At 43.4% G+C, this 288,358-nt stretch overlaps 3 protein-coding genes across 5 annotated transcripts; 2 read left to right on the top strand and 1 right to left on the bottom strand.

Annotated features, from left to right (window-relative positions):
- Positions 1-4,294: 4,294 nt before the first annotated feature.
- On the bottom strand, positions 4,295-43,256 carry ADGRA3 (adhesion G protein-coupled receptor A3). Its single transcript, XM_033159522.1, has 19 exons — positions 42,999-43,256; positions 34,160-34,231; positions 30,742-30,813; positions 29,972-30,043; positions 29,105-29,176; positions 28,384-28,544; positions 26,862-27,075; positions 26,435-26,599; positions 19,815-20,016; positions 17,774-17,923; positions 14,623-14,784; positions 13,873-14,076; positions 12,798-13,011; positions 12,459-12,667; positions 9,896-10,011; positions 8,729-8,852; positions 7,540-7,685; positions 5,762-5,857; positions 4,295-5,645 (listed from the first exon to the last, which is right to left on the bottom strand). The coding sequence occupies exons 6-19, from the start codon at positions 28,496-28,498 to the stop codon at positions 4,397-4,399; spliced, it is 3,366 nt and encodes a 1,121-aa protein (XP_033015413.1). The 5' UTR covers positions 28,499-28,544; positions 29,105-29,176; positions 29,972-30,043; positions 30,742-30,813; positions 34,160-34,231; positions 42,999-43,256; the 3' UTR covers positions 4,295-4,396.
- Positions 43,257-55,814: 12,558 nt separating this feature from the next.
- LCTL (lactase like) lies at positions 55,815-150,089 on the top strand. 3 transcript variants are annotated; one of them, XM_033160203.1, is made up of 6 exons: positions 55,815-55,884; positions 93,038-93,367; positions 111,153-111,380; positions 119,173-119,978; positions 123,848-123,971; positions 149,796-150,089. In XM_033160203.1, exons 2-6 carry the CDS (start codon positions 93,238-93,240, stop codon positions 149,999-150,001), a joined length of 1,494 nt encoding a protein of 497 aa, XP_033016094.1. In that variant the 5' UTR covers positions 55,815-55,884; positions 93,038-93,237; the 3' UTR covers positions 150,002-150,089. The 3 variants fall into 3 exon arrangements, with proteins under 3 accessions (XP_033016094.1, XP_033016096.1, XP_033016095.1); XM_033160205.1 differs by lacking the exon at positions 149,796-150,089 and adding an exon at positions 140,357-140,400; XM_033160204.1 differs by having other exon boundaries at positions 55,828-55,884; positions 93,041-93,367.
- Positions 102,840-106,507, top strand: LOC117053131 (peptidyl-prolyl cis-trans isomerase FKBP3-like). Its single transcript, XM_033160665.1, has 3 exons — positions 102,840-102,928; positions 105,315-105,797; positions 106,255-106,507. Exons 1-3 carry the CDS (start codon positions 102,840-102,842, stop codon positions 106,505-106,507), a joined length of 825 nt encoding a protein of 274 aa, XP_033016556.1.
- Positions 150,090-288,358: the final 138,269 nt, after the last annotated feature.

Below are 288,358 nucleotides of genomic sequence, written 5' to 3' on the forward strand. Positions count from 1 at the left end.
CCCTGGTGGAAATTGCCACTGGATTTCTCAATCTTTCCTGCCAGACAGAACCTACCGTATTTTGGGTTTGTAGATTCAGGACTGATGCACTTGCCTCGCTCAAGCAAAATGGAACAAGAGAGCAGGGCTTTTTGTCCAGATTTGTTATGATGAACCTACCTCAAAGCGGGTCAAAGACCTCAAAACTCTAGACTCCAAACCGGTGTGTCTGCATTAGGTTTTGGTCGTCCCATTTTGTTCTAGTTACGAACTGTGGTTACTACACATTTTAAGCATGCTTTGAAAGAGTATGTAGCACAACCCATGTGCCATGGTGTTTCATGAAGTACAGACAAGAGATCTCTGGGCTGAGAGGCTTACTATCTACAGGTGAAACTCGAAAAATTAGAATACCGTGGAAAGGTTCATTTCTTTCAGTAATTCAGCTTAAAAGGTGGAACTAATATATGAGATAGACTCATGACATGCAAAGCGAGATATGTCAAGCCTTTGCTTGTTATAATTGTGATGATTATGGCGTACAGCTGATGAGAACCCCAAATTAACAATTTCAACTTTGGGGTTTTCATCAGCTGTACGCCATAATCATCACAATTATAACAAGCAAAGGCTTGACATATCTCGCTTTGCATGTCACGAGTCTATCTCATATATTAAACTCCAGTAGCTAATGAAAACAATTGCTTACATAAATGGACTTTTCCACAATATTCTAATTTTTTGAGTTACAGGTAGGTAGCCGTGTTGGTCTGCCATAGTCAAAACAAAATAAAAAAGAATAATTCCTTCCAGTAGCACCTTAGAGACCAACTAAGTTTGTTCTTGGTATGAACTTTCGTGTGCATGCACACTTGGTATCTGAAAAAGTGTGCATGCAAATGAAAGCTCATACCAAGAACAAACTTAGTTGGTCTCTAAGGTGCTACTGGAAGGATTTTGTTTTTTGTTTTGACTAATTTTTCAAGTTTCACCTGTATGTAGCAGTACCCATGTGCCATGTGTTTCATGAAGTACAGACAAGAGAATAGATCTCTGGGCCGAGACGCTTACTATCTATATTTCACCATAGGAGAATCAAGGGAAGAACAGAACAGAGGCAGGGATAAGTGGAGCAAGAAAGAATTCTTTTAGTTACATGTGTTTAGGATGAGCCTCCCCCATACCCGGTTATTGCCATCACTCCTTTTCTGCTGTAGCACCCCTTATGTGAGAAGGATCAGGGAAGGATGCAGACAGCTGCAGAGGGAAGCCACATGTCAGGATCAAAACCACCGTTTCTTCAATTTAAAAAAAATATGTTTACTATTTTATACTTTCATTCGTGGCAGTTTGCTTATTTAAGAGAACTTACAATGTTTGTCAAGCTATATTAGTATGCCAACTGTTGTTGTTGTTCAGTCGTTCAGTCGTGTCCGACTCTTCGTGACCCCATGGACCAGAGTACGCCATGGGGTACTCTGACCCCATGGACCAGAGTAACTTCTAGTATGCCAACTAGAAGTTAATTATACACAAATTGTGCCTGGGCTACCACCAACTGTTCTCTGAATAGCCAGTTAATAACGTAATTAGCATGGTCAGTACTTGATGCATTTCATCGTTTACCTTGTAAATTCACACCTGCTGTACCTCTGACATCATAGATGATGCCCGCTAATTTGTGGTCCTTCAAACTTTTGGCCGGTGGCCCTGCCCACTTGTCAAAATTGGCCTGCAAGGGTGGGGGAAGGATAAGGATCTGTTCAGATCTGTTCAGATCTGTTTTTTCACTCCTGATTTACACTCTCACCCCACCTCCATGTGTAACTCAGGAAAATGCTTCTGATGAAGTGGGACTGTAATCTGTGAACCCTTAGGCCATAAAATATTGGTAGTCATAGGTACCTACTATAATTAGAGGCAAAGGAGCACATTTCAACAAGAAATGCAGGTGAGCTAAAACGAAAGCATGCTGTATGACTTCCTAACTCACCAAGACTCCCAATGTGATAGGACCATGAAAGCAAGAGGCTCCCCTGAACAAACACAAAAAGGCACTCTGAATTCAGCTGAGATCACATAAAAGGACCCAGGGAAGGGATATGAATTGAGGGAATTCATTACTAACTTGTCCTTGCAAAGGTGGGAGGCAGGTCACTTACAAAATTGATTTAACTGACTAAAAAAGAAAGACCCAGTTAACAGAATTTTTACTGCAGAAAGGAGCTATATGAAAAGTGTTCCATTTTCAAACCAAAAGACATAGACACTTTAGCCAGGTAAAACAGTGTCATTAAAAATGAGGTTTTGATGGATGGTTGGGTGGTAGACAAAGAGATAATGCATTATCTTCAATTAAGTGAAGAAGTGGCTCCAATAGAAATGGATTACATCCATTAGGAGAGCATCAGTGTGGCCCAGAATGTTAGCTTTTATATCTATCTAGGTTCATCAAAGAAAGCCTCAGCCACTGAGCATTCTTGTGTTTAACCTCAGTTTTCGCTCTGTAAAATGGAAATATCACCAATGTGAATTACAAAATTACTGACAAAATGAAGACGTTGTACGGCAAAGCCTCCTGCTTACTAAAATTGTTTTACTGCTTTCAAAAGTGTTGACATCCCTCTGGAACTGAACTTTTACAGAAAATGAAGCAAAACTGGAATCTTAACTGGCTTTGGAGCTGAAGAATGAGGAAACATGATATATTGTCATTATTGTGTTGTATTTCATTTTGTGATTCTACCTTTGTTTTTAATGCTAGAGTAAAAATGGAACGCCCTCCCACCAGATGTCAAAGAGAACAACTACTACTAGACTTCTAAAAGACATCTGAAGGCAGCCCCGTTTAGGGAAGCTTTTAATGTTTGATGGATTACTGTATTTTAATATTTTGTTGGAAGCCGCCCAGAGTGGCTGGGGAAACCCAGCCAGATGGGCGGGGTATAAATAATTGTTGTTGTTGTTGTTTAGCTACTCTCATGACAGGAAGGGGTGCATTTAAGAATTAAAATAATAAGGTCCAACATTTGGGGCTTCTGTTTCTTGCACAGCGGTCCCCTTGCACTTTAGTAAATAACCTTTTTCATTGAGAAGAAGAGTTTGGATTTGATATCCCGCTTTTCACTACCCTAAGGAGTCTCAAAGCGGCTAACATTGTCCTTTCCCTTCCTCCCCCACAACAAACACTCTGTGAGGTGAGTGGGGCTGAGAGACTTCAAAGAAGTATGACTAGCCCACGGTCACCCAGCAGCTGCATGTGGAGGAGTGGAGACGCGAACCCGGTTCACCAGATTACGAGTATACCACTCTTAACCACTACACCACACTGGCTCTCTAGGGGTGGTTTTCGAACTGTCATGGAAAGGAAAAATGTCAAAACCCCCTCTAGGCATGTCCAAGTCTTTTGGTATGCATAAAACAGCTCTCTGGATCCCAACTTTAGGTAGATCATGCTAACATCTCAAGTTCCAGACTTCAAGTTTCAAAACATCACTCACCAACAACTCCAGGATTAACTCTGAAGTTATTGCTAAGGGGAAATCTGAATGTTAAACATTTGCCAGCCAGTTTTTATTGATGTGTTACTGATGTTTTTACTGACATGTCACTCATGTGTTGTTGTTTTTTTTACTGTTGTTGCACTATTTTTATGTTGTGTAAGGTTGTACACAGCCTTGCTGTATTTCCTATGGAAGTGTGGTGTGAAAATATTTAAATAATACCCTGCACACCCCTGTAACACAAGAAGCCTGAATAAAATCTCACTTTGCCAAGTAGAAGTGCTGAATGACATGAGTTCTGGCTGTCTTCTGCAAATGAGGGAGAGGCAGTACAAACTTAACAGAACACACACAACTTTCTATAAAGGACCCTAGTAGATCAGGATGTGTTACATGTAAGGCCCTCCAACTTTTGAATTGGAAACATTTTAATGTGTGTGTGTGTGTGTGCGCGCGCGCGCAAGGAGGTCCTGGATAGAAGCACAAGCCTAGAACTTACCATTTTGGCAGTGTCTTTTCTCGGCAACTGCAATGTCAGGTTTCAGGCATAATACCCCACCACCCAACCGTCTGAACCAATATGGTGCATATAGATTTTAGAGAAAGTTATTTATTTTACACATTTAAATATAAAAGTGAAATGTGATGGACATACCTAAGAGAGAGAATGTTAACATGTAAAAAAAATACTGTCCAATTCTACATCTCAAAACAGAATCTTACAATGAGATTCAAAGAGGAGTACCAGAACTTCTGCAAAAATGTCGCAGATATACTTTTAAAAAGTATAAAATATTTTAAAATGGCAGCTCTCTCCCTGCTCAACGTACCCATGTCTGTAAACTGTGGAAAATTATTCATAGCACGGAAGAAAAGTTCCATTTAAATCCTTTCAAGGATAATGTCCAGTGGCACTACACAGTAGTTTCATGTTTCCATAACCCAGTCCTGATATTGCCAGTGCTGTCAGCAGTCAGCAATGTCGCATCCTGGGCACTGCTTTTTAGTGGCCCATTCTGGACAGCCAAATTTAAGCCATAGGACTTCTGCTGCCCTTCCAGCTCGGCCACTATGGGCTTCCTGGTTACATCCTTTTTGAAGTTTGTTGGCACTGTCTTTTCGGTATTCCTATGTCCTTTTTGAAGAGTGCTGCCAGCATCGCCACTGCTGTCTTGCTGAGACTGGTTATACTGCCGCTCCCTGTAGGCCAAATAAGCTCTTCGGCTCCTTGAATGTCCTTCGCTGATACTTTGACGAGGTTTGGGCATGCCATTTTGGATGCTTCCTTCCACACTGGTGGGGACATCGTAAGCATACTCCCGCAAGACTGTTAGCCTGCTGGCGCGATGCCCTTTACTCCTGTTTTTGTGATGGCGACCTGGGTGCCCATTTGTCCGCAAAGGTACCTCTAAAGGGGCCACGTGCATTTTGATCTCATTGTCTACTGAGTGCTCAGTAAGGCTGTTATCGAGTGGAGGGCCTGTGTTCAGTGCCAAGGGGCCTGCAGGACACTGAGCTGCTGCAGCCTGTATATTGGTCAGCTTACAGCCCGGAGAAGAATTTTTTAAGCTTGGCACACTTTTATTAGTGCATGACGACTCTGCACTGCTATTGGTGCACTTGGCAGGTTCCCCGTTTGCCCCGCTCGCGCTGGAAGAGGGCTGAATGTTAACTTGTACCGAGTATGTGCTCCTTCCAAGGCAGCAGGTTGTGATCCAAGCATGTCGGACATCTTCCCGATTGATGCAATGATGTGTTATTAGGAAACCACTAAGACTTAAACACACAACTCCAAAAAAGCAGCTAAATACCAAATCCAAGGGGTAATATAAAGAAACAGCAAAAGCCCCGACAATCCACAGGGCCACGTACAGAAATAGAGTGAGGCTCACGCCCAGAAGCTGAGCATGGAAACTGTGCTCATTCTCCAAAGCCGAAGTGGAAACTAGCGACACAGACATTGAATCCTGGTGGTTGAGGTCGCTATGTTCATTGGTAGCTAAACGCTGCTGCTCCTCAGCTGGCTCTTTAAGTTCAAATTTACGCTCAGGGTGCCTCTTCAGTTGTATGAATATGCTGAGAAAATACATGCAGTTGACGAAAATAATGAAACTGGAAGGTCCATAAAATGCTCCCAAGCTTGGTTCCCATGCCATCCAACAACTGCAATAAGACAAAAAAAGCAAAATGTGAAAAAGGCATCTGTTTTCATGTTACTCTTAATAATAATTTCACTTCAATATATCCACCCAAATACTTATCAAGGAGGCAAGACTCACTATGCTGCATGAGGCCGGCTTCCATAATTCCTTATATTTGCAGCAGCTGTTATCCCACAGACTATCACAGGGATGCCACCACCAATTAGGTAGAACCTAAAAAACAAAGCAGATGGCAGTTAGCAGTTACAACAATTAAAGGCACACTCCAATTCTGTAGTACGATTGGAAAGCTAGCCCCAGTTCTTAGGCTGGGATAGCACATGGAAGGCAGTACCCCCCCCCAAAAAAAAGAAGTTTAAATGCTGGTGGTTGTTCAGTAGAAAGCTGAAAGGCAGGGACTTCAAGGTAGCCGTTTCTGAAATGCTACCAGAGCCACGTGCAGGACCAGCTAGACAGATGCATCGGTGTAGTCTCAAGGCATGGCCGGGAGAGGATGGGGTTGGGAGAAGGGGTTTGGCTTTCTTAGACCAGGGCTAGGGAACCTCAGACTTGCTGGTTAATAGCAGGCCTCCTTTTCTCCACCCTCACTGCTCTCTGACTATGCTTTGCACCTTCCTTAGGGGTTTTTTCTGGCTGGCTGGCATGTATCAAACTCTGATAATGCATCTCGCTTGCCTAGATTCAGGATAGAGGGATGTGCAAGTGTATGTAAAGGTAACCTTTTCATTTTACTGCTCTGGCCCCGCACACCAGAGGCTTGAAGCCCCCCGAGGGTTTCCTATTGGGGAATTTTGCCTTCTGATGCGAGAACGTTCTCCACCCAATGTCAGGTACTGGCCCACTCTGACTAGCAGTGGTTCTCCAGGATGTCAGGTGACAGTCTTCCCCATCACCTGCTTCCTGACCTGCCCAGAAAGCATGTGGTCTGCTACTGAGCTAAGGTGTCTGCCCCAGCTCCTTCAAAAGCAGGGCTATACAAGGAATATTCCAAATGAATTTCACTTCTTGTGCTCTCTTAGGCATGCAAGAGAAAAAAAAAATTGTATGACAAATTAACATGAGGCTGTAAAGTTCCACTCAGTTTGGGGGGGAAACTGATCAGTTTCTGCCACCTTGTGGACACAAAGCCAGATTATACTAGTTTAATGGACAATGGTTGAAACATCTGTATGAAATATTAAACACACATTTTGAACCCTTGGCAGAAGGGATTTTGAATGAGAAAAGAAAGTAAGGCCCTTTGTAGCACCCTTCAAAGCCCCTTCAGCTGCAAACAGACTCCAAAGTCTTCTACTGAAGCCATTGGTTTTGAAGCCAATTGGGTGATCTCCCCAATTAAAGCTGGAAGAAAGTGAATACGCTCCCCCCCCCAAAAAAACCTAATTTCTGGTGAAGTGCACACCAAGAGTTTATCCAGTTTGCAACCTGTTTTATCATATGATGGAAGTTGGCTTGAATATAGTTTTATCCGTTCTGCTTAATTTCATGGCTTTATTTTAACTGCTCCTTTTACTTTCCTATTTCTGTAGTGTTTCACTTATTGATTGTTATTTATTTATTTACTGTACGCTATCCTGGAACTGAAATCTTCTGAAATAAATAAAAATAATCTTCATTAGCTTGTAAATCATAAACACTGAAAGGAGTAAGTCAACCTAAAATATTTACATATGCTTTCTGATCTCATCTTAACCACCACTAGAACAACAAGCTACTCTCCCCTGTTATACCCCAAACTTGGCACCCATGGAGATGCTCTAAGCATGCTGGTCATTTTTATGTTCCTCAGTCTTTCACTAATATTCACCTAGAACTTGCTGAGTTCCATTCAAAGTAGAGAAATCCCAAGAACGACACACTAATTTAAGCAGAAGCTGAACAATAATATTTCTTACCTAAGCATTGGCCTAGGAGGTGGGGGCGGTTCATCAGGATCTTGACACCTCTTTGCCTTCCTAGTGACTTGCTTATAGATGTTTCTAGAAGTGACTCCTGTCCACAGTAACGTGGCAAGTGTAGAATAGTGCAGAATTATCCCAACCTGAAAAATATACAATAAGACAATTAACGCATTCGCTTAAGAGAGATACAGCCTATTTGTATGTTTAAAACACACAGGCACTCAAGCACTTCTTCCACAACCTACTTACCAACTTAAGCCAATACCTACTTGCTTAATTATGGCAAGTTAATTTTTAACTCTTGGTTGGACAACTTGTTTTGTAATGATTGTTTATTGCCCTTATAACTGCTAGTAAGAAAGAGAACCACAACTACACACCCCATTCATTAAGAAAACAGGCTGTTCAAAACATAACATATAATTCCCAGGAAACATACAAATTGGCTGAAAGGCTGCAGTTTCTGAGAGGCCACCTACTCATTTAACTTTAATGAACCATTAGATGGGTTTGCTTCAAACTATGTCTTGCCTTGCCGAAGTTGGTACTTGCATTAATTTATATTGGTATGCATGGGAAAGTGCATTTGCAATGTTGTGTTTGTATATCAGCACTAAAGTACAAATTGCTTCATGTGGAGTTTCTGAAGCCACTTACCTGGAATGCTAATGGGCATGGTTCCTGACTGGATTAAATTCTAGATCAGTGCTTTGCAATCACGTGCTTTTTGTAGTGATTATAACTTTATTATCACTGGGATGGTGTCTTGAGGGGCCCTCAATAATCTCAGAAACGGCAAATGAAAAACACTGAAAGCAGCTTTCCCTGCAATGTATATATTCTTGTGTTTTCTTGACTGGGTGTGCATTCTTGAACACATTCCCAAATCCTCTGTAGGGATCAGCAATTATTTGGGGATAAATTTATATGGGAAAAGTTCTCCGAGGGGAGAAAAATGTAAAAACAACTGGTCTAGATATCAGCATTCCTCAATAAATTATACTTTGAAACAAAATCCAGAATAGTACATTTGTGATTTTGTTTCTGCAATAGGCAACTGTCAAATTTTAATTTTTCTCCATGGAAAAGAGCCCAGCAACTCTTGACAAAATCATTGCCCCCACCCCTGAGCTCTTTATTACTATTTCTTTTCTTAGTTTTCTCAACACACAGTTTAACTTACTGCTTGGCAGATGCTAGCATTCTTGCTCTGGGTAATGCCTCCAACAAACATCACACATGTCAGGAAAATATGAAAGCTGAGGTTAACTAACATGTGCCAACTTTTAAGGCTGATCCTGATGACACTGTTAAACAACAGAAGCAAAGCAATTCTTCATACAAATGCTCAAACGTTCAATTATACAAGCATATTATTTTTAACCAGAATCATGCAAGTTGCATCAACCTGAATCTATGTGGGCCTTTATTATGAAAACTGAATTCAGCAATGCCAAATCACAGAATGCCCTCCCTAGGAAATGCATCTGGAAGAAGGAAACCTATCTGGATATAGCGTTAACAGCTAAATCAGTATTTAAATACTTTGCACAGCCACCATGTCTATTCAGCCTTATCAACCAATGTGAACAGTGCTCCCTAAATGCAGCTAACAGCTGCACTTTCATGAAGCTTGCTTGTCGTTACTACTCTCTTACTGAGATCTGTCTAAATTTTCCAAGAAACCCCAAGGCTTATTTAAGTACACTGGGCTAATTTATTAGAATTGTAGTATAGATCAGAAAATTTACCATTCCGGTGTTAATCTATGTTCTATAATTTGCCTGCTATTTGGTAAGCTATTTGGTTTTAGTTCTGTTGAGCCATGTGAAAAAGCTGTCCCACTAATTTTTACATCATCTAGCGGCGGCCCAGAATGCAGTAGGATTTCCTGTGAGGAAATTGTTTCAAGTAACAGATTACTCATTTTGTTTTGGTTGGGGGGGGGATTTGAACCCCTTAAAGAAAACAACGCCTTTAAGTGTAGATTGTAACAGGCAATACATGTAAATGCAAAAAGGGTGGTGCCCCATAGATTACCAAAGCTATGTTTGAAATGTTACTTTGTTACAGCCCTGCAAGTTGAAATATATAACACAGATTGAGAATGAATCTGGACCAGATTCTACTATTATTGGTATGAACTCATGAAAAAGTGGTTGATAGGCGTGCCATTCCATTATCCAGCTACCTGATACTTTGAATCAAACTAACCGACGTGACATCACCAACTAATTTAACATAGAGTCTATATTTCTGGTGCTGGACTGCTGTGTACATATAGCAAACCGAGACTAATTACTTACGTTTTGTCTAGATAGGGACAGTATGAATTCAAAAATCTTGATACCTGTGATGGTATATGTAGCTAACTTTGATCATCAGGAGGCACATCAAGAGTATCACAGCTGAGGCATAGATAACTGGATGTAAGAGGTCAACTGCCTGGGCATACCCTGTCAAATCCTGAAAGACAAGGACAATGCAAATGATTAATACCTATGTCTATATCTTTATTTGGTGTGAGGATTGTTATAATCAGACTGCCCCTATCAGCCCCATGAAACCGTTAAAAGAACAGCAGAACATCTGGGCACAGTCAGAACCGAGCTCTTCCCACTTGAGCTCCTTTGGGAGTTCTCAGTTCTAGTCCTTGATCAGGAGTCTTTAAAGAGAAGACTGGATCATAGTGCAGATAAAAAGGGGAAATTATTAAGGCTGCATGAGTCGCTCAGCACCATATAACGGCCAAATTTATGAAGTAATGCTAACAACTGAGGGATAGCTGACACTCTCCTAAAATTAACCAGGTTAACACTCTTGTCAAATTTTATTCATATGAATGAATCTTTGTCAGAGAAGGCAACATAATATTTATTTTTGCTCCTCCAGGTGGCAGAGTTATATTTTACTTGAAACTGATTCCCTCTTTAAATATAAACTGAACATTAGGAAATGTTTCTTTCTTTCTTTTTCTTCTTCTTTTTGCAAGCAGGCTGTTCCTTTATATAGAAGGATTAGATGTAATTGCAAGAATCAAAGAGTAAGAATGTTCAGTTGTGGGATTATATTGATTTAACTTTTTTTAAAAAAAAATACCTGTCAATACCACCAGTTCAAAAATAGATTTCTTTTATCTTTTCTTAAGTGAGGGCTTCAAAGAGAAAACTATTATACACAAACTATGAGACCCACTGATAATGAGTATCCAAAGACAAAATAGAAGATATACTCCATAATCACAATCTTAATAAAGAACTTGGATACTTATACAGTAAACTTATTGTTTCCTTTTCCTTATTTGTTTTTTAAATATTTTAGTTTTTCAGTTTAAAATTTACAATCAATTATCCAACAGCCAACATAAAAAGAAGATTCCAAAGAATCTCCTGAACTTCCTTCCTCCCCTTTGTGGGTTATTTTGTTAACCATTTCCTCCTGCATCTTTTATAATAATCCAAATCTTTTACATCTTCATTATATCCAAAATTCAACATTAAACTACAAGTGTTATTCCAATCCTATTAATGATTTTAGCTGTTTACAATGTTTTTAAGAAAAATGATGTATTTCCCCCATTCCTTATTAAAATTTTGGTCTTACTGATTTCTGATTGTTCCAGTCATTCTTCGTTATCTGTTGTTAGAATAGTTGTGTCAGTGTCCAAACTGTGTCCAAATTCTATTCTTAATTATCATGAAGCTTGTTAAGGTACATTAAGACTGAGGGCAGCCTTGCAAATAGTTTGTTGTGAGCTAGTGGCCGTCAAATATTTTAGGGACTCACTTGTCCACACATTCCCACGTCAGTGAATTGTAGCACAGATTGCCCCACAGAAGAAAAAGATAACCCTTCTTCCAATTTGCAAAGGCTGGGCTGTGTTTTGTCCATGATCACCTCAATATTTCTGCCATGTTTATGAAACTAATGTTTTCTAAGTTGCCTTGGGATAGGGTTACCAGACGTCCCCGTTTCCCGGGGACAGTCCCCAGATTTAAGGATAAGTTCCTGGACAAATTCCATGCCCGAAATGTCCCCGGATTTCATCTAATGTCCCCGGGAAATGCAGCAGTGGCAGTCTCAGCAGCCCAGAGCAGTTGGCTCTGGCTGGCTTCAGGAGCTGTTTGGAAGTCCCCATATGATGGTGGTGGAGGGGCTCTAAGATGCAGCTTCCGGGCTGCCTCCACCTTCCCTGACCCCAGCAATTAAGCTGTGAGGGGAGGCTTCATGCTCCCTATCAGAGCACCCTCCCAACTCCTAATTGCGTGCAAGCAGGAGTGGGGCGGGGATCTCTCAGCTGTGAAGGGAGGCTTCACGCTGCCTATCAGAGCTTGCGTGCAAGCAGGAGGGGTCAGGGATCTCTCAGTTAGGCAATGGGAAGCCTCCCTTCCCAGCTGAGGGATCCCTGCCCCCTCCTGCTTGCACACAAGTAGGGATGGGATTGGGGCTGCTCTGATGGGAAGGGAGGCATTGCGCTGCCTGAGCCTCGCCGCCACCGCTCTCGGCCCTCCTTCTCTGCCTTCCATGCCTGACCCACCGTGCACTGCTTCTGCACCACCACTACCGAAGAACCAGCAACTCAGGGGCTGCCCAGGCTCATGGAGAACGGAGATAGAAGCCTCAGAGGAAGGGAAAACATGGCGGTTGAGGTCAAGGCGGCGGCCGCCCTTCTGCCACCGCCATCGCTGCAGCATCCATGTCCCGAACATGTAGTATTTATCATTTATCATCTATCTATCTATCTATCTATCTATCTTGTCCCCAGATTCATTGAAAAAAATCTGGTAACCTTACCTTAGAAAGGCATGGTCTCCAAAGGAGGCATAGAACTTCTTTAAATAAATGAAAACTTCACCTTTGATAGAAAAATATATTAACGACATAAATTTGGATAAAATGAACGGCTCACATACCATCAGTACTGCATAGTTACTGAGTGAGTAGCACTGTATAGTAGTGACATTTTCATCTGAAGAAAGAATGTGACATCCATCAGATTTCCATCCTCCTTGCCCATTAAGCAAATCAAAGTCCCACTGCACTGCAACAGCATCGGCTCCATGTGCAATGCGCCGCAATGTCACATTAATAGGAGTGTGTTGATGGGGCAGACTCAAGCCATCTTGTTTGGTTATAAAGAAAGAAAATGGGGTTTTATATTATTACACGCAAACGAAAGCACTGACATTTTACAAGTAAAGACAAAGACAGAGGCGAAATTTCTTGGAACAGATAATTTGCTAGAAACACACCTAATTTGGTGAGGATAACCGGTGTGACCACCGTAAGGCGTTTTCTATCCACAGCTAAAGTTGTTGAATTCCCTGTTGTTGGGAAAAGTTTCCCATTGCGAAATGCAATAAGTTGAAGCTTGTAGACAGTGTCATCTGCTGGCCTGATCTCTCTTTTGTGCTTGTGTGAAAAAAGGGCAGGTGGAAGTTGTATTGAGGCCTCCACAATTGTGTTCTGCAAAACAGACATGTGGTGTTAATACTGAAACAAAAGACAATGCTTCCTGTTTTAAGATGTTGTTCCCTCCCTCCCTCCATCAGCACTGAGTTCCTTTTCTTAACGTGTGCTCCGGGGTGTGCCTGTCAAAACATCATTCCTTTTGTGAGGAATTGCTTCCATGATGTTAGTTTGCTGTGACCTAAGTAATGTCTGAATCCTCCTGAATACATGGAAGGGTTAACCAAATTCAAATAAATTATCCACATGTTCTACTAAATTAGGGGAAGCAATTGTAGATGTGAAAAATAAATTGAGAATAGTAGTTGCCAGTTATAGCTCCCCTCACTTCCAGCTCAAAAGGAATGGTAAAGAATAAAGGAAGAGAATTCCATAGACAGTGTGGAAGAAAATCCTTGTATCTCAAAATACACTTTTTACATAATCTCAAAGCAGGGCTGGGGAAAACTCCTATCTGAAACCATGGAGCGTTACTGCTGTTCACTGAAGAGACAATACTGAGCTATATGGACACCTTCATCTATACAAAATAATGTCTTTAGGGTTAGCTTAGCAAGCATCAAATAAAAACTCTGTATACTCAACAGAATCAAGTGATCAAACTATTCCTGAGCTGTACATTTCAGTCTGCAAAAGGGATCGGGGAGCCTTCCTCAAAGAAAATTAGCCAACAGAGGGGAGTGGGTTTGGCCTAGGCCTCTCCCCCAAATAGTGTACTTTTGTGTGTGAGCATGAAGTAGAATATTTTAAACAAAGCTTTCCTGCTGAATATATAAATTGCCTCAAACACACATTCTCTCTCTCTCTCTCTCTCTCTCTCTCTCTCACACACACACACACACACACACTTAATCTAACCTTAAGTGCCAGGCTTGACAATGTATTTGAGACATTGCACTTAAAGCCCAGTTGCTTATCAAGGCTTCCATCCAGATCTCTTCGTCCGTATTCAGGAAGTCCTGTGCGGTCTGCTGCCGCCACTTTCTGGAACACGGTGCAGGTCATTCCAGTGAAGCTAGTTCCTTTTATTACATAAGCTTCCACGGCAATGTTTGGAGAATACTGTAGAAAACAAACATACAAATGCTCTACTACAGAAGCAAGAACTGGCCTCCAGATAGTTATAGACAGACAATTGATAAGGTAGGTGGACACATACACACAGAGAGACATATCTGAAACCTGTTATATATTGGTAATTTAAACCAGTTGAAGCACATAATTTCCTTTCAATATTCCAAATATTCTGACCCTACTTAGTTGAATAGCTTCCACTAAAAATGGTTTGTTTTTTTAAAAAAACCTACTACAGTCATACCTCGTGTTGCGTACCCCCCGTGTTGCATACGTTTGAGTTACGGACCTCCGCGACCTGGAAGTCCTCCACGGAGCGTGTGCGGGTGTGCAGAAGCGTTCTGCGCACTTCGCGCATGTGCAGAAGTGCAAAAACCCGTGAACTTCCCGGTTTTTATGTTTTGTTTTGTTCGTTCGCGTTACGTATGCCCGGGTTACGTAGCGCAACCCGGAACGGATCGTGTACGTAACCTGGGGTACCACTGTATTTAAATAAAGAGTGCTTATCAATGAATAAAAAGAGTCATTTCCTACCGTTGAATAAACCTGAGCTCCATTAGCTAGCCGGTATGTAGCAATCTTCTGCAAGCACTGTACAATTCGGGTACAAGCTTTAGCTTCCCTCTGTGCCATCCACAGAATGCGTTCATCAGCTAGCATTATGTTACTTGCAATATCAACCATCACATCACCAAGCTAACAGAGGAAAGAGATCAGAAAGGTTGACATATATGTTTGTGTACCATTTTTCATAGTTTTTAAAAATACAGATCTTATTCTCCCTGTCCTGCAGCACTTTATTACATTTTTATTCCACCATTTCCATGTACTGAAGGAGCTCAGTACACAGTTCTTCCCTCACCCACTTTTTATTGACCACAAACACACTAATTTAGAAACTATTCTTAAGCAACAAACATGCCTATTTAAATTTATTTTTTCAAATCGTAACTAGCAGAGGACTAAACCCTTTTGAGTTTGCAACTTAACTCTGTAATATCCATCATTCTTTTTGAGGCATATTATAGAGCAGGGGTCCCCAAACTAAGGCCTGGTGGCCGGATGTGGCCCAATCACCTTCTAAATCCGGCTCACGGACGGTCCGGGAATCGGTGTGTTTTTACACCAGTAGAATGTGTCCTTTTATTTAAAATGCATCTCTGGGTTATTTGTGGGGCATAGGAATTCGTTCATATTTTTTTTCAAAAATACAGTCCGGCCCCCCCAAAGGTCTGAGGGACAGTGGACCAGCTCCCTGCTGAAAAAGTTTGCTGACCCCTGTTATAGAGAGATGGGGACACACACACACACACACACACACACACACCTATTTCCATGCTACATCATTTCCTATTTTTCATGAATGTGTTTTAGAATTTTTTCTTCTTTGATCATGGACATTTTCATAGTACTCTTGCTTTCCCCAGTCAAACATATATATTTAAGTTCCCATGTGCAGAGTTAGTTCTTCAATTGCAGTTCACTAGCTCACATTAAAGAAGAGTCTGCTGCCCACATGTATGTCTTTCTACTAATAGTAGTTGGTCTTTATAATTTGATCTAAGAAAGCAAATTCTACAGTGCTCCTAGTACAACGATGCATAAAACGTGCCTGCCTGGCCTCATAATAAAGACACGAAAGAAATTTGTGTTTTTAGAAGTAGAACTAAGAATTTAAGACAGTCTGATGTATATGCTTATTTTGTTTTAGTTTTTCTATTAAATAAACAAAAACTGAGAAAAGAAAAGTTAAAAAGCAATTTCCTTCTTATATTGCTGTTAAAACGAACCTTAAAATGCATGGCCAGAGCCTAATGAAATTTGAAAACCTAAGCTGGGGTGAGCAGGATACTAAGGCATCAAGTGCTGGGGTTTCAATGATCCATACAGCTTCTTGATACCCTTATCATGGGCTAATGGGTAAATCATCAAAAATAAGACTCGAACATTTTGGCTCCCAAACGCAGCAAACCCGGAAGTAAGTGTTCCGGTTTGTGAACGAACCTGAACGTCCGACGCGGCGTCCAAACCTTTCGGAAGTCGAGCGGACTTCCAGAACAAATTCCGTTCGACTTCCGAGGTACCACTATATGTAAATAATGAAGGCACTGGACACTGGGAAAACTTGATTTTAGGGGCAGGAAAATATATATATCTTCCTGCCCCTAAAATCAAGTTTTCCCAGTGTCCAGTGCCTTCATTATTTACAGAAATGCTTTCTAGAGACATTAAGGGAGGAACAAGATAAACTCAAGACAGTCAGAAGGCATACAATGCAGCTAATTTGCTGAAACTAGGAAGGCTTGCTCAGGATGGAAAATTGGTATGAGAATCCTCCCATGCATTCTGAATATCAGGAATGGAAGGCTGTTCGCGGAAAGGGACTTTGTCACCTACACCCCACCCATTTCTGCAGATACCTGTACCCCCAAAGCCCCTCTAGAGGGTTGGGGGCCCCCTCCTGCATAGTATAGAATGGGGCTTGGGCAATTGCTTGGGGAGGTAGGTGTGCATTGGCCAAAATTAGCAAAGGGACCTCACCCAAGCAGATGCCTCTAGAAAGGATTTTTGGAGGGAACAGGTGATGAGAAAGGCCCCTATCTGACTTCTGCTCATGGTACTCATGATTCAAGCCTTTATGTATGTCAGCATGAACTTCCTTCGAGGCTAAAAACTGTAATGAATAAATAAAACATATGCTTCCTAAGACACTCAGGGACACACATACTGGGATGTGCTGAGGATTTAGCACCTGCCATTTACCCTTCACAATATTTGTTACAATAAACACCTGCATAGCCAAAACAGTTGTGACAAATCCCAATAAAGAAGTGGGAAGCAGCTCTGAACTATGGATAATGTTGCCATATAGCTTTTAGGTCCCAATTTTACCTAGAAGTGCTGTGTTACAACAAATGGATGCCGCAAGTGCAATTCATTAATCCTTATTTTTACTTCTATATAAACTATGTAATATACTGAACATTTATGGTTAAATAGAAAGCTAGCATAGTTGATTTTTATGGCTGAGCAAAGCAAGACTAAACTGGGTTTCACTAAGTAACGTTAAGAATGCATTGTCTATTACCACATTTACTCTACTATGACAAACACTGCTCATGAATTTCTGTCTGGCATTTTTATAGCTTTTATTGCCTTCAAGCAGTGGCAGAACAGTGTCAGATTGTGTCAATCTGGACCTCATACATCACAGAAGGAAAAACAACATCCTTATAATGAAATAAATCAACCTGTAATCCATGGCCTACACATATTTTAGGTCCCATTAAATCAGTCACTTAATGAACAACTTGGATTGCTCCACAACCACAGTCCATGACACTGTAATACTACAGCTCTTGCCAGAATAATTTTAAACATTTGTTCCCAGGTTCTTTTTGATTTGACTGCAGATATTTAGTGCACTGCAGATATTTAGTGCACTGTGGTCTCCAACATTCAAATGTGCCTAAACATAAAGATCAATAAAGTTCAACAGCGAAATGGAAAGCATCTAACCACAGGCACATATTTACCCTTAAAGGCTATTTGAGGAATACTTCTCTAATTTAGCTGGTCTCTATAAATAGTTAAGGCTTTTAAGAGGTTTCGATATTAACCGATAGCGCAGTTTAGCTTTAGCAAGGGCATTTTTAAAAAGAATTATTGAGGAAAACATAATTACCTCTTTGTACTTCTCAGCAAATCTTCCAAATTTTTCTATCATTTCAGCCACAAAAATAACATCCATTTTGTCAGAAAAGTTTGCAGCTTCAACAGTGTAAGCTAACAGTTGTCGAGCTGTTGCTACAGCATTGGTAAGGTTCAGCGGCATCTGTATGGAGCACAATAATAGTATAAATTACATAACCAAGACAAAACAATAGTGCCAATTCACATTAGCATATGTCATAAAGGTACCTGTTTATGAAGTTTAAAATGTAACCAGTTTACAAAACAGAGCAATTCTATTGCTTGTGTGCAGCCATAGTGAGGGAAAATCTGTGGCAAATCAAATTGTCACATCCAAATAATTGCCAGCTAGTTGCATCCAAGGTGGGAGCTGGCTTTACTTCCACAACTCCACCCCCTCCATTTCTGGTAAAAGGCATGCAAAAGTTCCCAGGTTCAACCCCTGACATCTCCTAGCTGGGGCTCTGGAAAGATGCAGTCAACGAAAGTAGCTGAATGTGACCGAGAGGAAACAATAACCAGACAAAGGTTAAACAGATTCCTATGTCTTTATGACTGCAATGGGAAGAAACTGACAGCACCAGTCATGGCTGGCATTGTTTCACAGTCTGTTTGGAAACACTTCGTGGAAATAAAGTAGGTCAAGATCATGCAACTTCATGGCTTTCCCAATAGGCCCCATTTAGGCCCATGGTGGATTGCTGCCAGCAGGACGTATATGCCCACAGAATTTTCCAACACCTTCCTTTGGGCCAATTTAAGGATTGCAGCCTTAGTCTACCTTAGCAAAAATATGAGTAAGCACAGCAAAGTGAAAAAAAGAAGAAAAAAAGAAGCAAATTCTAATTTCCTAAAAACTTGGGAGCAATGATCAGTAACCTTGTCACAGAGCTATCTAGCACCAATTCCCCTGAGAGAAAGATAATCAGATGTTAGCTGATAATAACCTCCAAGTATGAGGATCTTAGGGATGCGGGTGGCGCTGTGGTCTAAACCACAGAGCCTAGGGCTTGCCGATCAGAAGGTTGGCAGTTTGAATCCCTGCGACGGGGTGAGCTCCCGTTGCTCGGTCCCAGCTCCTGCCAACCTAGCAGTTCGAAAGTATGTCAAAGTGCAAGTAGATAAATAGGTACCGCTCTGGCGGGAAGGTAAATGGCGTTTTCGTGTGCTGCTCTGGTTTGCCAGAAGCGGCTTAGTCATGCTGACCACATGACCCGGAAGCTATCTGCGGACAAACGCCGGCTCCCTCGGCCTATAGAGTGAGATGAGCGCCGCAACCCCAGAGTCGTCCGCAACTGGACCTAGCGGTCAGGGGTACCTTTACCTTTATGAGGATCTTGCTGCACATATTACATATTTATATTGTGAGTCACTTTAGGACTACAGGGAAAATGTGAGACAGAAGACCTAATGAATATGAAACTGATCCTGCAGAGTAAGCTGCAACAAACAAATATGCTTACTTTTAAAAACCAACTTCTAATAGTGCACTGCACAAAGATGCAAGCTTATATGTTAAAACTCAGCTTCCCTCCAAGCAGCTACTTCATTCAGTTGTGTGCTAGTAAAATCTTTAACATTCAAAAAGAAAACATAACGAGAGCACGCGTTTTCCACCTGTTTATGATCTAATACTGGGCCTCAGGTATCCTAGGCATACCTGTGAACAAGCAAAATTGAAAAAAGCTGCATGAACACACAGACTTTTCAGGCCTTTCTTTCATACTGCAGCTACCTACTCCAGAAAAGCTGCACCTGAACATCAAACACCCTTATCGGGCAGAATTTGATAAAGGATGAGGAACTACATCTGGATGAAGAAATGAGCAACCCATCCAAGCACAGACAGAATTTACTTAGGGGCACAAAAAGGGCAATTTGGATCCTGGCATAACACATTACACTTTAAACATGTGTTCTTCACTGAAGAGGAAACCCTCTTCTTGATGGAAGAATAAAAAAGCATGGAAAAATCTTACAAGAATTTATTTGCAAAACATTTTACATTAAGATTGGGAGGAAGAATGAATAACCTGATTAAACATATACAGGATTTGAGTGGCATCATTTGTATATTGGCAGCGAGAGTAATCCTCTTCGGCCCAAAATCCTCCCCTATCACATCTGCGCCAAGCTCTCTTCTCAGTCTGAGAGTTTCCTGTATATATTCCACTGCCACCTGAGTAACGAGTGCACACCAGGTATGAAGTAATGCCTGCCAAGGTACGAGGCCACCTAAAGAGTTGAAGGCAAAAGATAAAGACAAATTTTCAGGGCCACTATGGATAAAAGTAAACAGAAGAAATAAGGACTGGATCACAAAATGAGATACACTTCAAATCTACATATATGCAAACCACATAAAATTTCAACTTGGCTAGCCCTCATCATTGCCATGCTCTTCATATGTTAACATTACAAGCCTTTTAATCTCCATATCCTACTGTTTATAGACTTTTCCACAATTTGGCAAAGGGGGGGGGTTTACACCAAAGCACCAAAGAAGTTACACACAACTTTCCACCCAAAGTCAAAATGAACTCTTCATTTTAATTTAAAAGTAATTATCAAAAGTTTATAGAATATTGGCATTGCAACTAAAACAGAAGAGCAACAGGCTACATTTATAAATAAAGTTTGTACTGCGTCCTGTAATTAAGTAAAAGTTTATGTTTAAGACAACAATTATTGGGGAGCAACAGAATTATTTTATCCTATTCTTCTCTCATTTTGGCTATAATTTAAAAGTGAAATGAGGCAGCTCTGCAATTCAACTCAGAATAATAATTGCACTTGTCAATTAAAGTATCAAACACTTTGACTTTTAACAGAACTAGAACAAGTAATATTATTCAAGGGATTATGTTAAAGAGCTTAAAAACTCTGTGGAAAATATTTTTAATCTCTCAATGCCATAATACAGAAACTTAATTAAATTACTTGGGAGATGCAATGAGTACTTCATCTTACCCCTGTTGTCTTTTTTGTTTAATAAGAGTATTGAGTAAAGTGGGCAAATAAAGGTAACCAGAGATAAAGATGAAGGATATTAAACACTACTATATTTTAAACATAAAGGCTACAATCTTTTGCACACTTTCTTGTTTGGGAGTAACAAACTGAAATCTCTCCCACTGAAATCTGTACGTTTTATTCTTGAATAAACATGCACAGGATTGTTTTAAAGGACTGATAAACCAATGAAAATGATCAACCAATTAACTACATTATTAATTAGGCCCTTGTGGAAAGTATCTAATTTACATATGTTTATATTTATACCAAATTCACATAATGTTGATGTACCAGACGGTTCACAACCCCCAAATAAGTTATGCACAGAAACCTACAAATCCCAGAATTTATCTTTTTTTTGGGAGGGGGGGGAGTAATGCTTTTATTTTCCCCTTTCGGATCTGAGAATGTTGAGAAAATTATTATTTCTATGTATTAACATACAAGTTCAGCTAAAGTATTCAATGATATTCTTCAAGATACTCTACAGAAATGTATACAGTAAGAAATTGAATCCTAGTATGTCCACAAAGTTAAAGAACTAACATAGGTCTGCCTTTCTTTCTTGAAACACTGTTCTTGCAACTACTGATACTTTGTTTATTGAGAGTTTGCCTGTGAATGAGTTAAACTGCAGGTTTAACTATTCCTTAGGTATAAATCTTAACTGTCTTTCGGGAAGATTTTAAGACCTCAAAACAGATACCATTTATCTTTGATGATGATAAACAGTAACAATGGAAAACACTCATGTGTTTATTGGATGTTTAGACAAGCACCAATACAATCCTTTACATACAATATTGATTCATTATTAGAAACCTTTACAAAACTGTAAATTGCACCAGTTTTGTCAGCTTTACAATTTTGAAAAGGGCAACGAAAATGATCAAGGGAACAGTAGAATGTTTTCTCTATTCTCTACAAGGAAAATATAAAAAGCATTTGGAGCTTTTTAGGTGTAGACAAAGGACTAAGGGAAAGACACAATAGAGGTTTCCAAAATTATGAACAGGGTGGAGATTATAATATAAATTTTCTTCCTTGCATATAATGATAGAACTTGGGGACACTCAATGAAATTGAGGGGTAGTAAGTTCAGAACAGAAAATTCACAAACTTGCGAAATTCACTGCCACAAGGACGTTATTTGAAACATATGTATCCTGAATTGAGGCACTCAATATGGCTTACACCACACAATCAATGTTTTTTTTTGAAAATATTAAACACACAGCACATAACAGTAAACAAAATTAAAGAAACAAACAGCAGCAGAGACTCAAGCTGAGCTAAAACAAGCAAAGGAACAGTTCTATGCCAAACACCTACAGGCCAGAGGTCTGCCAGGACAACAAAGTTTTCAGTTTTGTGCAGAGAAGCCTTAGAGAGACCACAAAAATCTCCCAAGAAGGCATCTCATGCAAGAAGGCATCTCATGCAGAAACCCTATCACACAGAGAAGCAGTTAAATTCATAGAGAATAGATCAGTGGCTATTTGTTGTTCAGTTGTTCAGTTGTGTCCAACTCTTCGTGACCCCATGGACCAGAGCACGCCAGGCACGCCTATCCTTCACTACCTCCCGCAGTTTGGCCAAACTCATGTTAGTAGCTTCGAGAACACTGTCCAACCATCTCATCCTCTGTCGTCCCCTTCTCCTTGTGCCCTCCATCTTTCCCAACATCAGGGTCTTTTCTAGGGAGTCTTCTCTTCTCATGAGGTGGCCAAAGTACTGGAGCCTCAACTTCAGGATCTGTCCTTCTAGTGAGCACTCAGGGCTGATTTCTTTGAGAATGGATAGGTTTGATCTTCTTGCAGTCCATGGGACTCTCAAGAGTCTCCTCCAGCACCATAATTCAAAAGCATCAATTCTTCGGCGATCAGCCTTCTTGATGGTCCAGCTCTCACTTCCGTACATTACTACTGGGAAGACCATAGCTTTAACTATACGGACCTTTGTTGGCAAGGTGATGTCTTTGCTTTTTAAGATGCTGTCTGGGTTTGTCATTGCTTTTCTCCCAAGAAGCAGGCGTCTTCTAATTTCGTGACTGCTGTCACCATCTGCAGTGATCATGGAACCCAAGAAAGTGAAATCTCTCACTGCCTCCATTTCTTCCCCTTCTATTTGCCAGGAGGTGATGGGACCAGTGGCCATGATCTTAGTTTTTTTGATGTTGAGCTTCAGACCATATCTTGCGCTTTCCTCTTTCACCCTCATTAAAAGGTTCTTTAATTCCTCCTCACTTTCTGCCATCAAGGTAGTATCATCAGCATATCTGAGGTTGTTGATATTTTTTCCGGCAATCTTAATTCCGGTTTGGGATTCATCCAGTCCAGCCTTTCGCATGATGAATTCTGCATATAAGTTAAATAAGCAGGGAGACAATATACAGCCTTGTCGTACTCCCAGTGGCTATTAGCCTTAACCAAAAATGGAACTTTTATGTTCTGAGCCTGTGAACTGCGAAACAGTCTGGGGAAAACAAACGGGAGACAGCTCTTGCCTTCATGCCCTTTCTGTAGGCATCCCAGAAATATTCAGCAGGCCATTGCTGAAAACAGAATGCTAGACTAGATGAACCTTTGGTTTGATTCACCAGAGCTGCTATGTTCTTAACTATTTTCAGAAAAATCCTGAAAGAAAGATGTGCTAAAATAAACGTGAATGGTTTTTCAAAATTGGTTTGCTATTTTACATTTTGCCATGGTGAGAACTAACTGGATTCTGTTTGTGCATGATGCGCAAAACAAATGCAGTTGTAGAAAAGCAGATTGCTGCGTAAATACTGAGCTAGTCTTTTTTCAATTTGAAAAGGACAATCAAACTGAAATGAATGAAGTATAGCTAATACATATGTACTTCTTTCTTTGCTTGAATATACTATTTTCTCCCTGGAGAAGAGATGCATTTAAGTTCTTCTACTTCAGTATGAAATAGCTTCTAAGCAGAATCAAAATAGACACTTCCAGCTATGCTGTAGCCGTCCAAACCAAGAACAATAAAGGTAAATGTTCCTAGGTGCATTTACAGCCATCTGCTCAGAATAATTTTCTTTACAAGTCAGAGCCTGCTTTCTGTATGGCCTCAAAAGGTGAAATATAGCTTTGTTATTGCTTTTTCTATACCACAGATAGAAGGTTTTTGCAGTAAACCCAACTCTAGCAACCCTCATGATAAAATGAATGTTTCCAGAAATTGTGTTTCCTTCCAATGAATTCCAGAGAGGCAAAATCCTATTAAACTGAACAATCACTGCTAAGCACAGGTTAATTTAATAGAGAACGCTCAAAAAACAAGCTTTGCCATCTGTTTTTACCTCTAATTTCAAGTCCAAAAACGAACAATTCACAATTGTATTTTAAAAGTTATTTAAAGTTCTCTGCAAGTTTTTTCATAAACACTGCCAGAAATTTTCTTATATTTTTTATCTTCTCAACTCAACACAGCATTTCCTAAAAATGAAGAAGGCTGCACCAGGGAAAGGACTAAAGTAACAGGAGAAGGGCAGACATGGCTTGGCTCCAAAGAACTACTTGAGGCATTTAAGGGCCTGGAGATGGCTAATGAAATTTTACAACTTTCCCTCTTTGAACTGTTGAAATACCATACACACAGGCCACTTCCTCCAAATGTTGTATCACAAATTGCTTTTAAAGCACATCTCAATTTCAACAGAGATCTGTGATGCGGTAACTGAAGGTTGGAGAACCAAAAGTACCAATCTCCCTTAGGTACACAGAATTAAGAGTAGTTTTGATCCATGTCTTACTGAAAAGGTGACCAATGCAAACCTAACATATAGTTTGAGCATTTAAAGGCTACCATTTCCTAAGGGCATATCTTCCTGTAAACTCAGTCACCTCTGAAAAGCAAGAGATGCCTGAAAGTAAAACAGGCAAAAGGGGGTCTTTCATTCCCTCTTTTGAACCATAAATCCAGTTTGTATGTCAAATGGACCAGGATATAAGCACCAAAGCCTTGTGAGGACTGAGCTGGGAAGGAAACAAGTCAGAGCCTGGTTTGTCATTACGTGTGAACAATTGTGGTTTGTTTCCCTCAAACAAACCATGAGTGCTAAGCCAAGAACAAATCTTGGTTTCCCTCAAGAAACAAACCACAAGCCCAGGTTCACATACAACCACCATTTCCTTCACAGTGCAGCATGAGCAGGGGAGAAGATTGAAGCAACAATATCTGAGCAGCATGCTACTCATTCAGCTTAAAGCATAGTTCACTTCACCTATGTTTTAATATGACAGGAAGCCAAGTCAATGTCTCACAAATGATTTTCATAGGGATAAGCAAGCAAACAAGCTAATAAACGATTTGCGGGCTATACATGCAAGGTATTATGCCTTAACTTGAAATCAAGGCATTTTATTCATTTACTTGACAAAAGCCTTCTAAGTGGTGCAGTCTTGTATCCTACAGTTCATAGTATATGTATATTTCCCCCACATGGAAGTGATATCCACGTAAGAAATCATCCTATGCAAAGTGATCCTGAATTGGAGGTGGGGAGAGGGAATGACAGAGACAGGCTAACAAAAATCAAATGGCCTCTACACTGACCTACTTCACTTCACAGTACGTACTAGTGCTAGAAAGTGCAACAGACATAAGTTAGAAAAGGTGTTAACTTACACAGAAAGACTCTAACTGTTATGGCTGGCACCTCCAGAGGCAATGTGCTGTTAGTGTAACCAGCAGCAAAGAGGTCAGAAAAGGTGAAGAAAGAAACAAGTGCAAAATGAAGATGAGTGTGTGCCACGTCCAATAGTAGGTAACATTGCCTAGATACAGATAGTGTACATCTATTGTACTTATTGCTTGAACACAGTTGTTTCACAGTAATATGCAAACTGGTTTTAAATGACTGAACAAATAAACCAAGAGCAGGGAACCTTCTTCAGTCAAGGGGCCACATTCTCATCTGGGCAACTTTGTAGGGACAAGGCCAGAGGCAAAGCTGGGCAAAGAGGCAAATGTACATTTTACCTTTGTACAGGACTCTTCTCTCTATCTTCCATTAAAGCAACCAGGAAGAGCGATCACATTCTAGCCAGGCAAAAACACACAAGGAGGGTATGAACTGAGGCAGATTTAGGGAAGCGCAAAGACTTGGGGGTGCTGCAGAGGATGCAGCAACTATTATTTAGAATGGAGAACAAGAGGCACCAAATTTTGGCGTCGTACAGGGCACTGCTGAAATATGAGATCCCAAGGTCCGCCACTGGTATAAAGTAAGGGATGTGCCATAGGAAGTATCTGAAGAGTCACGCAGAGGCCGTGAGGGCTGGATTTGGCCTCTTCATGTGAGGTTTCCACCCCTTAAATAATCTAAGTGGTGGTTCTAGATAAAGTTTTATATTTCAGTCCACCTCAGCAACTTTTTATTTTTTTAAAAAGTTAAATCAAGGCTACTTATTCTACATTAATACCAGCTTTGTACTTTTAACTGATTATTTTTAATCTGAAGGAGTTGTGGTAGCTTTCTCCCAACAAGGAGGCCCAATAAATAAGACACTGGCTCTTCATTTCCTTATCTAATGCAACTGAGAGTCGTAACATTTGAACTCAAAAGCAATCTGTAAGAGCAGCAGACACATTCTCCTTCAAAGCTGTCATCACCAACCTGAAGTCGCCTTTGTTGTTGACAACTCTTTCCGGCGGGCAGTACTGCGCAGAGCTGTTCAATACCACTATGTCAACAGTCCTTGAATTATTCCCACGTCTGGTGTGCACATGACACCCCCAGTTTCCAGTAGATCCAGCTTGAATGTTTGAGATGGTCAGAGCACTAAGGTAAAAGGCAAAACCAGCATTCAACAGCAAGTAATTTTTTTTTTTTTTAAGGTGAATAAATGCCTACTTTGCCAAAGGTATCTACTAGAATAGAGCTTGCAAACATAAGGCCCACCAGATGTCATTTGACTCAAACTTCGATCAGTCCCAGGAAACACAGCCAATGGTCAGGGATGATGGGAGTTGGAGCCCAATAACATCTGAAGGGCCGCAAGTTGACCACCTGTTCTAGAAGAAACTACAGCCAAAATCCTCACCTTGCAATGAGTGAGCAGTTATGGATCATGTTTTTTTCCACAAAAATGCCTTGGGATTCATCAGTTTCAACTATCTTCCCATCCTGGTACCACAGAACCTGCATGTCCTGATCAATATACGAAGCCATACATTGGAAAGGCAGGCTGTCTCCTTCAAATACAACCTGACGATGAGAGGGAGTCATGTAGAAAGATGGTAATTCCAGAGGGGGGTCTGTATTGCATTGAAACAAAACACCATGTTTTACATAAATATAATGTATTTACTGAATGTAAAATAAAAATTTCTTTTAGAGAATTGCCATGTAGCAACGAACCCCCCTTTCACACTGCCCTCCCCTGTTACTAAGTTTATTTATTTTTATTTTTATTTGCTCAGGTGTTCTGGGTCAGACTAATTAGCCACCCCACCTGTCCCTCGGAGGTCCGTCGATGAAGTTCACTCCCTTGTAGTTATAAAATAGGAATATCTTAGTAGCTGGAGTTTATTTGTCCTGCTGCCGCGGCCGTTTATAATCCTTGCTCTGGGCTTCAGGGGTTAAACACCTATTTGCCTACAGCCCCAGGGTCTCTCTCTCTAGATCCCTCACTGTATCAGTCTGCTAAACCCTTTTAGCAACTCAGTGGCATACACAATGTTTCAGCCTGCCAGCCCCTCCTGAGTGAAACCCCTAAGACACAAACTAACACCTCGCAGGACAGTTTGGACTCTTCCCTGGGTTCACCTCTTCATGAGCAGTTTATAACCCGCTGGACCCAAAAATTGACGACTGACTTATAGCAACAAAACTAGTCTTTATTTTCTTTTTAGAGCATAACTGTTTCAGAGAATCAAATGTTTAAACATAGTTTCATAACGGCATAAAAGGTTTTCTATTCAGTATAACATACTAAACCTTCAACCTAGCCTAACCTACCCACCACTATCCTGGTCTCTAACCCTCTCTCCCTCAGTCACCACTCACTCCCTCTTTCTCCCTCCTGACCAACTGCCGGTCCCTCCTTTTAAAGGGTGAAAAGTCCCGCCTCCTGCAAGCGAGCTGCCAGTCACATAGAGTGTATGTTAACTCCTAACACGCTGGGGCTCCTGACCATACCCTGCCTAAGGGCAGATCCGTTACAATATGTCATATTACCAGAAGCAACATCAGCCTAAAAGGGATGACAGTTACAAAATATCAGCACTTACTGCAAGTTAAAGATTCACAAACTACCAGCAAACCTGGTCTTATATTGGAAATATTCATTTAAATACAAGAATAACGCCTAAAGTGGTATGTCACATCACACTGGTTGTCTAAAGCTCAACTTCATGTATTATGTTTATTGTTCCTGGGGCCTTCTATCGCTGTCCACAAAGACAGAGGGGGGAAATGAGCTAAACTTATTTTTTTCCTTTTTTAAAGAAAGAACACGTAGGCCCTGGGGTTAGTGCAAAAGTACCAAAGAGTGGGAAGAAGGGAAAGGTGCACTTTGGGAATAGTTATTAAGAGTCAGTGTTGCTTTGTTATAATGTTCTTACCACAAGTTAGAAGACCTTGTTTAACACTCAAAACTGGTTGAGCCTGCAGTGACTTGGGGTAAGCACATCTGGTCTCACGAACAGTTATATTTCTTTCTTGCAACCACTGCTGCATCCACAAAATATTACAGTCACAAAGCAGATAATCAGTCTGAAATTCACTGGAACAAACAAAAGACAGATTTTTGTTTTTTTTAAGAGGCAAAATCCCGTTGAAACCTGTATAAATTTGGTATATATAGCTGAGCTATTTCCAAATATTTGTAATCCATCAACAGCCCAACTCTTCATTACTGAAAATACTCAACTAGGTATTTTGGCCATATAAATTTAGTAGCTCATTTGTCCATGCATACTTTCTTAACTCACTTGTAACATTACAGCGGCCTAAAGAACAGCCACCAACACTTCCATTTGCCAAAACTTTCACACTTGGTTATCCTTTCACACTTGGTTATCTGGAAGGAATTCTTATATGCCACAGGGCACCTGGGAGGTGCTGTTAATATTCCTGAAGTTCATACTTGCTCAGTACAACTTGTAGTTTGAAGCAGTAACAGCAACAGCAACAACATCATCATAATGCCTGAGGCAATACTGACTTTGCAGTAAAATAAAATGAAATCTAATTTGGTTATGTTCTATACTTAATTTTAACACCATTATCTTTTAGCTTTCAAAATTACACTAAAAAAAACCCCTCGCCCAGATTCACACTTACAGAGATTTCAGTGATGTAAGAGGATCAAAGGTTCCTTGTGCAAGTGACGCAAACAGGTTTCCTGAAAGATTTCTAGGAAAGTTTAAAACAGTGACATTAGATACGTACAAGTGGGACTGACAACAAACTTGTTGCAGTGTGGGGTGTTGTTATTCAGGATTTAATTCTTTCTCCCCTCCCCCTCCCCCCGTTTTCCATGCCAAACCTCCCCAACTGTGAGCATTCCATGCCCACAGAGCAAACTCAATCTTTACTAGCTGGCTTTTGGGAGTTTATCTCTCCCTCCCCCAGTATATTTTACCTAAAGGTATTTTGTATTTCTGCAAACCTTGGCACTCCCAAGCCACCTGATATCTTCCTCTTATGGTGCTTTTTTTGGATCAGCACTTGGAAGACTGAGATTGCTATTAGTACATAGCAAGTGTTTGGTCAGCTTCAGAGAAAGTCTTGTGCTATTCTGGACTATTCTGGATCAAAAAAGTAGATATTCTCATTTCCAACTGTAACTCATTACACAAATCATCATTATGGTGCGGGCTGCCCCTTAAGCAAGTACTGGTATGCATGTATCTCACCCATGTATAGTTAGTTCTCTGTCTAGCCAGGCCACCACAGAGGAAAAGTATTACAACTGCAGCAGGTGAAGGTGAACCTTTGGGTGAATAATGTGGAACATAAGCTTATAATTGGGGGGGGGGGTATGTATATTTTAAGTTAGGAATACATGGTTTGTAAAACAGAATTCCAGATAAGGATTTTGAAATTCTTATATGAACCATAGACTACCAATTTAGCTAGCAAAGGTGTTTACTAAAAGCTTAATTCAAATTAATGCTAAAAAATAATATTTAACAGAATGATACTTACAACCGAACGAGATTTGCAAGTTCTTTAAATATATCTGCATTCAGGCATCCTATTTGGTTGTTTGTTAAGTCTCTGCCAGAAAGGAAAAAAAGACTCCTGAAATGCTTCATTTCACCATGTAACATGTAACTCATAATTTAAATCAAGTAATTTTAATTCAACCAAAAAAGTAAGTAATTGAAACAAGAATTTAGACGGTGATCAAGCAAGCCCCTTGGAATTCAATATGAGTTACTTAGTTGGATTGCTCTGTGAGGCACCAAATTTGGGGGTGTCCATTTGAATCCTAGCTAAAATGACAGAGATACAAAAGTGCTGGTCATTCAATAAGTCAGATTTGCAGGGAAGAGTAATATCTATACAGACGCAAGTCCCACTGAGTTAACTCAGGCCAATTCCTAGGTAAGTGTGTATGTCTTAAAACACACAATTTTTCTGGATATAATAATGAATGGAGAGAAGAGCACAGTATAATTTTCTTTTTAAAAAAATAAAATAAAATAAAATGCCCAAGCACCTTATGATTTCTATACCTTCTCCAGATCAACTTTTTAAAAAAGATGGGGCAACAAGAACTGCATACAGTAATCTAGAACAGTCAACAGTATAGATTTAAACAACAGTAATATGACATTGCAAAGTAAAAGGCTTTGTGCCTATGGCTTAAGGACTTTTTTAAACGATCAGAGAAGCTTTAGGTTCAGACTACATTTAAATTGCTACCTTCTGACATTACATTTAATTCCAGGTTAACAAATGTAAATACTTACAGTCTTTTTAGAGATGAAAGTCCTACAAAAGCTCCTGGATCTATAGTGCTAATGAGATTGTTCTTAAGGTCCCTGTTTAAAAAAAGAAAAAGAAAATTTCCAAAGTGTACGGATTACGATAGAAAAGTAGTATTATGACTAAATTTACAAGCGAGATAACCGCTTTATAATATAATATAGGTGGGGGGGGATTAAATACCTACTTCTTGATTTAAATATTTTCTTCAGAGAAATGGGTTAGCTTTTTAAATGTGTTTGTGGAAAGGGGTTTTTTGTTTGTGTTTGTTTAATTATGTATTTTGTATTCTTATTTTATATTTTTCTGTGAACCACCCTGGGATCTTTGGATGAAGGGCAGTATTCAAATTTAATAGATGATGATGATGATGATGATCTTTTGATAGTGATCTTTAACCATTATACTGTGGTCAGTTTCACCTCCAAGACAAAATATTGAGTAAAGTTTATCAGAGAGAGCAAAATAGTAAATAGAAGCTTTGGGGAAATGATGGTAAAGCATGACAACAACAAACACTCTTCAATAAAATCTCAACTCGGACTTCAGGAAGAATTGAAGTAGACTGGGATGAATAACTGGCAAGGCTACCCAAATACAGCCTCTTTGGGGATGCTGTTTGACCCCAAACTTGCCAACTAAAGAGTCAAAAGGGCTCTGTGAAGCTGTGCCCTTAGGACACAGCTTCTTGAAAAGTGAATCTAGATGCTGACCTGGGCCACAGAGAATCAAACCTGGAACAACATACAAATTCCCAAGCACCATAGAAAATAACACATTTTAAGATTAGTACTGTATTCTGCATCAAAAACATCTGTTGACATGCTACAAAGATGCATTTTGCAGGTTTACAGTCTCTCTCAGCAACTGCTGCAGTTCCTAAAATAGATAGCAGTCACTTCCCACTTGAACAAGTTACTAAGCGAAGCAACATGTATTCAGGCAATCAATTAATGAATGCTCCTGGATATATGGTTATAAGCTCCTAAAGAGATCATTAGAACTGCCAAAGTTTGTAAAATGCCACATTTATACCCATTGGTTACAATTCAACACAACATTAGGCATGCCTAAGCCCAATGATTAGAAGGGACTTAAGTGCATAGCTCTGTGCTTGATTATGCTCATCATGTTTGAGCCACAAAACGACAGCGTATTTATTTATGTTCTACATTACTTTCTGGTTCTCAGGAAAATGTGGTATTTGGGATGAACACAAAATGAAGGAAATGTTAAATCCTTTCCTCAAAAACCTTTCAGCTCCTGTTGAACTGCATAAAGAGACTACAGGGCTATGCTGCATGCAAAAGGTATTGGATTCAACCCTTGGCAATCCCAGTTAGGGGTGGGAACGGCTTCTATCTGAAACCATGGAAAGCTGCTACCTCTCAGTGTGGACAATGCTGAACCAGAAAGACCAGTCATCTGACTTGATATAAAGCAGCTTTCTGTGTTCTAATGAATAGAAAGAAGTAGGGCTATTGTGTGTATAAGGAGCTCAAGGAACATGGAGGCAGGATCTTGAAGAGAGCACATGGAGGTGCATACAAACTCTCATTCTGTGCAATAGCTAATTAAGTACTTAAACGTCCTGTGCAATGATAGACCATTTCTCCATCTGTACACCTGACTTAACTTTGGTTTCAGGAAAGCAAGAGCAGGTTGCCTTGCCTCTCAACTGCAGCTTGGGAGTAGGCCTCAATGAATCCAGTGGGGTTTGCTTCCAAGTAAATGTGTACTGAATAAAGCTTTAAATAGGAGCATCCTGAATTGAAAATTGTTTTGGAAGTGATTAAAAAGCAATTTCAGCAATGCTGCAGAAGATTAGGAGCCATTTTAAACAACATTAAACAAGAAGACATTGCTAACCAAAGGGTATAATTCAGAATAGGACTTACTTTTGAGTAAATGTATTTATGATCTCTTTGCATTGCCAATCCCAGCTCAATAATGCCCACTTACTTTTGCTTTGCTCTGGGGATGATGGTTTACAAACTTGCAGCAAATACGACTTTTAGGTGAGTGTGAATCCAAAGTCAGAATTCCACTTGCAGCCTCATTGCACAAAAGCAGCATTTCCGTACTGCTAAAGGGCCTTAGGAGGCAGTGAACATTAAAACAATCCTATCTGTCTGCAACCTGTCTTCCCAATGCTCACTCCGTCCTCAATCACTTTAGACAAATTCTTCCTTTATGTTCCGAATACTTTCCCCCACTCCTACCCCAAAAGAAAATCAAAATAATAGAGTAGTTCTTTACCATTTAGGAATATTACTGGAATATTTAAAGTTTTTAAGTTACAACCTTAATTAAACGCAGTACAAGAGAATTCTAGATTTTTTTGCACTGCAAGAAAAACTGTTCCGATCTCTCAAAAAGTTAACACACTCAAAATGTGATTATGGAAATGCATACACACACACACACACATTACTATTGTAGTTACAGGTAGGTAGCCGTGTTGGTCTGCCATAGTCAAAACAAAATAAAAAAATAAAAAATAAAAAATCCTTCCAGTAGCACCTTAGAGACCAACTAAGTTTGTTCTTGGTATGAGGTTTCGTGTGCATCTGAAGAAGAGTGCATGCACACGAAAGCTCATACCAAGAACAAACTTAGTTTGTCTCTAAGGTGCTACAGTAAGGATTTTATTTTTTATTTTGTTATTTTGTTATTACTATTGTAGTGAAGGCATCATCATCAACAGCATAGTTTCACTGTGTGACTATTCTATGTGTCTAAGAAAAGTTTAAACATTTGTTTATAAATAAAAAAATAAAAAGGCTATCCCTCACTGCACTGCACAGCACACTACTTTTAAAACTCTAGGGAATTTTGTAAGTAGGCTGTGATTTGCCATGCAGCCCTACCATTCAGAAAACAAAAATTTAGCTGGGTGTACCTAAGCCCTTGGGTGCACCTAACGAAAGTTCTTTAAATCATTGCTATTATTTATATTGCACCTAAAACTAGCAAACATGACTGGAATTGTAGACATACTGTAAATTTATTTCCATGAGAGAAAGTAAATTTAATGTGTGAGGTTGTACTATGTTTTAACTATTTTTGTTGGGAGCAACCCAGAATGGCAGGGCAATGCAGTCAGATGGGTGGCATCATCATCATCGCAACTTATTTATAAGTAAGCATTGATAGAATAATATGCTAAACTTATATGGAAATATCTTCCTTATTTCTTATTACATTTGAAGCAATTAGTTTTGAATTTATTATATGTACAGCAGGAAAACTATTCATCCAAGTATATTAACTTCTGGAGTATCTTAATGTTGTAGTTTAAAAAAAAACTCAAATAGAGTTAGAGAGGTGAATTCTCCTTCTCCTCCATTACATCTCCTTCCACTTTATAATACTTAAAACATAAAGGGGGGGAGGACTTACAATCTTTCAAGAAGGCTTAATCCAGCAAAGGAACCATTCTTCAATTCTGATATCTTATTGTTGCTCAGAATTCTATAAAACAAAATAATGTAAAAACATTACAATATTTCACTTTTCAAACAATTCCTGTAGCATTAGAGTAAATGTTTGTGGTTTTCCATCTTATGCTGCTTAAAATAATGCTTTACAGCAGAGCTTTCCAAACTTTTCATATTGGTGACACATTTTTTAGACATGCATCATTTCGTGACATAGTAATTCAGTTTTACCAGCAAACCAGAGGTTAAAATAATGCCTTTCCAGCCCCGGGAGGAGCGCGGGGAGTGTTTGCAAGACACACCTATACACTGCAGTGACAATATCTTGTCATGACACACAGTTTGGAAAGCTCTGCTTTACAGAATTGGCCCCCTAAGTTATTGGTCCTGAAGCTAAGCGCTCCTGCATGCATTAGATATACCAATAGTTCCTTGGATCAAAATGAAAATTCCAAGTAAGCCCTTTTTCAAGAGTGCAAGAAATAAGGAGAAAACGCGGTAGACAAATTGTGAGCATTGGGTCTCAATGAGCTCGTTCACATATAGTGCCAAGGCAGACCATGGCACTGTGGTTGAAACCACCAAGCTTGCCAATTATAAAGTCGGCAGTTTGAATCTGCACAACAGAATGAGCTCCCATTGCTTTGTCCCAGCTCCTGCCAACCTAGCAGTTCAAAAGCATACCAGCTTGAGTAGATAACTAGGTACTGCTGCAGCAGAAAGATAAATGGTGTTTCCATGCACTCTGGTACTCGTCACTGTGTCCCATGCACCAGAAGCAGTTTAGTTATGCTGGCCAGATGACTCAGTAAAGCTGTCTGTGGACAAATGCTGGCTCCCTTGGCCTGAAAGTGGAAATGAGTGCCACAGCCCATAGCCAAACTCGACTGGACTTAACCATCTAGGGGCCCTTTACCTTTAGTGTGAGGGCATGAGAGTGACAGTTCTCTGGACTGATTTGGCTTAACGTGTCATCCGAACCTGGACTTGTGGTTTGTCTCCTCCTGGTGTAGATGCTGCCACACTAAACGATCAATTTTTTACAAGTGCAGAATGGGTCATATGTGGTACATGTAACAGTGCCAGTTCTGCAAATAGCAAAGCAATACCACAAGTAAACTGGTCCCAAGCTGTTAAGGGCTCTTTATATCAACACCTTGAATTTGGCCCAGTAGCAAAGAGGCAACCAGTGAGCAGAGGTGTCAAGAGGCTGACAGGGTCTCACTGTGCTACAGCATTCTGTACTAACTGCTGCTTTTTATAAACACAATAAAAAGAAAGCATTTAAACTATCTGGGAAAACATCTTGACTATTTTTGTAGGCAAGATCTATCCAGTTAACATGCAAACAGTTCAATGTTAATTGGCGTTCAAATAATATTAGCTAACACAAAACAGTATATAAAGACACTTGCAAATATGATATTGGTCACTCAGGAAGTACCCCCTTATGATACATACAAACACTGAAACATGTTTAATAGTCTGCCTATGTTCACTGTTTGTGATGCGACATAGGGATCAGGTGCTTAAAAGGGGGGAAAGAATTCTGTATGACTGATAAAGAGTCTCTTGTGTGAATCAAACAAGCTTTTTGGATGCCAGCCATTATTAATAACAGTAAATACTTCCTATCATAATATGAAAGGTTACCCTAAGAGGATATGCTACCATCTGTACAGTCATGAAAGATCTTTCCTACAGAAAACAGTGGCCATGCTGAAAGCTTTCTGAAGTGTAAGTAAATATTTTTCTGGGGAAAGTTCCAGGGAAAACTGTGAAAGAAACACTTGACAAAGAAAAACCCTCAAAGAGTTGCACAGTATTGCTTTAAGCACCATCTGCAGATGTTTTGACAGTATAAACTGTTCTAAGCTCCGTCCTCTGTCAAGATACTTCTATATATATTTTCAACAGATTGTTGCTGAACATTTCACCTTGTACAGCACTGAAGCCTCCAACCCGGGGGAGGGGGGATTATACATCACACACTGAGAAAATAAAGTACAAAGTAGAAGACTATTTCTTTTTAACGAGACCTTTGAAAACGTACAAGATTCACTTTTTATTATCTGCATTTCATGAGCCAACTAAGTAGCAACTTTATGCTGAGGCTTTGCAGCAGTATGATTAATAGCATTAATGCAAGCAAATATTGACATAGCATAATTAGATATAATTTTAAAATGTGGGGCCTATTTATTACACTTTAATATTGCCTTTCCACCAAGCAGCTTAAGATGGTGTGGACAATTCCCTTGTTCTGCACTTTTAGCCTCAAAACTACCCTGCCTAACTACAAAGCTTACTAGAGATGGGCTGAGACACAATGACTAGCCCAAGTCAGTCAGCTTTCTGTCTGGCTCTGACTCTGCACTTGCCTCTGGCCTTTTGATTCTTATCTGTCTATTGTCTCTTGCCTTTTGTTCCTAGTTCACCTGATCCAATGTGAACTTAACACTAGTTGCATCCTGTCTAGAACCTAGGCCAAGACCTGACAAATCCTGACAGCCTGCTCAATAACAAAGGCAGAAAGTTCATTTAAATTAACTGGTAGTGTGTTACCTCAAAACGATCAAACCACAAACATCAAGTCTAGACAGCAGAATCCTGCTTCCTCATACTCATCAACCTTTTCCAGTTGGCTTCTTACTTTTGGTAAGGCAAATAAACTGGCTTTATTTTTACAAGTTTGAACATTTTACAGCCACATAGCAAACTAAAAAAAAAAAGTACTCAAAAGTAATAGTGGAGAACAGAAATGCAAATATGGTTTTATTACTACAATTACTACTGATATAAAGATTCTACAATGGAAAAAATACTAACCATAATTGAATTATATGAGTGGCTAGCACACACATCATATAGCTCTGGAAAGAAAAGTCTTGCATTTCTCAGTTTTGAAAGTGGACTGCCTCTTAAGCAATAGTTAGGAAAAGACAGGATTGTTAACACCATGAGATGCTGGAAAAACAAAAGGAATTTTTCACTATATATGTAAGGATCTCTGACAGATATTTCCACCCTTAAAAGGTGGAGAGGTTGTCTTACTCTGGAAGGTAAACAGGAAGACTGGTTCAGCTCTGGCACCATAAAAGTATGGTAGGACACAAAGCTGCAAAAAGGTATACAAACAAGGCCTCTGCAGGTCACCCTGAGTATTTGGTTCCAGGCAAAACAAACTATGTTGCACTTAAAAGATACAGTAAAACTTTAAATCCTCATTCATTCACAAAGCTCAAAGCTAGGATAGATCACATAAAGCAGTGTTTTTCAACCACTGTTCCGCGGCACACTAGTGTGCCGCGAGATGTTGCCTGGTGTGCCGTGGGAAAAAATTGTTTATTTGATTCCTATTCAAGAGAATTATTTTATATATAGTCAATATAGGCACAGAGTTAAATTTTTTAACATTTTCTAATGGTGGTGTGCCTCGTGATTTTTTTCATGAAACAAGTGTGCCTTTGCCCAAAAAAAGGTTGAAAAACACTGACATAAAGGACTTGATGATTCTATGTTAACTGTATTTAGAAGTAGCTCTGAGATCCTAAAAATTAAGTTGAAACTACAGCAAGGTGCACACACATACACACACACACACAAATTCCTTCCATGATGTTTCCCCAAACTAAATTGTCCTCCATCCCGCTATCAGCCATCCTACAGGGAACATGTAGCTTTGTGGGACTGAGAGCTTGAGTGCTGGCACAAATAGGCACCTTGTCCTCTTGCTAAAGCCTTAAGTTGCATCAGGACTTGAGGAAAGCCCATTTGTGGCAAAGCTTCAGGTCACCTCCTAAGGGCCACCAGATTCATCTTGCCTTTCCAATACCAGCAATTGCATTGCTTCACTTTCCTGGAATGCTGCTTTAGCCATTGGAGCAGTTGCAGAGGGATGTAGCACCATGCTGCGAACCTACTTCTATCCCTATATTTCCCCAAAACTACAAAAAATAAAAACAATATTCAAACTGGGTGGTGTGTGCAGTCCAGCAGCGGCTACGTCGTGCGGGGCATGGCAGACGGAAGCGAGGGACGAGTCCTCAACAAGAGTGTCAGCTGACTGACTCGAGCTGCGCACGGGGCGAGGGCTACGGCTTCAATCTGAGGCAAGGGCGCGTCAGGGAGGGCTGCCCCAACTCCGCCTCTCTCGATGCTGTGGTGGCTCATAGGAGGGGGGCATGAGCTGCAGGGATTGGCCGAGAAATCTGTACAGACCATTGGCGAAGAACAAACACAAAATCCCTACACTGAGCTGCTTGTGCTGAAAGGTTATGATACAGTGCGGTTTCTAGTGCCAATAGATGATTAAAGGTTTGCATCTGCTGGTGATTGTATGTTTGTGGAATGCTCAGACTGGAATACGTATTCAAACATAGGGGGGGGAATAGAGTTGACTTTCCCCTATTCCCTTCCCTAGTTCCATTGTTTAGCATCATATTGCATGTCCATTTTAAATGATAAAATAATTAAAATTACTTATTGTCCAATCATAATATCTTTACAAGTATTTTTAAAATCCTGCTATATTAACCTGTGTACTTTGCTTCTGTATATATGCAATAAAATCCTTCCAATCTTCTTTAAATTCATTGTCATCTATCCATATATTTTGGGTTGTTTTGTGAACAGAATTGTTGTGAAGAAAATTCAAGACATGAGGAGGAATTTAACACCATGCCTTTACAAATGTACTGTCAATGCAAGTATTTCTGCTTGCCTGGGAAAACAATCTCACCTCCGCTCCCCTAGGGGCATTCTCCCACCAAACCCCAGACTCAATTTGGGGAGAACAGGGGTGCCACCCCACTGTGCTAGCAGAACTGTTTGGCACCTCTGAAATTTGATCTTTTGGAGTGACTGGAGATGGTTCTTTCACAATAGCCGCTTTGTTAGATCAATCCCAAGAGTCCTTCAATTTCCTGCAGCAGCTAACCAAATACTTTTCAGAAGCTTACACAGTACGATGGTGGGAAGTATCTAGTTGTTTGTCTCCACCATACAGTACAGTACTCCGGGAATACAGATTGTAATCTAGCCACTGACAGGTCTATTCTCTGAATTTGTCAAATCCCCCTTTTTAGAGCCATTTAAGCTTGCGGCTTTCACTATATCCTGTGGCAATGAACTCCCCTAGTTAATTATATGTTATATGAAGTACTTCCCTCTGTCTTTCCTGTACCTACTGTCAAACAGTTCCATTTGATGTCTCACATTCTATTATTCAGAGAGAAACTCATTCACACTCTACACCATTCCTTCTTTCCCAGTACAGTATATTACAAGCCTTAGCAGTCATTTGATCACCTAAAAGTTGTGTCTTGTAAAGCATTACCAAAGTAGCAGGAACACTTGCCAGAACTGACAATGAAATCCATCCTCTAGACAATCCTATAAACAAGTGGCAGTCTTTCCCAATTCTGAACAAGTTACACACACCATATATATTCCAAATGTACCTCTCTCTCAGGAGCTGATTTTATTAGTAGTGTGTACAAATATAGGCATTATCTTAAAACTTAAAGGCCTAGTAGTTCATAGCATTCACTCCAAAACCATTTTTATTACAGTGCCATTCTCCTCCTGCCATAAAGAGTTGCACTTAACACAATCAACCACAGAGTTGTTCACAACTGGACCTAATGATCAGGGGTCCCTCTACCTTTACCCAGATATTTAGAAAAACTGTACAAGTTTTAATTTGTTTTAGTCCATTTCTATTGCATTTTTAACTATTTGCATGTTTGAAATTACGGTTGAAAAATGTTTTTGGTTGATTTTTTAATTGTTTTCCTTTTTGTAAACAGCTTTGAGAGGCTCCCACCACCACCACCACAATCAAGCGCTATATAAATTATACAAACTAACTAAAATAAATAAATAAATAATTTTTTTTAAATGAACAAAAGGTTTCTGGATGGTACTGTTGGTCCGTTTCAGCATAGGCGAAGGCTTTCTTAGAATGCTCATGCAGCCCATGTACCTGCAGGAAAGCCATTATTTCCCAAAAAGCACTGTAGGTGGGGTGTGAATTGGGAGGAAGGAAGGAAAGAAGATGTTGTTATGTACTTTATTTTCAAATTGCATGTGCGAAAGAGTGTTACTGCACCACTTACTACAGGGAGACCAGGCATCTTCCATACATCCCTTTTCCTGTATGCTGCTGCCTTTCCATAGTGAGAAACCATGCTCAAATGTGAAGTGGGAAGGAAAAAGTTGTTATTTACTTTATTTACAAAGTGCTTGCATGAAAGAGCATTATTACACTGTGCGACAAAAAAACAATTATGAGGGGGAGACCAGGAATCTTCCATGCCATGCACACATCGCTTTACCTGTATGCCACCTTTCCATAGCTAAAATGCCATGATATGGTGTGAGGCGGAAGGAGGGACGGAAAGATGGTGTTATGGGGTTGTGAGGAGCGCTATTACACAGTGACAAAAACCAATTACAAGAGGGAGACAGGACATCTTCCACACATCCTAGGGTTGCCATATTTCGAAGAGAGAAAAAAGACACATTTGCCGACTTCTACTTTTAACTATGGCTCGCAATGACGGCTCTCATTTTACATATCCATGAAAAAGAGAATGCGCCCTGTAAAAAAATGTACATAGGACAACCCCTAACATCCATATACTTCACATTATCCGCATGCCGCCTTTCCATAGTAAGAAAGCAGGCTCCAGAGTGAAACAGGAGGAGAGGATGAAAGGTGCTGTTATAGTCAGGAAGACCAAATTTTTAATAAGGAATGGGGAAATCTTAAAGGCCTCTGTAAACAATTAAAATCATTAATAGGATTGGGATAGCACTTGTAGTTTAAAGTTGAATTCTAGACATAATGGAAGTAAAGAGTTTGGATTATCAAAAAAGATGCAGGAAGAACTGGTTAATAATAGGACCCACATAGGGGGAGGATAGGGACCCAGGTGGCGCTGTGGGTTAAACCACAGAGTCTAGGGCTTGCTGATCAGAAGGTCGGCGGTTCGAATCCCTGCCACGGGGTGAGCTCCCGTTGCTCGGTCCCAGCTCCTGCCCACCTAGCAGTTCGAAAGCACATCAAAGTGCAAGTAGATAAATAGGGACCGCTCCAGCGGGAAGGTAAACGGCGTTTCCGTGCGCTGCTCTGGTTCGCCAGAAGCGGCTTTGTCATGCTGGCCACATGACCCGGAAGCTGTCTGCGGACAAACACCGGCTCCCTTGGCCTATAAAGCGAGATGAGCACCGCAACCCCAGAGTCGGACACGACTGGACCTGATGGTCAGGGGTCCCTTTACCCTTTACCTTTAGGGGGAGGATGGAAGTCCAGGAGGTTACTTGGAATCTTGTTTTTATGATTGTTGTTTGATGTATCTCTGTAAAATTTTAAGTTCAAAAAGCAAATAAATCAGTGTGTGTGTGTGTGTGTGTGTGTGTGTGTAAAAGGTAATGGACCCCTGAACGGTTAAATCCAGTCAAAGGCAACTATGGGGTTGCAGCGCTCATTTTGCTTTCAAGCCGAGGGAGCTGCCGTTTGTCCGCAGACAGCTTTTTGGGTCATGTGGCCAGCAGGACTAAACCGCTTCTGGTGCAACGGGACACTGTAACGGAAGCCAGAGCACACGGAAACGCTGTTTACCTTTCCACTGCAGTGCTACCTATTTATCTACTTGCACTGGGGTGCTCTCGAACTGCTAGGTTGGTAGGAGCTGGGACGGAGCTCCCCTCCGTTGGGAGGATTCATATGGATGCGGTCTAAACCACTGAGCCTCTTGGGCTTGCAGATCAGAAGGTCAGCGGTTCGAATCCTCGCAACGGAGGGGAGCTCCGTCCCAGCTACTATGGTGTTGTTATAGGGCAGGCATGTCCAACTCCCAAGAGACTGCGATTTACTCCCAGTATAAAAAAAAACTGGCAGTGATCTACCCATTGTCATTGGGAGGAGGGGCGTGCATGGGGTGGGTGGATTGCCCAGAGTTGTTAAGCTTTTGGGGGGTAGGATTGCCCAAAATTCTTCAGCTTTTATTTGTTAACTTTTGGTAAACTTTGTTTAATCTCATGATCGATAAGGGTCCTCGCCATCTACCGGGATCGGCTGGGGATCTACCGGTAGATCGCGATCTACTGGTTGGACATGCCTGTTATAGCGCATGGGTAGGCAAACTAAGGCCCAGGTGCCGGATCTGGCACAATCGCCTTCCGGATCCGGCACAATCGCCTTCTAAATCTGGCCCGTGGACGGTTCGGGAACCAGCATGTTTTTACGTGAATAGAATGTGTGCTTTTATTTAAAATGCATCTCTGGGTTATTTGTGGGGCACAGGAATTCGTTCACTTATTTTTTCCCCAAAATATAGTCCGGCCCCCCACAAGGTCTGCAGGGCGGTGGACCGGCCCCCTGCTGAAAAAAATTATGCTGACCCCTGTTATAGGGTTTGTGCGTTATTAGCCGAGTGAGGGGAGAGAGAAAGAAAGAAAGAAAAAAACAATCACAAGAGGGACACGGGGCATCTTCCACACACACACACCCCACCACCTTTTTATCTGCACGCCGCCTTTAGCACAGGCCGAAACCACGCTGGAAAGGCGGCATGAAGGAATCATAAAACAATGAGCCAAACACACGGGGGGAAAGAGCACGGCCGAATCAATCACTACTACCGAGAGGAGGAGGAGGAGGGAGAGAAAATCACAACGAATAATAATAATAATGAAATTTTTTAATAAAGAAGTCTCCATCGCAGGGACCAAATCCCACTCTAAGCGCCACCCGCCAAATCCCCAAACCCCTTTCCTCGGCGTCGCTTACTCACAGGGTGACCGTCCTGTTGGGGAGCCCGCCGGGGTCCGGGACGCGGGCCAGAGCCAGGCTGCTGCAGACCACCTTCCCTCCGACTCCAACTGCCGCTTCGGCCGGCGGAGAAGCCTTGCTGCTGCTGCTCCTGAGGCGGCCGCCGCCGCCTCCTCCTCCTCCTCCGCCGTCCTGTTTGCAGCCTTCGGGCAGCCCTGAGGAGCCTCCGCCTCGCACCAGAGCCAGCGCCGCCGCCGCCGCCAGCAGCACCAGCGGAGCTCCCCGGCTCGCCCCCATGGCGAGGGGGGTGGGCCGCGGCCGCCGCTCCCCCGCCGCGCCGGCGAGGGAGCGAGCGAGGCCTAGCGGCGAGGCAACCCTGACGAGGCCGCCATGAAGGGATTTAACCAAGGAGTCGGCGCCAACAGCCGCTCCGACGACGCGCCGCGGCACAACCAAAATCCACACACGCACCCCCACCCCCACCTCACGCACGACGCCTCGCCCCGCGCGCGGGGGGCAGCAGGGCGCATGCGCGGCCGGCGAGGACGCCGAGCACGCGCGGTGAGGCGCCTTGAAGCCGCCGCGGCTGCCCTGGATCTGAGGAAGGAAGGGCAGTAGAAACAGGGAGTTTTGCTGGTTTGGGATGATGGGGTGGTTTTTGTGTGTGTGTTTTTTTCGTTCAAGTTTTGCAATTTCTGGGCTGCTCTTAGCGAAGGGTGCGGGTTTGTTTTCGCTGGGTTTTTTTTTTTAAGGGTTTTCAAAACTGTGCTTGCCTTTTTATTTTATGTATTAACTTTGTAGGCTATTGTTGCAATTTGGAGTTTCTAATAATAATAATAATAATAATAATAATAATAATAATAATAATAATTTATTATTTGTACCCCGCCCATCTGGCTGGGTCTCCCCAGCCACTCTGGGCGGCTTCCACCAAACATTAAAATACATTTAAAATATCACAGTTTAAAAACTTCCCTAAACAGGGCTGTCTTCAGGAATTTTCTGAATGTCAGGTAGTTGTTTCTATGCTGTTCTTAGCGGAGGTTGTGCGGGTTGGTTTTCGGCCGTGGAATTTTTTTTTTTTAATGGTTTTCGAAACTGCCTGTTTGTTTGTTTGTTTAATTTTATACCTCACCTCCCTTCACCTGAAGATCTCAGAGCAGTGCACAGCATAAAAATACAGAATAAAAACACAAAACACATAATGAGAACAAGAAAAAGAACAAACCCATAACCCTCATTTTCCGCAAATAGATTTTGCAGCTTGTCCATAGGTGGTGTTATATGGCCTTTTAAAATCCCGTTTTGTTTGTGTGTTTATGCACAAAAGACATTCTTTTTGTTCCTTACTATAGTGGCGCAGCAACAAAACTGCTAGCATATTTGCAAAGGTAGGCAGGGTCAGGTATGTGTTGAGATTCCTGCATTGTAAGGCTTGGACTAGATGACCTGATTCTGTACATTTTTATGTTTTTATATTGTAAACCGCACCATGAACCTCAGATGAATGGCAGGTGTAGAAATTTAATAAATAAAATTATAGTGTTTTGTTATGTTGTCCCTCTTCCCTCTTGATGTGTCATTTCCTCTCTTTCCCTCCCCCTTTTTTATTTCCCTTCTTTCTTTTCCATGAGAATCATAGAATTGTTGAGTTGGAAGGGACTCCAAGAGACATCTACTGCAACCCCCCAAAATCTCAACTGGATCATACATGGCATCTGCTTGAAAACCTCCAAGGAAGCACAGACCACCAGCTTCCGAGGGAGTCTGCTCCACTGCCAGACAACTCTCACTGTCAGAAAGTTCTTCCTGATGTTTAGCTGGAATCTCTTGTGTGAATCCATTGTTTCCCGTCATACCCTCTAGAGCAGGAGAAAACAAGCTTGCTCCATCCTCCATGGCTATCATATTGCCTCTCAATCTTCTCCTGTCCAGGCTAAACATTTGTTGTTGTTCAGTCGTTCAGTCGTGTCCGACTCTTCAGGACCCCATGGACCAGAGCACGCCAGGCACGCCTATCCTTCACTGCCTCTCGCAGTTTGGCCAAACTCATGTTAGTAGCTTCGAGAACACTGTCCAACCATCTCATCCTCTGTCGTCCCCTTCTCCTTGTGCCCTCCATCTTTCCCAACATCAGGGTCTTTTCTAGGGAGTCTTCTCTTCTCATGAGGTGGCCAAAGTACTGGAGCCTCAACTTCAGGATCTGTCCTTCTAGTGAGTACTCAGGGTTGATTTCTTTGAGAATGGATAGGTTTGATCTTCTTGCAGTCCATGGGACTCTCAAGAGTCTCCTCCAGCACCATAATTCAAAAGCATCAATTCTACGGCGATCAGCCTTCTTTATGGTCCAGCTCTCACTTCCGTACATTACTAAACATACCGGTACCCAATTCCCTCAACTGTTCCTCATAAGGCTTGGTTTCAAGACCCTTTATCATCTGGGTCACCCTCTTATGCAAACATTGCAGCTGCTTAAGGATGCTTGATGTATTATGGTTTTTGCTACACATTGTTACAACATAATAGTAATTACATAATAATAATAATAATAATACAGTGGTACCTCGGAAGTCAGATAGAATCCGTCCTGGAGGTGCGTTCAACTTCCAAAACATTCAGAAACCAATGCACGGCTTCCAATTGGTTGCAGGAAGCTCCTGTAGCCAATCGGAAGCAGCAGAAGTCATTTTGGATGTTCGGATTCCAAAGAACATTCGCAAACTGAAACATTCACATCCGGGTTTGCGGCGTTCAGGAGCCAAATCGTTTGACTTGCAAGGCGTGCAGGATCCAAGGTACGACTGTAATACTACATACATACATACATACATACATACATACATACTGTTGAATTATATATCCTCGATTAAAGTTGGTGTTGATTTTGTTGCTGTGTCATTGCATTGTTTTTATGTACAACCTGCAAGATATAAAAATCTAATAAAGACAATTAAAATGAAAGATAAGACGCTATGTATGTAGCAAATGAATACAAAAAATATTTTACTATATTATGATTATTATTTTTCACAATACAGGCATTATGGAGTACTTGGGTAGAGAATCCTATTAATTATCCTTGAGCTCAGGAGGCATGAATGGTTGCTTTATGTATGATAACTCTGTAAAGAATGTCTATAAGCTCTCAATAAAATTGTAAATAGTTGTGGTGCCTGCCCTGGCTTTGATGTTCCAGTTCCTCCCAACAGAGGCATGTTGTAGCAGGCACTGATATATGTATATATATATATATATATATATATATATATATATATATATATATATGGTGGCATCCCTGATTTACTTGATTAGTCTTAAGCAGGCATGTTCAAAATCTGTATTGTGGGCCTAATCCGGTCCGCTGGTTAACAACTTTGGTTGGCCCTCATGGCCCTGCGCTTCCTCGAATCTGGCCCTCTTTGAAAAAAGTTTGGACACCAGTGGTTAAGAGATGGATTGTAGGTGTTGAAAAACACATTTATTAAGAAACCAGAGGCCTTTTTACTGGGCATTGTAAATCATGAAATCCCCAATGAAGACAGGACAATATTTATGTATGCCACAACAGCTGCAAGGATTCTACTGGCTAAGAACTGGAAGACTGAAGTTATACCTACGGTAGAAGAATGGCAAATGAAAATGATGGACTATATGGAACTCGCAGAACTGACCGGGAAACTCCGAGACCAGAGGGAAGAGATGGTACAGAAAGATTGGAAGAAATTTTAAAAATATTTGAAAATTCATGCTAAGATTAGTATTTAAGAATTGAACTGGAAGATTAGCTAGGCTACAGATATGGAAAGTATATAAGACAAAGAAAGATAGAAGTATGATAATGAAAATATAGATTAAGAATAAGATTAGATATAAATGATGATTTTATAATGTTAATAAATTACTAATGATGATATACAGTGAACGCAGAAGGAGAGGATGTGAGGAAGTCAATTAACAATGTTAAGAAATAAGATGTATACTGTAATTTTTATATCTTTTTTGTATCGTGTTTTTCGTATTTTTTGTTAGTATGTGTAGTGTTTATTTGTAATGTTTGTGGGTTTTTTATTGTTTGAAAATTTAATAAATTCTATTTTTTAAAAAAGACAGAGAGAAAAATAAGAGATGGGTTGTAATCTGATCAGGTTCAATTGTACCCAGTGCAAAAGTTCACAGGTTACACCAAAGTACACAAGGACTGCATACCTCAGCCATTTAACTAGTGAGTCCCGTTGAACACCCCTTCTGAATAAGGATGTTTACGGCTACAGCTCTGGGGCGGTCCAAGCTGTGCAAATTTACTTAGAAGTAAATCCCACTTTATTTAGCAGAGTTTGTTCAGAAGTTCAGTGGGTAAAGAATAGGTCGGAATCCTGCTCAGTGGGACTTAATCCCGTGTAAAAAAAAAATATTTAAGGGTTATACTAAAAAGGTAAAGGAACCCTGGCAGTAAAGTACAGTCATGGATGACTCTGGGGTTGTGGCGCTCATCTCGCTTTACTGGCTGAGGGAGCTGACATTTATCTGCAGACAGTTTTTCCGGGTCATGCACCAAGCATGACTAAGCTGCTTCTGGCGAACCAGAGCAGCGCACAGAAACGCCGTTTACCTTCCTGCCGGAGCGCTACCTATTTATCTACTTGCACTTTGACGTGCTTTCGAACTGCTAGGTTGGCAGGAGCTGGGACCGAACAATGGGAGCTCGCCTCATTGTGGGGATTCGAACCGCCAACCTTCCGATGGGCAAGCTCTAGGCTCAGTGGTTTAGACCACAGCGCCATCTGTATCCCTGGGGTTATACTACATGAATGAAATCTTATGCACGCTTACCTGGGCTTTTGGGTAAACATGCATGAGATTGGCCTGTGCTGGCCTTTTCACACATTTCATTGTTCCTGTTCACATTACACTTGGGGTTTTGTCAAGCTTTGTAATGTGTAATGTTTTATTATGCTTTTATATATGTTGGAAGCTGTCCAGAGTGTCTGGGGCAACCCAGTCAGGTGGGTGAGTTACAGATAATAAAATCATTATTATAAAACTATAAGCCATTGGTATGAGAAGGAGCGTCTGGGAAAAATGGATGTCATGCAAGTACACTCATCAGAGAACTATTAAATTGCATGAGGCTTCCTGCTGAATGTATGCAAATCCCCATTAGTCGCTGGGCAGTGTTTGGAAGAGCCCCAACACTTCATGAGAGATCAGATGAGAAGTACTGCGTAGAGGAAAGTGCATTTGCCGTTCCTAGCAGATTTCTGTCCGCTATTCATACTTGTTCATTAACTGTGGATTCTACTTAACATATATGAGATTTAACATGCAATAACTGACCCTTGTGTAATAGGACCAGTGCATCTGCATGAGATCATTTGCCAGGTTTTTATAGCCGTGTGGGGACCACCAAAAATTTAATATAATTAGTGTGCATAAGAGACCGGCCACCCCATGCCTTGTTAGAAATTGAATAGATTCTGCAGTCATCTGTAACGTCTGGTTATGCATTGAATGAAGTCTTTATAAATGGGAGACAAATCCCAAAGTAATATTTTTGTTTAATTCTGTTTCAAAGTTTTAACAAGCACATCAAAAGTAGGCCCCTGTTTGGTCTATTGGAGCAAAATTAAATTACAATAAAACAATCTAAAAGTTAATTGTTGTGGAAAGTTTTTTATGTTTGATCTTTTATTGTGTTTTTAATGTTCTGTTGGGAGCTGCCCAATGTGGCTGGGGAAACCCGGCCAGATGGGCGGGGTATAAATAATAACAACTTCTTCTTCTTCTTCTTCTTCTTCTTCTTCTTCTTCTTCTTCTTCTTCTTCTTCTTCTTCTTCATAAAGTTCATCAAAACCAATCAGTGTCCACAATGCAGTCTGTGGGCTTTCAAGGTTCAGTGAAGTTTTCCTCAGGCTTAAGGTTTCTAATTTTTTTATTTCCTCTGCTCCTGTCCCATTTTTTTAAAAAAAGTAGACATATTTTACTAATGTCTTATAAAAGCTAAAAAGTTAAAAATGAACAACAAACGGAGTGTCCTTCTGACAGTAACCTTTCTGGCATACAGAAATTCACCAGATAAAACTTCCTTTTTGTATGGAAGCGTGATGGGGAAAGCTATACCTGTTGGATTTTTGCGCTAGCATTTTTCTTTTAAGGTGCATTGTCTTTCCTGCCCCCGGATAGGTTATATTTTTCTGGCAGACAATCCAACTGCTTGCTGAAATTGAGCATTTGTAGGAGAAAATTATATCAGGCTTCAACCCTAGACACATTTACTAGGGAGTAAGATCTGCTTCTGATTAAATTTACTGCCCATGCGTAATATGGTGATTTACTTTGACTGCAGTCTGATACTCACTTTTCTGCAAGCAAGTCCCATTGACATGCAGAATTGCACTGTAAATTGGCCTAATCAGTAACTGGTCTTCCAGTTCCAGATACAGGGGGTTGGACTAGATGACCCTTGGGGTAACTTCCAACTCTACAATTCTACGAAAAATGTGTGTGTGTGTTTGTTTGCAGGAAGAGGTGGGGTTTTGTTTTTCTTCTTCCACCCTACCCTCCATCAACCATCAGTTTAAAGACAAAAAAGATAGATGGTTTTCAGTTGTCTGTTTATATTTGAGCAGGGGGAAAAATCCTGGCAGCACTTCAAACACTCAGACATCTTTAGGGCAGGGAGAGATAAACAGAAGCTCATTTATCTTCTCAGGAAATTTCAACCTGTTTCCCCCTTATTTTAGCTCTTCTAACTTTCTTTCATCAAGTCTGGTTTCCTTGCCTGTGTACATGATATCCAGGCATCACCAATAGCTCACTTCAAAGACCCTTTTTTGTTTTGTTTTCCCCCTTGAAGGGAATTTGAAGTTGTTGTTCCAGCAAGGAAACAATAAAAGTCCTGTGCTTATGAAGGACCGATCTTCAGTTGTTACCATTAAACAGGATATGGAGCCAGTGTGGTGCGGTGTTTGCAGTGTTGGACTTGAAACCGTATGCGTCGGATGCACGCCGTATGCATCGGAGGCCCCCTTCGCCTCCCCTCCCAACGCCACTGGAGGAGTGGAGATGCGAACCCGGTTCACCAGATTACGAGTCTACAGCTCTTAACCACTACACCACTCTGGCTGTCAGAGGAGGGATGTCTTCTGGGAAGAGCACTAAGAGAATAAACACCATGGTGCATCTGCGTCAGCACAACATGACACCACTGGCAGACTTGGGGCTCCCAAATTTCAGCTAAAATTCGGTGTCCCCCGCCTCTCTCATTCTGTTCTACAGCATCATTTTAGTTCTACAGCATTGTTTTGGCACCCCCTGCAGGGTGGCCCCCCAGTGTTACTACACTGGTTCAGCTACCCTAAAACTGCCTCTGTGGACACCTTCACCTGTCCCATCTGCAATAAAGCATTCTCTCCTGTATTGGTCTCTACAGCCACAGCAGGACGGTTTTACTTTACCCACAAAGGAGCACTCTTCCATTGTCTCCTGAGAGAGATGGATGCCAACTCAAATGAAAAACCTCTATCTAGAATTCCCCATTCTAGGCAAGTCCACTCCAAAGTAAGGGTTTGAGAGGGCTATTCGCAAATAAGTAGACAGGAGATTTTAGTTAGTTGCTTAGCGCAAACGACAAACACTGCTATTATTCTGAAAAGCAAGTGAAAGTCATTCCTTTCTGACTTTAGTGATCCAGAGAGGCAAGAAAGCGGAAAGAACAAACAAGAAGGAAGGAATTCTGGTAGGATGGGGAAATGGGACAGCTTCTGAAGGCTGCAGGGACTGTGTCAAATGAAGTCAGAGATGCATGTTGCCAGGCCACCCTGAGAGTTAGAGAATTGGTTCTAGTCCCACTTTCTCCCGAATGATTACATTTTCCTGGTCTTTCAGCACTTGCCCATTTATTGCTTTCTGCAAGTCAAGACCCATGGAAGCCAATCCGGCACATTAAATCTGGGAGCCGTGGGATTCAATCCCTGCTCAGGTATGGAACTCACTGGATGACCTTAACAACCTGCCTGATTTATCAGGAAAGTTACTGAACAAACTTTGAAGCATCCTCCCAAAGGAATGCAGATTTGTTGTCTCTCTAATGTTCTTTTGCCACACTGGGAAGCCCTCACTTAATTGTTTTAAATACCTTTGAAGCTGTTTCTAAGTCTTTAATTTGGCTGTTTTAATTTCTGCTGTTTTTAGGTTTTTCATCATTTTAATGGTAGTTCATTTTAGCTGATCGATGTTCTGAAGAAAGGCATTTTTTTATAAAAAAAAGTGATTTAATTAAATAAATCACAGAGCTGTTGTGAGATAAAATAGGATACCCTGTATGTGTTGAACTCCATAGACAAATGTCAAAAGTATACTATTAAGGCTGTGTAAACCTATAGGCAGCTGGAGTAAGTTCCACTGAACTTAATTAGACTACTTCTGAGTAGACTCTCATAGGAATGTGCTGCAAAATCTCAAGGGCCATCTCAGTAAAATTTATCCATTCTAAACCTATGGAAGAACAGTGTTTGTTAGCTTTCTAAATAGGTGGCCACTTCGTATGACTATTACCGTGAGCAAAAATAATCACAGCAGACCCATTGAAGTCGAACAGTTGCATCTAACAGTTATTCTGTGTGTGCAAGGATTTCCATATGCATAACCTAATTTCCCCTCCTTCTCCTCCATTCATGCACCCTCAAATCTGTCTTTGGTGGGGACCCCCCTCCACTGTCTGGAGTAGACCTTAGAGCGGTGTGAAGGAAGACAAGAGGCTGGGGAAGTTTCATTGCACAAGCAGAACAGGGCTGACTTTGTTGCATAGAAGTCAATGGATTTAAGACCATTAATTTAAATGGGTGTGCTCCGCAGATGGCAATGAGTTAGAGTCCACCTTTAGGCAATTGCGAACCACCCTTCATAAAAATAAATAAACTGAATAACAAAAAAATCCCAGGGCAGTTTATAATCTAAAACAACACAACTCTTTAAATTATTAAAGCTGGGTTTCTGAAACCACCCTACCTACAATTTTGCTCGTGGGTTTCCCAGAGGCATCAGGTTGGTTACTGTTTGGAACAGGATGTTCTTATGACTTTTTAGAAAAGGACCTTCTGAAGAACCCGGTATGGAGGTACATTTTTTGTTAAGGGACAACTAGTGGGAAGGTGATTGATTACATGAGCCTCTGAGTATTGTCCTAATAAGAGACAATTCCATTTATTTATTTTTGCTGTTACTAGGTGAGAGTAACTTCGTTGCACTGGTCATGTTGTGCAGATGCCTGATTACCATCTTCCAAAGCAACTACTCTATTCCAAACTTAAAAATGAAAAGCATAATGTTGGTGGTCAACAAAAGAGGTTTAAAGACTGTCTCAAGGGAAATCTAAAAAAATGTAGTATAAACACCGACAACTGGGAAACACTGGCCTGGGAGCACTCCAGTTGGAGAACAGCCTTTACCAAAGGTGTCATGGGCTTTGAAGACACTCGAACTCAGGATGGAGAAACGTGCTAAGAGGAAGGCACACTTGGCAAACCCTCACCGTGATCAACTCCCGCCCAGGAACCAAGGTCCCCACTGTGGAAGGACGTGTGGGTCCAGAATTGGCCTCCACAGTCACTAACGGACCCATTGTTAAAACCATGTTTGTGGAAGATGATCTTACTCGGCTACGAGTGATCACCAAAGGAGAAGATTCAATCTATATGGCCAAATAGGGAAGGACATGTTAGGATAATGTACAGTGTCTACAGCCTTAATAACTGAAATATTTCCAGTGCATTTCTTTGGTCACCAAACTGTATCGATTTGGTATTGTATGGGTTAAAGGTAAAGGGACCTCGGACCATTAGGTCCAGTCGTGTCTGACTCTGGGGTTGCGGCGCTCATCTCGCTCTATAGGCCGAGGGAGCTGGCGTTTGTCCACAGACAGCTTCCGGGTCATGTGGCCAGCATGACAAAGCTGCTTCTGGCGAACCAGAGCAGCGCATGGAAACGCCGTTTACCTTCCTGCTGGGGCGGTACCTATTTATCTACTTGCACTTTGACGTGTTTTTGAACTGCTAGTTTGGCAGGAGCAGGGATGGAGCAATGGTAGCTCACCCCGTTGCGGGGATTCGAACCGCCGACCTTCTGATCAGCAAGCCCTAGGCTCTGTGGTTTAATTTGCTTAATTAAGAGAGAGAGAGAGAGACAGTCAAGCTACCATCCTGCTGTCATGCTCCCCCAAAGAACTAAGCACCAACTTTTCCAGTGCATTGCTCTTCTAAAACTGACTTGTCTGAACAAGGATGTTGAGGCAGTGATCCCCTCAAATCTAATGTTATAGATAGGTTATAGGTTGCATACGACTCCCTTGTTGGAACAGCTCCACTGGCCATAGTTTAAATCCACAGTTTCTGGCCATAATTCCAAGTGCTGGTGACAACCTATAAAGCCCTATAGCATAGGGCTTGGCATAGGGCCAAGTTATCTGAACCTGCTGGGTTCTGAGATCTTGGGGGGAGGCCCTTCTCTTGGTACTGCCACCCTCACAGGCACGGAAAAATTTGGAACTTCCTTCCTGTCTCCCTCGTTCTTGTCCTTCTACCGGCAGGTGAACACTTTCTTGTTCCTGCAGACACTCAAGTGGTGTAAAATGGGTCAGTGAGTCCGGTTGTTAACCAGAAGGCCGATGGTTCAAGCTCACCCAAGAAAGCTGTGGCCAGGATTCCTGCATTGCAGGGGGCTGGACTAGATGTCTCTCGGGTCCCTTCCAGCTTACAATTATGTGATTCTGTGACTTTTAGGCACTGGCTGCTTTTAACGAGGGTGCTGTTTTTATTGCGATTGTATGTTTTTAATAGAGTGTGTGCGTGTGTGTGTTTCTACTGAAGTTTTATTGTTTTTAAAATATTGTTGTCCCCCCTATGCTTTTAGCTGTTCTTGTTGTTTATGTAAGTAGCCTTCAGTTCCTGCGAGGGGAAATGGTGGGGTATATAAATAAATGTATAATAAGTAATATAACAACAATGTGAATAAGCAACAGCACGCTTTTAACTCACTTACTGAATGACAATGGAAGGAGCATCTGAAAAAACAAAAATGTTTGAAATAACCTTTTCTAAAAATCTAGGTGCCAAAATCCCAAGGGAGCAGAAAAGACTATGTATGCGACCACGGCTGTGCGGATGTTATTGGCCCAGAGATGGAAAGGAGATAAAGTCCCTACCAGAGAAGAATGGCGGATCAAGATGATGGATTATGCCAAAATGGCTAAAATGACCAGAAGAATCAGAAATCAGGAAGACCAAAAATTTAATAAGGGATGGGGGATATTTATAACTTATCTTAAAGACCATTGTAAGCAGTTAAAATCGTTAGTAGGATTGGAATTAGAAGACGCCTGCTTCTTGGGAGAAAAGCAATGACAAACCTAGACAGCATCTTAAAAAGCAAAGACATCACCTTGCCGACAAAGGTCCGTATAGTTAAAGCTATGGTTTTCCCAGTAGTAATGTACGGAAGTGAGAGCTGGACCATCAAGAAGGCTGATCGCCGAAGAATTGATGCTTTTGAATTATGGTGCTGGAGGAGATTCTTGAGAGTCCCATGGACTGCAAGAAGATCAAACCTATCCATTCTTAAAGAAATCGGCCCTGAGTGCTCACTAGAAGGACAGATCCTGAAGTTGAGGCTCCAGTACTTTGGCCACCTCATGAGAAGAGAAGACTCCCTGGAAAAGACCCTGATGTTGGGAAAGATGGAGGGCACAAGGAGAAGGGGACGACAGAGGATGAGATGGTTGGACAGTGTTCTCGAAGCTACTAACATGAGTTTGGCCAAACTGTGGGAGGCAGTGAAGGATAGGCATGCCTGGCATGCTCTGGTCCATGGGGTCACGAAGAGTCGGACACGACTGAACGACTGAACAACAACAAAAAGGATTGGAATATCACTTGAAGTGTAATGGTGAATTTTGGACACAATGGAGAGGTAAAAGATGTGGATTATTATAAAAGATGTAGCAGGAAGTGATTAACAATAGGACCCACAATAAACACGATGGAAAGTTATACACCAGTGATTGTGATGATAAGTTAAGGGTTAAGATCGGAATTATGAAATTGGGGAAAAAACAAGAGAGAAGACTGCAGGAACAAGTGAAAGGAATGTTCTCATGACAGCCAGAACATGGGAAGTCCCATTAAAAATTTTAATTTGGAATGTATAATTGGCTTTATTGTTTGTATTATGATTTGGTTTGGTTTGATTTCTTACCAATTGGAGTGTTATTAATGGAAAATTAATAAAATTATTTTTTAAAAAACCACAAAAAACATTAGGACCCACAAAGGGGAGGAGAGAAGTCCAAGAGATTCCTTGGAATCTTGTTTTTATGTTGTATGTTGGATATGTGACTGCAAAATCTTAATCTGTAAAACCGAATTATTATTTTTTAAAGGAAGGGAGCATCCACCTGTCTCCCCTCGCCTTCCCGCCCCATCCAATGTTGCACCTTCCTTTTGGATCCCTGCAAAGCTGCCCTGCTCGACTACAAGCAGAATCGAGGTCTTGCACCTGTGGTTTGCGATGGATTTAGAAACGGCGAATTCTGCACAGGGCTTGGCTGGGAGTTAACCAAACAAATCCAACATAGGAGAGAATCTGAAGCGTCAAAGTGAATTTAAAAGAAAAAGAAAAGAAGCCGGGGCATTCTGGGAGCTGTAGTTTTACCTACTGCCCCTTCCGATCTCATCTATGGATCAGCGGGGAGCGAAAGAACTACCGTTTGCGCCCTGTTTGCTTTGCATTTTGTAGCGAGCGCACAGGTCTGTTTCCGTGCATTGATCGGTTCTCTTCCATAGTGGAAAGTGCGGGGAAGAGAGAGAGAGAGAGGCGGGACTTGGAAGGAGCTCGTGTCGGGTTTACAGGCTTGCAGGGTAAGCAGAGACGGTCTGTGCTGGGAGTCTTGTGTGGTGAGCAGGCTTAAAAAGCAGCACTGGCCGGAAGCCCGTTGCAGCCCTTGAATTGCGACGCACACACTTTGCAGCCCTCTCAGACTGCATGCCATGCAGATTATCTCTTCCTTATTTGCTCCCCCCGCCCAGCCTTGCAGCAGCAATGAGTATCCAGAGCCTCTGCGGAGCTTTTGTTGTTTATCCTTCCCCCACTAGAACCCATTCCCTTCCCTTAAAACTCTCTCTTACCCAAGGATCCTACTTGACGCAGCTCAAAGCTGTATTTGGGAGTGGGGTGGGAAGTGGGAAAGCCTTGCAAAAACGTTTTTTCCACTTACAGGAAATGGTCTGGAAGCCAAGCCTGATGAGGAACGGTTGAGGGAGTTGGGTATGTTTTGCCTGGAAAAGAGACTTGAGAGGAGATTGGGGAGCTGCCTTCAAATGTTCGGAGGGCTGTCACATGGAACGTGGAGCAAGCCTGTTTTCTCATGATCTGGAGGCAACGGTGTAGCTAGACTTGGCTCCTGGGGTGGCATGTGTGCCCTGCACCCGGTGGGGAGAACAGCCTATGGGGGCCGGCAATCTGTCCGTTGGGTGGGATAAGCTGGGGCAGGGCCTGTTGCACAGAGCCTTGCTGCCACCTGCCAGGCGCCTGCAGGCACCTGAGCCACCACGTCACTCCCTGTGCCGCCCCTGCGGTGTGGCGCCCAGGCCCCAAACCCCCTAGCTATGCCTCTGTCTGGAGTGTACCTGTAGGACTCAAACCAGTGGCTTCAAATGTCAAAATAAGAGATTCCGACTAAACAGGAAGAACTTTTGGACAGTAAGTGCTGTTCCAAAATGGAAAGGTCTTCCTAGGGAGGTGGTGGACTTTCTTTCCTTGGAGGATTTTAAGCAGAGCTAGGGTGATCTAGTTGAGATTCCTGCATTTCAAGGGGTTGGACCAGATGACCCCCCGGGGTCTCTTCCAACTCTGCAATTCTATGATTCCATAACGCTAGCTGCATAGAAACCTAGGAAGCTGAGTCTCAGTGTATCGCCTACACACCACTGGTTTTCCACTGGTGGGTTGGGACTCGGTGCTACAGGGTCACAGCCTGAACCAAGGTGGGGGTCACAGCAGAACAGCCAAATTGCAAACATATAGTGAAAATATTAAAAGGGCTAAAGGTGAGCCATTGGTTTTAAAATACCAATGCCAGAGATTCAACTTTCTTGAGACCTTTCACATGCAAAACATGGGCTCTGTGACTGAGCTGCAATCCATTCCAAAGTGTTCATTCTCCTTGTTGCAGTCTCTTGCCCCCCCTCCAAAAATGCAGAAGTTGCTTTTTATTTCGTGTAGAATTCCATGACACCTAATCATAACCCTAGACAAGGCAAAACATTTTTTCCTTTATGGGGATGTACAAAAATTACAGACAGGTCCTATTTATTGGCAAATGAACCATGGGATAATAATAATAATAATAATAATAATAATAATAATAATAATAAAAATTTGTATCCCTCCTATCTGACTGGGTTGTCCCAGCCTCTCTGGGTGGCTTCCAGCAAACATAAAAGCATAATAAAACATCAAACATAAAAAACTTTCCATACAGGGCTGCCTTCATCTGTCTTCTAAAAGTTGTATAGTTACTCATCTCCTTGACATCTGATGAGAAGGCATTCCACAGGGCAGGCGCCACTACCGAGAAGGCCCTCTACCTGGTTCCCTGTAGCTTCACTTCTCTCAGTGAGGGAACCGCCAGAAGGCCCTTCGGTGCTGGATCTCAATGAATCAAATCTTTATTACAGTCATAGACCAGCATAAGTAGGGTGGGGTACTATAATTTAAAATCTGTAAAAACGCTTTGGAAAACTTCAGAGCTGATCATTTGGATAATAAGCAATAGATCATGCCTTCGAGTAGATACTTGCATACATCTTTTATGTGATTTCAGTCTCTTTGTTGATATAAATAATTTCTAGTTTAAATGTTTTCATAATATTCTCGTAGTTCATATTGTAGTGTCTTTCACGGTTTTGTGTATTTTATAGTGTACCAGATGAAGCTGGGAGACAGCTGTCCTGGACACAGAATTGACCTGTGCCTCCGTGGACAGCTGTGAGTCCAAAATGACCCCCAGGCTGCATACCCGGTCCTTCAGGGGCACAGTTACCCCATTCAAGACCAGGGAGTCTCCCACACTTGCGTGCCCTCTGTCCCCCAGAAACAGTATTCAATGTCAATCTGTTAGCCGCCATCCATCCTCCAACCATGGGGCTATGTGGATGTAATTGGGCATCTTTCACTTTCTAACTACACCTGGCAAGATCCAGATGCGAATCTGGCTCTGCTTTTTCGCGTGGTGATGGGCGCGCCGTTACAACATGCTGTTTTGTTGTGTTCCTTTTCGACTGAACCTTTTAGAGTTTCAGCTGTGGTGTTATGTAGAGGGGTGGGGGGAAGAGGGGTTCCTAGTGCAGAGAATGCAGTTGCCCCTCCCATTTCCATCTTAACTGCGGCACTAAAGGAGAGGAGGAGTGGACTCATTCTCCATTGTGGATTTTGAGAAATGGGTAGCTTGATCATTCTGAGGCACACTAACCTCTGATTTTTTTTTCTCAAGCCACAGGTGGATGGCATGAGTCACATTGCTTTGCTTGGCCACACTTGGATGTGTGTTTGTGCATGCGTGCGCACACTCCGGCAAAGCACAAAAGCACTGGGTGGGTGGCCTCATGGCATGGTTCAGCTGTGGGCCCTGGGATCAGGACTCTGGCCCATCGTAGCGGCATTTTCCCTCAATGTGAGTCGTTTGACCGACCAGGACTGTCTAAACAGTATTAGGCAGTTGGCCCCCTACCTCTCTCGCCCTGATCTGGCCACAGTGATCCATGTGACGGTCACCTCCAGACTTGATTATTGTAACTCGCTCTACGCGGGGCTGCCCCTGAAGCTGCCCCAGAAACTCCAGCGGGTGCAGAATGCCGCGGCGAGGCTCCTCACGGGGTCTTTGCCGCGGGACCACATTCATCCAGTGCTCTACCAGCTGCACTGGCTCCCGGTGGAGTATAGGGTCGGGTTTAAGGTGCTGGTTTTGACCTTTAAAGCCCTATGCGGCTCAGGACCCTCATACCTAAGGGACCGCCTCTCCTGGTATGTCCCGGGTAGGACCTTAAGGTCCTCAAATAATAACTTTTTGGAGGTCCCGAACCACAAGGATACTAGGTTGGCTTCAACTAGGGCCAGGGCCTTCTCAGTACTGGCCCCGACTTGGTGGAATGGTCTGTCACAAGAGACCAGGGCCCTGCGGGATTTGGCATCTTTCCTCAGGGCCTGCGAGACGGAGCTGTTCCACCTGGCCTTTGGGTTGGTTTCAGTTTAACCCTGATGTTTCATTCTTTTGGTGTGGTTGGTGGGCTACTTAAAAATGAGGCTGCAGTCTAGATTAAATTTTAAATTGTGTTTTAATCTGGACTTTAATGAATTGTTTTATGTTTTATTATTTATTTATTATTATTAAACCGGCTATTTCAGGCTGAGATGGGGAGAGACGTGTTTTCGCGAGAGCAAAAACCAAAGGCATCAATAATGCCAAGGAGCTAGGTAATTCCCAGCACTCCTCCCACTATAACCGGCAGTTCTCCGCTTTGGAATGTTTTAAACAAATGCTCCGCACCCATGTGCAGGCATTGTGGAAGAGGTTCCTATATGCAAAATTAGCTATAGCCTGGGAACATCATTGCACAATATTGCAGAGTTTGTCTTTGCTTATTTTACATCAGGCTAGGAGACACAATTAGGGGACGATTGCTTAGATTGCACCCTGCTCTTCAAGTTATAAGTTATGTGTGTAATTAAAAATGACTTCACCGAAGCCTGTAGGTGGGATCTCAAGTCAAGTCAGCAACGAACCTCATTTTATTTTGCTGTTATCCGGCGGCTGGCTCTCCTAAATTTTTGAGGCGTTTAATAAATAAACAATACGTGGTTTTGCATTCCCCACTTTGCTGAGCTGTGGGAAGTTTCAGGGAGGTTTCTGCAGGATTTGGTTCCCTTTGGAGAACAGAGCAGCTTTATGATAATGTCATTAAAAGGACAACTTCTCCTGCACCCTGCCAAAAGATGAATTTCCAATACTGGCTAGGGTATCCGTGGACCACATTTAGAGCCCAATGGCAGGGTAAACAGGAAGGTCTTTGTTTGCACCTAAAGTTGATAATGATGGCGCCAAGCACATCTCTCCCCACACCCACTTTCAGATACTCTTATTTAAGCAGGCACTACAGCTGATAGTTTTGCCTTCAGCTCTCCAGAGAGAGGAACTGTGCCTTGATGACACTTCAGCTCCAACCAACTTACAGCTCTCTGCCACTAAAATTCAAGCTGTTTCAAGCTCTTTCTTTCCTCCCTTTGCGGGAGGGTGTCATCTTTCAGATAATAATAATAATAATAATAATAATAAGAAGAAGAAGAAGAAGAAGAAGAAGAAGAAGAAGTTATTTATACCCCACCCATCTGACTGGGTTTTCCCAGCCACTCTGGGCAGCTCCCAACAGAATATGAAAAACACAATAGAACATCAAACATTAAAAACTTCCCTAAACAGGGTTGCCGTCAGATGTCTTCTAAAAGTCAAATAGTTGTTTATTTCCTTGACATCTGATAGGAGGGTGATCCACAGGGCGGGTGCCACTATTGAGAAGGCCCTCTGTCTGGTTCCCAGTAACCTCACTTCTCTCAGGGAGGGAACCGCCAGAAGGCCCTCGGAGCTGGACCTCAGTGTCCGGGCTGGACGATGGGGGTGGAGATGCTCCTTCAGGTATACTGGGCTGAGGCCGTTTAGGTCAGCACCAGACCTCTGAATTGTGCTCAGAAATGTACTGGGAGCCAACGTAGGTCTTTCAGGACCGGTGTTATGTGGTCTCGGCGGCCACTCCCAGTCATCAGTCTAGCTGCCGTGTTCTGGATTAGTTGTAGTTTCCAGGTCACTTTCAAAGGTAGCCCCACGTAGAGCGCATTGCAGTAGTCCAAGCGGGAGATAACTAGAGCATGCACCACTCTGGTGAGACAGTCTGCGGGCAGGAAGGGTCTCAGCCTGCGTACCAGATGGAGCTGGTAGACAGCTGCCCTGGACACTGAATAGACCTGCGCCTCCATGGACATCTGTGAGTCCAAAATAACTCCAATCAATTGTCTTGCACCATACCCGGATGAACACTACCAATGCAATGCAAAGCCTGATTTGTTCAAACAGGGAAGGAAGGAAGGAAGGAAGGAAGGAAGAAGAGGAGGAGGAGGAGGAGGAGGAGAAGAAGAAGAAGAAGAAGAAGAAGAAGAAGAAGAAGAAGAAGAAGTGTTTGGATTTGATATCCCCCTTTATCACTACCCGAAGGAGTCTCAAAGCGGCTAACATTCACCTTTCCCTTCCTCCCCCACAAGAAACACTCTGTGAGGTGAGTGGGGCTGAGAGACTTCAAAGAAGTGTGACTAGCCCAAGGTCACCGAGCAGCTGCATGTGGAGGAGCGGAGACGCGAACCCGGTTCCCCAGATTACGTGTCTACCGCTCTTAACCACTACACCACACTGACTCTCAGTGAACAGATTAGGATGCATGTGAGACGGGAAGGACAAGCATTTGAATACAGGACTCATAAATAGAATAATAGAAATAGCAATACTTTATTGTCACTGTATCACATGCTTACAGTGAGATTAAACAAGCCCCCTCTCCCCCACAGTCTCTCAGTCCTTGTCACACTCTGTGTGCTGTCGTACTACCACCAACCCCAAACGTCAGCTGCAATGTTGCTGTCTTTCATTCAGCAGCCTCGCGGCCCATGGGTAGAAACTGTTCTTTAACCTGTTGGTGTGGCTTACCTGACCACTATCCCCAGCCCTCCATCTGGGCCAGCTGGACTCATTCCCCTGGACTCTACATCATGGCTTATATTGAGTGCACCAATATTCATATCCCCCTCTCAAACAAAAGTAGTACTAGAGAAGGTAAAGGAGGGATTCCAGCAAGTTTGAGAAACTGTGGTAGTCCCATACTGCAGACATCTTTTGCCTTGGCAAGCTGAAAAGCACAGAGGACTCTCAAGAGCAGTTGGTGCGAAAAAATGTGAACTAAATATATATAAATTGACTACACAGGAACGATGCCGTCTCTAATCCTAAATCATAATTAGTCTGTAACTATTCTGAAAAATGACAGGGAAATGAGGAGAATTGTGCCTTATCTCTGTTTTCTTTGAAAAGGAAAGTTATTTAGAAAGATTGCACTTTAGGGAACCACAATTTTAAATTTTATTGCAATTGCTTAAATGCCTGCCTATCTGCACAAACTACAGAACAATACATTCAGCATGAAAAGAGACGCCTTTTATAGAATCTCCGAATTTACATTCGCTCAGATAAAATGTGTGGCAATTATAGTAAATGTATATGTTTTATACACTGCAACTGCCATTTTGAGCCTTCCCCCTCCTGGAAAATGCAAATTGGTCCATTTATCAGTGGGGTGAAGTAACATGGTGTCTGTGTACTTATCTCCCGGTGTGAGGAAAGTAATAAACATAACTGTTAAATAAAATGGAAACAAAGTGCATTTTCTTTATTAGTCTTAACGCAAACAGTAGCCACAATAAATGCTATTTTCTTACAGTCAGTTTTATGAAAGAAAGGGGGGGGGGAGCCTACCAGCTACTAATACATCAGAGTTTTTGCTTATCACTGAAGAATAAGAAAATTGTATAACTGTGCTTGTTGATTAGGTTTTGCTAGATAGAGGAGCGTTTGCATTGTGGAGTGAAAAAGGCATTTGAAAGAGAGCATTCCTAAGGAACCTAATGGCTAATACACTCTATATCCCCAATATGAAATAGTCCTATGAATCGTATCATAATTTGGCTGAAGAGAGGCAGGCACATTGATACATTAGAACTAAATTCACAGGGAAAGTAATAATATCTTTATTAAGGTCGAGGAAGGTAGCTCCCTCAGCTTCCAGGCTTTTCCTCAGGACTATCTCTGTCTCTGGGGACGCAGGTGGCTCTGTGGTCTAAACCACTGAGCCTCTTGGGCTTGCTGAGCAGAAGGTTGGCGGTTCGAATCCCTGCAACGGGGTGAGCTCCCGTTGCTCGGTCCCAGCTCCTGCCAACCTAGCAGTTTGAAAGCACACCAAAAGTGCAAGTAGATTAATAGGTACTGCTGTGGCGGGAAGGTAAACGGCGTTTCCATGTGCTGCTCTGGTTTCGGTGTTACGTTGCTCCAGAAGCGGCTTAGTCATGATGGCCACATGACCTGGAAAAACTGTCTGCGGCTCCCTCGGCCTGTAAAGTGAGATGAGCGCCGCAACCCCAGAGTCATCCGAGACTGGACTTAACTGTCAGGGGTCCTTTACCTTTTGTTTTTTGTTTTTTTAATCTCTGCCTCCAGCAAGGTCATTAGTAACCGGTACATCAGGAAACTGCTTTATTAACAATTAAATGGACCCATGTTTTAGATATGCATGTCAAAGGCACAAGCCCCTTTACCTTTTTTTTTTTTTAAAAGGGGGTAATATCCGACTAAGGCCACATTCTGCATTTTACCACTTTATAACAGTCATGGCTTCATCTCAAAGAATTCTGGGAAGGGTAGATTTTTCGAGGGTGCTGGAAGTTGTTAGGAGACCCCTACCTCCCTTGCTGAGCTACACTTCCCTCTATATTCCCTCTTAGAAAATGGAATCATAGAATTGTAGAGTTGGACTGGACCCTGAGGGTCATCTAAGTCCAACTTCCCTGCAATGCAAGAATATGCAGGTGTCCCATACAGGGATCGAACCCGCAACCTTGGTATTATCAGCACCACGCTCTAACCAGCTGAGCTAACTAGTGGGCTCTTCCCAGGGAACTCTCAAAATTGTAGCTCTCTGACAGGGATAGGGCCCACATAATGACTACATAGGTTCAGCATCTATGATCTGGAATTGAATAAGCAAAATGTGTGGCAGGATGTCATCACGTTTGGTTATTCCTCGTTCCACTTCGTTGGCCGCTGTTCGCACGTGTGGCAATTTCAGAGGAGCAAGACATGCAGGGTGGCAGTTTTTAGCAACAGCCAGGCATTGCTTGTTAAATTTAGTTCCACCTTGTAAAGCGGTCTTCATTCTAAATTAGCAGCATGGGGCTGATGCTGAGGGGATTTTGAAGAGTGCTTCATTGTAATGCCTTAATTCTTGTTTGCAATTAACATATTTCCCCATCTCATACTACACAGACTTTGCAACTGTTGTTTTGCCCACCCAGCAGGAATTTATTTTGAAAGGGAGAGGGCATGGGCAATGCTTTTTGTTTACTAGCTAATTTTTTTTATGTTTTGTTTACTAGTTACATGCTGTCACTGTATCTGAAGAAGTGTGCATGCACACGAAAGCTCATACCAAGAACAAACTTAGTTGGTCTCCAAGGTGCTAAGGATTTTTTTTTATTTTATTTTGTTTTGACTATGGCAGACCAACACGGCTACCTACCTGTAACTGAAACTGTACACTTGGTAAGAGAAGTCTATATTCTTTTTTCGTCAGCTGAAACCTAGAGCTGTTTTCATCTAGCCACCTCCAACCCCCAAAACTAATCCAGATTTTTGATGGGATAGAATTAATTTCCCATTGCATTTGTATCTTTGATGGAAAGAAAACAGTGTTGTTGTTGTTCTAAAAACATGGTGATGTTGTATTCAGTTGTATTCAGATTTTCATTACAACTTTTCTTCCTCATTTGCAACGCATGCATTTTACATAGGATTATGTCCAACTAAGGGCCATACTCCGAGTACAGCTTAGTTGGATACAGCCCTGAGTAGACCTGCTGATTTGAATGGGCCTACTCTGACTATGACTTAGTTGGATATGATTCACAGTGCAAAATTCTATTGCTGTTTTGGAAAACTCTAGATTTTTGCATCCACAAACAATTTCTTTCTCAATATGGTGGTATTGAATCAACGTCTGTCCTGTTTTGCGTTTTCTGTAGACTTATCTTTAGGCTTTTGCAAGTACAGTGTTTAATTTAGACTTCATAAAAAGTTATTGCATGTTAATTAAATACCACTACAAATTAAATAAATACCAGCTGCACATTAATACATATTTGCAGAGTATTCAAAGCCACAACATAGGTTCATATCCATTTTCTAGTAACAGCTCTATTATAGTTTTTAATCATTGGAGGATGTTTAATAATCAGTATTCAAATAACATACATTAACAATCCTATTAAATCGAGATTAATTGTGCTTTGGGGAATACTAATTTGAAAGGTTACCTATTTTCCCTGCAGATCTGATCTTTCCATAACACCCCTTTTCATTAAAATTGGTGTTAAAGACTCTGTAAATTTGTTTCATGTATAATTTCAGATGTAGTTAAGAACACATTCTGAATACCTGAGAAAAAAACACACACACATATTTCCCCAATGGTGATAGCCTTGCCTATAGCCATTTAATATTATGCAATGTTATCTTTGGTAATAAACATATCACATGGTTCTTTGAAAAGGTTTCTGGAGCGCTGACATTAAGTTTGTTCATTTGGATCTGTAAGTGGAACTGCTTCTGAGCAAGGCCATAGCTCAGTAGTAGATGGGCATGCAGAGAATTCCCAGTTCAATCTCTGGCATCTGCAGGTGGAAAAGATTCCTGACCGAAACCCTGGAGAGCTCCGGGTAACCAAAAATCATAGAATCGTAGAGTTGAAGGGACCCTGAGGGTCATCTAGTCCAGCCCCCTGCAATGCAGGAATCCTGCCCACAGAGCAACAGATTCTCTGTTGTAAGAGATAGACAATTGGTCTTTACTTTGTATAAGCTGTAGTGGTTGGTGGAGGGCAGAATGGGGTATCTGAAGTACAATGGTATCTTGGTTCTCAAACTTAATCCGTTCTGGAAGTTCGTTCCAAAACCAAGGCACACTTTCCCATAGAAAGTAATGCAAAACGGATTAACCCATTCCAGACTTTTAAAAACAACCCCTGAAACAGCAATTTAACAAGAATTTTACTATCTAATGAGACCATTGATCCATGAAATGAAAGCAATAACCAATGCACTGTACTATAAAACAAATAAGACAGTATTGTAGATAATAAAAATAAAAATTATTTTTTTCTCTCTTACGTGCACTGATGATAGTCATTGTTTGGATGGGGGTCTTTTATCCATTTCCGCAGTCACACAATCCATCAGTCAGTAGCTGAATTGGCTTCCACACAGTCACAACAACAAATGAACTGAAGACAATTTTTTTTTTTAAAGAATATTTTATTATTTTCACAATAAACAACAGAAACACACAAATACAAAATAGAATACATAATAAAACACATTAAACAATAACAACAAACAAAAAGAGAAAGAAAACTTATACATACCTACATATACAGGAACACCAAACCATCTTTACTTAGTTCTAGTTTCTATCTGCTTTGGGGGGGGGACTTCCCCCGTTCCCTCAACTGCGTTCAATATCAATATACTTTGGTAACTTTGTATCTATTTTCTTATCAATTAACCACTCTTCTTAATCATCTTCAAGATATTAATTAATCAAATATAAATCTTTACTTAGGCTACATATCCTAAAGCATTCCTAAACAATTAAATCATTCATAACAATACTTCTTATATACTATTTTTCTCTAACATCAACTAGCTTAAGCCGAACTGAAGACAAAAATTAACTCAAAAACAAAAACGCAAAATAAATAGCAAAAGCAAAAGCGCCAAACTTAATCAGTTCAGGAAGTCCTTTTGACTCGCGAAATGTTCGAAAACCAAGGCGCAGCTTCTGATTGGTGCAGGTGCTCTGGAAACAATAGCCGACAGCCACATTGAACATTCGGCTTCTGAAAAATGTTAAAAAACCAGAATATTTCTGGGTTTTCGGCGTTTGGGAACGAAGGTACCACTGTACTCTTATTTTCTGCCTCCTAAATTTCTCGTGCTTTTCTTTCTGAATCTCTGAAGAAGACATCACTTAAGCCTTGCAATAATTTCTTAAAGAGAGCTGTAGCGCTGCAACACACTAAGGCTGCAATTCTGTAAATTGGAGGTGGGCAGAAGATAGATTGGTATCTGCTGGTAGGTCTGTAGGGGATTTGTAGTACGCTGCCAATAATCTTTGACTCCCAATTGCTTAATAATAATAGCAACAAAATCCCCCTCCCATTATATTGCTGAAATAAAGAAAGATGGGGGACGATGTTTGTGTGTGAACTCCTTTCATTTCTGGTACTCAAAACAAGTTCCTGAGCTCACAATCCTTCTACTGTAAGTGTAGGCCTTTTACTTCAAACTCTGATTGATGCATCTCAAGGGTCCTAGAAGAAACAAAGTAGACCTTGCAGCCTTGAAGTCTACCCCTCCCTGTTTATAGGCACCTACATCTGAGGCGACACGGGTGGCGCTGTGGGTTAAACCACAGAGCCTAGGGCTTGCTGATCAGAAGGTCGGCGGTTCAAATCCCCGTGACGGGGTGAGCTCCCGTTGCTCGGTCCCAGCTCCTGCCCACCTAGCAGTTTGAAAGCACGTCCAAGTGCAAGTAGATAAATAGGTACCGCTCTGGCAGGAAGGTAAACGGCATTTCCATGCGCTGCTCTGGTTTGCCAGAAGCGGCTTAGTCATGCTGGCCACATGACCCGGAAGCTGTACGCCGGCTCCCTTGGCCAGTAAAGCAAGATGAGTGCCGCAACCCCAGAGTCGTCCGTGACTGGACCTAATGGTCAGGGGTCCCTTTACCTTTACCTTTACATCTGAGCACACATGCATAGAATCACACTGTGTAGTACTAATGCAAGGAAATGAAAGCGCTGAAATAATTTCAAAGCATAAAATTGTGGAGAACTTGTCAGGAGAGGGAAGAAATACAAGGCACTAAATTTAATCTCGGTACTCACTAAATTACTCGAACAATTAGCAGAGCAGCAGTAGTCAATTTGCAAACCGGGTGAAGAAAATGCGACGATAAATAACCAAACACATTTGTAAAACAGGCGTTAAGTGGAGAGAGAAGCTCAGACCATGTAAGGAAGATGCAGCGGTCTGCCAGGGGTGCCGTTTCATATTCGTCAGGACGGATATTTTGTCCTAAGTAAAGTTTCAAGGCCAGTTCTTGCACAGTTCTTCGCTAAGACATACGTGGAACACAAAAAGCTTTTATTTGGACATTATGTATATAAGAACTGATCTATTTGTATTTCCTGTTCTAAACGTTAATTGCTTCTACTCAATTGGATAATGTGACAAATATTTGTTAGTTGAATTTATGAAACTATCGGTTTGACAGTGTTGTGTCAGTTCCTAGTTCACGCAAAATATTTGCCATTCTAGGTGTCAACCATTTTAGGCATGTCTAATTGATGTGTGATCGCTGATGCATGGGTCGCAACGGGGGTGGAAGGGGGCATGGTGTAATGGGGTGTAACAGAGTGGGGTGCACTTATATGTGCTGTGCCAACTCATGTGGAACCCCCACTCACATTCAAATTGGCAAATGATGGTTTTTACTTCTTTCCAAACTGGGTTTGGAAACCAGTTTGCAGCGGGGTTTTTTTGGATTTCATGGGAACTGCCACATTCAGTCTCTAGAGAGCCCTCATTCAACAGAAAGCAAACTCTATATGCATCACTGGGGTGGAATCTACACACATATTTTTTAAAATGCTGTGAAAATGCTTTTAAAATGTTTTGAAAAATGCATTGAATTTTGCATAGCTCACTCTCGCCACCTAGTGTCACACTTGTATATTGCACTTTACGACAAATTTAAAACGTTTTCTTTGCAGCTGTGTAGCTGAGTCCTGGGACTTCCCAGCACTTGCAGAAGTGGCAAACGCAATATAACCATTTGCTTGGACAAATACCAGTCGAGCACAGATTTGCTGGTACTATTAAAAATACTGCATCCATGGGTAAAATATATCAAATATCAAATAGATCATACAAACTAACTCGTGTATGCTAGTTGGAAGAAAGTCAAAAGGGGTCAGATGAATGTGCAATAAACAGAACATGGTCTAGGTTAGAGAACTTTATTTTAGCAGCAGTTAATTGGGGGGAGGGGGATCTAAATAAAGAAGGTCCATGTGTCAGCAAAACAAACCTTTTCTCTTGGCGCAAAGCCATGGGCAGAATAGCTTGCAGCACCAGCAGTGTATTGCGGTTCTGCTGAGATTTGTTTATAGCACTTGATATATTAAATATAAAAATAGTATGACCTAGACCTTGTGGAGACGCATGAATGCAATTAGCATTTGCCCTGTACATATTTACTTCATTGCGAATGCGTAGGCTATGCATTTTGTTGTTGTTGGAATAGTTTTGGTTAGAGGTAGGGGGCTACCAGGAGTCCAGTTACAAAGTGCGATCCAATGTATGTCTTCTCAGATGTAAGTTCAATGAGTGGGGCATAGGGTGATCAGTTGTGCATTGTCCAAAATGACATTGTGATTCGAGGACCCTACTCCCGCATGTCAGGAATAAAAACACAATGACACCTAATTTTTGGTTAAATGGAGGTAAAAGGCCACAACTTTATTGGTTACAGCATGTGAGTGGTATTGGCTTAGGCATTGGATTGAACAGACTATAGTTGACTCCCCCCGCAGAGCGTGGAGTCACTCAAGGGTTAACCGCCCATGAGGTGGAGCCTGTTGATGCAAGATACAACTGGAAGCTCCACCCCCTGAAGTCACCGGAGGTCGTGCCATGGCCCCTAGCCACCAACAGGGCATTGGACAGGATCCACGACCGCCGGATTCCTTTACGGAATACCCAAAATTTAGGAGGGTTAGGCGATGGCCCGAACCTTGCCCTCCGATACCACACTAAACCCAATGCCTAACCGCCAATCTAACATAGTTGTGACAATTTGCTACGAGGTAGGCGAAAAACCAAGAGGCCGTGCCAATTTGTATGTCTCCTCAGATGTAAGTTCAATGAGTGGGGCATAGGGTGATCAGTTGTGCATTGTCCAAAATGACATTGCCCAAAAGAGAGAACAAAAGAGGACACAAAAGGTGCACATGGCAACTTAGATATATATGTGAAAATTTGGAAATAATTGTTTCAACTTAACTAGAAATACAATAAAAGGTAAAGGGACCCCTGACCATAAGGTCCAGTCGCGGACGACTCTGGGGTTGCACACTCATCTCGCTCTATAGGCCGAGGGAGCCGGCGTACAGCTTCCAGGTCAAATGTGGCCAGCATTATTATTATTTTATTATTTGTACCCCGCCCATCTGGCTGGGTCCCCCCAGCCACTCTGGGCGGCTTCCAACAAATATTAAATACATTAAAATGTCGCAGATTAAAAACTTCCCTAAACAGGGCTGCCTTCAGGTATTTTCTGAATGTCAAGTAGCTGCTTATCTCTTTGACCTCTGATGGGAGGGCGTTCCACAGGGCGGGTGCCACTACCAAGAAGGCCCTCTGCCTGGTTCCCTGTAGCCTTGCTTCTCGCAGTGAGGGAACCGCCAGAAGACCCTCGGCGTTGGATCTCGGTGTCCGGGCTGAATGATGCGGGTGGAGACGCTCCTTCAGGTATACAGGACCTGACTTAGCATGACTAAGGCGCTTCTGGCAAACCAGAGCGGCGCACGGAAACGCCGTTTACCTTCCCGCTGGAGCGGTACCTATTTATCTACTTGCACTTTGACGTGCTTTCGAACTGCTAGGTTGGCAGGAGCAGGGACCGATCAATGGGACCTCACCCCGTCGCGGGGATTCGAACTGCCGACCTTCTGATCGGTAAGCCCTAGGTTCAGTGGTTTAACCCACAGCGCCACCCGCGTCCCTTAGAAATATAATACATTTCACCATAACGGGCAAAACACCAGGCAGTATTTGTACTGACTAGATGTTGCTGTTGACAGACAGCTTCAAGGTGGTGGTCTCTGCTTTCCCTTCTTATGGTCCTTGATCTTTAAACTAGTCTTTGACTGGACAGACCACCCTTTGTAAAATAGGATATTTAGACTAACTCCCAGGCAAGACTGCAATCTTAGGCAGTTCTGGTTGACAAAGCCATTCCTCTAAAAGCCCTTACTATTTTATTGTTTCCACCCAGTTACTATACCATCATCCTTTTCTTTCAGACTATCTAAGAAACACAGTGGCTCTCTTCAGATCACCCTCCAAACCACAGGGAGGAGTGTGTATGTTTGTGTGTGTGAGAGAGAATCTTTGGGGTGGGCTAACCTCTGGCCCTCCAGATGCTGTCAAGTTCAATTCTGTTGTCAGTGCTGGTGTTGGGAGTTGTAAATACAATTATTTTTGGAGGGCCACTAGTTTCGCAACCCTGGCTTAAAGGTAAAGGGACCCCTGACCATTAGGTCCAGTCGCGGACGACTCTGGGGTTGCGGCACTCATCTTGCTTTACTGGCCGAGGGAGCCGGCGTACAGCTTCTGGGTCATGTGGCCAGCATGAGTAAGCCGCTTCTGGCAAACCAGAGCGGCGCATGGAAATGCCGTTTACCTTCCCGCTGGAGCGGTACCTATTTATCTACTTGCACTTTGACATGCTTTCGAATTGCTAGGTGGGCAGGAGCAGGGATCGAGCAACGGGAGCTCACCCCGTCATGGGGATTCGAACCGCCAACCTTCTGATCTGCAAGCCCAAGGCTCTGTGCTTTAACCCACAGCGCCACCCGTGTCCCAGGACCCTGGCTTAGATGCTCCTAAAGAGGCAAAAAACTTGTGCATTCAAATACACACCACAGCTTCATTCTCTAAACCAAGGTTTACTGTGATAGCTAAACTATGGTTAACACTTGTGTTCCACTTCAGGCCTTTAAAATACCGTTTCTAATTGATTTTAAGTCTAGAAACATATCATTTCCAACATTGCTACCCATGGCAAGTTAGTGATTTGCTTGCTTTTGTGCAAGCAAGTTTCAGTGAATTAAAGTTTGTACTCTCCTTCCACCCCAATAAATAAATGAAGAAGAGGTGTCAAGAGAGCTTAGCTCAATAGGTCAATAGCTATCTATTAATTAAGAAAGACATTGGAAATAACTTAAAACAACATTAATCAAAACTTTGGGTCAGTGGTCAAGAAAGAAGAGGACATTTATTCTTGTTATGTTGGAGAAAAGGTTTGGGAAGGCATTTCCTAGGGCAGAATGTATTAAATCCCATCCATTTAAATCAGGGTTTCCTAAACTTGGGTTCTCAGCTGTTTGTTGGACTACAACCCCCATCATCCCTAGCTCGCAGAACGAGTATTCAGGGATGATGGGAACTGTAGTCCAAAACAGCTGGAGACCCATGTTTGGGAAACTCTTATTCAAATGGAAGAAATCTAAGCATTTGCTGTAATGTCCACATTTTAATGCAATGGGCCTTAACAACAACAACAACAACAACAACCCACTTTTAATTGATACTTCCTATATTTGGCTGGGCTGAGCCCATACCACTCAAACTACTTCTTTATGGTCGTAGTTGTGTTTCTCACACCTGTTTTTTTACAGAACACATAGCTGTTCACACGAAGGAGGGGATCCTTTCTTTATACTTCTAGTAACCTTACCTTGAGCTCTTCATTGGCCTTGAGGAATGGAAGGGATGGAACTGAGAGCCCATGAGGTAGAAGGAGACTGGGTGGAGGTAACTTGGTAGGCCCAGATTTCCCAGGGTTCTGAAACATGACAGGAGCCTCCATGGAGACAGAAGACTTCCTGCCGCAGATGGTCATCTTCCAAATTTTAGGGGTCAGAACTAGCACACACATTCTCTGCCAACCCCCTCCCATGTTTGTATTTCCCCCTATATGGAACACCTAAAGCTATACAGCAGATAGAGGCTCACTTGATAAAACACTCCACTGCTTTTTTTAAAAAATATGTCCTTGCAAATAGAAAACTAGCAAGTGAGGAAAGCGACTTGGCTGGAATTCTTCCTGATACAGTGGTGCCTCGCAAGACGAAATTAATTCGTTCCGCAAGTCTTTTCGTCTTGCGGAAATTTCGTCTTGCGAAGCACGGTTTCCCATAGGAATGCATTGAAATTTAAACAATGCGTTCCTATGGGAAAAAAGTCCAAGCCTCCTGCCGGCGAGCGGGGAAAGCGAGCGGCAGAGCAAGCGGCAGAGCGACCGGTGAGCGGGGAGAGCAAGCAGGGAGCACGATCGGCAGCAGGGGAAGCCAGGAAAGCAAGCGGGGAGCAGGATCCACGGCGGGAGAAGCCAGGAAAGCAAGCGGGGGACACGATCCACGGCGGGAGAAGCCAGGAAAGCAAGCAGGGAGCAGGATCCACGGCGGGAGAAGCCATCGGAGCAAGCAGGGAACGCAGTGGGAAGGCAGAAAAGCAAGCGGGGGACACGATCCATAGCGGGGGAAGGCAGAAAAGCAAGCAGGGAGCAGGATCCACGGCGGGAGAAGCCATCGGAGCAAGCAGGGAACGCAGTGGGAAGCCAGAAAAGCAAGCGGGGGACACGATCCATAGCGGGGGAAGGCAGAAAAGCAAGCGGGGGACACGATCCACGGCGGGAGAAGCCAGGAAAGCAAGCAGGGAGCAGGATCCACGGCGGGAGAAGCCATCGGAGCAAGCAGGGAACGCAGTGGGAAGGCAGAAAAGCAAGCGGGGGACACGATCCATAGCGGGGGAAGGCAGAAAAGCAAGCGGGGGACACGATCCATAGCGGGGGAAGGCAGAAAAGCAAGCGGGGGACACGATCCACGGCGGGAGAAGCCAGGAAAGCAAGCAGGGAACGCAGTGGGAAGCCAGAAAAGCAAGCGGGGGACACGATCCACGGCGGGAGAAGCCAGGGGAGCAAGCGGGGAGCAGGATCCACGGCGGGAGAAGCCAGCGGAGCAAGCAGGGTGAGCGGCGGCAGCAGGAGAAAGCTGGGTGTGGGGAGCAGGGGCCGCAGTAAGGGAGAAGCTGAGGCTAAAATGGCGCCGGACCTACCTCCTCCCTCCCGGAGCGGTGAGTGTTCTGGGGTTTGCGGGGAGCAAAGGGCAGGCTCGGGAGCCGAGGGTAGGCTCGGCTGCTCCACCTTGGAACTTGTGAGCCTCTACGGTGGGAGGAGGCGAGCTGTCGCTTCCGGTTCCCGCCACTGCTGCCGCTCTCCTTGCAGCAGCAGGTTCCGGCTTTTTCTTAAAGTGGTACCGCGCAAGACGATTCGTTTTGCGAGTCACGGCCATTAAAAAATTCGTTTTGTGAATCACCTAAAAAATCGAAAAACCCTTTCGTCTAGCGGGTTTTTCGTCTTGCGAGGCATTCATCTTGCGAGGTACCACTGTATGCTGGTTTTTGATATAGGTAAAGGTAAAAAGACCCCAACTGTTAGGTTCAGTCGTGGACGACTTTGGGGTTGCGGCGCTCATCTCGCTTTACTGGCTGTGGGAGCCGGCTTACAGCTTCCGGGTCATGTGGCCAGCATGACTAAGCCGTTTCTGGTGAACCAGAGAAGCGCACGGAAACGTTGTTTACCTACTTGCAATTTGACGTGCTTTCGAACTGCTAGGTTGGCAGGAGCTGGGACCAAACAATGGGAGCTCACCCCGTCGCGGGGATTCGAACCGCCAACCTTCCGATCGGCAAGCCCTAGGCTCAGTGGTTTAGAGCACAGCGCCACCCGCGTCCCGGTTTTTGTTATACAGGAATTAAAAACGACAACGGAGGACAGTCAGCCATACGATTTCACATCTGCAGTGGTTCAGCCTAGTGCCATGTTTACCATTTCAACAAGAAACACACACACACACACAACCTGTGTATATTTATGAAAATTACCTTGAAAATACGTGGCTCTCTGGGGTGGGGGGGAAGGTCCCTCAAATGCCTTTTCACAGTCTTGATTTATGCATTTGTCACCCTGAATGTTAAATTGGATCTGGAGTCACATTTTTCATTTAGACAATGCTTTGGCTCAAAAAGAAATCTGCCCAGTCCTCCTTTAAGGCAAGAGGTGCAGTCTACAAACAGCAAGGTATGTTAAAGAGCAGAATAAGTGCTATGTTGCCTGTTGCTTGTTAAGATCCCACTTAACAATTTCCCTGGGGAAGTATTCCAAAGAGAATCGTCCACTGTATAGATAAAAAAACACTTCGTTCATTTCTGAACGGCACTCAGAATCTTTATCTTGTTTTAAATCCACTCTACCTCATCTGGATTGGCCTTTAAGGCACTTACCGGGTTCTCAGGTAAATGAATGGTGTATATTTGTAAAGAATTTTGAGATTCAATTGATGGTAAGGATTCTAAGTGAAGTCTGCTGGAGGAGAAGGTAATACCAGGGTGGATTTGATTTAAATCAAATCGATTTAAATCACGATTTAAATCACTAGTCAGTAAGACTTGATTTAAATCACTAGTCAGTAAGACTTGATTTAAATCTCTCTTTTTTTACAGAAAAACTCATTCTTGCTGGTATAATCATAGTATTTACAACCAGATGAAGGTTTCATTTTTGGAATAATAAATTTTCAGAGTAGTTATTACAGTTAGTATATCAAAAATTACTGATTTGGTTTTACTATTAGAAATACATAGACAGATAATTATGATATCATTGTGAGGTTTAATAAGTTAACTGTTTATATTTGGACAACTTTTCTGCTGTACTTTATTGGAAGAAGAAAAATAATCATTTCCTTAGTAGCAAGTTAAACAATTTATTTAACTAAAACAATAACATTATAGCATATGTATCCATGTTTGTTAACTGATGTGGTTAAACGGTTTAAAAAACAACAACAACTTAGACTGAGTTTTAGCACACATGAAAAACTTAAAACAAATCTTTATTTCCTGATGAATAGGCTTTGGACTATAATGTAACTTATATGGAAAACTGGGGCCGCAGGATCTACAGGAGCAGCCGGTCTGATCTCCAAGAAACACATTGACTACTGGTCTCTCACCCCTGGGGAGGAAATGGCAGGGGCTGCCCCCTGGGGTGTCCTGGGCTCTTCCTCCACCTGGTGTGATCCAGAGTGGGACCCTTTCTTCCTGGCGAAGGCCTTTGCTCAGGGGTCAGCAAACTTTTTCCGCAGGGGGCTGTAGTCCCCAGCCCCAGCCGCCTTCTCGGTTCGCCGTCTGCCTCATTCGCTGAAGGGCTGGCGGTGGCAGCACGAAATGTGCTTCCTCCCTGCCTAGAGAAAGAAGGCACTGCACTTACCTTCCCAGGGGCTGCCACCACCACCGCCACTGCTTCTCGTGAAGCGGGTAGGCAGAGCGAGCTTGTCCGCCCTGCTCCCTGGCCCACAGGAGCACAAGGGCGGCGTCGGTGGCGGGAGGAAGAGGTCGAACGGCGGCGGCTCTGCCAATCAAACGCCGCTGAGGTAAACCAGGAGCAGCATTTGATTGGCAGAGCCGCTGCCACTCAACCTCTTCCTCCCAATCGCCGGGAGTCTCGGCTTCGTGGCGGGTTCCGGCTTTGCGGCACGGGCCGGATCTAGGAGCCTGGTGGGCCTGATACGGCCCGAGAATCTTAGTTTGCCGACCCCTGCCTTTGATTCAACCGTCAGATAAGGTTGATTTGATTCCCTCCCTTCTTCCTGAAGTGAATCTTTGCTTCCCCTTGTTCCCAATGTTGATCTTTATTCCCACCCGCCTCCGTTGTTCCTGATTGCCATTCCCCACTTTTTCCCTGGTGAGGAGGATGCCATTTTGTAGTTTGCCTCAGGTGCCAAAATGTCTTGGGGCTGGCCCTACTCAGCTGCAACATTTCCTACTTCCATTTGCCCTCAGTTTGAAGTCCTTGTGTTATGTGTTTCGCTGCCACTGCTCTCATGGTTCAATAACAGGTGGAGAAGGACACTATGAGATTGCAATGGTTTTTTGCTTCCATCAGTCTTTTTGAACCTCTTTTTGAGGGAATGTTGTGATAAAAATATATAAAAAATCAGCACACCGGGTCAGCAGGCCTCTGCAGTATGGGGAAGGAGGTGGGAAACTCAATATAATGTTGCCATATTTGGTCACAGTCCAGAGCCATGTGTAATATGTAGTTCCGCCCCAGCTCTCAAAAGTGTGCTAGCACAGCAGGCAACATGGAAACGGCAAGGAATGAACACAACTTTCATTTCCTGTTGGGCTTTCTTGGTTTGAAAGAACTCTGTTTATAATAACGCTTTTAACATTTGGCTTAATCCGCTTCACGCTTGATTTAAAGTCTTAATGTAGAACTAAATCCTCTCCTGTGTGGTAACTCTTCAATTAGACAGAAAACTTGCCTCGTAAAATAATTTTGGATACTTGACCTCCCTGTCTTGAGCTGAGAAAAGGGCATTTTTCTAAGAGGGATGTACCCGTTGTTTAGGACTTTCCTTTCCATCTATCTTTCAAGGTTTGGATTTCCCCAGTCTTTTCCTGAAAGGTGAAGGGTTATAATTTGTATAATTGGCCCCAGAAGTGAAGTTCTGGGTTGATGCTTTACTTACCTATTGAGTATTCAATAAGAGAATGAGCTAACTGCAAAGAACTGAAATGCTTACTTGACAGTTTTGAAATGGCACCTCTGAAGAATTCCTCCTTTTTCTTCATGCAAATGCTATTCAAATCACTCCTTCAGCAATTAAAGAGCATTAGGTAGGCCCTCAGTTAAGATAAATTTACCTTTTAAAAGTGTATTCTATCATTATTTAAAAGGAAAGCCCCAGAGCGAAATGCATATGCCATTGCCAGCAGCTTTAGTTAAAGCTAAAATTAGCCATGCTGATTAAATGGATTTTGCATAACCTTAACCATTAATCCCTTGTATTGGTTTTTTGCTTTGAAAATCCTATAGCACCAATAACACAAGGTGGCTTAGCAAGTCACTTTGGCAGTGCTATTTTGGTAAGAATAAAACTGCTGCATGCTGTACAGCCGTTAAATATTGACACCATCCTTCCGACAACAGCAAGGCAAACTGCTTTCTGATAATGCTTTGGGCCAAACAAAACTCTTTGTCATATGCGAAGCAGATACAATTTAGACCACTTGTTAAAAGGATGCCGTTTTTGATTTTTTTTTTTAAAGGACTGCATTTTTTTTTTTTTTTGCGGTTGCAGTTTCCGAAATGTTTAGGCACCCCGATGCCAGTGTCTTGGAAGGCTTTGGGAATGAGTTCACGAGGCCTCCAAGTAGACATGATATCCAATTTAACGCAAATTTTGAATACAGCGGGTTATTTCCTGGTGTGTGTGTGTGTGTGTGTGTGTGTGTGTGTGAGAGAGAGAGAGAGAGAGAGAGAGAGAGAGAGAGAGTGCATGCACACTCAATTTATTTCAATCAAATACTTGTATTAGGAGAACTTAGTGTTGTAGAGCGGGGCCGTCTTAAGCACATCCAGTGCCGTGGTGCAAAGCTTCCTCTGGCACCCCCCCCTCCCATTTCCCAGAGTTTTTTAGGGAGGGCGGTGGTGCCGGCAGGGCTGGAGGAGGCGGGCAGCGGCTGGAGGGCGGCTCCTCCAGCGGGGAAGAGGCGGAGGCTGGACACGGCGCCTCCTGGCTCAGCTGGCTGCTCCATGCCACGGTGGCCATGGCAGACAGAGGCTCCGGGTGCAGTGCTGCTTTGGCGGAGGCGGGCGAGGGCGGCGAGCTGATGCAAGGAGGCACCGCGTCCAGCCTCCGCCTCTTCCCTGGCGCCCTCCAGAACTTGGCGCCCTGCGCCACTAGCCTCTATGGGTAAGATGCCTCTGGTGGAGAGTGAGGGATGCATTGCTGACAGAAGGCAAGGATGTCAGCACCAAACCAAAGGCAATATAGAGCAAGAACTCCAAGACAAAGGGAAATGGAGAAAGAGCCAGGAAGGAAGTTCCCTGAATACAAATTGACTGGTCTAGAGGTTTTGCATATTTGGGTGGTTAAGGCATTGGGTGAAATCCAAGTCTTCAAGCATGGAGTGAAGTGATGCATCACCCTGCCCTGAACCAGTGGAATTTTCAGGGTACCTCATTAAAGGGGTCTTGGTGGATGTCCCTGTCCTGAAGCCAAGTGTCCCGCAGATGGGTCATAGGGCTCCCAGCAGTGGTCTTAGGACGGCCAACTCAGTAATCGACGTCTTGTAGAGGCCATAATCCTGTTACGACCCTCCAGCAGGAGGCTGAAATGCATATACACTTGATGCCTGAGCCAAAATTCCACCAAGATAAAGTTGTGGCCATTTTTTAAAGCCCAGTTCGTCGTTTGCCTGAGTTATTAGTCATATCTTACATGTAGACACCGATCCGCAGGGCAGGCGGTGACACTGACACTGGGCTCGCAACTTCAAGACAAAGGGAAATGGAGAAAGGGAGAGGTGGGGAGGTGGGAGGCATGCAAAATTAGTGACTGTAGTTTTCCTCGCTTGTTTCAGGTTGGTGAGTCCAGTTGGTTATCTCTACCAGAATTAATCAGAGGCATCTGTTTGTGATATCTGTATATTTTGAACTGCTTAACAGCATCTCCTTTCACTGCTCTTGTGGTTTTCCAGCTGCAGAGGGCTTATTTTATTTTATTTTATTTTGTTTTTATTTTGCGATGAATGCTCCACATGCCGGTGTTCCGGGATACATCTCAAAGCTGAGAGTCCAAAACATGCACCAATGGAGAATTTACTTATTGCTGATCTCTCCCACCCTCCAAATCTCTGGAATAATTGCAAATGGATTTGAGGGATTAACTGGTCTTTCAGCTCCTTCCCTTAGGTTCCTTTTAGAAGAGTGTCAAATGCTAAGCTATTATGGAGAGACAATTATTATAGATCTCCACCACTTCAGTTTTGCCCTCCAGAATACTTGAAGAAATCAATTAGTAGGAAAATTATTAATTAATTGAGCACTTAGTGTTCTGACTTTTTCATATCAATTAGTGCTTTTGCCCTCCATGTTCAAAGCGTTACTTCATTAATTGTTTTAAACATCACTTTATCAGCAATGAACCCAAATGAGCTGACAGCTGTGTTTTGTTCACACTCACACACACTCACACATATATACAAACAGAAAATTGATCAATACAACTCGCTTGAATCCTTCAGCATCATTGATCATGTCATGTTCTGCTGAATAATTGGCTGGTAAAATTGGGTTTTTAGAAGCTAATGATTCAGTAGTTCATGGGTCAATTCAGTAAGAAATTGAACTTGGTTGGGAACAGAGGATTTTCTTAATTTTTCCACTCTCGTTTCAGATGGTAGCCTTGGGGATGTCACATTTCTGAACGCCATATTTTCCCATTGCACAACATTGCTATAGTATCTAGCATTTAAAGCGTCGTACTGCACTGCTGAAATGTTACGACCATAGTACTGATTCTAGACTGCAGATGGTCTAGTCCAGGGGTAGGCAACCTAAGGTCCGTGGGCTGGATGCAGCCCAATCGCCTTCTCAATCTGGCCTGCAGGTGGTCTGGGAATCAGTGTGTTTTTACATGAGTAGAATGTGTCCTTTTATTTAAAATGCACCTCTGGGTTATTTGTTGGGCCTGCCTTGTGTTTTTACATGAGTAGAATGTGTGCTTTTATTTAAAATGCACCTCTGGGTTATTTGTGGGGCATAGGAATTTGTTCACCCCCCCCCCCAAATAAAGTCCAGCCCACCACATGATCTGAGGGACAGTAGACCGGCCAACAGCTGAAAAAGATTGCTGACCCCTGGTCTAGTCAAGGCAATTTTATATTGTATTACATAAAAATGTATTGTCATGACAAAGCTTCTGACAGTGATTGGCTGACCTGGCCTATTGTGAGAAAAAATGCAGGTCTGGCAGAAAAGTCTCGCCTGCCATTGGTCACTCACTTTAAATCCTCGAGAGGGTCAAACAAGTAAGCAGAAAGAGCTGAGAGTAAGAGAAGCAAGAACCTGAGGAGGCAGCAAGTGGAATGAAATAGGGTGGAGTATGAAAGGAGAGTTGGAAGAGAAAATACGCCAGAGGCAGTGGCGTAGCAAGGTCAGGTGGTACCCGGTGCGGAAAATTTCTTGTCATCCCCTCCACATTGAATTATTATTATTTTTTGCCTGCAAAAATGGTTTGACTTTATTTCATATTTGGGGGGGGGAACCAGAGTTGTTCAACTTTTTGGGGAGAACCAGAGTTGTTGAGCTTTTTTCGCACTGCCACAGTTGTTCAGCTTTTTCAGTGGAGATTGCGTGCCTTGCGACGAAGAGTCTGCCTACCGCCCTACAGCTGAGGGGGAGCCGGTGGGCGGACCATTTTGGAAATGGGAAGCCTGAGCGTGCCAAAGCCACAGCGTCTCTCACAGACATTGAGTGCCGCACAGCATTTTGTCACCCCCTTGGAGGTGACACCCGGGGCGGACCGCACCCACCTTGCTTTGCCCCTCGCCAGAGGAAAGGTAGTATAGGCTAGCAAGAGGAGTTCCTTTGCAGGTACACTGAAACATGAATGTGCAGCACACTGAATGCTTTAAACGTGCTATATAAAAGTCCTAAATGTTGTTGTTACTATCAAAAAATTATCAGGAATTGAACTTTGGTATCAAATAGAAGGTGGTGTGGACTGCCAGAAAATATCGCTCTATACCATACATTTCTGAAACAGCTCTAGCCCAGTTAGTTTTACCCTTTCAGTTGAGAAATTAGATAATCTGCCTGATGATTTGGCATGTATAAAAGAAAAGAGTAATAAAGGGGAAGAAGATATTGCAAGGCCCAGCTGAAGATGAGGGCTGTTAAATCCTCACCCTTTTGTTAACCTCTGTTCTTCATACTGAACCAGAAGAACATTAATTTGGCAGAGAGCACCATGACTAAACTTAAAAATCGGGTATAGTGTAAAATGGCGCTTGGAGTCTTGGAATTTTGTCCATACTAAACCTGTTTTCGTCTTTCATTGTTTCCAAAGCCAAGAAGTTATGGATGACAGACATCTCCTAGATATCTGGGGATAATTGCTGGTGACAGGAAGTCTTCTCGCTTTTGGAGGGTTCTAAGGTCTAATTCACACTTCCTGAAATGCACCACTTCAGACTGTGCCTATGTCTTTCTGTGGGGAATTCCATGACTTTTTCCATATAAATCTCCCTGCACATAAAAAAATCCCCGGACATAAATGTTAGAGAGAAGAATTTTGTCCTGTTGGGGAGAAGACTAGGCTAGACCTTGTTCCCCTTCTTCTTTTGACATGCTAGCTGTAAGGTTCGCATGATGGTGCCTCACGAGTAACGGAGCAGGAGCCCAGACAGTCTTTTGCAGTTTTATTGTGCAAACTATTTACAGTGCAGAGCTACAAAATGCATGTCTGTCTCAGTCGCTGTCAGAATCCGGGAGTGGCCCCTTCCGGCTTCTCCCCCAGCATAAGGACTTTGGCACCCCAAGTCTCCTCCTACCCTCCTTGCGTTTCATCCCTCTGCGCAGCTGGGGCATCAGGAATGGCGTGCCTCCCTCCTGACCAGCCGGGCGAGCTGAGCGCAGGGTCTCAGCAACATCCCCAAGCCCTCTCCCCGCCAGGCTCCCTGTTTGTGGCTCCTGGCTAGAAGAAGTGCTGGGGCTCTCAGTGGCATCTCTAAGCCCTCTCCTCGCCAGGCTGGTTCCTTCCCTCTCCTCCCCACTGGAGGTGTAGCGGCTTTCCCCGCTGGAAGAGGTGCTGCTGATCAATTGGCGTCGGGGCTCTCTGTATACTAACTGTCTCCCCGTTCCCCTCAGCGCGCTAGGTGGCAGTTCCCTGACACTAAATGTCTGTAGTGAGTTTTTATATGGAAGAACATGGGCACCATCTAGAGGTGCAGGCCTGGGGATCATTGGATCCTGACTGTTTTCACACACTAATCCCGCACCCTGTAAATTCTATCAGTTATTTTATCTGCACAAACAGAATGAATTTCAGGAACCAAAATGCTTTTTCTGTGCAGCCTGAGCAGGAGCAGTGAACAACGTTATAGTTAATTGTTGTAGCTTGTCTTCACTTATCCCACCCCATTGCCCTGCTCACAGTTGTGAAGAATATCCCTATGTTATGAATGGTCTACATCACCATTAAATAAAAGAGGTAGGAATAGGCCAATATATATGTGGATCGTCCCTGGATCAAGTGACTTTTCTTCAAGTTCTTCAAGTTCTTCATCTAGCTCAAGGTTGTCATCTGAACTAGAATCATAGAGTTGGAAGAGACCACAAGGGCCATCCAGTCCAACCCCCTGCCAAGCAGGAAACACCATCAAAGCATTCCTGACAGATGGCTGTCAAGCCTCCGCTTAAAGACCTCCAAAGAAGGAGACTCCACCACACTCCTTGGCAGCAAATTCCACTGTCGGACAGCTCTTACTGTCAGGAAGTTCTTCCTAATGTTTAGGTGGAATCTTCTTTCTTGTAGTTTGAACTAGCCAGATGTTTAACTGAGAATCAATCACGGTCACTCCATCATTTGAAAAATAAGACTTCAGAGCTGTTTTACCCCAAAATGGCAACTAGACATTCCATTTTGGCTACTGCAACCTTGGTTTAAGGAGCCATTTGGCACCTACCTTATACATCTGAGTTTCTAACACTGCTTGTGGATGTGCGCTTGCATAGAGAATCATACTCCATGAACAAGCCATTTGTGCGCATGACTGGCAAAATCCCAGTGATTGCAACTGACGTTTCCCCAGCTATCGTGATCAGATGAATCTCTGCTAGCCATGTGTACGGACAGCCTGCTCAGAAAATAGTCATGTGTGTGCTGGAGGAGACTCTTGAGAGTTCCATGGACTGCAAGAAGATCAAACCTATCCATTCTGAAGGAAATCAGCCCTGAGTGCTCACTGGAAGGACAGATCCTGAAGCTGAGGCTCCAATACTTTGGCCACCTCATGAGAAGACTCCCTGGAAAAGACCCTGATGTTGGGAAAGATGGAGGGGACAACAGAGGACAAGATGGTTGGACAGTGTTCTCGGAGCTACCAACATGAGTTTGACCAAACTGCGGGAGGCAGTGGAAGACAGGAGTGCCTGGCGTGCTCTGGTCCATGGGGTCATGAAGAGTCGCGACCAAACGACTAAACAACAACCTATCCAGAAACAATGGGAACTGCTTGTATTTGGGGGGGGGGGAGTTTCATGTGGCTAGGCTCTTTAAGGAACAATTTTATTCCTCTCCTGCCCCTGCCAACCCCCTGCTCCCACCCCCACAACCTCACATCTGTCTAAGTAGCTTCTGGGAAGTTTGCTGGATGTCTCACAGACTATTCCCATGTTACAAATATAGACATATTCTTGGCACTTTGCTTCGTGTATCTCAGGAAAGGTTGGAAAAGTAATATGAGAAGCAATTCTGAGTGCTAACGGAATGATCTGGCAGTTTAAAGTTGTCAGTATCTGAGTTGCCGAAAGCAAAGATAATAATTTCAAGTTGTGACATTCAGTAGGAAATTGCTGAGGGCCAATTTGGATGTAGGAAATATTTAACAGGCCTGTGGGTATAATAAACATGTACTACCGTGGGAGAGAAGCATTTATTTATTTTTAGAAATGTGGCAGAGCGGCTAGTGTTGAGACTGAGATAAGTCCCTTTGCTTTCAGATGGACTTGCCTCTTTGTAAGTATGCTTAGGACAACAGCAATGGTGATATGATTTCTCTTCTACACATAGCTCAAGTCAGCAGAGCATGAGATTCTTAATCTCAGGGTTGTGGGTTTGAGCCCCGCATTGGGCAAAAAGATTCATGCACTGCAATCCTGTGATTCTGCTGCTGTATGGATGGCACCCTGCAACAATGAAGGAATGAAAGTTAAGCATAAATTTAAAAACTAAATAAAGAACTCAATCTGTTTGGAGTGCTCCAAGTCAACAACCAGAAACGCAAGCTCTACTGCTTACGCAAATGTTGAGTTGAAGCCTGCGGTCTTGTTCCACCTCTCTACTTCATCCCCTGCCTAACAAAATGAACCAATTGCCCTAGAGTTAGTGGGCTAAGGCAAGATTGCAGGACTTTAGCCAGGATTCAAGTTGCCACCATGTCTGCCAGTTCAGGTTTGAAGGCAAACTTGGAGTGCGTCTGAAGACAACGCTCTGAGCTCTCTTCTTATCTTCAATCTGTCTTCATCTCTGACGGGAACAATAGTTGTTTTCTTGCTTTAAATCCTCTCGTGCCAGTTTCCAAAGGTATGTCAGAAGCTTTTAATCCAGCTTTTTAACAATTGCAGGCTTTATTACAGAACAAACCTGTCTTGGGCCTGTTCTGGGCATTTGGCCAACACTTGATTGCCATAGCTATTGGGGTGGGTGGGGGAGAATGTATAGCTCAGTATTCAGACATCTCCCTTAAGTATTCTCAGATACTTCTTCTTTTTTTTTTTTAAAGAAAGCCTTGTGGATCATATGAAGGTGACTTAAGACACATTCTTTTCAGTGGCCCTTGCAAAGTGGAGTTCCCCACTGCTTTGTGACCTTGTTCCTCACATCGTCTGTGGAAAGTTTCTGGAACAAACACAGCTTTCTGTGGGAAGCTCCTTGAACAAACATTGACAAGGGGACAGGAATCAAAGCTCACCGAGACCTTGCAATGAATGTGCTTCAAGGCTCACTCCTTGTCTGTATGAGCTGCTGAGTATGAGGGACTGAAATGGTCACAACGGCTCCCAGTCACTCTTGATGGGCTACCAGATTGTCACCTAAAGTGGAATTTGTGGTCGCTTCTCATGGCAGGCACCCCCTCAGGGATTTTGACTGAAACCCAAAGCAACTTTGTAAGACTGTTTCTCAGGGTGGTAGCAGTTCAGAGAAGGGGCATATACTCTCTGGTAAAATGTGTCAAGAAGAGAAGAAGAAGAGTTTGGATTTGATATCCCGCTTTATCACTACCCGAAGGAGTCTCAAAGCGGCTAACATTCTCCTTTCCCTTCCTCCCCCACAACAAACACTCTGTGAGGTGTGTGGGGCTGAGAGACTTCAAAGAAGTGTGACTAGCCCAAGGTCACCCAGCAGCTGCATGTGGAGGAGCAGAGACGCGAACCCGGTTCACCAGATTATGAGTCTACCACTCTTAACCACTACACCACACATCTGAGAGAAGAAAGTAGCCGGGGGTTCATTTTGAAGGCCAGCAGGTGAGAAACTGGAAAGCAGTAGGACACGATTGCAGACAGGCAGAAGGTTAGAAATTGCTGAGGACAAAGGAGGACCTCAGCAACAAGGGGAGCAGGAGAGAAACACCCATTCACACATTTAAACAATAGTTTGTAACCTGAGAATGCGGCCAAAGAGCATGGTTTACCATGGAACAGGGTCCTAGCAAAAAACTGACGTCGGCATGAAGGAGCTGAAGGCTGTGGCAAAGAGCACATGTTGAATGCTCTGTATGACATTTGGAAATAAAAAGTAAAGAGCACATAGTTGCTTCTCTGCATTTGTGGGGAAACACCCATGGAAAACCATGACTTTTGTATCAATTTAATATTTTCTAGCCTCCTTCCAATAGTTACTGTTGTGCTATTTTTATGTTGGCTAGGATACTTCGAAATGCTGGAATAGATCTCTTCATACTTGGACGACCAAAGGAATGGAAAAAATCAGGGTTTGGCCTATGAAATAACTCAAGTAAATATCACTGGAGAAGGTTGGTTGTATCTGTTTGCCACTGGCAGATGGTGAAAAAAAGCTCTCTTTCTCTGTCTTTGTATATTAACCACGTAGGCATTATTTACTTAGGAAATTTGTAAACTGCCTGCTCAATACAAAATATCTCCAAGCAGTTGACAATTATACGTAAAACAACTTAAATCCACCAGGCAATTAAAAGCAAGACCATCATTAAAAACTAAGATAAAAGTGAAGAAAACATTCAAAACAAATATAACTAAATCACAAGGTGAATTTTTTTTTGGCAGGTGTCTAGTGCAGCTTAATGAAAGCACCTGCCTAATGTCAAGAGGCAGGGAGTTCCACAGCGCAGGTGCTGCCCCACGGAAAGAATGACTTCAAAAAAGCACAATGGACATTACGTGCATGTTGCACAGACCAATGTGTGCATATCTATGTTAGGTTTACTGTGAGCAGAGTTGAGAATGTGCACAAATGATGCAGATTAACAGGAAAGTATGAGAAATGTGCTTAGACTGACAACATAATCCTACATTGCTTGGACAAGATCCATACGCAATGTGGAAAACTGGACACTGCAGCCATCTCTGTATCCGGTCCACATACAATTGAATATTTTAATCTGAATGTGCAAACTGACTCAGAAAAAAACAAACAGAGAGGGAATAATGGTGAGTATTCCAGCACTAAGATAATTTCCCTCGCTTGTTGAGTATTTGGCAAGAATTCTATTAAGAGGATTTCGCCAACTTTGCTACCTTTTCCGCGACTGGCCCGAAATACTTCGGCAACCTTTTGCCTGAAAATGAGAGGTGTCCGCTTTTCCGTGAAAGTTTAGGAAAGCCACCTGTTTCATCCCAAACTCCTTTTTTTTTCCATGGTGTTTTCAATTATCTTCATCAGGGAGAAAGAGGATATATGTGTGGTTTAATCTTTACTGTGCATCTGTTCAAATTGCTCTGAACCGAAACTAAAAAAGGATGAGATCAAAAAAAGCTGAAATTGAATGAGATACTGGATCTATCCCAGTGACTTTTTTCTTTTTTTGAGCAGGCAACCTCTAAGATAATCATATTAAAAAGGCAGCGCTGCACCATTCTAAGTACTGTATCCTTTAATCTCTCTTTCATTTATGTGTCCAAATCAAGCAAGGGACAGCGATGCCAAAGAGCAGCGGCATTGATCCTTTCTGCCTCTTTCTCATTCCATTAGTTCAGCTTTGGGGCAGGTATGCGTTTTGTGATATTCTCAGAACAAGATAATCATCTCCAAGCATCGCTGCACATCTTTAATAATGCCTGGAACACCAAATAGAATAAAAGCATTAAGTCATTAAAAAAGAGAATAACCTGTATTTACTAGATTTCAAATAGGCGTTTAGATTACTTTGTCACATTAAACTACCGCTGTGCTACTTATCTTGCTTCGCAGGTGCTTGGAAGAAGCGTCCATTAATGTTTCGCAGGCTTAAAAAAACCAAAAAAAAAAAAAACCCAGCATGCACAATAAACAAGTGTTTCTTAGGAAAGAAGAGGGTAGGTGGAAAAAAAAATGCTTGCCGTATTACGGTATTGCACAAATCTTTTGGAAAGCTGTGTTACCTACTCTCTTGCAGACTGTTGCAGCTGGCTCACCGGAGGGTCGTATTCCATGTATATAAAAGTAAGAGGCAATTTGTAGTGCAAGCATGGAAGCTGTAGGAATGAGTGGCTAAGCTGCTGTAATGTCACAGAGGGACGTGGCAGAAAAGGGAGGAAGGATGGAAGAAGAAGAAGAAGAAGAAGAAGAAGAAGAAGAAGAAGAAGAAGAAGAAGAGTTTGGATTTGATATCCCGCTTTTCACTACCGGAAGGAGTCTCAAAGCAGCTTTCATTCTCCTTTACCTTCCTCCCCCACAACAAACTGTGAGGTGAGTGGGGCTGAGAGACTTCAGAGAAGTGTGACTAGCCCAAGGTCACCCAGCAGCTGCATGTGGAGGAGCGGAGACATGAACCCACTTCATCAGATTACGAGACTCCTGCTCTTAACGTCTACACCCCACTGGTTTCAGACAGCTGAAATTCTAAAGAGGAGCAGGAAGAGACACAGTGGCTGCCTGACACCAAGTCCCACGACTCAGCAGCCACTTCTGGACTCATGCGAGAGGCAGCTAACCACCAGGCACACTGACCAGTGTTAGAAACTTAGATATATAAGCTAGGTGCCAAATGACTCCTTAAACCAGGGTTACAGTCACCAAAACGGAATGCCTAGTTGCCATTTTTGGGTCGGGTGGCTCGAAAGTCATCTTTTTCAACACGACTTTTTGGTTCCTGAAATTCGTTCTGATTGTACAGACAAAGTATAATGGGTGGAATTATACAGGATGTGTTGCTAGTGTGTGAAAAACAATCCATATCCCCAGGTATGCATCTCCAGATGGTGGAGATGTCCGGTGCCATCCTTGGTCGCAAGTGGTCGATAAAGGTAAAGGGACCCCTGACCATCAGGTCCAGTCGTGTCCGACTCTGGGGTTGCGGCGCTCATCTCGCTCTATAGGCCAAGGGAGCCGGCGTTTGTCCGCAGACAGCTTCCAGGTCATGTGGCCAGCATGACAAAGCCGCTTCTGGCGAACCAGAGCAGCACACGGAAACGCCGTTTACCTTCCCGCTGGAGCGGTCCCTATTTATCTACTTGCACTTTGATGTGCTTTCGAACTGCTAGGTGGGCAGGAGCTGGGACCGAGAACGGGAGCTCACCCCGTGGCAGGGATTCGAACCGCCGACCTTCTGATCAGCAAGCCCTAGACTCTGTGGTTTAACCCACAGCGCCACCTGGGTCCTAGGTGCAAAATACGCCTGACGCCTATTGAATTTCAAATGTGGATACTGACCCATGACTTCTTCCCTTGATGCATAACCTGCTTCCTACTTGGCTTGGCCTCTGCCTGTTGGGTATTGTGGGGATCAACCAGGAGTGAGTTTCAGCCACTGATTTCCTATTCCTTCTGTCACTGTGGTCCCTTGACAGAATCCAACCCTTGAAGCTGGCCCTGTGCTCTTCCTTGCTACCTCTCAAACTGTGGGAAGGTGGAGCTTGCCAGCACTTGGACCTGGGTGCCAGAGTCATTGTGGACAGGGGCGTTCTTAGCCCCTTGGCTGCCGGGGGCGGGAAGCCAAGAGGCACTCCTGGGGGCGGGGCACCGCGGTGCGTGCATCATGACGTCATGACGCACGCGACGCCCCGGGAGACCACTTCATACCATGGCTGCTCATGCCTGCGTGAGCAGCCGCTGCACGAAGGGGTGCTGGGCAGCGGATTTGGGAGTCTTTGCGGGCTCCCTTGGCGGAGCGCAAGTCGGGGCAGGGAGAGGGACGGGCCAGTGAGGAGGGGCTCCGCAAGCCAGCCAGCAGCAGAGCTCGGCAAAGAGGCAAGGGGCGGGCCAGCGAGGAGGGGGTGACACCCCTCCTCGCTGGCCGCCCCTGCGGCTCCACCTCGGCAGTGCCGAAAATAGCCTAAAAAGATTTTTTAAAAATTAAAGTAAAAAAAAAAAAAGCCCAGGAGGCGGAGCCGCCCCCCGATGTGTCACCCCCAGCAGGGGCACTGCCCCGGCCCCCCCGCCCCCTCCGCCCCTCCCTTGCTACGCCCCTGATTGTGGACCATAGAGCCAGTTCATCTTCACGAAGAGCACCATCTTGAGTTAATCCAGTGGCACCATTTCCCATAGACTGGAATGGCCGGCTCCTGTCAGGTTTCTCTCTTGCCACGAAGTCTTTTGTGTCTTCTACCTCCTCCCCCAGATTCCTGCCAGATGCAGTAGTTTGTCACTTTCCAAGGTGAATAGCATTGTTAAATTCTGCCCATGTTTCCAATGTCTCCGCTCCTCCCACTCTTAATATCTGCAAATTTAATTAATCTGCCATTTCCTCCCTCTTCCAGAACATTAATGAAGCAAGCTAAATAGAATCAGAAGCAATACAATTTCTCTGTAATGCATTAATGGCTTCCACCCACCCACCCCAAAGTTGTTGTGTATCATCACCCTTCATTTCAATCAACAGGAGTGTTTATGTCCAATTTAAGCAGATTTCTGTAAAGTATGCTAGTCAGTGTTCTCCTAAAACCTGGCTGTATCTCAGCAATTGCTTAATGCTTTCCGTTTAGAACTTGTGTAAGAAAATGTAACAAACCAGTCCCTGTGGTTTGGGTAGTTTGAGACTCACTAAATTTCAAGATATATGTGTATAAATGGGTTATCACTGTATTATAGTGGTGTATCTATGAATATTCTGCACAGTAGGCATAGAATACTTTTATTTCCTTTTTGGTTGAAATGAAAGTAAGACTTGACTCACTTTTTATGTCCACATAAATTATGTCCACATAAATGCTCACTAGAAGGACAGATCCTGAAGTTGAGGCTCCAGGACTTTGGCCACCTCATGAGAAGAGAAGACTCCCTGGAAAAGACCCTGATGTTGGGAAAGATGGAGGGCACAAGGAGAAGGGGATGACAGAGGATGAGATGGTTGGACAGTGTTCTCGAAGCTACTAACATGAGTTTGGCCAAACTGCGGGAGGCAGTGAAGGATAGGCGTGCCTGGCGTGCTCTGGTCCATAGGGTCACGAAGAGTCGGACACAACTGAACGACTGAACAACAACAAATTATCAGTGAGCGCTGACAATGTCACGTGCAGTTGTATTGTCCAACAACCTACCATTGCTAAAGCAGTAAGGGAAACAGGAAAAAACAACATACTTCTACCACTGGACTTGGAAGCTATCTGATTTGGAAACTTGAAAATTAAGTTTTCAAGATGTCTTCTTAGATAGGCCAATATGTTAGAATTTCCGGTGACCTGGATTTCTGCCAGGGAGATCTATGTTCAAATCTGTGCTTAGCTTACAGGGTGACCTTGAGCTACTTGTTCTCTAACTTACTTCACTGGGACGTTGTGAGGGTAAATTGTGGAGAAAGTATTTATGACAACCTGAGTTTGGAAGAAAGGAGGGATAGAAATTCACTCCACGGGGCCTGCAGGGCTGAGCAAGATTTATATGACGCAGATCCAGTTACCGTGCAATGTCTACAAGGGTTCGTGAAGTTTTGCCAGCTGCTTACTTTTTAACCCTTTAAGAAATAGTGTTGCTAAAATAAAACACGCAATCTTGCACCGTGGGGTTTGGCCAAATCCAGTGCTATTCCCAGTTATACACATAATACATACCACTGATTTGCAGCAGTAGATCAAAGCTGCTGGGCGAATGTTTCCCGAGTCAAAGGTTTCCATGTAAAGGAAAGCAACACGACACAAGCCTGGAATTCACTTAACAGAGTCTGACTTTTTCTCTTCTCCCACCCCACCCCTCAAAGCGACATGTTGCCTGCGGCCCAATAAACATGAATAACGACCTTAGCATAAATCAATAGGGGTGTGTTTTTTATTACTGTCAAGAGGGGAAATAGTTTCTTTTTCCGTGTCTGAACAATAAAGTCGCAATAGTGCCATCTAGTGTGTTGTTTTTTTAAAAATATATCCGAGCTACTGGAGACCTTTGAGTTTTGCCTTATGCGACAAAAGTCTCTGCATTCTTGGGTTGGAGGGCAGAACGGGGACCAACGGCGCTTTAGCGTTTCCTTCCAACTGCTTTAGTACTTGAGAACTGAGGAAAGAAGCAGCAGGAAGCAAGACATGGTTGAAATCTTAACGTGCCAGAACGGAGGCAAGAAAACTGATCTCCTTTCCTGTACAATACTCCTAGACCCGTGGGCCATCGAGGTTAGGTTGACTACAATGGCTCGCCAGTGTATGTGCCGAGAGAACTGTTGTTCCAGCCAATATCCTTCTGGGTGGCTTTGCGACGGCATGGGCTGTGAGGAAGGAAGGCCTCATCAGCTCCTCCTTCTGTTGATGGCACTGATGCCGCCAGGTGTATACCTTCATTTTTCTGGGCTGCCTGCACTAAAGCTGCCTTTTTAACCACCTGGACTTAGGTTGGCCCAACGTACTTCTAACAGGCGGTCAAGGAAGGAACAGGCATGTTAGGTGTGGGGTGGGTGTGACTTTCCCCCCAAAGGCCTTGTGGGACAAATAGGGAGGGCTGACAGGACAAGTCCCCCGCCTCTGGGGGTGGCCAAATAAACCATAGTTAAGGCAGGGACTTGGTTCATATGTGAGAGTCCAAACCATAGTATAACCAAACTGCGATGGAGTTCTGTGGTTCCTTAGAGCTGCTGGCGTGGTGGTTCTTTTGTTAAAGTTTGGAGTGTTTTGAATACTTAAGGTTACAGGTGGGTAGCCGTGTTGGTCTGCCATAGTCGAAACAAAATAGAAAATTCTTTCCAGTAGCACCTTAGAGACCAACTGAGTTTGTTCTTGGTATGAGCTTTCGTGTGCATGCACATGGTATCTGAAGAAGTGTGCATGCACACGAAAGCTCATACCAAGAACAAACTCAGTTGGTCTCTAAGGTGCTACTGGAAAGAATTTTCTATTTTGTTTTGAATACTTAACATCCTCTTGTATTTATTTTTGAAGGAGGCAGAAAGTTGTCTTTTTTTTAAAGCATGCTGGTCTCCCCTTTTTTCTGCAAGAGAAAATTCTTAAGAAACGCTCTGTGAGACAAAGTCCTCGTTCAATCACTACTCTCCCTCTCTCTCTCTTAACAGTAGCGCTGGAGATAAAATGCTGCCCTCTGAACCCCGGGCATCCAAGCTATTATAAACAAAGCAAGATTTATTCTAGAGAGCTGGAGCGGATACGTCACTTCTTCTGTCCTCTCTGACTGACAGAAATCTGCTTGGGGCAAAAGCAGGCAGGAAACATTAAGCATACGCTGATTGACAAAGAGACAGACCATCCTAGGAACATGGCCTCAGCTCTCTCTGGTGAATCCAGCACCCTTGACTCTTCTGCAGACTCCAGCTGGAATCCGGAAGGCGCATCTTTCCCAAAACCGTTTGCTTGGGGCGCATCCACAGCAGCATACCAGGTTGAAGGTACCTGATTTTTCTTTAAATAAACTTATTTGCAGCATTTTGTGGCAAACGGATGGAATCGGGTTTCTAAAAACGGATTGACTGTCATAATGATTTATCCTTCGCAAACAGGGAGAAGAAGAGTTTCATTATCATAGCTGTGAAGTCTCGTGATGTTTGGGAAGAGATTTCCTCCATTACATTTCTCTTTCCTCTGGCAGTAGCAGAACTCAATAACCTCCTTCAAAAAACAAAACAAAAAAAAAACACACTTGATGGGAGGGAAATAATGGGAATGGATTCCTCTAGATCCCAAATGCAGACGAAGATAGTACAAAATTTGAGCAGTTTGTAATCTTTTTGTAGTTGAAAAATCACATCGCAGATTATACTTTTAGGCCTGAGTTGATAAAGATGCTTTCATTTATTCAGACATTGATACACTGTCTAATAATAATAATAATAATAATAATAAGTTAGAAGATTCCAGATAAAAGTATAAATTGCCACAGAAAAAGCATGTACTCACAGGATGGTATACCTTGGCTTTCCTCTGAGGGAGAAGTGAAATGAACAAAAGGGTATGCTCATGAGTGCTTTCTTGCCCCACGTGCTGCATTTATTTTATTTTTTATCTGGAACATTTGTAGATTGCTAAATATTTAACAATAGCAGCGTGCAAAGGTAAAACAAAATAGTCTAAAGCCTGTAAGATAAAGTTATAGTAAAAGGCTACCAACAAATACTGTCTCTGCAGAAAATAAGCCTTCAGAAACTTTAAGTAAAGGTAAAGGGACCCCTGACCATTAGGTCCAGTCGTGTCCGACTCCGGGGTTGCGGCGCTCATCTCGCATTACTGGCCAAGGGAGCTGGCGTACAGCCATCATGTGGCCAGCATGACTAAGCCGCTTCTGGCGAAACCAGAGCAGCGCACGGAAACGCCATTTACCTTCCCGCCAGAGCAGTATCTATTTATCTACTTTCACTCTGACGTGCTTTTGAACTGCTAGGTTGGTAGGAGCAGGGACCGAGCAACGGGAGCTCACCCCGTCGTGGGGATTCGAACCGCCGACCTTCTGATCAGCAAGCCCTAGGCTCCGTGGTTTAACCCACAGCGCCACCCTTTACGAAGCCTTTAATAGATGACAGAAAGTGATGGCCTGCCTGATCTCCATGGAGAGAGTGCTCTACAGGGCAGATGCCAAGGTGCTAAAGACCTGAGCCATGGAACAAACCTATGACATTGTGTAGGAGAACATCAAGCTGGAAGGGAATTTAAAAACAACAACACCTGAGGTTGAAGCTGGCGTCTAGATCCCTCATGCAGGGATGCCGACAGGATCTCCTAGGCCTGGTACACTGTGGGTAGATCCACATCATACATAAAACATGCATCCAATGCACACTTAAAGTACATGACTTCTGCCAACGAAACCTGGGAGCAGTAGCTTTCCGTTCACAAACTTAAAATTCCCCGTACAGTCGTACCTTGGACCCCGAACGCCTTGGTACTTGGACATTTTGGCTCCCGAACGCCGCAAACCCGGAAGTGAGTGTTCGTGTTTGTGAATGTTTTTTGGAGCCTGAACGTCCGACGGGGCTTCCGATTGGCTACAGGAGCTTCCTGCAGCCAATTAGAAGCTATGCTTTGGTTTCTGAACGTTTTGGAAGTCGAACGGACTTCTGGAATGGATTCTGTTCAACTTCAAAGGTACGACTGTACTCTTTTGGCACCAGGTTAAAATTTATCTCTTCTCCCGGGCATCTGACAGAGTATGGTGAGCTGTTTGATGCTCTTTTTGATTGTTCTTCTGCTGGGTTCGTTCAAGCATTATTGGAACGCTTTTACTGATATGTTTTACATGTTGTACCTTTTTGGCTTTTAACCTTTTGTAAGTCACTTAGAAACTTTTTTGTAGCAAATGACTCACAAGTCGAATAAATATAATAATAAAATATCATCACCGTCGGTAACAATATACTTATTCCCAAATAAGACCCTACAGAAGGGATGAATGCTCCTTTATTTTAGTTCATGCCTCATGTGAGTTTGTTGTGTAAACCCTCACAGAGCAAATGGGAATTGTTTGCCAGAAGATCCTTCCCTGAAGATAAGAATATATTCTGGGTTTGGAAGAGACCAAGTCTTGTTTGTTCCTTCAGATTATGGGTAAACACACCCCATAACTGAGGGGCTCAGGACTGCAATGAAAGAAGGCCTGTGTCTAGTCATGTTTTTGCCTTGTAGCTCTGAAAGTCCCACACTGGATGACATTTTTGCGAGTTTAGCAGAGTTTGTTAACTTTTAAAAGGGTTGAAGTATCATTCTGATTGTGGCAGGTGAGCTCAAAGGGCAGCTTGAAGTGCCTTATGACCCAGGAATAACAAGGTGAATTTTCAACAGAGCACTCAGAGGTGTTTCTTCTTACCAAAGGCCATCCCTCTGATAAATTTCAGTTTTCTGTGATAAAAGTCTTTTTAACCAGATACGTACTAGATGGTTTTGGCTGCTTTACACTAGGTTTTCTCCTGTGACGGGAGAAGCAGAACACGAACTCACACATGAATAAATAGCAGTAGTTGTGAGGCATTCTTACAGGCTGGTTCGTGCATGAGGAAAGCCAGTTAACTTGCAAACAACTGGGCTCATGCATGGCTTGGATTAACTGGAACGTCCACGTTAGTGGTATATACGGTATGTAGGTGCCCATCTGTTCCGCTGTATGATATACAATTTCTTACATTACAATACAGAAACGTGGGGATTAATGTCCATTTGTTTGCTTGTAAGTGGGTTTTGGTTGCCCTACGCGAGATAAGGTAAAGGTAAAGATACCCCTGCCCATTAGGTCCAGTCGTGGACGACTCTGGGGTTGCGGCGCTCATCTCGCTTTATTGGCCGAGGGAGCCGGCGTACAACATCCGGGTCATATGGCCAGCATAACTAAGCCGCTTCTGGCGAACCAGAGCAGCGCACGAAAACACCGTTTACCTTCCCGCTAGAGTGGTACCTATTTATCTACTTGCACTTTGACGTACTTTCGAACTGCTAGGTTGGCAGGAGCAGGTACCGAACAACGAGAGCTCACCCTGTCGCGGGGATTCGAACCACTGACCTTCTGATCGGCAAGCCCTAGGCTATGTGGTTTAACCCACAGCGCCACCCGCATCCCCTAGGTGAGATAAAGCGTCTGACAAATTTAAGAGATAAATAATAACAGTAACACAAAAATTGAGGTCAGTTGTGTGTCGAGGTCCCCAAGCCACCTCCCAATAAATTCACGCTTCAGACATAATCTTTGTTTGGGTTTTGGCAATAATTTAGGCCACAACTTTATTAAAATACAAATTAAGTGAGTGGTTGCGCAGGCATTGGTTCTGACTACCTGTCCGACGGGACAGAGCTGACCACTGGTCAGTGGCGGGAGATCCCATCCGGGGAGAGATATGGAGGCTGGGGGCAGAGCCCTCCCCCTCCCCGGAGGTTCCCAGGGGCTCCTGTGTAGCCCTGTCCCCCGACCGGGGGTTCGGACAAAAGCAATGTCGAGCCTCTGGCTTCCTTTAACGGAATTTCCTACACCATCATCATTTGGAGGGGCGACCACCCCTCCAATCACAATCACAATGAACCAATGCCTAACCGCCAACCTTACAAGTTATGACTAGTTGCTACTGCAGTAGGCGAAAACCAGATGGCCACAGCCAATCAGCCAAATGGGAAAATTCCTACTGGGCCCCTGCTCCAAAAGCAGACGACCCCATGACAGGCAGTTGCAAGGTCAATGCAGAGGCCTAAGAAAACAAAGGGAGGGAAGGGCGGGTGATCCAAAGCACGCAGCCAAGAGAAGGCTCACTCTGCGTGCCAGAGTATAAAAAGGACGCTGGGCTATCCATCACAAATGGCAGCATATACTTTTCCCCAGCAACACAGCAATGACCTATTGAAGCTGTGGCCAGCCAACTATCCCGCCCAGCTGCAAGGGAGGTGGCTTGCCAGCCCCGACCCCAACACGTGCTCTCCCTGAGGAGAACCTGAGCTAGCTAATAATAATTGATGATCATTACATTTATTTCACTGTTGCATTTTTATCTTGCCTTATTCTCCCAGGAGCTCAACATGGCATACATTACTCTCCCCCTCCCCATTGTTGTTGGCATCTGTATGCTTCAAGAGACAGTGGGGTGCACCTCTGAGGTGAAGTCAAATCCCTGCATTAAGCAGCACAGAAATGGCTAGCCTGGGCAGTGTGTGTATGGAGGTCCTGGGCTGCCCAGATGGCCACCCCCCCTTGGCCTTGCTTATGTGGTCCACACGAAAGCAGAGCAATACAGACAGGAGTTGCCAGCAGACTGACAGCCATCTTAGGGACTCCGCTATGTATTTGTGTAGGGTTTACTCCTTAGCCTTTTCTTCTCCCGAAGTTATTCCGCAAGGTAACAGAGGTTTAAGATAAGAGTTTTCTTCTCCTAGATGGGCTACTTTCCCAGTTGGACAATAACAATCATTGGTTATTTATACCCCACCCATTTGGCTGGGTCCCCCTGGGGGGCTCCCAACAGAATACCGACAACAATAAAAAGCGATAAAATATCAGACATTAAAAACTTCCCTAAACAGGGTTGCCTTCAGGTGTCTTCTAAAAGTCAGATAGTTGTTTATTTCCTTGGCATCTGATGGGAAGGCGTTCCACAGGGCGGGTGCCACTCTGCCAGCCCTCTCCACAGGGCGGGCGCCACTACTGAGAAGGCCCTCTGCCTGGTTCCCTGTAGCTTCACTTCTCGCAGGGAGGGAAAGCTGCTGCAGCTCTGCTTCTCTCAGAATCTCCCAGCTTTGCTCCTCTTCCATCTCTGAGCCGTGACCCTCTGCAAACCACTGTTGTAAATCTATACTATCTTCCTCTTCTCTGGAAGATTTGGGGGGGGGGGCACAGTCTCCACCATTCCTTCTCAGTCCAGTCCCTGACAGCACATCACCAGAGGCATGGAGGGCTTCACTAGGAGGAGGTGGTGCCAGAGGCATGTCAGGAGACTGTATTGCAGCAGTCCACTGTCACTGAGGAAGCCCTTTCCTCTGACAACCAGCTCGACTCCTCCCTAGCATCTAGATCATCGCCTTCCAAACTACTGTGCAAAAATCACAATTTGGTTAAAACCGTGAAGCCAGCCAGTGCCTCCACATAGCTCCATCCTGATTTCAGACATCGTGATATATCAGTATGTTGCGATGCATAGCTGGTGACAGATCACAAAGTTGAAAACCAGCTTCACCCTTATTTCAGACATTGTGATATATCAGTATACAGTTGCACCTTGGAAGTCGAACGGAATCCATTCCAGAAGTCCGTTCGATTCCCAAAATGTTAAAAAACCAAAGCACAGCTTTTGATTGGCTGCAGGAAGCTCCTGCAGCCAATCAGAAGCTGGGGAAGCTCAGTCGGATGTTCAGCTTCCAAAAATCATTCGGAAACCGGCACACTCACTTCTAGGTTTCGATCATCTGGGAGCCGATTTGTTCAGGAGCCAATGTGTTCGAGATCCAAGGTATGACTGCATCACAATGTTTAGCTGGTGATATATTGCGATGTTGAAAACCAGGTATCACCCACACCTGCTGACCAGCCTTACGAAGACATCTTCATGGGGCTCGTGACATTTTACGCATGACATTATATGCATTGAGAGCGGAATGCAAGAGATTTGTGGCATGTTGTGAATCTGGGCATAGTATTTTAAAAATAGGAATAGCATAGACCATTGGTCCAGCTAGCAAAGTACTGTCTATACCATAGGTAGGCAAACTAAGGCCTGGGGGCAGAATCCAGCCCAATCGCCTTCTAAATCCAGCCTGCAGACAGTCTGGGAATCAGTGTGTTTTTACATGAGTAGAATGTGTCCTTTTATTTAAAATGCATCTCTGGGTTATTTGTGGGGCATAGGAATTTGTTCTCCCCCCCAAAAAAATATAGTCTGAACCCCCACAAGGTCTGAGGGACAGTGGAGTGGCCCCCCTGCTGAAAAGGTTTGCTGACCCCTGGTCTATACACTCCCCCTAGCTTGTTGTTGTTCAGTCGTTCAGTCGTGTCCGACTCTTCGTGACCCCATGGACCAGAGCACGCCAGGGACGCCTATCCTTCACTGCCTCTCGCAGTTTGGCCAAACTCATGTTAGTAGCTTCGAGAACACTGTCCAACCATCTCATCCTCTGTCGTCCCCTTCTCCTTGTGCCCTCCATCTTTCCCAACATCAGGGTCTTTTCTGCAAAGCAATACCAGGGATTGAATCTGGGACTTTTTGTGTGCTCCTCCTGTGAGCCATAGCCATTCCAACATTACAATATAGAGCTTGACAGGTAGCATGATATCAGGATGCGCGTGATTCATCACATGTTAGAATCTGGGCCTAGTGTTTTTAAAGTAATTCATGCTTGCCTATTATAATGGGCGATGGTGTGGGTGGGTGGGGGGAGGTTTAGTTCTACAGAACAGAGAAAGTTTGAAGAGTTAAACCTTTCTATGGGAAGAAATTGAATCTTTAATTGATGTCAAAGTTGATGTGTTAGAAAACTTTCAGCGCTCTGAGGAACTGACGAAAATACGATTGCCTTGAGTCACCGAACCACGGGAAAACGTGAACCTTGAGAGACACTCAGAGCACTTTGATCTAATAATTGACCTACTTTGAAGGTTGCCCCACATTAAAGTTCAATTTGCCGAATAACCCTGCGTAGATATATTGGTGCACTCGAGCTATGATAAAATTCTGTAAAGAATGTGAGACGTGACCGAAAGTCTATGAGGAGCCTAGTTGCGGAAGGGATATTACATATTCTAGGAATGCTTTAAGTGTCTGCAATATGCTTAACCTTGCATTAAACTTAGATTTAATAAGACAGATGTGTATTAAAGTACTGAATATACTTCAGGGAGCAATTTGGCACCGGCAAGGGATGGACTGGATGACCTCCTAATAGGTCTTTTCCATCTTTAATTTCTATTATACTAATTGATTATTAAAACTCTTTTTATTGAGGGCTGGTGTATAACTATTACATAGATATTAATCTTGCAGACTAGCTGATATTTAATTTATAGGCTTCCAAGCCATAACGTCCCTTTAATTTTGGGGACAGGAAAGTCTGAAAAATGTTCCTCGTTATAAGGATGAGGATTTTTCACCCATTTTCATTTCTGAGATCAAAGCACACTAGCAGAGTTTAAATACGCCTGCGCTCAAGTTAAAAAACAACAACAACATGCCAACTTGAACAGCCAAACTGAAGGCTGCAACTTGCTTTCTTACCCTGAAGCATTTCCGTTGGGGTTATTGACATTATCTGCAAAGTTGTTTCAGGACTGCTGCTTACCATTATTTAGTAATAAAATGTTGTCACTTTTCTCATCTCACCGGCAGTCAAAATCAAACTTGTAAGCTCCTTGAGGCAGAGACCTGTCTTGCTAGCTATTCTCTGCCCCGGGGAGGTAGTGTTCTATTTCCCTGCCCCCTCACTGTCTATAATTATGTTCTGTTAAAAAGTAAATATATACCTGTCAGGGACTGTGCTGAAGAGGGCTGCACTGAGGAGGAATGGTGGGAGCCCCCCCCTGATCCTGATCCTGATTCGGATCCTGAATCTTCCCAGGAGCAGGAGGACAGTATAGATTTGGAACATTGGTTTGCAGAGGGACATATATCAGAAGGCAGAAGCTGGGAAATACTGGATGGGGAACAGCTAGGAGGAGAAGCATTGGGAGAGAAAGAGTTAACAGACTCAATTTCTCTGGAAAGCTTTCATCTGCTCACTCCAAGGTCAAGAAGAACAGATAAGGCAGCAGCACAGAAAGCACAGTGGTTATGAGCTCAGGTTACAAGACACAGTAGTGGGTGACTAGGGAGGATGTGGGTGGAACCCTTAATTGGGAGCACCGCCATTCCTAGGAAATGGATTCTTTGTTCTCTCGCTGTGATCATCAAAGTTTCTAACTGGTAAGAAGACTCCTTTTCCTTTGTTCTGCTTATCTATTGCCAAGGGGGGGGGGAGGGAGGAAGCCGATTCCCTGAAGCCTGACAATACCATCCACACATTATATTTAACTACAATTAGCCATACAATAAGAAAACACCCACGAAGCACAATAGAGGAAGTAAAAGAGAGGTTGGGGTATCTGGCTATCCATCTGCTTTTGTACTTCCTGCATTTGGGGGGTTTACTGTTAGCATTTTGGGCACGCACTTCTGCATAGGATGACCACACACTTGTGTTTGGCTTCTGTGGCTTGCCAAAGGCTGCCCGTTCGAGTACAGTCAAGTGTGCGTAAAAATGGAGATATTAGTGAAAGCGGAATATAGAAATGAATTGTGTCGGAGTGAAATGTGCACGATAGTCAAAAATACATATAAAAAGGAGAAATTTGCTGGTGTGTTCTCATGACGTTTTTTTTTTTTTTTTAAAGACCTTCAGATTAATGCAAAATGTGGAGAACGGATCTTATGGATGGAAAAATGAGAAACGGAGAGAACCAAAACTGACATATTTCCAGCCCCAGTGCAATTTCACTTTGTACTGGAAATGCATAGCTGTCAAGTTTCGGATTTGAAAATAAGGGATCAGCAGTCTCACCCATCCTGGGGACAGTCACATGTCAGTGTTGGGCGGAGCCAGAAGCAAAAGTGGGTGGAGCAGCATTGAATGTGTCGGCAGCCGGGAAAAGCAAGTGGGCTCGGGCTCGGAGTGCAGCAAAGAGGAGGGCAGCCATGTGCTCCGCGCGATGGAGCCCCATCGTCTTCTTGTCTGATCCCATCAAAACAGGACAGGAAGCAGCAGCTGCTCAAAGGCAGCCAGGCTCTGTCCGCCAGCTAACCCTATTGGCCGTCTGAGGGGCTCAGCGGCAACGGATAGGGGCTGATGCAGGGGGAGGAATACACCCCCCTGTAAGCGTGGGAAACGGCTCCCACTTGCTTTGAGGGCTGAGGCTTTTCTCTCCAAGTAGGCGAGGTCTTCCCACCCAGTCCCTGGCCAGCAGGGGAGGAGCTGCTTCCATTAAATTGGGAAATTTAAGGGAAATAAAAAATAAGGGAGAGCAGTGGGAAACTGCTTGAAATAAGGGAGAATCCCGGGGAAAACGGGATACTTGACAGCACTGCTGCAAATGTAAAGCCAGCAATGTTCATTTGCATTACAAATGCCTCCCTTCTGCTTTCTCTTCTGCATTTATAACAATCAAATATTCACACAACTAGTGAGAAAGAGGCTCGGAGGTAATTTAAACCTCACCGAAGGCAGTTCTCTAAGGGCATACCTATGCAACAGACTTAATCAGTTTAATTTCCTTTCCCTGGGGACCCTGGGAGCTGTAGTTTTGTGAGAGAGATGAGGGATTTCCAAGGGCGGGATTTCTATACTGCTTCTGGAATTGCTCAGCAGGAATTGAGAGTTAAACTGGTATTTCAAAAATGATGCCTCTTGTGATGGTTGCGACAGGAGCAGCTTCTGGGGATGGAGGGTGACATCGCTTCTGGGCACAGCCCCACTGCTGCCACAGAGAAGGAGTGGGTCAGACTGAGGAACAGTTGCAACGCATCAAGGTAGCAGGAAAGTTAAGCAGACGGGCACGTTTGGCAGCAGGGCAAAACAATCAGGGCAAACAACTTTGCCCCTCACCTTAGTGACCCAACAAACCCCAAGTTCTCAAGCAAGCTAACGCAAACCAAGAACAACAGACGTGCAGGTAGAAAGCTATTAAGAGGGGCTATCTCGTACATTGCATGCAGCACGATTTTTCTAGAAAAAGAGGTACCAGAACTCGCCTCTCTGGGGAATGAGTGAGCCCTGGTTATTGATAGGGCCCTGGTGGTGGCAAGTCTGTAAGGTCAGTCTCCATACCTGAGGACCTTTAAAGGCCCCAACAGCTTGGCAATGTGCTATAGGGATGCCATTTGTAAATGTTAAAAAGAAGAATCACCCATGTGGCTCAATGGAGAAGGGGCCATATTGTGGCATGGATTCCATAAAAGGGAAGTGGACCCTGAAGAAGTGTGCATGCACACGAAAGCTCATACCAAGAACAAACTTAGTTGGTCTCTAAGGTGCTACTGGAAGGAATTTCATTTATTTATTTTGTTTTGACTACGGCAGACCAACCTACCTGTCCCTGGGAACTGCCGTAGATAATAAAGTATAACCAGGATTTGTTTTTTCAGCTGGAGCTTGGCTCCGGCACCTTTCAGGTGGTCACCATAGCCATTCTAAAACAAGAGAACAAGGGGGAAGTTCATGGTGAGCTCCCATCATCTGTTCATAATCTTATCTCACCACTACTCTTATATCTGGCTGTAAAGGTAAAGGTACCCCTGACCGTTAGGTCCCATCATGGACGACTGGGGTTGCGGCGCTCATCTTGCTCTATAGGCCAAGGGAGCCGGCATTTGTCCGCAGACAGCTTCCGGGTCATGTGGCCAGCATGACTAAGCCGCTTCTGGCAAACCAGAGCAGCCAGCGCATGGAAACACCGTTTACCTTCCCACCGGAGCTGTACCTATTGATCTACTTGCACTTTGGCGTACTTTCGAACTGCTAGGTTGGCAGGAGCTGGGACCGAGCAATGGGAGCTCACCCCGTCGCGGGGATTCGAACCGCCGACTTTCTGATCGGCAAGCCCTAGGCTCTGTGGTGTAGACCACAACGCCACCCGCGTCCCTATATCTGGCAATATCCCTGCCTATAACTTTTGCTCAGTTTTTGCCACAGCAGTCCAAATACCTCCTGCAGTCTCCACTCTTACTCCCTTGCTGGTTTTTATGCCTGAAATTTCCTTCTGAAACACCCATGTGATGCCACCTCTCTTACCGTCTTCCGATCCCTCCTCACCTGCCCCCTTTTCCGGGAAGCCTTTGGCACAACCCCCTACCCTGAGATTTTGGGGACTTCTCTTTCTGTAGGGTTTCAAAATGCACAGAAACTTACCTGAGTATAAGAGGCTTAGCTTCCGCAGGCAGTCACTCCGGAACACATGAAAAGCAGACCCTCCAAGTGCCCCTATTTCCCCGGATTTACAGAAGCTTTCCTGGTTTTTAATTTGATCCCCAATTGTCCCACTTTTCCTTAGGACATCTCTATTTTCATCAGAGAAAAGTTGGAGGGTATGGGATGGTGATGATGGTGGTTGGAGCTGATGCAATCACACCTTCCTGCATACTGTCTCAGAACTTCAAACAACATAGCGAGTCCGTAACTGAACTGAACACAGGCCCTCCCATTTCTCCTTGCCTTCATTTCTCCCTCCTCCCTCCATTGTTGCTTCTGCGGTGCATCAGAGAATGTAAGCACCTCAGAGCAGGAAGGAGCCCTCGCTTGTGTGAGGAGGCGATGCAATGTCAGCCCCCGAGGAGCTCCACGGAGACTATAGCTGTCAAGTTTCAGATTTGAAAATAAGGGATCAGCAGTCTCACCTATCCCGGGGACAGTCACATGTCAGTGGTGGGCGGAGCCAGAAGCAAAAGTGGGCGGAGCAGCAATGTAAACTCCAAGCGGGCTCGGGCTCGGAGTGGAGCAAAGAGGAGGGCAGCCAGCAAAGATGAGGGCAGCCATGTGCTCTGCACGATGGAGCCCCATCGTCTTCTTGTCTGATCCCATCAAAACAGGACAGGAAGCAGCAGCTGCTCAAAGGCAGCCAGGCTCCGCCCACCAGCTAACCCTATTGGCCGGCTGAGGGGCTCGGCGGCAACGGATAGGGGCTGATGCAGGGGGAGGAATACACCCCCCTGTAAGCACGGGAAACGGCTCCCACTTGCTTTGAGGGCTGAGGCTTTTCTCTCCAAGTAGGCGAGGTCTTCCCACCCAGTCCCTGGCCAGCAGGGGAGGAGCTGCTTCCATTAAAAACGGGAAATTTAAGGGAAATAAAAAATAAGGGAGAGCAGTGGGGAAACTGCTTGAAATAAGGGAGAATCCCGGGGAAAACGGGATACTTGACAGCATTGGCGGAGACGCCCTGCCCAAGAAGGAGATCGTCCGCTTCCTGCAGGAGCAGGCGGTGCACAAGTTCCTGTCAGAGCACAAACTACTAGGACAGATAAAAAATGTGGCCAAGACAGCCAGTAAGGAGCAGCTGATCACGGCATATAATGCGCTCGTTGCAACCAAGAGATTTAAGGGTACTGAGAGTCCAGAGCATGTAGCAGAGCAAGTGAAAAACGTCAAGATTGATGAAGAGAAGCCCAGGGAGACAAAGCCTGAGGAAGCTGTGGATGAGCCTCCCGCCCCCAAATATACAAAGTCAGTACTGAAGAAGGGCGATAAAATCAACTTTCCCAAAAAGGGCGATGTCGTTCACTGTTGGTATACAGGGAAGCTGCAAGATGGAACAGTCTTCGACGGTAATATTCAGACCAGTTCAAAGAAAAAGAAAGCGGCAAAACCGCTGTGTGGGAATACGCTCCAATACGATCTTGTGCTGCCGTGCGCGGAGGAAAAGAAGATCCGGCCGAGATCACGGAGCTGTAATTGAGTTGTCTCCGCTCCGGGAAAAGCGCACCAAGAAGCCCCTTGACTAACGGTCCCTGGAGATGTTTCCCGCCCGGAAGGGCTCTTTGTGCTTGACTGCTATTGGTTGTATATATGCTTACGTCGTTGTTGGTTAGAGTGTGGTGCTGATAACACCAAGGCTGCAGGTTCGATCCCCGTATGGGTCAGCTACATATTCCTGCATTGCAGGGAGTTGGACTCGATGATCCTCGTGGTCCCTTCCAACTCTACAATTCTGTGATTCAATTCTGTGAAATTGATAATAAAAAGCCCCCACCTCTGTTAGAGGAGAAGAGAGCTCACTCACTGCGATTGAGTGCACTTGAACTAACGACTGCAGTCCTTTTATTTTCGCCCGCCTTTGCTGCTTCAGCCGCCTTTGCTTCTTCAGCCCCGAACCTCCTACCATCTCTCCAAAATCTCACGACCTTCTGGAATTGTTGGAGCAGGTTACTCCAACACCGCTGAGCGTTGGAAAAGTGATACGAGGCTGGGACGAAGCTCTGCTGACCATGAGCAAAGGGGAGAAGGGACACCTGGAAATTGAACCAGAATGGGCTTATGGGAAGAAAGGGCAGCCGGATGCCAAAATTCCACCAAATGCAAAACTTTTCTTTGAAGTGGAACTGGTGGATATTGAATGATGGGTTGCTCCTCCTAGCCCCCCCCCCCCCCCCGCCTTTGAAAACTGTGAAGATGCTCTTGGAAGCCCAGGAAATGTGTTTGTGGCCTTGTTTCTCACACAGCAAGGGTGGGGTGGGGGGGGTGGGGAGGCTTTTGTTCCAGTTGCTGTGTCCAGCATCACTTTAACTAAAGACTGGTTTATATACCGTATATACTCGAGTATAAGTCGACCCAAATATAAGCCGAGGCACCTAATTTCCCCACAAAAATGTGGGAAAGCTTATTGACTCAAGTATAAGCCGGTTCACCTTTGCCACTGTGGTAGAGGAGGAACGAGCAGCCCAAAGCAGCCCTTTGGGCTGCTCCTTCCTCTTCCTCCTTTGCTGCTGTGGAGCTCACCCCGTCGCAGGGTTTCGAACCGCCATTCTTCTGATCAGCAAGCCCTAGGGCTCTGTGGTTTAACCCACAGCGCAATGTTCCCTTGTGTTATACAGAGAAGGCTGGGATCCTGTCCTGTTTAAGCAGGAGCCAGGGAAAGTGAGCACCTGTGGGGTTTTAATACTTCCTTAACTGATAGGCTTTCTGTCTTCTGGGGTCTAAAGTTTGCATTTATGTGAGCAGTTCAGGAATGGAACAAGCTGCCTGGGGAGAGTAAAGAACTACCGTTCTTGTACACTTATTAAGGAATGGTTGACTTGAGTATAAGCCGAGGGCAGCTTTTAAAGCACAAAAAGTGTGCTGAAAAACTAGGCTTATACTCAAGTATATACAGTACATACACCTCAGAGCAGAGACTCTGCAAAGTGTCAGCCACGAGGAGAGTGTTACAGAAATAAATAAGGCCTTTGGCATCTCCACCTACGTTATGTCAAGTAATTTGCACAAAAGCCCTAAAAGGTCAGGCAGTGTTCTTCTTATTTTTATTCCCATTTTTTCAGGAATAGCTGAGACTGAGAAAACAGCGGTCTTCCCTAAAGGTCCACCTTGCGAGTTCATGGCTGAGATGGAATCCGAACTAAGGACTTCCTGGTTCACAGCTCTGTTTCTTATGCTACACTAACTGTTCGCTTGGAGAATCAGAGGGTTTTTTTTAATAAAAAAATAAAAAATAGTAATATTATTTTTAGGTATGCATGATTGCAGCCCGTGATGACATTTTAAATAGTGACCTCTATCAAAGACTTTGAAATCACTATGAAATATCTTTTAAACTATCAGGACACAAAAAAAAATTATGCAAAGGTTGCAAAAACCCAGTGTAAAATTTAATTTGGTGAAAACCTTTGCAGCTCTTTTTTCCCCCCTGCAGACGCTTGTCTAAGCGAAAGGCAGACATTTCGCAGAGGCGCTGTTACATTAATTCATCTTCTGCATGCCTAGGGCCATGGCTTATAATGGAATTTCCTTTCTTTCTAACTGACTGTCAGGACTTTCAAAGGACATCCCAGACAGCCATAAGTGCCTGTTTGCTGGATAGATCTGTCTTGTCCTAAAGGCTCTCTTTGATACAGACTGATCTCTTACATTTCACCCTCCTGCACTTACTAATCTGATACCGGGCTCACATAGACCCCCCTTCACTCACCCCCAAATTAAGCCACAAGTTTTCATGAATCAGAACAGGGATATGGGGCATCTGGCAAATATTTCAGTTTAAGGAAATTGTATTATTGTTACTAATGGATGGGTGCAGTTATATCTAGGGTTAGGAATGATACCCGATGTCTATTCTCTGATACTTTATTTGTACACTTTTTCCTCCAACTAAAAACAACTTTTTTCAGGGGTTTTTTAAATGGCATATTTAATGATGATTGCTTCCTTATCTTAGGGCAGAACTCTATAAGAAATGTGGAGTTGCCGTCATACATTTCAGCCCAGTGTCAAATCCACCACCCCCCGCTCTTCTGTAAATTGTTGTTGTTGTTGTTGTTGTTATTATTATTATTATTATTATTACCCCACCCATCTGGCTGGATTTCCTCAGCCACTCTGGGCAGCTTCCAACAAAAATCAAATACATTAAAATATCACATATTAAAAGCTTCCCTAAACAGGGCTGCCTTCAGATGTCCTCTAAATGTCTGGTAGTTGTCTATCTCTTTGACATCTGAAGAGAGCGAGTTCCACAGGGCGGGCGCCACTACCGAGAAGGCCCTCTGTCTGGTTCCCTGTAGCTTTGCTTCTCGCAGTGAGGGAACCGCCAGAAGGCCCTCGGCGCTGGACCTCAGTGTCCAGGCTGAACGATGGGGGTGGAGACGCTCCTTCAGGTATACAGGACCGAGGCCGTTTAGGGCTTTAAAGGTCAGCACCAACACTTTGAATTGTGCTCGGAAACGTACTGGGAGCCAATGTAGATCTCTCAGGACCGGTGTTATGTGGTCCTGGCAGCCACTCCCAGTCACCAATCTAGCTGCCGCATTCTGGATTAATTGCAATTTCCGGGTCAGCTTCAAAGGTAGCCCCACATAGAGCGCGTTGCAGTAGTCCAAGCGGGAGATAACCAGAGCATGCACCACTCATGCCCTGAGTGCTCACTGGAAGGACAGATTCTGAAGTTGAGGCTCCAGTACTTTGGCCACCTCATGAGAAGACTCCCTGGAAAAGACCCTGATGTTGGGAAAGATGGAGGGCAGAAGAAGAAGGGGACGACAGAGGACAAGATGTTTGGACAGTGTTCTCGAAGCTACTAACATGAGTTTGGCCAAACTGCGGGAGGCAGTGGAGGATAGGGGTGCCTGGCGTGCTCTGGTCCATGGGGTCGTGAAGAGTTGGACACGACTGAACGACTGAACAACAACAAGTGCCAGCCATCGCTGCCTCTAGTGGGAGTGAGTTCCAAAGTTTAACTATGCATTGTGTGAAGAAGGACTTCCTTTTATCTTTCCCGAATCTTCCAACATTCAGTTTCATTGAATGCCCATTTATTTTCCATAAAGAAAAAAACTAACAAAACAGCAACAACACTACATTATATTATTTGTGACTCCCTTCTGATTTGCACCCCATCATACTCCTGGTGACATAGTGACACCCCGGAGCTGTTCTCCCTCCTTTTGTTTCTAGCAGTAGTTGTGGCAATGGGCTTGCACATGTTGGTAAGTGACGCTCGTGAAGAACACACTACCACTGCCTCCAAGGCAAGTGAATTTCCAAGGGAAGGAGTGTCAGTTTGCATTTCTTAGTGCAGAAAGTATTGCTCTTATGTGTAGAGATCTTTCCTAGTCTGCTTAATTCAAGAGGGTTCTGGAAGCTTCTCTGTGTGAAAGAAACAAGCAGAAGGTTCATGATGTTTAGGCTGAAGTTGAGTACAGCTGGTTTAAACTAGTTCTCTTATGTCTTCTGCAAAGGTCATGCTGACTATAAAAATCGGGCCAGAAGGAGCCTGGATTTCTCTTTTTCTTTCTCTCTTTTCCTCCTGGCATGGTGTTCTGTATATAGTATGCTTAGTGTTAAGGTTTAGTCCTGTTATAAGTTATTGTAAGTTATTGTGGCGCTGTGGTGTAAACCACTAAGCCTTGGGCTTGCCGATTGGAAGGTTGGCGGTTTGAATGCCCGCGACGGGGTGAGCTCCCGTCCAACTCTCAGCTCCTGCCAACCTAGCAGTTCGAAAGCATGTCAGAATGCAAGTAGATAAATAGGTACCACTCTGGTGGGAAGGTAAACGGCGTTTCCGTGTGCTGCTCTGGTTCGCCAGAAGCGGCTTAGTCATGCTGGCCAGATGACCCGGAAGCTGTACGCCGGCTCCCTCGGCCTATAGAGCGAGATGAGCATCGCAACCCCAGAGTCATTCGCGACTGGACTTAACTGTCCTTTACCTTTTTAAGTTTAAGTTAAGTCTGCTGCAACTGGATTTCTTATGGACAGTGCCAATCCTGAATGTATTGGCTTTGTGACCATTATGCTCATTTGCCTTCAGTAGCAGTCAAGCTCTGCTGGATGAAATACAATTGTCTCTGGTCTATTTTTTTGAGAATCCTGCAACGTGTTTAAGTTTTTACTCTGCTAACTATACATTGCAATCTACTCTGGGTCAATATTGAGTAGAATTCCATGACAAGGAGTGGGTTGTGATGGCAAAGAAAGATGGCGCAGAGGCCCTTCCCAAGTCACACCTGACCTTTGTGGTTAGTGCTCAGCTTGGAAATTCTCTGCTGGGAAAGTTCACACACACCCTTTCTGAACTTTGTCCCCAAGATTAGTTGAAACCTCACAAAACAATCAACCTCTTTGCTGTAGAAGGGCAGGATTTGCATATTTATTATACTCCATTCGTGTTGATTATGACCCCCCAATACAAAGGAGAGTTAAGGGTGGCAACTGCAGAAATGGAAGAAAGGGTTGTTGAAAATCATGGTATCTTCACAAACATTTGGGTACAGGTAGAATTGTACGCCCGGCATGTAATCACTTTTATGTGAAAGCTTTTTTTTTTTTTAAGTGAAATAGATCTCCAAGCAGCGAACAGCACTATGAATAAATACATAGCATAATACCAATAATTCTATAGTTCAAGGATCTGCAGTTAAAATTGAAGATGTGCACAGAGTATCCTATGATTTGCTCACGAGGCACTTGTCCAATGTATGTGATTGCATTATTTTTTACATTCAACTTGTGTCTTTTCCATGTCAAAAGTGTAACGATTGTTTTGTTTTTAATCAGGAGGCTGGGATGCAGATGGAAAAGGCCCCAGCGTTTGGGACACGTTCACCCATCAGGGAGGAGATCGGGTTTTCAAGAACCAGACTGGTGATGTAGCTTGTGGCAGCTATACTCTGTGGGAGGAAGATTTGAAATGTATCAAACAGCTTGGATTGACTCATTATCGCTTCTCTCTTTCCTGGTCACGTCTGTTACCTGATGGGAAGACAGGTTTCATCAACCAGAAAGGCAATTGTTCCTTTAAAATAGAAAGTTGTGCCGCTTTAATTCAAGGTTATTGCTGCAGTCTGGCATAATTAATCCAGTGTGCTATTCTGCAGTGCAGTTTTGAAATGGCAACTTTGTTCAGAGTAATTATGGGATGATCTTGATTTTTTTTTAAAATAATAATAATTAAAAGGGTTTGAAAACCTTGTCCTAATTAATATTCTGGAATACTCCTGAAATTCTGATCTTTTGAGATAAGTATTAGGCTATGTTACTTTGTATGTGTGCTGCTATTTTTAAGATTGCATATCAATTATTCTTAATTGTTTTGAATGGATATATAGCACTTTGCAAAGGTTCTTTGGCAGAAAGGGAGAGGGAGAGAAACAGCCAGGCTTCTGCCTCAAGGAGAATACAGTCGATCTGTGACAGGGCAGGGAGAAGACAAGCGTGGAAAGGGAGGTGCAAAGGTCACAGAATACCTGCCTGGGTTATATCCAAAGAGTCATGGGTGGAATGAGAATAGCTACTAGGGATGTTCCTCAAACACTCCTGCAGCTGGAAGTGGGGAAGTTTGCATGTAAATCCTGTAGCAGTTCCTATATGGCTACTTTCAGTGGTTGAAGTTTTCTTGATATTATTATTATTATTATTATTATTATTATTATTATTATTATTACTACTACACAAGAGGAAGAACTTGGTCTTTAGCTCTCATGCAAGTGAAGAGCAGCCCTTCTCACCACGTAGAAGGGCACATTTGGATCCAACCCATTGAGGGGACCAATAGGTACAGCAAGGGGAGCAAAAGTAGAGGTGAGTTTTCAGAAGGGCTTTTAAGGGAAAGGAAGGCTGGCTTACCTGTATGTGAGGCATAGGAAGCAGCAACGGAGAATGGATGGAACTACGCATTAAGAATAGGGTCAACTGAAGTTACTAGGGTTGGAAGAATGAACAAACACTGGCTATGTTCAGATGGTGGTATCTTGGCATTATAAGTTGTTATATATACAAGCACAGGTCTTTGCTTCTTTCATTTTGTTAGCTGGTAGACAAAGCACAAAGTCTTCCATTAGCTATAGTTTCCTGTTTCATCCAAACCATGAAACTATGGTTTAGGAACAAGCCAGGATATTAAGCCAACTGGAAGCCACGGCTTGGTATCCTGCCTTTGTTCCACAGCCATGCACTGTAGTTACCCCATTCAAACAAAATGGAAAACAATAGCTAAGGGAAGACTGTGGGGATAGCCAGCAGATGGGACGGCGAGTAATCCTGGAGAAACCTGCTCCCACTACGTCGTGAGAAGGTCCGCTGGCTATGATCTGAAGGTTTGCTGTGAGTTCTAAAGGTTGCCTCGAGTTCTGAAGGTTTTTCTGCAGAGGTCTGTAGGTTCCAAAGGTTCCGGAGAAGAAGTTAAACTAAACTAAATAGCGGCCAAAACTTAGACGGCCAGAAGAACGTTTTAAAATAAAATGAAATAAACACAAGAAGACTGCAGTCTCGTGAAGAAGCTCTCAACTGCTCTGTGCGGCTGGTTTCGGTTTTGGTTTCTCTCTTAGCTTGCCACGCACCGATGTTCTCTCTATCTTGTCTCGCGCGTTCTCCACACTCGCTACAGAGAGCGGAGGCTATTTATTGAAGACTCAAACATTGCCATAACCATTACAATAACCAATCACAACCTTGTTACTGTGCTAGCTTTTGGGCGGGAAACTTTTAACTGACATTTAATGAAACTTAATTGGTGCACTCTGCTAACAGCGCGGAGGGATCCAGGCAGCAAACCTCTGCCGGATCCTTTGTCCTTCCTTCCTAAGGCAGAAGGACACCTAAAGTAAACCCAAACAAACAGGTGCAGAAGCACCTTTTCAAACATATTCCCACAGAAGACCATCCTAGCTGGTTTGCTTTGTTGAGCAAAGTGGCATTATGGGCGGCCCAAAGGCTCATTTACATATACGACTGCCTGAACACGGCCACTAAAGCTCGTTCTGAATTAGTTTGCTTCCAGGAATTGCCGTGGTTTTAGCGTCTGCCACATATGCGGCTTAGGACCCTCGTACTTAAGGGACCGCCTCTCCTGGTATGTCCCATGTAGGACCTTAAGGTCCTCAAATAATAATCTTTTGGAGGTCCCGAGCAACAAAGACGCTAGGTTGGCCTCAACTAGGGCCAGGGCCTTCTCAATATTGGCCCCGACTTGGTGGAACAGCCTATCACAAGAGACCAGGGCCCTGCGGGATTTGGCATCTTTCCGCAGGGCCTGCAAGACGGAGCTTTTTCCACCTGTCCTTTGGGTTGGTTTCTGTTTAATATTTATGCTTCATCTTTTATTGGTGGGTTATTTTGAAATTGAGACCTGCAGTTTTAAATGAATTTTTAAATTTGTATTTTCAATCTGTTATTTTAAATTGATCGTTTTTATGTTTTTTTTGCTGTGATTTTAATTGATGTTAGCCGCCCTGAGCCCGGTTTTTTGGCTGGGAAGGGCGGGGTATAAATAAAATTATTATTATTATTATTATTATTATTATTATTATTATTATTATTAAAGCCAGGTAGAAAGCAAGCCTTGTCTGTAAGCAGCACCAGGCATGCGTCTCAGTTACACATCAGTTACACGGCGGCAAGGTCAACCTGGGCACCAAGTGGTGCAATCTTGCTTCCGTGCCATGTGTCAATTATGCCCGCTTTGCTTGACATCTCAATAAAAGCCAAGTTGGAAGCTGACCATTGCCCTTTGCTCATTGGGAAGTGTGCATGAAAATGCGAACGGCCCTTCTCTGCCTCTGCTGGGCAATGCTTGAGAGATCCAGCAGTGCCATTGCAGCAGGAGCTCTCGAGACAGAGACCCTTCCCTCAGCCCCTCCTTTCTAGCCTGGCCTCTCTTGAGATTGTTATAAAAATTAGGTTCAACCCCAGAAGGGAGTCCACGAACCCGGGGGAGAGCCTTAATAGGGCTCCCCTCCTCTCAAGAGCACTTATGAATAAAATAGAGACGATACAGAATCTCCCAAAGCAAGGCGGTAGCCCTTTATTTATTACTGCTGCAGCAGGGTGTTTGCAAGCAAAGACCACGAACAAAGGTACACCAGCTCCTATATAGACTTTTTGAAATCCCCCCCCCTCCAGCTCAAGACCACCCCTCCATACATTAGAATTACATCACAAATTGGGAGGGTCTGGTGGCAACCTGGACCCTGCCCCCATGCCTCTTGCCCTCCACAAAAAACCCATCAAGTGAAACAAAAGATATTTACATTTCCCTATATCCCAGCCAAGTTAATCACACCCTTTTGTCTGACACAGGTATCAGGATGCCGGAGATTATCACTCAGGCAGAGGGCTGCTGAGTAGCTGGAGGGGCAACCCCCCCCCCCTTTGTTCCTGAGACAAAGAAATACTTGGCCAGTTGGGAGTCAGGCCTGTCTTCCTGTGCTGGTTTTCAGACATGTTGCCTTATTTGTTTTGGTACATTAATAACAATTATTATATATAAATAAAAGACCTTAAAATTCTTACAACAAGATAAAGAAAGCTCTTTCCTCTGCAGGACTCCGCAGGACCAACTGTTCTGTATTTTGCTGGTGTTGGGAAGCATTTTGCCAACTGTTGAGAGTGGAATCCCTTTTATCTGAGTGTGTCTTTTACCCTGAGAATCTGAAAACGGAAAGCATTTGCCCTCTGGGAAGAGCACTTTACAGATTGCGTAGTTCCCCATTTTTCCCCTGAGTATTTCTCCCTGCCCCCCACCCCTCATTAAATGGCAGCTGTTTTCGAATAGGAAGCCTTTGCTGGTTAACAGCTCCGAGGTCTAGAACAGGTTATGTAATTTGAATGTTGCAGCGGAAGGGTACGTTTTACAGACACTTGAGAGACGGCCGTTAAGAGAAATCCTCACGCTTACAGATTCAGCTGTAATTTTCAAGAAAAATTCCTCCCTACTTGGTTCTTATTATAAACGCTTTTCTGATTAATATTATGAACTTTAAATTTAGCAAAAGGGCACTAGTCGGTTGGTTTTCATTAGGCAGGATCTCGCTTCTCCTGAGCAGTGATCTGTTGAAGCAATTGTAACTGCATAGCATGGAAAAGGCCACCATCCTCTGTATAAACATCCCCCCCCCCAAAGAGCATGGAGAGAATTAGAAACCTCAGAGCGGTGTCCTTTTAAAAAAAATGAAATGAAAAAATTCGCATGAACTGATTCACTGCCAATTTCACACCTAAAACATGGCACATCTGGGAAAGGCATTTGTTTTCCAGCACTGGGAGATTTTTTTAAAAAATATGTTATTTTATTTAAAAGTAAAAATAGGATAGGCAAGGCTGTCAAATCATTTGGACAGGATGAAGGTGCCTGCCTCACAGAGAAAATTTTAAGATACCTTTAAATGGTGACAATTGTTCATCGTCAACAACAGGGATAGGCAACCTAAGGCCCGTGGGCTGAATGTGGCCCAATCGCCTTCTCAGTCTGGCCCATGGACGGTCCAGGAATCAGCATGTTTTTACATGAGTAGAATGTGTGCTTTTGTGTAAAATGCATCTCTGGGTTATTTGTGGGGCATAGGAATTCGTTCATTGTTTTTTTTCCAAAATATAGTCCGGCCCCCCACAAGTTCTGAGGAACAGTGGACTGGCTGAAAAAGGTTGCTGACTAGCATTTGTACCACCACAGGGGGGGCTTGTTTTGTTTATTCTGCTTCAGATATGCAATAAAATGTGTACATATCTCATTAATACAGTAGGGTACAATAATGCAATACTAATAGTGTATGGTATTATTACAGTAAGATACATAATAATGATGCCACGATACCTTGGCCCATAAATGTTGAAAGGTGCTTCCCTCCTTTTATAACATTCCGAGTGTAATGTGCCTTTGTCTTCGGATTGGTTTTGTTATTTAAAATAATAATAAGTAATTTATTGTGCTTGTTTGATGTTTGGAGTATTCCACATAGGTTATTTAGAGCAATCATTACAGCAACCCTTAAAATATGCCAGAATTACTGGCTGGAATTCAATATAGCATTTCGTGGGATCTCTTCTCTTCTCTTCTCTTCTCTTCTCTTCTCTTCTCTTCTCTTCTCTTCTCACTCGTAGCCGAGTAAGATTGTCTTCCATGAACACGGTCTTAACAGTGAGTCCGTAAGTGACTGTGGAGGCCAATTCTGGATCCACACGTCCTTCCACAGTGGGGACATTGGTTTCCGGGCGGGAGTTGATCACAGTGAGGGTTTGCCAAGTGTGCCTTCCTCTTAGCACATTTCTCCCTTTCGAGCATCTTGAGAGCCCATGACACCTTTGGTAAAGGCTGTTCTCCAACTGGAGTGCTCACAGGCCAGTGTTTCCCAGTTGTCAGTGTTTATACTACATTTTTCTAGATTTGCTTTGAGAGAGTTTTTAAACCTCTTTTGTTGACCACCAGCATTACGCTTTCCATTTTTAAGTTCGGAATAAAGTAGTTGCTTTGGAAGACGATAATCAGGCTTCCGCACAACATGACCAGTCCAACGAAGTTGATATTGAAGAATCATCATGATGTACAGAGTTTCTTTAAAGCCACAAAGGCCATCGATGGGCCAATAAATCATGGCATATGCCCCCTACGCTCAACAGACGGTACAATACTTCTAAAAGATAAAGAAGTTATTGCACTGTGCTGGAAAGAACATTACCAACATCTCCTTAACCACAACTCCCCCATAGCTGCTGAGGTCCTCTCACAAATTCCACAAAACCAAGTTAGAGATTTCGTGGGCTATGCAGAAGTGGAACCAAGTCTTCTTGTGCAGGGGGACTTCCTCCCCCTCTGCCCATGTTCTGGAAGTTTCCACAACTTTCCACAGCAGATTTAGTGGGTGCCTGCACATGCAGGAGAAGGAAAGACAGTCAACGTGAGGAGCAAATCTCTAATGAAGAAAGGTTACAACATTTGGGAATTTTAGTTTAGAAAAAAGAAGGTCAGGACTGATGCTTAGATTGACGTAAAATGGAGCATGATGTGAAGAAGTGGATAGGGAGTTTGCCTTCCTGTCTCATAGCACTCGGACCAGCAGACATTCGGTAAAGCTAAATGATGGGATATTCAGAACAGACAAATGGAAGTAGATCTTGACTTGGCACAAAGTTGGACTGTGATACCACAAGATGTAGTAGTGACCACCAGTGTCAGCGAAGCTCAGATGCTGACAGGAGGAGGAGAAGCAGGCATAGAGAGAGAACAGTTAACAGCGGAAGGCGGAGAGGAGGGGGACAGCAGCTGTAATCTGAGCTCTGAACAAAGGGGAGACAAAAGACAGGTGATAGGCTGCTGTGTGAGAGCTTCAATAGTGAGTCAGACGTTGGAATGCAGGAAGCATTCTCTCCCAAATCTCGTAGGATCTCAAAAGTGGCAGAGATGCGCAAGATACTGGAAAAGAAGGTGGGGGCTTCCGTGCTGGGGAAGGGGGAGGAGCTCAGTCTGGGCAACTCCATCTTCTGGGGAGGACGATGAGTTCCATCCTAGTTTGTTGTTTTAGCAATAAATCTGAAATAATGAACAGACAGAGTCGTCTCGCGTTTGTGGGAGAGACCAAGCCATAACAACCAGTGTAGATGGCTTTAAAAGGGATTAGATCAGGGGTCTGCAACCTTTAAGACAAAAAGAGCCACTTGGACCCGTTTCCGAAGGGGGGAAAAAAAACTGGGAGCCGCAAAACCATTGCGAGATTTAAAACAAATATAACACTGCAGAGGAAAAACCCTTATTATTATTATTATTATTATTATTATTATTATTAGCCAATGCAAAGAATAGAAAAGGAAGTATTATATTTATTATTATTAGGACGACGTTAAATCTTATTTTGTGCACATTTAAAGCAGCAGGGAGCCTGCAAGTACTATCTGGCTTCAGGGCAAAGCCTTGTTTAAGCTGCCTGGAAAGGCTGACAATCTTTTGATCTCTCCTCTCAAACCAGCTGAGCTGGGGATCTCTGGGCGTTGCTTCTACCCCCCCCCAAAAGCGCACGATCTCTTCTCTACCCCAAAACCAGCTGAGCTGGGGATCTCTGGGCGATGCTTCTACCCCCCCAAAAGCGCACGATCTCTTCTCTACCCTCAAACCAGCTGTGCTGGGGATCTCTGGGCCATGCTTCTACCCCCCCCAAAAGCGCACGATCTCTTCTCTACCCTCAAACCAGCTGTGCTGGGGATCTCTGGGCCATGCTTCTACTCCCCCCCCCCCAAAGCGCACGATCTCTTCTCTCTCCTCAAACCAGCTGAGCTGGGGATCTCTGGGCGATGCTTCTACCCCCCCAAAAGCGCATGATCTCTTCCCTCCCCTCCCCCCCCAAAGCACACCATTTCCGCGCCCTAGGCAGCTGCCCCGGAGCCGCGGCAGAGCTGTCAAAGAGCCGCATGCGGCTCCGGAGCCGCAGGTTGCTGACCCCCGGATTAGATAAACTCACAGGGGATTAAGCTAGTCATGATGGCTATATGCTACTTCTTCTGAACACCAGTTCCTGTGGAACAACAATCGCAACTTACTTGTTTTCCATAGGCATCTGGTTGGCCATTGTGGGAACAGGATGGCTTCATCCACCAGGTCTCTACTTAGGTTGTTTTCTTCCCTATAATAGGAGGATAATAATGTTGGCCTACCCTGCAAGTTCATTGTGTTTACTGAACTATTAAGTATTTAATATGTCTCTCCCTCTCTTATCTCTCTGTTTACATAAGCTAAATCTTTAAGGAAAAGCTTTCAAAATGAACTTTGTGAGTACAAATGCAAACCTTGTTGCCTTGCTTCCACCTTCTATAGGAGTTGAATATTATGACAAAATGATTGATAGTCTGCTAGCAAACGACGTGACTCCTGTGGTCACCCTGTACCATTTCGACCTACCGCAGCGTTTGGAAGATCAAGGGGGCTGGAGATCAGGGGCTACAGTGGAAGCCTTTGATAGTTATGCCCAGTTTTGCTTCAGAACCTTTGGGGACAGAGTGAAGCTGTGGATCACCATTAATGAGCCGTATGTTATGGCTGAGCTCGGCTACGAAGAAGGTACGATGGCGCCAGGTATTATGGAGCTTGGCACCGGAGCATACCTGGCTGCTCACAACATGATCAAAGCTCACGCTGCAGCCTGGCACACTTACGATAGGCTATTTCGGAAGACACAGGGCGGGCTTGTGTCTATAGCGCTCAACTCGGATTGGGCAGAACCCTTTGATCCGAATTCCGTTGCTGACCAGGAAGCTGCTAAGAGGCACGTGGCGTTTTGCCTGGATTGGTTCGCTACCCCGATCTTCCTCAGTGGCGACTATCCAGCCATAATGAAATCCCAGATTTCTGCTGCGTGTAAAAGGCAAGGTTCTCCATCGTCGAGGCTTCCGGAATTTACCGAGGAAGAAAAGAGGATGATCAAGGGCACTGCCGACTTTTTCTCTCTAAATTATTACACTTCCCGCAAAATTAAGCACCGAGATAATACACATAGCCCACCGAGTATGTCTGCGGACAAGGAAGCGGAGCAAGTAACAGATCCATCCTGGCCTGTAGCAACCGGCAGTTCTTGGCTGGCTGTTGTTCCATGGGGTTTACGTCGCCTATTGAAATACATTAAGGTATGGTATTCCCCCTGCCTCCAACCCTTATCTGTTTATCCATTTCCTTGATGAACCAACTGTGGCGGATGTCTCGTGCTCAAATGGGTTTTAGTGTAGAGGTTGAAAAAAAAGCACACTTTTTGTTTCACTGCAAACCCAGGTAACAACTCTGCGTCGCTGTCAGTGCATTGTGTAGCAGACCCACATTTTGAGGACTGCTTTCCACCTGGCGTCAGGGAAGGGCTAGCATTGCATCTGTCAGGGTACAGGGTTATAGCCAACATTAGTCCTCTATGGAGCTGATCCATTGAAATATGGGTATAACTATGGTCCATTAATTCAGTAGGCCTACTCCAAGTATAACTTAGTTGGATACCACTCGCTCTGTGATAAAGATGCATGGGTTTTCATCCTGTTCATGCCCTCCCATGAAGTAACTGAGTCAGGGCCAGTTTCCCCATAATGCTTCGGACTATAAACCTAGACAGCATCTTAAAAAGCAAAGACATCACCTTGCCGACAAAGGTCCGTATAGTTAAAGCTATGGTTTTCCCAGTAGTAATGTACGGAAGTGAGAGCTGGACCATCAAGAAGGCTGATCGCCGAAGAATTGATGCTTTTGAATTATGGTGCTGGAGGAGACTCTTGAGAGTCCCATGGACTGCAAGAAGATCAAACCTATCCATTCTCAAGGAAATCGGCCCTGAGTGCTCACTAGAAGGACAGATCCTGAAGTTGAGGCTCCAGTACATTGGCCACCTCATGAGAAGAGAAGACTCCCTAGAAAAGACCCTGATGTTGGGAAAGATGGAGGGCACAAGGAGAAGGGGACGACAGAGGATGAGATGGTTGGACAGTGTTCTCGAAGCTACTAACATGAGGTTGGCCAAACTGCGAGAGGCAGTGAAGGATAGGCGTGCCTGGCGTGCTCTGGTCCATGGGGTCACGAAGAGTCGGACACGACTGAACGACTGAACAACAACAACAACAACTCCCATCATTCCCAGCTTGCATGTCCAATTGCCAGGCATGATGTAGGCTTCACTCCACGGCATCTGAAGAACATCACATTGGCTATCACTGATCTTGCATTTATAGGCATATGATATGATGATACTCACTTCCAAACACAACTCTCTATGAGTGTGGGCAGACTTCAGAATTTAAGCAGTCATAAGTTCTGAGGTCCACCAACCAGAGTTAGATGCAACAGCGACTCAGCGTGGTGGAATAGGGTGCTTCTGAGCATATGCTTTCCCCAATAATTTGCGACCCATACAAGAACCAAACTCACAAGCCCCTTTCCATGCAAAGGCCCATTCTTCCTTGTCTGCCAAGCAACCTAATTTAGGGCAGAGAAAGAGAACTGGCAGTCAGAAACACCTGGCAAACCCAGCTCAAATTCCCAAACCCCAGCTTTAAAAGACCAACCATTAAGGACCATGTGGACATTATCTGCAAAAGTTAATATGGCCCCCAAATCAACCTTTTAATCGCGCATCACAAATATTAATCTTGACAATATTCAGGTTCCGCCTGGCTGTTGCCTGCCTCTCGCTTTATGTTTTAGCGGCGTGCAAAGCAGCTCATAATAAACATTAAGATGATCAAAATATCATTTGGAAACAATTCATTACATAGCACATCAATAAATTCAATTAAGATGAAATCCGCAAATCAATAGGGTAAGTTCTATATCATAATGAAATAATTGGGACTCAACACAAAACAAGTGCAGAGCTAAATCAAAACCGGGAGACTGAAAAAGGAATGCATCATAAAGGCAACCCCACTAAAAATTCTAGTCGCAGCAGCCTTCCTTAAATACAGTTCAGAGAAGATGGGATCAGACTTGCTCCCCCCCCCCCAATTCTAAACTGACTTCATATTCTGGAACCCTTTCTGTGTGCAGAATTACATTTTGTCAACAGAAGGCAATATTGGGCAGGATTCTAGGACACCTCTTTCGACGACTATTTCCACAAGACAGTGCTCATCTCCTAAGACAGCGGAAGCAAAGTCACTTTATTCGAAATCCCTTATTCCCACAGAGAGGCATCTAATTCTATGAGGTAGTTTTTTGTTTGCTTTCCACTTAGAGATAGCAGAAATCTATACCTTGACATTCAATTAGTTCCTTGGGTTGCATACAGACAAACGTGCAAAACTGCCTTTGGCGTGCCATTTCCGCCGCCTCCCCCTCAAGAGATGAGCGTAATTTACCCCTGCTTTTGCAATGCATTTGACAACACACTCACCAGAACTTGCAACACTGATTCACTTGCCTTGCCTTGCCCTCATTCTTCAGGAATTCTGAGCTGATGCAAGCAAAGGGGTTAAGAGACTGAGTTACAAATCTGGACAAGTCTTCAGCTCAGCGCTCATCTCTGGCACGAACTCTCAGACTGAGAACAAGGGTACCTTGTTGTTGTTCAGTCATGTCCGACTCTTCGTGACCCCATGGACCACAGCACGCCAGGCACGCCTATCCTTCACTGCCTCCCACAGTTTGGCCAAACTCATGCCAGTCGCTTCAAGAACACTGTCCAACCATCTCGTCCTCGGTCATCCCCTTCTCCTTGTGCCCTCCATCTTTCCCAACATCAGGGTCTTTTCCAGTGAGTGTTCTCTTCTCATGAGGTGGCCAAAGTATTGGAGCCTCAGCTTCAGAATCAGTCCTTCCAGTGAGCACTCAGGGCTGATTTCCTTGAGAATGGATAGGTTTGATTTTCTTGCAGTCCATGGGACTCTCAAGAGTCTCCTCCAGCACCATAATTCAAAAGCATCAATTCTCCGGCGATCAGCCTTCTTTATGGTCCAGCTCTCACTTCCATACATCACTACTGGGAAAACTATAGCTTTAACTATACGGACCTTTGTTGACAAGGTGATGTCTCTGCTTTTTAAGATGCTGTCTAGGTTTGTCATTGCTTTTCTCCCAAGAAGCAGGTGTCTTTTAATTTTGTGACTGCTGTCACTGCTGTCAGTGCCTTGTTGTAAGGATTCAAGCTAGAGAATGAGAAGAAGAGAAGAAGAAGAGTTTGGATTTGATATCCCGCTTTTCACTACCCGAAGGAGTCTCAAATCCAAACTCTTCTTCTTCTTCCCCATATGGGAGATAACCTGGGGGGACTGCTGGCTGGCAGGCAGCAATACAGTACAGGTGAAAAAGGAAGTTTGCAGGATGAAAATGGAGATCGAAGAGAGAGGGAGGTGGCTGTGTGACTTGGCCTTTTACCAGGTCTGGAAATGTCACACCCAGCTACTAGTCACATGCAAAAAGGAAAGATGCTCCAGCCAGGTGTAACAGGAAGTTCGACTGGCTGGACCAACATTCCCTGCATGACCACTCTAGCAAAACAAGGAATGTTGCATTTGACTGCTCCCAGTGGATTACATCCCACATAAAATTTATTCAAGTTCTGTTTATGCACCTGTACAATGCACCTGTACAATGAAATATGCAAGGATGTGGACCGCCCTAGCTTTGAATTGCTGCATCACAGGAACGGCCTTTTTGATTCAATACGTGGATGGGGTGTGCGGCGCCTTCCGATCATTTCTGCCAGTGGGATTTGCTATCGCTTGCCAGGACCGAGGGGTTAAAAAGCAGTGACAATAAAGCAGATGCTAATGCAGAAAAAGATATTTTAGTATTCTCATTAAAATAAGTAATTTCTCTGTCTTCATGGGTATTTGCACAGTTTTGCTTTTCCATTGTTAGTCATAAAAGGTCAGCTTGTGGAAAATTAAGTTAATAGGGTCAGTGCAATTTGATGAAAACTAGTTTTGGGTTGTAGCTTAAAGTAGATAGAGGGTAATGCACCTGATTTTATGGGCTTTTCTTAACATCTGTTCTGAATAAAACTTCTGCTCCCTTGTTCTAGGATACATATAATCACCCTATAATTTACATCACCGAGAATGGGTTTTCCCAAAGTGACCCTGCTGCACTCAATGACACTCAGCGCTGGGAGTATTTCAGGCTGACTTTACTGGAGATTTTAAAAGGTACAATTTAAGGATGATGAAAGATCAATTGTGCAAACTTAATATAATTTTCCTGTGTGCCTATTTGCATTTAGCAATGACTAGTGATTCTAGAGGCTAATGTACGTCAGACAAAAGCATTGTGATTAGAGGAGAAAATGTTTAGCAGATAGGAAAGAAAGTAGCTTTAGTCCTTCTGTGCCATCTTAGAGTGGAATGAAATGAGAAAATTTAACGGAAATTACTTCCCCCCCCCCTCCAATCTGGTGTTCATAATGCTAAAATTGTAGGCTATGCTAATTGATATATGACCTGACAGAAGAAAATAGAGCTGAGAACGATTAATTTCAGAAATATTGCCATTTTAGGAGTGAAAGCCAGGACAGGAGAAGTCCTGTTGGGTTGGGGCAGAATCTGAATGAATTTGGAAGTTCAGGAGTAAAGCCAGAACAAAATTTGGAGTACATTGGCTCTTTTAGATCCCAGCAATGCTTACCTTACACAATATACAGGTGATACTCAAAAAAATTAGAATATCGTGGAAAGGTTCATTTCTTTCAGTAATTCAACTTAAAAGGTTAAATTAATATATGAGATAGACTCATGACATGCAAAGCGAGATATGTCAAGCCTTTACTTGTTATAATTGTGATGATTATGGCGTACAGCTGATGAAAACCCCAAATTCACAATCTCAACTTTGGGGTTTTCATCAGCTGGACACCATAATCATCACAATTATAACAAACAAAGGCTTGGCATATCTCGCTTTGCATGTCATGAGTCCTATCTCATATATTAAACTCCAGTAGCTAATGAAAAGAATTGCTTACATAAATGAACTTTTCCACGATATTCTAAATTTTTGAGTTTCACCTGTAGTTTTACTGGTTAGACAAGTCAAATACAGGTCGGTTGACAATTCTGTTACAAAATAATTGTGCTGCTTTTTCAAAAAGTCTGCACAGTGCTTGGTTTTGTCCTTTCTGTTTTCTTCATCTGAAAATAGCTTGTCCTTTAAATATAAACAAGATAGTTTGGGATGCACGTGTGCAAAAATATACATATACCCCGTTGACTGTACAGTGTGCAAATATCCACACCATGTCAAATCTACCCACTTTGGGGGGGAAAAAAGCTCTGGATGATTTCATTTCAACTCCAGTTCTTGCAGCAGGATTTTATAAAGTGATCTGTGCTGGCCTGTCATGGATGAGTAGGGAAATGTACCCAATGCCTATCATTCAAAGAATTGAAGTTTCTGCTGATTTTGCCCCACCTGAGAACTGTGCCTCTTCCATTCCCAAAGAGGTCCAAAGAAGAAACACAAAAATGGTGTGACATGGTGTTTGAACAAGGACGGAGGAATACCCACTTCAACCATGAAGTTAACTGGGTGGCCTTGGGCTAGTTATTATCTCTTCACCCTAACTTACCTCAAAGGCTTCCTGTGAGGATAAAATGGGGGTACCACGTACAGTGCCCTGAACTGGATAAAAATGTAATTAATAAGAATGTCACCATGCATGGGTCAAAAACATATGCTGGTCTTGAGCTTATCAAAGAAACAAATAATACTTGGTCATTTGTTGTTGTTGTTCAGTCGTTCAGTCGTGTCCGACTCTTCGTGACCCCATGGACCAGAGCACGCCAGGCACGCCTATCCTCCACTGCCTCTCGCAGTTTGGCCAAACTCATGTTAGTAGCTTTGAGAACACTGTCCAACCATCTCATCCTCTGTTGTCCCCTTCTCCTTGTGCCTTCCATCTTTCCCAACACCAGGGTCTTTTCCAGGGAGTCTTCTCTTCTCATGAGGTGGCCAAAGTACTGGAGCCTCAACTTCAGGATCTGTCCTTCTAGTGAGCACTCAGGGCTGATTTCTTTGAGAATGGATAGGTTTGATCTTACTTGGTCATAGAATCATAGAATTGTAGAGTTAGAAGGGACCCCCAAGGGTCATCCAGTCTAATCCCCTGCAATGCAGGAATCTCAACTCAAGCATCCATGAGAAATGGCCATCCAACCTCTGCTTAAAAACCTCCAAGGAAGGAGAGTCCACAACCTTCCAAGGGAGACTCTTCCACTGCCAAACAGCTCATACTGTCGGAAAGTTATGTTTAGTCGAAATCTCCTTTCTTGTAACTTGAAACCAGTACGTTTCCAAGCACAATTCAAAGTGTTGGTGCTGACCTTTAAAGCCCTAAACCAGGCATAGGCGAACTCGGCCCTGCAGATGTCTTGGGACTACAACTCCCATCATCCCTGACCACTGGTCCTGTTAGCTAGGGGTGATGGGAGTTATAGTCCAAAAACATCTGGAGGGCCGAGTTTGCCTATGCCTGCCCTAAACAGCCTTGGCCCAGTATACTCGAAGGAGCGGCTCCACCCCCATCGTTCAGCCCGGACACTGAGGTCCAGCACCGAGGGTCTTCTGGCAGTTCCCTCACTGTGAGATGTGAGGGTACAGAGAACCATGCAGAGGACCTTCTCGGTAGTAGCGCCTGCCCTGTGGAACGCCCTCCCATCAGATATCAAGGAAACCCAGCCAGATGGGCACAGTATAAATAATAAATTCTTCTTCTTCTTCTTCTTCTTCTTCTTCTTCTTCTTCTTCTTCTTCTTCTTCTTCTTCTTCTTCACATCCAATAGTAGGCCCTTTAGACTTGGCTGGTCTCCCAGCTCATTGAAATCTGAAATACTGTCCCTGGAACAAATGCCTCTTACAGTATTTGGCTTTCGATGTGTAAAACTGTAGGATTTTCTGCTACTGTCTAGAAGTTAAGGTGCTCAGCAGTGGTTTCTGTGGGGATAATATCAAAATCAAGCTGCATAAAGACAGGGCCATTGATTTTCCTCCCCTCCAATGGCGAAGAATCAATTTAAGAGGGAAACAAAATGACATGCCTTCTCCTCTTCATGACTCAAGTCCGTAAGAGGTACATTCCAAGGTTTCAATATTTGTTTTTGTCCGTTTCCCCCCTAACAAAACATACCTTCCAGCCCAGGAATATGCCTCAGCTGGCACAGCAGTCCACAACTGCCGAGAAGCTTTCTAATGGGCAGTTCTAGGCTCTGAATGACAACTCACCCCTGGCAAGGTGCCATCGTAGTTATTTGAAGACTTCAATGAGAATAGTAGAGGCAAATTCAGAGCGGCAATCTGATCTGTGCTATCAGGTTGGTTGTATCTACCTACCTTGTAATCTATAGGAGCCCATCAGTTGATAGATTTAGTTTCTTTCAGTGCTAACATTGAAAAACTGCATTCCACACATCTCAGTGAACTACTTCCCTTTCAAGGGGGAGGGATTATTTGACGGTAATTATGCACAACAATTAAGTTTATCCTCCATGTTCAGAGGCAGTGTACCGTATACCCAGGGCTTTTTCCCATTATAAGAGAGGAAGGGAGGCATTCGTGGTGAGTTCCGACACCTCTTTTTTAAAAGAAAAATAGTACTGTGTAGACCTGGATGCGACTCGAAGCGACTGGCATGAGTTTGGCCAAACTGCGGGAGGCAGTGGAGGATAGGGGTGCCTGGCGTGCTCTGGTCCATGGGGTCACGAAGAGTTGGACACTACTGAACAACTGAAGAACAACAGACCCGGATGCTACTTCCTATAGAAACAGGAGGGGAGGAAGAGGTTTTTTTCATATCCTACTTCTGGATTTTCCCAAAGCATCCAGCAGCTACTGCCCCCCCCCCCGGAAGCAAGACTAGCCAAGCCCTTGATCTGATCAAGCCATGTTATTTTTCTTAATGTATTTACCACTGAGCTATGGCACTTCTCCATGGCACAGCCAGCCATTCTCCCTGAGCAGGGCTTGTCTGGGCTATGAGTGAAATTTTAATTACTTTCTTCAGCGGGGATGGGGAGAATGGAAGTGCAAGTGAATAGCATACTTTTTTGGGGGGGGGGGAGAGAAATCTGTGTTCTGAATTGGTTGTTTTGGCTGATAAATTGCCAGCCTTCTCCTGCCGCCATTCCTTTTCATTACAGCTTTGAGTTAAGGCAGTTTTGTCAGTTCCTGTAAGGGGACGCCTTGTCATTCCAATGGTCTCCAGATAATGAAAATGCAAGTGTACGGAAAGAATATTACAATGTCAAAATGAAGCACTGGCTCTGCACTTCTGTGTATTTGCCTTTACAATGTCAGGGTAAAATGGAAACAAAAATATTGATCAATAGAACAGAGCATTAGAAGTGACTGGATAAAATGCACACAATGCATTATGTGTTATGAAGTCCTATTAATATTAAATGCAAATAACTTTGCAGGGTTACGGTGGAGGATTTGAGCTCACAAACATGATACAGTTGTGAAGCCACAGCTGTTGCACATAGATATATTGTGTTGGTCAGGGATACAGAGCACAGGTAGCCAAGTGGTAGCCCATGGGCCAAATTGATTTGACCTGACTCCTAGTGTTCTTAAAAGAAAGAAAGAAATCTATTTTGAATTATGCTGATTTTTTAAAAAATATAGGCTCCCTTATAATAAAACTCTCCAATATATATTTCAAGTTTAAAAAGATACAGAATAACAATAGAGTCTGGTCTGAAACCTGTGAACCCACTGTTCGGCCTTGATAACCTAGATGTGTTTTCCCCATCAGTTACCGATATGCTGTAAAGATTGGTATTTTTTTTCCCTGCTGAGCTGTTAAAAAACCCATAACCTTTCCACGACTGCATGCCCCCTCTCAATTTCCTTCCATTGCCACCATGTAACAAATCCTTCATCCTTTCCTGTATCAACTAACCTTTCAGTAGGTATGGATGCTGTGGAACAAAACAGACCAGAGTACTAGGTTTAAAGTTAAAAGCAAGGCATCTAAAAATTTATTGAAGCTTATTCTTAATATGTTGTAATGTTCAAGTGAGAGCTGGACCATCAAGAAGGCTGATCGCCGAAGAATTGATGCTTTTGAATTATGGTGCTGGAGGAGACTCTTGAGAGTCCCATGGATTGCAAGAAGATCAAACCTATCCATTCTTAAAGAAATCAGCCCTGAGTGCTCACTGGAAGGACAGATCGTGAAGTTGAGACTCCAGTACATTGGCCACCTCATGAGAAGAGAAGACTCCCTAGAAAAGACCCTGATGTCGTGAAAGATTGAGGGCACAAGGAGAAGGGGACGACAGAGGATGAGATGGTTGGACAGTGTTCTCGAAGCTACTAACATGAGTTTGGCCAAACTGCGAGAGGCAGTGAAGGATAGGCGTGCCTGGCGTGCTCTGGTCCATGGGGTCACGAAGAGTCGGACACGACTGAACGACTGAACAACAACAAAATGTTCATTTAAAGGATTGTAGCTCCACTCAGTTATGGTGCAGGGTTTCCCAAACTTGAGCCTCTAGCTGTTTTTGAACTACAATTCCCATCATCCCTGACCATTGGTCCTGCTAGCTAGGGATGTTGGGAGTTGTCATTCAAAAACATCTGGAGGGCTGAGTTTGGGGGTGCCTGCTCATGACAAACCAGGTCTGTGTAACCTGAGACCCATCAAGCTGAACTTAAGCAATCAGTCTTCACAGACTTGGGTTTATATCAGGAACTGGCTGCAAATTATAGCATAGAGTCTGGGAGGTCTTGCTTCCCAATGACTTTCCTTCTCCAATTAACACTCCTTGCATGCCAACTTTTATGTACAGTCTTCACTTGCAGAGCAGAGTCCTTCTGGCTTCTCAGGATCGCACTCACAGTCTTCAGCCTGGTCCAACAACAACAGTCGGCCATCACTTGGCAACAGCCCTTTCTTGAAGGCTGCCTCAGAGCCTTGCTCTCTTCTTAGCAAACCTCCTTCAGCATATTGACCTAGGGATAGTGAGTTTATGGGGTAGATCAGGGGTCAGCGCCTCGGGGTGGTGTCTCCAGCACTGATCGCGCGGCTGGCCGGATGGCAGGGGAGCACGCACCCATACGCGTGCGCACACGCTATTTCCAGTGCACTTTCGGGTCGGTTTTTGTGACTCTGTGGAACCCAGTTCAGCTACTGATTGATTGATTGATTGTGTGACTGCAGTACATTGATTATTGCTTTCAGTTTATGGATCAGTGGGCTCGTTGGATAGTAAAATTCATGTTAAATTGCTGTTTTAGGGGTTGTTTTTAAAAGTATGGAACGGATTAATCTGTTTTGCATTGCTTTCTATGGGAAAGCGCACCTTGGTTTTGGAACGCTTTGCTTTTGGAATGGACTTCCAGAACGGATTAAGTTTGAGAACCAAGGTACCACTGTAGTACCACTGCTAGGCTATAGTAGTACCACTGCTAGGCCACTGTAGTACCGCTGCTAGGCTATAGTAGTACCACTGCTAGGCCACTGTAGTACCACTGCTAGGCTATAGTAGTACCACTGCTAGGCCACTGTAGTACCACTGCTAGGCTACAGTTACAGGCTAAAAGACACTTATTTGCCTGCCAGTCAATTCAATTTTTGCAGGAACACCAGTCAGTTTAGTTCACAATCAACACTTCAACACACCCTGGCTTTACAGGGTGGAGTAAGCCATGTGGGCAGAAGAGTGTGGACAGAAGTGTTTGTGTGTGTTGGTATTCTTTTATTTGCCTTGCTTTCCGGTGTTGATGGTCTTGGCTTATCATTGACACCATCCTGCAATACAATGCAATATCCTGGCTACTAAACCATAAAGTGATTTTTTTTTAAAATAAATAAATGTTGCCTTTAATTGAATTTTTAGTCGAACAGAGCAGTATAAAGAAAACGAACAACTCCTTGCCCATTTTCAAAGTCTTCACCTACTGACCTATTTGAAGCCTTAAAAAATAAAAGTCTTTAGAGATCAGGAGAGCTGGCAGTGCAGACATTTGTCCCCTACAGCAAAATGTGAAGGAACTTGTGTGATGTGTCCCTGGGCCAAAAATAGTACAGAATTTTGGTTGGTGAAGGTTCTGGGAGAGAACTGCTGTATTCTGAACAGCAGGCATGTTTGTATTCTGATTAGAGTCGGTACTTGTAACCAAAGAAACCCCAGAGTTTCCAGTGAGTTCTCCAAAGGACTTATCTTTTAGAGAGAAATTAAAAAGGCCTGTGGATTTTCAACCCAAAGGGTAATTTAATTTTTCGTATCTGTGCATGAAAAGAGACTTTACTGCTTCGTATAATTTCTCAACAACAATGTTACAATTAAATATGGTTCCTTCTGATTATCCCCTGCTGGGAGAAACTTTTTTTGTCATTGCACTATTTTATATTGTAAAAGTGAGGAGTTTAAAGATCATTTTTATGGTGATTTTATGGTTGACTCCCAATTTATGCATCCCTGGTTGTGAGCGTGTATATGCAAAATATAAAATTAGCTGTGAGCATCAAAGAGCTAATGACAGCCTTCACATTTTTGCTTTGTTTTTTATTTTGAGTGGGAAATACATTATGAGTGAGAAATTTAAAACCGGAGCTGAAATATTGGAGAAGTCGTGTTGAAGGCAAGCTTCTGAGACGGTCATAAACAATATATCCTTTCACCCCTAACAGTAGTGTTCAGAGTTTGAGATAAGTTTTTTCTTCTCCAGCTCACACTCAATGTTCCATGGCTGTTAGAGGTCACTAAGCATGCTCAGTCCTCGGGCTCTCTGGGGCTTATTTTTCCTCCTTTAGCTTTTCTGTTGTCCACCAGTATTTCGCTTTCCATTCTTGAGTTGGGAATAGAGTAGTTGCTTTGGAAGACGATAATCAGGCATCCGAACAACGTGATCAATAGAATAAAGTCGATGTTGAAGAATCTTCCAGTACACTGCCATTAGTTTGCCTGTCTTCCCAAGCGATGTGTAAATTTTTTGAGAGACACCGTTGATGGAATCTTTCGAAGAGTTGGAGATGGCGTTTATAAGTGGTCCATGTTTCACAAGCGTACAATATGGATGGTAGTACAATTGCTTTGTAAACAAGCACGTTGGTTTCCTTTCGAATGTCCCGATCCTCAAATAACCTGCGCTTCAATTGAGAGCAAGCTGCACTGGCAGAGCTCAGGCGATGCTGGATTTAAGCATCGATGTCGACTCTTGTGGAAAGATAACCACCCAGATAGGAAAAATGATCAACATTTTCCAATGTTACACCATTGAGTTGGATTTGTGGCAATGTAGAGGGATTATTTTGTGCTTGTTGGTGCAGACCTTTGGTTTTTCGGATATTGAGCGATAGGCCAAGTTTTCCGTAAGCTTCTGCGAAGATATTTAGGATGGTGTGGAGGTCATTCTTTGAGTGTGCACACACTACATTGTCATCAGCATACTGAAGCTCTATGATGGAAGTTACAGAAACTTACTCTTTGCTTTAAGCCTACTCAGATTAAAGAGCTTTCTATCTGTTTGATATATGAGGGCTACTCTGGTGGGGAGTTTTCTTTTGACAATGTGTAGGATCATGGCGATGAAGATAATAAATAGAATTGGGGAGATAACACATCTCTGTTTAATGCCCAATCCCACTGTGAATGGTTCACTTTGAGAGCCATTGTTGTCCATGATTGTTGCCGTCATGTTATCGTGGAGGAGCTGAAGGATGTTCACATATTTATCTGGGCAGCTGATTTACATAAGGACAGTCCACAGGGCATTATGATTGACAGTGTCGAAGGCCTTAGCTAGGTCAATAAACACCATATACAGGGGTTGATTTTGCTCTCTGCATTTTTCTTGAAGCCGACGAGCAGTGAAAATCGTATCCATTGTCTCCCTAGAAGGTCGAAAACCATTTTGGGACTCATGAAAGGTGTACTCAGATATGGTTAGGATCCATGCAAGAATTTTGCCGGCCGTGGCTAATAAAGAGATACCTCGACAATTCCCTCAATCCATTCTATCACCTTTTAAAAAAAAGATTGATGATTTTGGCATCCCTGAAGTCTGCTAAGATCTCTTCTCTCTCTCAGGTTTTCCCAGGCCCCCTCTAAGCAGCATTCGTATCTCAGAGACACCCAGTAGTGACATGAGTAGCATAACTGAGTGCCAGAGATCAAACTGATTCACCGACAATTGTTTTAAAATAGTTAATTTTATTTTGAGGTTCATTCTAGGAGTTAGCATATAGAAGAGGTTGCCATCTGGGGGGGGGGGCTGTGAGTATATTTGCAAACCAGAGGAACTGTTGTGGACACTTAACACACAATATCTGAAGAAGTGTTCATGCACACGAAAGCTCATACCAAGAACAAACTTAGTTGGTCTATAAGGTGCTACTGGAAGGATTTTTTTTTTATTTTTAATTTTGTTTTGACTACGGCAGACCAACACGGCTACCTACCTGTAACAGCCTATTCTGTTGGCTTAGAAAGAATGCTTCCCTCAATCCTAATTTCAGCAGAGGAAGGGGACCCTGTGGGTGCCAGAGATGGCCTCCGCCAGCTGGCCTGCACTCTCAGGCAACGTGCTGGTGACCCCTGGCATATAGTATACTATTTGAAAGTATTCCCACACATGCCAAGTTGGGCTACCTTATCTGAGAAGCATATGGGACGCAGGTGCCACTGTGGTCTAAACCACTGAGCCTCTTGGGCTTGCCAATCAGAAAGTTTAATGTTTGAATCCTCGTGACGGAGTGAGCTCCCGTTGCTCTGCTCCAGCTGCTGCCCACCTAGCAGTTCGAAAGCAGGTCAGTGCATGTAGATAAATAGGTACCACTGCGGCAGGAAGGTAAACAGCATTTCTGTGCGCTCTGGTTTCCGTCACGGTGTCCTGTTGTGCCAGAAGTGGTTTAGTCCTGCTGGCCACATGACCCAGAAAGCTGCCTGTGGACAAACGCCAGTTCCTTCAGCCTGAAAAGTGAGATGAGCACCGCAACCGCTTTTGACTGGACTTAACCATCCAGGGGTCCTTTACTATCTGGGAACCCTTGCAAAATCCAGCATCTCACTCAGCATCCATTTGCCACATTTGTATCCCACTTTTCTCTAAAGATCTCAGATCTATCAGAAGAAGAAGAAGAAGAAGAAGAAGAAGAAGAAGAAGAAGAAGAAGAAGAAGAGTTTGGATTTGATATCCCGCTTTTCACTACCTGAAGGAGTCTCAAAGCGGCTAACATTCTCCTTTCCCTTCCTCCCCCACAACAAACACTCTGTGAGATGAGTGGGGCTGAGAGACTTCAAAGAAGTGTGACTAGCCCAAGGTCACCCAGCAGCTGCATGTGGAAGAGTGGAGACACAAACCCGGTTCCCCAGATTACGAGTCTACCGCTCTTAACCACTACACCACACTGGCTCTCACTTTATCCTCCCCACAACCCTGTAAAATCGGTCAGGTTGGGAGCAAAAGTGATCTGCCCCAGGCCATTCAGTGATATTCAGGACCGAGCAGGGATTTTGAACCCTGTCTCCCTGACTTCATTGCAACAGTATGAGCCGCACTGCATTCCAAGGGATCTCTTTACATTCTCAACCTCAAGTTAGAATTAACCACAATTTTTTGGTTGTGAGAATTACATGAAGCAGAGAAAATAATCAACCTGTGATCAAAGAAGTTCCCTGGGACCTCGCTGCCATTCAATTACCCTTGGACACCTTGCGTGCCTCCAGAGTTCACTGTGCTTTATATGTATTCTTCATCTTCCAGCAGTGTGCAGTGCATCTGTGTTGTACAGGCTTTAGACGGTGCATTCCCTGTAACTGGAGGTGGCAGTGTTTTGCTGTATCCATTTCATATTCCCTCTTAGCCAGAGAAAAGTCTACTTTAATTCTTTCATCTCTAATCTATTGATCTTAAATAAGCTCTGGATGTGCACCTGTTGCTGGCTTGTAATACAAAAGGAAGATTAAAATGATATGAAAAAAATGTCTTTTATTTAAACAAAAAGCTTTTCCAGAACTTCAGTTTTATTAATGTGTCTTGTATTTATAAATGTATTGTTGTTTAATAATAATAATAAAACACCCCAAAAACAACCTAGCATGACATCACAATTGTGCATCCAGCAAAGTCTGGCTTTGATCTAATTCAAAAGAAATTCTTTATCAGAAGATAGCAGAGATATCGGAATAGAATAATACACAGTCGTGGGCTGTTTGTTTTTGCCACTGCATTTTTGGAGCATCTGCAAATCTAAGTGCTTTTCAGAAAGACAGCGCTGTGATGTGACGACTGATTCTGCTGCTATATCACTAATAACCTTAGTCCCAGGCCCCAAATGCCCTATCTGTACCTCCTGGGGTACAGAAGTCATTTACCACTACTGGGTAGTGAACAGAGACTGCTAGTCTTGCAGAATTTGGTTGATCGTCCGATTTTTTATTTTTTTATTCTTTATTTTTTTGCAGCGGTAGAAGATCAGTGCTAGCTGAGTTCAAAGAATAAATCTGTCTCGTGGTTCCATTGTACTTCGTTAGATTACCGAGGATGAAAAATGTTTCGTGTGAGCCAAATATTTTCTCAGCTGGGAATTCAAATCTGATGCGATGAAATATGTGCATCTGTTCTAAAAATTGGTTGATGCTCTGAAGAGAGGAGGACAGCGCTTTTAAGAACGTGGAAAGAGACCCGTTGAATCAAACATTAAGGCCAATCTAGGGTAGAATCCTGTACTCATAAGTGGCTAACCAGATGCCAATGGGAAGCCCCCGAGCAGGACATGAGCCCAACAGCGCTCCTCCGCCTTGTCATTCCCAGCGACTAGTATATCAGTTGGAAGAGCACTCCTGTCCCATTGGTTTTGGACTTGCTTTGAAAATTCAGCAGGAAGGAAAAAGGCTTCTCCTCTAAACTATTCAGAACAAACGGCAGAGAATTCTATTTTATGCCTTCATCTTTCCAGCTTTGCAAATAAGATAATCCTGCTTACGTTTCTCGTGTGTTTGTCTTCAGCTATATGCACCGGGAATGCCTGTAATGAGAAATTTAGAGGTTATAGAAAGCTTTCTTTTGTGTTTAGTTCAGAGGTCTTAGGATAGTGGCACTGAAATATTGATAGCATTTGATGATCTTTTAACATCCCGTGCATAGCCCGGGAACTGCAAATCTTGCAGTGCTGCAGTCCTGGTAGGAGCCTCCCCACCTTAATTAGAGACCTTTCTATTAGAAAGTTTCAAGGTCAGTAGTGGGGATAAGCAGGGCCTGTTTATGAAGAGTACCCCCATCCTATTCAGGGTCCTATTTAGTTGTTGTTATCCTGCCCATCTGACTGGGTTGCCCCATCCACTCTGGGCGGCTTCCAACATATATAAAAATATTATAAGACATTGAATCAGGGCTGTCTTACCCATTGAGGCTAGTGGCACGGGGCGCCGGGGCAGCAAGTTCTAGAGGGCGCCAGGCAAGAGTCCGGGGAAGACTGAACGAGCATGCTGAGGGAGCGAGGGTGTGTGTGCCGCTCCCGCCAAGCGTTGGCTCAGTTTTTTCCCTTTTAGCCTGCAGCCACCAAATTCTGCGGGCTAAAAGGGAAAAAAACCTGAGCCGGCGCTTGGCGGAAGCGGCACATGTGCCCTCGTTCGCTCGGTGCTGGCCTGCTCGCTCGGTGTGCTGCCTGCCGTGCCCACTGCAGCACGAAGCGGCCAGCTGAGCCAGCAGGCGCCATGGCCAGCCTCTGCCTCTTCCCTGCCAGAGGAGCTACCCTCCAGCCGCTGCCTGCCTTCTCCAGCCCTAAAAAAAAGGTTAACTCTGGGAAAGGGAGGGGCGCCGGAGGGATCTTTGCACCACAGCGCCGGATATGCTTAAGACGGCCCTGCACTGAACATTTAAAAAATTCCCTATACCAAGGCTGCCTTCATATGTCTTCTAAAGGTTGTATAGTTGCTTATCTCCTTGGCTCGGGGGGTCGCATAACTCCATACCCTCCAACATTTCTCCAATGAAAATAGGGACGTCCTAAAGAAAAGTGGGACATTCCGGGAACAAATCAGAAACCAGGATGGCTTTTGTAAATGCGGGATTCTCTATGGAAAATAAGGACATTGGAGGGTCTGCCATCCAGGACAGGCAGATAGCCAATCTCCCAGACACTGGAGCCACTCACCTACAGTGCCTCCATCTTCCCAGGGTTCAGTTTGTCAGCCCTCGTCCATTCCACATCTAAATACTGACAGTGTTCCAGACCATGGTCTGCCTCTCCTGACACAGATGTTAAAGAGAAATGGAAATAGGGAATAGGGCCGGATACACAGTCCCCTACTGCTGCTTTCTGTTAGGGATGAAGCTGCTGCCCAACAGTGCCTCCAATACTCATCTCATAGAGCCAGTCAAGAAGGCTGCTGTGCCTGCCCATGGCATCAAAAGCTGCCAGCAGGTCAAGAAGCAGAACTGGAAGTGCACTCCCCCTGCCCCATTCTTCATACAGGCCTTCCATCAGGGAGACCGAGGGTGGTGTTGTTGTTGTTGTTCAGTCGTTCAGTCGTGTGCGACTCTTCGTGACCCCATGGACCAGAGCATGCCAGGCACGCCTATCCTTCACTGCCTCCCGCAGTTTGGCCAAACTCATGTTAGTAGTTTCGAGAACACTGTCCAACCATCTCATCCTCTGTCGTCCCCTTCTCCTTGTGCCCTCCGTCTTTCCCAACATCAGGGTCTTTTCCAGGGAGTCTTCTCTTCTCATGAGGTGGCCAAAGTACTGGAGCCTCAACTTCAGGATCTGTCCTTCTAGTGAGCACTCAGGGCTGATTTCCTTGAGAATGGATAGGTTTGATCTTCTTGCAGTCCATGGGACTCTCAAGAGTCTCCTCCGGCACCATAATTCAAAAGCATCAATTCTTCGGCGATCAGCCTTCTTGATGGTCCAGCTCTCACTTCCGTACATTACTACTGGGAAAACCATTCAGTCCCAAACCCCAGCTGAAGCCAGGCAGATACAGATATTCCATTTCCTCCAGGAACTCCTGCAACTGATCTGCCGCCACTCTCTGTTCTGACACAGCGTTAAGGCAGTTTCCTGCATTCCTATGGAATTCTTTGTGAATTGGCTATTACAGCTTATTATGCTTCATTATAGTGACAAATGTCACAGGAGAGTGTGTTTCATTCTCTTGATTAACAAGCATCTATTTAAATCAATAGATATAATTTACCTCTATTCTCGATCTTTTTAGTCTTACGCAGTTTGACTATTTTCCCCTCTTGGCAGCAAGAGAGATTCTGTATACAATAACACTTTAGTCCCAAAAGTTCTGAAAGAGAAGACATATTTCATAATTTTCAGTTCACAGCATACGAGGAGTCTTGTTTTCTGAATAAGTATTGATCTGCAGTTTGCAGAATATGCCAAGCCTGAGAGCATTTCTTTTAATTAAAAGGCATAGGCTTGGATGTTGTTGGTAGACAGCAAGTGTGGCTTTGGTGCCTTCAGTCTGACAGTTCTTTTTATTTTGCTGTAGACTGGAATTAGACAAATGACAAATTTTCATGTGAGATATATGCATGACAAACTGCCTCACACAGTGGCATCCACAGAGGGGAAGCTAACCAGGGAATATGTTTTCTCCATGTGGTCTGGAGTGAGATCTTTGTAGTCAGTAGAGCTGGGCAATATCTGCTTTTGAACATCATAGAATCATAGAGTTGGAAGAGACCACAAGGGCCATCCATTCCAACCCCCTGCCAAGCAGGAAACACCATCAAAGCATTCCTGACAGATGGCTGTCAAGCCTCCGCTTCAAGACCTCCAAAGAAGGAGACTCCACCACACTCCTTGGCAGCAAATTCCACTGTCGAACAGCTCTTACTGTCAGGAAGTTCTTCCTAATGTTTAGGTGGAATCTTCTTTCTTGTAGTTTGAATCCATTGCCCCGTGTCCGCTTCTCTGGAGCAGCAGAAAACAGCCTTTCTCCCTCCTCTATATGACATCCTTTTATATATTTGAACATGGCTATCATGTCACCCCTTAACCTTCTCTTCTCCAGGCTAAACATACCCAGCTCCCTAAGCCGTTCCTCATAAGGCATCGTTTCCAGGTTGCCCTCTTCTGGACTCGTTCCAGCTTGTCAGTATCATTCTGTAACTGTGGTGCCCAGAACTGGACACAGTATTCCAGGTGAGGTCTGACCAGAGCGGAATACAGTGGTACTATTACTTCCCTTGATCTAGATGCTATACTCCCATTGATGCAGCCCAGAATTGCATTGGCTTTTTAGCTGCTGCATCAGACTGTCGACTCATGTCAAGTTTATGGTCTACCAAGACTCCTATATCCTTTTATATCACCAGCTAAATATTGTGATATACTGATATATCACAATGTCTGAAATAAGGATGAAAGTATGTAGAGGTGAATAGTAGGGCTAGGTGATATCTGGTTTTCAACTTCACAATATACCGATATATCACAACATCTGAAATAAGGATGAAGTTATGTAGAGGCACTGGCTGGCTTCACAGTTTTCCCCACATTGTGATTTTTGCATAGCGTACACACACACATCATGATTCACAATATATCGCCATGCCAAAAATTATGAAACCAATATCATGATATGGACTTGAAACTGGTTTTGGACGATATATCACCCAGCCCTATGATTCGTGATATATTGCCAGGTCAAAAAAAATGACACCGATATGATATGAATGATACACTGTATCAATATATCACGTAGCCCTAGTAGTCAACATTGATGAGACAGAACTCGATTCCAGTCAAGATGGACTCAGACTCAATTTCTCCAGCTGTGTTATGCCCAGCTCGTTAGCTTTGCCAATGGCGCAGTGCTTGGGGCATAGGACAGAAGGCCCCTGCCTTGATCTCCCAGACTCTTCTGATGTAGCAACCTCACCATTCCCTTGATTGTGGATAGCTTTAACTGTGTCAGCTAGGACTGCCTCAGCCACATCTGAAAGTTATGAATGTTGTGAATTCTGGAAGAGTGGTTAGCCTTGATCGTGTGGTATTCACACCTTCCACAAGGTGAATAGACTGAATGTGTAGAGGAGCACCTCTGTGTGCCTCAAGCCTTATCTTCACTTATCATGTTGATGAGCCATGCAACATCTGCATTCCAGGAAGGTGCATGGATTGCCACACGCATAAAGAGGCATGATCTGTGCTCTTTGGAGTCACAAGAGAGGGAAGGGCACAAAGAATTGCTGCATACCATTCCACCTCTAAATAGAGGTGAGGCAGAACTGCAGATAGTGTGGGAAGGCATAATTCTGTTATCCTGCCTGTCCTTTGGGCAGCATACATTTTGGGGAATGTATGGATGGGGTCATTATCCTAGCTATGGCAAATGACAGGGGTGGGAGAAGCCTATAGTTTTAGTTGGCAAACTCATTGCTTCCTCCCTTGCATTGTACAAAGCCTCCAGATTTGGTAGTCCATATCAAGAGATGCCTTACACAAATAGGCCATGCTTATTGCCTCCAGGTAATTATACTTCATTACACAATGGCCTAGACTCCTTTCTATGACTGTTGTTTCTTAAAGTTAACCAACAAACTTAAACTAGCAATGGGACAAGCAAAGGAGGATCAATATGGCTAACCTGACGCAGCAACCTATACAAACAAGCCGCACTGCAGTTAAATGAACACAGCCAAGCAAGCTCTCACAATCTCAGTCAGTCAGTCAGTAAATACAGCATATAAACAAAGGACCTACCCACATGATGCTGACACAAACCCCTACACCAGGGGCCGGCAAGGTTTACCTCACCTGGGCCAGTTCACTCCAGGGGAGATCCCTCTGTGGGCCGGATTGTGCTCATGCGTGAGCACACACACCTGCTATTTCCGGCTGTGTCTGCATCTGTGCAGATGTGATTTCAGGCACCACAGAAGCGAGTCCCCATGCCATGCTGCGCTGGTTTAGCACAGCATGTGGGACTCGCCAAGTGGGCAGCTCGGTTCGGGGACAGCTTGTGGGCCGGTTAAATGACCCCCGTGGGCCGCTTGTGGCCCATGGGCCTTAGGTTGCCTACCCCTGCCACACACTAACACTAGGCAACAGAACAAAAGAACAATCCTCTCCTCTCTCCCGCAACTGTAAGATGTCTATGACAAAAAAAAGTTTTTCACTAAATGTAAACGAACTGTGCAAAGGACTTTATGAATTGAAAGTGAAGATGATAGCTGTACCTTTCCCCGTTTATGTTTGTTTTGTAACTCAATGGAAACAGCTATGGCGATCCTCTGCAAAACAACTGGTTCAGTCTACATTTTGTTTCCACAGTTGTGCACTTGAGACAACACATGGTTGCTTAGGGGAAAAAACTTTATTTTTTTTTTTAACAGAATTTATTGACATTTTCATAATATAACACAAACCCAACCCCACACCTACAAATACCAAAACAAATACAAATACACATAATGTCAGGATTCTTCTTCTTATCTATATACCTTACAAAAAAAAATTTCTAGTTCTGAATCTTGACGCTTGACTTCCCCCGCCTATACACCTTCGGTTTTAAATCAATATACTTATTTCCTTAACAACTTTTCTCTATAAAAATTTTAACTTTACTTAAAAAGAAAAAACACAATTGTCTTAATCTTTGCATTATAACCTAAATCTTAACCAGATATTCTTATAGCTAAACTTATTTCTTCTATCCTTTATCATGCTGCTTTTAACTTAAAATTCAATATCTCCTTACTTATTTAAAATAAACTTGTAATTAACAGACTTCACACTCCGATTTTGGATACCATGGCAGACCATTCAGATTATACATTTATTACTTCAACCCACTCCCCTTCTGTCCATTGTCTTTTTCTGTCTTTCACCAGAACCGGATCTCCAATTATCTTCTTCTGGATGTCCACAGATCCAGGCTGCATTCACAACAAACCTTGCATCGAGCTTCTGGGTATTCATCCCCTCCATTCTGGGTTTCTCCGTTTCTTTGTGCCATACTTCTTCTTCTTGTAGAAATCTTAATTCCATGTCCCTTGCCCCCGAGCTGCCACCTCGGAGTCTGGATATTGTAAATTTTCCCGTTCCAGGGCTGCCACCCCCAGAAACCGGCCCCCCTTCCATTCGGAGTTGCCCAGCCATCTCAGACCATCCTTCAAACACCTCTCCCAGCTCTTTGCAAAAGTTTGTTTCCATTGTGTAGAACTTTTGAAAAGCCTCTTCTGTGGAAAATAGGTTCTTTCCATTTACAATTCCACTCAAGACTTGTAGTTTTCGATTAAGCAGTTCCAGTTGAAAGACAGTGAGCATTTCCTCATCCTCCAAATCAGAGTTCGATATCAGCGCAAGCGCAAAGTCCAGCATCTTGGGGGGGAGGGTGGGTATCAAGTTTCAGTTCCTGTCTCTTCCTTCCTTTGTTTCAGTTTTTCCCCACGAAAGTCCAAGTCGCCGCCATTTCTCCGATGCCGGAGTATAAAGACCAAAACTTCAAATGGAGATATTTTTCCGCCAGTTAACCCCCGAAGGGAAATCTCAACAGTCTCAGTTCCCAATTTCCAGATACTTTCTGTCAATTAGTGTAGCAGCAGTCACTTAAAGAGTTAATTCCTTTCATCTGCCGAAGGGAGGGAGGCGGGCTGCCTTTCTTCTTTCCCCCAGATCGTTCCAGAGATACAAAGAGTCAATCAATTACTCACCGCCTCTGGGTTCTTTTCACTCACTAAAGACAGGTAGAACTTAGACGCTCATCACAGGCTTTGTCGCCGCATTTACATCCCGGTTGGGGCATGTCCCCTATAGCCCGGCTCCGTCGCCCCTTCACCCCCACTCCCCCTTTACAGGGGGAGCGGGGGAAGGGTTCGGAGCCACAACGGGCACAGCCGGGGAGCCCAGGGAGCGGGACGCTCTTCCCGCACCCCAACCGGAGCCCTGCTTTGCGGTAGCGGGGCTCCTAACCCCCGGGATGGACTGGGTGCTTCGCAGCCGAAGCAACCCACGACCACCCGCAATGGCGTCAGCCGCCGGAAGTGTAGGGGAAAAAACTTTAGGCAGCTTCCTACATGCAAGCTCATCACTCAAGGGGAAGAAGCATCATGTGAATTGAGCACATGTCAACTCTCCATGTCCCCAGTTAATGATATGTAGGTGGTGGGGGAGGCAGTACATGCCTGCTCCTCCACCACTGAAAGAAGACAATCAACCATGGAAACGTGAACCCAAAATGTCCACAACTGCAGCAGCAAGCAAGGATGTCTGCAGCACTTTAATTTATTGCTAGTTAAACCCCTGAGCAGATGAAAGCAAGAGACGTCTAATAAACATGTGTGTTGAATTGCAACTGATGTTTCCCCCCTCCCCGGTTTCCTTATTAAATATGCTGACTTCTTCATTGGAAATTGCTGTTTCCATGCTCACAAATCTTCTGTTTGTTTCCTCCTCGACAGTGGGCACTATAAAGGTGTCAGTTCGTGAACAATGCTTGCAAAATGCCACTCATAAGAAATCCCTAGTATTTACCCTTAATCCTCTTTATTGATACTCGTATGTTTTCGTTTCTGTCTGTCTTCAACTGTAGCTAAGATTACCCGCCACAGGAAAACTTGAAATGTAAATCAGTCTTGACATTTTGAAACCTACAGCAGTTTCAGACAGATCACAATTTGTTCCAGTGTGCAGTCTCCAAATGGCAGGGCAACCCCTCCTCCAAACAAAATGGTAATGGGTCCAGTTCAGATGGTCTTCAAGCAGTACCCACATTGTTGCCTATGGATGGCTTACAAATGGTAGGAATCACAGGGAGGTGAAGATTGTCTGACTCAAGTGTCTTCCCATGGGGCCTGGATGTGGGGCTGTTGTGATTTGCGTGATTGCTTCAGGATTCTCCCCACCCCCCTGCTATTATCACAAAACGGAATCAGCCACATGTCGAGGGAGCATCTGAACGGTTCCAAATGTGTAAACTAGGCCATTGGCCACCAGGATACCACATTGATCCTCCATGTTGTTACTGTAAAAGCTCTTTTCAATCTAGCCTCCGAATTGCAAAAGAAAAGAAGGAAACAAGATTTCATTTGCTTGTATGAGTTTTTAACTACAGTGGTACCTTGGTCCTCAAACTTAATCTATTCTGGGAGTCCGTTCGACTCCTGAAACTGTTTGAAAACCAAGACGCGGCTTCCGATTGGCTGCAGGAGCTTCCTGCACTCAAGCGGAAGCCATGTCTGACCTTAGGCTTCCGAAAAACGTTCACAAACTGGACATTTCCTTCAGGGTTTGCGACGTTTGGGAGCTGGTTTGTTCCGGAGCCAAGCCGTTTGAGTAGCAAGGTACCACTGTATTAGGAAAAAGGCTGTCAATGATAGGAAGAGAAGGAAAATAAGCAGAGCGTTGTTTTATTGTAAAATATATTGGATATATGTTGAATATTGTGGAGGACTACGTTGTTTGTTTGTTGGTTTTAATAGTATTTTAAGTGGCATCCCACTTTTTGCATTTTAGTATTGTATCAGTGGCAGTAACCTTCAAATGAGGATGGAAAGGTTTGGATTTGGGTCAGACTAAGAACCCAAGATTTGGGTCAGGATAAGAACAGTTTCAGGTTAAGAACGGACCTCCAGAACGAATTAAGTATGTAACCAGAGGTACCACTGTATTGTGTTGCAACTTTAGATTGGAGGAAGTTTAGGCATTTGTATTGCTTTAATTTATTGTATGGCGCTGTGGGTTAAACCACAGAGCCTAGGGCTTGCCAATCAGAAGGTCGGCGGTTCAAATCCCTGCGACGGGGTGAACTCCCGTTGCTCGGTCCCTGCTCCTGCCAAAATAGCAGTTCAAAAGCACGTCAAAGTGCAAGTAGATAAATAGGTACCGCTCCGCCGGGAAGGTAAACGGCATTTCCGTGTGCTGCTCTGGTTTGCCAGAAGCGGTTTAGTCATGCTGGCCACATGACCCGGAAGCTGTACGCCAGCACCTCCGGCCAATAAAGCAAGATGAGCGCTGCAACCCCAGAGTCGTCCGCGACTGGACCTAATGGTCAGGGGTCCCTTTACCTTTAAAGATCCACTTAGTTTCCAACCATGAACAGAGCGAAGCTCTGGAAAGCTCTCCAGAGGGAATGAAGACCACAGTCCTTTTCTCTCACTTTTCCCCGACAACTGCTATTCAGAGGTACGCTGCCTCTAAACACGGAGGCTGCATTTAGTTATCTTGTCTGTCCCTTGAGATCAGCTAAGGAGGATCTGCACCAAGTCTGTGGATCTCTGAGGTGCAGTTATCGTTATGTGGAACATGGCATTCTCAGTGATGGTGTCCAAACCCTGAAACATCTTGAGAGGCTAATTTATCTTCCTCTCCCCCGGTCTTCTGAGAAAAGATTGGTGAAGGGCACTTTGTTTAGATGAGCCTTCAGCTTAGATTAATTTGTATGCCTCCAATATTCATATTTTTAAGGTTTCTGCTGCTTTATGCTGATGCCAGTGTTCCTCTTGTTCTTGCTTTTGATAATTTTGTGATATTGTTCGATGCCATTTCAGTGTTTTTGATTTTGAGGGTATTCTACCTTGGTAGGGTGGGAGTGTGTATTTGCCCTGAAGAAGTCTACTTGCCGTACCCTGCTGCAACTAAGTTGAAGGCACTGTAATTGCAATGGTTGCAATCGTATTCCTCTCCTGTTCAGTCCTGCCCCCATTTCCCTTCTGTTGTCTCCTCTGTAGACTTCTAGACTGTAAACTTCTTGAAGCAGCAATCTCTCTTCTCCTTCTTTTGTAAAGCACCATGTACATGGAAGGTGGCATATAAATGAACAAAGCATTTTCCATTATGACCAATAGCCATTGGTAGATCTAACCTCCATTAATTTAATTATTAAAAAGTTATCTAAGCTAGTAGGCATGCCTGGCAACCATAGCCAAGCTAGATTTATAAGTTCTTCCTCCTCTGATAACAACAAGTACTGCTAGTTATATATCCTGTTCTTCTTCAGAACAGCCTCCTGCCCCATCAACTAATACAGGAAGTATAAAATATAATTTGTCTCTGCTGGCCAATGGCAAGGTCTTTGCTCTCCCCCACCTGCTCCCAGCTGTAGGGTGGTGACCCACTGATGGAGTTGTCTATCAAGATTCCAGTCCAACAGAAGAGGGACAAGAGGTAATGGGTGCCAGAACTGGGATGTAAAACATATGCAGAAATGGAAAATATATGGTCTAATGAAGCTACTGTTTGTGGCATTAAAAGAAGAAAGCAAGGGATTAATGGCAACCCTTAGAAAATGCCACTGGTCAGTGGGAGAGAAGAAGATATTTCAATAAAAGAACCGAACGAGCTGTCAGTGTGATGTGAAGCCCCAGTAAATTGATGTCATAACATTCCAAGAATGAAAAGACCTTGTGGGGAGTGAGTGTCCCGTGGTATCAAAGCTAACACAGAGATCAAGGAAAGAAAAGTATGCAGAGGAGACCCGGCAAGAAAGAGATGGGTGCCGTAGAAGACAAGACAAATGATGTACTGTGCCATATACCTGAAATGGTTCTTTCAGCTGTTGTGACCACCCATGGCGGTTAATTAATTAGACGACCTTCCTGATACAGTGATTAATGGCATAATGGGTGTAAATAGATCTATGCTAATTAATAATGTGGCTGTCACCAAAGTACTCGGGCACCGTAGGAACTGTGAATAAGGTTTGCTTCATATGCGACAGTTCTCCTTTGTAGATACACTATCTCCTATTTTGAGCGCTTTTTGAAGTAGCCGGTTGTTGCTGGTAAAGTGCTTTTGGGTTCTTGCCTTCTAATTCAGATATAGGATATATCTAGGGCTGGGTTTGCACCAGCAGTTTCAATACAACCTGCTTATCATACATACATGAAGAGAAAATGGCTTAATCACTGTATATTGAGCTTTTCCTCAAAGACAACATGAAAGCCACAGTTAGTACAGAATGCAGCTGCCAGAATTTTAGATAGGACTGGCGGTTGGGAACCCATCACACTGATGTTGAAAGAGTTTCACTGGCTTGCTTTCTACTTCTGAGCTCATTTCAAGGTACTGGTGCAAGTATCTGAATGAACATCTGCTCCCACCCTGACCTGCTCATATTCTGAGGCCATCTGCTGATGCTCTTCTCTGAGCAGAGGTGAGGCAGGGGCTGACCAGAGGGAGGACATTTTTAGCAGTTGCTCCTTGTTTGTGGAACACTTTCCCCAAGGAAGTTCACGTGATGCCTTCACTGCTACCTTTTTTTTGCTGCCAGGCAAACCACTTTGTATTCACCCAGGCCTTTCAAATATTTTTAGTTTAGCCGTTTTAGGCTGGGATCCAGTATACACTTGCATTGAACCTAACAGGACTTCTGTACTGCACATCTGTTGATTTGTGAGATTTGCTGCTTTTAGAAATGGTATTAGTTTGTACGGAGCTATTGTGCCGTTGTTTGTGTTTCTTTTAATTTTGTAGGTCGCGCCGTAATCTTATGAAGGGCAGTCTAGAAATTAACAAAAATAAATAGTGTTCACCACATCCTGTGACCTTTCCCTGTCTGAACTCAGCTTCTTAGTTTTCATGAACTTTATCAAAGAGGTGCAAGTTGGTTGTGCAGATTGAATTTTATGTAGTACCATTGCCCTGTCCCTTCTTAGTCACACACTAACTATGGCATGTATACACGTGAGTTACCATTTCCTCACCATTATATGACTAAATTTCCTCACAAAAATTGAACTTTGATTCGAGAATGATCCTAGAAACTTGTTATCAGGCCACGTGGAGATCCTTTCCTCCTCCTCCTCCTCCTCCTCCTCCTCCTCCTCCACCACCACCACCACCACCAACATCATCATCAACAACAAATTGCATATATTCTTTGAGGTGCTGTGTGGATATGGAAGTGCTATTGCAATAATTTAGCATTTGGCATAAAAAAGAAAGAAAACCCGAAGCATGAAATACCGAGAGGAAGAAACATATGTGTTTGGGAAATGCCTGGAGATTATTTTGGGCCAATGAGGGAGAGAAAAAATGAAATGAAATGTGACAAGGTTATTTGAGCAGCTTCAGCCTAAGAATCCAGCCTCAGAAACCTTGTCTGTGCATCCAATTTAACAGTAGTTTAACACCCTTTAGTGTCTGTGGTGTTCACACTAAATTAAAGGAAGGAGTGTGTATTCTATCCCCTAAAGCGGTGTGGACTCTTTCCCCTGTAGAGACAAGGGCACTTCTCCTACATAACCCCTATGCAAGTACCACAAGCCATCTGTGTGAATGTACCTCCTCTGCCTGAAGATCACCCAGGAAGCATAACACTACTCTGGCTTTGTGCTCTACAAGCAGAGGGAAGTTTGAACTAGCCCCATTCTCCAGTGTGGTGTGGTGGTTAAGAGTGGTAGACTCGTAATCTGGGGAACCGGGTTCGTGTCTCCACTCCTCCACATGCAGCTGCTGGGTGACCTTGGGCTAGTCACACTTCTTTGAAGTCTCTCAGCCCCACTCACCTCACAGAGTGTTTGTTGTGGGGGAGGAAGGGAAAGGAGAATGTTAGCTGCTTTGAGACTCCTTTGGGTAGTGAAAAGCGGGATATCAAATCCAAACTAATACTCCTCCTCCTCCTCCTCCTCCTCCTCCTCCTCCTCTTCTTCTTCTTCTTCTTCTTCTTCTTCTTCTTCTTCTTCTTCTTCTTCTTCTTCTTCTTCCAGAGATAAAGAGACCTTTGTATTTTTAAATTAGATAGTCTGTTTCCAGGGCAAAACTTAGCTAAGAGTCTTCCTCTTCCCCCCCCCCCAAATGGGAGAAAATGAGTTGAATAGTTGGTGCAGCATGGCAGCAGTGCGCAATTTAACTGAGGATGTTGGGAAATCTTGCCCACGGCTTGGAAATAATGAGCTCCTGACGTGTTTTCTAATCAAAGTATCGGCATGGAGTCACCATGTTTAGCAAACGTCCTATCGTCAAGGAAGCAGTACATCAAAAGTTCACGGTGGATATGATTTTCTGTGCCTCACCTTTACATTATAGGTGTCTCCCTTAGCACCTCTTCCCTCTTATAGTAGTTTAAAGCATTCCCTCCCCCAAAAAAGAAACCAGTAGATGCGTGTGAACAGCGTCCGTTATCACATTTGTTCCAGCTCCAGTGAGCCAAGAACCACGCCTGTCGTCCTCAGTTATCTTTGAACGCAGCACTGTTTTGAGCAGAGGTTTAATACACAAAAGATTGTTTCCCCCAAGATTTGGGTACCTCATAAATCAAGCTGACAAGTCACGTGGCCAGGTTTCCTCTTCTGTTTTGTCTGTGGTATGCAGACAGATTATACAGTAGCGTCCTCAATGGCTTATTGTCTAATAATGTCAGAGGGCTGTGTTCTTCACATGCTATATTAGACACTACCTAGGCAATACTCTGCCTAAACATTTCACGTGTGCATGTGTGACAAACAGTAAAGACACATTTATGCTGCTTATTTCTGCACATTTGAGTTTGCTGTGAAAGCAGAGGAGGCTTAAAACCATCACATTTGGGGGGGGGGCGCTTTCCTTTGTAGGAGTATCAGGACACGCAGTGATTTCCACACATTGACTTGCTCCATCTTAACATGTTGCAACGATGCTTTCTGAGTGTGCACAATTATGTTTCCAAGAATATATAAAATCAGGTCATTTGTTTTGTTTTGTTTTTAAATCACCATACAGAGTCAATTTGGACAAACAGTTGCAAACCAGTGGTAGGAAGAAACAGGATAATGCTCTACCAGATAACATTTCCATAGTTGCTGTGTGCATAAAACAGTGCATGGGGGCCTGTTGACATGATATATAAAGTTTTTGAAACTAGCATATGGTTCAGGCCTACATATATGTTATGCAAATTTCCATTGTGAGCTTTTATAATGTTTCTTTTCATAACTTTTCATAGCGGGTTTTTTATAGCTGTATAGATCCAGCCCTAACCATCAGAGGTGTCTGGTCAATACCTGGATTTGTGGGTGTATGCATGGCCCCTTGAGTTCTGTGGATTTGAATGAAATCTATAAACATGGTTTCTTCCCTTTTTTCATATCAGCAATCTACGTTGATGGTGTCCAACTGAAAGGTTACTTCGTGTGGTCCCTTTTGGACAACTTTGAGTGGACCTGCGGATACAGATCTCGCTTTGGACTCTTCCATGTGGACTTCGAAAATCCGGCCCTCCCTCGAGTTCCCTACAAATCGGCCATCGAATACGCCAAAGTTGTTGCCAACAATGGACTGATGAAATCACATGGTTGACGACTGTCTGTTAATACCATAAGTTGGCCACTTACAAGAGAGGCACATGCCATGAAATTGTCAAAAAATAAACCAAGCTGAATTTTGATTTTCAATAACTATTTCTCAAAAGTGAAAACAACAGAAGCAGAAATCAGAGCAATGACTATGCAGAAAGGGGAAGCGAACCTATAACATTTGAAAGTGTGAATTTAAAATAAATAAATAAATACAAATAAATAAAAACAATATATTAATATTTTCTGTAATGTTTAAAATACTTTTGACTTAAGCGATTCAGAGAGTGATGTCATATATTATACAGCACCAAATGTTGGGTTGGTATCGAGTGGGCACATGTCTGGAAGTCAGGGAGTCGCAGCCAAAGTAGCTGCATTAGAAACACACACAAATGAGCTACCGGTATTCTTTCCTCTCTCCTATCACACTGAATGGGATGGTTTGATGCTTACGCATTTTCTTGGCCATCTGTCTGCCATAGAGAAAGCACATTTGGTGGACTGTTCAGTATGTCTATTTATACACAGCCAGATTCCTGAAGAGCACACTTTTTCCAGAACTACAGAATTATTGTATCTGAAGAAGTGTGCATTACTGTATCGTATCCGAAGAAGTGTGCATGCACATGAAAGCTCATACCAATAACAAACTTAGTTGGTCTCTAAGGTGCTACCGGAAGGAATTCTTTTATTTTGTTTCGACTACAGAATTACTGTATGTATTTGTCAGTTTTAGGTTCTGGTACCAAGATAAGCTAACTAATGCTTTATCAATGAAACATCCTATTAAGTGGTCTGCATTTTCCTGAATGGAGAGAGCTTCCTGGCCTATTGCACTGGGCAGAAATTCAGTAGACAAAAGCAAGCAACTTTTCCATGTAAATTAAACAGGTTCTATATGAAGAGAACTCTAAAAAAAACAAATCTTTGCTCAAGCTAGGGGTTGGGGAGAAATTGGATTTAGTTTAAATTTAAAGGCAAACCTACTTAATTAATATTTTCTGAAACAGTACATGAACCGAAACAACCATCCTTTGAAATTCGCACAGCTTTGAATTTTGCGGTGCAGTTCTCCAACCTAATAATAATAATAATAATAATAATAATAATAATAATAATAATAATTTATTCATATGCCACCTTTTCCCCTGACAAGACTAAAGGCAGCTTACAGATTAAATTTCAAGTAAATATTGGTAGAATTAAAACTATATACATATATAAAATCTGTTTTATAAATCAGTTTAAACAAATTATGTACACAAAAATGCATATATTAGTGAAAATTACGTAGTAAAATGTGTATATTAGGAGAAATTTGCACTAAAATACTGGTGAGTTTTCGTGAGGATTCTTTAGAAAAGAAATTGCAAACTGCGATGGAATTGTAGAGAACTGAACAGAACTGAACTGGAAAAGTGAGAAAACTGAGAAAACCCAAAATGGACAGATTAACTCGTTCCTAACCCCAAATGATCCAGTTTTAATGCCTGCCTCCCCAAAAAAATGAATTCTGTGCGCTATATACTGCAATTTTGCAGAATTTCTTGAATTTACACAATCTGTTTTGCAGATTTTGTTTTTTTTTTTTTTTTTTTTTAAACACATTTTGCATCTTACTGTGATTTCATTGACCATGCCTAGGGGCAAGGAGGCATGTGGAACACTGAAACCTCATCCCAACTGCTGGAAACCTTTCCCAGCTAGCAAAAATTCGGATTTCTGAGATTTCAGCACTCGGTTACAAGCATATTTTTTTGCCAGACACAAGGGATGGAAACATGCTGGAGTTAAAAAAAAAAAGCAAGCAAGCAGAGGGTTCTCAGGAAGCTGACTTCTGCACTGCTTTCTCTGTGCTCCCGCAGGAAGATGGAACACATACCTCCCTGACAATGCCACATTAAATAGTTAAGAGTCGGAAGGTGCGAGAAGCATATGTTTGCCTCTAAGGAATAAGGTAGAGGAAAGGAACAAACCGGGCCTCAGAGGTGTACCTCCCGAGGCCTTGCTAGTACAAATTGCTAGCAAATGAGTTCTGTTCAGAGCTAATGCTTTTGTTAAGTGCCTCGTTGCGAGGGAGCAACAAGGAGAGCATGAATATACTGCCTGGGAGCTATTTAAGTTGCTCTCAAGCAAATGTCATTTTGATCAGAACTTGGTTCACAGCAATTGCAGAATAACTGCAGGGCCACGTACTCATGTCAGTGGTTAGCCTGGAAAAAGGAGGCATTGGGTCTGTGAGCAGAGTGTTGAGATTGGTGCAGAAAAGGCCACAGACTTGCTTCTTAGGATAGGGCAGGTATGGTGCTGAGGGCTGGGCCGAAAGCTAGCCCCCGCCAGAGGAAGGCCTTGTACACTGAGAAATGACCTTCCTTCACCCCTCCCCTCCCAGCTGCTCACAGAGGCAAAGTCAAAGAGAAAAGTTCTGTGACAACAAAAGATCTCTCGCACCATCCCACCTTCCCGTGCCAACAATGGGACGAAAAGAGTTTGAAAGGCTCTGTATACAAAGGGAGCTTTCACAATAGGAAAAGTAATCTTAAAAAGTGTTAAATCTTTCTGAGATAAAAAAAAATACACACTGCTGATTGCTTAGATTTTTTTTAAAATACTTTTTAAAAAATGTTCGCTGCTTACATTCTGCAGCTGTTCACAAAAGGCTAGAAGTCTAAAGTGTATAAGATTGCCTGGCTTTGTTCCTCTGTTTTGTGTAAACTCCACATCTCCTTTACCTGTGCAAATGGTACATCAAGGTGCTCTGCTGGGATTAAGATTTTCTTTCACTCCCTTTGACATGTTGTATTGGCGGAAGAATTAAGAGAGAACGTGGCAGCTCCTGGTTTGTACTAAGAGAGTCTATGCGCGCGCTCATGTATAATTTCCGTTATTTTTCAAAGAACAATACTCTTATTTTACAGAAGAGGGTATTGTTTAATGAACAAGGGTCTTATGTTCATCGATTAGGTACTATCCCAACACGAAACACGCTAGTTGCAAACTTTCCATCAGAATCTTCCAGTACTCTGAAACACTTCAGAGTGACCAAGAAAGAGAACCCAGGATGGGGTTTTGGAAGACAGGAGAAGGCTTTAGAGTAATATTAGAGGAGAACACAGTAGGCACACTTTGTGGCGGAATGAATGAATCTTTATTTGCGTCAGCCATCAGCCATAGCAATAAAACAACAATACGATATACAAAGAATAGAAATAAAAAGTCAATTATATAAAATACATTTTGGGGTTTCAGTTACAGGTGGGTAGCCTTGCTGGTCTGCCATAGTCGAAACAAAATAGAAAATTCTTTCCAGTAGCACCTTAGAGACCAACTGAGTTTGTTCTTGGTATGAGCTTTCGTGTGCATGCACGAAAGAAGAAGAAGTGTGCATGCACACGAAAGCTCATACCAAGAACAAACTCAGTTGGTCTCTAAGGTGCTACTGGAAAGAATTTTCTATTTTGTTTCAATTTTGGGGTTTGGAATCAATAGTCAAAAAGTGGATCTTATTCTGATTGAAAGGACACTGGGGCAGTGGCTGGGCGACCCGGAATAGACAATAAAAGAGGGGTGATAATCTCATTCCTCAAGTCTTTATAAAGAGAGCAAGCCAGAAGGGAATGCGCCACCGATGCAGTACTGCAGGGACATCAGCATTTTTGGTGTGGAATCTGTTGGAACTGTCCCTCAAGTACAGCCGAGGGTAATACATTCATATTGCGAGAGTAAAAGTGCTCCTATATTTTAGAATTGCTAGGTTATGCAGATAGGGTGCCAGAGAGTCGAAATGGGAAGGTGGGAAATAGTCATACCATGGGCAAAATTTCCTTATTGTGGCCAAGTTGTTCTGACGCTCAATATCATTTAGGCGCTGAAAAATTAGACTGTTTGCTTTCCTAAAACCCAAAGTGAGTAGCTGTTGTGGTGATAAACCACAAGAGTGATGTTTTTGATAGACAACTTTTGTCCAGGCACTCTTGTGACAATCTTGCAGCACTAGGGATATTAGACCGGGGGAATTTGAGTTAGTGGCGGAAACTGTGGACATGCCTTGTGTAGAAGGCCTTGTGTCATCTGGACACGTCAGGTGTAGGTCTGGGTTTGCAGAGACTTCATCCAGCAGCGTTCATGCACGCCTTCATGCAGCAGCGAAAAATGTGAATGCTATTCTAGGCCGCATCAGCAGAAGTGTAATGTCCAGATTAAGGGACGTAATAGTACCATTCTTTAAGAAGGTTCAATGACAAGCTGGAACATGTGCAGAGGAGGGCAACGAAGATGACCAAAGGTCTGGAGACTTGGAAACCCAAGTGCCTTATGAGGATTGGTTGAGGGAGTTGGGGATGTGTAGCCAGGAAAAGAAGGGATAAAGAGGAGATGCGATAGCCACCTTCAAATATCACATGGGATGTCACCAAGATTGAGGGGTCCCAGCACACATCACATGTGTGTGACATCACACGTGCAACGTGTGTGTCATTGCATCATCTGGATGAGGCCAAGTGTTCTGGAGCAACCAGACACTGAAGCTGTGCCACACTTGGTTCAGTCAACGCTTGGCTTCCTCTGCCCCCTAAATGTCAAGAGGGCCTGGTCCCCTTTCAACAAATATTGAGGGGGCTGAAAACACCTCAGCCCCCTAGAATTGTCATGCCTGCTGTTGGGCTCACTTGCTTTTCCTGTCTTACCACTGTGGGGTGCATTTAGGTCAGTAAACCGAGTATACCCCTGGCATATATCTGTTAGAGAAAAATCCCGATTTCTTATCTGTGTAGACCGGTGGTGTCCAAACTTTTTTCAAAGAGGGCCAGATTTGATGAAGGGACACAAGGGCTGACCAAGGGGCCAACCAAAGATTAGGCCCCTGAAACAGACTTTGCACATGTCTGGTGTAGGCCATAATAAAATATTTATGCACTCTTATCTTCCTATATCAAAAGCAACTTGATTTCTGGATGCCTTTCGTGTTTGTTTGCAGGTAATTTTTGGCAATGAAAATACTATCGGATACTTTGGAGTGAATCATTAAACAGCCGAGTTGCATCCAACTGATAATGAAGAAAAAAGTGAACATGCAAACATATATGTAGGATTATAAAATCTATTTGGGGTTCTTTTGTATACTAAGTGTTAGTAACTAATTGCACTGTAAAGAGTCTTAAATTGCACAACTTTAAAATTAATTTACGTTTGCGGTTTTATTTCATTTGTATTTTTTAGCAGTCCTCCTGCCTGAGACATTAGAGTGTATATTTATAATTCACTTTATCCTCTTAAATTGTCATCCAAGATCGAAAGGTTTTCTGTCCTTTAATTAGGACACTGGGTAGAATATTATTTATCCTAGTGGGCATATTTATATGTTTTACCATGGTACAAATGGGCTATACATTTTCTCTGCAAAGCAGCATTAATTCTCACTGTAAATAATATACTCCAGTACATTTGGTCTATCAGGTGAAATAAATATTCCAAGTCTGGCATACAAACCCATTGAAAGTGCAGTGACCATCTGTACTTCTCTGTTGGGCTTTAAAGGACAACTCTCTTTTCCAAAGTTTTATAATACAAAGGGCAATTCACTAATTAGCACTGTAAATTAGTGTTGCCATGAGGTTAAATTGGAAAGGGAAAAAAATCCACCCAGCCCCTGCAGTATTTCAATTAATGTTATTTTTAATTGCTTGTATTAGCATTTGAGAACAAGATTGATTAGCTTTTGACCATCAAAGAAACAGAACTTGAAGCTGTTAAATACTGAATTGGAAGTGGTTAATTATACTTAAAATCCATAGATACTGTACATATCAATCTAGAAGGTCATCGGAGTACAACAGAGTAGGTGTGCGTTTGAACTTGTTTTTGTTAAACAAACTCAGGAACAGATATATCCGTTCTCCTATCTCAGTTGATAATAGGAATTAGCAGCTCTCAAATTCACATCCAAAACTGTTCTTGTTTACTAAATTGCTTTTTAGTAAAAGTTTAAGGGATCTGTTTCATGCTCAATTTGCATTGAACACAGCAAGTAAGCAAAACTGTAGCCAGGCACTGGTTCACAAAGCAGGCCTGCGTAGATCCTCTCTATGGTCAGAAGCCTCCATGTGACAGTAGCAGGTAGCGGTTCTGATAGATGCCAAGAAAAAAGATTAACTTCTGGCAGCACTTAGATCATTTTCGCAACAGAGAAAGGGGAACAAGAACATTTCTGCAACCAGGGGGATTCTTTGCAGCTGGGTGAAGATTCCAGGAGCTTCCAGAGGGTAAACAAGTAGGCAGATGGCAGCCCACTGAGAAAGGGATTGCTTTGGACTCTCCAGCTGATATGTGTTAAATCCAATAGATGGAGACATCTGACCATGTGTGGGGTCTGTTTAGGCCTGCTGAGTGAGTAGGGCCTAAGGCTGTCAGCATTTGGACTTTTGAAGGGCATCCAAATCTTTCCTCAGGTAAGCATAATGCACAGGTTTAATTGCATCCTTGATTACTGACTTGGGTCCACTGTGATGTGACTTTCGAACAACGGAGGCACCTTAGGAGCTCCACCAGTGCATTTGAGATCAGTTGAAGTGCGATATCAAATGGCACACGCACATTTCATTTCTCTTGGAGAGGTGGCATGTGTAAAGTAGAACTTCAGAAGCATCTCTAGTCCAGAGGCTAGGAGTCCTATCTCCACATTAAGCGCCTGTGTTGGGGAAGACAATGCAGTGCTTTGCCAACACAGGAGCTTAATGTGAATTTCACTGCCAGGACATATTTATGTAACCACAGAAAAACACTCAGGGGAAAAGTAATGTTATGGAGATTTCCCCCCATAAAAATATCATGAGTGCAATTACCCTGACAGCTAAAATGGTGCCCTCCAGGTATTTGCAGGGCTACAACTTCCATCATCCCTGATCTTGGGCTATGCTGTTTCCTCAGTGTCTTCTGGTAACATTTAGAAGTAAGAGCTTAGAACTGGGCCAAATGATACCATGTACCCAACAATATCACGTTACCTGCAGCAATATGTAACTTTTCCCAGAGCCAGCTCTAGATATTTTGCTTTCTGGGATGAAGGACAAGACTGTGGCCTTTCTACATTCCATGTGCAGAAGTTGACTGCACTAGCACTGGAGACAGGATAGTTTCCTCATTCTATGCCCCTTATCTTCTGTGTAATGAATCCAAATAAGAACTCTGGCCAAAAGTTTTAACAAAAAAACATGCGTTTACTCATAAGTAATTCCAAACGTATTATCAATTCTTATCTTCTGTGTGGCACATCTAGGTTCCAACTCTATTATTCTACAGTATATGGTTGGCAGTTGGTTACTTGCCATATTGAATGACATCCCCATTTGCATATAGTCCATATCTGTATTCTAGCAAACAGACAAATCTGAGGTTTAGGTCCACCACGGACAGCCACCCAGTTCCAAAGTAGTGGTGCAGCGAGAACAAACCCCAGGATAGGAGGCCATACATTATCTATATCTCTGAAAGATTGTAGGGCTCATCCCTTCTACAGCTGTAATTTCACAGCATCTAGAGCTTGAGTGAGCACATGCTAAGCCAAAAAGTTTATTATTATTATTAATTGAATTTGATTATGTTTTGAGGAGGCTGTGCCTACAACTCTCCTCAGGCAAATTGAAATTGAAAATGAGAAATTCAGTGGAAAAATATAGGAAGAAATATCCTCATTAACAAGAAATCACACACCATTTAGAAGGGCAAGAATTCACATGGAACTTATCTTATGCCTACTAATTTTTTAAGTGAAATAAGGTTTGAAATAAAGGTTGCCAACGTCCTTCCTCCCCCCAAAAAACCATGCTTTTTAATGGGGTTGCCAAATTTTACTGACTGCTTCTGCATCTTTGCCTATAATAACCAGTTCATTGGTTGCCATGTTGATTCCATGGCCTATTTCACCCTTTCCCTGCCTCTCAAATTATTTTTACTGATTTCTCTGATTTCTTTTCCCTGTTTCCTTTCACACCTAACTTTGAACCTCTTGGGCTATCTGAACTGTAAGCTCTTCAGGGCCGAGGTCTGCTTTGTGAATGTCTTGCCCGGCAGCAACAGGCCTCTAATACTTTCAGAAACTGAGATTATCTGGAAACAAGTTTCCTAGCAACTGCAGAATAAGCAAGCCCATTGACAAACACTGGCCACAAAAATGAATTCTTTAATAAAAACTACAAACATGTTGTACTACTATTAGACAAAAGCACATACTAGACATTCCCGTTGACATAACGCAACAAACTGTTTCTCAAAAGACACAGTACATGTGGGCAAGTATTTCAGGAAAAACTACCCCAACAAAATCAGTGCAGACCACTTTCCAACATGTTGGTGTCTTTCATGAACTCCTAAACAAGCAATTTCTTACCCTTTTTACCCCAAATTTGGCAAGGACCACTCTCAAACTTGCCACTCCTACTCTGCCAAGTTTCAAATCACTCTACTAAACTATTTTTCTAATTATAAGCCATAAAATACTCCACCTTTTTTTGAGCAGGTCTAATCAGCTGTTATACTCAGAAGAAAGACCCATTGAGCTCCGTGGAACTTATTCTCTGGTAAGTGAGTATAGGATTACTGTGTTAGAAACCCGACAATTCTGAATTTGCCCTTACACTTAAACTGGATGGCAATTACGACAGAATACAATAGTTGCACGGCAGTGAAGTGTGCAGCAATCTAATTTGGCTTATTCACAGGCCTAAACCTAGACAGAAAGTCCAGTCAGCTGTTGTGAGCTTCACAAATGAACTAGTCAAATGAACCTGAAGAGATATGCAGCAACGAAGGAAAATGAACTGTAATCTGCATTTGCTCAGGAGCCAAAGTGCTGGTTACTTTCTGATGTGGCAAATGTTCCGGTAAACATTTGGATCGGGCCAGCCAGCAAGGTGCATTTTCTCAGTCAGGACAAACTCTGGTGTTTACTGGTTTGGCTTCATAAACAGAACATCAGTATAACCAAATAAAATAGCCATGGCATACAGACTGACCACCTCAAAAAGCAAAGTGTGAATTGGTTCCATTATAAATTGAACAAGCTTATTTTTAAAATATGGTCTGAAGCTCAACATAAAAAAAACTAAGATCATGGCCACTGGTCCCATCACCTCCTGGCAAATAGAAGGGGAAGAAATGGAGGCAGTGAGAGATTTTACTTTCTTGGGCTCCATGATCACTGCAGATGGTGACAGCAGCCACAAAATTAAAAGACGTCTGCTTCTTGGGAGGAAAGCAATGACAAACCTAGACAGCATCTTAAAAAGCAGAGACATCACCTTGTCGACAAAGGTCCGTATAGTTAAAGCTATGGTTTTCCCAGTAGTAATGTATGGAAGTGAGAGATGGACCATAAAGAAGACTGGTCGCCGAAGAATTGATGCTTTTGAATTATGGTGCTGGAGGAGACTCTTGAGAGTCCCATTGACTGAAAAAAGATCAAACTTATCCATCCTTAAAGAAATCAGCCCTGAGTGCTCACTGGAAGGACAGATCCTGAAGTTGAGGCTCCAGTATTTTGGCCACCTCATGAGAAGAGAAGACTCCCTGGAAAAGCCCCTGATGTTGGGAAAGATGGAGGGCACAAGGAGAAGGGGATGAGATGGTTGGACAGTGTTCTCGAAGCTACTAACATGAGTTTGACCAAACTGTGGGAGGCAGTGGAAGACAGGAGTGCCTGGTGTGCTCTGGTCCATGGGGTCACGAAGAGTCGGACACGACTGAACGAATGAACAACAACAACAATATTTAACTCAGTTTTACTGCAATATTTTATTCAAATGGAAATGGAGATGAATGTGGAAGTTGCGGCTCTGGTAAAGCATTTGAGGAATTTTGAGAAAAGATAAAAGGGTACATTCAACAAAAAATAAACCACATAAACACACAAAATGCAGTATCATCACCATTGTCATAAATTCACCTTGTCTAAATAAATAAATTCACCATGTCACAAACAAGCAAGCAAACAAACAAAGTTTCACTTCTACACTTAGAAGCAGCAAAAACATTTGTGAGAAGCCTAAATATTTACTGTATTATAAAAAGTTTCTACATTAATGTATTGCCACAAGAGGAAAAAAAATCCAAACTCAATGGAAAAGAGACTTTGAATTTCAGTTGCAAAAGGGACTGGTGCTGTTCAGTTGTTACTCTCCCTAAGCCTAGGAGAGATAAAATATGAAGCAATGCTTCTGTGTTCAACTGCTCGACATGTCAGTCACAATTTTTAAGCGGTGGCAAACATCTCCAGGACAGATGTTTTTCACATCTGGTGGAATGGTCAATTTGCACGTATCTATTGAATACAAATATCCAATAGATGCAAATATTGGGAACTCATTCGTAAACTGCGAACTGTATTGTTCGCCCCACCCTGAACAGAAGCAAAATTCTAGGCGTCTCGGCATGTGGGAATACGTTTTAAGGTGCTCCTGCACCTGTCCGCTTTAAGGTAACCTTCCGTGCATTGCACGGAAGGCAAGGAGATCCGGCAGAGGTCTGCTGCCTGGATCCCTCCGCACTAGCAGCAAAGCGCGCTAAAATCGGCTTTAGTAATGGTCAGTTAAGAGTTTCCCGCCCAGAAACTCACCCAGATACAGCGTTGTGATTGGTTGTTGATAATGTTATGACGTCCTTCAGTTTACTAATAAAAAGCCCCTGCTCTCTGTAGCGTGTGTGTAGAGTGTGCGAGACAAGCCAAGAGAGACCAGCTGTGCGGGACAAGGCAAGAGAGAGAGAAAGCGAAAGGAAAACTAAGACGCACAGAGAAGTAGCTGGGAACTTGCAACTCCACCATTGACTGCGGTCTCTTATTTCATTTTATTTCAAAGTTTTATTTGGTCGCTTAGTTTTGGCCACCTCTTTCATCCTTTTACTTTTTGGAACCTCAAGCCTTCGTAACTCCAGAGGAGCCTTCGTGACTCCAAGGAAACCTTCAGAAACCTTCGGAAACCTTCAGAACTCCCAACAACAATCTCATGACCTTCAGATCATAACCAGCGGACCCTTTCACGGCCAGTGGGAGCAGGATCTCCGGGAATTACTGGTCGTCCCAGACGTTGGTTATCCCCACATCGGCACCTAACCAGGATTTGTGTTCCTTTGGTATGAAGCACAACAGAGATAGGTGTCTTTAAGAAATATGGCTTATTTACACATATTTACACCTGAGTTTTATGGAAGGAGTGCAGAACATTAGACCCCCAGAGTGTCTATTGTTGTTCCCCTTGTTGCTTCACCAAGCTCAGGTCCAGAGCAGAAGGCAGCCATGATCCCCAGTCTCTCTGTGCAGCCTCTCTCAGCCAGTGAGTTCTTTCCCTCCCTTCTTCTTTCCCAAAACCCTTGCTCCAAACACAACTCAATCCTTGTGTAAAAAGGGCATCACACCCACTGTAACCTTCCAGCTTTGCTATTGTCTTTTGCTAACTAACACACAGCCGGGGAAAGAACGCCACCCCTTTCTTGTCTGACACTGAATGTGCCACCTTTTGTCGGGGTAATGATCCTGCTATCACCTGTCTTTGTTCTTTGATGGTATCTCTGTTAGCCGATCTCCTGAACAGGACAAGTGGCTCAGCCTATATTTACTGCACCTGGCATCATCCCTTAATCTGCCAAATATTAGCTAAATTCTACCATTTACTAAACTCAGAATTTAGGGTGCCAGATACTGGCGTAGCACAGGGCGCTGCTGAAATTTGAGACCCCAAGGTTTGCCACTGCCCTCCCCAATTCATAATAGTATATTTGTTTTGGATCCTCTAATAGAATTTTGAAATGCTATTACTACATCCCCAATTTGGGGAAATTTACTATGGTCGCAGCAAAAAAAAAATTGGGCAGACCTTGGAAGGAACCCAAACCTCTTACTCTCCATGAATGGTTGATAAAGTGCTTTGAGGTGTCAGAAATGGACAAGTTTACAGAAGATATATATGAGAATCGGCCTATGGCAGATGTCAAAATCGGCAGATAAATGGTAAAACATTATCATCTATTGGAATAGGTTTTGCGGTCACATAGGGCCTTAAGTCTGTTTGTATGAATTGTACAGGAGAGAGAGAAATTTAAAAGTATTCATAACTAAGTGGAAACATATGGACTGAGCCAAAGCTTTTCAATAAATGAATTGTAAGGTTTACAAGCTGTCCTAAGAGGAGCCTGTATAATTTCCAGAGGTTATAAATGTGAAAAATGTTGGCAATCCAAAAATGCTCTTTTTTTTTCTAAAGTAGGTTAGCAGTTTTCCCCATTAACTTTTTTTCCCTAACTCTAAAGGAGTAACAACATTGTGTATGCATAATTAACCCATTCTTCAAACTAATTTTTGACATATTGGTCAGTAAATATAATGAAAATCTGTTTCCCAAAAGCTGTTGCTTAAAGTCATGTGTTAAAAGCACAAGGCAAACAGAAATCTGTGCTTCATTACCAGAGGCACAGATGATAAATCTAACAAAACAGAATTAATAGTCTCTAATTATCAGGTATATACTTCACCTGGAGTACCAGATTCAGTTACAATTGCCAATACGTTAGCATGTAATTGCCCTTAGAGTGCTATAATTCATATCACGAACTGTGAAAAAACTTCCTAGGAAAAGAGAGTGTGAGGAAATAATAAAGTTGGCGAAATTTAATTATTTCAAAAGCTTAATGTGTGTGATAATCTTGGAGGAGTTCAAATGAAGCTTCTGAGTGAAATTTGAATAAATAAGTGTTAGTACTTTATACTGGTTATTAACATGCTACAAGAAAATGAAACAAGTTCTTTCGAAAGAGATGGAGGGAAATAATCTGGGAAATATTTTGAATTTCCCACATGAGATGTGGTATTTCCACAAAATTAGCTTAGGGAGTACTTTGGAAAACGGAGCCGTTGCTATCTTCTGCTGCACGAGACTTTTTTTTTCTCTCTCCAGCATGCAATTATGTTTTGTCAGACCGAGGGCAAAATATATGTGAATTTTACACAAAAAAGGGTTAGAAAAGATGCCTTTTCTCATATACAGCGGTGTGATGGCTTTACACGTCCCACCTGCTCCACACTCCTTTGACAAACAGTGTTACAGCAGTTACTGAAGCAGAAATATGAAGATTATCGCAGTCAAGAAAAAAAACCCAGAAAATGCAGAAAAGCAACGACTCAAACCAGCCAATATACAAAAAGTGGGGGGATTGGTCTAAAATGAGAGTGCAGCAACACTGAAACACAGTAAATCCCCCCCCCCCGCCCTACCCACTGCACTGAGGTCAGGAACGGCCAACTGGCTGCCAATGAGCCAAATGCAATCCCAAATAAATCTTTCCTGGCCTGGTGGCACCTACTAATGTAGAATCAATTTGTGGGGGGGGGGGCAAAGAAAATGTGGTGTTCCTTCACTTTTTGCTCACTCGCTGCTGACTTCATATGCCGGCCGTCGACATCTGGCCCCCGACAGGTTTACCCTTGAGGGAAGAAAAAGTCAACCCGAAACAGGTCCTCAAGCTCTGTTCTGGAGGGGTGCCGGCCTTTTGTCAAGCATACAAGTCACATCCAGATTATCATACCGTACTTTTCCGTGTCTAAGTCTAGGTATTTTTTCTTTAAAAATTATGCTAAAAAGTGTGTGTGGGGGGGGGGGGAGGTTGTCTTATACATGAATAATGCATAAGGTGGATGTTCGATTGGCTGCTGCCGTGGCTGTCAATGGCTATTGGGCGTGTTATTGGTTGCTGAGTCAAGTGCTGGTGTTGATTGGCGGAGACTGCGGCAATTGGGCGGGCGATTGGCAGCTTCTGCTGGCGAGTGGACAGACGAAGGGTGGAATTTGCGCTGCGTGTGGGTGAGCAATTTTCGGCAATCCCCCCCCCCCGGAAAGCTCAACAACCCTGTGCAATCCCCTCCAAAATAGCTGAACAACTCTGGGTAATCTCCCCCCAAGACCTCAACAACTCTGAGCCATCCCATTTTCTTAAATTTTAGTCCTCCAAAATAGGGGGCGTCTTATACATGGGAGCGTCTTATACAGGGAAATACAGTATATGCATTGTCACATTTCAGTGCATACGTGGCCTTTGTGTTCTGCCTCTCTAACGATCTGTTTATTGCCACAACCACCGCTTTTTTTTTTAGTTGGTGCATACCACTTCACCATACCACCACCTCTTCCCCCCTGCCTCTATCCTGCTGCTGCCCAGTGCCGGATTTATGTATAAGCTATAGCTTAGGGCCCCACTCTCTTGGGCCCCCCAAAAAAGAATTAAAGGAAAAAAACTGGATGTACATTTCCAAAATATAAGATAAAAAACAAATAAAATAAAACCTATATACAGCAACAATGTTTCGTGCTGTGTAGGCTCCTACGATGTAAGTAATGGGCCCCACCTGCTAGCCTGCTCCCTAAAATATCACTCGTTTACTCATTTCTATATATAGGGTGCCTAGATTCTGCATGGACTGGTAGAATGGCAACATGTGCAAATGGCTTTAGACACCTGTTAGGTCCATAAATCAGGGGTGTAGTGAGGGGGGCGAATCCCCGCGACGGGGTGAGCTCCTGTCCAACTCCCAGCTCCTGCCAACCTAGCAGTTCGAAAGCATGTCAAAATGCAAGTAGATAAATAGGTAGGTAAATGGCGTTTCCGTGTGCTGCTCTGGTTTTGCCAGAAACGGCTTAGTCATGCTGGCCACATGACCCGGAAAAACTGCGGACAAACGCTAACTCCCTCGGCCAGTAAAGCGAGATGAGCGCCGCAACCCCAGAGTCGTTCGCGACTGGACTGAACTGTCAGGGGTTCTTTACCTTTTTTAAAAATCCCATTAGTTGAGTAGAATGCACCTCAAATAAACAAGCAAAGGATCAGACTACATTCTTTCTCAATGTTTTTCTGGAAGTTCGTTAGCAGAGCATGATATTATAGAGTACACTTGCTGCCGTTGCCATCGAATACACAATTATGGTCTCTTTTGCATGAATTTGCCTAATCCTAATCCCATTTATTTAAGCGAATACATTACCAAACAGGAAACAAAACATTAATCTGCTTGCCTACTATGGTGTCCTGTATATACTATAGTATGTACACATTTCTGCAAAAATTCATTCCTATTCATGCCTATTTTATAGATGTAAACCCAGTTTATTTTTCAATTCTCACCATAAAAGAAAGATTTACTAAGCCAGTCTATAGTGTGGAATGGGCCATCAGATTCCCAATTCTTAGTTTCTACGATCTTCACTGCCACAAACAGACTTTCTCCAAGTCGTGTGTTTATATACATCAGATTTCTCTCTCTCAAAGGTTCAGTAATATGACAAGATTGCATTTCAGTATTGCCAGTCATATCAGCAATAATTTGCAGCACTTTCTCCTCTCCAGTTTTTTCACCATTGGTCAATGCAGCTGCACATGCATGAAGCTGGCATCTCTCGTATGGTATTCCCGGCATCTAAGCTGAGATGTGTTATAAATCCCATTCTCCGTGGAATTAAATACCAGATATGCATAATTATATACTGCATCTGCCTTAAATCCAGTGTCAAAGAAAAGAACCTTTTCCAATTATTGCCTGCCTTTTGAGAACCAAGCGCTAATGCCCATTTTTACATGCATAGCTCTTTAATATAAAAATGTATATGGTCTTAGATATAATTTTAAACTTTCACTGATGATAAGCCCACTCAATAATTTGTTCCATTTGTTTGGTTAATTCTTCACATTGAGAATGCCCATGAAGTTTTTGCACTAAAAACTTAATAAAAAGAATGTTGCTCCTTGAATTTTTCCTTTAGAAGAATATATGAAATATATGATTAGGAGATATAGATAATGAGTTAGATAAGTTGTAAAGAAGATTTTAAAGTTGTTACAAAGTTACTACAGTATATTTGAAATGAACGCAGAAGAGAGGGTGTGAGGAAGTCCACTAAATAAGATTTGATTAAGTTTAGAATAGTTTGATGAAATTTTGTCTTTTATTTTTGTTTTGTTAGATGTATTTTTGTATTGTATTTTTGTATTTTGTATTTTTGTATTGTTTTGTAGTTGTTGTGTAGTTGTATTTTGTATATGTATTTTGAATATTTTTATTTTGAAAATCTTAATAAATTCTTATAAAAAATAGAAGAATATATGAAATAATGTTCTAACCAACAATTAATATTTATTATTATTAATAATAATAATAATAATAATTTATATCCTGCCCATCTGGCTGGGTTTCCCCAGTCCCTATAGTTTCCCACAGACTGGAGTTACCCATAATTTTCATGAATAAACAGTGTTATGGGAGAAAAACTAGAAACAAAAGAATTATGTATCAATTTGTGGAAATTCTGATTCATAAATATTTGTCTCTTCCCCATTCAGTATCTTCCCCCTCCCCTTTTGACAGAATTAGATGAAATTTGCAGGCTTAATAACCCCCACTGAACTGTTAAAACCTGCCAAACTGAATAGGTTTAACAGCTTTTGGTTCTAGGTGCCTCCACCCACTTGAAAAACAGACAATCTATAACATTTTAAATTTTGGGTAGAATGGGATGAAATTTACATGCACAGCAATTCCTTCCAAAGGGATGTGAATTTTGCCACAGTTCAGAAGGACAGCTGTAATGGGGTGGTTTGTTGGTTGGTTGGTTTTGCTGTTTTGAGGTGATTAAATAAAAAAGACTCAATATCTCCTCGACTGTTTTACAAGCAATTTATATGGAAATAGGATAGGCCACAGAACGACTCCAAATTACACTTGCCAAATTACAAACCAAAAAGTGCAGGAGTTTTTTACGCTAAGTACTGTACCTTTAAGTTATTTGTATGGGAATTTGCTCCTTTCCTGGTGGCTTTGTGGGGAACTATTGTATTATGGATGAACATGGCACCCACAGTAGAGGGTAGGAAGTAACCTCCCCAATTTCAGGCTTGTGTTCTGCTCAACTGGCACCAAACTTCGTTTTTAAGCATGAAGTTGATTTGACAGGAGTGGAAAAATGGGCACTAAGTAGTACTAGCTGAACTAGAGAAGAGCACTGATCAGTCAAGAAACTTTCCACAGACACCCTTTCCACAAAGCACTGTGATTGGAGATCACTTGTAAAATCTCTTTCACCCCACCTTGGCATTTTCCTTATATGGTACGCCTTGGAAGAAATGTTTCAATCGGTTGTTGCCAACTAAATTTTACACAGAGTAGGCCCACTTAAATTAATGGACCTAGGTTAGCCATGTCTATCAATTTCCACTCTGATTATGAACAACAGTGGATACAACCTAGTTTTTGCAGATGCCTGTCAGGATACTGTCAGCGACTCCTGGCTGGTTGCCAAGAACGTAAAAAGACAAGGGAACGTTTCTTACCATCCTCTTTTTATTCAGTATTTACAGAGAGAGGCTATAGAACCTAGCCTCTTGGATAATGGTGTTGTCCGGAGTGAATCTCCACCCCCACCCCCCGTCTCTCCCACTTCCTCATTCTTCATTCCTCATTCTTCATTCCTCATTCTTCATTCCTACGGGTGCTGAAAAGTGTCCTCTCTCTTTGAGCTCTTTGCTCTCCTACATTCAAGGCTCGCCGGGTTCTGGGAGATGGAGGGTCTAGAATGCTTTCTAAAGACACTGTGTCAGTCAGCTGTCGCCACCCTGTGGCTTCCTCCTCCTCCTCCTCCTCCTCCTCCTCCTCCTCCTCTCCCATTATATCCCAACTTTTCTCTTCATCTACCTCTCAGCTGTGACCGCCTGCAAACCTCTGTTGTAAATCTAAACTGTCTTCCTGTTCCTCCTCCCTGGAAGGGTCAGGCTGGGGAGGCGGTCTCCACCATTCCTTCTCTGCCCAGTCCCTGACAATGCATTGTCTTCCCAGTTTTTTCAGTGTCTGAACCACCCCGATCACTTCGGAAAAACCACTTTAATTCAGAGTGCTTTGGAGATATCCTGCATCAACCTGGACAAACCTCAAATCTGTCCCTCGGGTTTAGGATTTTTTTTTGCAAATTCATTGCATGCCCCTAGGACTACCCATGGCCAGTTCAGCACTCCCATGCCTCCTTCCAATTACAGATGCTGACATTGTACTCTCTGCTACACCAGAGGAGAACTCTTGAGGCCTGTGCATACGTAGTCCTCTGTTTCTCATTAGGATCCTTAGGCCATGGAGTTCCTTCTCGAGGCACTGGAATCCCTTGCAGACACTGTCTCTTAAAAGTGCAACTATAATCATGCACCCCTTCATGGATGCCCCTTCGCCTTGTCGTGGCGAAGGGGCTTGAATTACTCAGGGAAGCTATGGACAGGTCAAGATGGACAGGTCATAGTGGAGAGTTTGGACCAAAGGTGATCCACCTGGAGGAGGAACTGGCAAGCCACTCCAGTATCCCTGCCAAGAAAACTCCATGGACAAAGACAACAGGCATATAAAAGTTATGATGCTGGAAGATGAGCCCCTCAGGTCGGAAGGCGTTCAACATGCTACTGGGGAAGAGCGGAGGACAAATTATGGTGCTGGAGGAGACTCTTAGGAGTCCCATGGGCTGCAAGAAGATCAAACCTATCCATCCTCAAAGAAATCAGCCCTGAGTGCTCACTAGAAGGACAGATCCTGAAGTTGAGGCTCCAGTACTTTGGCCACCTCATGAGAAGAGAAGACTCCCTAGAAAAGACCCTGATGTTGGGAAAGATGGAGGGCACAAGGAGAAGGGGACGACAGAGGATGAGATGGTCGGGCAGTGTTCTCGAAGCTACTAACATGAGTTTGGGCAAACCGTGAGAGGCAGTGAAGGATAGGCGTGCCTGGCGTGCTCTGGTCCATGGGGTCACAAAGAGTCGGACACGACTGAACGACTGAACAACAACAACAACAATAATCATGCAAGAACCAATACGTCTATCATAGCTGCAGTGGGAACCCCGTTTTTCGCGTTGCAGCATTTTTCTAATGTCTTTATCCAACATTGTCCGAGCGGCCTGTAATTTCTCTCTTCAGAAGCTAATACTACTCGATTGTTTTTCTCGCCGATGGGAAAGAAGCTTTTTTAAAATAAATAAATGATGACCTTTTCAGGATGGGCTCCTTGCACATACGGAGACAGCCCTGTAAAGCCCCTGTGCTAGATGTTATCACTAGCAAGAACTGATTTAGGAGCTATTTTTCTGGGCACCAAACCTCAAACTCCCCCCCCCGCCCCGCCGATGATTTTGCATACTTTTGTGTATTAAAACCCGAGTGCCTGGCAGAATTGAGTGTATTTTATCCCGCTCTCTAGCAGCAATAAGACTTCTGATGGCAACTCTACCGCACAGTCTTTGATTTTCGTGTAAATGTATATTTACTCATAAAATATAATATTGGGTTCTTATTACTTTAATGGGCCGTGAACTGATTTGCTTGTGCTGTCAGAAGTACAGAGAGGGTGGCTCCGACAGAACATTTTTTCTTGCGATTTCTTTCCCCCTCTTTTTAACACTAGAATGGGCCCGTGAAAGCCTTCCAAATCCTATATGTTCTGATAAACCATTCTCTTATAATAAAGCCTGCCATTAGCTTCTCCCTTATTGACTCTCTATTGCATGTAATCCTGTTAGGATCACCTTTATTGAAAGACAAAAGACACCTTAGATCACATTAGAAGGAATCAGGCGCAGAAGAGAGCTGGCAGGTAGGGAAATGAGCTCTTTCCCTGAATTGTGGTGGCAATACCTTTACTGTGTTACCATGGCCTTTAGTGTACAGATATGTGAAGTTATTTGAGTGGGTCTGCTCTCAGTAAAGCTGTGTCGAATACCACCCAGTGGCTAGGAGTGCCTTTTGCCAACCTCAGCTGTTAAGCCAGCCATGGCCAGTTCTGGACTGGGACAGCCTGACCACTGTCATCCACGCACTGGTAACCTCCAAGTTTACTGAAATGTGCTCTAGGTGGGACACAGGTGGCACTGTGGTCTAAACCACTGAGCCTCTTGGGCTTGCCAATCAGAAGGTTGATGGTTCGAATCCTTGCAACAAGGTGAGCTCCCGTTGCTCTGTCCCAGCTCCTGCCAACCTAGCAGTTTGAAAGCACACCAGTGCAAGTAGATAAATAGGCACCGCTGTGGCAGGAAGGTAAACGGCGTTTCCTTGTGGTCTGGTTTCCGTCATGGTGTTCCATTGCGCCAGAAGCGGTTTAGTCATGCTGACCTCATGACGCAGAAAGCTGTCTGTGGACAAACGCCAGCTCCCTCGGCCTGAAAGTGAGGTGAGCGCCACACCCCATAGTCACCTTTGACTGGACTTAACCGTCCAGGGGTCCTTTACCTTTTTTCCTTACACCATCAGTCTGCATGGAGGGGTTCCAGATCTTATAGCATGGTCATTTCAAGAGGGGCTTGTCCCCTACAGCAGTTCAGCCACGGTGTCCAAGGCATCAAACACACACCCCATCACGCTGGCAACATCCGTCTCCCCAGGCCAAAGGATTCCTTCTCGATGGCCCATCAGCACCTTTTGTCATGTTAACAGTTTTGCTTTTCGCTAGGCCAGCTAGTCTGGTTTGCATAAACCAGCTCAGGGATTCTTTGACTGGCACAGTTCTGCAGATTGTAGTTTCATCCATATCCCAATTAATCAAAATCCTACCATTTATCAATTTCTGGGGTTTAGGTGGGTGCCCCCCCAAATCTATAACATCATGTACAGGATTCAAAATTACAGTGATTCATGCATGAAATCAATCAATCAATCAATCAATCAAACAAACAAACAAACAAATACTGCAATCCACCAGGATTATGTGTTTTAAATAGGAAAAAGTTCACAATAACTCACAGTAAGGAAAATTTCCAGCCACACTAAGGTTTCCCCTTATAATTGCTACTGCTTCCAAAATATGAATAATGCAGAAATATTGATGGAAAACTCAAAAGGCATGCACACAAACCTCTAGCTTTGGAAGAGTGACTTGTTAAAACCAGGAGAACTGCTTATGTAAATGGCAAAAGTGATCAAATGTATAACATGACTTAAAGTGATCAGAGTCCATGGCAACCCTCTAACTTTATGATTACAAGGCATAATCTGGATTTCACAAGGCACTTACTTTGAGGTGTGCTTACGGATTAAATGTATTGCAAATCTTTAAGAATTTGTGATAAAAATGAGTAATGCATGGAAATTACGAATGAGTGACAATGCATTTCGATAATGATGTTCTAAATGTTCGTGGGCATGTAAGCACATGAGAGGGTCTTTCCACGTCCTCCCACTTAATTGGTTTAGGAGTTACATAGAAGGTGAGCTAGAACATGCTGCAGGGTCAAACACCCCACCATTTTGTTATTATCAGGTAATGTGTGACATGCTTAGCAAGCTACAGGCCAGATTTCTTCTCAGAAGCTGGCTCTGTTTTATTAATGGAGACATCTTGCAGGAGGGAGAATTTCATTGCTCAAGCCAGTCCGCAAATTAAACAATATGGCTGAAGGAAAAATAGCCACGAACAGCAGAATGCATAATCATCGTCTTGTCATATTGGGCATCTAGGGACTCGGAGATATAGGTGCCTTTTATGACAGTTTACGGTCCCTGCTTTCCTAAGCTATTGCATTCGCAATAAATTCTGGTTTGGATACTAATTTGATGCCTTTGAAAACCATGCCAAGGCACACGTTTTGTTCCTGTCATAGAAATATGGAGAAGAAAGTCTACATATCATTTCTGTGGCATGTAGACATCTCCCAAGATTTATGCTCTTCGAAAACCCCTATTCTTGCTAAATGTACTGCATATGTAAGTTCCCTGTAATTTACTCAGAACTCTGCTGTCACAAATAATGTTAATATGACTGTTTTGATACGGCACATAAAATTTATTTAATCGGCTACCTCATTTTGAAATATATTCATTAGAAGCGTTGAATCAAACCGGGTCGGTTGGGGGGAAACTCATGTCACAGCACAAAGCTGTGCTCATTTTGAGGGTGATGGCATTTGTAAGTCGCAAGGAACGAACCAGTTGAATAGATTTTGGTCAAATATCATGGCATTATTCGGATGGTAGGATCTTCTTATTGATTGGACACTGGTTGAAAATTTAAAGCTTACGCTACATTTCACTAACACCATGACAATGAAAAGCATGAGCAATGGTCTGTCAAATGTGAGAAAATTGCACTCTCCAAGTAAATAAAGGCACTGTTCATAACTCTATAAAAGAGTGACGGCAACATTTATTCTGGAATTAAGCAGTAATGAAACAGAGAGCATGTTATGTGCTCTGATAGACTGCACTAGGGTTACAGTGCGAAAGCAACATGTTCATTAGCAGTGTAATGCCAGATAACATGGTTAGAATCCGCACATGAAAGGACTGTTTGTCAAGGGAGTTCAGATATCTTATACCTTCCCCCACTTTCTTTCTCTTTTTACTCTCCCTCTGCCTATTGCACGCAGAATGCATGATGTATTGAGTGAGGTATGGCCATTTATTTGTGTAAGGAGACCCACAGCAGCCTGCTTGGGGTCTCCTTGTGGGAAAAGGGGTTAAGATGCTAGAACGATTAATGTTGTTATGACAAACAACAACAACAACCACTACCACCTGATAATAGTAAGCAACTCACAGAATCCATACATTAATTAATTAATTACTCAGTTGAATTACTTCAGCGTGTTTGCTGATTGATACATAGTTTTATTTGATTTCTACATTTGTGGTGTTGGGTACCTTCCAGTGAATGACAATATTCAGGCATTTGTCTTCCGTGTGCAGAGTGTGGCTGAACAACATACTAGCCCTTCCCCCATTCAGGGGCAGACTTTGGTTAATATGGTGCCTTGAGTGAAAACAAAATTAGGCACTCCCCCCAAAATATTTCTTATTTTCACAATAATTTATTTTAGTACAGTTGCTTTTTTATGGATCTTCTCAGTCAAGGTAAAAGGTAAGGACCTTTGACAGTCCTGTCCAGTCGCGAATGTCTCTGGGGTTGCGGCGCTCATCTCGCTTTACAGGCCGAGAGAGCCGGCGTTTGTCCGCAGACGGTTTTTCTGGGTCATGTGGCCAGCATGACTAAGCCGCTTTTGGCGAAACCAGAGCAGCACACGGAAACGCCGTTTACCTTCCTGCCGGAGCGGTACCTATTTATCTACTTGCACTTTGAAGTGCTTTCGAACTGCTAGGTGGGCAGGAGCTGGGACTGAGCAATGGGAGCTCACCCCGTCACGGGGATTCGAACCGCTGAATTCAAACCGTTCTCAGTAGGAACCCATATAAATATAGGTATGATGATGGTGATGATGATGCATCCCCTCAGCATGGCACCCTGTGTGAGGAAACTGCTAGCACTGCCCTAAATCTGGAGTTGCCCCATTACCCTTCATGAACTGGAGGGTGAGTCTCTGAATTAGGCAGCCTGCTTCTGATACACAACTCTGGAAAATCAAGTTTCTAAACCACACAGGTACCCTATGCAAGTAGGAAACCTCCCTGTTTCAGGCAGTTGCCGTTCAATTCAATGGAGAAACTAGTGAATTCTTCCCTACTCGATCCCTTTGCTTATTGGTCTAGCCCAGGTTTTGCTGTGCTGAATGTCTAAACTTCCATTTTTTCAAGCGTCCCTGAATCCTGCCTTTTGCCTGCACTCTGTCTTTTGCTTGCTGCAGATATTAAGTACTGCACAGGTTGAAGCGAGGGGAAGCAGAAGAACTGACTCCTTTGGAAATGAGACATTGTCCAGGCCCATGGAAATATCATTCAAACTTTTACTGGCAGAACTTTATTCAAAACAGAATCCAAACATCAAAAATATCCATACAATTATCTTGTGCTGTCCAGCACAGGCTCAGCATCTTACAAAATATGAAATAATCCAAACAGACTTATAAACAAAGGTATTTCTCTCTCTCTTGCCTGCTTTCCAGCCTTCAGACTGGAGAGCAATTTACTTGCATTTTACTCCCTGTAGTGTTCAGAGAGACGACTCTGTTTGCATCTTCACCCCATTGAGACAACTCCTTTCGAAATGGAGATTGCAACCCAGTACCTCTGACATGATTCCAGGTTACAACCCTCACATGTTAGCTACCAGAGAACAACAGTCAGTTAATCATTAACTCTGTGAGGAGCTCAGAGTCCTTTAGAAAAATTATTGTGGAAAAACATATACATTTCTCATTTCTGTGTGAATGAAATCATTATACTTAACATAGAGCCAGTGTGGTGTAGTGGTTAAGAGTGGTAGACTCGTAATCTGGTGAACCGGATTCGCGTCTCTGCTCCTCCACATGCAGCTGCTGGGTGACCTTGGGCTAGTCACACTTCTTTGATGTCTCTTAGCCTCAGTCACCTCACAGAGTGTTTGTTGTGGGGGAGGAAGGGAAAGGAGAATGTTAGCCACTTTGAGACTCCTTTGGGTAGTGATAAAGCAGGATATCAAATACAAATACAAATAATTCTTCTTTCTTCTTCTTCTTCTTCTTCTTCTTCTTCTTCTTCTTCTTCTTCTTCTTCTTCTTCTTCTTCTTCTTCTTCTTCTTCTAGTTTTCCTAGTCTTGCCTGAACTTATTTTGTCAACATGCGCGCACACACCCACACACACCGGTCCAGCTATGTCTCCCACGTCCTAGTTTGCTCAACATAATAAAAATTTCACCCTGCTTTTCTTTCTGGCCCAGTCAGCATTCCAAAAATACAGAAGACACGCCTGTGCAGAAACATCTCAAAGAAATTGCATGTGCCAGATTCTAGGCTTCTCTTTTGAGACTGGAGCCATATACGTTCTTCTCAGTCTGGAGCATAAAAGGAAGAAACACATATGGAAGAATGAATGTATATACCAGTACTCCCTTCCCTTCCTTACACAAAGGGATGTACTAATTTGGGGAGGGAGCGAGGGAATTGCCACAAAGCTCTAGAAATCCCTCCATCTTTTGTATATAATTTATGGTGCCTTGCCTCCTTCCCGGGTGATAAAATGTTGAGTAAACTAAACAGCTGTGGCTAGACAAGTTATATGGCCTACATTTGCAGCTTACAGAAAACCCAAATAAGCAATTTAAGCCAATTAGGTATGTACTACAAGTCATTCCACTGGGTGCTCTGTGATATTTTCACTTACCCGACACGACCTATATATTTCTTCGGCTATGTTTCCGTAGACTTTTCTTTCCAGATAAGAACTGCTACACTTTTCTTCTTAAAACAAGCAAAACAAGAACTTGCCTTCCCTGGCAAGCGTAAAGCTTTTACCTCTGCCAATTACACACAGAGCTCCATCTTTTTTTTTGCCTGCGGTACATCACCCATGGTGTGCGATAGCTCCATAAGAAATAGAGGGTTCTTAGCCTAAGCCCAAAATGTTTAGGTTGCATGCACCCTAGAGTCACATCTGTGGAATGTGCTGGGAAAAACAGCAGAACATGATAGCTCCTCAGTGGGGTATCAGAGAATCCTTTATTCTGCTATTACTGCTCGTGGGCCTTATCACTTTCAGGTGGTGACAGAAAATCATTAAAAACGCAAGTCTCTGCTGTCCAGTAATGACAAAGAAAACATCACAGCATATCAATTATTGCCTGGGAATTGACATGGAACTCCAGCAGCAGGCAAACTGGCTCTCTTGCAGTTATGGGATGTTAGTGCTTTTCGTTAGGGGAGGCGGTTAGTTGCTCAGGAGGGCTCAGAACTGGTTAAAGGCGTTTTTAAGGGTGGCTAAAATAAAAACAGCAACAGAGTGGGGAAACGCTAGACAATTCCAGCTGGAATAGGACAGAACTAACGAAAAGGAAGCATTTGTTGAGAATCAGAAATGGAAAGCAGTTTGAAATGATGCTGGAAGTAAATGGGTGACACAGCCTATTCCCCAACCACAGAGACACATATCAATCTGGTGCCTGCCAGATGTTTGCGTGGACAGGTGGAGTCCCCCAACCCCCAGGCGATCCCCGAGCAGAATAATGACACAAGACAACATGCTATGGGATTAAAATTGGCCACAACTTTATTAAGATTCAGATGTAGGGAGAGCTTGGCTCAGGCATTGGGCGTTTATCCTTCTCAGCCCCTGGCCGGGGATCTGGGAAACTGCAGCGTTATCCAAAATGTGTGGGGATTGGGCTAGCTCTGGAGAACATATGTTCAAGCAGATAGCCCGCCCCCCGTTTGCCGCCACTGGTGGGGGGAGAGCAATGACAACCTCTCGGCATATGGTCAATGGCTCCCCCAATACCCTTTTAATGGGAACCCTGGTATCGCCACCGCACTGGGAGCGTGGAGTCACTGCCCCCCCCCATTTGGGAAGATAACTAATGGATTCCGCCCAAGGCCTGAAACCGCCAAAGTTGTGACGAATTGCTATGGGAAAGGCGAAACCTGCCAATGCAGGGAAATTCCTTTCCAACCCTTTAACAGCGGCCTTGAAATAGCAGTGCCTGCGTACCTGTGGAGAAGAGGTTAACCTGCAAAATAAGCGTTAATTGAGGGAGTGGAGGGTGGGAGAAGCTCTGGAGCCCAACTGCTGCTTCCTGGTAAGCTACACCTATTGTGTGGGGTAGGTAGTCCCTCCCCTTACCTGGCCAATCCCATGGCAACGCCCCCACCAGGCGGGATTGGGCACTTAGCTGGGGTAGGCGGAGACCCCAGGTATCCCTCCTGGGGAAAGGCACAGCCAGTCCGAGCTACCAGGTGTCACCTAGGATGGTCCCTCCCCTTATCTGGCAAATCCCCTGGCAACGCCTCCCCCAGGCAGGATTGGGCGCTTGGCTGGGGTAGGCGGAGACCCCAGGTATCCCTCCTGGGGAAAGGCACAGCCAGTCTGAACTACCAGGTGTCGCCTAGGAGCTCAAGGGGCTGCGTGCGACCACAAAAATGTTTCCCCCTATTTGATGTGGGGAGCGATCATTCAGAATGCAGCTCACATCAACCTGTTGATGATTCCGGCTGAGCTGTTGGTGTCAGGGACCGGCCAGATGTGGAGATGAGGTGTGGGGAAGACAGCGACCTCAAGAAGCTTCCAAGGAGGGGGCAGATAGAGATAGAATGGACCCAGGTTCCCGGTAGTGGGAAACAGGACATAGCCCAGAAGAAGGAGAGAAGAGCTGGGAAATAATGGTAGGGTGAGGAACAGGAGCAAGCTGGCAGATGCACTAGTCATGAACAGAGACAGGAGTCAGATGAGTTAGAGACAGTACAGGGGCCAGCTGATATGATGTCCCTTGAGAGCCTGGGAGATTGTCCTCCTCCTAGAACCAGGCATTTCATCCACGTCACAGAGCAAAAAACCAAACAGAAGCTGAAGGAATCCCTTGGCAGCCGCTGTAGACAGCAGGAGGGGGTCTGACACATAGGAAGCTAGCTGCCAGGGGGAGGAGAAGGCATTCTGGGCAACAGCTCAAGCTTTGAGGGAGCGCATTGCATGGTCTCTGTGTATTCCTGCTTCCTACTAATAAAAATAACTGATAATGTAGTTCTCTGCATGCCTGGTTCCTCTCAGCTGTTTCCCAAGTGTGCTACATGCCAGCTGCCTCCTGATAGATGGGAGATGTTGTCCAAAACATCTGGAGAGAACCAGGTTGGGGAAGGCTGCTTTGTACACTTGGAATGGGTGTCAGTAGGAGCAAATCCACATATTGGTGATAGTGCATGGGATTGAGAAGGAAGGATGCAACAAGAAAAAAAAAAAAGATAAAGGACCCCTGACAGTTAAGTCCAGTCGCAGACGACTCTGGGGTTGCGGCGCTCATCTCGCTTTACAGGCCGAGGGAGCCGGCGTTTGTCCACAGACAGTTTTTCCGGGTTATGTGGCCAGCATGACTAAGCCACTTCTGGTGCAATGGAACACCGAAACCAGGGCAGCTCACGGAAACGCCATTTACCTTCCCATTGGAGCAGTGCCTATTTATCTACTTGCACTTTTTTGGCGTTCTTTCGAACTGCTAGGTTGGCAGGAGCTGGGACCGAGCAATGGGATCTCACCCCATTGCGGGGATTCGATCGGCAAGCCCAAGAGGCTCAGTGGTTTAGACCACAGCGCCACCCGCATACCTGCAACAAGAAAGCTTCCCCTAAATTGACCTTATTTATTAGTTTCTGGAAGAGAAACTTGGGCTACTTAAACAATATCCCCAAATGTCCTTTGCATCTCTTGACACTAGGTTTGCAAGTGATGATATGCAAGTATTGGTAAAGTACCGGTAATAGGTTATCAGATACATTGTCAGATATCTGGGTGCCTTGCACTGTTGTTGTCTGTTTGCCGGTTTTTCGAATCCTCATGCTCCATCAATGTGTTTTAAATTCATCCAAAAAAGGGGGTATATATATATAAACCGGGGACTCTGGAAGGCCCTACTGGGAGCAGAAAATCTCTGCAGACTCTGCTGGGGCTCCAGATACTCTGCTAGAGGTCCATCACACGGGTTGAGGTGTGGTGAACTACCAACTGGCTTCCACAAGTCACCAACATGGGGGGCGTGGAGTCTGCTGAGTCTTCAGGAGCAGCAGATCTGTTCAGGGCCGAATTTAGGTTTGATAGGCCCTAAGCTACTAGAGATAATAGGGCCCTTTATATGTCCAGCTGTCCATTGTCAACAACAAATTGTCGCTGTTTTTGTGTTGAATATATGCTATATGGTAATTTATGGACCTAATAGGTGTCTAAAGCTGTTTGCACATAACAAAATATGTATTTTATCAAAGTAATTGTTGAACTGTGATATTTTAGGGAGCAGGCTAGCAGGCGGGGCCCATTATTTACATCATAGGAGCATACACAACACAAAACACTGTTGCTGTATGTAGGTTTCATTTTATTTGGTTTTTTATCTTATATTTTGGAAATGTACATCCAGTTTTTCCCCCTTTCCATTTTTTGGGGGGCCCCCAAGAGAGTGGGGCCCTAAGCTATAGCTTGTTTAGCTTATACATAAATCCGGCACTGGATCCGTTGCTTGCCCTACTCTGCCCCGTAATGTTTTGGGGGCTTATTCTGGCTACTGCTGGTGGAAGTGCTTCTGGCAGTAGCTCATATTTTTCATGGGTTCAATGGGGACCTCCACAGTCCGTCCGTCCCCCCCAGCCCACTAGCAGAGCTGAACAACAGGACCACCCCCTTGATCCTAAACAACTCCAAGAATTCAGCTTAAGGGTTATGATTCCTCCTCCTATTATTATTATTATTATTATTATTATTATTATTAAAAATGGCTTTGATCTGTTAAATTGTATCCTTTTTTATTGCAACTGGCCTTGGTTATTTTTTCAATGGAAAAGCAGGATACACATGTTATGTAAGCTAAAATTAAACTAAAACCAGGGGCCATGGACTGAATAACTGGAATTGTTGGCTGCCTCAGCACTCTGCTGCTGAGGAATGGATTAAAATGAATAGATAAAAAGCAGGATATGATAACCTGATCTCCGCTGATGGGGGAGGGAAAACTCATTTCACATTAGAAAAGTTTTCACAGACTGTTTTAAAATGACAGAGAAAGAAAAGTGAATGTGCTGGGTTTTTCTAAAAAAAAAAATCAATACTATCAAAGCTTAGCATTTGGTTTTGATTCAGTTCTCTTCCACTCCCTTTCTCCAGTGAAATGTTTCATGTTGTAATGTAATAGAATTAATAAGATCTGATATGCTGACTTTTAATGGAATTTCATTTTTTAAAAATAGGCACATAAAATGCCTTCCTAATAAAGTTAATTAGAGAAAATAGAAGATTGTATTATTTCATCATTAATATAAAGAAATGGATAATTAGGGTTGTGCGATATGCACAGTGAGTGAAATTTACCCCTCCCTATACAAAGTGAATTTGAGGTGACAAGCCCTTGATGGGAATTCTGGGAAAAGACCAGACCAGTGCAGTATGACCCTAAACTGAAGAAGCATTTGCTCTGCTCTGCGGTTTGTCTATACCAGGCACCCCCAAACTTTGGCCCTCCAGATATTTTGGACTACATTTCCCATCATCCCTGACCATTGGTCCTGTTAGCTAGGGATCATGGGAGTTGTAGGCCAAAACATCTGGAGGGCCGCATTGTGGTCCTAGGCAGACCACAATGATTCCCCACAGATGAGGGAATCATATGAGTTAATGCCCATGTATCTGCATTTATAAGCCCTCCCAGCTTTTAATGTAAAAATCTAAATGTCTGAGAAAATTAGATCTCTCAGAAAAGAAGCAACCCCACGCTCTGGTTTACACGGGAATGCCGCAAACACATGAACAATAAATGTAGCTGCTATTGCTCTATCTAGCTTGGCCCCGATTCCTTGGTTTCATCCACAGCTTGTGAACAACTCTTTGGGGCCAGTCTTAGTCTTTGCAGAGACACGGGTCCAGATCCTGCAATTACTCAAAACCTACTCTGCCTTGGCCTAGTACTGCAACCGGTGTCTCTGCCTCTGCTGTTCAACATCTGCCTGTACATATTTTTTTGTTTTCAATAATCATTTTGGGAATTTTCTTTTTACCTCCAATAATTTTGTGACATTAATCTTTCTGGCTTTTTCTGTACCGAAGTGCTATTGAAATATTTTTCATTGAATGTTATTGTCAAAGCCTTTTCTTTCTGTTTTATCATTCCTGGCTATGGCAGCTGAAATTCGGTTCACGTCAATGTCTTGACTGTCTAACCATTTTTACTGATTAAAAAAAAAAGAGGAACTTGCTTGTCAATCTGAAGCTAGTTTGTTCATGAATAATGCTGTATACTGCATTGTATTAAGATGCACATTTATGAATGAGTCAGTATCTGAAGTACAGAACGTATTAATTTTCTGATACAATCACAATGAAAGGTAGGGGTCCCCCCCCAAGACTCAGTAATGAATGAGGTAGGTGTAATCGGCAAGCTACTGGTATCAATGCTAGGCTGACAACAACCAAGGTCATATGAATTGAGATATGAGTTCTGACTCATGAGAGAGATAAGTATTTGGTGGACCATATATAGCCTGGCCTGGCTATAAAGGTAAAGGTAAAGGGACCCCTGATCATTAAGTCCAGTCACGGACGACTCTGGGGTTGTGGCGCTCATCTCGCTTTACTGGCCAAGGGAGCCGGTATTTGTCCGCAGACAGCTTCCGGGTCATGTGGACAGCATGACTAAGCCGCTTCTGGTGAAACCAGAGCAGTGCACGGAAATGCCATTTACCTTACCGCCGGAGCGGTACCTACCGGTATTTATCTACTTGCACTTTGATGTGCTTTCGAACTGCTAGGTTGGCAGGAGCAGGGACCAAGCAATGGGAGCTCACCCCACCGCAGGGATTTGAACCGCCGACTTTCTGATCGGCAAGCCCTAGGCTCCGTGGTTTAGACCACAGCACCACCCATGCCTGCTGCAAATCATAGACTCATAGAATGGCACAGTTGGAAGGGGCCACAAGCGTCATCTAGCCCAACCCCCTGCAGTGCAGGAATCTTTTTGCCCAATGTGGGGCTTAAACCCACGACTTTGAGATGAAGAGTCTCATGCTTTACCAGCTGATCTCTCACACTTGAGCCTATTGACCTGTAGTTAAGCCTCATACCTAGCCACATGGGTGGGTTGAGAGCCACTCAGGTCAACTGGTCAGTCTCTGCCCCACCATTCCACATGGCTACAAATGGCAGGTCCCCAGCACCAAGAAAACTCCCCACACAATGCTCCTGTTAAGACAGGAGCATAACTTCACCAGTTATGGCTGCTACAGTTGGTAGTCTAAAGAAATGATTAATTAACCTGGATTAATTAACCAGTAGTAATGTACGGAAGTGAGAGCTGGACCATCAAGAAGGCTGATCGCCAAAGAATTGATGTTTTTGAATTATGGTGCTGGAGGAGACTCTTGAGAGTCCCATGGACTGCAAGAAGATCAGACCTATCCATCCTTCAGGATCTGTCCTTCCAGTGAGCACTCAGGGCTGATTTCTTTAAGATCAAACCTATCCATCCTTAAAGAAATCAGCCCTGAGTGCTCACTGGAAGGACAGATCCTGAAGTTGAGGCTCCAGTACTTTGGCCACCTCATGAGAAGAAAAGACTCCCTAGAAAAGACCCTGATGTTGGGAAAGATGGAGGGCACAAGGAGAAGGGGACGACAGACGATGAGATGGCTGGACAGTGTTCTCGAAGCTACTAACATGAGTTTGGCCAAACTGCGGGAGGCAGTGAAGGATAGGCGTGCCTGGCGTGCTCTGGTCCATGGGGTCACGAAGAGTTGGACATGACTGAACGACTGAACAACAACAAATTAACCTGGATGGGTAAAGTCTTCATCCAGGTCCTCTCTGGAGCCTCACTTCTCCAGAACGTAGCTGGGTGCTGAATGCCTCCAGAAGTCTCACAGCTGCAAAGGGCAGAAGGAAAAACCCACCCTCAGGCCTGAAAATGCCCCCTGCTGAGCCGGAAATCTACTTCCAGTGAGGTGGGCAGTGGGGATTAATATGTGCCATGTTAAACTGCGTATGTATTATTTTAAGTAAAAAATAATTTTCGGAGGTACTGGTTTTGGCATTATAAATTGCTGGGATAGGAAGGCAAAGGAGTGTTTGTGTGAGTTTTGTACGATAAATAGATGATACAGTGATTAGCGCCATTGTTTTAAAATGTTATGCCCAGAAGACATCATTGTAATCTTAAACAGATGGGTCCTTTTTGCTCCATTCACTAGCGTTTTACTAGTAACTAATTAACAGGTTTACAGCCAAAATTAGCAATAAAAAGTGTTCGGAAGCTTCGACCAAAGCTGTCTTTTTACAATTACAACCAGATAAAACAATCTGCATGATGGTTTGAGGCTAAATATTGTTGGGATCAAAGCTTCTCCTGCTGTTTTCAAATAAAAGTTGACAAATAGGAGACCGAACACCCTGCCGATTGCTTCAGTTGTTTCATACCTTGAAACTTCAGCCTTAATTAATATTAATTACTGGTAACAAAATCAATTCTATGTTGTGAGCCTTGGATGCTTTCACTTACCTGTTTGAATCTGTATTTAATTTCTGCAGTTTGAAATGGTTATCACCCATTAAGGAACCAATGCATCGTGCAGGATGCAGAGGTAAAAATAATGATAATAGTAAATAATATAGGTTTGTACCCTTCTAGATGATCAAAACTGATCCACGAACTAGCCTGGAATTAAGTAGTCTTGCTCACTCATCCCAATGCACATACAGTCCCCCTCCCCCCCGTTCTTTACACCCGTCAAAGGTTCCCAGAGTGGCTTACAAATATCTATTAAAAGATAGTCACTGCTTACAACACAAGGGGCGAAATGGAGTGGGATGGAGGAGGAAATAAGCAAACCCAGGCTCCTCTAATGACCAGCTGGGGTGGAAAAGCTTAAGGAGAGGAGTCCTGGTCTCAGGTGTACTGGTGGGGTAGCTCAGCATCCCTTATCTTCCCTCCTCTTGCTTCATCGTCTTGTCTCTCATAGCTCTGCCCTTGTCAGGGACCATGCTGAGGAGGGCTGCACTGAGGAGGAATGGTAGGAACCTCCCCCCCTCCCCCTGCTCCTGATCAGGATCCTGAATCTTCCTAGGAACAGGAGGACAGTATAGATTTGGAACAGTGGTTTGCAGAGGGACATAGTTCAGAAGGCAGAAGCTGGGAAGCACTGGGTGGGGAACAGCACTGGGGGAGAGAGAGTTAACAGACTCACTGTCTCTGGAAAGTGTCCCTCTGCCCAGCCCAAGGTCAAGAAGAGCAGATAAGGTGGCAGCACAGAAAGCACAGTGGTTACCAGATCAGGTTGCAAGATGCGGTAGTGACATGGGTGACAGGAGGAAGTGGGTGGAACTCTGAATTGGGAGCCCCTTCATTCCGAGGAATGGATTCTTTGTTCTCTCGCTGTGATCATTAAAGGTTATAACTGGTAAGGAGACTCCTTTCTCTTTGTTCTGCTTATCTACTGGGGAGGAAGCTGGTTCCCTGAAGCCTGACATCCCTCTTCATTGCTCTGCATGTTCTCAGAGACCAGTGGGGAGGGGAGCTGGTCTCAGTCAGAGGGGGAGACTCCCTGGATTCTTCAGCAGCCTGCCTCATCTCTGTCTCCTGCCCCACCTCCAGCCGCTGAGTCTACACCGCTCTCTGACTCAGCCTCTTCCTGCTCACTAAGCCCTGTTGCAGCATTGCCTCTTCAGCTTCTGACACCTCCTCTTCCCAGCCTGCTCCCTCTTCTCTCTCTGACCACTCATTCTCATCCCTCCACCACTCCCCTGGCTCTGAGTCTTCTTCCTTTTGGGGTTCCCTTGGGGGTTCCCCAGCTGGTGCCTCTGCATCAAAGCAGCCCATGGGACAGTGCAGTCCACTGTTACTATTCTAAGTCCTACAAGGAGCATTCTCCCCAATCCAATTTAGGATTGCTCCGCTACATCATTTTTAAAGCAACAAAAATGGGGCTACTGCTGTCCAGGCAAAAACCAAAGTGGTGTTATCCCATAGCCACCATCTTGGAATTAGGATTTTGTAATGCCAGAAATATATGATATAGGCACTTAAATACTGCAAAGCTAGTGGGCATCGCTTTAAGACAATTTATTCTATTTCATACTTGTTAACAAGGTCAGTGATCCATGAAGATGATTCTTCTCTGGGTTTTGGTGTCTCAGAGTTTAAATTAATGGTTTGGGAGTAGGAGTGTATTACTGTGCGCCGAATAGCTAGCAATCGTTTAAATTCAACAAAAACTACACAGGGCTTTCAAGGTGCCCAGTTACAGCCGTGATTGGCAACCAATCATTTCACCCCCTCATTTGTGTCGCAATGTGTCAATGGAAACAGAAGTTTGTAGGATGCTGCTGCTGTTTTCCATACGCTTGAGATTCACAACTCCAGCCAACACTCACCCCCGCCCCAGCCAATATAATGCCGTGATATACTATCTGTTCACATATGAAATAAGCACATACATTAGGTTTCATTCTAGCTGACCTTTAAAGACTAGTAAAGGAGAAAAAGACATCAGTTTGTCGCATCCGAACCTTTAGGGACCGTTGATGCTATCCGAGGACTGCACAGTAATATAGTGTTTCTCCAGAATAATACAGATATTATGTCAGTGAAACAGGAATCACAGATTGATGATCTCGGGATCAGCAAGAAAGTAAAGCTTTGACCTTGATGGGAGTTTAAGAATTCCTTACCAACAGCCGTCTGGAACATAATTAAAGGCATTTTACCACTATAAGCCTGGTAGAATGCAAACCATCATTTCCGTACATTGAAAAGACAGAGATATTGCTTTTATAGCTGCGGAGCTTATGGTCAGGGAGTGATATGAAATATTAGAAATGTGACAGTTTTATAATCATTTTACACTTATTGGAATAATTTCCATTGGTGGTTTTTTTGTGCCTCCAACTATCTAGAATAGCTTTAAGGATTTCTCGCTGTTCTGCAGTCTTAGGAGCTTGCTGTGTTTTTCGATTTTAGGGTAATAGTTAGTAGACCACTTGCGAGAAAGAAGTTAATGATGTTAATAATGTAGAATATTCAGCCTCGCTAAAAATGGAAAACAAGAACTCGTACAGATTTTTCCTGCTATAATTTAACGCTAGGTTCCTGCATTATGAATTCCATATCATAATTTAAAACTTGCAAATTAATACATTCAGCTGGATTGTTAACTAGCCAGTTTTTGTAGATGCTTGAAAATTCCCCGCTTGCCAGTTAAGCATGCAGATGGGAAACTACTACTTTTGGGAAATGTTTAAAAGCACCCTCCCCCCCCATCTTCAGTGATTTCTCTGCACTCTTTTCCAACATATTTGCATCATTTCAGAGCTGTTCATCTTGTTGCCATTTCCTTCCTCCTTTGCCCCTGCTGCCATGTAATTCTATTGGCTGTGATGGACCACGTGATTTTGCCAATGAGCTCATGATGACATAAATGACATGGGTTGCCCCATGCAGTTGGATTAAACGACAATGCGGGCAGTTGAAGCCAAGGAGTTTGAGAGCAGAAAGTAAGAATATAACATACAGAGAGAAGAGGCAGCAAACAAGGAGCAAAAAGGCACAGAGCAAGAAGCATCAAAACAACATGAATGTTCAAGTGATAAGTATGTTGTGGATAATTTGTTTGGCAGCACGAAGCGTTCTATATTTGAAGCAGATATGGAAACTAGAGAATAATGAGCATTACCCTACTTAGCTGAAAATTTCTCCTCTTTGTTTTGTACAGAATATGGAAACCACCCATGTCTTCAGTGCATATCTCTGTTGGCTTCAGCGCTTGCATATGGATGTCTAGCACACATGCATAATTTTGTTTGTTTCCATAGTTCAGACTGTGGCGGAATAATGCCTGCTGATGATTCAGGTTCATCATGGGTTAACCTATCACTCCCATGTTAGGTAGGTGTTCCCTGGGAGGCGGAGCTAGTTGGCATTCTAAAAGGAGGGGGAACAACCGTTGAAAGGCAGTTGGGGGGTTGGCAGTTGGGGGTGGAGGATTAGAGAGAGAAAATGCAAGGTTAGGCTTTGGGGAATGCGGGGAAAGGTCATTACCATTGCTAAAGGGATGCAGGAAATATTATAACAAAGCTGAATTACATGAGAAGAAGATTTGTACCAGTAATAACCCGAGACAGCCATGTTTTCAAGTTACCTAATAAAGTTAAATGTGCTTAAATGTTCGTTGAATCTGGCAGTGTATCAGTACCTTAGGAGGTGTGACTAAGAGGAGAGAACAAAGCTTTCCTGGGGAAGAGGAAACTGTTTGCTTATTCTCCTGTCATACAGAGGGCTGGACAGTGAAGCCAAGTGTGCCACTTATTTGCCTAAAGGGGAGGCAAACTGCAGTAGTTGGGAACCCTGGTAGGGAGATCCCATAGGTGGCAAAAGGTTTTATTAAATATTCAGGAAAAGTCAGAAGCCCAATGTAACTTCGTTTATTCCACAGCTCACTCCATATTAAAACAAGAACACACTCTGAAAGCCAACCCGAACTGCCAGTTGGCAGTTGACAGTTGATAGACCTTGCCATTGGAACTTTCGTCCACCTACGCTCTGCGATTGGTTAGAATCATAACGTGTTAAACCCAATACATAACAGGTTTTCAACTGTAGAGCCCTGAGGTACCCCCAGAGACAACTCCCATATGAAGGATTCATCCTAGTTGTGAGTGAAACCTAGGGAGAGTTACTGTTGGGGAAGTATTGAAGGGGAGGGAATAGGATCCCTCACACAGACCATGCTCAAGGCAGCTTACAGCATGAAAAAGTACATGATCACAACACAGCGGAAGTAGTCATAAACAATAAATGAAACATCCAAAGATACACAACCTAACTGAACAATTTCCACACAAGTCATAATAAGATCTAAAATAAAGATACAAAAAATAATAATATCAATAGCATCTACCCACCCCACCCCAACAATTCCCCAGCTCAAGAGTCTGTTCAGCAGCCTCTGTTTTCACAGCTGGAGTCAGTCAGGGCCTTCTCAGGCCAGGTGGAAAAGGCAGACAGCAGATCTTCCAGAACCCACAGCCAAGCACATTACAAGCGAAAGAGCCAGCGAGGCACATTGGTGGGGTTGGTCCAGGAGGACCTAGTTCAAAAATAAGAGTGCAGCCACTGGGTGACACTGGTTAAGTCATCACAGCATTATGCTGCTATGTAGTGGCTTTCAGAAAGGTACAGCCCTCACACACTCACATGTAGGATACAGTCAGTTCTGCCTAGGAGAAATTCAGCACCATGCCATTTTTGATACCGTTTCTAATTACCCTTTGCCCAAAATCTACACCTAGTCAAGTTGAATGTTCAACATTACATAACTTGCAGCTGATTGTGTGAGCTGACTCCGTTGAGAAGCATTGTGTTTTAAAGTAAGGGCAGGTGACAGGAAATCCAGCCTGTTAGAAAAGATTATCTTGCCCACAAAAAGTCTGTAGCTTGGTCTATATCAGGCTTCCTCAACCTCAGCCCTCCGTGTGTTTTTGGCCTACAACTCCCATGATCCCTAGCTAACACGACCAGTGGTCAGCGATGATGGGAATTGTAGTCTCAAAACATCTGGAGGGCCAAGGTTGAGGAAGCCTGGTCTATATGGACAATCTATCTATCTATCTATCTATCTATCTATCTATCTATGATCCTTTCATACAGAAATGGAGTTCATTCATTCATTATTTGAATGATAATGTACAAGATGCAGTCAAGTTGAATGTTGGCCTAGGAGCAATTTGAGAACAGGGGGTCGTGGCTGGAAACTACCAACCTCTTTCTTTCTTTATGCTTTTTTTTTGGGGGGGGAGCATTTCAGTGACTCATTTCTATTACTTTTTTGGTGAATTTTGTCAGGAGAACAGGCCCAAGTCCCTCATGCTTTTAATATTCTTTACTTCTGGTGAAACTTGATGCTGGACTCCTTTGATTAAGAAATCTTGTAAGTTGTAGCATATACCACATATTTATGCTGACTGTACTGTTACATATAATTGTAATAAAATTCAGCTTGTGGCATTGATTGGGGGTGGGAGGGAGGGGGGTTATTCATACACGAGAGTTGCTGCTTGTTGCTGGAAACATCAGCTAAAGAACTGGGAACTGCTGTGAGTCTACTACTAAGTACTCGTGGGAATGGGGTTAGGGGACCGTGACAATTAAACTGTGTGGGGAAACGGTGACACCTGTACTGCAGATATAGCCTTAGTTTTGAGTTTCTATATTTTGAATCAAATCAATGTGATAATTCAGATTCAGCTGCTAGCTATTTTTTAAATGAAATATCCTAATATTTCTTTGGGGGAAAAAACCCCCAATAGGGTCAGATTTTCTCCTGACACTTGGTAATACGATCAGGTGGTTATCAACTGAGGTCTGTTTGAAAGTTGCACGAACGGTTCCGCAGCATTTGACACAGCTGGAGAAATATCACTCTTGTCTGCATACTACTGCTTATATAAGCAGAACACTATTTTTCAGGTCAATATCTGGGAGGTATGGTTTCTCTTTTAAATGTTCCAGACAAAGATCAATCAATGCGTTCAACTGCTTTGTCTTTGAAGTCCCCATTATCTGGAAGAAAGAAGATGCCATGTATAGGGTGAATCGAATCTCTGTATTGCCCTTCTTCTTCTTCTTCTTTTTCTTCTTCTTCCTCTTCCTCTTTCTTCTTCTTCCTCTTTCTTCTTCTTCTTTTAAAAAATGCAATAAATTGCTTTGAGGTTCTTGGTCCTGAAACTGTCAAGTCTTGTTATAGCAGGGAGGTGAAGGCAAGTCTTCTCTTCTCATGAGGTGGCCAAAGTACTGGAGCCTCAACTTCAGGATCTGTCCTTCTAATCAGCCCTGAGTGCTCACTAGAAGGACAGATCCTGAAGTTGAGGCTCCAGTACTTTGGCCACCTCATGAGAAGAGAAGACTCCCTAGAAAAGACCCTGATGTTGGGAAAGATGGAGGGCACAAGGAGAAGGGGACGGCAGAGGATGAGATGGTTGGACAGTGTTCTCGAAGCTACTAACATGAGTTTGGCCAAACTGCGAGAGGCAGTGAAGGATAGGCGTGCCTGGCGTGCTCTGGTCCATGGGGTCACGAAGAGTCGGACACGACTGAACGACTGAACAACAACGAAGGCAAGTCCATATGGTATCATGCACTTTAGGTTGTTTTAAATAAGCAGACACCCTGTACCTTGGTAGTGTTCTGGAAGGTGCGCATAGACAAGCCTACCAGCAGAGAAGCACACTCTGGACTCTGCCAACAGCCGGAGGAACAATGGCAGCCAGTTCAGTCACACCCCCATTTCCTCTTTAGATGGCAATAATTACTTCAACTCAGAGGCGCCGCTTTCGCCCAAGATGGAGGGGCAGAAGAAGGGGTGTGTGGTTGGAGCGGACCGTCCCGGGTGTCTTCACTGAGGGGGGTGACATTCGGCACGCCGCCTGCCCACGACTCCCAAGCCTACCCCTAGCCGTTGGGGAAAGGGGGGGGAGCGGTGCCGCTTTTCTGGTGGCATTCCTCCCTTCTTCCTTTGTTTTGACAGCTGGGGGAAGCTTGGGAGTCATGGGAGTCATACCAAATGTCCGCCTTCAGCGGCTCACTTCGCCCCCGGCTGCAGGGCACATGCGTGGCTCCGTGCACCCAAGTGGCTATCCCGTGCCTGGGAGGGCACCCTCTGCAACCCGACCCCCTTGGGAGCACGCCTGCCCTCGGTAGCATGGCCATATGTTCCGCCGCTGCCTTGTGTGTGTGTGTGTGTGTTATTCGGTTGTTGTGGTTTTTTATTATGTATCTTGTGTTTTTATATTGTGATTTTACCTTGTGAACCGCTATGAGACCTCCGGGTATAGGGCGGTATACTCAGGGCTTTTTTTCTGGGGGGGGGGATGCAGGGGTACGCATCCCTCTAAACATTTTGTGAATCTAACGGGAGAAGAAACTGAAATTTTTAAATATTTTAGTTTCCTCTCTAGCATGGTGAATCGTCAGTTCCTTATCCACCCCCGATGGCGGCCGCATTTCCTGTCATGGTGTTTCCTGAGTCTCAGATGGAAGCGAACGTTATAATGTGTGAAGCAGTACGGAATGCGGATGTGTGGTGTTTTACTGATGAAAGTCGGGAAGATGTTAGTGCACACAACCTCATGCCAATGTGGAAGTTACTGTGAGCTGTCAGCTGTGTAATATGAGGTAATGCAGGTTCTTTGTACTTTTGTCCATTTACTCTATTTATTTCCCCCGATTTGAACTATAAAATGTTGATTTTCTTGAGTCAAAATGAGAGTACCCCTAAACATTTTTTTTTTAAAGAAAAAAAGCACTGGGTATATGTTATGTACTGAACTGATTGGCCTGCAGGAGCAGCCAATCAGGCTTCTGGGTGAAGTGAATCAGCAACCTGATTGGCTTACAGGAGCTGCCCATAATTAGCCAATCAGGCGGGGCCCATTGTGTATATATAGCAGACGTTTTGGGGGGAAAGTTTCAGTCACTGTTCACTATTTAAGAAGCTGCAATAAAGAGCATGCAACCACTACAGGACTCCGAGTATATTTCAGCATATTACTACTTGCGGGGATTCTTGGCTGGAGCCTCCCGCGTGCAGGACGATGGTCAGCTGCACACGGGCTACCAGTTGCTGGGGGTCTGCGGCCAGCACCTCACGTGCGTCCTTGCATGGGCACCGGCCAAGCCTGCGAACGGGACGGCCGATTAACTCACACCGCCAGGCCAATCTGAAGGTTGCGTGAGTGGTTCAGAATGAAAAGTGTCTCGAAAATGTACTTGTGAGCACTTGCGATCTCCTAAGCTGTTCCCTTAAGTAACGTACCCAAATAAAAGGTGGCCAAAACTACGGCCAAGCAAAAGCACTAACAGACTAGAAAATTTTAAATTAAGATGAAATAAAGACAGACCACAACTGTTTCTTTTGATGGCTTTGGCTGACCCGCATAGGCTATTACTTCTCTTTATGCCTCGACTGTTCTAACATTCCCTAAGCTAGTTGACCTTGTACCGCCAATTCTTCCGCAATACTAAAACTATACTAAACCTTAAGCTAGCTAAGCCTACACCGCCAAATCTTCCGCGAGCTAACCTCTCTACCTCCTGCACGCGCTTCCAACCCAACCAACCCGTTCCCCAAAGACCCAACTATCTACATCTGAATCATCTGAACCCTAACTCTGACTGTCCGCCTAAAGCGGGGAGCCGCAGCCTTTTATTGACAACCAAAGAGCAACGTAATGATCGATACTTTCACCAATAGGAATACTGTTGCTGCCCTCGAAAAGGGCGGGAAGCAGAATAACTGGTCATTAACAAATTCAAACCTTTGGAACCAAAAAGTCCAAGCGGAGGGATCTCAGTAGTGAGATGCCTACTGAGCCCTGCTTTTACTTTCACTTCTACACGGAAGAATACGTTAAATAGTGCACATAATTAACATTAACCCAATACAAATAATCGCGGGTAAAAAAGTACCCACGGAGTGTATTCCCACAACTACTACTAGTAATAATAATAATAATAATAATAATAATAATAATAATAATATTGATAATAACGGAACCATGCACATGCAATGTTGCATCATCAGGAGGAGGCTGAGCGTGGAGCCCAGCATGGCACAGCTTCAATGACTGGCTCCTCCTCCTCTCTTTTGCTCAGGAGGAGCTGGCCAGAAACTGCATCATCCCAGCTCTGCTGTAAACCTTTTCCGTCCCCTGAACATTGAGAAGAAGAGGAGGAGGAGGAGGAGGAGGAGGAGGAGGAGGAGGAGGAGGAGGAGGAGGATGGGGAGTTTGGATTTGATATCCTGCTTTATCACAACATGAAGGAGTCTCAAAGCGGCTAACATTCTCCTTTCCCTTCCTCCCCCACAACAAACACTCTGTGAAGTGAGTGGGGCTGAGAGACTTCAGAGAAGTGTGACTAGCCCAAGGTCACCCAGCAGCTGCATATGGAGGAGCGGAGACGCAAACCCGGTCCCCCAGATTACGAGTCTACCGCTCTTAACCACTACACCACACTGGCTTCCATTTTTGTTTTCCAAGAATGCCCAAAGTGATGCTACTTCATGACGCAGCTTCATTTGAACCCAGTTCACCAAATTACGAGTCTACCACTCTTAACCACTACACCACACTGGCTGCCCCCTTTCCAAACGATATTGTTAGGGGGACTGAAGACATCTCGGCCCTGTAGCATGGTTGTCCCTGCTTCAACTGCAACTTGATAGCCTTCCTTGAGCCATAGAAGTCTGTGCGAGTGTCAGCAGCAGGGAAATGGACTGAGGATGGGCAAAAACAAGGGCGTTGAGAGAATGACAAATGAGATGGTGACTTTCTCCATTCAGTTGAACAGTACATAGTCTACGCATCTTGTACAAATGAAAATATATGATTGAATGGGAGCAGATTACCTGACCAAATTATAACAACAGTTATTTGATAACCGGTTGTAGACTCACTTCAATTGATGCTTTCAAACAGTTTCATTTTGCCTGTCTGGCTTCCTCCAAAAGTGATTTAGCTGGCATCTGTCTTGAACTCCATAGATCATTGTAACCATTTTCTTCCCAGACTTACTGCTGATTCAAGAGGGCTGTGCACTCTCTCTTTCACTTTCTCTCTTTAATAGCTGATAATATAGTCCCTGCATGTATCTGTGACATGGCTGAAGGGAAACCGATTATTGCTAGAGAATTAGGGACATCCTTCCCATTGTGCTTTATTTCCAAGATGTGAAAACAATCAAGTTTATTTTGGATGCAAAAGTTAATTACCTTTTTTTTTTTTAAAAAAAAAAATCAGCTGCAATCCAGCTGAGTTATGCTGCTCTTAAACATCCCATTTAAGGTCTGTGAGCGACGATATTTGTTAGCTGCAGGCATTAGGGACTCTACAAAAGTTAGCTGATCAATGTCATCTTAATTGTTCCCTTATTATGGGATGAAGAGGATGCAAAACGACCACCTTCACCAGGATCCATTAATGACATAGCTGTGCCATGCTCCAATGGTAGTTCTCACGAGGAAGGCAGAAATTTATGGTCAGGATCCGCTAAATGATGGGGTTGTGTGTGGAACTGTGGCCATAGTGACAGGCTGTAGTTGTGAGCCACCCTAGGTGTTAGAAGAACTATAATAAACAGGTGACACCATCAAATATGGCAACCACGTCTTTGTAATATTTAGCAGAACCTATGTATGCCATTCATTCTGCTGATACCCCTTCACCCTCAGTGGCTGCCCCTGGCAGGGAGAAAGGATCTATTGAATTTGTGATATCAGGAAACAGGTGCATTCTACTAGACATTACAGAAGGGAAAACTACACAGGTGTCCACCATTTAGCTTGATGCTGAGTTTGGTGCTAAATAGGTTAGGTGCCCAGAGTGGTCTTTCAGGTAACGTGGTCTCAAGTTGTTCAGGAGCTCTCCTGTTAGGTGGTGGGTGCAAATCTGCAACACTTTATTAGTGGTCCCACTTGTAATGCATTTTATTTGCAGAACTTGCTGTTTGTTTTCAGTTGGGGAATGTGTCACATTTAATGAAGAATTCACGGAATTCGGATAAGTCACGCTCTGTGTTGGTTTGCACAATGCTGAATATCCTAGTAAACTAGACCATGGTTATTCCGACTGAGGGAACTGTGGTGACAGTATCAAATAATTTTATACACAAAAGGAAATGCTTTATAGAGACATGGTCTGACAGCTTCTCTGTGTTGCGTGTTCTCCAGCTGTCAGCATCTACTTGTAGTGTAATTTTGTATAATCTGCTTAGATATTCATGGGAAAATTCAACATTCACATTCTCTGCTCTTGTCACATTTATTTATATTGCATGAGTTGGGTCATCTGAGCATTTAAACACTAAATGAGTGCATTCTTTTTTCTTTTCTTTTTACTGATCCACAGACAGGTACTGCCGTTTGGAAAGCAGGGAAAGGATCACTTGCTTGGCCTTAAAATGAATATATAATACTGTTTCTAAACAAACAGGAAGGGTGTTTTCTGAGATCTGGAGACATAGTGGGTGGACCTGTCAAAATGTGAGACTGAATTCTTGTATTATGATTACAGGATGCATTCTGGTACACTTGAGAATTCATGAAAAGTAGAAGCATGCTGCTGTATACTATTACCTGAGAGTAAGTCCCATTGAACTCAACAGGACATTTCTTAGTAGAGGTTTTTGCAATATACAGGTGAAACTTGAAAAAATAGACTATCGTGGAAAGGTTCCTTTCTTTCACTAATTCAACTTAAAAGGTGAAACTAATATATGAGATAGACTCATGACATGCAAAGCGAGATATGTCAAGCCTTTATTTGTTATCATTGTGACGATTATGGTGTACAACTGATAAGAACCCCAAACTAACAATTTCAACTTTGGGGTTTTCATCAGCTGTACGCCATAATCATCACAATTATAACAAGCAAAGGCTTGACATATCTCACTTTGCATGTCATGAGTCTATCTCATATATTAAACTCCAGTACCTAATGAAAACAATTGCTTACATAAATGGACTTTCCCACGATATTCTAATTTTTCAAGTTTCACCTGTAGGATTACACTGCAAGGATCAGCGCGCACACACACACTGTCTATGATGTGCTTTCCCTAGCAGAAATGATGGTGTATACAAACACCCTGTCATGAACATAAAAGAATGTGCAATAAAGGTAAAAGGTAAAGGGACCCCTGACCATTAGGTCCAGTCGTGGACGACTCTGGGGTTGCACTGCTCATCTCGCTTTCAGGCCGAGGGAGCTGGTGTTTGTCCGCAGACAGCTTCTGGGTCATGTGGCCAGCATGACTAAGCCGCTTCTGGTGAACCAGAGCAGCGCACAGAAACTCCGTTTACCTTCCTGCCGGAGCCGTACCTATTTATCTACTTGCACTTTGATGTGCTTTCAAACTGCTAGGTTGGCAGGAGCTGGGACCGAGCAACAGGAGCTCACCCCGCCGTGGGGAATCGAACCGCCAACCTTCTGATCGGCAAGCCCTAGGCTCAGTGGTTCAGACCACAGCGCCACCTGCAATAAAACACATTTACTATTTATGTGCATTGGCCTGATAGTGTTTTTCAATTCCATTGCTGTGGGGCAAACATGGCATCTTTTCATCCTTATTGACAAGGACTAATGAGATCAGATAGTATTGATCTAATTCAGGCACGTCCAACTTCCAAGAGACTGCGATCTACTCACAGTATAAAAAGACTGGCTGTGATCTACATTGTCATTGCCTGGAGCTGTTGAGCTTTTTTTAGGGGAGGGTTGGCGCACAGAAACTCCGTTTACCTTCCCGCCAGAGCGGTACCTATTTATCTACTTGCACTTTGATGTGCTTTCAAACTGCTAGGTGGGCAGGAGCTGGGACCGAGCAACGGGAGCTCACCCCATCGTGGGGATTTGAACCACCGACCTTCTGATCAGCAAGCCCTAGGCTCTGTGGTTTAACCCACAGCGCTACCCACGTCCCTATTTTCACCAGGGAAATGTTGGAGGGTACTGAAGATGTGCAGGCTGATCTTACACTTTCCTCAGAATGTTTCCTCAGAAGTAAGTCCTACTGTGTTCAGTGGGGTTTATTTTTAGGCGACCATGTATAGGATTGCAGACTAGGATATTATTTCGTGAATTAACGAAGGACTGTTCCATAAACATATATTTCAGCCAGTGGACCATGTCGGTTATAGCCCCCACACAAACACTGGAGGCATGGAGCTACTGCCAAGTTCAAAACATGAAGAGCATATGTGGAATCCCCACGGAGTAGATCCCAGAGTAATGGATCATGGAGAAAGCAAAAACAAAGAAAACAGCAAAACAACACCAAAATTCCTTGAAATTACTATTGGGCGTTTCTGTCGTAACCCTCAGTGGAGGCGTTTGGTACACAATCCTGTGTGAAAATAGGTATGTGAACACAGAAACATTAATGTTCTTTGTTAACATGTAAAATATATGGGTTCCATGATGGTATGAGCTCATATAGTGCTACTATTACAACAATGGGGATTGACACATTCATGTAGACCAGAGGTCAGTAACCTTTTTCAGCCGGTCCACCGTCCTTCAGACCATGTGGGGGGCCGGACTATATTTTGTTGGGGGAAACAAACGAATTCCTATGCCCCACAAATAACCCAGAGATGCATTTCAAATAAAAAAACACACACATTCTACTCATGTAAAAACACCAGGCAGCCCCACAAATAACCCAGAGATGCATTTTAAATAAAAACACACACATTCTACTCATGTAAAAACACACTGATTCCTGGACCATCCACAGGCCAGATTTAGAAGGCGATTGGGCCACATCCGGCCCCTGGGCCTTTGTTTGCCCTGATGTAGAAGAAAAGAGAAGAAGAAGAGTTTAGATTTGATATCCCGCTTTATCACTACCCTAAGGAGTCTCAAAGCGGCTAACAATCTCCTTTCCCTTCCCCCCCAACAAGCATCTGTGAGGTGAGTGAGCCTGAGACACTTCAGAGAAGTGTGACTAGCCCAAGGTCACCCAGCAACTGCATGTGGAGGAGTGGGGAATCGAACCCGGTTCACCAGATTACGAGTCTACTGCTCTTAACCACTACACTACACTGGTAGACGTTACCCATACAGAGGCATTGTTATATACCCATGACATCTCAATGCAAGCTCAGCCTGGCCATAAACACAGCAGACCTGTGCTATCTGGCGACAGCTCCCATGTGAACTGGCCCAGTGTCACTTCTGAGAACTTATTACTTCATTAATGTTGTTGTTGTTGTTGTTGTTGTTGTTTACTTGCCCTTAAGCCTTAAGTCCCAGGGCAGGTTGCAACATTAAAAACAACTATAAGCAACTTAAAATCACAGAAGGCAGGCCGAAAAATTTGCAACTGAATGTGCGTGCTGCTGAAAAGCATTACTGGAGTCACCAAGAGATGGATACACATAGGTCACCCTAAGAGAAATGCCCTGATCCAACATGGGTGATATATGTGTGGCATCAGGCTTCCTGCACGAGTCCAATCCAGATGTACCTATGAGTCCCAACCACAAAACTCAACTGAGCCCCACTAAGCTGGTTGGATGAGTCTTTTGATGTACAGTGGTATCTCGGGTTACAAACACCTCAGGTTACAAACACTTCGGGTTACAGACTCCGTTAACCCGGAAGTAGTACCTCGGGTTGGGAACTTTGCCCCAGGATGAGAATGGAAATCACGCGCAGGCGGCGTGGCGGCAGTGGGAGGCCCCATTAGCGAAAGCTCGCCTCAGGTTAAGATCAGGTTTCGGGTTAAGAACGGACCTCCCGAACGAATTAAGTTCGTAACCCGAGGTACCACTGTATCTTCATCCAAAGACTGGTTCAACTGCAGCTTGATGCTTGGAACTGAACTGAAAACTTTATTCGCATAGCCAACAGCCATTGCAACAAAAGATACACAATGTACAATTAAAAACAATAGTAGGTAAAAAGATCGATCAAATGGTTATGGCTGTCGTTCAAATAGTGGCCCTTAGTCTCATTGCACCCTCAATAAATCTAGCAATGTTTGTTGTTGTCAGCTCATTTTGATCAGATAAGAGAAAGAACAACAAATTCGCAGATGGACGGCCTGGGATAGTGAGTAAGAGTGGAGTAACAAATTCGAACCTCAGATCTTTATAGAGGGAGCATGACAGGAGGACATGATCCACTGCTTCCAAGTTGCCGTTTCCGCAGGGGCAGAGTCTTTTTTCGATTGGGATCTTTTGAAATCTGCCCTCGAGTACGGCTGAGGGCAGCACATCCAATCCAGCTAGCGTGAAGGCGCGTCTAAATTTTGGAATGGTTAATTTGTGCAAAGAAGATGGCAAAGAATCAAACTGGGAAGGGGAAAAGAAGGTGTACCAAGGACAGCGTTTCTTTATAATGGCCAGATTATTTTGTTGCCTTGATGCTTGGAACTTGATTTTGATTGCAGACCAAATATGAGAACTCTAGTTCCAAGGAGATGAATGGCGCAGGCATGTTTGTCTTGCTAAAAAAGGAAAACCTTTTCAGTCAATTGCTACACATCCTTGTGTTATATCTCCGTTTTAAGCCAGCATTTTTCTCTTTCTTTTGCGCCTGTAACATATATTCTTTATAGGGATCCTGCTTCTTCTTTAATGCTATCATTTTTGCTTGTAAGAAATATTTTGTAATTACGGTCTCTCAAAACACACCAGCATAGAGCGGAGAGAGGAAACATCCCCAATTCTATCAGCGCTGGTGTTAATTATTTTAGGCAAGCTGTCATTTATGTTTTCTAAAGTGGATTTTGTTCGTGCAGTCAGGAACATTGCTTAGCACAGAATTAATTAATCATTATAAATACAAAACCTGCAGTATCAGCTCCTGCATTCAGGAAGGTTTCAAGAGGCAAGGTTGAAGGAGTCAATAGGCTGCTGTGGGGAATCATTTTTTTCTCCATCAGATACAAGGACAATTAAATTATGCACTTAATCTTTACAGGGACACTTATTTCAAGTATCATTGGCAAAAAAGAGAGAGAATATATTGGAAAAGGATGCCTTGCTTGAAATGAATGTTTCTAACAACACATTGCCATAAAGAAAAATGTGACATTAAACATGAGTGGTAGTGGAAATATCAGGAAAATTAGACTAGAATTCTAGCTAAAGCAAGTTCAGATTCACTCAAACGCCCCACAGTAGCATTGAGCAGAAATCACTAACTATTTCACACCCAGGCCCTGCCTTTTGATCCCAGTCTGTAAGCTGAGATCCAAATTGCTTCCAAATGTAGCCCTTTGGGCTGGAATTACCATCCTTTGTTCACACTCCCCCCCTTTATTTTACTACTCATTCAGATGACATTGTTGTCTTCTGAGAGATCATTAGGTTTTTGCTGGTAAAATGCGTTTGTAGTGCTGACCTGTCTTTGTTGTTGTTCAGTCGTTCAGTCGTGTCCGACTCTTCGTGACCCCATGGACCAGAGCACACCAGGCACGCCTATCCTTCATTGCTTCCCGCAGTTTGGCCAAACTCATGCTAGTAGCTTCGAGAACACTGCCCAACCATCTCATCCTCTGTTGTCCCCTTCTCCTTGTGCCCTCCATCTTTCCCAACATCAAGTTCTTTTCCAGGGAGTCTTCTCTTCTCATGAGGTGGCCAAAGTACTGGAGCCTCAACTTCGGGATCTGTCCTTCTAGTGAGCACTCAGGGCCGATTTCCTTGAGAATGGATAGGTTTGATCTTCTTGCAGTCCATGGGACTCTCAAGAGTCTCCTCCAGCACCATAATTCAAAAGCATCATATATAGACATATAAAGTTTAGACATATAAAGAGCCAGTGACCTTTACCTAAGGACACCTGTGCCTTTAAACAAACACTTTCCATTGGCAAATCGGGCCAGTTGCTATTGCTTCCTGATGGGCATGGCTTGGGAAACAAGCATAGTAAACCTATTAATAGCCAGAATAGTCTATCTTACATGCCTCACTGTCTGTTTCAGACTCCTTTGACGGAGGACCAGGGCTGGATTTAGGTTTGATGGGGCCCTAAGCTACTGAAGGTAATGGGGCCCTTTATATGTCCAGCTGTCCTTTGTCAAAAACAAATTGTCACTGTTTTTTGTGTTGAATATATGCTATATGGTAATTTATGGATCTAATAGGTATCTAAAGCCATCCACACATAACAAAATAAAGTGGTGCCCTGCTAGGCAAAAATAATTCGTTCTACGAGTGTCTTCGTAGAGCGAATTTTTCGTCTAGCAAAGTGGCAATGGAGCGCGGAGGTTTTCGCGCTAAATTTTTTTTTTTTTTGTCTTGCGATGCAGCCCCATTGACATTTTCGTCTTGCGGGGCAGCCTTCCGCTAGCGAATGTCATTCGTCTAGTGAATTTTTCATCTAGCGAGGCATTCATCTAGCGGGGCACCACTGTATGTATTTTATCAAAGTAATTGTTGAACTGAAATACAATTAAGAAGAAGTATATTAATAGATTTTTTATCTTATCTTTTGCAAATGCACATCCAGTTCCCCCCCCATTAATTTTTTTGGGCCCCCCCAAGAGAGTGGGGCCCTAAGCTATAGCTTGTTTAGCTTATATGTAAATCCGGCACGGCAGAGGTCTCTAATTACGGATTTCCTATTTTTTATTTTAAGAGCGAACTAGCACTATTTTGCTAGAAAAAGAAAACTAAGGAGAGAAAACCAGTAACTCAGGTCATCCACCTGCAGAAACAGACATCGGGACAATTAGTGAAGGGCTCTGCACTATGGGCTATTCACCACAGTCTCAGCTGTGCTCACCAGGAAGCAATAAAATGGGCTCAACCTAAAAGGAGGAAACTTTCAAATAACATTGCTCAATATCTTTGCTGATCACGAGTGAGTAAACTTTACAGAGTGGTTTGGGCCATGGTAAAGGGCACTGTTAGGGGACATGGGTGGCGCTGTGGTCTAAACCACAGAGCCTAGGTCTTGCTGATCAGAAGGTCAGTGGTTTGAATCCCCACGACGGGGTGAGCTCCTGTTGATCGGTCCCAGCTCCTGCCCACCTAGCAGTTCGAAAGCACGTCAAAGTGCAAGTAGATAAATAGATACCGCTCTGGCAGGAAGGTAAACGGCGTTTCCGTGAGCTGCTCTGGTTCGCCAGAAGCGGCTTGGTCATGCCGGCCACATGACCCAGAAGCTGTCTGCGGACAAACGCCCGCTCCCTCGGCCTATAGAGCGAGATGAGTGTCAACCCCAGAGTCGTCCGTGACTGGACCTAACGGTCAGGGGTACCTTTACCCTTTAAAGGGCATTGTTAATTATTTTACTGCTATAGTTGCATTACTGCTGAATTGCTATTTTAATTCCACTTCTAGCTAATTTTAGAGAAGCAATGCCCCAGGAGTTCTAAAGGACTAGTATGGATTCAACCCCAGTTACATAGCAATATTTTTGCTGGGCTGGGGGAGGTACACCCTTGTGCAAATTAATTGAAACAAAGCATGTTTCCTATCTTACTCATAATCCTGTACTCAAAACAAGCACCCACCAGAGAAGGTGTTTTAGGGAAGCTTCAGTTATTATGGTGTTGGAAGCCTGCAGCCAATGGAAGGAATGATGCGCTCACCACAATATATTGAGGAAAAGAGGTATCCTGACAGTACTGGGATATTGCATCAGGACCTACCCCCTGTCACACATTGAAAGTGGTGAAGAAATTCATGACAGAGCAGCAAATACAGGTACTTGATTGGCCAGGGAATTCCCCGGACGTAAATCCCATTGAGAATTTGTGGGCTATATGCAAAAGTCACTTCTGTGCTGTAGCCTGTACAACTGTGGAGAAGCTCATTCAGGCGCTGATTCAAGTGTGGTACAGGGATCCGAAAATCAACAGTGACTGCTCGAAACTAATAGACTCCATGCCAAACCATATTCAAATGCTGCTTAAAAATAGTGTGGGTCATATTCATTACTAATGTACGTATATGTGAGTTTTGTCCAATAAACTACTTAATTCCTTGTTTGTTTCAATTAATTTGCACAAGGGTGTATTTGAAAATCAAACATAGATAGAACCAACATAAACTTGCATTTCACTCTCTTCCTCCTTCCACTATTTCTGCTCTTTGAAAGCAAAAGGTTGCTGTATCACTGCAGCAACATACATTAGGTTGGGTATTGACCCGCTTGCTATAGCAAGCTTATAGAAACAAAACTCCCTGCCATGGATATTTTTGGGATTTTAGCTCTATGTAGGCATCCTGAGATGTACCTCATGCATAGGTAAAGGTAAAGGGACCCCTGGCCGTTAGGTCCAGTCGCGGGCGACTCTGGGGTTGCTGCGCTCATCTCACGTTAATGGCCGAGGGAGCCGGCGTACAGCTTCCGGGTCATGTGGCCAGCATGACTATGCCACTTCTGGCAAACCAGAGCAGCGCACAGAAACGCTGCTTACCTTCCCACCAGAGTGGTACCTATTTATCTACTTGCACTTTTACGTGTTTTCGAACTGCTAGGTGGGCAGGAGCAGGGACTGAGCAACAGGAGCTCACCCCGTCTTGGGTATTCGAACCGCCGACCTTCTGATCAAGATGCCCTAGGCTCAATGGTTTCGAGCACAGCGCCACCCATGTCCTTTTTACCTCATGCATACTTGCATGCAATTCACAATGATGTAGAAACCAGATCTTGACTTTTCTGAATCTGTACCTAAACAGCAGTGCCTACATTGGCTAAAATGTATAATTTGTTTTGCAAATTGTTTTACCATGTTCAAAATATATTCTGGCTCAGAAGTCATTGGATTTTTGAAGAAGGTCCCTGTTGAGTGATGCGCATATGGGAATATGCAACACCATTCATTTTCCCAACCCGATTCCTTTATACACACATCCATAAAGTACTGTGGGGGCTACATGATGGGGAAAGTGCTCTTATGCTACTGTGGGTAAACATGAATTGGCTCTAAATGACACCTGCCAATTTCATGAATACACCAAATTTTAGGATTCCAACTGAGGAGCACAAAGCATTTCTTGGGAAAATGTATCATTTATATTTGAAAAAGGGTTATGAAAATTTGCAATTGCTTATGCAACTATTTACCATGCATGCCCTTTTACAATTTTTGAAATATTTGTTTGCATTGTCCTGGCCATGTGGTGAGAATTTTACTATTGCCTTGTTTCCCTAATTTTAATAAACTAAACGCTGTTGCGTGGTAAAGCTCTTGTCACCACTACAGAGGTGTGAACTGTCTCCGCTGAAAAGCATTTCTCGTTTATGAAGGAATCAACCTACACACTTCACCTAAAAAAAAAAAGTCCTGATCTGGCATGGGTGCCTATATTTGTTGTACTAACTCTCTGAGAGCCAGTGTGGTGTAGTGGTTAAGAGCGGTGGACTTGTAATCTGGTGAACCGGGTTCGCGTCTCCGCTCCTCCACATGCAGCTGCTGAGTGACCTTGGGCCAGTCACACTTCTTTGAAGTCTCTCAGCCCCACTCACCTCACAGAGTGTTTGTTGTGGGGGAGGAAGGGAAAGGAGAATGTTAGCCGCTTGGAGACTCCTTCCCCACAACAAACACTCTGTGGGGTGAGTAGGGCTGAGATGTAGAGATTTCTGTATTGGAATGACATTTTTCTTTTCTTTTGTGAATTCTTCTGTTTAACTGAAAGGGATGGATGAGTTTATGGTACAATACATAAGTAAAAGTGGAAAGTTGTACTGGAGCCCTCTGTAGACCCCAGTAGCCCTGGTCTCTCTCAACATATGCCACTGCTGGATAGTTGTCCAACTGTGCAGAAATTTCTGGCCAGCCAGCTGCAAACTGTGATCAGAGAGCCAGTGTGGTGTAGTAGTTAAGAGTGGTAGGCTTGTAATCTGGTGAACCGGGTTCGCATCTCCACACCTCCATATGCAGCTGCTGGGTGACCTTGAGCTAGTCACACTTCTCTGAAGTCTCTCAGCCTCACTCACTTCACAGATGCTTGTTGGGGAGGAAGGGAAAGGAGAATGTTAGTCGCTTTGAGACTCCTTAGGGTAGTGATAAAGCGGGATATCAAATCCAAACTCTTCTTCTCCTCTTACTTTACTGGGTGGATGAGTCACCCAGTAAATTGTTGTATGATTTGAAAACTTTGTATTTCCTTATGAGCAATACCTATGTAGTGTTAGAGAAGAACAAAGAATTCCTTAAACAGTTCCACAAGATATCTTTCAGCAGCTGCACAGGGAACCATGGAAGCACTTTGAGAAATTTCGCTTTTTGGTTCCCTCAAAACTCCTCAGATGTTCCTGCTGAGCAGGGATTACTCTCAACAACCTGAACTAATATTTTCTTGAATCCCCAAGCCTCATTGTGGATAACCCTCTGGCCTTCCACACTTTTGGCCTCCATTGAAATTAATGTTGTATTTTTCTCATGCAGGAACCTCCCAAATTGCTTAGAAATGTAATGTCTGCATATGGCCCTCTCCAATTTGATGATTGTCTTGGAACACACTGAAGAGGGAAGGTGCGGTTCCTCGCTACGTTTCGAGTGTCGAAAGGCACCGTTCTGCCCATGTAATACATAGTATTAATTATGCAAGCTTCCTCGGTTTTATAGTTTATTGTAAAAGAGATTATTTTATGATTTGTATTACTACAATTATGTTTCTAATGGGGTTTTAATTGATTTCGAATCCAATTAAAAAATCCCTATTTTAAAGCACACCTCAGCTGCTGCCACTTGAAACTGTGCCAGATTGACAGACTGTTAACTCATCATGTCACCGTTTCAATGCGCCGGCTGTAGGGATTTGGAAGTGGCCTGTGTTAAATGTATACCCTCAATTATTCTAATGGGTTTTCTTTAATGTACTGGTGCTAAAATCTTAAACATGCATGCTATGGACCTGATTGGCAAATATGCTTCTGCAATTTCACTGCTGTACTTTTGCTTGTCTTCAGGTCTACCAAAAAAAGACACCTAATCTTATGAAAAATGCAATTTTTTCAAATGTTGTAGTGTGGAATGCTGTAGCCCAGGGATGGGGAACCTGCGGCCCTCCATATGTTGCATAGATGTCAACCCTCCCTGCTGTTCCCCACTGCTATATACATAGCTGTCAACCCTCCCTGCTGTTTCCCAATGCTATAATAAGGGAATTTCCCGCAAAAAAGGGAAAGGTTGACAGCTATGTTGTTGGATAACAGTTCCCAATATTCCTGCCCATTGGCCATGCAGGCTTGGGTTGATGGGAGCTGGAGTTCAACATCATATGGAAAGACACAGCTTTCTCATCCCAGCTCTAACCTGAAAACTTCATGTAGGCTTGGACTCTGAGTCTTGACTGCTGCTGAATCACTGGTGTCATGACAGCAGTTGGTTGCGGCTGCTCAGCATAGCCCCTTTGGTGTGTTGCTTCTCTTGCAAGTATAATGCCTGAACAGCCCAGCAAATAGTGTTTGCTGTATTCACAACCCGGCACCGTTTCCCACGTTCTTGTGTTTCTGAATTTCAAGGGATGTTCTTATTTTCTTTATTTTATCAAAACAAAATCGAAAATTCTTTCCAGTAGCACCTTAGAGACCAACTGAGTTTGTTCCTGGTATGAGCTTTCGTGTGCATGCACACTTCTTCAGATACAAGAAGAAGGGTGTATCTGAAGAAGTGTGCATGCACACGAAAGCTCATACCAGGAACAAACTCAGTTGGTCTCTAAGGTGCTACTGGAAAGAATTTTCGATTTTGTTTTGACTATGGCAGACCAACACGGCTACCCACCTGTATCTTTATTTTATCGTTAAAGGTAATGGAGAATTTCAATAAGCACCCAACTGATTTTAAATAAAACATGTGGGATGTAGCCATGTATAAGCCAGCCTCTAGTGGATGAGATATTAAAGCAACCCTGGAGCTGAGTGGGGGGGGGGGGAGAGAGAGAGACCCAGAGTCAAAGCAGGTTGGAGGAGATAGTAGGAAAACACACAGGGAGGCAGAAGGCTCCCGATTGTTGTTTATCTCTGCTTAACCTCTCCTTTAGTCCTTTAGTTAGGGGTTCCGGATGGAGGTGGAGGGACAATTAACTGGAGACAAAATCCTGGCTATAGAATTCTTTCCCCAGGGAGACTTGCCTGGTGCTGACTGACATATCTTTACATGTCAGGTGAAGACCTTTTAAATATTTCCCTGCACCTGTTAGTTTTAAGTCTGTTTCATGCTGGCATTCTCTCTCTCTCTCTCGTGCTCTTGTTTTTTAACTTAATTGGTTTTCCATATGAATTTTTCATCTCTCTTTCTCCTCCCTCCCCCGCTTTTCTGGTGAGCCGTTCTGAGAATCCATTTGGGACTCGACGTTGGGATGCAAAGAAAGGAGAGAGAAGAGACAGAGATAAACAAGAGGGAAAAGGCACCCGGTGCCTGCCTTTCTCCGGGGGCGCTTTGAAATTCTCAACCCACAGAATTCCTGCGTGGTCATTCTGATCACATGTCAATCTTACACAGGAGTGGAGATGTGTGCTAAGCTTCATTCCACACACTGCAATCTCCATCACCCTCCAATTCATGTAGGGTGAAGGTGAAGTGGAGAGCCACCTGTTGTTGTTTTTTTTTTTAATGTAGACTCCCTGTGCAATTTTAAACCCAACATAAGCAGGTTTTCATATGAGCAGACCACCCAAATACGATGAGAGCCTGGTTTACATGCGTCTTCTTTTGATGTGGGGAGTGTAATGTGTAGCTTAGCCCTGATTAATCTTTTTCATCCTTTAGAGAACATCTCAAAATAATCCATGTTCCCCAAGTGTTAACTTCTACAGTAGGTGACGGTTGTCCACTTGAGAAAATTCTCATTTTCTGTGGGATGCTCTTGGTCTTTGAATGCAGCAACCTGATTGCCTCCAAGCCAAACACTGTTTGCTCTATCGTCACTGTTGTTGAGCAATTTCTCTATGTAAATTTCAAAGCAATGTCATTTCGACATTTGTGGACTGTTTCTGATGGTAAATTGTGTTGCTCAAGCCCATTAAAAGCTTCTCTCGAGTGCATTTCAAGCAAATTTTCGTAATCTGATGAATGTCTTGGATTTATTATCTGTCCGTAAATACATTTAATTATGTGAAAGGTTACGGGGGCACTATCTATCTAATTATCCATAGTTTGCTATTTATAGCTATATAGACATATAAATAGGTACCCTACTCAGCCAATACGATGTGCATATGACTCAACTAGAAACTGAATTACTGTTGCAACCTCCAATCATTTCCAACACCATTCCCTTCTATTCTGCTTTGCCTCCCATTCATATTTGATCTAAAATTAGACTGTGAGTTATTTTGAGCAGCAGCTATTTATTTTTACATGTGCTGTGAAAAGAGCAGCACACCGCCGGCTTCAAGTTTCCACCCACGCCTGAGTATTGCTCACCCAGCAAATCCAGCACTCTATGTTAACAGGTGCAGAGAGGCATTTGGGATTGCTTTATGTGCAAGTACAGGCACAAAACTGTAGGCATAATTACAAGTGTGTGAGGTTTAGATTTCCTCTCCATTAATAATATGCTTGTGAGGATTAGTTTCAACCCTCCGTCACGTTATTTTTGCAGCTAGGATGATGTGTAAAAACTCATTTGCTCACATTCACCCCCCCTTTGCCATTGTTTTTCCCACTGCCCCCCCCTTTTCTCCACAGTCTCTCAATTTTTTTTCTCCGGGACACATTTGCAGAATAAAAATTTGCTTGCGCCACACCGATTTTTAGAAAATCAATTTTTATTAAGAGTTTTCTACATAAAATGCAATAAAAGCCAAACTAATCTAAAGAAGATAAATAGGAAAGAAGCAAGAATGAGCAAAGGGATAAAATAAAGAAGAGAAAAGAGAAGGGCAAGAGAGAATGAAGAGAAAATAAACACAAAGTCCTACACCGGATTTTTTTAATTGAGAAGAAATACATTGGGAAACAAAAAGAAACAACAACTAGCAGAGCTCGATTTATAACGCAGAACACAACTACTTTAATATAATCAGGGGACATCCATAAAGTTTAAAATAACGCAGCTACATAAGGACAGGAATCATTCCCAAAATATAATATTGATTGACCTTGAATCTTCCCACTGTGCTTGCCATCCTTTCCTGCCACACCAGTGACAACCGCTGGTGTGTTTTGCTTCTGGGGCCTGATGTACTCCCCACCCCCCATTTGCCAGTTTTCCAATCCAGCACACCCACCTCTTCAGTCACTGTCAGTAGCAGCCAGTGAGGTGCTGCAGGTGGGGCACCATTGCTCCACCATTTCCCAACAGAACAGGTGGCTGGCGCTGACTGAGAAGGGTAGGCCCAGATCCAAGGAGATTGCTTGGTGCATCACGTGGCAACAAAGCCACTTCTAATATCCCACGCTGGGACACGTGTGGGATGTGATACATAAGTAGCCGTCAAGTACAACATTCCTTGTTTTCCTAGAGTGGACATGCGAGGGAATGTTTGGTCCAGCCAGTCGAAAACTTCCTGTTTCCTCCTGGCTGGGACATACCGTACTTCCTTTGCATGTGACTAGAAGTGGGTGTGACCTTACCTGTCCAGGTAACAAAAAGGACAAGGCACACAACACCCCCTCTCTCTTTGACTTTCTCTGTCGTTGGAGCAGCAGCTTTTTAGCTAGAAATGCTCTATTGGCTTCGAGCCAACAGAAGACTGGGACTATCTCCATATGGCACAGATCCGCATGTATATACTTTGTAACTAAGTCTGCCTCCAGGGATCTAACTGTGAACTGATGATGTCAGTAAACATCTTTTATATGCTTTACACAAGATTGTGGTGTGTTTGTTCTTTTAAGAGGGATATAAGGGAACTTACCAGGAATCTAATATTGAGAGACTCAAGAAGAGGAGTTTGGATTTGATATCCCGCTTTATCACTACCCTAAGGAGTCTCAAAGCGGCTAACATTCTCCTTTCCCTTCCTCCCCGACAACAAACACTCTGTGGGGTGAGTGGGGCTGAGAGACTTCAGAGAAGTGTGACTAACCCAAGGTCACCCAGCAGCTGCATGTGGAGGAGCGGAGACGCGAACCCGGTTCCCCAGATTACGAGACTACTGCTCTTAACCACTACACCACACTGGCTCTCAAGCAAGCCTACAACCAGCTACCTGCTGAGCATTTAAAAGGGGGAATGTAAAACTCTGCTAAGTTATAGAACTTGCTAGCGCAAGTTAGGAAGGATATTAATAAACAATATATCCTCTCTTGCCTCCCTGAACATCCCCACAACATGCTCCCTCTGCCTCTGCCTCTCCTTCTCGGCAAGCACCATTGACCTGCTTTGTTTGGAAGCTGGGAGAGCAATGGGGCCTCACTGCCCACTATGGGTCACTGCCCCCAACTCGGCGGGCCGGGGCAGCCAATACACAATCCTGGTTAAGGTGGGAATGTGCAGGAGTTGAAGAGGGAAAGTGTCTGCAAGGGAAGAGTTAAGAAGCTCTCTTTAGCACCTACATTCCAGAAATCACATCTTTCCTTTTGCCCTTTTGGGTCAGAGAAACCAAGCAACCCACCATGTTCTTGTTTTGCCACACTTCGACATCACACCAGGGGTTACGCTGAGGGGGACTTGTTCAGTTCTCAACTGTTCAAAACCAGTCCCAATGCTAACTAGCCTAGTGATCATTGACCTTATAGGCAGCCATGTTTCGCAGTGCACAACACGCCCTGTGTGGTTTACTTCCACACATAACCCAGTGTGGTGGAAATGACGCATGACACACTGTATTTCTGCACTGTTATATTAAAAGAACTCGTATTTCATTTGTTTTCTGGGGTGGAACTGCAAGTTCCACATGACAACTGCCCCATATTTAATCCTCTCCCCTCTCCCCACAACTCTTAGGCACATAACCCATGATGCACCTCTGCATTTCTTCCCCTCTGCCACTGGTGAACACATGATGTGGGGCTGGTAAATACATGATGGCGTGGATCAGGGGTCAGCAAACTTTTTCAGCAGGGGGCCACTCCACTGTCCCTCAGACCTTGTGGGGGGCCAGACTATATTTTTTTTGGGGGGGGGATGAACCAATTCCTATGCCCCACAAATAACTCAGAGATGCATTCTAAATAAAAGGACACATTCTACTCATGTAAAAACAAGCTGATTCCCGGACCATCCGCGGGCCGGATTTAGAAGGCGATTGGGCCGGATCCAGCCCCCGGGCCTGAGTTTGCCTACCCATGGCGTGGATGCCTAAGTCAGGGGTGAAACTAGGCTTTATTTCACCCAGGTCAAAGACCCAGTTTGGCACTATCCCACGAATATTTGCATGTACATGCACACACACAAACTGGCACCGCTCTGGGGGCTTCTCCTGGGGCAAAAACTCCCAGCTAGTCCTGCCCCCATAACTATAACACTGCCTAAGTATACCTGAAATCTGTGGAAGAGAGGACAGCATCTATTTCCGGTTTTAGCATTGGCTTCACCATTTCCAAACCAAGCCTGCATGGCCAAATAATATGAGCTGAAAGAGAGAAAGAAAAAAGTTGAATTTTTCTGGCAATAAAAATGCAATTAGTCATTTTTGCTGCCTGGTTAGAGTCAGAGACAGATGTTGCATTGAAGGAGGAAGGTGAAAAGAGGTCTTTGTGCTAAATGATGCAACATAACCGAATACCATGCATGGTATCTTCTAGAACTTTAAAGGGAAAAACCCACTGTTCACAATACTTACAGGGTTGACTTATCGCCTAGGAGAGCCCCCAGAGCTGCTACAGTAATCTGTCAATTGAATTTATTTTAGCAAACTGACTTCTCCTTCAAATGGGGGCACTCTATTGTGTAATGAATTCTGCAGAGCTTTCACACTTGTTAGTGACACATTAGAAGTTCACTGATAAAGGTATTTTCCAAGTTCTAAATTATAGCTATTTCTGTGTCGGCAGTCTGAAAAATCTTTCTTACCAAGCACAACTCCATTCTCCTACCTCTATATGGCTGCCAGGCTATGGCTTTTTCTAATCGAAGAATAAAAATGTGGAAAAACAGCAGAACCATCTTAAAAGAGATGGCTCTAGATGATGAAGGGATGCAGGTAGTCACCTAGGACGTGGCTGTTGATAGAGTTCCAGGACCTCTATACAGCAACTAATAAAGTGTTGCAACCTTTACATTATCACTGTGAGGTGCATTTTTCATTAATATTTTCAGCAGTGCCGAAAAGCAACCTCTCCTCCAGTGTCTGCCCCCCCCCCAAGCATTGCTTTGAAAAGGTATCAAAATAATTTGATCGTAGAGAGTGAGGGAATGCATACAATAACACAATATAGGCACATCTGATGGGTTGCATAGCCTTATGACATTTTCTTGTTTGCATGAAGACATCTATGACCCCTGACTGCAGTGGCGTAGCATGGGTTGCTGGTGCCCCAGAGCAACATGAAGGGGTGAGTGAGTGGGAGGAAAATGGACAGAGTACGCATGTACATTCAACTGTCTAAGGGTGCCTGCATCACCCAGGAGATTGCAGCCGCAGAGATAAGAGTCGTTCCGTTGTTTGGATCTCCAGGGTGACAAAGATGTCATTAGGCAGTTGAATGCACATGCATACTCTGTCTGTTTCCCTTGCTCCTACACCAAACTCTGCACTGCCCTGGGCACTGACAACCCGTGCTTGCAGGTAGCTTGTTGTTGTTGTTTAGTCATTTAGTTGTGTCCGACTCTTCGTGACCCCATGGACCAGAGCACACCAGGCACTCCTGTCTCCCACTCCCTCCCGCAGTTTGGTCAGACTCATGTTGGTAGCTTCGAGAACACTGTCCAACCATCTTGTCCTCTGTCACCCCCTTCTCCTTGTGCCCTCAATCTTTCCCAACATCAGGGTCTTTTCCAGGGAGTCTTCTCTTCTCATGAGGTAGCCAAAGTATTGGAGCCTCAGCTTCAGGATCTTTCCTTCCAGTGAGCACTCAGGGCTGATTTCCTTCAGAATGGATAGGTTTGATCTTCTTGCAGTCCATGGGACTCTCAAGAGTCTCCTCCAGCACCATAATTCAAAAGCATCAATTCTTCGGCGACCAGCCTTCTTTATGGTCCAGCTCTCACTTCCATACATCACTACTGGGAAAACCATAGCTTTAACTATACGGACCTTTGTCGTCAAGGTGATGTCTCTGCTTTTTAAGATGCTGTCTAGGTTTGTTACTGCTTTTCTCCCAAGAAGCAGGCGTCTTTTAATTTTGTGACTGCTGTCACTATCTGCAGTGATCATGGAACCCAAGAAAGTGAACTCTCTCACTGCCTCCATTTCTTCCCCTTCTATTTGCCAGGAGGTGATGGGACCAGTGCCCATGATCTTAGCAGGCATTAATGCTCATTTAAGCAAGCATTTCCCAACTATTGATGCTCACAAGAAACATCTCCAGCTGTTTACCATACAGGAACCTGCAAACAACCCTCTCTCCACTTGGCACAACACAGTATCATTCCCATAGCTCTATAACGAGAACACATAAATAACTCTAATACTGGTTTAATACTCCTGACTAAATATTTGACCTTTCTTCTGTAAAAAAAATTAATTGAAGAAAAAGAAAAGTTGAAAAATTAGATTCATGATTAATATTTCCTTTTGATGCTTGAAAGGGTCATTAGCGCAGTGGATATGCTGACATGAGTATTGTTGATCTGAAAGCAAGAAGGGAAGGAATATCAGAAACAAATAAAAAAAATGTTAAGTAGCATTATTGAATTGCAAATATCAATTATTATGCTTATATGGATGAATAAATATTATATTAAAATCATTTTGGCAGGCAGACTGAATGGGTAAAAGTAATGGAATCCATATGAAAGTCTTTTTTCTTTTCTTTTTTTAAAAACGTGCCTTTTTAAAAAGAAAATAAAAACATTCTTTTTGTGTTTTGTGTGTATGTTGAAACCCAAAATAAGGGTCGATGGTACCTGTGCAGATTTTCTTGAGTTTTTGGCTTTGGCCACTTAAAGACCAACTCATTTTATTTTATTTTAATTTTATTTATATTTATATTTTATTCACCCCCCTATCATTACATATATATCCTATCAATAACATACATATTACATCACTTCAGCCCTTCCCTGCCGGGCTTCCCTTGACTTCCACTTCTGGTTTGTTTCCCCCTTATTACATACTGCTGCTTCTTAAAAGTCCACCATATCATTTCTTCATTATTTTAAATGTTCTTTGTTAATAAAAATGTGAGTGTTTATTTAAATCCTGCCATCAAGTCAATGGTCTTTCTTTGTTTCTGCAAATATATTATAAAAGGTTCCCACTCTTTTTCAAAGCCACTGTTGTCCTTTTCTTGAAGTCTGTCCGTCAGCTTTGCCAGTTCTACATAGTCCATCAATTTCTCTAGCCATTGTTCTTTAGTTGGAATTTCTCCAGTCTTCCATTTTTGTGCTATCAGAATTATTGCTGCTGTAGGACACATTCTACTCATGTAAAAACAAGCTGATTCCTGGACCATCCACAGGCCAGATTTTGTCTTCTTCTCTTTTGGCAGATCTTGACCTAACAGGAAGGTTTCTGGTTGCTTAACAAAAGTTATTTTCAACATTATCTTCAATTCATTGTATATCATTTCCCAATACATTTTTACGTTTTTACAATCCCACCACATAGAGACAAACTCTATGTTTTTAACCCCTTCCCTAAAGAATTTGGTACTGGAGGAAGGGTGAGAAAGGTTCTGTGCAAAAACATGAAGGGGAAAATGTGCACAAATGCAGCAAGAAAACTTTGAAAACAGCCCCACAGTTTTTAAAAACGTTATGCAGGGCTTGGTCCTTGCTTTACCCTGGATCTAATTCAATGCACCAAACACTGTCGCTGCCATGGAGTAACTAATTTCAGTGGAACACACCTTCACACAGGTGTGCCTTGAATGGAAACATTGCTCATTTTGGGCAGTTGGTTTATTTGTGTTGTGCCAAAGACGGGGGGAGGGGGTCACATAAGTTTTCATTGATCTATAGCACTGGTATGTTGCCCCATGAAGTTATATTGGCAGCTAATTATTATTATTATTATTATTATTATTATTATTATTATTATTATTATTATTTTATTTGTATCCCACCCTCTCTGGCCAAAGCTGGGCTCAGAGTGGCTAAAAACAAGTAAAAATAGCACAGTGTACATAAAATCACACAGTCAGTTAATTAAAATAATCCTAAAATCAATTCAGAATCAAATTAATGGCAACCATTGTGTTAGAGTTCTATGAGGATTACAGAAGAAGAGAGGGGGTCAGTCTGTGCCTTGGCCAAAGGCCTGGCGGAACAGCTCCATCTTGCAGGCCCTGCGGAAAGATGTCAATATGAAAACAAATGCAAAAAAAGACCCCAAAAACGAGATTCGAGGAAGGAGTTAATCGAACCCCTGTTAAAAAATCTACCAGGCCGTTCAATTGAAATGCTGACGAGATATTTAATTGAGGACACCAACCCAGAGCGAACTATGACTGTAGCCAAATTTTGTTACCGTGCGTCATGACATCAACTAACAACAGCGATGAAGCCGTCCACCAAACCATAGCGGATAATACTTAAATGGAATTATCTCCCATTGCATTTTAGCTTAATTTTAATCTAATATGGGATTTGAAATAGTATTGTTAAAAGACGATATTTAAGAAATATTTATACTATGAACTATCGTTTTATTTTCTCTTTTGCTGGTCTATGACCGTAATAAATATAATATAATATAATATAATATAATATAATATAATATAATATAATATAATATAATATAATATAATATAATATAATATAATATAATATAATATAATATAATATAATATAATATAATATAATATATAATGACCCAAAAAAACCCATCGAATCAAATGCAACACAAATGCAACAGAAACAGAACTCACCATACTCCCAAAACCAAAACACAGATTTAAAAACTAAGAAACCACACTATGCATATAAATAAAGCACTATGATACAACTTTAAACAGTCATTCCTGAAGAATCCTAGTTTGTTAAGGGAGCCAAGTGTTGTTAGGATTCCCCTCTAAGAGTTTGTGGGGTTCCCCGAGAAGAGAGGTTGATTGTAATATGTGGATTAAAGCTGCGCTGAAAAGTTAACAAAGTACACTTTAAATGAAACAAACACACACCATTTATGTAGCTGAGCAGGAGTGCAAACCACACAGGTTTCACTGTGATAAGATCAGAGCATAGGTCACACCCAAGGGCTGACATTATCTCTCTGCAACATACACTCCCGGAGTGTCTTATTAATTATATTTAATTACATTGCAATTAATGGTGTTTTTCAGCAGGTACTGAGCTAATTTCGCAGAAGGAAGACAAAGCATTGGTGACTTTCATTTTTTTTTGAGCCCTGTGGTCTTTCACCAGTCAAATGCAGCCATTTCTTTCTGCTCACAATTATTCTAGACACCATTTTATTTAGCTTCCCATCACCACCAGCGCCACCACCAAACACCTGTTATTGGTTATTTGGATATTTGCTGCTGTGGTAGGCAAGACTGTATAAAGTGTGCCACCTGCAAATTATTGTTAGCTGCAGGAATTTCCCAGAGCAGCCACCACAACAGGGATGGGCAGCCTGAGACCCTCTAGATCTTATTGGAGTGGAACCCCCATCAACTCCCACAATTGGTCATTGTGGCTAAGGCCTTGTGGGATTTTGAATTCTGGAGCCACAGATTCACAATTCCTTCACTAGAAACCATGGCCATCCAAAGGACACATGTGGGTTGGCCATGCTGGCAAAGCCATGTTCCAGGTAACTGAGTGGTTAGGTATGTTAACACTTGGAGCAGAGCCTTCTCTTATGTTGCCAAAATGCCAGAATTCCATCCTCATTTGGACCTTCTTGATGTAGGGATTGGAGACATGAAGGAGAAGGAAGTGGGACTGCACATGATGGCCTCACTTACTGGATGCCCCGACCTTCCTGTATTGAGCCTGCTACATGAAATATCTACCTATCTATGCAGCCCTGTATAGAACTTTGGCTCTGTGCAGGAATGTTTGGAGCAGGATGAGCAGGGTACCCAACTACAGGGGTGGGACCAGGATGCACAGCTCCCCACACCCCTCCTGTATGCCTGGAGAAGGTCTGGAGGGAAGGAGGGTGCTTCCATGTCCCTTTATAGATTCTGACTTCTGAATGCATTTATATATTCTACAGACAGGGGTGTGGATTTCCTTTAAGATGAAACAATCGTGAAATAAACAAGTACCGTTTCATGAGTCTAATTTCTGTTGCTAATGAAGAATGGAGCAAATATTTACAGGAAGAAATCAATAAGGACCTAAAAGGCAAAGAGATGAGGAAGAAAGTGGGCAGCAAGACTTTCAGAAGAGGAGAAAAAGGATTCTTGCACAGGATTATAAACCTGGAAGAGACCTGAAAGTTATTTAATGTCATTCCCTGCATTGGAAAAGATTTGCAGCTAATAATAATACTACTAGTAACAGCAGCAGTAGCAGCAGCAGCAACAACAACAAGACTGTTTTATCCACCCTGTTCTTTAACATCTTTGGTAAAGGGTATTCTGCTACATTTTCAAAATAGTCTGGGCTGCATATGAAGGCAGGTCTTTAACAAGTAAAGAGAAAGGCTCGGTGTACATGGAGTGGAGAGAATGGGTGAGGGAAGTGTCTTGAATAGCTTCAGAAATATATATCAGGGATGAATAAACATGTGGACATTGAAAGAAAGAGCTCCTCCTGGATGCAAGACTGGGCAGTGTGTATGAAGGTCCTGGGCTGCCCAGATGACAAGACCCTGCTCTCAGCCTCACTGATGTGGCCCAAAGGAAAGCAGAGTGATACATTTGTCACCAGCTTGGCTGCAGTAGTTGCCGGAAGGAGGTATGCAAGGTGCCATCCAGTGGCGTAGGGAGGGGGGTGAAGGGGGTGGGGCGCCCCGGGTACCACCTGGAGAGAGTGACACTCTGGGTGCCCCTCCCTGGCTCGCCTCCACCCGGATGGGCTTGCTCAGGGCTCACCCACTGGCAGCGCACCGCTACGGAGCGCTGTGCGCCGGCGGCGGACCCCAAACAAGCCCGTCCGGGGCTCGCCCGCCGGCAGCGCGCCGCTCCCAGCGCATGTGAGTCCGCCGCATGCTCCACCTCACATTATCCCCAATCATTGGCCTTGCTGGCTGGGGCAACAACATCTGGAGGACCACAGGTGGCGTCACTGGCAGAGGAAGGGGTTGCGGTGGGGGTGGTCTGCCCTGTGTGTCATCCCTGAAGGGGGTGACATCGCTCCCTGCCCCCCGGGACACTTGCCATGGGCATCGCCCCCCTGGGACACCTGCCGCGAGTGGCTAGCCCTGCCCCTGGGTGCACAGCACGTACACCGCTCTGGGTGCCAAACCTGCTAGCTCTGCCTCTGGCTGGCATGGGAAACCTTTGAACTTTCCTTGGCATGAGTTTGTTCAGAAGAAAGGATAATGTGTGTTAGCCTCTGCCAGCAACCTTGCTGTCCACTAACCAAGTTACCTCATGGTCTACCATTGCTGAAAAGGATGGTTTTAAAAATGCAACAATCACACTGTTGCTTCAGTTTGGGCACATTTTCTTAATCAGAGAATAATGGTTCTTAATTTGCCTATCGGTGATACAGCACTGCTCCAGCTGATGAGAGCTAGGGTTGCCATCTTGCCCTGAGGCGATTCCTCTTCTGCACGGACATTCACCGCAGAATGTTAGGGGGCCCTGGTAGGTTCTCTGTCTGCTTTTCCTCTGATCCTTTTAACACACACAACCTTCCTTGCCTGCTGGAAGGAATGAGGAAAGGACAGGGGAAAGTTGTCACTGCCTCATCTTCCAATTTGCTTGCGCATTTAAAAGCACAAAGGGAGATTCTGGGTTGTAATCTGGCACCTGTAATCTGAGCTGTAATTGAAAAAGGATGACTCTGTATTAGAGAAAGCGGGCCTTTATCAACTGAGTCCTGCCAAGTTAAACACAGCCCATCAACCATTTGTGGTGACCCATAAAGGACTCATTAAACTCCTCCTCGTACTAAATACCTTGAGGTGACAAAATACAGTGGCAGGCTGGCTGGTCACAAGCCTGAAGTTAAAAACAACAACAACCCAACCCCAAATAGCCAGATACATAATCCCCACCCAGTCTATGACCCAGTTAAGCTAACATATTTGGACTAAAGCTGATTTATTCTTATTGAGGACAACGAGACTAAATTGATTTAAAACTGAGTACTTCAATTTAACTGGATTGTGGATCAGGCTGTTAGTGTGTGTTAAATTATTATTGAGAATGTATTTACTGAGATTTAATTGTGTGATATTTGTCTTCATACAAACTGTCATTACCCTTCAACAGATATTCATAGCAATCAGTGAGTATTTAATTAACATATAATAACTCTCTCATACGCTCTAAATTAAATCCTTTATTTAGACATGTCATTTAAAACGCAACTGGAAATCTCTCTCTTTGGAAAACAGCATTATTTATTGTGGTTTTGTTGCATCACAAATAAACGATTGTGCTCGGTAGCCGTGCTGCACTGTCACAAAAGGCATAGAGGGTCATATGAGTTTTTAAGGCTTGATGACAATGAAGTGTGCTCTGTACCCAATAAAAGCTGAAAAGGAAGGCTTGTGTAAGACACAGAAGCGCTACTGTCATTATTTTATTTACATCAAACTCTTATCATCCAGGTGACAAAATGTGACACCATCTTAAAAAGAAATCAATTAATCCATGTTGTTTTCTGGTGTAAATAATGTTTTGGGTAAAAAAAAGGAGATGCGCTTTAAGCATGGCAAAGCTGGTTTGGAAGTGCATTTGCTGCTACAAAAAGACCCATTGATTTGCAATGCAGTCCTATGCAGTCTACTCAGAAGTATGTCCCATTGAGTTCAGTGGAATTTATTACCAGGTAAACATGTATAGGAAGTGAGAGCTGGACCATCAAGAAGACTGATCGCCGAAGAATTGATGCTTTTGGATTATGGTGCTGGAGGAGACTCTTGAGAGTCCCATGGACTGCAAGAAGATCAAACCTATCCATTCTCAAGGAAATCGGCCCTGAGTGCTCACTAGAAGGACAGATCCTGAAGTTGAGGCTCCAGTACTTTGGCCACCTCATGAGAAGAGAAGACTCCCTGGAAAAGACCCTGATGTTGGGAAAGATGGAGGGCACAAGGAGAAGGGGACGACAGAGGATGAGATGGTTGGACAGTGTTCTCGAAGCTACTAACATTGAGTTTGGCCAAACTGTGGGAGGCAGTGAAGGATAGGCGTGCCTGGCGTGCTCTGGTCCATGGGGTCACGAAGAGTCGGACACGACTGAACGACTGAACAACAACAAACATGTATAGGACTGCAGTCATAATATGCTGGAGTGACCCCTTGGAGAAAAGAAAGTGGTTCTTCAAATTTCTAACTCACAGTGGTGGGTATTGATGGGCTAGCATCTGTACATATACTTCCCTTCCTCTGTCAAACCCCAAGAGCAAATTGCCCTTAAATAAATAAATAAATAAATAAATGTTCTTTTTCTGTTTTTTTGGAAGCTCAAACAAAAATCTCCAAGCTGTGGGAGGATTTGCAGCCAGATCACAGATAATGGCTAAACAGTTACAGACAGAGGACTCTATGATGTCATATCCTCTAATTTTGGGGGACAGGAAGGGGAACAATAGAAGCTTAATCTCTATTTCTTCCTGTCACTACATTGTAGTGGTTAAGAGCGGCAGACTCGTAATCTGGTGAACCGGGTTCGCGTCCCCGCTCCTCCACATGCAGCTGCTGGGTGACCTTGGGCTAGTCACACTTCTCTGAAGTCTCTCAGCCCCACTCACCTCACAGAGTGTTTGTTGTGGGGGAGGAAGGGAAAGGAGAATGTTAGTCGCTTTGAGACTCCTTTGGGTAGTGAAAAGCGGGATATCAAATCCAAACTCCTCCTCTTCTTCCTCTGTTTCCTACCTGAGACAGGGGGAGACCTTTATTTGCTCCAGGGAGCAATCTCCATTTTCAACTGGACTATGGATATTTGTAACATTTAAGGATTATTCCAGTCTGATTTTCACCATTGGAACTGTTGAGACCTGGTGAGACTTTGTTGTGAGTAAACCTTGTATTTTCTTGTTTCTCTAGCACAGCTCCTGTTCAAACATGAAAGCATATTACTAAATTTAACCTCCTAGTGGTGCAGCAATAAAACTGCTAGCACATTTTCAGAGCTGAGCAGGGTCCGGTGTGGTTTAAAACTGAATGGGGGACTGCATGTTGAGATTCCTGCACTGCAGAGGGTATGACCTGACAACTCTACAATTCTATGATTCCATGTTAATTATTTTTACCTTCCCTTTACCCCAGTGATGGCCAGACTTGGCCCTCCAGATGTTTTGGGACTACAACTCCCACCATCCCTGACCAGTGGTCCTGTTAGCTAGGGATGATGGGAGTCGTAGTCGCAAAACAGCTGGAGGGCCAGGTTTGGCCATCACTGCTTTACCCCAAGGACCCAGGTTGAGTTGCAACAATTAAAACAATTTAAAACAACCTACATCCACAGAAACATGGTGGGTACTAAAGGTATACTTCTCATGTGCCATGTGTAAAGAGGAGAATTTTCAGCTTGTAATGAAAGCTGTATAATGGAGTTGCCAGAAGCTTCTCTGTGGGGAAGAGGAGGAGGAGGAGGAGGAGGAGGAGGAGGAGGAGTTTGCATTTGATATCCCGCTTTATCACTACCCGAAGGAGTCTCAAAGCTGCTAACATTCTCCTTTCCCTTCCTCTCCCACAACAAACACTCTGTGAGGTGAGTGGGGCTGAGAGACTTCAAAGAAGTGTGACTAGCCCAAGGTCACCCAGCAGCTGCATACGGAGGAGCAGAGATGCGAACCCGGTTCACCAGATTACGAGTCCACCGCTCTTAACCACCACACCACACTGGGGAGGGAGTTCCACAATTTATAAGCTGTTATAGAAGATTCCCTCTCTCTTGCCACCACTCCCTAACTTCTGAGGGTAGTGGAATAACCAAAAGGTCCCCCTCTGCTGATCTTAACACCTGTGAGGGGCTGTAGGGAAGGAGGTGTTCTTTCAGGTATTTGGGGCTTGAGTCACTGCGGACTTTAAGCACTAACATGGGCAACCTGAATTGGCACCAGAAATGAATTGGCAAGCAGAGCAGCTGGTTTCTGAGTCATCTTCAGCCCCACGTACAGCACATTGCAGCAATCCAATCTGGTGAAAGGGGTGGGCAGAATTCAACCGCCCTCTTACATACAAACAGCATATCTGAATAGGACAAATGTTTCTACTGATGTTTTACTGGTTTTATAGTTTAAATGGCTTGTTTCAGTGTAGCTGAGTAATTTCCCTCAGATTATTACTGTTTGCCATGAGCTGCCTTGAGACTTTATGGCTGAAAGGCAGGATATAAAACAATAATACTTGCATTTATTTATTTTTAGAATAGGCTTTCTTCCAATGCACACTTACCAGGGAGTAAGCCCTACTGAATACAGCAGACTTACTTCTGTTCCACATATATTTATACTGTTAGTATATAAGCTTAATATTTCACTAAAGGCTCCATCTCTTCTGAGCTGCCTGATCTTTCCATATCCGGATCTATTTATGATTGTTAATCTACTTTTGGGAACCTTCCAACAACAAGAAAACTACACATCTATGTGCCTGTTAACATTTTTATGAGCTTGTATTAAACAACGTACATAAATACAGTATACAAATATTCAGACAGAATCTGTACATTGTTAACCCAGTTTTAAAAATCTTTACTCAGCTGATGCATTCATCACTAGCAGCACAGTCTGGGTGTGTTTTCTTGGAAGTAAATCCAACAGAGCTGAACGAGACTTTCTTCACTCTCAAATGTGTATTTTAGATTGTAGCCTGAATTAACAACTCTAAAAACAGCTTGCTGTTTCTTTCCATAGATTCCTGGTAGCTAAATGTTATTAATGCATTTGTTGGAAAAGGCAGAATCTTCCAACATCTTTCAGCTTGCAAAGAATAATATACTATCTTGATAGTTTATAATCTTTTTCTTTCTTCTCTTTTATTTTCTTAATCTATATTTTCTTCATGGAGGTTTATCTCACGATAGAACAACAGTTATAATTTCACAACAACTAATCGTCAAAACTGATATTTCAGAGACACAAATCACCAGTTTCTTGGGCTACAAAGCCAGAACGATGCACCCCTCCCGAAAACCCCCAGTAAAACACTCTCTTTAAAAAATGGCTGCCAGCAAGTTATAGGTTTATCTCCTATATGTGAGAGTACTCCAATAAATCACTTTTGCCTGCAGCAATCATAGATTATGAGCCTTTCATTATCATGAAATAAGCCCAATAGCCCACTGCTGTTTTCAGAAGATTGAACATTCCTTGATATTTTGCTCTTTGTATGAGTACACAGAGCTCTCATTTTTCAGAAGCTATTGTTACATTTAGCCTTGCTGTCTCCAGGATCCTTCTTACAACAGTAATGATTTCTGCAAGTCATGGAACATCAGGGTGTTTTGTCAACTTGTGGCATCTGCAGTATGAAAGAATGAAGTTAATTTTAGTGGTTTCATGCCTTCCGATCCGTCTTGCTTGCATTTTCTTTTAAACTTGCAGTGCTCGGGAGTCATCCCGAAGCACTGAAAAGCCAATCCACGCTAAACTCATTAAGGATACTTCCATATTTGCTTATTACATTTAGATATTGTCCCTTCTCCATGGAACTGAAGGCAACATAAACTGGACCGTGTCATTTCACCCCTGCAACAACTATGTCAGGTTGAGAGGTAGGAGAAGGACACACACAGCCATGATTTAAAATAATATTTCTTAAAATTAAAAAAACCATTTATATTCTTACAGGGAACTCTAATGTAAGGTTACCAGATGTCCCCGTTTCCCGGGGACAGTCCCCGGATTTACAAACAAGTCCCCATACAAAATCCATTGAAGCTTAAAAGTGTCCCCAGATTCATTGAAAAAAAAATCTGGTAACCTTAGTAATGTAATGACATAAATAAATGGTACACTTCTTTGCCCTATATTTTATTTATTTGTTTATTTGTCAAAAAAGGTCATTTTTTTTTGAATGACTACATTTTTTAAAGAAAAATCCCACATGATTTTTCATATTTAATTTAAATCCTTTATATCTAAATTCTTGTCATTATTGACGGGATGATGACTGTGAAATACAGAATCTAGGGAAGCAGGGGAGAGAAAGGATTACCACTTGGTATAACAATGACTGGTTTAGCTAATTTAGCATACACACAGGGGTAAGTAGTCCATTGTGTACTGGTACAAAGTCAGGAACTTACTACAATCATATCCTACTTTTTTTGGTGGGATGTGATACGTAAGTAGCAGTCAAGTACAACATTCCTTGTTTTCCTAGAGTGGACATGCAGGGGAATGTTTGGTCCAGCCAGTTGAAAACTTCCTGTTTCCTCCTGGCTGGGACATACTTCCTTTGCATGTGATTAGAGGTGGGCATGACCTTACCTGCCCAGGTAACAAAAGGGACAAGGCACACAGCACTCTCTCCTTTTTGACTTCCTCTGTCGTTGGAGCATCTTTTAGCTAGAAATGCTCTGTTGGCTTCCAGCCAAACAAAGGACACTGGGATTATCCCCATATGGGATAGCTCCACATGTATATACTTTGTAACTAAGTCTGCCTTCAGGGATCCATCTGTGAGTAAACTACTTTTATACTCGTTAGTATAGTGGTAAGTATCCCCGCCTGTCACGCGGGAGACCGGGGTTTGATTCCCCAACGGGGAGACCGTTGGCTTGGAGAGCCAGTGTGGTGTAGTGGTTAAGAGCGGTAGACTCGTTATCTGGGGAACCGGGTTCGCGTCTCCACTCCTCCACATGCAGCTGCTGGGTGACCTTGGGCTAGTCACACTTCTCTGAAGTCTCTCAGCCCCACTCACCTCACAGAGTGTTTGTTGTGGGGGAGGAAGGGAAAGGAGAATGTTAGCCGCTTTGAGACTCCTTCGGGTAGTGAAAAGCGGGATATCAAATCCAAACTCTTCTTCTTCTTTATATACTTTACACAAGATTGTGGTATGTGTATTCTTTTAAGACGGATATAAGGGAACTTACCAGGAACCTGATAGTGAGAGGCTTACACAAGCCTGCAACCAGCTACCCGCTGTGCTGTTAAAAGGGGAATGTGAAACTCTGCTAAGTAAAGGAACTTGGTAGTGCAAGTTAAAAAGGTAAAGGACCCCTGACAGTTAAGTCCAGTCGTGAACGACTCTGGGGTTGCAGCAGACATCCCTATTTTCATCAGAGAAATATTGGAAGGTATGTGGTTTTTAAGAACAAAAACAGGCATGCATCTTAAACCTACAGTATCTTTCATATAACCTACAATGGAAATCATTTGAATTCTCCCTTCTCCAGAAATACTCTCCCTTCTCCAAAAAATATTCTATTCTTCTTGATCACACACACCCCGCCCGAAATGTGGTGTGCAGGCATAAAACAAAGGAGAAGAAACACTAAACAAAAGTTGACTTAAAAGCTATTGAGTGTTCATTGAGAAATGCCGATTGCAAAATCGGATTTATGCCAGCAAGAGTAGCAGAGTGGCAGACGTGAGCAAGGATTTTAAAAAGGAACTGTTGTGTCAAGCTTGTGTTTACATTTCTGATACTCCTGAAATTATTAGATAGCTATTTTCTTTAATCTTTCCATATCGGCTACGGGCGGCTTGTACAAGTCCTGTCATAATCGCCATGATAGGAATGTTATTCGAGTGGCGCTCAATTCCAAATATAAATACGTGTATATGTATATATATATGCCTGGCTTGTTGGGTGATAACTATGTTTGAGGGTGATACAAGACTCTATATAAACAGCACTTTAAACTCCCCATAATGTCTTGGCTGGAATGAGTGGAGGTAGTGATTCAAAGGCACATTTCAGTGGATAAATATTTCAAAGTCAAAATGTGCTGTTGAGGTCTTGTGAGCTGTGAGCAACCAGGGATGAGATAATAAAAAACACAAAGTTAGAATATTCTCCGTCGTTAGTTTCTTTGTTCTGTTCAATATTAGGACATAGTTTCCCCTTAGCTGATTTTGCCTATCAATTACAGTGGTGCCCCGCTAGACGAAAAACTCGCTAGACGAACTGACTAGGGATGATGGGAGTTCTAGCTAGTCAACATTTGGGGACCAAAATGTCCAACCCCCAGCTGATGCAGGCAATCCACTGCTATGGCCCACCAACTTGAACACCTTAAAAAGAGGTTTAGACAAATTCATGGAGGATAATGGATACTATGCTCTGTCTCCATGACTGAAGGCGGTACAGTGGTAACTCGGTTTTCGAACAGCTTAGTTCACAAACTGCTTGGAACCTGGAAATGAGTGTTTCGATCTTTGAACATTTTTTGGAATCCTAACATACTCCATTCGGGGGGGGGTGGACTTCTGTTTTGAGTGCCACACTTTTGTTTCCTGCTTGCTTGACATCCTTGCGCGGGCAGGATGCTGGCGCTGCCTCTGCAGTAAGAGTTCTTCAGCGAGGAGAACCCCGCACGCTCGTCCCTCCAATGGCAATGGGTAAATCACTGTCAGTTTTTTATACTGGGTAGCAGATTGCAGCCTGGTCCATTGCTTTCATTTTATGGATCAATGGCCTTGTTAGATGGTAAAATTCATGTTAAATTGCTGTTTTAGGGGTAGTTTTTCAACAGCCTGGAACGGATTGATCCGTTTTGCTTTACTTTCTATGGGAAAGCGCGCCATGGTTTTGGAACGCTTTGGTTTTGGAACAGATTAAGTTTGAGAACCAAGGTACCACTGTATCTTTCTCCATACCAGTTGCTGGATACCACAGGAGGGAAGGGTGTTCTTGTGCTTCGGTCCTGCTTGGGCATCTGTTGGTAACTATTAGAACAGGATGTTGGACAAGATGGGCCTAATCCAGCAAGGTCTCCATATATATATATATATATATGTGTGTGTGTGTGTGTGTGTGTGTGTGTGTGTACTTCAGCATCCCTGATAGGCAGCTATCCAGCCTCTGCTTGAAGACCTCTATTGAAGAAGACCGCCTTTCACAGCAGAACTGTTCCATTGCCAAATAGCTTGCAGCACCAGGAAGTTCTTCCTGAATCTACAGGAATGAATTGAGCGATGGCGCTTGCTCCTTACAAGTCTGACTTTAAGGGAAAACTCTGACCACGTCTTCATTCAAATGGGGGCAGGGCTCCAAAAGGCTAAAATATGATTGCTGAGTGTGTTTATCAGTTGGCCAGCTCCGTTTAAGGTCATCAGAAACAGATAGCATAATCCTCAAAGGGTCTCAGTAATACAATCTCTGCTCGAGTGAAGTGAGTGCTGTCGGCAGTTTGCTTTGAGGATACGGTGGTCCCGATTTTATAGTAGCATCCACAGTGACACCAGCTGTAATATTTTGGGCTGTAAAAAAAAAAAATCGATCAGTTACACACGTTTGGCGCTCCGAACCTGGAGACACTTGGAAATCGTGAAAAATAAAGTTGTTATTAATCTTGCAAGCAGCCCACTGTATGCCGAGGCATACAAAATAGCCCACGATGAAGATGATTTCATTAAGTTATTAGATTCTGTGAGATTAATATTTACAACTGGCGTTCCCCTGCATAACAATGGAAGCTTTTCACTGGTACAGCTATTTAAAATACGCCGTTGTTGTCGTTCTTATCGTTTACTGCCAGAACAGTGTAATAAGAAAAGAGCCTTCTCCAATCCAACAGCTGGGAAACCCAGCTTCAGAGATAAGAGAGGTTGTGAGAGTCATAACGAAAAGTAAAATGTCCTGATTCCCCCCCACCCCTTCAACGAATAATGGGATCCACATGGAAATGCAAAAAGCCAATTTAACAAATTTATACAGGCATTAATCTTATGTTTTAAGCTCATTTTAGTGAACATAGAACTAATTCATGCTCATTGTAAATTACCTTTACTTTGGTGGCTTGGAATAACATCACGGGACTGTTCCTTGACTATAAAGGTAAAGGACCCCTGACAGTTAAGTCCAGTCCCCAACGACTCTGGGGTTGCGGCGCTCATCTCGCTTTACAGGCCGAGGGAGCCGGCGTTTGTCTGCAGACAGTTTTTCCAGGTCATGTGGCCAGCATGACTAAGCCGCTTCTGGCAAAACCAGAGTAGCGAATGGAAAAGCTGTTTACCTTCCCGCCGGAGTGGTACCTATTTATCTACTTTAGCAATATAGGAAGTAATGTTAAGGTTATTAAAATTTAGATAAGTTGAATAGTATTTTGATATAAGATTAGAAAAAGGTAAGGAAATTACTAAAGATGAATTACAAAGAAAGCAGTCGGAGAGGACGTGAGGAAGTCAACTTACAATGATATATAGAAGAATAGTTAGGTTTAGATAAGTATTTTGGTGGGGTAGTGGGGTATGTTGTCTTTATTGTTTGTAGTTTTTGTGTTGTGTTTTGTTTTTGTTATGATAAAATTAATAAAATTCTTTGGGGGGAAAATATTTATCTACTTGCACTTTGATGTGCTTTCAAACTGCTAGGTTGGCAGGAGCTGGGACCGAGCAATGGGAGCTCACTCCATCACAGGAATTCGAGCCGCCGACCTTCTGATCGCCAAGCCCAAGAGGCTCAGTGGTTTGGACCACAGCGCCACCCACACTTTGACTATAGCTTTCCACATTTCCAGGCCAGGAACCCATCTTCAGCCCAAACCCAAAATGCAGTCAGACGTTCAATTTTATACCACATAGGTGTGTCATAGGTGTGTCTCCACCCTTCTTTCCTTCCTTCCCCCTACTCTCTTCCTTGTTTCTCCCCTCATTTTCCACTTACCATTTCCCCCCTTCTCTTAAAAAGGGAAAGGAAAGAGACCCTAACAACCACAGAGAAAATGGTGGTAGTGCTATGGTGAGCCACCTTAAATCAGGATTTGTGAACCGCCAGCTGAAGACAAATGGCTGCTGTAGGAGAGTGGTGAGTGCATCTGCAACGGTGATTGTGTTCTGAGTATTTTGAGAGATTTATTCATTGGGGTTACACTTGTGAAATATACTCGGAGTCCAGTGTGAATTTCATGCTCTTTATTCAGCTCATAGTAGTGAGGAATGCAGTTTCCCCAAAACGTTTGCTTTATATACACTATTTACACAATGGGCCCCACGTGATTGGCTAATTCCGGGATACTCCTGTATGCCAATCGGAGTGCGGATTCACTTCCACCTGGAGCTGGATTGGGTGGCTCCTGCGGACCAATCAGACTGCTGCAATCTCAATCCTATTGTTCTGGGACCAATCAGACTGCTGCAATCTCAATCCTATTGTTCTAGGACCAATCAGACTGCTGCAGTTTGGATCCTATTCAACTCAGTACACCTTGTCTTTTTTTTAAGTTTTAGGCTGCAATCCTAGACATAGCTACTCACATGCATAATGTCCACCAATGCCAGCTTCACTATGTTTTCATATTCCGCACCCAAAAGAACACATCACTTTCTCTCATCTGTATGGTGCAGGTGTTGTTGTTCGCATGATCAACTGGCTTAATTGTGCATCAGCTTGTGCATGATATTGCATGATCTACCAAGTTAAGTGTACATCAGCCTTTGCACCCAGTTGGATTGTAGCCGACATAATCCGGATGACCGTGGACTTTATTCTTCTCTTGTGCTGCCTAATCTTTTAGCAATGTTTGAGTAATAAAATCCTTCCTCAGTGCAGACCGCTTCCAGCTGCACAGTTGTACGATTCTATTACGCTGTTTGATTTACTGATAGCAAAGGATGCTGGAAGGGTAACGATGCCGACTTTGCTAAAAACTGCCAACTGCACCTTATGTACTAGCGGCCGTGAGGTTGTGATACCTTTTTTTCCATTGTGCCTCGACAGAGCAGTCATTTCTTCTGAAACAGCCAATTTAAACTTAGTTTCACTTGTAAACACTAACTTGAGAGTGTTAAATAGCTCCCAGCTGAGACCTTGCAAAGCAAAGTTGAAACGGAATACTGCTGAAGGGGAAATGAAATGCTTTTTTGAAAGGGCAAAATGTTTCTTTAAGAATTATTTATTGAGCATCTTATATTTTTCTGTAACAAAAATGACTGACAAAACCAAATTGAAGGAGTGTGATAGCATTAATGGCACCCAAGCTTGGTCTGCGAGGATGGTAGAGAGCTATGAAAAGTGGAGGACATTTCAGTAATAATTTTGTGTTAGATTTCTGCAAAGTGAAGGATGCCCTTCAGAAGTGCCTTCAGAGCAGAACCGCAATGGAGGTTTCCTACCATGCCCCCAAACACTCTACCCCCCCTGCTAATTTGTTTAACAACGCAGCCTAAAGTAATACGTGTTGTGAGTTGCGGGTTGGGGGTAGCTTCATTGAACTGGCCATGTTGTGTGGATGCCTGATTATCATCTTCCAAAGCAACTATTTTATTCCAAACTTAAAAATGGAAAGCGTAATGCTGGTGGTCAACAAAAGAGGTTTAAAGACTGTCTCAAGGCAATTTTTTTTTTAAAAAAAATGTAGTATAAACACCAACAATTGGGAAACACTTGCTGCGAGTGCTCCAATTGGAGAACAGCCTTTACCAAAGGTGTCATGGGCTTTGAAGACACTCAAACTCGGGACGCAAAGGAGAAACGTGCTAAGTTGAAGGTACGTTTGGCAAATCCACACCGTGATCAACTCCTACCCGGAAACCAATGTCCCCGCTGTGGAAGGACGTGTGGATCCAGAATGAGCCTCCACAGTCACTTACAGACTATGAGTGATCACCAAAGAAAGAAGAAGAATTCCTGGATCCAACATGGGTCCAATTGCTGTACTAGCAAGGCAAGTTTCTTGGTAATACCCCCAGTGTATGTTGTTGTTAAGGAAGGAAGCAGCTCTGTGCCAGAGGACAAATGGGTGCCCCCCCCAGCTGTCTGGTAGTTAGAAGGACAAAAGGCCAGAGTTGTGTATGAGAGTGAGAAGCTGAGAAACAAAGCCATGCCTGATTCCTGCTGGAATCCAAGGCTGTGGCTATTGAAGAAGCAAAATCCCCTTGCGGTGTTAATGCTGTGAGTCTTCCCATCGTAGGCTCAGGTTGCATATACGTGTAAATAAACCACATATCATAAAGAAACCACAGTCTACGCTGTGCCTCATTCCCAAAAGGAAACACAAACCCTCAGTATGCTTCTGGAAGCCCTGGAATCTCTCACCACTCAGAGATTGGGGTGGCATGCAACGAAGCCAACAATGGGGATTAGACAGAGGAGGGAGATTTTCCCCACTCTTCCACTCATTGTGTGAGAACTGAACACCTTGAATGGAACTTTTGTCTATGCCAAAAGCCACACGGGGCTCAGTTTACAGATCCTACTGTTTGTTTTTAATGTTGCCCATTTCTGCATCTCGGCTTCCCTCATCTAGTCAGTCTTTCTTCCTGTTTCCTTACACACCTATTTGATCTGCCTCCCTTTGCTGGGTTCTGACCTTTGGCTGATCCTCAATTTTCACCTTATTTCCCCTCACTCGGACTCCCCAGCAGGAGCCACTGGAGAACCACAAAGAAACAGACCGGAATAGTGGTCCTCAGTATAACTGTGTTTCACAATCACTGATCTAGAACAGTAGTATTCCCATGGGTCATTTATATCTTGCCATACTTTCTTTAAGGATCTTAATTCTTACTGCAGGAAATGAGAACTCTTTTTTCTCTCTCCAGAATTTCCCCACCACTTAATTATAGGGATTTCTTCGGGAGTGGGGACCTTTAAGGCGAATCTCTTAAGTCCTCTTTTTATGTAACTGCTGTAGCCTCCCTATAAATCAGACTCCTATAATCCACCGGGCTCAGTGTTTTTCCGTTGAAATGTCCCAGCACAGTTTAATACTGTATAGCAATAAAATTTAACAAGCACCTTGGTGGGTCTGCTATGGAATTATTAAATGGCTCCTTCCATGTGTTTTGATATTTGCATCCCAATCCTAAACACATTTACTCAGATTTTCAGAGGAACATAATTCTATGCAAGTGCGCCTTATATTTATCGCTACTAGAACTTGATCCTTTAAGAGCAGCTTTATCTGCAGACATTAGCAGGTGATCATGCTTCTGTTAAGGCTATGGAAATTTTCACGAGATATAGGGTGATTTTACTCAGAGTGCACCTGTTGAGATTAATGAACATGACTTACTTAGACCCTTTAAGCTCAGTAGGTCTACTTTGAGTAAAATTGAGTTGAATCCCACCCAATGTCTACAGATTATGTTGCTGTTAAAAGTACAGAATTTTCAGGACATTTCTCCAACTCCTCAGAGTGCTGGCAATCCTAAATTTGCACCCCTGGCTAGAGCCTAATTTTTGACTGGGACCGTATATTGAAATGGACAAGTCCTGAAGAGCAAATTGACTTTGCCCATTGATTTGCTCAGAACACCACAACACACACGAAACTGGCTGTAACGTAACATTATATGTAATAAAACTGTAATTTAATCGTCGTATCAAAAAATGGCAAAGTACAGTTCCTGAAGGCAATAACATACCATATTACTATTCACCTTCTACTGTATGTATTATTGTCGTAAAGTCTAAGGATTGTCAAGTCCAACGATTACAACGTACAGTTCCTGTTGGCAACGCCATACTGATATCTGCCTTCTGGATCGCCCTATGTCTTGAGGGTGTAACAAACAGAACTACTTAGTAACAACAAGGCAATTGATGATAGACCAGTTCTCAGGATACCCCCTTGTTTCGCCCACTGGGCTTCTTCAGCGACAAGGTTTCTAGGAGATTTTTCAGTAGGTTCTTTCAGCCGAAAGTAGTCCACCGGAATGCAGAAGTTGCCAGTCGGAAACGCTCTGTATCAATGACCCTGCATGCTGCAGAAGGAAGTTTCGTTTGTTACACTTTTAAGATGTAGGACGATGCAGAAGGAAGATATCAGTATGGCATTGCCAACAGGAACTGTACGTTGTAATCGTTGTACTTGACAATCTTTGGACTTCACAATCCTTGGACTTTACGGCAATAATACATAGAAGGTGAATAGTAATATCATAGAATCATAGAGTTGGAAGAGACAAGGGCCATCCAGTCCAACCCCCTGCCAAGCAGGAAACACCATCAAAGCATTCCTGACAGATATGTTATTGCCATCAGGAACTGTGCTTTGCAATTTTTTGATATGACGATTAAATTACAGTTTTATTACATTTAATGTTGTGTTACTTACAGCCAGTTACGTGCGTGTTGTGGTGTTCTACACATGATTTACATCATTAGGCAATTGTGGTGTGCATTGATTTGCTCAGGCAAGTGCTTGAGGAACAGCAAGCGCTTTCCCTTACACATTATTCTGAGTGGCAACAAGTGCTCTGGCAAATTCAATACGAATCAGGGACAGTTTTCTGTTTAAGAGATGCTTTGGGGGAAGAAATGAATTCGGACAGGCGCAGCTTTGTTCGCCCATGCGGCACTTGTGGAAATCTCTCCTAGCACATACACAACTAGTGAAATATGCACAAGTTCTATTGAAAGGGTGTGTTTAAAGTCTGGAAACGGGATTCTATGGCTGCGTTGTTATGCAACCTTTCCAGAAAGCAAGTCCCGCTGAACTCAGTGGAACTTACTTTTGAGTAGACATGTAAGACCCCTACCCCTAGGGTTGCCATACGTCCAGAATTTCCCAGACATACCCGGTATTCAGCCCTCATAAACAGCATCCGGGTGGAAATCTCTTAAACATCTGGGGAAATCTGGACATATTATGGCAGCCCATGTTGATAGTGTAGATTTTGGTGAATTTCATTAAAAATAGCTGAAAAACACTTTAAAAATAGATTTAATAATAATAATAACTGAACACCCCTGTTTTCATCAGATAAATGCTGGAGGGTATGATGTAGTGGAAAGAGTATTGGATTGCAGACTTGGGGTTCAAATTCTTGCTGAACAGGGCCCAGTCACTGTTTCTCTGTTTAATTAACTTTACCTTATAGGGTTGTTACGTAGGAAAAAAAAATAGGGCGATATTCGATGACACTATCCTAAGGTTTTTGGAAGATGGACAGAACACAAATGCATAAATGAGAGGCTTGATACTTTCTTCGTAAAAAAGGTGGCGGCGGCAAGGGGGGGAGGGGAGGGAATAGGTCACCAGCCAAACTAAGCCACTTTAAGCCTAATTGGAAAGTTAAACACATGCTCAAGCCTCTCTCATCAAAATCAATGGGAATTTAACATCTTAAAATCTGGTTGGATTGTGGACTCACTGCATAAAACTGGTAAGGAATATGATTTGCGTTGGTGACTTCACTAGTTGTTGTTCTTTTAAATAATTGCCGCCGACATCAATACTTTTAAAAAACAACATTGCATTGGTTTGATTTCTGTGTATACACATTCTCTCTCTCTCTCTATGTACACACATGCACCCTGACTGCCACATCCATCCTTTCTTTCTTTCTTTCTTTCTTTCTTTCTTTCTTTCTTTCTTTCTTTCTTCTTTCCCAAATAATGATTTATGCAAAGTCACCAAGACAGCTATTGCTTCCATTGTGAAGTTTATTATCTTCAAGATGAACAGACAAGTCATTAAGCTCTCGTAGAAGGATTAGTGGAGAGAAAGATCAGTGCATTGTGATTTTCTGGTTACATGGTTCAATACAATGATGCTTTAAGGAAGTAAAAGCCAATTTTAGCACTGTCATTATGGGACACTGTATGTCATCAATAGGCAGTTATAAATATTAGAACTGATAAGAGTCGCCTTTCCATAAAGGGTCCTTTCTGTCATGCACCAACTGAATGAATAACACAGGGAAATAATTTATGAAGAGTATTCTGCTCCTGATTATATCTTTCATCCACATAAAAATATGATTTCTTCCCCTTGAGTTACATCTTTGAATCTCAAAGGGATGGGATGAAACACTTTTTTTTCTAGCAGGTTCTTTTTGTCACCCTGCATTTCCTTATAACAGATTAGTCTTCAAAAATAACCAAGCTGTTTAACCTGTTCCAAACAAGAGACTGCGTGCTTGGCTTCCGATCCAATCTTGCTTTATAAAAGGGGCATGGGATTCACCCTACTGCTTTTTATACCTCATGTGCTACTTTATATTAGACATTTCATTGTCTACATCCTTAATGCTGCTGTATGGAGAAGGAAGCAGCGACGAGCATGTGCACTCCACCCCACCCCCCACTCCTCCCCATGCATTTTAGAAACCTAATTTTCCAGAACTATGAAATGCATGGGGAGCCTATGATAAGATTACCAGATTTTTTTTCAATGAATCCAGGGACACGATAGATAGATAGATAGATAGATAGATAGATAGATAGATAGATAGATACTACACATTCAGGACATTGATGCTGCAGCAATGGTAGTGGCAGAGGGGCGGCTGCCGCCTTGACCTCAACCGCCACGTTTCCCCATCCTCCGAGGCTTCTATCTCTTTTCTCCATGAGCCTGGGCAGCCACTGAGTTGTTGGTTCATCGGTGGTGGTGGTGGGGAAGCGGTGAGCAGTGGGTCAGGCATGGAAGACGGAGAAGGAGGGCCGATAGCAATGGTGGCAGCATCAGGTTCTGGTAGCCCGATGCCTCCCTTCCCATCGGAGCAGCCCCAATCCCATTCCTACTTGCGTGCAAGCAGGAGGGGGCGGGGGTCCCTCAGCTGGGAAGCGAGGCTTCACAATGCCTTTTGGAGCAGCCCCATCCCAACTCCTACTTGCGTGCAAGTTGGGAAGGGAGGCTTCCCGTTGTCTAACTGAGAGATCCCTGCTCCCTCCTGCTTGCACGCAAGTAGGAGTTGGGATCCTGAAGTTGAGGCTCCAGTACAGATCCTGAAGTTGAGGCTCCAGTACTTTGGCCACCTCTTGAGAAGAGAAGACTCCCTAGAAAAGACCCTGATGTTGGGAAAGATGGAGGGCACAAGGAGAAGGGGACGACAGAGGATGAGATGGTTGGACAGTGTTCTCGAAGCTACTAACATGAGTTTGGCCAAACTATGAGAGGCAGTGAAGGATAGGCGTGCTGGCGTGTTCTGGTCCATGGGGTCACGAAGAGTCGGACACGACTGAATGACTGAACAACAACAACAGGAGTTGAGAGGCTGCTCCGATAGGCAGCATGAAGCCTCCCTTCACAGCTTAGTTGTTGGGGTCAGGGAAGGTGGAGGCAGCCTGGAAGCTGCATCTTAGAGCCCCTGCGCCACCATCATATGGGGACTTCCGAGCAGCTCCTGAAGCCAGCCAGAGCCAACTGCTCCGGGCTGCTGAGACTGCCGCTGCTGCATTTCCTGGCAACATTAGATGAAATCTGGGGACATTCCGGAGATGGAATTTGTCCGGGGACTTATTCGCAAATCCGGGGACTGTCCCCGGGAAACAGGGACATCTGGTCACCCTAGCCTTTGATGGGGACCCATAGAGACACATGAGAGAAAAGCCTGCCCCCTACCGCAGACAATTTTGAGCCATGTAGATGTAGGGATGAGGAGAAATCGCCCATCTCTGCTTCCCCTCAAATCATGTGAATCATGTACATAAAGGAACGCTTGAAGAAGACTTAGATCTTGCATTAATTTGCTCTGAAGAATTCTCCTCAATATCGTGGCCTGGGAATTCTTGTGTCAAATTTCCCCCGGTATTCTCAGAGCATTGAAGATTTGCTGGATATCCAATATGCATATATATGGCATCAAATGAAGTCAATGTTTGATACTGGGCAGATGATATTTGATGGTGTTTAAAGGTCAGGAGGCAGTGCTGTCAAGTATTTGGCCATTTTAATGGCTGTGATAACAAATGCATAGCTGTCAACTTTTCCCTTTTTCTTGTGAGGAATCCTATTCGGAATAAGGGAACTTCCCTTAAAAAAGGGGGGAAGTTGACAGCTATGCAAATGGTTCTCTGGCTTTCTAATTTCAGGAACACTTTCCACACCCACTGGTTTTCCACAAAATCTCTGCCCTTTGTGGAGGTTCCTGGAGAATTTTATGGGATGCACCATTGGTCCATGAAGGGCACTGCTTTGCCAAAACATGACCCATTGTGGATTGAGAGTGTGCCCTCAGACATACTCATTTAATGGCTGTGAAATGCAAAGGGATATCCTTGGTGGTGGGCAACCTGCATTTTGAGAAAGCTTGTCTGCCATTACTGACCTTATTGACGATCACTTGACAGGGTTTGATCTACTGCAGTAGAGTCTGACAATATTTCATAATTGACACATAATAGTACTTTTTTATAATCTGACAGCATCTGATGAATAACATGCAACGATAAGTAGTATTTGACAGTTGACAGCTCACAATATTTTGTATATTTATAAAATCTATCAAAATCAAACATAAACCAGGCAAATTCAAATGGTGCGGTGAGGCAAGCAGCTTAGCATTTTTTTTCCTAATTCAAGGCAACAAATAGTAATACAAAAAATATATATATCCTAAAACATCAGCAAAACAGTGGTACCTTGAGTTAAGAACTTAATTCATTCTGGAGGTCCGTTCTTAACCTGAAACTGTTCTTAACCTGAGGTACCACATTAGCTAATGGGGCCTCCTGCTTCCGCCGCACGATTTCTGTTCTCATCCTGAAGCAAAGTTCTTAACCCAAGGTACTATTTCTGGGTTAGCGGAGTCTGTAACCTTAAGTGTCTATAACCCGAGGTACCACTGTATGTTAAAATTAAAAGAATAAATCAACAATCAATACAGAGCACAACAACAGATAAAAATCAAACTGAAAAAACTTATCTGAAAAGCTTGTTGCAAAAGGTACAGACAGTATCATTAAGGTTGGTATGGTTATGCAGAATATAAGTTTTAGAATATCAATAATTTCAGTAGCACATGCAGTTTTCAATATTAGTTTAGAAGTGTGCCAAACTTTACTATAAACTGCCTTTATTTAATATATTTTCTCTGTTCTCCCGTCAAGCACGGGAAACTTTTTAAAACAGTGCATGAACTTTTTATCAAATGACATTTTAATAATTCAAAAACTGCTTGCAATGAACATTTTATTTTTTTACATATACATGCTTATATTATGACTCTGAATATCTGTATCCCACTTCTGTAAGCACCTGCAGTTCTCTCAAATGTTCGTGAAATCCTAAACAAATTTGGTATATGATAGGAAAACCAATATCTTTACTAGGACAAACAAACTTCCACAAAACAATGCGTGAGGTCTCACACTACGCAGAACTCTACGGCCGTATGTAGAGAGAGAAAAATTAAAAGGGAGCGGGCAGGAACAATGCTTTTGGAAAAGGATGTAAGGCTGGTGAAAGATATCAGCATTCACCATCTCTTTCACATGGGGTGCAGAGCTCAGACCCTCCAAGTGTCCCTATGTTCCAGGGACATTCCTGGATTCACAGAAGCCATCCCAGTCATTGTCGGATTTATGTATAGGCTAAGTAGGCTGAAGCCTAGGGTCTCTAAATCGAGGGGGCCTCGCCAACCTGCCTGCTCCCCAACAGGCAGTCTCCCCTCTCCCAAAATTGCAAACCAAATACTTCATGTGAGGGCAGGACAACTCAGGCCCAGCAACTATGAGACTCAGGGCACACAGGTCACCTTTGTCACAGTCAGGACGCCTATGTCCTGGTTAGGCCTGCACCCAATCTTGTTTTTGTACAATTTTTGCTTGTCCTCAGTAACCAAAATTATATTATCAACATATACAAGCAGAAAAGTTGTTTTCTTTCATTTGCAAGGAATCGTACAAAACAAAGTGGCACTAATAAAGAAATGTTCCAGGGTGGCAACAGAAAGCAAACCAAAAATGCTTTTGCAGTTCATCAAAACAATCCAGCAATATCAAGTTATAGGAAAACTGGTGCTATTAACAGTAATCCTTCTAGCTGGTTAATTGGTTCGGCAACTTCCATGCACATGACGTGTGATGCTAATTATTTCCCCCAAGAGTTAAATGATAACTAATCAGAGGCAGCTACAGTTGCAAATGGCAACAAAATATCTGTGAAAGGCAGAGGAGCAGGTATGCTCAAGTGTGTTGCAGGTAGAAATACTGTTTGTAATGAAGTGAGAGCAGTAATTTACTTGCTTGAATTAACAAATAAGAAAGTTTTGAGAATTTAAAGTCTAGATTAAAATTGATTACTTAATTGAGAAGGGGATTGTAACAAAAACACTGGGGCCTAATTTGAATAGTAGAGTACCTGGTATCTGGTGGGCAGAGCAAAGCACTCGTCAGGAGAGCTATGAGAATCAGGTGAGGGTCAGATGCCTTGTCAATCCCAGGAGGTATATAACAGGAGGTGCTGGAGGAGACTCTTGAGAGTCCCATGGACTGCAAGAAGATCAAACCTATCCATTCTCAAAGAAATCAGCCCTGAGTGCTCACTAGAAGGACAGATCCTGAACTTGAGGCTCCAGTACTTTGGCCACCTCATGAGAAGAGAAGACTCCCTGGAAAAGACCCTGATGTTGGGAAAGATGGAGGGCACAAGGAGAAGGGGACAACAGAGGACAAGATGGTTGGACAGTGTTCTCGAAGCGACTGGCATGAGTTTGGCCAAACTGCGGGAGGCAGTGGAGGATAGGCGTGCCTGGCGTGCTCTGGTCCATGGGGTCACGAAGAGTCGGACACGACTGAACAACTGAACAACAACAATATAACAGGAAGGCCTGGCCTGCCCAGGCTAAAATCACCATGGTATTTAACAATAATATCGTATGTTCTTTAAAGAAGAAATTGTGAATTGCAGAATTTTGAATACCCGTCATCATCCTTGGCTTCACTCAATTTTGTTTATAACACTCTTCCATTTTCTCCAAGTTGTGAGGGTGTGGGATGGGGAGGGGCCTCACAAGTGGAGTAGCCTAGGGCCTCTCTTCATCTAAATCCAGCCCTAGTCCCAGTTTCTGATTTGATCCCAGAATGTTCCGATTTTCCGTAGGATGTCCCTATTTTCATTGGAGAAATGTTGGAGGGTATGAGATTGAGTCCTGGATTTTGTTGTCTAGGTGTTTGAGGGTATAGAGTAGGGAGTTGCCCAACTCAGTTATTATTACGAAGTTGAACTTGCAGGTCTCTTCAAAGGCCCAGATTGGAAGTGAAGGAAAATGTGGCAAAGCTAGAGCTCAGCCATAAGTAAGATACGGCTGCATAGCAGTGTCTGTGGAGCAGCCGGTGGGCAAGAGTTGCTTGTAGATTTTGGGGGCCACCATAGAGGGAAAATATGCTGCGTTTCATGGTACATACAGACAGCTACCTAGCCTTAGAGGGACACAGTAAGCTCTTATGATTGCTGAAGCACACAGCATTTGCATAGTATTGTTTGAAAGTCTTTGCTCTCTTTTTTGTTGTAAATTCTATGCCGAGGTGGTGAACTTTATGGATTTGAATGGATTATTATTGCATGCATTTTGTTTTTATTTTGTTTTGTTTATCCTCTCAAGAATAATGTGAGACTTTGCATTTGTGTTTTGTTCCTGATGGATCATCCTTCTTTCCTTTTTCTTTTACTCCATTACATTATTATCTTTCTCTCTCTCTCTCTCTCTCGGCGCTAAAAAACATTTCCAGTAAAAATCCTGTTTAGGAACCCACATGAAACTGCCATCAAGCATATGCATTTCTAGATTTATTTATCTTATTGCAATGTGAACCTCTATTACCATGTGTACCCTTTTAAAAGCTTCTGGAATATAAAAGCTTTTACCATTTTGGTGGTTAGCTATTTTATGTCTCTGCTTTATGGAATCATATCATACTTTGTCAAATCCCCTCTTATAATTATTAGCGAATCTGAAATGACAAGAGTTCATTTCTTGACACCTTGTATGACAGCAAACAATATAGGTATTTTCTTTTCTCTCCACGTGAACTGCTTGCAGTATAGGCTAATTGGCATACTAATTGACTTCTACAATAATTTAGCTTTATGGTTTATTGTTTTTAAGGTTGTTAGGTAGCATGCATTTATCTACTAGCAGGCAGCAGGTATTACATATTTGCAAAAGACTGAAACTGCTTTAATTGTATTATGGGAGTAATATGCAAGGGGCATCGTTTATGTTTTCAACATGAACAGGGAGGCAATGTGATTTCAGGGTATAAGGCAGGGGGAATTCAAAGGAAGTGGAACTTAAGAACATTTCTCATGCTTGGATTCTTTCTTCTATACCTCACTAGTCAAACCTATGATGTGCGCGTATGGAAGGAGAGCCTGAAAATGTAGGGACCTCAAGAGGCACACGGAGGCCACATCCAAACGATATACTTAAAGCACATTTATCCCACATGATAATTTGACCAGCCTTGAGTATCATGAAAAACGTGTCGTCGCTACAGCAGAGTTTTAAGGTAGGGGTTATTATTGAGAGCCAGTGTGGTGTAGTGGTTAAGAGCGGTAGACTCGTTATCTGGTGAACCGGGTTCGCGTCTCCGCTCCTCCACATGCAGCTGCTGGGTGACCTTGGGCTAGTCACACTTCTCTGAAGTCTCTCAGCCCCACTCACCTCACAGAGTGTTTGTTGTGGAGGAGGAAGGGAAAGGAGAATGTTAGCCGCTTTGAGACTCCTTCGGGTAGTGAAAAGCGGGATATCAAATCCAAACTCTTCTTCTTCTTCTTCTTCTTCTTCTTTCCACGTGGCACTTGGGAAGGTGATGTTGAGAGAGAACGGCTTGCCCAGGGAGTTTTTGAGTAAGACGAAATTTGAAGTGGGGACTTTAAAACATATTGTTTATGCCCTTCTGCTTCACAAGGTCTCACCCGCAAGTGCAGAACAAGCAGCAGGACTTCCTCATGGGTGTTTATTGTGGGGTGGGTGCTCCTTGTGCACCCAGATTTTTGGAGCACCCACACTGTGGTCATTGGCATCAAAATGCCACCCCCATATTTCCCACCCCATTTAATCCAGATTTATCCTTTCAGGCAGAAATCTGGTGACTAAGAAACAAAACAAAAAAAAAACACATTTGCTGTATTAAAAACCAGTCTGGAATTATTCTAAAGAAGAAGAAGAAGAGTTTGGATTTGATACCCCACTTTTCACTACCCGAAGGAGTCTCAAAGCGGCTAATATTCTTCTTTCCCTTCCTCCCCCACAACAAACACTCTGTGAGGTGAGTGGGGCTGAGAGACTTCAAAGAAGTGTGACTAGCCCAAGGTCACCCAGCAGCTGCATGTGGAGGAGCGGAGACACGAACCCGGTTCCCCAGATTACGAGTCTACCGCTCTTAACCACTACATCACACTGGCTCTAATCTAGAGAGCCTTCATTTAAGACTTAAAAGAGGGGTCAGCAAACTTTTTCTGCAGGGGGCTGGTCCACTGTCCCTCAGACCTTGTTGGGGGGGGGGGCTGGACTATATTTTGAAAATAAAAATAAAAATGAACGGATTCCTATGCCACACAAATAACCCAGAGATGCATTTTAAATAAAAGGACACATTCTACTCATGTAAAAACACACTGATTCCCGAAATGTCCACAGGCTGATTGAGAAGGCGATTGGGCTGGATATGGCCCCCGGGCATTAGTTTGCCTACCCATGACTTAAAACATGGGTGTGATGCTGCTCTCCAGTCTTCTCACCTTATTGACCTCACTGGTAGCATCATGCGTCAGATCATGTATCATGATATCACTTATATCATTATTTTTTCTGTATGAATAGCAGTGTTGGGTTTTTTGTTATTTTTTTAAAACATTTTATGTGGATCTTTGGACCCAGAGTGAACCCTTCCGCAAAAAGAGTCATTGCAGCTAAATTCCTATGTAATGTATATATTTTACACTCAAAGTTCAAGCTAATGCTGAGTTCATCACTCAAGTGCCAGTAGTCAGAACCTTTCGCTTCCATTCACCTCAGGCCAACCAATTACATAGTCCTATAAGCTTTATTGACTTTCAGATCTGACTCATCCGGCTGCTTAAATCCATGAGGTTCCAGAAGTGATACTTAAATAACACTGGGGCTGTGCCAGATGCTGATAAAAGACAGGAAGTTCCAAATTAACACCAATATTGTCCTTTCCACCCATGCTTGAGGAAAAAGAACCAAAAGATGCCATCATCTGAATTCGTCATGCCATCTCAGCTTTAATTCGACTTTTTGAAAGCTTTTGGGGATACTGACTGAATTCGTGTTTTGTACAAAAATTGCCTACTGCATTTTATTAGCCAGTCTCTATCTTTCCAAAATAGATAGTGTATTCAAAATGTGTGATTCAGATTTTGGAGTATTTTTTTATTATTATTTTCTGTTTGGGTAATTACTCACTTTTAAATGCAGTAGACCAGGAGTCAGCAAACGCTTCCAGCAGAGAGCCGGTCCACTGTCCCTCAGACCTTGTGGGGGGCCAGACTACGGTATATCAGACTACGGTATATTTTTGGGGGGTGGGGGGAATGAACGAATTCCTATACCCCACAAATAACCCAGAGATGCATTTTATATAAAAGGACACATTCTACTCATGTAAAAACACACTGATTCCCAGAGTGTCCACGGGCTTGCCTATCCATGCAGTAGATGGTCCCTTTGGTACTTTAGGTGAAGAAAAAGACCATTACAGCCCATTGCCCCAAGACTTTGGAAGAATAAAAATGAAGCTTAGATAAAATTTACTAATACACATCTTTTTGTTCTGTTTCCTCAGGCACAGGAGTGGCTTGCCGATCAGAAGTTGGCAGTTTGAATCCCTGCAACGGGGTGAGCTCCCGTTGTTTGGTCCCTGCTCCTGCCCACCTAGCAGTTCGAAAGCATGTCAAAGTGCAAGTAGATAAATAGGTACCACTCCAGCTGGAAGGTAAACGACATTTCCGTGTGCTGCTCTGGTTCGCCAGAAGCGGCTTTGTCATGCTGGCCACATGACCCAGAAGCTGTCTGCGGACAAACGCCGGCTCCCTCGGCCTATACAGCAAGATGAGCGCTGCAACCCCAGAGTCGGACACAACTGGACCTGATGGTCAGGGGTCCCTTTACCTTTACCTTTAATATATATACATTTTTCATTTCTGTGTGAATTGACTTTGTTCTTTTCCTCCCAAACTTAATGGAGGGTCTTAAGATGCAAATGGGGGTGTCTCTCTGAATGCTACAGGGTATAAATGGCTCCCCTGAAGTAAGAGCAAACAGCCTGGAGGCTGGAACGCAGGTGGGGGGGGGAGAGAGAGAGAGACACCTTTGCTTATAGGTCTGTTTGGGTTATTTCATATTTTGTAAGATGCTTAGCCTGTGCTGGACAGCACAAGATATTGTATGGATATTTTTGGTATTTCCTGTTTTGTATAAAGTTCTGCCAGTAAAAGTTTGAGTAATATTTCCTTGGGCTCGAACAATGCTCCATTCCTAACGGAGTCAGTTCTTATGCTTCCAGTCACTTCAAATTTTGCAATATTAAATATCTGCAACAGGCAAGGCTGGACTCCTTTCATATAGACAGCCTCAGGTGTTTACATACGCATCTGCTAACAGATCTCATACTTGCAAGCTGGAAAAGAATATCGAGTTAGACCTCTGGTCTTCAACTGACCTGGTCCAAGGTGGGTCACCAGGGCTGGGTTAACCATGAAGCAAAAAATAAAATAAGAGATGTCTTATCTCCCATCCTAGTGCTAAACACCACAGCACTAAGATTAAAGATAAGCTTATATCTGATCGTAGTGCAGTGGTCCTCAGCACTAACACCAGAGATAAGCCTCAGCAGCTGCCTTTTTCTATCAAATAGCAAGAAGAAGCTTGTCTCCAGTCTTAGCACTGCCTCTGGGACTATGGTGCTAAGATCAGAGATAAGCCTCTTTGGCACTAAAAGGCAGAGGCTTATCTCAAACCCCCCTCCCCCTCACAGATTCCGTTTCTCTTAAAGGTGCTATTTAGCACACTTCCAAAAATAGGTGGTTAATGTAACATGTAGTTTCCCCCTTGGTCATCTGAACATATGATGCAAACCAGAAATAGATGCAATATAATACTCAGCCTGAGCTATGAAAGTTCTTAGTTTGCCATGACCTCTTTCTATATATTTACTTATCCTGAACACTCCATTCTCATTACTGGTCTCTATTTGCAGCTCCATTTGTGCCTACTCTTCCACAAGGACATCATGTTCTTATTCTCTTCCCACTTCATTTGTGCTCATTTTTGAGGCATAAGATATCCTGTAATGTACCATAATAGTCTCCTTCCTTTGTTTTGCTTTGTTTCCCATATAAACCAGGAAATGGCTTCATCCTCATGTGAAGTCCCCCCTTCTCCTAATTACAAGTGCTTTGAACTGTAACATTTCCTCATTCTTTTGTGGCTTGAAATATAAAATCTCAAGTGATCAGTTGTCAGATAATATCACATATCACAGTGCACGATAGCTATAAAACACAGCAAAACCATAAATACTATTGTTTGTCACCAAATACTGTCATATTTGGGGGTCTAGCATATATTTGCACGTCCAGCATCAAATACTGTAGAACGTTCAATACGGAAATAAAAAATGCTTTAATCATGTTCCAGCCAGAAGTAAGCACTTGGAAGTCCCATTCATTCGGATGGGAAGAAGAAGAAGAAGAGAAGAGTTTGGATTTGATATCCCGCTTTTCACTACCCGAAGGAGTCTCAAAGCGGCTAACATTCTCCTTTCCCTTCCTCCCCCACAACAAACACTCTGTGAGGTGAGTGGGGCTGAGAGACTTCAAAGAAGTGTGACTAGCCCAAGGTCACCCAGCAGCTGCATGTGGAGGAGCGTAGACACGAACCCGGTTCCCCAGATTACGAGTCTACCACTCTTAACCACTACACCACACTGGGAGACCTAAGTTCACACTAAAATCTCATCCATTGGAGCAGATTCCAATCAAGTCAAGCAAAGGTTAAGATTTATTTCAAATATTTAAATCCAATGTAGTTGAAGGTGAAATACGGGTAGCAACTTTTGTCAATACTCAGAAAGTATGCAAGCGCTTGGAAAAAGTTCCCACGAACGTTGGACATCAAAATTAGCAGGCAAGTAAATGTGACCAACTTTTGGAGCAAATTACTTTCAGCTCTGTTACACATCAAAGGTTTGTTTGATGATTACGTCTCCATTAAGCCAGTAACAGGGTCCAGAAGGCAGTTCTCAAAGTCATTATACAGCAGCTTAAAAATGAAACAATTTTTTTTCAAAACCAACAACCATAAAGAGACATAAAGCAGAACAAAATACTAGAGGGTGAGCAGTAAAATTCTCAAAACTAATAAAGCTGTGGGTGATAAAGACCTTTGATATTTGTTTTAAGTCAGGGTTGCACTGGCAGTGCTGACGACAGTGTGAACAGCATGGCTGTGAAGGGCACAAACCCTCCTTTGGTTATTGAATGATAGGGAGCGATGAGTCCTACAGAGCTGATGGGTTGTCGCAATCTATTGTCCTGGAGAACAGATTACTAGATTCATGGCTTCTTACTAGACAAAACTGTTCGCGGCAGATAGAATTTATCCTGAAAAGTTGCTGCATTCTGCTTGCTGGCACAAAATGCTCTCCCAAGCTCCATCTTTCAGTTGCTGGCTGGCAGGTACTTAAAAAAGGAACAGAGAGAGAACCAGCTTACGCTTATGGGTCCCAAAACTCACTCGCTATTGCAAGCGCTTAGATACGTTTTAAAAGATATTTTTGTCCAAAATAGAATATTACATAGGCCCCCGGGGGACAATTAATCATTTTCGAGTCTCCAGATATGTCATCAGCATGATACAACACTCAGGAAATCTAATGCTCTTTACTTTGAGAAGGGGGGGAGAAAGGGAATTTTCTCCCCTGCTTCCCCTCCCCCTTTGGTACATTATGGGTGTAACTATTTGTCAACATGGCCTACATCATTATAAAGTTGTCCAGGGTGACACATCTCATACAACAACTTACAAAGGAAAACAGCGAGACCAAATAGGGCCGGCAGAAATACAACTTATTTCTCTGTGTTTAAGAGCCTTTTCACACATTTTTGTAGGGGAAGCCTGGGTTGCCACTGCGAGTACATTAAGAAAGGGAACCTCTGCCATTTCAGCCTATCGTGAGAGGTGGTGGAGTCTCCTTCCTTGGAGGATTTTAAGCAGAGGTTGGATGGCCATCTGTCCTGGATGCTTTAGTTGAGATTCCTCAGGTTCTCCTCCAACTCTACAGCTCTATAATTCTTCTGTGCTCACAGGTCCTATTTGGGTGTCCATTCAACCTATCTCTGTGTTTGTGACCAGGGGAAGAGTGTGTAGGGGACAGGTCTTTGCTTCAGCACCTCTCAAATGGGCACCATTGCCATTCTAAGAGAACGAAGGAGGAATTCATGGTGAGTTCTAGCACCTCTTTTTAAAGGCATGTGCATCCCCCTGCCTGCCTTGTGTTGAATGAAGCACATTTAGATGAATGGGCTTAGAAGTTGCAGTGTGATCAGGGTTCCCAGTCAAACATGAGCTTCTAACTGCATTCAGCTTCAACCAACACAGTCAGATGCCCCTTTCAGACTTCACGCTCAACACACAAAGGTCTCCTGCGGGGATGTACAGAGCAGCACTTGCACACACAGCCATGCTATTGCTCGGGCATGGCAACAACAGGGGGCTGAGGTGTCTTTGCCCCCCTTGGAATATTTGGGCAAGGGGCTGGGTCCCCTTAATGTTGTGGGGGTGGAGGAGGCTCCCAACAGTTGGCCTTCTCAACCGTTGACCTCTTCCACGCATTGTGGGCTTGTCAGTGCCAAAGGTCCAACACTCTGGTTCCACCCTTTGAAGAGCCAAGCACGCCGGTACCATGCGTGTGTGATTTCATATGTGTGTGACACCCCCTCCCCCAATGTTGGTTGCAACTCAGCACCTCTGATTATGCAGATCTCCCTTCTCCCTTTTCATTTCTGTTATTAAACAAAATAAAATTCCGGGTAGTGAAAACCAACCCATCTAAGCATAGCTGCGTATTAGCAATATGAGAAAATGATTTGGAGCACTATGCGCTGTTCACTTTCAACATGTGAAGAGGGCTATATTTGGGCCCACTTCTTCACACTTGACAGTTTGATGTGCATGCTTAAGGCTGCAAATCCTATACACACTTGCTAGGAGGTAACTCCCATTGAACACAGTGGGGCCAACATCCAAATAAATATACATAGGATGCAGCCTAATATCATCAGGTATTCATTCACCTAAATGTTTTGTTTTGTTTTTAAAAAATTATTTAATCATTTTTTCGATACAAACATCAACCGCAAAAGACACATACAACAGAAACCATAATAACAATAATTTGACAATTCAGATTTGAATACACTGATATACCTATGACTACCCCTTTTTAAACAATATTTTCCCACCTCTCTCTCCTCCCCCTACTTCCCACCACTGTCCGCCTTATCGCTTAAATATTTGTTCCAGATTTCTTCATATTTATCCATTCTTATTTTGTGTCGACATGCAATTTGTTCGTATGTAGCTAATCTGTCCATATCATCAATCCATGTGCTCAATGGAATCTTTTTGCAACTCTTCCAATTCATCAAAACAAGTTTTTTTGCTTCTAATATAGCACGGTACATCCATTATTTTTGACCCCTTGAAATCTCTAGCAGTTTTCAATGAGGCAGTGATTTGGAGAGCTTCCAAATTTCTGCCTGTTGTGCAGCTTTGGAAAAGTATGGGAGCCTTTCCAGTAAAAAAAAAAAATGTGGCAACCCTAATGGACACCAGGAGATGGTTTGGAAGACATATTTTATTGTCTATGTTTCTGTCATGAATTTCCACCTCTTTCTGCATCCCTAAGATGATTAACAACTCATAGAAAATCAGATTCAAATAATAATAAAACTGGAGTGCCAAAACACATAACATGGGGGGGCTAAAAACAAACAAGCAACAACAATCCCACAAAAAACCCATATAAAAGGCTGTAGAATCAGCCAGAGGCCTGGTTGAAGTGGAACATTTTTGCCTGGCATCTAAAGATATATAATGAAGGTGCCAGCCGAACCACCCTGGGGAGAGCATTCCACAAATGGGGATCCACCACAGAAAAGGCCTGTTTTTGTGTGTCTGCCATCCAGACTTCACGCGGAGGAAGCACATGAACAAGGGTCTCAGAGGACGATTGCAGATTTCAGGTCGGTTTATATGGGGAGAGGCAGTCCTTGATGTATTGTGGTCCTGAGCTGTTTAAAGCTTTATTGGTCAAAACCAGCACTTTGAATTGGGCCCGGAAACTAATTGGTAGCCAGTGTAGTTGGACCAGGATGGGTGTAATATGCTCAAACCATCTTGCCCCATGAGCAACCTGGCTGCCGATTTCTGCATCAGCTGAAATTTCTGAACCATTTTCAGAGGCAGCCCTGTGTATAATGCATTGCAGCAATCCAGCCCAGAGGCTACCACAGCAAACAAACAATGATCCAATATTCTGCCAGAATTAGATGCAAATAGCAGGCGTGGCCGTCCTTTCTGGTGGGGTGAGGCATGCCAAATTTTTGAACGATAGACACAGTGGGATTCTCATAAGAGCATGATTTACTGTTTTGGGAAAGAAATTCAAAGACCATGTTCCCTCCCCTAATTTTGGAGGGCCAGTCAGTTTCTCTGTTATGATGGGTTCAAATGGACAACAATGTTGATATGAGGAAACAAACAGAAACCTTTCCCCCTACCCATAGTCTCAAAACGGCACAGTCCTAGGAACCCTGCACATAATTTATATAAAAACATACCTTGCTAGCATCCTAAATTCTTCAAGAGACTCTTTTCTTATTACTCAGTCTCACTTCTTATTCCTGGAATACAGAATTCTGATGTGTGCGCAATCTTTTCTACTGAACTGTATATCACCTTAATGTGGTAGTCGGAAATGTATATTGTTAGGGATGCAACAAATTTATGTTAAGAACAATCATTCCTATATGCAAAATTGAAAATTATTTCTGCTCACATCCCTTCCTTGTTATACTCAACTGTCTCTTTCCTCGGGCTCGCTGTTGTCTCACTGCTGCAGAAATTTAGATTGTAATTTCCTAAGGTCAGAGACCTGTGTCATTTGTTTGTGCGGGCCAGTAAAGTGGCAGGTGCATTAATGAGGATGAATAATAATAAGAGGATTTTTTTATGTTATTATCAACTTGTAGCTGTTTACACTTTGCCCAGAAGCAGCTGGGGAAGCCCAGCCTTTGTCAGGATTATGTGGCAGCGAATGGGGCTGTCACAAAAGGATTCGTCGCACTTCAGAAACTGATGATTCTGTAGATCTTCTTGAATATGGGCATTTGTCTTACATTCTCCTAAGGCTACTGGCAAGAGGTTCTGGTTGAGCAGATGAAGGGCAACATGAAAAATTGTACCTGCGGAGGTAGGACCTACTCCTTTTGTACTTCGTCTCCCCTGAACAATTCCATTTTGATACTGAAAGTGAAAGATGACGTGGCGTTTTTAAAATGGACTTTCTACGGTTTGATCCAAACAAGAACACTTGTCAATGACGTGCCCTGCAGTCCTATCCATTTATGCTAGAAATCTGAAACGTTCACCCCCCACCCCCACCCCTTGATGTGAAGTCTGAAGGGCAATACTTTAGTAGCAAACAGGCTGGACTCTAAAACTGCAGGGAAGATGCTTGTGGTCAGGTCTCTGAAGAGGATGCAAAGTGTTTTGTATACTTGAAGCCAGTAATTCTCAAACTTTTTCATCTCGTACTAACTCTCCTGCAATTTTTTTTGATAGGGCATCCTTTATAAATGATGCAGCAGGAGACTGGAGCATGCGACCAAATTAATTTTATTTGAACAGTGCAGTTCTGACAAGACTAAAGAATTGTGGTGGAGGCTGTTCTGTACTATTGTTCCTTGCTTCGTGTCCCCCAGAACTTGCGGAACACTTTAGTTCCTACTATCACTGTTGCTGCAACAACCTCCAACATTTGACAAAGGAAAAAAAAAAACAAGAATTCTTTTATCTCGAGTATACCGGGAAGCTGTAATATAGTTTCTGAACATTTTTCAGCCTGCGGGGCTTTTCGACCTTTAAAAGGGGGAGAATGGCAGTTGGGTGGGGGTTGTGGTTGTTGTGGGTCAGGGATTGAGGGTGAGCGGGTTGGAGGTTAGGCTTAGGCTAGGGAAGGAAAGACTTTTATCCTGTTTAATGTTGTAACCAAGCTTACGTACCTGAACATCCATGTTATTTAAGTTACCTCAATAAACTTATTTTGTGTTTCAACGTTCGTGGACTCTGGCAGTGCGCCAGTGCCTCAAAAGGTGTGGCTGAGGGGAAAAGCACAAAAGGTTTCCTGTGGAAGGGGGAACGGGTGGCTTATTTTCCTGGCATACAGAGGGCTGGGCAGTGAAGCCAAAGGTGCCACGCAGTTGCCAGAAGGAAAGGCAAGCTGCAGTAGTTTGGGAACCCAGGGCGGGAGGTCCCAAGGTGGCAAGAGTTATTTTTCGAACGTGGAGCACTGAGGTACCCCGAGGACATCTCTCATAATATCACTTTAGGATTCATTTTAGTCGTCGGTGAAACCTAGGGAGAGACACGGTCTGGGGAAACGTTATACAGTGTGAGGGCTCTTTGGAGTGTAACGAAGGGGTCCCTCACAGTTGACAGCTCTGATTCCAGTCAGATTTGAGGATGATGTGGAGCAGGGCCCATGAAGCTGTTTCCCAGTGAGAGAGGTGTCGCCAGGGGGAGGGCCTGTGACATGGGAAGAATCCCAATGGAGGTCCACATGTGACCCCTCCCTGGGCCTGAGGTTCCCTACCCATGGGTTAGAAAGGAGCATCATGCTAAAAAACAAACAAACAAAACACCCCATAAATCTGGTTTAAATGTACCCGGTAAGCTTCACAACCTTCACAACATATCTAAAAACCATCACAAGGGCAAGTAAAAACAGCTGTTAGCTGTAAACTACCTAACCAGCCTCAAGGTTATGTAACCAGAAAGGTCTTCACTTACCCTCAGAAGGCTAGAAGCCCAAGGGCTTCCTTGGGATGGAGTTTCAAAGACTATGCCCAATTCCTGGGATGATCCACTCTCATGTCCTCCCCAGAGACTCCTCAGAGAAGGGCCTCTCCTGAAGTCCTTAACACCTGGAGACAGGTTCATGTGGAAGAGCGACATGGCGGTAAAAGGGAGGTCAGGGCATACTTTTCCACCGTGGTGCGAGCCTGTCTTTACAACTCAGCGGGCAGGCAAACATATTAGCATAACGAATGCTGGCAGTTTTGGCCCTCACCTGCTTTGCTGCCTCTTCTGTGGGAACGTTTATATAATATAGTAGCAGAGTTAAACGTTCCTTATTTAAACCTGCACAGCGGAAAATGGCTTGCTGACTCATTTGAGTCTTTCGTCCTTTCTTGATTGTCAATCCCTTTATCCCCCTCAAAATAAAGATACACATGAATCTGGTTAATAACCAAAGTAAAGTAATTTACTGACAGATTATTATTATTATTATTATTATTATTATTATTATTATTATTATTATATATTTATTTATACCCCGCCCATCTGGCTGGGTTTCCCCAGCCGCTCTGGGCAGCTTCCAACAGAATGTTAAAATAATCTATTAAACATTAAAAGCTTCTCTAAACAGGGCTGCTTTCAGTCTGGTAGTTGGTTTTCTCTTTGACATCTGGTGGGAGGGTGTTCCACAGGGCGGGCGCCACTACCGAGAAGGCCCTCTACCTGGTTCCCTGTAACTTGGCTTCTCGCAGCGAGGGAACCACCAGAAGGCCCTCGGCGCTGGACTTCAGTGTCCAGGCAGAACGATGGGGGTGGAGACGCTCCTTCAGGTATACTGGACTGAGGCCGTTTAGGGCTTTCAAGGTCAGCACCAACACTTTGAATTGTGCTCGGAAGATTCATTCATGTACATATTTAGGTTACAAAACAAAAGATACAAGCTGTATATGCTGTATAAGTGAGTCTCTTAACACATCTTTAAGCAGCAGCAGCCTAACCGACCAACAGACCAAAGCTAACTGACACAAAGTGGCAGTTGGTCCTCCCTCAGAATGTTGGACTTGACTGACATCATTCCACATCTTCTGTGTTCCATCTGTGGAAAATTAAACAAAAACTCCCTTCAGCCATTGGTGTGAGATGGGGAGAGACCCGTTTGAGGTGCCTGCTTGCAGGGAGCTTTTTAACGCTTGCTAACAGGAGCAGGAGGAGACTCTTGAGAGTCCCATGGACTGCAAGAAGATCAAACCTATCCATTCTCAAGGAAATCGGCCCTGAGTGCTCACTAGAAGGACAGATCCTGAAGTTGAGACTCCAGTACTTTGGCCACCTCATGAGAAGAGAAGACTCCCTGGAAAAGACCCTGATGTTGGGAAAGATGGAGGGCACAAGGAGAAGGGGATGATGGAGGATGAGATGGTTGGACAGTGTTCTCGAAGCTACTAACATGAGTTTGGCCAAACTGCGAGAGGCAGTGAAGGATAGGCGTGCCTGGCGTGCTCTGGTCGATGGGGTCACGAAGAGTCGGGAACGACTGAACAACAACAACAAACAGGAGCAGAGGGAGGTGGAGGAGGAAGGAACAACAGCAGGAGGCCAAGCTGGGAGAGAGCAGGCTCCTTTATCCAGTTCAGTTGTGAACATGCCCAACTGCATCATGTTCTCCATGCAGCAAATTCTCTATTTATGCTACACATACCTTTGCTCCCACTCCTAGACTCAAATAAATATGGACCAATTTCTCCGTCTCAGAATTTCCAAAGAAAAATATTGCAAGCTGAAGTAATAACAATTCACACTATTTAAATATCTCTGCCCTTCGGTCATCACCCCCCCCCAGTTCACCTTCTCCCCAGAGATTAATGCCCCCTTCACTGTATAGTTTGGTCCTAAAGATATATTCCTACTTCATCTCCTGCCTTTGTTCTCTCAGACATTCTATTTCTTCTTCTTTTAATCTTACTTTTTTATATAAGATTTTTGTTTCCTATTTGGATTTCTCATTTTAGATGGATAGTATCTAAATGCAAATACCCAAGGAAAACTGCATAGAAAGGAGGTAAAATATTTCAGCAATGGAGGCTGAGCACATTGAATTAGTTTGCACATAAAGTTAGTACTAGATAAACAAACACCTAATAGTAATCCTTGGTAAAAAGAGATTAGTTTGGTTTTAAGCCAGATGTAAATCCCCTTCTCCCTCCCCCCTTTCCCAACCATATCATTCCCCCCTTGTTTTTATAGATATAATAAAATGTAGTAGTATTATTCAAAAAATGATGCACTGGACCAGCATTTTTTACATTATATTCTGTGGAATCCTAGAGGTATTTTTAAGAAGTTCCTTCATGAATAATAGTGCCCAAGTTTTGCTGAAAGGAATTTCCCCCCTCCATTGATCCTCCCTTGCATTGTGTTGCCACTGAATCATGCCTTGATTCATGAGTTCTGATGAGAAGGTGTTAGAGCAATCTTTTCCAACCTTTGCCCTTCATATGTTGTTGGAGGACAACAACTTGCACCAGCCCCAACCACTACAGCTGTGTTGGCCAGGGCTAGTGGAAGTTGTAGTCCAAAAACATCTGGAGGCCTTAGAAGATATCTGAGAACTCTCTGCAACACACAGGAGCTTTGTAGGAGAATCTCAGGGGTTCCCTTTCGGTTCTTGAGAATGATGATGTGGAAAAGGTTTCCTGAATTCAGGAAGTCTGAAAGTCACTGGGTGTGCTGGCCCCAAGGGTTTGTCTGTGAAGCGAGGTCCAAGTCCAGTCCTGGGTCTAGGGGTCCAAAGGAGGTCAGTCCGGCAGGGAGCAGGTCAAGGTCCAAGGCAGGTTCAGGCACAAGGTTGCAGGTTGAGCATACGCTTGCAACTAAGTTGCTCATGCAACTTGGGCTGGGTATGGCTGGCTTTTATCTGGCCCTATGCTTAGGGCGGCCCCGATCCTCCGGAGACTCGCCTCTCCTCCGGGCCTGGAGGCGAGCACTCCTCCTGTAGGCACTTAGCTCCCTTCGCCTCTCTGTCCTGAGCCTCTGCAGCTCAGGAGAGGCTGTTGGGTTACTGGACCCAAGGGCTGCCTCAGCTTCCTCTGAAGAGGCTGGGAGTGGAGCACCTGCAGGCAATGGGTCCTCCCTCCCATCAGGAGCCAGAGCAGACTCTGCTGATGCCTGCACCTGGGGATCCAGCACAGGTGGGGATCCTTCAGGCTCAAGCCCTGGCCCCGGCTCAGCTGGTTCTGGAGGCAGGGAATCCTGTGCAGGCTGGGATCCCTCAGGTTCAGCATCAGAGTCTGACTCCCAGGCCATCACACTGGGTTAGACAAAAATGGGAGAGAGGTTTTGTTCAGCACTAGCTGCAGCTTAGCTAGCCTTGATACTTGCAATCTGAAGTCCAGGCTTGTTGCTGTTGACATCCACCTGCCTCAAGAAACAATGGAGTGCGCCTCCAGGGGTGAAGCCAAACTGCTGTGTTGGCAGCCCCAAAGTAACCTCTCCAGGGCAGAAGCCTGGGCAGTGTGTATGGAGGTCCTGGGCTGCCCAGATGTCAAGACCCCCCTCTTGGCATCGCTGATGTGGTCCAAAGGAAAGCAGAGCAATATGTTTGGCACCAGCTTGGCTGCAGGAGTTGCCAGAAGGAGGCATACAAGACACTACCCAACAATCTTTGGGACCCCACTGTGGATTTGTGTAGGGTTTACTCCTTGGTCTTTTCTTCTCCTGACGATATCCCACAAGGCAGCAGAGGGTTAGGATCAGAGGTTTCCTTCTCCTAGATGGGCTACCGTCCCATGTTGACGAGCCCCACCTGTCCCTCACTTCCCTTGACAGAACATGCAGAAACCGCCATCTTGGCAGATAGAGCTACTATTGGTCTCTTCTGCTCAATCTGCCAGAGCCTGTCTTCATATGCTAGGGAGTCTCTAACACATTGAGGGTTTAAGACCCATCAGCTACCCTCGTTTGGTTTAAGCAGCCAGTCAAAGCCGTTCCCAGGGTGCGGGGAAAACACACCTGATTGTATTGTGTGATAATTTGCATGGATTAAAAAATTTCTCAGTAAAAAATTATTCAAAAAAACCAAAAACTTCCTCATTTTTGAATCTTAGATTTTTGATGTGGGCCGTTCTGTTAGAGATAAGGATGGATAAGTTTTAGCCAAGGTGGAATATTACAGCTTGACTGAGACTACCTTGGTGTCACGGAATCTTCACAAGTGGTCGCCTTAGGATTTATTTATTTTTAAGCTAGTGCTGAAATATTTCTGTTAAATTACCAGTATGAAATCATTTGCTGGATGAAGACATATCAATATATAATTGCAGTATTTTGTGGCCAACCTACCTTAAAGCTGTGTGTTTTGCTTTGTGAAGGCATTTAAATGGGAAAAAAAACTTTGCATGGTTACATTTACGTTTAATGAAAATAGTAAAAAGTGTGTCAATATTCCTTTAAAAATATTTTCCTTCCATTAATCTAATGTGGATCCTTAAGTAAACTTGGTCTAAGGTATGGTGTTCTGTTAGTATTATTAGGAAAAACGATTGAACACACAAGGAAATGTTTCCGCTTGTTTCCATTTGAGACAGATGTAATTACAATGCTGCAAAAGAATAGTCTTGCAAATTAGACTGGCTTGCAAGATTATTGGCGCAAAATGGGGAGAGATTGCTCACGAGGTTCTGGAGACAGAATCACTCATGGCTTGCTGAGGTTGCAAAATGTGAGCTCCCTGAAACATTGCATATAATTAAGGCTGTTCTGTCAGCCCTCCTATTCACAGCTCTGTGCAAAGACCCGAGTGCTGGCTGGAATACACAGTGATTATCACGCAAGTAATATTTCCTGGCTCGGTCCCCATTTATTTGCTTTGGTGGGTTTTTTTGTTTGTTTTTTGTTTAAACGTAAAATCCAATGCTGAAAGAAACTCCAAATCTGAAGTGGAGTTGGAGCACAATTTAATACTTTAATATTCAGAAAGCCCTTGGCGGTGAACCATAGCTTTTCCTTGCTTCATATCAAGTCAGATGATTGGTCAATTTAGTCCAGTATTCTGACTGCTGCTCTGCAAGTGCCCAGACAATAGTATTTCCCTGTTACCTGAGGTAAAGTTAAAGGACCCCTGACAGTTAAGTCCAGTTGCAAATGATTCTGGAGTTACGGTGCTCATCTCGCATTACTGGCCGAGGGAGCCGACGTTTGTCTGCACACAGTTTTTCTGGGTCATGTGGCCAGCATGACTAAGCCACTTCTGGTGAACCAGAGCAGCGCACGGAAACACTGTTTATCTTCCCACTGGAGTGGTATCTATTTATCTACTTGCACTTTGACATGCTTTCAAACTGCTAGGTTGGCAGGAGCTGGGACTGAACAACGGGAGCTCACCCCATCGTGGGGATTTGAACCACTGACCTTCCAATTGGCAAGCTCAAGGCCCAGTGGTTTACACCACAGCGGCAACTTGCCTATCTTCAGGTCTACCCAAAAAAATGACACTTAATCTTATGAAAAATGCAAATTCTTCAAATTTTGCATTGTGGAATGCTGTAACCCAGGGGAACCTGCGGCCCTCCCTATGTTGTTGGTTGACAACTCCTAATATCCCTGACCATTGGCCAAGTAGACTTGCATTGATGGGAGCTGGAGTACCTATTTATCTACTTGCACTTTGACATGCTTTCGAACTGCTAGGTTGGCAGGAGATAGGACCGAGCAACAAGAGCTCACCCCGTCGCGGGGATTAGAACTGCCAACCTTCCGATCGGCAAAACTCTAGGCTCAGTGGTTTAGACCACAGCGCCAACTGCCTCCTGAGACTCTTTAGCTCAGGGGTAGGCAACCTAAGGCCTGGGGGCCTGATGCAGCCTAATTGCCTTCTAAATCTGGCCCACGGATGGTCCAGGAATCAGTGTGTTTTTACATGAGTAGAATGTGTCCTTTTATTTAAAATGCATCTCTGGGTTATTTTGGGGGGCTGCCTGGTGTTTTTACATGAGTAGAATGTGTCCTTTTATTTAAAATGCATCTCTGGGTTATTTGTGGGACCTGCCTGGTGTTTTTACATGAGTAGAATGTGTCCTTTTATTTAAAATGCATCTCTGGGTTATTTGTGGGACCTGCCTGGTGTTTTTACATGAGTAGAATGTGTGCTTTTATTTAAAATGCATCTCTGGGTTATTTGTGGGACCTGCCTGGTGTTTTTACATGAGTAGAATGTGTGCTTTTATTTAAAATGCATCTCTGGGTTATTTGTGGGACCTGCCTGGTGTTTTTACATGAGTAGAATGTGTGCTTTTATTTAAAATGCACCTCCGGGTTAATTGTGGGGCATAGGAATTTGTTCATTTTTTTCCAAAATATAGTCCTGCCCCCCACAAGGTCTGAGGGACAGTGGACTGGCCCCCTGCTGAAAATTTTTGCTGACCCCTGCTCTAGAGAGTCCTCAGCCCTGGAGCAGATTTTTGGAAACCACTGGGGTCTGCAGGGGGAAAGAAGAATAGCCCCAAATACCTGTGGGAGCATCCAGTTATCAGAGTTCTAGTGCAGGCAAGCCTGGATACAACACTTTTGTGATTCAAGCCATACTACATTCACAGCCACACTTTAATGTAACACCTTCTCTTTCTTTGCATTCTTACTCTGTTCTGGTGAGTCGATTAAGCAGACATTCCTGTTAGAAAAGTACAATTGTGCTCGCGTAGATCGAGATAAAATTTTGAAAAGCTGGATTGTTTTAAAACACTCTGTTGAGAGAAATGGCCTTCTTTCTATGGTTTGGTATCGCTTTAAAGCTGAAGTTGTTTGCTAAATACCATTTGATGGCTGCTGGCTACTCTGAGCCACTGGGATTTGTGTCACATGCCACCAGCCTTGGTGGGGGCTGAAGGAAACACTTTTGCAAATTGATTCTGTCCGGGGAAAGAAAAAGAAATCAGAGTTTCTTACCCAGTTGGCAAGATGCAGGCATTGTGGAGTCACGGGCATGGACTGTTTCTTTTGGGGAATTGATAACTGCTTGTCCAGGAATTTGCCTGCTCTGCTTCCTCATTTTATACATTAACAAGTCATAGTCCATTCACCTCTTCTAGGAAGGACCATGCCCTTATGTCTTTATGATGCTTGGCACAATGTCCGGTCTAATATACAGCTTGAAATTTGTGTTCGGTTATTTCATTCATTTCTAAGAGCAGAGTTGGGAAGAAAACAAGTCTCATCCAAGTCAATCCCCAAACATTTTTGCTTTGGTAGGAAAAAGCAAAACTGATTCCTTCCGGATTGCTAGCTACAGAGGTGGTAATTCTAGGCCATCAAAACTATGAGATAAAAATCTGCATATCATTTGCACACATTTGCATGCACTCATGTTGCATTTTGCATTTTCTCATCTGCAGGGGGCAAACAGCAGGAATATCCTCCTTTTTTGCATTTCTAGGAGGGTGGTTTTTTTTGTTTCATTATCACAACTTTTCTCCCATGTATCCACTCTTTCTTTTCTTCACTTCTACCACCTTTTTGATGCTGGGCCCCATTGAAACTAATTTCTTTCTAGAGGGGCTGTCCTCATAGGCACCCTGCACACACCATAATAAAATGAATCATAACCATCCAAATATAGCCGTTCCTCCTCCTGCATCACTGTAGATCATGCTCCATAAGGGCACCACAATCCATATTTGTCCAGCGTAGCAGATGGAAGCAGCAGCTCTGGTCAGAAAGAAATGGAAGTGGCTGCCAGCTAAATTGATGTGGAAGATGCTATATCCAAACGTCCTACTGGTCGGCCAGCATGAATCCAACACCAGACCTTTGCTGTGGGTGGGCTTTAGTTCTCCCTAGAATTCTAATTTTGCAGAATGCTTTGATTCTCCCATTCTTGATTTCTCTCTCAAGCACACTTCACCCCAAGTTCATCTTTTCCTCCCCCCTCCAACCATGGATCCCCATTTAATCCCACTCCATTCACTGCGCAACTGTCCATTTCATTTTGTCAAATGAGGAAACGAAAGGTCAAGGAGATGCAAATTAAGAGCGAGCCTCTTCCATCAGACTATCTACAGATTAATAAAGGAAAGGAACAGGAGTGAGCACATTACCCAGGACACACACACACACACGTGTATATGATTCACCCAAGGCATTCAGAGTTCTGGCACTGAATCAAGCCCAATAAGTCTTGGGGGCTCCAAACTCAGAACTAGGGTTGGAAGAGGAATTAATTTGGTCCCCTTTTTCATGGCAAACTGACCTAATTCAACATGCTCCAACTTGCTTGTGGATTGGAACATACACTACTCTCTTTTGGTTCATAGACCTTTGACTGGGCACCAGTGAAGTGGTCCACACACTTTGAAGTGGGCTTGTGGGGAGGGGAAGGTTGAGTTCACAATTATAAACCCTTCAGTTACAAGACTTGGTACTGTCATCATCATCACCAAAATTTTATTTGACCGTCAGTCAGAAAACAAGGATTTATCCATACAAAAATTAAAACGACTAAGCATCTAAAGGAACATGACACTTAAGCCAGCAATAAAAGTAGGTTATATATTTAGACCCATGTCAATGCTGTCAATTTTAACCTTACGGCACTTAAGGGCCAAAATAAAAAGGAATTTGGCCACCAAGGAAGCTGTTGGTCCAGTAAAGTTATTCAGCATAAACAAAACCTGTTTTTCTCTGTCTACAGGACTAGGTTGGGATAGCAGTGGAGCTATAAATTTTTGGACTTGGTACTGTCACAATTTTAAGGAGTTCAAAGTGCTCATGCATAGAAGGGATGGGGGACCTGTGACCATTCAGAGGTTGGTCTGCAACTCCTCCAATCCTTGTCCATTAGGCCATGTTCTCTGGAGCTGATGGGAGTTGGTTAACAACATCTGCGCCCCCATCCTTGATGTTTTGTATCTCAGGAATCCTTACGTTGCTGAAAAGTCAGTGTTATGATTGCAACTGACAGCTTCTAGGAGCCACAGGCGAGAGCTGAATGCAGGGTGGACAAACTATCTCAGAATGAGCACAAAGTGTACCCCACCAGAGGTGCTATCCCTTCTTGTCATCTGGGCAGCTCAGGACCTCAACACACCCCACCCAGGCTTGTGCCCCAGAGAGGTTACTTTGCTGCTATTAACGCAGCAAAAACAACAAGGGAGGCAGCAGTTACGAGGTACGTGCTGTGATTCACCAGTGGTTTGACTTCACCCCTGGAGGTGCACTCCATTGCCTCTCAAGACAAACGGATGCCAACAACAGCAACAACTATGACTGCAAACACACAAACACGCACCCTAATTGCAGATGACAAGCTAGTCAGTTTGGGGCTAGGACAAAAATTGAAGTGGAGACTTCCTGGTACATCCACTAGGTGCACAAAATGCAGCTCAAGTATGTAAACTATGCAGAATTTTTCCAACACATAATAAGCAGCTTTGTTTTCCCAACCTCATCAGTCCTTGAGGCACAAATGGTTCATTAGTAAATCAGCATTTACCTTCATCACAGAACTACGGTGTCTGCCTCCGCCTCACAGCAGGGCCCTTCCCTTTCTCCTACCCTGCCAGGATTTCAATCTGTTAGAGGCTAACAAAACTGATTTATTATATTTTATTTGTAGTTCCAGGCTTCTGTCTTATTGGCTTCTTTAACTTACTGTTCCGAGTTGTAACTGAATTTGCCACTTCCAGACACACAAGTGAAAAGACTTGCAGTCACATGGCACTTGGTTTCACAGCTGTGAGATCCCTAGAATTGACTTGGATGGGACACCCAAAAGACACATTTTCTTTGTTCATTTTCACAAGTAAGATAATGACACCCTTTCCCTCCTCTTCTCCAAGTTTCTGTGCTTAGGAATTAATGATATTGAATGCCCTCCATGCGCATCCCCTTTTTCTGGTTTTTTAAAAACTACATGTAATTTTTGCATTTTTATTTGAATTTCTAATTTATTTTATTTTGAATATCAGTACCTAATTTATTGTGAGTTCAACGCTTTGGCTTTTACTTTTTGCAACACTTGAGTGCAATATAGTGCTATTTAGCTCTTGTTTTGAATGTTATTTCCCTTCTCTCCATCTAACAAGATCTTGTCTTATCCAATTTTTAACTGCCCTTCAAGGTTTTGTATTTTTATATGTCCTGGTGTTATCTCTAAATTGATCTGGATCTGATGTCAGGCTTTTTCTTAGCTCTAGAAATGCACACGCGCACACATACACTGCAATTATTTTTTTCTTATATTGCACATTTCGATCGGGGGACCTGAGAAATTGCTACTGTTTCACTCAGCTATCTACTTTTATTAGAATAATTTGCATGGAGAGGTTTTACTCTTGATGTGAATCTGCAAAGAACACAGATATTTTCCAGATGCAATCTGAAATCTGTGCAGCACTGTGACCTCGTAGTGCCCACTCCAGCTTACTGCGCAACCCAAGTTAGCTTGACCACTAAAGTCCATGTGATGGTAACCTCAAGGCTGCATTACTTCAAGGTGATCCATGTGGGGAAGCCCTTGGGCCTGGTTTAGAAGCTCCAGCTGGGACAGAATGCCGTGGCCAGGTGGCTGATGGGGGCACCTGACTGTCGAGGAAGGAGTTGGGAGCAGGTTGGCAATAACTCACAAGGTGTCAGTGAAGTTAACTCTTTAGTCAAGGAAACCGAAACAGTGCAGGCCTAGTGATCACAGAAACTCTTCCCAGTAGATCTTGCTCCAGTGAGGGGGTTGCAAGGACTGAAGGCCTCTGTCTTCCAACAGTTCTCTAAGCTCCTTCTTCCCACGTGTCCTTCCCAAGCAAACTGAAGCTCCATTGCCTTGTGTGTCGTTGCTCCGCCCTCTTCATACCTCTGTGGGTTCTGGGAGACCACCGAGAAGGGGAGCTGCTTACAGCAGGAAGGGTAGATTCTCTGGCTTCTTCAGCAGCCTGTCTCATCTCTGTCTTCTGGCCACCCTCCTCTCCTGCCTCTGACTGTGGACTACTCTCTGCTACAGCCTCTTTCCACACACTAAGCCCTGTTTCCTCTTCAGCTTCCAACACCTCCTGCTCCCTCTTCTCCCACAGAACGCTCATCATTATCCCACCACCAATCCCCTGGCTCTGAGCCCTCTTCCCTTGGGGGTTCCCCAGCTGGTGCCCCCCACTCCTCTGCGTCACACTTAGTGACAACATGTGACATCATTGTTAAAATATCTGCACTCGCAGCTCATCTACTACCACCAAGCGATTTTCTAGGTCATTGCAATAATTTACAAAGCCCTGATCAGCGTAGGTACAAGTTAAGTAATATGCTTTCATATCTGAACAAGAGCTGTGCTAGATATCTACAATTTCAGCTTTGGGTGATAGAAATTAATACTTTCAGTATGGTAGAACCTTTTTCATGAAAAACCACAACACTTTCTCCAAATATTTACTTTAAAAAACCTTTTGATGCTGTTGTTTCTGCTTCCACACAATCCCCACCTTCCTTCTGTCTGGATTAGTTATGTGGGTTGTTGTTGTTCAGTTGTTCAGACGTGTCCGACTCTTCGTGACCCCATGGACCATAGCACACCAGGCACTCCTATCTTCCACTGCCTCCCGCAGTTTGGCCAAACTCATGCTAGTCGCTTCGAGAACACTGTCCAACCATCTCATCCTCTGTCGTCCCCTTCTCCTTGTGCCCTCCATCTTTCCCAACATCAGGGTCTTTTCTAGGGAGTCTTCTCTTCTCATGAGGTGGCCAAAGTACTGGAGCCTCAACTTCAGGATCTGTCCTTCCAGTGAGCACTCTGGGCTGATTTCTTTAAGGATGGATAGGTTTGATCTTCTTGCAGTCCATGGGACTCTCAAGAGTCTCCTCCAGCACCATAATTCATGTGGGTAATCTGAGCCAATCAGGGATTGTGTCACAAGACTATGTAGCCAATCAGTTCTGGCTACATAATGATGTCATCACTAAGGGCAGTGTAAATGATCAAACAAAGTATATTTTGACAAGGATTTTGCCCCCTTGCTCTCCAAAAAAGCTATTAACGGGAGATTTGTGGCAGTGTTGACAGGTTCATGAAAACCTATGGACTTTTTTATTTTTATTTTAGCTCAGAAGTAGCCTGAACACACTACTGTTAACTTAAGATAAAGATGATTTTAAATGTGCTACACAAACCTATTTGAACAAATACAATTATTCATAGGCATCAGTGAAGCTTTTATTAAATCTTTAACTCCCGCTGTTCTGGTTGGGTGCTCAGAAATTATGTCAATGGCAACAACTAATGTTGATAAGAGAGGCAGACTTGTTAGCACATAGAATAAGTATAATTTCACAGCAGTCTCTTGTTTCTGAAACAGGCATGAAAAAGGATGGAATTATCACCTGTCCTTTGACCATTTCCTAACACCATCAGACTTGGAGATGAAAGGAATTTGTTTTTCTAAATTCTTACCAAATTTCTCCAGCCATTCTCTGAATATTAAAATATTTATCTAATATTTGATTTTTGTACTTGACATCTAATGATATTTCATTTTGTTGGTAGCTTGACTTGAAAGACAGATGTCAATACTTGATAAGTGATAAGTAAGAGCACAAATGCAATGGAGTTTTCTGTTTGGCAGCAAGAGTTTAAATGGATGGGAATGGTAAAGAGAAGCTGCTCTTTCAATCAAATTACTATCGAAGCTGAAGAAGTACAGGCATGCATTTTGAGCATACGAAATTTGTATTCCGAACTAGGTTTACAAAGTTGCATCACTACTGACAGTGTCGGACAGGTAATGGCGCAATGTGGCCATACTATCTGAAATCTGAGAGCATGTTGTCTAAACACTCAAATGTGGGTAATCATAGAAACAGGAAGCCACCTTAGACCAAACCAGACCATTGGTCCATCTAGTTCAGTACTAGCATCATCGCTCCAGGGATTCAGGCATGGAGTCTTCACCCGCACTGCTTGTGACCTTCCGCCTCTCCTCATGTGAACCAACCCAGACCCCACAATCATCATCTGAGGTCCTTCTTTGTGTGCCTCCTCCACAAGAGGTAAAGAGGGTGGCAGTACAAGAGTGGGCCTTTTCTGTGGTGGTTCTCCATCTGTGGGATGCTCTCCCCAGGGACATTTGGCTGGCACCTTCATTACATATTTTTAGGTGCCAGGCAAAAGCATACCTCTTCTCCAAGGTCTTTGACTAATTAAACAATCTAAGGCCTTTTAAGGGACGCGGGTGGCTCTGTGGGTTAAACCACAGAGCCTAGGGCATGCTGATCAAAAGGTCGGCGGTTTGAATCCCTGCGATGGGGTGAGCTCCCATTGCTCGGTCCCTGCTCCTGCCCAGTTCGAAAGCACGTCAAAGTGCAAGTAGATAAATAGGTGAGAAGGTGAACGGTGTTTCCGTGCGCTGCTCTGGTTCACCAGAAGCAGCTTAGTCATGCCGGCCACATGACCCGGAAGCTGTACGCCAGCTCCCTCGGCCAGTAAAGCGAGATGAGTGCCGCAACCCCAGAGTTGGACACGACTGGAGCTAATGGTCAGGGATCCCTTTACCTTTTAAGGCCTTTTAAACTGCGGGGTGTTGTTTTGTTTGTTGTTATGGTATGCATTTTTGTGCTTTTATTTTCCATACTACCCTGTTGTTCTCAGAGGAAGGGCAGCACAGAAATTCATTGTTATTAATATTACGGAGCATGTGTTCTACCATTCAGCTTCAAGACACTAGCAGCACCTTTTCCAATTGCTTCTCTGTCAAGAAACATGTTTCTCAGTCTCTAAATATGAATTGCTTCCTTTGCCATATTTGTTTCCTGCCCATACTCCATCAAAGGCTTAAAGTTGCATATGTAGGTTTCTCTCCTGTTACTTCTTCCTGGGAGAAAACCCTTCCAGGTAGGTTTGGCTACCCAAGGTCACCTAGTGAGCTTTGAATCTGAGAAACTGAAGCCAAGTCTCTCCAGTCCAAAGCCAACACTTTAATCACTGCCCTGGTTGATGATGCCTAGCAAAACCATAGCTCTAACAGAGATGCCAAGGCACCCAAAGGTCATGATAAGCATTCATATTCAAAATATAAACTCAAATGACAGTTGGAAAAGTTTGCATTCTAAGTTAGTGTGATGATTTTTTTTTAAATGCTTTGCCTGATTCTGGGGTGATAACGCTGAGGGATGGTTTCATAATCCAGCCATCTCCACACCAGAAACAGCACACACTGCCTGCTACCAATTCCAATTCTGTTATACACATGGAAGCCTGAAGCCTTCCACTGAAATCTTCTTACACACAAGAGGGGTAGCAACACACCCACTAGAAAATCTCAGACCCTCCAAGCGTCCCTATTTTCCAGCCCCGGATTTACAGAAGCTGTCCCAGTTTCTGATTTGATCCCGGAATGTCCTGCTTTTCCTTAGGATGTCCCTATTTTCATTGGAGGGTACGGAGTTGTGTGACCCCCCCAAGCCAAGCAGATAACTAACTATGCATTCTTTAGAAGACATCTGAAGGCAGCCCTGTATAGGGAAGGTTTTTAATGTTTAATGTTTTCTTATGTCTTTATGGATGTTGGAAGCTACCCAGAGTGGCTGGAGCAACTGAGTCAGATAGGTGGGGAATAACAACAACAACAACAACAACAACAATGGAATAGGACATCCCAATTTTCATCGGAGGAATATTGACGGGTATGAAATCTGCCACTTATAGGTAAGGGCAGTGGCTGCTCACCAAGGTGAGCAGGTGAGTAGCAAATTACAAGGATTCGGTTCTCTGGTCAAAATATTTGAACTTTTAAAAATGTTGCTAATTTCTAATGACATTTTTAATTATCAAAGATCTCAATGATAAAAATGGCATGGTGAATCACTGAATAAGGCCCAGGAACAGGGAATCTGGCATACAAAGTAAAGATGAATACAGTTGTGGCTACACCACTCAGAAGGTTTTGAATGCTGTGGGAAAACACTCACACACAGAGAGAGAGTTCATTTTTACATGTACATGCAATAAAACAGCACCAGGGCACTGAAAATGAGTTTGTGCAACACATTTGCTTTTTAAACGTATGCCCTAGCAATAAAATCGGGTAAGAGAACCCAGGTACAAAACATATGTGCCCACTTGTCAAATTGGAAGGGCCTGTTTGGGTAAATTCTGTCATGCGCTTAAAAAAAAAAAACCAACACTTGGAAATGTTTTCACATGGACAGTTCAGACTGCAAGCCACATTGCTGGTCCCAGGGTAGGAAAAGAGGAATTGCTTGTGCAAGAAATGGGATTTAAGGAAGGATTGAAAGTAATAGAGCTTTATGCCAGCTCTGTGATCTATGACTTCTTTCTTAATTCTGTTTCATTCAAGTGTGCTATTTTTCATTGCCATCTTTCTTAGAAAAGTTCTTTTGGTGCTCTGAATTTTTAGCATTGATTTGGTGGGGAGACGTTCAGGAAGGAAGGGCAGCTTTTTACCGCCACTGCGAATGAAGAACCTGCAGCTGCCGAGTCGATCGTCTATACAGCTCTTAAAAAAAATAAAGAGCCCTATTTGGGTCAGAAGCGAACAGCCTTGTCAACTTACTGCATATAGAAGAAGTGATTCTTAAAAGGCTTGGGGCCATTTCATGCATTTTTAGTGGTGGGCTTGCAGTCCTGCCAGTGTGGTGTAGTGGTTAAGAGCGGTAGTCTCGTAATCTGGTGAACCGGGTTCGTGTCTCCGCTCCTCCACATGCAGCTGCTGGGTGACCTTGGGCTAGTCACACTTCTCTGAAGTCTCTCAGCCCCACTCACCCCACAGAGTGTTTGTTGTGGGGGAGGAAGGGAAAGGAGAATGTTAGCCGCTTTGAGACTCCTTCGGGTAGTGAAAAGCGGGATATCAAATCCAAACTCTTCTTCTTCTTCTTCTTCTTCCATGTGGTAACTGTGCTTTCCCTTGTGAGGGAAGTAAGGACTTGTAAGGGCAACAGATTCAATGGGGAGAGATGGAACAGGGTGAGAGTTTTAATCACCCTCTCAAGGATCCAGGGCCTCAGTCCATTTCAGAGGATCCCAGCAGCAACTTTTAACTTTAAAAAGACACATGAAATCCAGTCACCAGAGAGATTCATCTTGTCTCGTTTAAGTTTGAGGTGCATGTACCTGCCTGATAAATTTGTTTCCCTCACACATACATCAAAGCTACAGTTAAAAAGCCATAGCTGCTCCCTTATCTGTGAAGCGGCCCATATTCTAATCCAGTCTTTCTCAACCTTGGGTTCCCAGACACTGTTGGACTACAATTCCCATCTTCCCTGACCACTGGTCCTGCTAGCTAGGGATGATGGGAGTTGTAGTCCAACAACAGCTGGGGACCCGAGGCTGAGAAAGGATTTTACAGCATTCTAGCAAGCTTCAACTTACAAGGGTAATTTTTTTAATAAAAAAATGATTTTTAAAAAAAGTCATTGCAAATCAAGAATGTACAGTCGTACCTTTGTTTTTTTTAATAAGAAATTTATTAGTATTTAAAGAAAATACAAAAAAAGAAAAGAACAACTATATAGACCAGTGTTTTTCAACCTTTTTTGGGCAAAGGCACACTTGTTTCATGAAAAAAATCTCGAGGCACACCACCATTAGAAAATGTTAAAAAATTTAACTCTGTGCCTATATTGACTATATATAAAGTCATTTTTCAATTTTTCCCACGGCACACCAGGCAACATCTCGCGGCACACTAGTGTGCCACGGAACAGTGGTTGAAAAACACTGATATAGACAATACAGACTATGTTTTGTAAAACAACAAAAACACCTATTTAATTATCTTCATCTTATTTATAATCTTACTTGGGGGACTTCCTCACGTCCTCTCTTCTGTGTTCATTTCAAATATACTGTGGTAACTTTATAACTACTTTGACTCTACTTTTACAACTAATCTTAATCCTTATCTATCTTTTTATAACTATCACCTTATTCTTAACAGAAATACAAAAAATGAAAATATTCACAATCCTATCTTCTTATATCTTATATACCTATTTTAAACTGACATTTTAATGCTATCACCTATAATATCCACTTATTTCAACTTCAGATATCTAACTTTTCTTGTCGTTTCAAATATTCTTTAAATTTCTTCCAATCTTCTTGCATACAGTCGTACCTTTGGTTACGATTGCTTCAGGTTGCGTTCGTCACGGGATACGAATGCGCCAAACCTGGAAGTACCAGAACGGGTTACTTCTGGGTTCGGCAATTCACGTATGCACAGACGCGCAAAATGACATCACGCGCATGCACAGAAGAGCTGAATTGCGCCGCACACATGCGCAGATGCAGCACTTCAGGTTGCGGACCTTTCAGGTTGCGAACAGGGCTCCAGAACAGATCCCGTTTGCAACCAGAGGTACCACTGTATTCATTTCTCCTTCTGCTGTGGTGGTTCTCAAAGGGTGTGGCATGGATGGCAAGTGTAGTGAGACAATTTAAGGACAATCCAAGAAACATTTACATATTCCAGTGTAGTGTAGTGTAGTATCGTGCATCCTATTTTCACAGTGGCCAACCAGATGCCTGTGGGATGCCCACAAGAATGGACTAAGCCAGGGGTCCCCAAACTAAGGCCCAGGGGCCAGATGCAGCCCAATCGCCTTCTCAATCCGGCCTGCGGATGGTCCAGGAATCAGCATGTTTTTACATGAGTAGAATGTGTCCTTTTATTTAAAACGCATCTCTGGGTTATTTGTGGGGCCTGCCTGGTGTTTTTACATGAGTAGAATGCATGTTTTTATTTAAAATGCATCTCTGGGTTCTTTGTGGGGCATAGGAATTTGTTCATTATTTCTTTTCAAAATATAGTCCGGCCCCGCCACAAGGTCTGAGGGACAGTGGACTGGCCCCCTGCTGAAAAAGTTTGCTGACCCCTGACCTAAGCATAATATGACTGTTTCATGATGTAGGGCATATATTTATTTTCAGCAAACAGTGAAATGTCACAGAATATGCAAAAAGGGCTACTTGGCCAAGGACGAGCCTAGAAACACGAAAGATGCACAACAAACAAACCCAGCTGGGAAGTGTAGAAGTTGCATTAAGCAAGTTGGGGAAGGAGTTTGCAGGACTTCCTTTTGAAAGGAGTGAATCTGTCCTTTAAGAAAGCAAGCTAAGAACATCTGAATTGCACACCTTTGTTGTCTTGCAAAAAAACAAACAAACTGCTGTGCTCTGCAGCACGCTAAAGATATTTGTATTTATTTTTGCATTGCTAATTCGAAGCCACCATAAACAGACAATTGCAGTGTGGGGTTGATTCCACTAGAGGGTTCAATTGTTCCTGTATGATCAATGTTTTGCCTCGCCGTTGGTTTCCAGTGTAGACTCCTTTACTTCTTCGATGTCACAACACTGGAGGCTGCGAGCAAAAGTGAATCAATATTAGCAGTTGTTAATAAATTACCCAGCAGCTGTTTGGATTCTTATTATTAACATGCACAATTGTTTAGAAGAAACAAAAATCAGAATGAATGGTAAATATTTCACCCAATTAGTCCCATTCCATGCGTTGTTTACCCTGAAGTAAATCCCTGCAAATTTAGTGCAATATTATCCCATATACATAGGATTGTTACCTAAGGGGTAGTCAGAGCTGGCCCACCCAGGAGGCAAGTTGAGGCAGGACCCACCCCACATGGCCGGCAGATCTTCACTCACCCCTTCTTCCCGGGCAGAGGGGATATTATTTTGTGGTTCTGCTCAGGTGCCAAAATGTCTTGGGCCAGCCCTTGGGAGCAGTTCATGATGGTGCTGAAGGAGCATTTCGTTGACCTTGTTTTCTACATACGCAACAACAGGTCTGGATCATAGCTGTCAACTTTTCCCTTTTCTTGCGAGGAATCCTATTCGGAATAAGGGAATTTCCCTTTAAAAAAGGGAAAAGTTGACAGCTATGGTCTGGATTTGCTTCCATGCGTACCCTCAGTGGGGAACCACAGCCAGTCTTGACTTCCTGATAAGCGAGGTATGAGCCACCTGCTTTCAGTCATCTCTTTGTCTTACTCGCACCCGATATTTTAAGTGTACATTAAACACACCTTACATGTATACCTACAGCGTGTAATGTGAGAAGATGCCCACATTTTATGAAATTTTATTATTAGGGCTAATTCACATGAAGTAAGTGAAGTTAACACTTTATTAGAAAAAAAGCAGGATCTGCACAGGAATGTCAGACCTAATGAACAGGGCAATTCTTCAATAGATCTTGCAACAACAACAACAACAACAATTTATTTATATCCCACCCATCTGGCTGGGTTTCCCCAGCCACTCTGGGTGGCTTCCAGCAAAATATTAAAATACAAAAATTAATCAAATATTAAAAGCTTCCCTAAACAGGGCTGCCTTCAGATGTCTTCTAAAAGTCAGGTAGTTGTTTATTTCTTTGGCATCTGATGGGAGGGCTTTCCACAGGGCAGGCGCCACTACTGAGAAGGCCCTTTGTCTGGTTCCCTGTAACCTCGCTTCTCACAGTGAGGGAACCACCGGAAGGCCCTCAGAGTTGGATCTCAGTGTCCTATGAAGCAGTTATGAAGACTGAAGCCTCCCCATAGCTGCCTGTCCCCTCCTCTTCAGGATTTCCCCCAAGCAATCTGAAACTGTGCCTGCATGAAGTTAACTTTGTCTCGACTCTCTTCATGCCTCTCCTGGTTCTTGGAGGCTAGGGGGAGAGGGGAGCTTTTTGCACTGGGGGGGAGGATACACCTCTGCCTTTTGTCCCCCCTCCTTTCCGGCTTCAACTTCTGCCTCTGAGCCTGGAATTCTTTCTAGCACAGACTCTCCCAACTCCCTGTTACCTCTTCCAACACTGCCCCCAGTCTTCTCCCTCTAACCAGTCATTGTTGTCCCACCACTACTCCCCGGGCTCTGAACCTTCTTCTCTTGATGGTTCCCCAGCTGGTTCTTCCCACCATTTCTCTGTGTTCAACTGGTCCTCAACACTGATCAATGCACATTATAGATGCAATGTGAGGGCTCTTTTGCACGCTACTCAACATCAGGGACAGCTAATATGGTGCCAACTCCCATCAACCCCACCCAGGCAGTATGGCCAATGCTCACAAATTATAGGGCCTTCTCGGCAGTGGCACCCACCGTGTGGAATGCCCTCTCACCAGATGTCTCACCAGATGAGACAGGCTTTTAGGTTATGCTATGCTTTTAATAGGTTATGTTATACTCTGGATTATGTTATGTTTTAATAGATTATGTTTTAATAAGGATGAGAGTGTTGGAGATATGTGCAAATGTGTATGGTAAATCCGGTCTTTGGGTGTTTGATTTTCGTTGTTGTGTATACTGTGTATATACGGACAATGACAATAAATCTATCTATCTATCTATCTATCTATCTATCTATCATCTATCAAAGAAAAAAACAACTGCCAGACTTTTAGAAGACATCTGAAGGCAGCCCTGTTTAGGGAAGCTTTTAAAGTTTGACGGACCATTTTATTTTAATATTTTGTTGGAAGCCTCCCAGAGTGGCTGGGGAAACCCAGCCGGATGGGCGGGTTATAAACAAACAAATTTATTATTATTATTATTATTATTATTATTATTATTATTATTATTATTATTGCAGTAGTAGTAGCCAGTCAACATCTGGTGGGATTCAGGGCACTTGAATACCTCAAATATTTTCCCCTGGTAAAATAGGGTCCATGTTTTTAAACCTTGTCCTGTTTAACTGTTACACCTCAGCTGTGAATAGTTCTAGTCGCTACCTTTCATGCATTCACATGCCTGTGGTTTATGTACGTTGCCTTTATTTTATGCCTGTATTCATTTGATTTGATTTACAATTGCATATGGACTATGTATATGGTCATCAGACCCTATTTGATGTCACTGTATTTTTTAGAATAATGTATAAATAATAATAATAATAATAATAATAATAATAATAATAATAATAATAATAATAACCAGTGCATACAACTAAACATTTTGTGAATCATTGTACTTTTGTCCATTTACTGTAATTATTTTTCCCAATTTGAACTATAAAATGGTGATTTTCTTGAGTCAAAATGAAAGTACCCCTAAACATTTTTTTAAAGAAAAAAAAGCACCGAAAGTAATAGAACAGCAACAGTATCTGGTTACTCCTGATCATCACAGATCTGCAGCCAATCCCAGCCCACTGCCAACTGTGCTGCATCTGTGGGTCACACGTTTGCAAATATGTACTTGTTGCATTCATAAACTGTGAAGTAGCCCCCATTACTCGGTCAGATAACCTCCCAGGGGAGTATTCCTTTCCTCCAATATCTCATCGCAGGCTGAACAATTGCTTTGCTGCACACTTCGCTTCAACATGTATCAAATTCTACATGGCCGGGGCCAAATTTTTTGTTTGTGTGAAATAGTCCTTAGTGCGATCATAGATTCATATATTACAGCCGCCACATAGAATCAAGTACATAGTAGCGACGTTGCTAATGCTATAGATATTGTCCATAGCAAATAGCCATGGTGCACAGAAGCAATGAATTATAAAGACCCTAACACAGAGAAGGCTGGTCATGCTTAAATCCCATTAAAATTAATGGAACAGGGTAGTAATAAATAATGCTTATGCTTTTCTGCCTGTGGTGTTAGTTCTGTGATGGTCCATTCACATCTGTAGGTGATCATTGAATGTTTTCCCTGCTTCTTTATTTTGCCATGAACTTGTTATATCACTCTCTTTTATTATTGTGTGAGCTACCCTAAGAATATTTATATTGAAGAGTGGTATAAGCATTCTTAAAATAGGTGAATAAAAAAAATATATAGGGATCACTTGATATTGCCGTTGTAAAATGATCAAACATGCAGGTGGAAACGGCAACGATCTCATTGAAATCAGATGGCTTCAGCATCTCTGACTGGGGAACGAATTCCTAACTTTGGATAACAGGTTCTTGTTACTTAGGGACAAATGTTAGGCCTTTTGACACGGAAGGCAAACCGTTACAGAAGACATCTTCCTAAGTTTGCTTATAGGATCATAGAGTCTGAAGGTAGCTAACCCACCTTCCTATCTACTCATTGTCAGGAGACGTCCTACTCACAAGTAGAACCCTGGCAGAGACACATGCCCAACTGGCATCTTTTCCCCCTCCTGGGCGATCGTTCAGGAGCTTCAAAAGCATTCCTCAGCCCAAACATCACAGCGACTAATGCCAGAAGACATCAGCACACTTATGGATCCGCAGAGTCTTGCTCAGCTTGCGTAACACACCTCAACAACACAGCATTGTGGCTAATCTACTTTATTTACATATAAACACACACGGAGCACTGCAACATGGCTCTCTCTCTGTCTAGCATCAGACAGCAAAGAGAAAGGACAAAGGACAATAGTCCCACTTCAGGGAACACAGTAACACAAACATCCTGTCTCCGTCACTTCCCATTCTGTGGAATCAAAACACATACCCAGTCATGTGATAGACATCAAACCCATGACTGCACATGGGGAATGAATCTCCAACACTCATGGCTCCTACACAAGAAGGAGAGAACAAGCAGATTTCCAATAGATACATCCAAGCACCAGCGTTAAGTCAAGAAGACTCATGTTGCAAAAGAAAGTGATGGACACAATGTCCTTTTCTTACCCATGTTTCTTGGGTCCATTCCTGCCAGTGTTCTTTCTGGCAGTGTCCTGACAATGTGGCATTCACCCCTCTTCCCTAATGCCTGTAGCCTTGGCCTCCAAGTTACCCTGCTAGTGTCCTTGGTTCACCTCTTCCATCCCAACCTTCTCAATGAGCTCTCCTACTTGCAGAGAGGGGACGCAGGTGGCGCTATGGGTTAAACCACAGAGCCTCTTGGGCTTGCCGATCAGAAGGTCAGCAGTTCGAATCCCCACGACGGGGTGAGCTCCCATTGCTTGAACCTAGCAATTCAAAAGCATGTCAAAGTGCAAGTAGTTAAATAGGTACCGCTCTGGTGGGAAGGTAAACAGTGTTTCCGTGCACTGCTCTGGTTTGCCAGAAGTGGCTTAGTCATGCTGGCCACATGACCCAGAAGCTGTACACCAGCTCCCTTGGCCAGTAAAACAAGATGAGCGCCGCAACCCCAGAGTCGTCCACGACTGGACCTAACGGTCAGGGGTCCCTTTACCTTTACTTGCAGGGAGAGCCTGGGGCAGGATGTTCATTTGAGGGCCCTCACAGCACCTTTTGTCAAGTGTCATTGTATGCATATTTCTTTGCATTATATGCAAAGTAAGTATACATATAATACTTTTTTTAAAAGCCATATATGACATCAGAATGTTAATATTTTATGACTACAGTTAAAAAAGCTACAATGACAAACTGCATTAAGAATATTTGAAAAAGCGATCTTCTTTTCTACTTTTATTGTCAGCAAATTCAGAGATGAGACTATCAAAAGACATTTCTCTCAGAAGATCCTCTTCTATGCATAGAACAGATTTTCACTTTAGCACTGCAGAACGTAGCTTGTTTTTAATAAAGGCTAATTTGGAGAATGCTCTTTCTCCTTCACAATTTGGAATTGGCAGAGCTAGATAAAGGTGGGCAGCTATGGTAACATTTGGAAAAGCTTCAACCAGGTTCATCCTGTAAATTATCTTCAAACTGCTGTGTGCCGTAGTCTCAGATGCATTGCACCCCCCCCCTGCAGTATCTAAGAAATTATTATAATGTTTTTGTTCAGAGGGCAGAGAAATGTGCAGTTCTTACTAAAAATTCTGCACTCTTTTCCAGTGTATCATGATTTTAGGAAGAATGGTCCAGTCTTGTCAGGAATCCAAACAGAATCACAAATTCACTGTAAGCTTTAGCATACTCTGTGGATAGCTTTAGCTTACTGGATCCAAATTCTGTGAATAGCTTTAGCATACTCAGGAATCAAAGATTTTGTGTCTCTTTAGTAGGAAATGTTTGTTTCCATTTTTAGGATCCAGGAGTTGCTTCTCCAGTTACATTGGAATTTTATACTAAGGCATTGTAGGATGTTTCCACCCTGAATTTGCCTTTACTTGTTAGTTTGCAACAAAATAGAAAATTCTTTCCAGTAGCACCTTAGAGACCAACTGAGTTTGTTCTTGGTATAAGCTTTCGTGTGCATGCACACGAAAGCTCATACCAAGAACAAACTCAGTTGGTCTCTAAGGTGCTACTGGAAAGAATTTTCTATTTTGTTTCGACTATGGCAGACCAACACGGCTACCCACCTGTAACTGTTGTTAGTCTGCAGTCACTTTCCACCTGGGAAAAGTGATTTGCGTGTCAAAACCCCGAAAGCACCCCCTCGTCGAAGAATGAGACACAAGGACACGGATATTAGGTTAATGTTATTGGGCAAATTTAGGCCACAACTTTATTGATTACAGAATGTGAGCAGTATTGGCTTAGGCACTGGAATTGACCCGACTATATCTGACTCCTGGCTCATCACGCAGGGAGTCTGGTTAGAGTCAACCACTGGTAGGGGGAGCCCCGTCAATGCAAACCAACTTGAGCTCCCCCAGGGTTCCTGACAGGGTCGTGGCATGGCCCTAGCCCAGCCCCGGACTTCGGACAAGATCCACACCCCTGGATTCCTTTAATGGAATACCCTTAAGCTTGGAGGGGCAGGTGATGGCCACAGCTCCCCTCCCCCATCATAAGGTCAACCAATGCCTAACCGCCAAACCTTACAAAGTTGTGACGATTGCTACGAGGTAGGCGAAAACCAAATGGCCCATGCCAATCTGCCAAGTGGAAAAATTCCTACCAGGCCCATCAATGGCAACCAACCGTGGTCCATAGCAAGGCTAATGTTGAAACCTGCAAACCAAGGAGGATAGGCGGGAGATTGAGGAAGCGAGCCAAGAGAGAAAGCTCTCTGGTTCACGCCTCTGTTTAAATCGGGCCCGGCCACGCCTGCCCAGCTAGCGGATTGGCTGGCTGGGTGACGACATGGCTGGGAGCGTCCAGGTGACGCAGGATTCTGCCCCCCGCCTCCGGAGAGGAGTGGGTGGCCACGCATTCCACCACAACTCCTCCCCACTCTTAAGTGGAGCAGATTTGTATCTCCAAACTATTGATCTTTCATCTGAATATGTGGATTCCACTTGATTACTTGTTTTTGGGGGGCTCTTTTTCAAATTCTGCAGAGTTGCTCCACATGCCATGGATAAAGATGAAGAAGGAAGAAAGCATCCCGCTCCCACCCCAAACCAATATCACCCAGCCCTGTCCCCTGCTCACCTGTTGATTGGATACATGGGTGTTATTTCTGAAGGGATCTGAGCTGGTCATAGTAGTCTTCCACAGTGAACATTTTTAAGGGTCCCTCTGCCTTCTTGTGAGCTTCCCATTGGTATCTGTTTGGCCATTATGGGAAACAGGATGTTGCAGTGATGCAGGAGGGATCTTCTAACGATGTTAAGCTGCCGTTGCTCCATGTGTTCAAGGAATGCACAGAGCAGGCAGTCGTTCATGCAAACACCCACAGGGCCCCTGGTCAAATGGCATATGTAGATGGGCTGTGAATGAACTTGTTCGTTGAGTATGAGGAGGAGCAGGTCTAACATCTAAAAGGGGGAAAGACCCTTTTAATTTCGACAGTATAAAAACACCACATTCTATGGGAGGAGGCCCATATGTCTTTAAGCAGAGAGAGCTAGGTACCCGTTAGGTTGCACAGAGAAAGTATGGGTGGAAAACTTGCTGCAAATCACTGCAGAGTATAGATCTGCTCAGTTTCAAGCTATGGTTTATATTTCTCAATGGATCACTTGATGACATCACTCAGAACTGTGTCTGTTCAGCACTTTGGACCTACACCTGCAGGGCATCTGGGCCTCTTGTTTGTGTCTGTGTCTCTATGAGTGCTCCCATGAAGGCTGAACCCTATGGGACTTGAGTTGCAAGTCTGTATTCTGAAGGATGGCCAGTCATTCCCCAATAGTGCAAACCATCTTTTCAGGAAAAAGCTATGTGACCTGGATCTTGGGTCCGGGGTTATAGATTCATCACATGATTTCTGCAATTACATGATTAAACTTCTCATGACCGTTGTAATTGCATGTTTGAGTCTGTAATCACACAACCATGTTTCATGGGAATTGCCTTTAAACAGCCTTCCAAAGGGAATAAATTATTTGAAAACAATGTTATTTTGCACAACAAGCCTTTTAGATAGTAATTTCATTTATAATTACTTTCTCTCTCTCTCTTTTTTGCAAAGTCGTCAATTATAAAAAGATAGAGACTTACTAAGATCTCTGTGTTTGTTTTTGATGAGGAGGTGAACTCCTGGTCTTGAATCTCTCTGTATTTATTCGCTCTGCTTTTGCTAATCTTCTCTCCAACTGGGTACCTGCTGCAATGGATGAGAAAGCTTTGGGGAAGAGGAAATGGAAATGCAGGAGTACAAAGTCTGGGTAATAATATTTATTAATGCATGCAGAGAACTATTAAATTAAAAAAATTAATAGAGGTCAAAAGCCAACATCTAATTCTCTTCAGGCAAAAGAGAGAATTTATTTAAAAGGTATCCACAGAGAAACTTTCCACATTTGCTTTATGCACCAGAAATAGAGACATCATCTTGACATCCAGTTGATGAAAGAGATGAAATGAAAATCAAAATTAACACTAAGTGGTTTGAATAAGACGCGTTTATAAATGATGCAAGAAAGCATTACATTGCTTCACAGACGCTGTTCCTCAAATGTTGCTGATACTCAGCAGAATGGAAGTTTGCAAAGATGTTCAGTGTAGAACCAGCCTGATATTCTCAATCTGCCCACACCCTCGGCAGAATTGGTCAAACCTAAACCCATTGGATTCCGGGGTTGCAGGCATGCCTGGTGCCTGAAGACTAGATAGAACTACATGACAGTCACTGTGCTGAGTGTAAGCATGGCATGACATTTATCTGTACAAGAGAGCAAGCTGCAAACTGTAAGAAGACCTCACAATGTAGATCCCCGACTGGCAGCTAATTTTTGACCTTGGCTCTATTTTGAATTTTACAAACACCAGTGTCAGGTACCAGAGTCAGGGAGAGGTCAGCAATGAAACACCCTTATTCAAAGAACCCAAAACAGTGCAGACCTAACAACTCTCCCCTATAGGTCTTGCCCCGATGAGGCCTTCCCCACACTGTCTAAAGCTCCTACAGTGGGTTCCTTCACCAGCAGCCTAAGGCTCATTCGCCTTGTCTCTCTTTGCTCTTCCCTCTTCTCTGTGTGTTCTGGGAGACCGGGGGGAAGGGTAGCTGGTCAAAGCAGGATGGGGAAACTCCCTGACTTCTTCCGCAGCCTACCTCATCTCTGCCTCTTGGGCCCCCTCCTCTCCAGCCTCCACTTCTTCCTCTGATTCTGGGCTGCTCTCTGTCATAGCCTCTTCCTGCTCACTAAACCCTGTTGTCTCTCCAGCTTCCGACACTTCCTCCTCCAGTCTGCTCCCTCTTCTCCCTCGGACCACTCATCATTGTCCCACCACCAGTCCCCTGGCTTCGAACCTTCTTGCCCTGGGGGGGGGGGGGTCCCTTAGGGGTTCCCCAGCTGTTGCCTTCCAACAAGTCCATGACAACCAACAATTTTGATTCTGACTGATGAGCCATAGGCAAAGGGCTCTGTAACTGTCACTCTTGCCCTTAGACAAAATGACAGAGTTATTAATGCTTGTTGAGTTGCCAAAAAAGAGAGCTCTAGAATAATTCATTTAAGAGAGCCATTATTAGCAGAGCTGCTATTGCTACTGGTCCTGGTCAGGCAGCTCTCTCTCTCTCTCTCTCTCTCTCTCTCTCTCTCTCTCTCTCTCTGTGTGTGTGTGTGTGTGTGACCTCAGACCTACTAGCTGGAAAGTTCCATTCCTCCTGTTTGCAAGTTGGAGGAGGGAGAGAGAGAGAGACACTTAAAATTTTGACAAGCCTGAAGGTAGCTTTAACTTTTTTAATTCAAACTCAAACACTAATCCTCTATGATAGTTTGACAAATAATTTGCCATGATCCTTGAACCTTCTCATTCCCCCTTCTCCCTTCTTCACCTCAAATTAACCTGCACAATTGGGGCCGCTGTGTGCCATAATTATAGAACAGGAGTAAAGAATGAGCACCTAGGGCGGTTGCGTATACATTACCAAAAAAGAGGGAAAGTGTCACTAAAAAAGAAGACAAAAGACGACACAGATTTCCATGGAATCTGCATATGCTAATTTATAGGTATATATTCATATTTAGAAATAATAATTGCCGTGATAATTGCTGTAGTTTACAATGAAGTACAGTACCCCATACAAGGGTTTATGGGGTACATGGGGAGGGGTAATACCTCTGGTAGGGGGCACATCATGCTCCTTCTGGTGTAGTTTGCCCACCTATGGTCCCCAGCTTGCACTCAGTTTTCACCTGTGGCTCCTAGAAGCTGTTAGCATGTGACAACAGCCACACCCCGGAAGTGGGTTCAACTGGTTGGCTAAATGAGGTGAGGGTAGCCGATTGGTCTCAAACCCTTGGTGAGTCATGGACTTCCCCTACATGTAAAGACAGGCTTTGGATGAGGTCCAATGGTCAAAAAGGCAGTTTCTGCATGTGCTGTAGAGGGAAGTGAGGGGCAGATGGGGCTTGCTACCTGGGAAAGTAGCCTATCTAGGAGAAGGAAAACGCTGATCCTCAGCCTCTGCTGTCTTGCAGAATATCTTTGGGAGAAGAAAAGGCTGAGGAGTAAATGCCACACAAATGGTGTCTTGTATACCTCTTTCTGGCATCTCCTGCAGCCAAGCTGGTGCCAAACGTAGAATCATAGAATTATAGAGTTGGAAGAGACCACAAGGGCCATCCAGTCCAACCCCCTGCCAAGCAGGAAACACCATCAAAGCATTCCCGACAGATGGCTGTCAAGCCTCCGCTTAAAGACCTCCAAAGAAGGAGACTCCACCACACTCCTTGGCAGCAAATTCCACTGTCGAACAGCTCTTACTGTCAGGAAGTTCTTCCTAATGTTTAGGTGGAATCTTCTTTCTTGTAGTTTGAATCCATTGCTCCGTGTCCGCTTCTCTGGAGCAGCAGAAAACAACCTTTCACCCTCCTCTATATGACACCCTTTTATATATTTGAACATGGCTATCATATCACCCCTTAACCTTCTCTTCTCCAGGCTAACCATACCCAGCTCCCTAAGCCGTTCCTCATAAGGCATCGTTTCCAGGCCTTTGACCATTTTGGTTGCCCTCCTCTGGACGTATTGCCCTGCTTTCCTTTGGATCACATCAGCGAGGCTGAGAAGCAGGGGTGTCTTGTTGGCTGGCAGCACAGTACCTCCATACACCCTGCGCAGGCTCAGATTCACCCCCAGAGGCACACTCCATTGTCTCTTGAGACAGATGGATACCAACAACAGTACATTCACCACAGCTGCTGATAGGCAACTACTAGGTCCCCACTCTCCCTTCTTAGGGCACTTCATCTTTCAGCAGGATTTGGACTGGACAGCTCTTCAAATAGACAACACCTTCAAACAGAGGACTGTCCTCTGACAGCCCTTCAGACTGACCAACGTAAAGTAGGACATATGGCCACCCTACGAGCACCGCAGGTAACACCAGATCTCTCATATGCTGCATGCTAAATATAGGAACAAAAATGATTGAACAGTCAAATTATTGGTTGCAGGCGTGGGGAGAAATAAGTTCTGGCCCCAAATGCAAGGAACATTGTGAGCCTCAAGTGTGAAGCAAATGTCCTCCTCAGGAGTACAACTTAGCCTTAACTCTTGTGTCCCTAATACAAAATTAAACAGCCTCTTTTGCTGCTGATAGGAAATTAATGTGGTAGTCAAAACCTATGAAAACGCAAAATATGCAGTGCCCTGGTACCCACAACATCAATGCCACTTAGCATTTGATAGCCCTTTAGAGTAGGGGTTCCTAAAGTGGTTGAAACTGACTCCTTGGGGCCAACAGGGCTGTGCAAGGCATGAATAGTGCAAAAATTTAATTAGGAATTATGGGTGTCAGACATAAAGGGCAGGGGCATGAACAGAGCACACCTCTCAAACCAACAAGGAAGATTGGAATTGCTGGCAGTGTTGTTGTTTAGTTGTTCAGTCGTGTCCAATTTTTCTCATTGACATCTGGTGGGAGGGCGTTCCACAGGGCGGGCGCCACTACCAATAAAGCCCTCTTCCTGGTTCCCTGTAACTTGGCTTCTCACAGTGAGGGAACCACCAGAAGGCCCTCGGCGCTGGATCTCAGTGTCTGGGCAGAACAATGGGGGTGGAGAAGCTCCTTCAGGTATACTGGACTGAGGGCATTTAGTTTGTGTAGGACAGGCATAGGCAACCTTCGGCTCTCCAGATGTTTTGGACTACATTTCCCATCATCCATGACCACTGGTCCTGTTAGCTAGGGATCATGGGAGTTGTAGGCCAAAACATCTGGAGAGCCAAAGGTTGCCTATGCCTGGTGTAGGATGTGTACATATAGTGAAATTCATACATCCTACATATGGTGTGGGTAGGATGTATCCATATGGTGAAATAAGTCATTTGGATTCTCATCAGCTATTGCATGATGGTTAAGGGAGGTGATTGCTACTGAACCCTAGCCTGCTCCATACTCCTTTTATTTTCTTGGTGTGCTGGATGAAGTATATGGAACATTGCGTTTGGTCCCAAGGCCACTATTATGGTTGACCTCTCCCTTGTACAAGATCTAGCCCCCTTCTCATGTGCAGTTTTACTGCTCTTAGAAAAGTCTGTAAGATTTATTATTATAGAAAGTGCTCCCTAGACCTTGAAAACCAAAGACCATATTCAGGAGAACTTACTCTTGTGCAAAACAACCTGGTTGAAGTCAGGTTTCCAAACTCATAATTCAAAGATAACAGTGCATGGAAGAAACAAGACAATCCTCAGACTGGTCATTCCAGTCTTCTCATTTGGGTGACTTCGCTCTTAATTGTGTTGAGGAATTCTACCTATTTTATTACATTGGAAAACAGTGGTGATTATGCTTTTGAGAAATAATTGTATTGTTCAGTTTGTCCTCATCAGCCCACATGGGAACATGCAAGTCAATTAGTGGCGGAGAAATTTTATTGAATTTGCATCGAAAGGTGAACCTCCCTAATTCAAACTTCCTGAAACAACATGTGAACCAAAACAGAGTCATGCTTCAAGATTCCTACGTTTGTGAATTTCGCAGTGCTGTTTTCCAACCAAGCAATGTGTACAAAAATGCAAATGTGCGCATGAAGAAACATATGTTCATGAAAATAACATTCAAAAAATGCATTGTATCATTGAATTCAGGGAAATTGCTTGCAAAAGTGTGGATGTTTGGCAAAATCCTATAGGGAAATGTGGATATTTGGGGAAACTGTACTAAAATACCAACAAATTGTCATGAGGACCCAAAAAATAATTTGTAAACTGACGTGAAAACGTGCAGAACTGGAAATGTGAAGAATGGGGAAAATGAGGAACTGAAATTGACAGATTCACCAATCCATAGTAAACACACTTTGCCTTGACTTTACCACTTCATGCTGCTAATATAAAGGACTTTAATGTTTGAACACTCCTCTCCAAAGCTCCCCGCACCCAGAAAATTAGCATGTCAGAGTGGAAGGTTCTGTCTACTCCACTTGCCAAAATACTATTAATCCCCGCCCCCCTTCATGTACAAGAATGATTTTTTTCACGGAGGAACATTTTAAAAAATGAGATTCTCTGCTTGAATCCAAAGTGATACAACCTAAGAAAAATGTTAATTGATTCTATTAAATGTTAAAAAAAAGAAAGAACAACAACAAAAGTCTTAGGCCACCATTCCAAGAGCTGAAATTCCATATGCAATAAAATACAAGGGATTGTATCCAGATTCTCCTTCTGTGGAACTCGGCCTATGAGATGCTCTACTGCATGAAGGAGAAATGTTATTTTGCCAGTTCCCCTTCTCCCTGCTCCAGAAGGTTTGAAGACCTTCCCAAACAATGTGAGATATGGTACAGAGGGGTACAGGGTAAAGGTAAAGTAAAACACCCCTGGACGGTTAAGTCCAGTTGAATTTGACTATGGGGTGCAGCGCTCATGTCTGCTTTCAGGCCGAGGGAGCGGGCGTTTGATCTCAGAAAGCTTTCCGGGTCATGGGGCCAGCATGACTAAACTACATCGGGTGAGTTTCAAGGTGAATTTCTGTTACAAGGGTGAATAATTTTGAGGGAAGTAAAGAGTTCTATTAAGGCAAATGGACTTTCTCTGGGAAGTTCCGCAGAAGGTGGCCACCAATCCTGAAGTCATGTTGGGAGTTCCTGCTCAGACAAAACACATCAAGGGAGACACAAGCATTTTACATAACAGTGGCATAATTTCTTAGCTGGGTTTTGCACATCCCTAAATGGCACCCCAAATGCGGGTGGCGCTGTGGTCTAAACCACTGAGCCTTGGGCTTGCCGATCAGAAAGTCGGTGGTTCAAATCCCCGTGATGGGGTGAGCTCCCGTTGCTCGGTCCCAGCTCCTGCCAACCTAGCAGTTCAAAAGCATATCAAAGTGCAAGTAGATAAATAGGGACCGCTCCAGCGGGAAGGTAAACAGCGTTTCCATGCGCTGCTCTGGTTCGCCAGAAGCGGCTTAGTCATGCTGGCCACATGACCCGGAAGCTGTACGCCGGCTCCCTCGGTCAGTAACGCAAGATGAGCGCCACAACCCCAGAGTCGTCTGCGACTGGACCTAATGGTCAGGGGTCCCTTTTCCTTTACCATTAAATGGCAAAACTCCCACTTCCTTCAGTTTTAGGAGGCAATCCATTTTGCTTGGTGTAGAAATCAAGTCTTGTCTTGTTCTAGGGCAATGCTCTATTACCATTTGCTTTGCTCTCTCATGTTATGTGTCATGATCCTGAGTCTCAGAATCTGACCTCTACTTCACCTTTGATTGGTTCATTCAGTATCGATATTTTTCAACACAATATTTAAACTGCCTTGCACTCCTACAACAGATGTTTCTAATCGTCTCATACTTCCAATGCAGTTCCAACAGTTTCTATTATCTCTCAAACCAATTTACCCATGTGGTTTGGGATGCAATATAATTTATTCCAGATTCTAATTAGCATTTTCTTCAGTGGTGCATATTTCACTCTTCAAGAACTCCTACCTTCCATTCCTTCTTTTTTTTTTTAACCCATCGTTCATCTGCAGTGACAAATGGGTGTTATTTATGTCTTTTCTAATAGAAGTATCATTTAAGAACAGATCAGATTGCCTTTAACAATAATTCCATGGAAATTAAATCTGTTCCATTTACTTTTAATGGCATAGCCCTTGACTGCATTAGCACTTCATAAGTTGGGAATGAATTGCTTTTTTTCCCTTCAAGTTCATTAGACATTTATGTTATCAAGGCAACTCAGTCATCTGTGTCCATATTTTGGCATCTGTTAAATTCAAGCGCGGTTCAACCCTATCCCCATGCAACCTTCGTAATTATAACCTACAGAGTTTAAGACTTCTCTATACCCTTGCATCTTGGTTCTTTGTTCTTTGAGGTGGAAATCCTTTACATATGTACCGGACAGTAAGTCCCATTAAACTCAGTGGGACTTGCTTCTGAGTAGACATGCATATGATCACACTGTCAGTCTCATAGATTCCTAAATCTTACTACCCTAGGTCTTTAATTCATGAATATATTGTGATTCATTATATAAAAGAAGACTAAGCCGCTTAATGCACGTGTACCTAATTATAAGTTGATTAGTCCAATGGATCTCAACGAATCAAAATTAATTTAAGTGCTAGTACTTCTTCCTTGGTTTTCCTTTAAATCAGGCTTCCTCAGACTCGGCACTCCAGGTGGTTTTGGCCTACAACTCCCATGATCCCTAGCTAGCAGGACCAGTGGTCAGGAATGCTGGGAATTGTAGTCTCAAAACATCTGGAGGGCCGAGGTAACATGAGACTGCTAGCAATTGGCATCCAGAGTGGGCATGACCCTGTTGGCGCACTGATGCTGCAAGACGGTGGGCCAGTGCTCACGATAAGTGCGAAAGGAGAAACATGATATAGGCACAATCGGATATAGGCACACTGATAACGGCTTTATCTGTGGCCCATATCTTGTATAAATTGGACCTTAGAAGCTGAAGCCAGGTAGCTGCTGGAAGATGATCTTGCCCGGGGGGCTCTGCAGAGCTGAAAATGATGTCGTGGTCTTGTCCCACCACCTTCTGCTGGTAGTCGATGCTTCATGTACCAGCAAAACGGATAAGCGGAGGGCTGGTCTTGGCTTTCCCTTTGCTGCTGCTTGATGTTCCCCAGAGTGACTGTAGCACATAACACCACACTCAACTAGCATCAATATATATTGGACTGCACTGTGCAACTGAAACGTTGGACTAACTCCACCAAGGTCTTACTGACAACACAACCAGAAAAACAGATATTTGGCAAAGTTGAGCCTTGATACAATTCCCTCTTCTTCTTCTTCTTCTTCTTCTTCTTCTTCTTCTTCTTCTTCTTCTTCTTCTTCTTCTTCTTCTTCGTAGTGGTTAAGAGCGGTAGATTCGTAATCTGGGGAACCGGGTTCGCTTCCCCGCTCCTCCACATGCAGCTGCTGGGTGACCTTGGGCTAGTCACACTTCTCTGAAGTCTCTCAGCCCCACTCACCTCACAGAGTGTTTGTTGTGGGGGAGGAAGGGGAAGGAGAATGTTAGCCACTTTGAGACTCCTTCAGGTAGTGATAAAGCGGGATATCAAATCCAAAACTCTCTCTCTCTCTCTTTTGCTCTGTTGTCAGCTGTGGGGGACAGTTGGCCTTCCCAATATTTTGCTGAACCAGAACTCCCATTAGCCCCTGCAAGCATAGCTAATGACCTGGGATGATGGGAGTTGTAGTCCAACAATATACGGAAGGTCAAAGGTCAGACCCTGATATGCAGCAGTAGGGATGGAGTGACTGACAGGAACTGCTGTGTTAAAACAAGATGTTTTGGTGGCCCTCGTTGGGGCAGGGACATACGGACAACAGCGTGTCTTGGGTTAGCTGTGTTTGTGAAGTTTCTTTGTAGTTGGAGGGGAGAGAGAGAGTAAGCTACTTTTTGTGTTTCTCCAGGAGTAACTTCTCTGGTTCCTCCCAGCCACAAAGCATGTCGTAAATAGCATCCCATGAAGTTATCAAGGGAATGGGCTCGTCTGGAGTGAGTCATTCTTATACTCTTACACACTTGTAAAAGTAAATATTTTGGGGGTACAAGTGTATAATATGCCTCTCATTTTAACTGAAGGAAAAAAAGTATCGAAGGCTACCAGAGGTGTAGGAAATAGGAAAACGTTAAATGTTCCAGCTAAAATGGCCAATAGATGTATCCTGCATGATTTCTTATGTTCTCTTCCACACTTTTAAAAATGTCTACAAGTCAGCAAATAATAGCAGTCAATGAAATTGCCTTATTCATCAGGAGAAAGGGGAAAGTAAGAGAAACAGATATAACTAATCACAATGGAAAAATCAATGATTGCGTCTTTTCTTTTCTGGTGAGTGATATGAAGGCCTGGCGTTTTGAATAAGATGTATTTATACTATTTGCATTATTTATAACTATTTTTGATACAAAGAGAACTAAAATTCATTCAGGCATCAGAAGAGAAAGAAGAGAAAAGACATCTTAATAAATTGCATTGTTCAGATGTACGGATACATACAAAGTCCTCCAAGGTATTTAATAAAGTAGGCCACAGAATGCTCCTTTGTGTATAAAACTCTGTCGCAACTATATTATTAGCTCTGGGGTGAGGTTTCCCAATGCTACTGAAATATGCTCAATTTAGGTTCCGTTTTATACGACTCAGCCTGAATAATTTTATATGTGTATCTTACATTTTAATGCTTAGCGCGCTCTCTCTTGTATTTTAAAAGGCTGTAAATGTCTTCCTTTCTTTCTGTGTTTATTAAAAGGAAATACATCTTCTTTGTATTACATTTTCATTGTTCTTAATTAGACTAAGAAAAGTGTCACAGCCAACAAAAGAACAAAACAGTGCGAGATACATTTATTTATAAATGTTTATTGGGGATAAATTTGTTAGGAATATACTTGAGCTTCCCGATAATACTGCCACGTGCTAAAACGGTGGTTCACTTTTCTAAACCTGAGACTCACCTTTAATCTCAAACATTAACATGGGATTCTTAGGTAATAGGGTAATATTAACAGAATAGAAAATGATAAGTTGTATCATACCCAAGGCTGACCACAAAATGTATCTCCCCCTGAGTAAAATACAGCTGCCACAAATTGAATAATTTTCAATATGCCTAAAATAATCTGGGGGACACGGGTGGCTCTGTGGTCTAAACCACTGAGCCAAGAGCTTGCCGATCAGAAGGTCGGCTGTTCGAATCCCCGCGACGGGGTGAGCTCCCGTTCTTCGGTCCCAGCTCCTGCTCACCTAGCAGTTTGAAAGCACGTCAAAGTGAAAGTAGATAAATAGGTACCACTCCGGAGGGAAGGTAAATGGCATTTCCGTGAGCTGCTCTGGTTCACCAGAAGTGGATTAGTCATGCTGGCCACATGACCCGGAAGCTGTCTGTGGACAAATGTTGGCTCCCTCGGCCTATAGAGCGAGATGAGTGCCGCAACCCCAGAGTCGTCTGCGACTGGACCTAGCGGGCAGGGGTACCTTTACCTTTTCCTTTTAAGATAATCTACCTGTATTAGTTGCACCAAAGTGATCTCTCCAGGTACAAGGCAGGGCAGTGATATACAAACAACAACAACAACAACAACAACAACAACAACAACAACAACAATAAAGGCCCTGTGCTGCCCAGATGTCAAGACCCCCCTCTCAGCCTCGCTGATGTGGCCCAAAGGAAGCAGAGCAATACATTTGGCACCAGCTTGGCTGCAGGAGTTGCTGTAAGGAGGCATACAAGGCATCATCTAGCCCTCTTAAGGACTCCTGAAAGGTGGGATGTCAATAACTGTAATGAATGAATGAATAAATAAATCTCAGAGACTGGAAGGCCTGTGCACACTTCCAAGCCTGAGCAATTTTCCTTGAGCCAAGCCAAGAGGGAGACTAGAGGCGGATTTAGGGCAGCACGAGTGGTGCAGCCGCACTGGGCGCACAGCCAAGAAGGGCACCTCCTCACAGCTCAGTAATCACTTGCCCAACTTTGGGAAGGAGGTGTGAGGAATCTAAACAGGGTCCTAGAGTCCTCCTTCCCCCTTCCCAAAGCTTGGCAGACACACACAAGGCTTTGGGGAAGAGATAGGAGAGCTTCTGAACCCTGCCAGAGCTTCTTGAGAGCCAGTGTGGTGTAGTGGTTAAGAGCGGTAGACTCGTAATCTGGGGAACCGGGTTCGTGTCTCCACTCCTCCACATGCAGCTGCTGGGTGACCTTGGGCTAGTCACACTTCTTTGAAGTCTCTCAGACCCACTCACCTCGCAGAGTGTTTGTTGTGGGGGAGGAAGGGAAAGGCGAATGTTAGCCGCTTTGA

This window comes from Lacerta agilis, chromosome 9, assembly GCF_009819535.1.
Source record: "Lacerta agilis isolate rLacAgi1 chromosome 9, rLacAgi1.pri, whole genome shotgun sequence".
Taxonomy (NCBI): Eukaryota; Metazoa; Chordata; class Lepidosauria; order Squamata; family Lacertidae; genus Lacerta; species Lacerta agilis.

What these genes read in the sequence shown, in the direction of transcription:
- ADGRA3 (XM_033159522.1), bottom strand. Translation starts at nt 28,498, where the DNA reads ATGCAGCAGTGGTTGCAAGAAAGAAATATAACTGTTCGTGAGACCAGA. An exon ending in ACAAGGTCTTCTAACTTGTG is followed by an intron (nt 27,076 to 28,383) that starts GTAAGAACATTA and finishes AATGCAATACAG; the next exon opens with ACCCCCCTCTGGAATTACCA. An exon ending in AACAACAAAGGCGACTTCAG is followed by an intron (nt 20,017 to 26,434) that starts GTTGGTGATGAC and finishes TCAACTCTTTAG; the next exon opens with GTGGCCTCGTACCTTGGCAG.
- LCTL (XM_033160203.1), top strand. Translation starts at nt 93,238, where the DNA reads ATGGCCTCAGCTCTCTCTGGTGAATCCAGCACCCTTGACTCTTCTGCA. An exon ending in AGCAGCATACCAGGTTGAAG is followed by an intron (nt 93,368 to 111,152) that starts GTACCTGATTTT and finishes GTTTTTAATCAG; the next exon opens with GAGGCTGGGATGCAGATGGA. An exon ending in GCCTATTGAAATACATTAAG is followed by an intron (nt 119,979 to 123,847) that starts GTATGGTATTCC and finishes CCCTTGTTCTAG; the next exon opens with GATACATATAATCACCCTAT.
- LOC117053131 (XM_033160665.1), top strand. Translation starts at nt 102,840, where the DNA reads ATGGAGGGTGACATCGCTTCTGGGCACAGCCCCACTGCTGCCACAGAG. An exon ending in AACAGTTGCAACGCATCAAG is followed by an intron (nt 102,929 to 105,314) that starts GTAGCAGGAAAG and finishes GATACTTGACAG; the next exon opens with CATTGGCGGAGACGCCCTGC. An exon ending in CAATACGATCTTGTGCTGCC is followed by an intron (nt 105,798 to 106,254) that starts GTGCGCGGAGGA and finishes TTGCTTCTTCAG; the next exon opens with CCCCGAACCTCCTACCATCT.